Source organism: Hemibagrus wyckioides, linkage group LG22 (genome assembly GCF_019097595.1).
Source record: "Hemibagrus wyckioides isolate EC202008001 linkage group LG22, SWU_Hwy_1.0, whole genome shotgun sequence".
NCBI lineage: Eukaryota > Metazoa > Chordata > Actinopteri > Siluriformes > Bagridae > Hemibagrus > Hemibagrus wyckioides.
This window is the reverse complement of record NC_080731.1, coordinates 17,223,253-17,454,668: the sequence shown is the minus strand read 5'-3', so window position 1 is coordinate 17,454,668 and position 231,416 is coordinate 17,223,253. Positions and strand designations below refer to the sequence as shown.

The window sequence follows — 231,416 nt, the reverse complement described above, 5'->3', positions numbered from 1 at the left end:
AAGTTGTGTGAATGTAGTAACCCTTCAGGATTTAACATGAACCTTAATCTCACTCTTTTACAAAAGGGTTACAAAAGGTGTGTGTTTCTTTGAGAAAGCAAGAAGAACCCAATGAAAAACCTCAAAGACAAGTATAACCACTTATAACACATATGGGATAATTCTAACTTCTTTTATGCACCGTGCTACTGAACTAGACATTAAAAAAAAAAAAAATGCATAAACTAAATACTGGCAATGTTTCCAGTTGCTGACAGAGTATATTGCATAATGTTGAATGGTAAGTTTGGGGAATACCGACAGTCTGTCTGTGTGAACTAGACCTGTGCTGGAAACTGCTAGTGTAACAAGCAATCTTATCACATAAACTAATTTCTTAGAATAGAAAACCACATTGCCTGGCACTTTATTTATAAAGACTCTCACAAGCACACTCAGGAAATAGTCAGTGTATTATACATACATACATGTTCACACACATGTTGGTGTGGGGTTGGCGCTATGACAGCGATGCCTAACCTCCTGCACCTCACTGATAACCTCAACCAGAACCACATAGTCACGTGTGTAGGGCAAGGGTTTATGCCAAATCCTTCCCTGCTGCAGAGGGTACAAAATAACTTCTACTAGCAATTATTTCCAGATAAATTTCTAAAAGTGAGCCTTTTTGTCTGATTAAGCTCACTTATATAGCGCACTACTCCTTATATAAGTGCTCTAGATACAGTATGACTTTTACACTACACCAAGTGCAGTATATCTCCGAAAAAAAGATACAGCATGTCAGGAAAGCAGGAGGAGCCGGGAGTCATTGACTAATCTAAGTGGAATTTCTCAGTCTTGTGCTAAAATCAGTCATGTGTGTTTCTGAGGGTTGTATCTTAAAAAAAAAAAAAAGGTAAATGTTCCCACTTGGGTGTATTGGGCACTAAAAAGTGAGCAGAATAGTATAGAGAAAATAATCAAATAAAGAAACTAGTGTATGAATCCTTAGTTCATACTGCAACACATGTTTTAGACAAAATGGCAGGCTGAACTTTTATTGCTAGCTTTTAACTTCCCTTACTTGTTAGCAGTATAAGTCTCGTAGATCCAGCACCAAACATGCCCGGGCATGATCTCATACATTTAGGGCAAAGTGTCACTTTCATTTCAACTAATTTCTCATGGCTTGTGGTTATTTGATGAAAACTAAAGCAATGCTATGACATCAATATGCCAATCTTAACACTGCTTGCATGAACTGTTTTTTCATAGATTAACAGTGATTAACGTAAACATCCCTTACCAGTGCAAACTTCCTGTTGCACAACCTCTGTGACTCACACAGTTTTATCAAAGGACATGTAACCATTCTCTGGGGTTAAGTCAGGTTCCGCAGAGGTGGCGTGATGCACTGGCATTAACATATTTAACCCAAATCTGCACAAGAAAGTATCTAAGCCAGGAGTCTTTTTTAACATTAACTGCTTACTTATTGAAAAACAGAAAATATCTAGTCTGAAAGTCTCCTCAACCCCTGAGTACAGCAACATTTTTAAATAAAATATTACCATTGACTATATTAATGCTTAAAGAATAATCACTCAAGCCACAAACACAATTTAAGATTTTAAGAGAGAGAGAGAGAGAGAGAGGATGCAGAGAGAGAGAGAGAGAGAGAGAGAGAGAAAAGGTCAAAGGATGCAACACTTGGATGTGGTTTGGCCAAAAAAAAAAATCTTAAAATGTGTGAAAGCTTACCATGAGGCAGAGTTTCTCTGAGGCCTGTTTGTGAACAGCTCTGCCATGTTGAATATGCTATAAATAAATAAATAAATAAATAAATAAATAAATGAATAAATAAATTAAAAAAAATCATCAGACAACAAAATGCAGAATTATTAGTAACATTTCAAACCCCTGTTATGACTCATTTGACTGCATAAAGGTAGTATTGTTATGCATCACATGTGTATGATCTGGAATTTTTGGGATCAGTCAGCATGTTATACAGTATCCCCCACATAGAACATATACTCTTTTGGGGACTTTTTGTCCAATAATTTAGAATATTATACATTACAACCTTAAAATATTTTTTTAAAAAAGAACAGCCGTGAAAATACTGCATATTGCAGCAGCCATATTTCATATTTCAAGCAAAATCATGAGATACTGTGAACCAAACAACATCTGTATTTTTTTTTTATACGCATTTTTGATTTGAATGAAGTTATTGTGTTGTAATTTGTGTTGATCGTAATTGTGTTGGTGTGCTGCTCTTTTTTTTTTAATTAATAATGATTTTATGTGAATTCTTAGAGAGCTCATTAGATCTAAAATCATGGGACACACTGCTTGAAAAATGTAAAATGATTACTGTGCATTTTACTTGCTTTTGTGGTCAGGCTGCAATGTGTGCAAAAACATTTGTAAGTGTGTGCATGGGTGTGTGTAAGTGTGTGGCTGTCTTACACTTTCTCCTTTTCTCATGCTGTCTCTCTGTCTCCTCTGATAATGTGCCTCCCTGGTGAGATAAGAATACATTTGGCATTTACGCAAAAAAAAAGGAAATGACGGCTGCTGTGGGGTTTTTTTTCCTCTCCTTGGTCTTTCCTTTCTTGACGCTACGGTAAACGTTTAAAATGTGAGTTTGGTTATTGATACAAGGTTTCATTTGATCTCGCTTCTTTACCACAGTGTTTACAGAACTAAAGAGTTTCAGAGATTAGACATGCTCTCTAAAAGTAGAATTTTGGGGACTTAAACGTATTTGTTTGCTGTCTTAAAGCTATGTACTGCTGTGAGATATGACGCTTTTACTTCAGCAGGATCTGAAATCTGTCCTGGACCTTGGTGAATATCCCATGGCTCATGGAAATCAGTAAAACTTTCCTTTTATGGCGTGAGGAAGTGAGGAGAGTTGCGTAAGCGTCACCCATACTCATACGTACAGTACATGGCTGATGAAATTCTTCTTCCCACACAGAATTTAAGCTTAGGTGTGGTCTTGATTATTTCTAAAACAACATTCCAGTTAACCTGTCACTCCCACGTGACGTTACACACCTCTCCTTCATTCAGAGCCACAATGCAGGGTGATGAAATATCCATCGGGTGATGTGTATTTAAATATAATTTTAGCTGCAGGTGATTGTTCAAGCCCTTATAAGCGCTCGTAGGAGTTTGTACGCACTGCTACATCACAAGACCTCTGGCGCTAAAAAAACAATCTCTCCAGCATATGCTTTTAAACAACTGAAGAAAAATAGTGGGGCTCTAAATTTCATCTCTTTCAACAATCTTGCAAATGTGGACTTGTTGTCAACAACAACAACAAAAATTGATTGACCATTGATTTGGATTTAATATCTCAAGAGACCCCACTTAGGAGGTGTGACAGTGTTTAAATAACGATAACAATAAGGATTAGCAGCTTCAAGTCAAGTCAAGAAGCTTTGATTGTCATTTCAACCATACATACATACATAGCTAATGCAGCACATAGTGAAATGAAACAACGTTCCTCCAGGACTCTGTTGTGCAACCTAGTGCAAACAGACAATTCAAAACAAAACAGTGCAGGACAGATACGCAAAAAGTTGCCAATCAGTATACATTCTGTGTAACATGTTATACAGTAGAATGTGCACAAATAAGAGGATTGCATAGAAAGAGGGTTTTGTAAACATATACTTTTGTATAGCAGCAGTTGGTGGCAGTCTGAAATGTGTGCAAAAAACTGCAACAGCAGCAAATGTGCAAAATCAGCATGTAAGCAGTGTGTGTGTGTGTGTGTGTGTGTGTGTGTTTCAGTTATGGGTGTTGAAGACCCTGGTAACTTGAGGAAAGAAACTATTACACAGACTGGTTGTGAGGGCCTGAATGCTTCGGCACCTCTTGGGTGTGTGGGGACATTCACAATGCTGTTGGCTTTGCAGATGCAGCGTAAAGTCATGTGTGTTGTGTAAAGTCATGATAGTCCATGTCCAATGTCCTTCTCAGCTGCCCTCACTATCCGCTGTAGGGTCTTGCAATCTTAGATGATGCAATTCCTAAACCAGGCAGTGATGTAGCTGCTCAGGATGCTCTGGATGGTTCCCCTGTAGATCATGCTCAGGATGAGGGGAGGGAGATGGGCTTTCCTCGGCCTTCATAGGAAGTAGAGACGCTGCTGGGCTTTCTTACTGATGGAGCAGGTGAAGTTCTCTGCCAGAGGAACACCAAGGAATTTGGTGCTCTTGAAGATCTGTCCATGTTCAGTGGAGAATGGCCGCACTGTGCTCTCCTAAAGTCAACAACCAACTCTTCTGAGACAGGTTGTTAGCTCTGCACCAGGCTGTTATCTGTTGCACCTCCTCTCTGTTTGCTGATTCATCGCTCTTGCTAATTACAAAGCAAAAATACCTCATGTTTACATTACCTTATTTGGCCACAGGAAACATCTGAGCAGTTTAGATCATTTAGGACATTTGAACTGTTGACCTTCTGAGGTATTAGTCATGTAATACCTTAACTACTGACCTATCACTTCTCTTCAATGTAAAAGTCTGTGATTGAGTTAAAACTCATCCTTAGTAATTGATGAAGCGATGAAATCAAACAGTACTTTGGGGTGCAGTCTGACTTTTGGACACTTCTGCAGTAACACTCGGTAGAAGTATCGCTGCCTGAAGCCTCTCATTCGTCACACAGTTTTATGTGCTCTGTCGGTGTGTGTGATAATGAGAGTGGCTCTTGGGACAGGAAGGTTTATGGTGCATGAAGTCATTAGTGAGAGAATGAGAGTGAGCGCTGTGTCCTGACGGCTGTCCCATTGACCCAGGCCATCTCTTTAAATTTTATAGCAGTGCTGCCGCATTTATTTTACAGGCCCCGTTATATCTTATCTTCATCTCCCTGATGATCAATATACACTCACCGTTGTCCACTTTAATAGGAACACCTTTACACATGCACATTCATACACATGCAGCAGCACAATAAAGAAAACTTCTGATCTCTGCGACTTTGATCATGACATAAAATCCAAACTGGTTTGAGTATTTCAGAAATTGTTTATCTCCTAAGATTTTCAACCAGAACAGTCTCTTGTGTTCACACAGAATTCTGTAAGTGGCTAGATGTGGAATAAAATAACTGTCAAAAATAATCGTGCGTAATTCAGAACATTTGTGTGTAATTTTAATTTACTTGTGCGTAATTTAAAACTATTGTATGTAATTCTGTGTACTTTTGTCCGAGTTGGATTACAAAATCTACGGCCACGACAGTTTACAGATACGTAATTTTGTGTGTTTGTTAGAGCACAACTCCAAAATGTATGACTATGACAGTTTACAGAGACAACACTAAATTTCACAACAGCTCTGTTACACACATGACATGCGGAATTATGCCCACAAATGTAGTGTGTGAAACCACTTTCAAAAATACGTCATCAAGGCCACATTCACAGGCATTACTATCCGAGGGAAGAGGAATCGATTTTTTTATTGCAAAAAACACAAATACAATAAGGCAAAACAAGATCATAAGACGATCCTTAAGAACAGAGCACCAATCAAAATGAAAATAAACTATGAAATAAAAAAGAAAAAAAATGACACAGTAGGGTCTTCTAATAGTTTCAATTTCTGCAATAAACTAAACAGTCTTCTTCTTTACATATTAACAGTCTTACAGATTTATAGTACATCCAAAATTCCTTTTGAAAAACAGAAAACAATCGCTTTGTTTTAAGGCACTTACATTTATGAATATAAAATTTGCCCAAAAGGAAAATAATATTCGGTACAAATTAAGTATGTACATCTTCCATTAATAACCCAAAAATGGACAGCTTGATTGAAACTTTTAAGCCACTCGAATGTCTCAGACCAAAAGGCTCTACTGAATGAACAGTCAAAGAATAAATGTACAGTTGTTTCAATATCAACATCACAAAAGGTACAATTATTGTGATCAGTTTCTTTAACTAAGAAACTCTAAAGATGGATAGATATCATTAAAAAATTTAAAGTGTACAGGAAAGGAGAGATACATGGTTCTTAATTTAAAAATAGAGCTCTTGGGAAAATGTGAGTCACGTTATTTTGACTAGCTTGATTTGGAAATTTATCTTGGGTCAATAAAGTTCTTATTAATTTATTTGGCAGGCTACCCCAGTCCTGCTTTTTTATTATTAAAGAAGGTAAATGAAGAGCTTCAGTTACACTGGGTCCTGTATTACTAACCCACATTACAAAGGCCTTTGGAATACAGTTCAATACCCTGCTATATTGCTTGTAATCACAATGAATATTATATTTTCCACAAAAAGTACTGTGATCCCTGAGAGCTAATCTTAAATACTATCTCTGTAATATTGCTCCTCTCTGTTATTAGTGATAACTAACCCTTAAACATGTCCGGATTTGAAAAAAAAAAAAAAAAAATTAGCTCTCAGAATGCCAGTGGTTTGCACACTTTGTGGAATCGATTCATCTTCACTCGGATAGTAATGCCTGTGCATTGTGCATGTGGCCTTGATGACGTATTTTTGACAGTGGTTTCACACTACATTTGTGGGTGTAATTTTTCATGTCATGTGTGTAACAGAGCTGTTGTGAAAACTAGCGTTGTGTCTGTAAACTGTCATAGTCGTACATTTTGGAGTTGTACCCTAACAAACACACAAAATTTCATATCTGTAAACTGTCGTGGCCGTAGATTTTGGAATCCAACTCGGGCCAAACACAGAATTACATACAATTATTTTTGACAGAGATTTTATTCCATAGGCTAGAAAGGTTATAGTAACTTGTATAATTACTCTTTACAACCATGGTGAGCAGAAAAGCATCTCAGCATGTGCAAAACATCAAGCCTTGAGCAATCAGCCAAAAAACCTTTTGATGTGAAGGTTAACTCTTGACCATTATCTTTAGGATTTGATTTCACCACTGCCTTGTAATTGGTTGATTGCATAAATGAGCAGACGAATAGTTCTAATAAAGTGACTGGTGAGTGTAAACAGTAATAATGATACAGAGATATAAAAAAAAAATTGTATGGATATGACAATAAATAAAAGAAAGGGACATGAAATACTCTTTTTTGGGGGGTGTTTAGGTTTTACTCATTTTAGTTTTTACAGTTTCTTTCCTCTACTTCCGGAGGAGTCCGAAAAAAGCCCATCTCCCTCCCCCATCCTGTTCTACAGAGGGACCATCGAGAGCGTCCTGAGCAGCTGCACCACTGCCTGGTTTGGGAACTGCACCGTCTCAGATCACAAGACCCTTCAGCAGATAGTGAGGACAGCTGAGAAGATCATCTGAGTCTCTCTCCCCTCTATCACAGACATTTACACCACACACTGCATCCACAAAGCCAACAGCATTGTGGATGACCCCACACACAACTAACACAGACTCATTGTTTCCTGCCATCTAGAAAGAGGCACCGAAGCATTCGGGCCCTCACAACCAGACTGTGTAACAGTTTCTTCCCTCAAGCCATCAGGCTCCTCAACACCCAGGACAGAACTGTACAAAACTCTCTCTCATACACACACACACACACACACTCTCACCTGTGTGAACAGACTCACAATATATTGTTCACTACGTATTGCACTACCTCAACCGCCGTTGATATTTCATCCGTTGCTAGGTTTACCTCTATTTGCCCTACTTCAACTGCTGCTATTGCATTTTTGCACAATACATATTGTCAGGCTGCTGATATTTTACAACCATATGTTATTAGATACCGTTTTTTTTGGGGTTTTTTACAGTTTCTTAAAGTTGTACATCATTTCATCTTATTTCATTTCATTGCACGTGTTCTTTTTTCGGCGCTATGTGTCTTGTCTTGTGTTGTTTTTTTGTATTTATTGTTTTTGCCCTGTCCGGTCTTTGCTCTGTTTGCGCCTACTTGCACACTTTGTACTTTATGCGGCTAGGACAAAATTCTGTCCTAGCTCTGTATTGTTGTTCCTGTGCTTGTAACTATGTATCAGCTATATGGGGTTGAAATGACAATAAAAGCTTCTTGAAAATGATATAAATCTAATAATTTGTGAGAACAACAGGACATCACCTTTTGTACTGATTTAGTTAGAACAGGATGTATTGGATATCTTGGCCTGACATGAACATTAGGGTCTGACAAAAACATGTGAGCTGAGAGAAAAGTGCCATAATATCACTACAATAGGTTTAGAAAGGGAAACAAAAGAGAAAGTAACTTAAGACAATGTTTTGTGCCACCTACTGGTGAATGCGTATAAAACACTGAGGAAAACCAACGGCCTGCTTTTTAGATAAAACAACTTTTCCTCAAACGTAATCAGGTAAGTGTGTGAGTTGTGAAGGTGTGCTTCTTTAGCTACAATGCTAATGCTGTAAATCTGTGTAGATATTCTCTCCTTTATATACATATGTATATGTATGTATGTATATATATATATATGTGTGTGTGTGTGTGTGTGTATGTGTATAGGAATGGCTTTCACACCAAAACTATGCCTTCTGGGGTGATTGTATGATGTGAAACTAGCTTATGTGTTAGCTGTTTTAGCTTTTGTGGCTTCATTACAAAACTAAGGAAACACACTAAGATTCAGATGGTTCCTTGTGTTGTAAACAGTACAAAAATACAAATGAATGGAAATAAAATCTCAACTAAGTATAAAGTGTGACTTATGACAAGATGACAAGTTCGCATAAGCATTCAATTTGAATTTTAGCTTGAGAATTTCCTTGAATACCAGAATTATGCCTCCGGAAATATTTGTGTTCTTAGTCACACTGGTGCTTGACACATGCACTTACTAATCAGCATCATAATCAAATGCATCACACAAGAATGTGCATGTGTTACTTGAATGACAACCTGACAGCGAGCTCTTAGATCAGAATCTTTGTGGAGATTTTTTTTGCGTACTGTTCTGATTGGTTTTGGGAATTTTCCAGTCCATCAACCTAAAATTGAATTGTTGTCATTTTTTTCCTCTGCACCTGCCAGGATATTCTTCTTAGCAATGTCCTTATGTGCTCCATTACACTGTTTTTTTTTTTTTTTTTTTAATTGTTTCATCTGAAGTTTTTAACTTTCAGTCACGCTTCCTATTTTGAACAGGAAGATACGATTTCTTGAAGAAGTCCATAATTCAAAAAGTGAATGTTAAAAGACATCTCGAGACGTTCATGCTAACCGGATAACATCTTTCACTGTTAATGACCACAAGGACGTGTCTTTCGCTGAGCGAGTGCTATTAAAAAAATCGCCAGAAATGAGCCCCATGGAGGAAGCAGATTAATGAAGGCGATGATTTGGAAAAGACGGGCATGGTGTCGCGCTGCCCTATCCGTCTCTGTTCTGACAACCTTTTCCACTCTGCTCTTTTTCGGGTTACATCTATCTCGCTGCTATGTTCTCCTCTATTGTGGCCGAGTTCGGTCAGAACAGATAAGAGCCTATTTTTTCCCCACTAAAGGTTTCTGGGGAGACTGCACTTTCTTTTTTTATTTCCGATTGATTCAAAAGGAGGCTGGCAGTAACAGATGGCTGTGTGCTCGCTCCATATTGGTTATATTAACCCTTGAAACCTGAGTCAAGTCCCAAGCACTTTCACTTCCTGTATTAGTGTAAAGACTGCACTACAGTGCACTGTGTGTTGTGTAAAAGACATTACGCCGAATATCCATGGCATTTTTAAGTGGAACAGTTATGGATGTATCAATCCCACATTTTATATATTTGTTTGCATTTGTGAGTTTTCAAGTAAAAGCTTGGGATTTAGTGGTGTAGCTAAATAAGCATCTTCATTACATTCAGATCTGTGGTTATAAAAAAACAAATCCAAACTTATTGACCAGATTAAAGAATTCGACAGCACTTTAACCAAATCTGACTTATTTCTGGGGAAAGGTGCCGAGTGGGTGGATGATCTGGTGTTTGTGTAGAACTTTTGAGGAACAGGATTGATCATGTGACTGAGTTTGTAGTTTATTTGGCTGAGGATTCTGGGAAATGGAGTGTGTGTGTTGTCATGGCATAAATTGTGTTATGTTTAGTAGCATATCAGTGAACAAAGCCAGACGCTCTTTCCATTTAACTTTATTGGATAAACTGTTTGTTAATACATTAAAATCTTGTGGAAAAAAAAAAAAAAAAATCAAGCGAGGAAAAATCCTGCATTTATGCATATATTTATTGTCATGTGGCTGGAATTTCATCAGCAGCAGAAAGAGGAGAGCTGAGCTGAGGAGGAGACCAGAATAATTTAGTTTCATTCAGGAAATAAAAATCTGTTTCACATTTGATGGGACACTATGGCATTAAAAAGGCAGTTTCCTGCACCATTATGTAATTCCTCTCTTCATTCTGTGTTGTCATCTTTAGTATGTTTGTCACCATGGAAACGAACAGAAACTGACGGATTATTAATCAGTCGTTTGTTCGGACTGATTCTGTTTCTGTCACCTAAAGCAAGAGATAAATGTACATAAATCGCTTCATACATGAAACTCTTGTATAAAGAAAACATATCAGTTGGAAAAAAACAAAACATGGAAGATGTTAAACAAAATGTTAATCCCATTCTAAAAGCGGCTGTTTGCCTCAATTTTCTCTCTAAACTGAAGCCCTACTTAACATCCTCCACTGCTGTATCGGTTGCAGGAAATGAGGCGTCTGTCAGATTGAGGCTTTTTTTTTTTTTTTCTTTTTCAAGCTGATTTGGGGCTCGTGTAAATTATCTGACTGTAACTGTCTCGGCAGAGCAACGTCCTCCATGCAGAGACGACCGCAGTAACTGCTGTTGTTATCTAAGAGAAACACATTGGAGCTGTTGTGTTGATGTTCAACGCAGAGATCCATGCTTGCGCTCCCCGACCCCCCACCCCTCCGCTTACACATCTTAAAAACAACATTAAACAGAAAAGCACATATTTTATTCATCTTGCGTCCCAGTCGCTGCTTTTACAATGGCTCCCTACCGGCAACACGAAACGTCGCAGTACACAGTGTGCGGGAAAAACAGATCCTCACTCACAAAAGGGAAAACCACGTCGCTTCTTTTGAAACGCGCCACACACTTGACCTCTACAATGCTTTATAGTGCAACCGAACCACGAAATAAGTAAGTAGTAGCACACTGAAGCGTTAAAGGTCCATGCTGCCTGTGAACCAGTGGCGAAGCTTAAAAGAAAAAAAGGAAATGGTTAAGAAGGTTTATGACCCGAGCTGACCCTCATAATGACGGTACAGCTGAGGCAGAACTTTCTTCAAGTGCTCTCCTCTTCTTTTTTAAAGCAGTGCGTCCTTTCACTCCGTCGTTACACACTCCTTGTGTTCACGTCTCTCTCTCTATCTTTCTCTGGAGCCGGACGTGAGCACTCGCGTCTTGAGGTTACAGACGGATCACATTCACGTCTTTCTGTCACTGATTGTAGTCTGGTTGCGTCTCGCTCGGGCTCTGGGCCAAACTTTTCGAATGGATCTTGCTGATCTCCTCGAGGGCACTGGCCAGCGAATCCAGGTCTCCAGAGGCCTGGTGCTGAGCCTCCCACAGGCTGAGGATGACCCCGGATGGGCTGCGCTGCTGAGCGAAATACGACAGGTTCCTGAGGAAGAGGATAAAATGCCAATAGGTGTGATTGAATGGAGACACCAGCAACTAGATATGTATATAGGATTACTGTTTCATGTTGGAACAAAAAATTGTTCATTTGTTTTCCAGCTGAAACTTCTGTCGAGCTGCTGTTACTGAAAATGAATCACCTTCGGACCAATCAGAATCAAGAAACAAACAACACTGTGTTATAATACTATTGTATGTTTATTATTTAGTTCTAACTGTATGTCAGAGTTAAAATGCTGCAGTCTTTGGCTCCACTCATGTGCCTTTATTCCCAGCATCTTTTTTTCTGCTGAGCCAATTATCACTCTATGCTCTGATAAGAGAGACTAAGAGGGAAAACCAGCACTTTTACAACAAATGAGTGCTTTGGATTTATTTCTAATGAATCAAATATCATCTTGTTCAGAATTACACGTATTTACAGTCAGTTTAAGGGCTTGCATTAATCTTGTGCTCATTTTCACAGCCACTTGATGGCAGTGTTTCAACACGTTCGTTTGTGTAAACCTCAAACAACGGGCAGTTATTTGCTCCGAGTAGTAAATTATCTGAGAAGCCCTCAGCGTTCATGAAATAATAACATTCCTTAATAAAGCTGAACAACGATGGTGCCTAAAACATCAGATGCTTCCCTTCTTGTGAAATGACATGCTTAGCATGCATAAGTTATTAAATATTGCAGAACATGCATAATGTATAACGTATATGCCATTACAGCATGATTATTTAAAGAGCGTGGTGTCGTATCATAGCATAGCATGCGTCAGCGTTAAGTGGAAGAACTGAAGGCGAAATGGAGATATGTAGTGGTTTATTTAAAAAAAAAAAAGTTACAGTAACTTGTCACTCTGAGCAACTTAAGCTGAAGAAAGTCTGCGTCTTTGGGCAAGGCTTTTACCTCTGAATGTTGAGTTTCTGAGCAAGGAGCTGCCAGTCCTTGCCCTTGGTGTTGGCAGTGTCAAAGGTGGCGCAGATGCGCTGCCGAATGGACGGAGGGATTTTGAAGGCTTTAGCGCCCGTCTGGGAGGTGACCGTGCAGTCGGTCTGCATAAAAAATGGGAGCGTCTCCTTCTCCTTCTGGAAAAACGTCAAAAGGCAAGCATGCAGCAAATCAGCTGAACTCAAAATACACAAATGTCATGACTCATGTATTGTGAAAGTTTTTTTTTTTTGTGACCAGGTTCACGAAACAAGAACTGACCTCCTCTACACAGGTGTAGACCTGCAGGATCTGCTCGTGACCTTTGACCTGGCGCACGCTGATCTTGCAGGAGAGCTGCGAGGTGCCGACGTTGAAGCGCTCCAGAGAGAAGGCACAGTGCAGAGGCTGCTGGTTACTGCTCCATACCTGCGAGAAGGAGAACTCCTGCAACACAAATGTGGAGAACAGACATGGGGAAAGAGATATAGAGAAAGAAAGGGAAAAGAGGATAGAGCAAAAAGAGAGAGAGAGGGGAACAAATTTAAAGAGATGGAGAAAGAAAAATAGAAAAAAAGACAGATGAAAATGCAGGTAGAGAAGGAAAGTAATGCAGATGTATAGAGAGATGAAAATAGGGGAGAAAGATGAAGAGAGAAGAGACACAGTGTTCAGTTATGTGAGTAAAGTCACTGAGTCAGCACTGCTACTCTGCTAAAGGAGCTGTATTTGAGATGCTCAGGACAAAACCAGGCTCTGACCCAAATTCTTGTTAATTCCAGCAGTCAGGTCGCTCTCAGGTTAAGCCCCGCGCCCAGTACGTGAGCACTGGAGAGCAACGTCAGCTTTGGTGTCGAATTAATTTCAGCAATGAGGCACAAGAGCAGCAAGTGCCCTTGACTTCCCGCAACCCCCCCGTAAGAAGAGGGTGTTATTCATGAAGGGACAGGAGAGGTGCATGATGGGACTGTAGTCTAGAGACTAACCTTTTCACTTCCCACTGAAAAACTTTTGTCAAGCGGTCAAACTTCCAGGTCTGTTTCAGATCTAATTCTTCGATCAGCTTCTCTCTCATTCTCTCCGAACCCTAATCCATCACACATCCTCAGAGCTGATTTCAGATCAGTGGAAAAAGGAGGGGTGTTAAGCTGAAGGAGATGGAGCGAAAGATTAAATCCAGCCTAGTGGAACCCTAACACACCTGACTCGACTCGTCTGCTAATTAACAAGTCTTCATGATGTTAACACTGTTTAAAAGGGATTTAAATTTATAGTAGTGTCTGCTAAGATGATGGCCGGAAAAAGAGCCGAATCCATTTCCTGAAAAAAATGATTCTCATTGTGCAGACGATAGATGTCGTATAAAACACTCTGGAACATGGTATTATTGAAAACTTCAGATCAGTAACTTCACATTAGTTGATCGATTTCCCATAGCAAGTGTTTTATTCCTTAATTAATATCCACAGAAAAACTATGTTACAAAATGAACAAATATGTATATTTTTTCTCCCATGATATAATTTATCCATGACAGCTAGCAACCCTGAAAGGCCCGAGGGCTAACCCTCAGTTCCCCTGACACATAATGCTAACTATCTTGTTCTAGATACATCTTATAACAAATGCCTGCAATTAACTAGCATTGTTCTGAGTGATAGAGAGAAGGTCATTCTTCCCACACATGTTTCATCTTAGGAATCTCAGGAGATCAACAGCCAAGTAGCAGATTCTTTTCTACATAAAGCAGGACAATGGTAAATATCTGCAGTACTTCTGCAGCAAGACACTGTTCTTGTGGAATGTATGAGATAAACCTAATAAAGGTCCTCACCTGACAGGTGCTAAAGGGTTTGATGCTCCACGGGAACTGGGGCAGATCCTGGATGGAGATCTGTAGATTGTTGGTGTTCCCTTTAAACAGAAGCGTCTTCGGTTCCTCCAGGAGCAAGCCATGTCTGTTGCTCTCTGCAGTCACCACTCCCTACGGCAAGGCATAAAAAAGCATTCAACTATATAAAGAGCTTCAACTTATAGCTCTCCTTATGCAACTCTCAAGGGTTCTTTAGCTGATTGCCACAACCTTTAAAGGTTTCCCCGAAGGCTCAAACCGAAGATTTAATAAAACGTCTGGACTGGTGTTATATTGAACATGTCTGCTCCTTGCTAGTTCTGTATCATTTCTACCGTAGAGTAGGAAAATTCCAGGAACCTCTGTGAGTGATTCAACCAGGTGTTGTCATGAAACTTGCAAAGATCACATGTCGGAGGTGTGATTTAATGTGAAACCACAGAGATGAAGGTGGTGAAGAATGGCAGTGATAATGAGATGTCAGAGATGCTCTGCTCTAGTTTGTTAAAGCGAGCTTCTTTACTCTCAATGAGTCTCTCCAGACTTTTTGACCTGAGGAGTCCCTTTGTTGGACATGGGACAGCAACTGAAAAGGATTTTTTTGGGTAGAAACTTCACCTGAGTGGGGTAGTTAGATCGATTTAACCTTTTCTATAGATCATGAATGACTAGAAATCTTTATTCTCCATTTCTGATTTAATAACTCAGATGTTACTCCTTCATTTAACTGGCAACAGCAGGTTTGACATACGTTTCGATGACGAAATTAAAAAGAGAACAGTACACAAGTGAGTGAATTAATCAGCATGAACAGATATCAGAGTGAAGAGGTGACAATGAGGCTGTGTTTAGCACCATGAGTGACTTTTAACTCAGGTGATGAGACAGAAACTGGTGAGAACTCATTTTCTGATGTAAAATGATAATTCTTTACAATGTGTCAGTAATGTTTTGCTTTCATAAGAATTGGTTAGAAATGTCAGAATTCTACCTTTCCACCACACATATTCATAAAGCTTTAAACTCCCTTTAAAGTCACCATGACCTATTACTACAAGACATTTCACAATCGAATAAAAATGAAATGGATGTAGGTTCAGATCCTAGGACAGGAAGTGAGTGTGCTGGTTTATCTTATGTAAAGCCTAAACATTACACTCTTAATAAACACAATTAAATCTACGGTGCTGTAACCATCATTACATCCCACATGTAAAAGTGCTTAAAAAAAAAGAATAAAAAAAATACATAATCAGAAATAACAGTACTGTAGTGTGTGAGTCACAGATTTTATGGTTGACGGTTCAGTGGGGGAAAAAAAACCTGGCATCAGCATATCCACTTTTAGAAAGAGTTGGAATCCTCTGAGAATCTTCGCGTTTCCCGGCTCAGATGAAAAATGGCGATGGCGATGCAAAAACAGAGCAAAACACAAACCAGTATACACACAAACACACAGATGCTTACAAAAAAAACAGAATCAGTGTGAACCTTAGAAAAATAAATTGAATTTAAATTGATTAACGGCTGCCTTGCTTTCAGGTGTAGCACTGTTCATCTGTCATAACTGCTTTGTGTCTCACTGGCTTTCTCAGATGTGTGTGTGTGGGTGTGTGTGTGTGTGTGTGAGTGGGGTAACAGCATCTATTCTGAGCATTTGCAATCTCACCCTGCTTACTGATAGCAGTGTGAGCACTCATGCAGCACTACACTGATTGATGCTGACGTGTGTGTGTGTGTGTGTGTGTGTGTGTGTGCAACAGCAACATTGACAGCAACACGAAAACACAACCTGTAATCAAGCAGTGTGACATCATCTCTTTACTGAAAACAAAACTTGTGGTTTGCTTTTTGTCACCTTTCGTTTTTTTTAACCACATCACACTTTCCGAACGAAACCTGATGCAGGTATTTAAAAATGTGATTGTAACATTCCCCAGCACACACTGTACTTAATTATGTCCCAACCTGCAATAAGAAGAAGACTTCTGCTAATCCACTGTACCATCCATCCACCTAATGTACTCAGAGATGCGGAGAACAGTGAAACTCCACACACACACACACACACACATACAATAACCCAAAATCATGGTTAAATTCTGGATCCTGGAGCTGTGAGGCGGCAGTGCTACCTGCTGTAACACAAAAGTATAAGACTTATCTCAAATGGAAGTGGATAGAGAGCAAAGAAGGAGTGGGATCAGAGACATCAGCTTGAAAGGAAGTCCTGGAACATGTGACTTAAGCAAGAGATGATATGAGTAGGGTACGATAGATCAGTAGAGTATGATGGTGGGATTTCTAGCTTTGCACTAGACTGAGTGACTGATCCTGAAAGATATGGCTCCATTTTAGTGCACACTAGGTCTGGATTTATATCCTACAATATCAAATGCACAAACATAAGACCTCAGTGTGAAGGAAAGAAGAGTGTATGTTGAGGAACTTGGGAGCCTCAGTAATGGGCAGAACTTTATCTGTTCTGCCAGATGTTTTTGTATAAAGTGACTTTCGGGTCTTGCTGGAGGGCCTGGCAGTGCCATGCTAGCTCTTAGAACTTTCTGAACCCTTTAGAGCTAGCATTATCCTCTTACTGTAAGCCCTCTCTGCTCTAGTCCTCCGAAGTCTAGATGGCATTTTGGATTATATCTGGATTTGCTGCACCATTATCCGTTGCCTATTTGAAATAAACGGATTACTCAGCCACAAATAACTTCTTTCACACGGGAAACACTCAACCACCAGCAGCTCATGAACACATCTTCAATCTCCACTGACTCAACTCATTTCTTCTCCATTAGCCACCTGCAGCTGAGCACCTGTGAGCTCTAATTAATAGATAATTAATATATTCCTATCACACTCCAAACAATGCTAACAAGAAATGTTCAATATATCACCTTATTAAAAAAACGACTGCCAAGATGCTATTTTTGCAGTCTAAATGATAATACTGGAGACCACAGACAAATCCTTATTCCATTTATTACCTTTCCAAACTAGACTGGTTTGCATAACCAGCTTTATTTGATTTAGAAAGAAGTGTTAATCGAAGGCAGGTGGCTGTAATCTGCGGTCCTTGAGGTGTAAAGTATATGACAACAAAAGTGAAAAAAAGCGACAGCAAATTCTGAAACAAAACTAAAATCCTAGCAGCAAAAGAAGCAAAAAAATATATAAACACCTACATCTAAAGCAAACACATGACAGAAAAAACAAAAACCTGACAACAAAATCAAAAACATGCCCGCTAAACCAAGCACGACAGATATACACTTCTGCGGTTTTGTTTTTGCTCTCGCATTTTCTGATGTGTGTTCAGCTTCAGTGTTTTGCAGTTACAGGTCAAGCTTACTGCTCATTAGCCTGCATGAGCGTATAAACCTCCTGCCCTCATGACTTTTTTTTTTTTTGTTGTGTTGTACAGGATCCCAGTCCTTTAGTCTCAACCAGATGACCTGTGAAGTTTTCAGGCAATCTTTTAAAAAATATTAATAGTTAATATCCTAACTGTATCTGTTCATTCTGAATTATACATTCATATTCAGTTACGTCCTTAACACACACAAACACACACACTGACATACAGAAACTCAGTGACCCTCTTCATTTCCTGGCTTGTTAACACAGCAAGTCTGCTCCTCTAAGCGATGAGTCATGAGGTCGAATGGTTTAGATGTCGTGAGTCCAAACATCATCATGGACAAGATGTGTGTGTGTGTGTGTGTCTGTGAGAGCTCATTTGCCTGTGGTTATGGTAGCCGGTACCAGACGTGATGGTTCCAGCATCTCAGACACAGCTGCCCTTCTGGGGTTTTCACACACTTCAGTCTCTGGGGTGTACTGACAATGGTGTAATAAACAACACTAAACGTCGAGCATTGGACCGTGTGGGCGAAAAACAGAGTGTTAATGAGAGAGGTCAGAGATGGATAGACTCATTCCAGCTAACAGACAGGAGACAAATAGTCCGATTAAAAAAAAAAAAAAAAAAAAAAAAAAAATGGTTCAGCGCTACATCTCTCAGACCTGAACATGTACTGAACTCTAATTGCTGAATTTTTAATGCTGCTGTCTTATAAACACTGCCAGAATGTAGGTTTCTGTTTTCTTTACTGATGAGCAAATGGCATGGATAGGAGGTAGTTAGCGAGGTAGTTAATTCCTCAAAATTGAACGAGTGTGAGCCACATGGATTTATTCATCTTAACTTGTACAAGGCATTAATCAAACAGTTGCTGAAATAGATCTTATTAAATCCTCTCAAAACAAGTCAATTGTTTGGACTCACTCAAACTAGCATGAAAAATTTCTCTTGCAGATGCAGATAAGGGTCATGACACGAACAACACAAATCCATGCCTCCGTCGTGCCATGTGTCTGCTGATAGTGTAACCATGTAGGAAAATAACAGGCTATGCCACACAACAATCGAGCATCATTTGAACGCTAAAGTGTTTGGGACTATGTACATCCCTTTATGCTACTTAACACCAATTGACCATCATTTGACTGCCACAGTGTCAGAGACCGTGTGTATCCCTTTATAGGCTGTGAACACGTTTTAAATGGATTTTACCAGCAGCATCACATCACAAGCTGATCTACAAATAACGTCAGTTTACTATAATGACCTGCAATCTGCAGATGTCGAACCAATGGTGGCACCTTTGGGGAACTGTAGAGTGGATGGTTCAGACTTTTATGATCTGTAGGAATTGTCTGAGCATGAACCAACATCCACAACCAAGCTGTCTAGCACCTTGGTGCATATGACCATGCTAGGAAAATTTTAGGCCTGTTTTGCAAAGTATATTGCATGTACACTATATTGCCAAAATAGGAATTCAGGTGTTGTTTTTCAGGGGTTGGGCTTGGCCCCTTAGTTCCAGTGAAAGAAACTCTTACTGCCTTAGCATACCAAGACATTTTGGACAATTTCGTGCTCCCAACTGTGTGTAAACAATTTGGGGATGGCCCCTTCCTGTTCCAACATGACTGTGTACCAGGGCATAAATCAAGGTCCATAAAGACATGGATGAGTGAGTTTGGTGTGGAGGAAGCTTGCACAGTGTCCTGACCTCAACCCGATAGAACACCTTTGGGATGAATTACAGCGGAGACTGCGAGCATACCTACAGGCTAGCATTGTGCAATGCACTGAAAAAGGAAATTCTCAAGAAATACAATGTATACTATGAATTCTGAGTGTTTCTGAAGAGATTATAAAAATGTGTACTATTTCTGAGACAAAAAAAGATATAAACCAAAAATGAATTGTATTATTAAGCTTAGTTTACTTGGTGCATCCATCATATAATGACTACATTAATGTAAACCTGAATCGCCTCGAAGCCAAAGCTAGTCAGAGCTGCAGTTATAGCAGAATCAACACTTTCTAACCAATCACTTTTGCTCTCAGCATTAAGTTGATGGAACTAATAGTGATTCATCCAGAAAATAACGGTCCATTGGTCCTGTACATGGTTTCAAATTCTGAACTCCAGCCATCTGAAACTCAGTGATGCATTGACTGGATTATGAATTCATAAAGTGACTCAATCAGAGCGGTATGATTATGTACTTGTAGGTTGCTTCCGACACAAACATTGCAGCGACATAATGCATTTCATCTGTGTTTATTTATTTGTTGGTGTAGACACTATGGACCAACTCTGAGAAGAGACAGAATTTAATCTACAGGTACACACAACTTTACTAAATGACAGATAAACGAGGGATGGTGTGACAACGCAATTTGAATACATTTGTGACACACTCCTTGTGAAGAAGCATCATTTGGCAGGAAGGACTTCGGTTTCATCTGACAGACTCTTATGAAAGTAGGTGTTCCGTAACAAACACAGAGTCTAGACGCTAGCCTGCAGTCAATCACCGGTGCACTAATTAGAGGAGGCGGAAGAAATCCGGCTATTGCAGGAAGATGTAAATTGTGTCCCAGGAGTGAGGCTGTATGTTTTGGAGCTGGAAGAGAGATAGTGACTTGAACACCAAGCTCCACCCCACAAGCATCTTAACGTATCTTTACTGATTGATTATTATTTTTATTCCATCAACAACACTCACAGTAATGAAGCCACAACTCAGTGGCAGTTTAGACAAGCTGTTGCACTTTAGGAGAAGATTACATACAAAGACAAATTTGAATAAGGACATGAGTGGAATTAAAATTGTAAATGGCCAACTCTGTTCTCAGCAAAATAGCTGCATGAATTTAGTCCTAAATGCATTTGGAGGCTCTGCAATGCTTCATTTATTTTATCCATTTAAAAACATTCCTTTCATAAGAATTCACATTGTGTCCACACACACACACACACACACACACACACACATTGTGTTAACCATACAACTCAACAGAATAGTCATGAGCATATTTCTATCTCCTTACACTCCATATTTTCAAAAAGGATAATCTCATACCGTATAACACTAGCTGCAATACAGAACGAATGAATAAATTATTTAACACTGGAAGCTGCTAGAATATTTATTTTAAATCGGCTTGTTTGCAGAAGGTTGAAATAGTTTATCTATAACCATTTGAGATTTCCCCATTATGGAATTCCTGTACACTCACACCTCGCCACACCACTAACGTACAACACTGTGTGCAATCTGTAGCCGTTATGATACTCGAATACACAACTGTGGTACTGACCTGAAAGGCGTGAGGCGTGTCGTCGACGCAGTACACTCGCAGACTGTAGCTCATAGAGGAGTGTGAGCTGCCGAACACGGCTACCTTCAGCCTCTTGGTGGCGCCGTCGCTCAGCGGTTCACCTACGAGGGCGTACGAGCCCGGCTCACTCAGCAGCAGGTGGCACCTTCCGGAGTCCAGGAGGCAGTAGCAGGAAGTTGAATCGTCATCTGCCGACATCACTTCCTGGATGGAGAAGAAAGAAGTTTTTAGCGCAGGCGTGTAAAGACACCACCAGTGGTATGTATCAATGTTTACTGCACCAATTCAGCTAACTGCATGATCTATGTATAAAATACTAGCACTTGTAATTATACTCAAGGAGAATGTAGTAGATTACTTTTAATATGCTAGCTAATCGTACCTGAAATGAAGTAGACCAGTTTTGATGTACTATCATATCTGTGTGTACTTGAGAAGTTCTCTACCACTGAAATAACAGAATTTCATGAGGACTACTTGAAGATAAGTACACTATCTTATGATCAATCTACTACCATTTCTAAGCATACTGAAAGAAACAAACTAGCTTGTGTGTGATTTTACAGTATATTATATTTAATCTGCTAGTGTTTTTAAATATGCTTGAAGAGAATTACACTGAAGTACTAGTATTCCTAAGTATACTACTGAAATAATTACACCTTTGATATGCTTACCATTTTAATTATACATGAATTGTACCAGTTCACTTTTGATATACTTGCATTTTTAAATAGACTCAAAGCAAAGTACACTAGTTTATAATTATATGCATTTAATGTACTTATATTGTACTTCTAATGTTTTGGGGTAAAGTAAAAATACTACTAGGATGAATTAAACCCCACCTCTAATTTAATGCTACCACTTCTTTAATCATCTTACATTCTCTGCTAGCTTGCACAGCTGCTTATGAAGCGACGGCGGTTATGCGTGTGTAAAATGACTGCTGGCGCAAAGACGTTAATTCTGACGTGCACTGAAAGGAATTTATTGTGTCCATCTGCTGAGATGCCTCCTTCTATTTTTCCTGTTTAAATACGAAAGCTTTGTCCAGCTGCTATACACAGCAGGAGCTACAATCGCTTTGTAAGAACGAATTGTTTCACCAAAGCCAAGGTCATGTCTCTAAAGAACAACAGGGCCGCGCTGTCTAGCCAGAGCTGAGTACATACAGTATGTATGTACATACAGCAATATAGCTTCTTTTCAATATTGTCTCTGAGTCTGAATCCAGACTACAAGTGTACAGTGGTGTGAGGACAAAAGACCCGAGCCGGGATGAAAAAATAATTGTGAACGGCGGTGAAGAACAAGCTGTTTATGGAGGTGAACTGACACCACTGCCGGCTCTCTGCGCCTTACCAGAGGAGGTCATTGATTCGTTCTCACTACGCTGACGTTGACGGATCCATGGCTGGCGCTAAAGCTTTCACTTTCAGTGAGGCGAAAAAGTCAATTTGCTTCTAAAACTGGAATGTTTGTTAGATCGCTGCTGAGGATTGATGCAACGTGCTGAAACAATTTCAGATCTTAAATCAAAAAAAAAGAAAGAAAAAAGAAGCACAAACACAGCTGAACAATTTCCCAAGAACCAAGAAATAAGGTACATACACATATGATATAAAAACTCACACCCCTAATTAAAATGGTGATTTTTTTTGTTGCTGTTGCCCAAGTTAAATCCTTTTTTTTTTTTTTAACATTTTCCACCCTTGGTGTGAAATTACAACATATAAAAATGAAGTGGAAAAACAATCAGAAAAGTTCTTAGGGGGGGAAAGGAAAAATAAAACACTTAGTAACACAATAACTTAGTTGCATAAGTGTGCACACCACTAAACTAATTCTTTGTTGAAACACCTTTTGATTTTATTACACCACTGTGTTTTTTGGAAAGAGTCTGTCAGGATGGCACATCTCGACTTAGCAATATTTTCTTGCAAAAACATTCTAGATCTATTGGAAGAGCATCCCCTGTGCTTCAGTCTGCTTCAGGTCACCCTACAGATTTTTTGTGTGATTCAGGCCTGCGCTCTGGTTAGCTCATTCAGCAACATTGATCTCCTATTGATGAATCCATTCCTTTGTTAATTTGGATGTATACTTGGGCCATTGTCATGCTGAAAGGTGAAATTTCTTGAAAAGGTAAAGAGTCCAAGTTCTGGCTAAAGAAAAGCAGCCCTAAAGCATGGCGTTAAAGTAGGGTAGTTTTTTTTGCACCACACACACATGGTTTGGGGTGATTTAGTTGAGCTTGAATGTTGTTTGTAAGAAAGGGCTAAATTTTGGAGGGATGTCATGTTCTTGGTTTTGGAAATTCTTTTATACCCCTCTTCTGATACCTACATGCCTGCAGCAGTTGGATGAAACCAAGCAGATGTAAAGAAAATCCTAGAGAAGCAGCTGATCATTATTTGGTGTTAATTATTTAAATTATTTCATTGATGATTATTTTGATCATGAGTTGAATGTGACTGCTCTCTGAACACAGCCATAACCCCAATTATAAAAGGGTATATCCAAATTTAGGCAACCAGGTTACAGGTAATACTTTTGTATTTATTTTTTTCAGATTTTCCACAATAATGTTTTTGATAGGTTTCACACACATATATATATATATATATATATATCTCTATATATATATATATATATATATATATATATATATATATATATATATATATATATATATATATATAGAGAGAGAGAGAGAGAGAGAGAGAGAGAGAGAGAGAGAGAGAGAGAGAGAGAGAGAGAGAGAGAGATAGATAGATAGATAGATAGATAGATATAGACATATGTATGTAGCAGAGGTGTGAGACCTTGTTAAGCGTTCGATTTAGCAACGACTGAGTGACCAGTTCAGGAGTGACACCCTCTACAGGGTTCTCTCTCAGATTGCTTCAAGTCGCCAATATTTTCAGCTCGTTTTCCCCGGTGGTGTCGGATCGATAGCAGCACACGTGTTTGATGGCCCTTTGGCCCGGAGGTCTTCTCTATTTGACAGTTCTTTTGGCCTCCCTGTTATTACATGGGAAAATTGTTTTGTTTTTGTTGTTTCCTGTACTGCTTTCTCACACGTCAACACCTTGTTCTCTGCTTGCTGCATTCAGAAAGCTTCAGCTTTTTTCCCTTTCCATGCAAGCCTCTCACAGCAGGGTAGAATAGTTAAACCTTAACAGTAGAGATTTACTGTAAGAGTTCTGCTATTATCTATGAATATACAACATCGGAACCATGCCACTACAATCAGACTTGAACATGTACAAATATGAATATTCATGATTTTAATTGGATTTTGGAAAAGATTAGATTGAATTAGAAGTGTGGGTTTGTCTATGTTTAAGCCATTTCAGATGCATTGTGCAGTTTAAGTTAAAGTTAACAAATGATCGTGAATACTAGTGTCAAGGTCCACACTGGTTTTATATTGAGTATTATAATTAAGTAGGGGTAAGATTTTAGGTTTGCTGCACAATCTCTGAGATAAATTCTCTGATTAAATTCAAACTAAATTCTCTTTTACTAGTTAATCACCTACTTAGTTTCTTAACTTACTTTAGTTCTGATTATTTTTTAGAGCTGTCTTTTTAGACTATAGATCTGAATATACATAGATTGTAAAATTCACTTGCAACTTTAGAGTTACATTCTCTAAAGAGTTTATAGACACATGTTTTCCAAGTAGTTTGGAGATAAATAAGTTCTCTGACTAGTCTGGTGCCCAGTTCCCAGACTGGTTCAAAGCTATTCTGCTAGTTGTGTTTAATTAGAGCAGTTAGAGAACTTGGATTTGATTCCCACCAGTAAATTCCCTCCACTTCTCTTGTGCCCTTGTGAAATGACCCTAACTTTCTCCCTGCTCTGGCTTCTGTAAGACACATTGGCTTCACATTACATAACAGACCCTCTATCTCCATTTCGCTTCATCTACTTGACAGGAAACAAGCTCTCTGCTTTGTGAACTGGAGATGTACACACATTTCTTTTTGCAGTGTTTTTTAAAGATAACCTGAACCTTGCACGGCGCGAGAGGAGGGATGATAAATCAAAGACAGCCACTCCGCTCGCCAATCTGAATTTCAAATGAAGCCGAGGTCGAGAAAGGAGAGAGGGGAAGACGCCTCGTACCTCCCACTCGTCGTCCTTCGTTTTCTTCTTTAGGCGAACGTTCCAGTTCTCGCCGATGACCTCGGCACAGTGGGCTATCGTCATGGCAACAGGGGAGGTCAGGCTCAGGCCTGGGGGGCCGTACGTGACCTCTGGCCCCAGCAGGATTTCGCATCTCTCTAATGATGGTGCGCTGCAGATAGGAAAAATGACAAAGCAAAGTTTTAACAAAGACAAAAAAACCAACATTCTGTAAAGCCAAGGTTCAGCATTGTTAAAATTCCCCCAAGAACCTCATTATGTTCACTGAAAAGAAAAGTGCTAATAATGCCCAGTGTTTGTAAATCTGAGACGAAACACTAGTGTTAGTGGCTTCCCCGTGTGCTCTATGTCTATCAGGAGGTTCATCAAGCAGAGAAATGTTTTTGATCATCTACTTCTATTAATCTCTTTACACTGCAAACGATGAATGTTAATATAAAACATAATCTGGGTCACTGCAGCATCCTTTGCTAAACAGTGTGCCGAACCAGAGGGTTAGAAACAGCATTAACGTTCAAATTTTGCAGACGACTTTACAATTTCACATCCTCCCATCTGGCTGGATTTAACAATCAGGTAACATAAAACAAATCAAACGTGCACCGGCAGGACTGTGCGAACAAACCGCATGATCCTGCACAAACAATTACCCCAACTGCCAAGTTAGCAGTCTTGGAAATCATTAAAGGAAGCATGTTTTTGCCGAGAGGCCCATAATTCTGCAGAAAGCAGAAAAAAGGGGAAAAAAAAGAAAGAGAAGCTGCCGATTCTCGAAGGGCACCTGGGAGCAAGTCATTTACTGGCTGCTGCATATTCATAAGACTCTGTGTATAATTTCCAGCCTATTATCATCACTTTCCGTCTTTTCCTTGTGATGGTGCATGAAATATGACACAAAGCCCGTTAAGGATGAGTTAACGAAAGGCTCATGTCTGTCATGAAAGTTCGGGACAAAGTGGGAGGAGATCGCGTAGTATTCTTAGTAAAAAAAAAAAAAAAAAAAAAAAAAAAGGATTTTGTCTTGTTTACATTACAGTTGCTATTAATTAAAGGATGCATGAAGCAGGTTTCCAAATGGACATTTCGAAAGAGTTAGAAAGAAACAGCATGCCAAGTAATTAACTCTAGATTATTTTTCATATTTTTTTTTTAAAATATCCTCTTTGACCTCTGTTAACAAGAAACTATTTGGCAAGGCAAACACCCATTAAAATATCTGAATTTATATAATATCTTATTAGCCCTAACTTTCTAACTTTTCTAGGTTGTATCTGAAGCATAAAAGGCTTTTCAGAAGTCGCTGCTGAATGTAATTCAGCGTCTCCTGAGAGGGAACAAGGACCATAACTGTCAATCAGACTATTCATCTGTGCCCACTCACTTATATTAACAATTTCATACTTCATGCATGATGGCTTCCTGAAGAAACCGTTCATTAATTCAGGTGTTTTTTTTTTTTTTTTACTCTGACTTTATTCAATCAAGAGCTCCTGAGCCTTGATGGCACTTCACATGTCCTTGTTCAATGCGACTGTCATCGCTTTAAGGACCAGAGATCCCGAGAAGAACTTGTCAGCACACTTGGATGAATGTGTGAATAACACATCCTTAAAGTAAAGCCAACATTCTGCATATTAAATATTCAATACTGTGGGCTAGAATGTTTATTCACACCTTCAAACAACCCTACAATGGATATTCAGCCATATTCACACACAAACCATGTCTTTTCTACCTGCTGGGGAGGGTGAAGGCTCCTCTGAGACACATGAAGTCAGGCAACAGCAGCATTTTGAACTGTAACACAGGGCAGTGCATCACACTTAAAGGAAATTGTAATCTGCCCTCTTCCACATACAGCAGCTTACAGAGCATACAGAGGGACCGAGACAGCCAATTTTGCTCCCTTAGCTCCTTGCCACAGATATACTGTATGTGGTGTAGTTGCGGTTTTAAAATTGTGATCTCTGGAAGATCATTGGAACCATTTCTTCATGTCTCTCTGTCTTGAAGTAAGACCTCATTCCTTATTAAAGGAATAAGGTTCCTTATTAAGGAACCTTAGGAATTATGTTCCTTATTAAAACACCAAAATGAGTCCATCTTGAGTAAATAAACTGTTTAACAAGCTTTTAAACCAAACAATCATAATTAGTGTTTAATATCTGAACCAAACCTCCTGCATCTGTAACCTGAGCCAAAATCTAGATTGTCGTATGACACCTGTGAGACAGGACGCCTAAGTGTCTAAAGCGCCTCATCATCTTTCCTCAACATGATTCTGTTCCACATTACTGTCAAGGGTCTGTTGCTCTAGCTAGCCAGGTCCGTAATGAGGTGCATTATTCAAAGTGACGGATGATTCATCCCTGCGAGACTTAACGAGGAATGAAAGGGAGCCATTAGTGGCCACGCTGCTCCTGACGGGGTCTCGGATTTAATGGATATCTGATAGAGTGGAGGTGCGAGTTTTAATACCGCAAACAACCTCTCAAATACTGATACATATGTTTAATATTGCTACGGCTAATGACTTGACTCGTGGGTTTTGTAAAAATCTTGTAATGACACAGAATGCGGAGGAGCGCTCCAGAAAAATAAAAAACCAAAACAAACAGACAAGCCAATAAACAAACAGAAATAAAATGCTGACATGGGCTAAAAGCTTGGCAATAGAGTATAATCTTATTTCTGACGGGTTTAAAATATCTTGCAGGGAAGTCACCTTTCTGGTGGCAGCCGTGATCGATTGGGTTTGGTGGATTTTAATGGATTCCTATTATGCTGCAGAGAGAAGGTGCATTCGATGTGCACTATCTGACTGTGGGAGAGGAAAATTCAATTCTCCACTGTTCCCTCCTGGCCAAAGAAGGGTTGAGTGACAGCTTCATGGATGATGGCTTCAGAGGAGGGAAGAGAGAGAGACAGAAAGAGAGAGAGAGAGAGAGAGAGAGAGAGATGCTTGGTCTCACTACAGGTGAGAACAGAATCTGTTTATAGCTACAAAAAGTGACAGATCAGTGATGGGAAATGACTGGGCAAATCCCAATCCTCCAGCACCAGGCTGACAGTAAGTCTGAATCCACTACTGAACAGTTCTTATTGCAGCCTGGCTTGTCAAATGTTATCACAAAAATATAATTAGTCTGCACTAATTTAATCAAAATCACAAAGACCATTTTTTTTTCAGTACGGCTACAGAACTTGTACAGCTCCTCAGGGTCATCACTGGAGTTCATAATGGGTTTCATCCAAACGCCTTTTACAACTTTCTTGAATGCTTCTGATCTAATGTGCCTGAGTATCATTGAAAATAACGTCTTTCCAAAATCTGCTGTTTGACAACATTATCCTCCTAAATAATATTTCAATCACTTCAGCTTGGGGTTTGTTTCATTCCAGAAAGTTCCAGACACTTTTAGAACACAGTGCTGGAATGTCAACAAAATTAAATAAAGTTGAACATTGTATATTAACTTCATATTAATATCAATGATTTCTATTCATTCCTCCATCAGAAATGAATAGTTCAAGATTGAGAGTTGAAAACCGATTGGTGGCTTTAGTACCTTCAGATTACTGTTTTTGCCAAACATTTTGGAATGTGATTCGTTCTTCTGCTGTTAAAGCTCATCTGCCTCGCAGTTTTGACGTAAAGCGCATTCTGAAATGATTTTCTTCCCACCATGGTTGTAAAGAGCAGTTACTTGAATGACCAATAATAGCCATTATTGGAAATAATGGGTCACAACTCTTGCTGGAACCTGCTACAAAATACGCACAATATTAATGAATATAATAACAAAGGCAAATATTAAATAATGTTTTTTTTCCTCCAATGTTTTTCTGCCATGGCAAAGGACTGAATGTCTGATAAGGTCATACCTTCACCATTCGTGACTTTTCTACAATGCAACATCTCTCTCGTGTAATGGAAAGCTCGATCTATGTCCGCGTGCACAATGACTCGGAACACTCCCATTTTGCATCCGCTCACCGTAATTGCTTCCCATCAGCCCCTTGTTCCCTATTAAGGCTGCATACGGAGTGAGCAATGACAGCCAGGCCGGTTCTCCTTCAGCAGAGATGAGACGAGGCCGCCACGGGGTCGTTACTCTGCTTAATGCAGGAATAAAAGAACTTCATGTAGTATGAATTACGTTTTCCGCGCCAGAAACTAAGAAAGGATTTGTAGAGGAGAATGGTACAAAATTTTTTTCATCTGCTGTTCAAATTTATATGTTTGGACGAATTTTTCAAATGAAAAAAATCAGGGTCTTAACAATGACTCTGTGCTGATGCAGGCCAGATTCAGGTCCAAGGTTATGTCAGTGTTTCATCAAGTATTTCATCACGTTACACCTAGCTAGCTGCCTACTGATTAGAACAACAATAATAAAGTAGATTTATAAATTTCTCCACTCATATACACCTGTTATTAATGCTGTGTTTCATGTCTTGCTCCATAATCCTCCACAACATTGCGTCAAACTCTGCAGGTGTACATGGATTAAAGGAAATTAAAATTTAACTCGACTTAAAACCCATGTGCTGTTTAATTTCATCTGCTTTGACTTTAAAGCGTTTCGGGAGGACAGACTTCTAATTTGAGACCCGTTTTAAATATGCTTTCCCATGTGACACGCTTCAATGGCGGGAGGCGGCTGCGCTGTGTTTTGATCCTTGCTCTAAAGTCATTTAAGCCAATTAAAGGAGGGAACATGCAAAAACACACGCGCCTCCAGAAGGCACTTGTGACTCGCCTCACGAGGGCGAAGGGGGAACGATCTTCTCACAGGGCCCCCGCCGAGAGACTGCGATTTGGAGAGGAGCACACTCGCACCATCTGTTGTGTGTTTGTGATAGTGAGAATGAAGAGAATTGAGGAAGAGGAAAGCGAGATTGAAAACACAAGGTCAGGAACACAGGAGAAGAGATCTCACAACATGGATGTAGCTGTTCTAGTGTCTGTTGTTTGTTTGTCCTTGACATGACATCAATGTATGTTTTAGTGTTATGGTAACAAAACAAAATTTCTTTCTGGCCGTTTGCTTCATTCGGCAAGGACACACGAAAGTGCGAGAAAAAACAAACAAACAAAAAAGGAACTGAATTCAGCTGGTGGGTAGTCTCATGGCAAACCTTGAACCAACAGAAACCACAGTTGCTATGACATTCAGGTATATGGTTACTGCAAAAAATTCATCCAAAGTGAATGTCAGAATGATATAGTGATAAAGCGAAATATCATACAGACATTCTCACTGAACACTTAAGTACAATAAACTATAGTTCTATTTTAATTCAATTTAACACTAAACAATTCCTCTGACACAGTGCAGATTTTGATATCCAATCATGTACTGGTTAATCCAATCGTTAGAAAACTACACTTTATCGCAATATTATGTCATCATATCATTTTATCCAGTCCTACATTCAGCTGCCAGGGATTTTGGAATATAGCCGTATTTCACTGCCAGAAAAATGACAAAATGACAATTGTTTAACCACAAAACAACAGTTTTAGTTGTGTTTACATTAAAAGCTGTGGGGGAAAAAAAATCATGAAGAAGGGCAAATTTCATGAAAGCCATGAAACCCCCAATCAACCTCATTCTGACCACTTTTGTTTTCCATAATCTGGGCCACTTCTGACCCTTTTCGTTTCCCACTTGCTATGTGAGCATTATTTTCTTCTGTCGACTGGTTACACCTTTTCCTTTCCACACTTTTCTAAAGTAATTAACTGCTTGGCGGTCTTCTCTGGCACGAAACAATTCAGATGACTTCTTCTTCGCCACCCTGCACATATTCCAAGTTAATTAAAACCTGGAATTTTGCCATTGCTTCATCTCTAACTAAAGAGAAGGATGCAGCGGTGTTTCAGCTATATAGTTCACCCGGCTCTCTCTCCTCATCATTTGTGCACTTTTCTAAAATGCTAAGCCTCCAAAGCATGCTAATATCACTGTCAATGCCACACACTCGCCATCTTGTGCATCGAAAAAACTAGCTGCAGTGAAGAATTTGGAAGGTATTTGGAATTAAACATGCGTACTGTATGCATAGGTTACCTTAAGATGAACCTGAACATATTGCACTACTACACAGCAACGAAAGTAATATTGAGTACATCGTATAAAAACCACAGGAAGAGTTAAAAAAAGGAAAAAAAGAAAAGTACAGAATGTTTAGTGGGATATTTTCTTTCACCTGGAGTCTCCTTGATCGATGAGCATGTACATTTCCCAGGACGTGTCCTCGGCGATCGCCCCATGGGACACCAGCAGACTGACTCCTGCACAAACAACACACCAGACATCTGCCGTCAGCTCGAGCTTCAGAAAAGCCATCGGAAAACTTTGGGTGAATATGTAACCGATCACATGGGAATGGAAATGCGTTTCATTCCTGCGTCAAGCTTCCGGTAATAACACTGAATAAATGCACTCTGAGTAATTGCTTTGCCTGACTACTTAGTCATTTTTCTCAAATTACAACCTTCTTATTTATGATTATAATCATATGTCAGATGCGCTCTTTATTTTCAGGTGCTCAGACGTCATCGATTGACGACTACCTGCTAAAAGAATTCTCTTCTTGGGAACAAGATCTTGATCTTGATGATTTCGTTGGTATGTGGAAGAATAAAATGATGAATGCAAGTTTTTTTTTTTATTGATTTTGTTTGCCTTTGGGTTTACATGGACTGTTCTGAGATCCGGCAATAGAAAACGATTTGGTTATTCAGAATAACAAGAGGCTTTACTCAGGATTTATTCAAATGGAGAGAGTCTTATTCAGTTGCACTCGGAGTGTATTATCCGATGCTGAGCTGTGGACTCACGCTTCACACTTCACACGCTGACTATTTTAAACCCACATTCTGAAATCTAAAGGGCTGGAACACACCACACAGAAGTGACATTTTGTGTAGGAGTGAAGATTTGTGCACCCCTATGATTAATACCTCAGATTTGCCAATTAATAAAACTCTGAATGTATAAAAAATTAATGTTAGGATTGAGGATGGGGTTATTGCATTGAATGTTTAAATATACCTATAGACCGGTAGATACTGCGCTGTGGAAGAAAATGTTGATTGCAGTTTAATTGGAGGTTTGAAGGCAAGTCAGCTTGGAAAGTCAGTTGGAAAGTGTAAAATGTGGTCAGTTTTGAGATACAGAAACATAACATGGAGGAAGGAACAGGCTTGAGTGCTTTCAAGGTCATTTCTCTGTGCTGTTAGGGGCTTGCTGGTGTCTCTTTGGATAGATGAGAGAGAGAGAGATGCTTGGTTTCACTACAGGTGAGAACAGAACAGCTGTTTATAGCTACAAAAAGTGACAGATCAGTGATGGGAAATGACTGGTGACATGGTGGCGATTTTGTTGTTACTCTAAAGAGGACTGAAGTACCCTTCAGAAGAGAAAGCAGGCTGCTGGACTGTTGACCATTTTGCTCATTAGCCACTGAAAACTGTGACTGTCTCACAGCGCATCACAGCTAAATCAAACGCGTCTCATCACGCTTTCTGCAGTGGATTTGTGATAAAGAGCCAATCTCAGCATCATTATCAGGAGAAAAGGGTTAGGAGTGCTTGGGAAAAAAATCACATCTGTGTACTGATTAAAGACATAAAAACAAACTAAGGCAATTACATTTAAAGCTAGAATAAAGCTGCTGACCCTCAGACTCGCTGTTAAACAAAGACAGCTATAAGAAAGCAGTGTTAATTCTGCAGCTTTATCGCTTCTTCAAACAGCATCAGAACTTCTTGTTTCCGCAAATAATACTGACCTCAGCCTGGCCCTAGAAGCGTCACGGTCCAATTCAGCTCCAAATGAATATCTGCTTATCTGTTTACAAAACTGCACCCAGCATAAATATATGAGCAACCAAAAAGAAAAAAGAAAAAAAACCTAAATCGCTAAGCAAAACAAACAAATATGCAAACTGATAAGTAAACACACAAATAGAAATAAATCAAAAAGCAAATAAATAAATGAGCAAATATGCAGATTTTTCAAGCAAACACATGAATAAGCAAATAATAAAGAAGCAAACAAAAGAATAAGCAAATAAACAAATATACAGAAACATGTATACAAACAAATAAAAATACAAATGAATAAATAATTTGTCCTAATGAACTGAACCCTGCTCTGCCAATAATGAGTAATGTCTCTTTGTAAATGTTGAAACTGTGATTAAAGCTGTGATGGTGTGATCCATCAGGTTTTAATTAGTTGTCTCGGCACCTGTTCCAGTAAATAAATTTCATAGAGAGCTGAAGGAATCTGTGTTACCTGCATTAGGCATGACGAGTCGTCCTCCCTGGTGTCCGAACACGCCGCTGCTCCTCGGATGAGTCCTGTAGGTGTTGTAGGGTCCGTTGTTGGTGGGCACGGGTGACGCTAGGCCCTGGGGGTAAGTCTTGGCGTGGTACTCGGCCGTGAAGGAGCTCTGGACTTTAGCCGTGGCGTCAGGCAGTGGGTCAAACAGCTCTTTCCCCACAGAGTCTCGGAAGCTATAGGTCTGCTCAGGCCGGGTGGACGAATTCAGCAGCAGAGGATTTCCTGACAAAAGCAAGGCTGGATAACTCTTTATTCTACTATAATCAGTATAGCTAATATCAATGGAAAGAAAAATGTGTGTGTGCATTTTGCACTAGTGTGCATAAAGTCAAGGCTCAGGAGACTCAGCATTCTCGCCACACTACAGAATGTAGATGCATAAATATATGAAGCACGTTGAATATTTATAATCTGAAACCAGTGGCCACAACTGGACTGTCAATAAATTACAGTGAGAAAAACTGGATGTTTTTAATCTTTAAAAACCAGCCTGAGCTTGTGAGTGCTAGATCAGATGGGTTAGGGTTAGGGTTAGGGTCTTGCAGTCATTCCTGATTATTCTGCACTTGGGCCAAAAACCCCCCAATCAAAATGGTACATTATATCATCATGAGCATGTCAAATAGGAAAATAGTGCGGAAATATGGATGCAATATATAACTAGCACCAGAGAGCATTTAGTTTTTATTTGTTTTTTTTATCCCCTTTTTCAAAAATGTTCTTTAATATAATGTATATATTTAATATATACACATAGAAGAATATACATACAACAGCAACATAAACAACATCTGAGCCCATGCTTCACAGTGGATCTGAACCTTCAGGGCTTAAAAAATAAAGTCAAACTGCTGTGTTTCATTAGCATGCTTTACACAACGCTGCTACTCACAAGTTGTTTTTAATTGCTTGATTTTTACTTTCTCTGAATTGTTTTTCTCCTCGCTGTTAGCTATGACTCAAATCTCCCGTGGTGTGATATCTTTATCATCTTCCCTTGCCCTAGCTCTCCCTCCTTCCCCACCTCTCTTTTTTTCTTCCTCTTCCCAGGGAGCATCCATTCGAGCTCTCTTTGGGTGACCTTCTCGTTTTGAGAAGAGTGACTAAATCGGGATGGTCCCAGCGTGAGCTCCAGCAGGCGGTGGTCATACTTCACCATTCCTCCTCCACCTCTGCCAGCTTGCCCCTGTGCCCGGCTCGCCCTGTGCCACGTGCCACACAGACTGTAACCCTCGGCCCAGCTGCCACGCAGCGAGAGGCACAAGGCTAATGGCCCTTTATTTTTAGGAAAACCATAAATTACACCAGGCGAACTGATCACAGTCACTGACATTTTACTCGCCAAATGCTTTCTGTAGCTCAAGCTAAACACTGATTCAGTCATTTGGAGACCCTCTGACTCAGTCTTTGGCACATGTGGTAATATTTCAGCATTGCATTAATGGTTCAAATGAATCATTCTCCAAGATGCTGACTTTAACAGAAACTATGCTGAATTTCTGTTCATGTGCCATAAATATAAGCACTGTGAAATGAATTATAAGCAAAAAAAAAAAAAAAATCAAAAACATCTCAGCGGCTTTCCCCATGTGTGAGAGTGAATGAACGCGAGATGCCCCCGTGAGAGAGACATGATACACTTGACATGGCGTGCCATCAGCTCTGTGTTTGAGATGCAGTGAAAAGGTCAAGCAGCTTCAGAGGAGATGATGTTGATAGTGTGTGACTGGAGGTGAAGGATCGACTCTTCAGACATCTTTTTGAGATTTAAAAAAAAAGGATGAAAAGAATTGTTCAAGTTCTACTCGGGGGAAATAAAGGTGTCTTAATTGGTGCATAAGCATGCTTCGGTAAGCAGCTGAATTCCTGAAGCATGAGTATTTAGAGAAATTATTCTCGGCATGCATTCATTACATTAAGACACACAAACATGCCTTTTTAACAATTTTCTTCTAGCTCATACAACACTGAGATTATATGTGCTTATTTCAGTCATTTCTAAAAATCCTTAACACTTAAGACAGGCAGGTAAAAGACCATCAGTCAGTGCAACAACTACTGACCGACTTTATCTAATTGAAGAATAGAATTTTATTGTATAAACCTCAAAGCACAGTTTAGCAGACACTCCACATGTCAATCAATCCCTTCATAAGAAAGGAAACATAATTTTCATGCAACTTATCATCTCAAGCGTGATGGAACATGGAAATGATTTTTTTATTCCGAAGCAGCATGTGGAACACCCACACAGATCTTCAGCAAACGTCAGAAGCCAGTTATTCATTTGTTCTATACCACATCACTAATCTAATTAGTGAAACGGTGTTGATTGATTTTCTATAACAGCAGCTCTGACAGAAGTGCAGCTGTAATACAAATCACAGCTTTATATTAATGTGCTCATCTAACAGGGTATTAGTTCATTGGGAAACATTCATTCCTTCATTTGATGGAGAACAGGGAAGAGAGAGAGAGAGAGAGAGAGAGAGAGAGAGAGAGACAGAGAGATGAAATGAGGACATTATGTTTATGATTATCACCTGAGCTGCTTAATGAGAAACAATAAGCTCGGTTTTCTAAAGCCTTAAAAGTAATCAAAATCAAATTAAATGTCAGAGGCCGGCATTGTGGCACAGTGTAGAGTGTTAAGTGAATCTTAACTGTTTGTATGAGTAACTTTGTGACTAGTCTGAAAAAGTGAAAACAAATTGACATGAATTTACAGATCTGAAGAACACTGCAAGTACTAAACCCAGGTGCGTAATTAAAAAAGTAAGCAGGAACAATGTCCTTCCTCCTCCAGATAGTTCACTAAGAAAGACTGTGTGCTTTTACCACTTGAACACATTTCACATAGAACAAGGCTGGTAAAACAACCACACACACACACACACACATACACACACCATAGAATGGGTGATGGGATGTCTGCCAGTGAAATGCCATTAGAAATAACAAAAGCCAAATAGATGGAAAGGAGTGATAGTGACTATGGTCCAGAAGTGAGAATGGCTCTGGCAGGTGCTGTTTTATTGCTGAATGTTACAACACTTATAATCACACCATCACAAATGATTGCACTACTGTCATTGTGGAACACTGGACTTTATTTGATCTGTTAGTCCAGCACTCAACAAAGTGAGGTTTGGTCGCAAAAGCTCAAGTGGATGGTTCAAATGCTGTGGATAACAATTATGTTAAATGGCAGTTGTCTTAATACTGTACAATATTCTCATATCATAGTCTTACAGTAGAACTGAATTGTAGCCGTGCAATAGGCAGCTTTCACACTCATCCAATAGGCTAAAAGCAGGCTTGAATGATAGCTGCCCAAATGGTCAAAATGACCGCCAACCAACAGACTTAAATGACAGTCATCAAATAGGCAGAAATGATAGCTGCCCAATAAGCAGGACATATCTGTTGTAGATTAGACAGAATGACTGCTCTCTACTAAGCCACTGTGATACTCATAATGATACTCATTTAATAGGCTTAAATAATAGTCTTCCAAAAGTCTCACCCAGTAGGCTCAGTGGTAGCCAATCAACAGGCATCAATGTTTCAATGTTTGGCAGAAATAGGCAGAAAGGAGTGCAAAAAACTTGAATGATAGTTTTCCAATAGGTGGGAATGACCATAATCCTATAAGCAGGAATTATTGTGGTTCAATAGACAGGAATGACAGTAATCCAACAGGCAGCAATGACCGTCAACCAATAGGCTTACATACAATAGTTGTCAAATTGATAAAAGGTAGTTGCCTGGAAATTATATTTAGAGCAATAGTCAGGAATGGCTGTCATACAATTGGCTTAAATGGTTGGTCCAGTAGACAGGAATGCCAATGGTTCACTGTGCTCGGAAAAAAAAAACAATTTTACAATAGGCAGAAATGACACACGCCCAGTAGCCTGGAAAGACAGTCTTCCAAAAGACAGGAATGTAGTGTGGTCCAGTAATGGGAATGACAGTGGCAGGAATTGCAGCCATCCAGTGGTGGGATAAACTATGTTGTAATAGACGGGAATGACATTGAGGGGAATGATAGTAGCCCAGTAAGAGTCATTTAAAGTGCTCAGAATGATGAGCATGAGGGCTGGGACAGCTGGGCTAGTTAAAGAAGACTGATGGGTTGTAGGAAAATACCCCACTGAGCCCTCATCCCCTCCTCTCTCTGTATGGTTTGTGTGGGGAAGATGGTGGGTGGGTGTTGTGTGCAGACAGGGGGTAGGTTTGCCTCCTTGGGCCATGAGCACAGCATGTTCGCAGTGACTCGCTGTAACCACGATCAGTTTGAGCGCTGCGAGGCAGGAATGATAGACTCGCTCATAAAAAAAGAATGAAACTGATGTTCAGCTCAGCATGCATCTCTGATGAATCTGGGTGAGAATGTGTGGACTAGACAGAACCGCCACAAGCATCTATAAAGAACTGATCAGGAAGCAATCTCAGCAAGGACATATGGGTCAACCCTGAGCCTCTAATCTGAATCTGATCCTACATTAACAACAACTTTACAGACCTTAAGTTCAGACAGGCCAAGGGCAACACTGCATGAGCTCATAAATCTATTACGTGCACACAGCAAAGCGCTAACATCTGCTTCGATTGCCTGGAACTTTTTACTCCATCAAACATTCACTGAACAGAAATGAAGGGGCACTCATCACTCAGTCTATCCTGTCTCACCTTGTCTGGTGGATTTGAAGTTGAAGGACTGGAACCCGCCAGCAAGGGCAGACGAGTCGATCACATCCACTCCGTATTCGCTCTGGCTCCGGCGGTACAGCGTCACGGATATGACAAGGACTGTGACGGCAATGGCTCCTGCTGCCAGTCCTGAGTACAATGCCACCTCGTTGGAACCATCCATACCTGCAAGAGCACAGAGATGTGGAGATTTATGTTAGCGGCGAAGCGATGGAAGTGCATGAGAGGATGAGGGTCTAACTGCATTTATGCTAGAAATTTCTGCTAGAAGTTTCTTTCATGTTGACATTACTTATTGCTTTTAAAAAAGTAAATTCAAATTAAAAAAGGCATGTGACTGGATAATAGTCCAGGATTGTGAATTAACATTGATTAAAACAAAGAGTGTAAAAAAAAGGGGGACTGATAACTGCCAGTGCTACATAAGCAAGTCCTTTTCCAATATGAATTTCCCAAAAAGAGTTAAGCATTGGATGGCACAGGAAATTGAGCATTAATGGGGGTCATGGTTCAGTTACGATCGCTGAAAAATGCCTGTCACATCCAGTGCTCATGATTAGTCTGGCAAATCCCTTGGACACCTGTGCAAACGGGAACAGGTGCAATATGCATACGTTTAGTAGCGTATAACGATGTGCTTGGCACATGCCTGTGATCTGGGAAGGTGCAAAATTCCAGGACTCTCACAACTTTAATCAGAGACGCCGCAGTGTGCCAGCACCCCACACCAAGCTACATCTGTTCAGCTGACCTCTGCAGCGTGAGGACTCTGCCAGCTCGCCGAGGACGAAAAAGGGCATCGGCCGTGCTGGGAGGGCGGCGCTGGATAACTGCTTGTAAGCTCAACCTGCTGTATTTAAAGTTTCCTAATGAGGTAACGTTGCTTTGGACTTAAGTGGCCACATTTGTCAGACTGACTCGATGGAAATAAACTTTAACCTTCATTGTGTGTTCGCCACTTAGTGGATTTTACCCTGTCCCTGGCTAGTTCTTTCAATACTATAACCATACGATTGTTATATTTCCATTTCAAACTGTACCACAGTACAGAGAACTTGATTGTTTAGAAGGTTAATGAACAGTAACACGTTCTAACAAGTTGTAATACGCCCTCAATCTGTAGTAACAGCTCATTCATGGTGTTAGGGAAGGAGTCTCCAGTTTCAGCGCTGAAAATTTTATAATTTGTAACTTTAAGTGAGAGAAAAAGAAATCCTGATGAGAATGTTTACAGCTGCTGGAACAATAGTGCATATTAGACATTCTACAATATTGAATGTAACTGTAAATGGATAGAAAGTATGTCAATCATAAAAAAAAAAAAAATCATTAGCAAGAGAGAAATAAATGTGCTTTTACAGGAAAATACCAGATGGCAGGTGAGAAGGTGACGGGAAGGGTATGGGACAGCCACTAATACCACTGATTTGATTCAAATTGATAAACACCAGTCATGTATAGACACTGAGGCAAGAACATGTTCAGGTTTTTATGTCGAGGAAAAAAAACGATCTAGAAAGAACATAATTAACCTTGGCTTCATGGCGAGTGTTAAGCGCAGGACTCGGTTTGACCTGCTGCAGTAATGATTTCAAACTGCACTTAGAGACAGAAGGAGCTTGTTGCTGACACTTGTTTTAACATGTGCTAAGTGGTGATTGGTTGGGTTAACACAAAACACAGGGGAGCAGAAGAAGACACGCTATGGCTGCTTAAGTGAGCTAATGCGCAGTAATTGCGTCCCATTAACTCGACTAAATATAGCTCGCGCTCGCACGCCACATCCCATCACTCATCCTGCCTAATCTGACCGCTGCAAAATCCACCTGAACTTGAAACGGCAGAGTGATCGCGGCAGGTATTGTGGGAAATGGCCGTTTCTGATGACTGACAGACCTCTGATAAGCGAAATGTGATGGATGAATGGATGGATGGAAAGGAAGATGTGACCAGAAAGTAGTTTCCTGCTCATCCACAGAACCTATCTCTTCTTCCACTGCATTAAACAAACGTCATACTTTGACAGATGCGAATGCAGATGTTTAGCGTTGATACTCAATTATCCTGATCTCATGCGCGCCGTGGTTCCTTTCGGAAAAGAGTGACGTCTGAGGAACACAAACCTCTTTCGCCTCTCGGGTATCCGAGCTGCTGTCAGGGCAGGTGCGTTTGATGATTCCGGAGTGAAGGATAAGCTGATTAAAGCTTTGTAATAGGGTGCGGCTGAGCAACCTAAGCCTGCACTGTCATATTTAAACTCAATTCAGTGACAGCTTTTTCGACGGGAAGGGAATTACTTGATATCAGATTCCGTACATATGATACGTGACCAGCTCTCAAGCCAACAAGCCAACAACTGAGGCTGCAACAGAACTACTTCTCTTCCATGTGGATCTCACCAAAGGTATGGTACTGATTCGGGAAAAATGAATCAGATACATGAAATATGGAAGGAAAGAGACTCACTCTGAGGTTTAACATCATGCAGCATCTTCCCATCTGCAGAGAGACAGAGAGAGAGAGAGAGAGAGAGAGACAGAGACAGAGACAGAGAGACAGACAGAATTAGAGAGCACCCCCAAATCACTTAACTAAGGCACTGGGAGATTCAGATCATGCAGTGAAGTCCAAATGCTGGCTGTGCCAACATCAGCTGGAGATAATGATGCATGGCATCATTACAGTCGGGATGCGCTGACAGATGGCACTGAGACACTTTGCTTCAGCCCACAGAAGGAGGACGGCAGAACAAACTTCACCGAGGAGGCGTGGAGCGAGACAACAGCTACGATGCTTAGGCTCGATTTGTTAGTAAAAAAAAAGTGCTTTTTGGAAACTTTTATTCCACCCCAGAACTACAACATTGTTGAATTCTGGATTCTGCTGGTCAAAAGATGTGGCAGTCATATGGTGTTGATTCGTTGATGTTTTATAGAATATTAGTATGTAAGGTATACACATCAAGCTACTTGTAAGGATCAAATTTCTCACACTTTATCATCTATTGAGTTTATTCTCAGAATCAGGGACTATAAGAGAGCAAGATTTCAGAATTTAAAGAACTGTATTGGATGATGATGGCAATCAGAGCAATGAGGATAATGGCTTATTGATGAACCAGACAATAATGATGCCGCTGCTGCTGATGATAATGTAGAACTCTAAACAGGCTTTACCTTGCGTGCACAGGTCACCGGTGCAATTTTCCACGTCATGACCTTTGCCCTCGCAGGCTCTCCCGCGGTTGCGAGGAGCCGGAGCAGTACATTCTCTCCATCTCTGCCTTTCGCACTGAGCGCTACATGCTGTCCACTCACTCCACTCGTCCCATCCTCCATCCACTGAGGACATAGAGGTTAAGACAAGTTTATAGACAAATGGTACATAAAAAAGTGGTCGGGGCTCATATTTGGTATCACATTCACCAATCACCATGCTGATCTCACTCTGTCTAGTTTTTAAGCTTGTGAGCGTTTTAATCTCTGCGTGTCACGCGTATGATTCCATTGCGTGTAAATTAGCCAATCTGACTGCGCCACATGTCACGTTGACGGCTCAAGCGCTGCCAAGAATCATCGCGTGTACCAGCGCCCTAGAGGAAACAATTTCGTGGTTATTACATCGCGAGTTCTTAAAGCTCTCCATGGCCGAGCGAGGCTCCTTCCCTGCTCATCTAAATGCAAATGATGTTTGTGTGTTAGTGCTAATGCGGCGCAGGTTTCAGGTGTTAAGAGCAGGTGCTGTATGTTGCTTGCTCCACGCAACATGTCTTGCTAATGTGTCTGATGAATTCTAAACAGCACTGGGCTATGAAATCACCATCTTGGGACAGACCCTGTGCCTTGTTTTTAGCTGGGCTGGAAACTTTCAGCTTGGCTAAAAAATTTGTATCTGATTTATAAGCCTTTCTTATTCGCAAAATGCGGTCAATAAAGCAAAACGAAACCAGAATAAAGAGCCGGCAACATTCAGATTGATCTTTGGAATCATGAATGCGGCGCTTAGTCAAAGCCAACACACACACACTCACACATAAAAAAAAGACAAATGTTTATAGCAATCCAGATGTTGCGGGCAATTCATACATCACGTCTGTTTTACGCGGAAGGCGGAGATGATCAATGGAAACGCTGCTGAAATGCTTTTCTGCAGAAGCGAACGAGCCAATTCCTGCTGCCGTCACACAAAGGCGTTTTAAAGAATGAACAATGTGGCTGGAGCTCTGAGTGAACGTGACTCCCGGTGAAAAATCAGGGAAAACAAAACGCCAGGCTCTTTGGTTCCTATAAGAAGCTGTAATCGACGTAATCGTCTTAAAGGAGTCTGAGGCTAAATGACTTCATTTAAAAGGCGTCGATAAAATAAAGCGCTCTGCTATGCTTTAAAATATTTTTTAGCGGGTAATAATTCAAATGAGTGCGGTGTGATGAAGCGGCTCGTATATAAATATGAGTTTTAAGCTGCTTTTCCAGAGAGAAGGAGCCCAGGCAATTAAATCAGCAGGTTATTGCCTGGCGCCGGCTCGGAGAGCGAGGTGATTATTAAAAGAACGCTGAGAAGTGGGTCACGGCCGGGTCCACTGGCGCTCAGAGCGACCCGGACTAATTTGTTCGCGTGAAAACGGGGACGGGACACGAGCAGGTGCAGACAGGCTGCTAGACGGCGAGTGCTTGGCTTTCACTGTCCTCCAATATAATGTGCAGGACAGAGTCATTACTGGTGCTAGCTGTCAAATTCAACACTAATTCTATTCATACCTGTAAAAATCTGTTCCCAAATAGTGCACCCTGTCCGAAAAACTGTCTAAAAAGTAAAAATCACCATCCGCCATGTCAGACAGATGTCCTCTCTCAGCTGTCAATCAAAGCAGCATTAGCCAGTCTATATAGATGGATTACAAACATGCAGTTGCTGATCTGATGATGGAGTCTCCAGTGTCAGTTTTTTTCTTAGATAACATGAAAAGCTGCTGTTTTACTGATTCATTTATTTTGACACAGACTGTTGAGGGAATGACGTTTTCCAAAATGTAGCTTTCATCATCCTCCAGATTTAGAGGTGAAATGTTGGTGTAAAGATGCAGTGACAGAGAGAAGAGGTGACAGTGTATTTCCTTATCACTGATGGGGTTTGGTGACATGTCACTTTCTCTTAACTATTAAATGCATTTAAATAGAACATATCAGTTCCTTCACATTTTGGTGAAACACCTCTGGTGTGATTTCACGGCCCTGGAGCCTGAGGCACGGCCCTGAGGAATGAAGCAGTGATGGGTGGTGAGAGTTTAGAGGAGGTGAAGGTGTAGAGGAGCACTGACCGGGACACAGAGCGTTACAGGTGCTCTTCTGTACAGACATGCCCTCACAGAACGCTCCACCGTTCAGAGGAGCCGGGTTAGTGCAGGTCCGAGAGCGCTTCTGTACTCCTCTGCCACAGTCCACACTGCACTGAGACCACTCTGTCCACAGAGACCAGCCTCCGTTCACTACACACACACAGAGAGAGAGAGCGTGAGTGAGTGAGTGAGTGACTGACTGAGTGACTGAGTGAGTGAGTGAGTGACTGACTGAGTGACTGAGTGAGTGAGTGAGTGGAGGCCAGGATATGTTGTTATAGACGACAATCAGCAGGACTCTTACACCTTAACTGTACTAGCGCTGTAATAATTTTCATAATGGAATAATCGGGCGATTATTGTTTCGATTAATCAATGAAACGGATAAAAACACCACATTTTTAAATACCTTTTTATTTTTATTTCAAATTAAATTTACACACTAGGTGTTTTAAATATGAACATATATAAACCTTTACACTACAACAATGTTTTTTCCAGTGAGCGGTCAAACACATTCGTATATCGCATTCATTGAAAAATAATGGAAAAGGAATTAGGAATGAAACATATGTGAAAGACCAACACATTAAGCACACAAATATGGCACATGACAAATCTGCATTAAACTTTATGTGCTCGTTCATCATTGTCGTGCTTCCATGCCACTGAAGCTCTGCTTTGCAAAGTTACAACATTTCGCGCGGAGTTTAATATGAAATGCTCCCATGCCTTAGACGTCTTGGGTCGCACACTTTTATCCGACGTGCCTGTACTCTCCTCCATTCTTCCGATGTGTGCCTGGAACAATGCTGTGTTTGAATTTGTGGTGATGTGCACCAACCGACTAATTCGATAATGTCATTCGTTGACAACAATTTTCATCATTGATTATTATCGATTTAAACAATTTGTTGTTTCAGCCATACACCAACACTACACTGAGACAGAGATAACAGAAAGACAGCTAGAGCAACATAGAGACAGACAGATTAAAATACACAGAATATGGAGAGAGATGCATAGACAGACAGGCAGGCAGGGCAGACAGATAGATAGATAGATAGATAGATAGATAGATAGATAGATAGATAGATAGATAGATAGATAGATAGATAGATAGATAGATAGATAGATAGATAGATAGATAGATAGATAGATAGATAGATAGATAGATAGTTGTTCAGTTGGACAGAAGGACAGAGAGACAGAAAGGTTTGTGATGTTTGGGCTGTTCCACTGAAGAAGAACTGACGAGAACTTCAGAGAAGCTTTCAGATGTGGACCTCTCCACCTGCACACTCACACACACACACACACACACACACACACTCTCTCTCTCTCTGAGTGTGTCCTGGAACTGGTCTGTGTGCTAGCGGTGGTGTGTGAGTGCAGTTTGGGGACTGTAGTGTGAGTGATGGATGAGCACACGGTGCGTGTTTAAATGGGATTAAGACGGAGCAGCTTCACGCCTTTGCGTTTATAAAGACATATTGATTTTTAATGCTGCGCTGTAATTGACTCTCTGGGCTATAGCATTAAGGATTAAGATTACAGCGCATTCATGGAGAAAAAAAAAACAAACATTTGTCTCTGCATGAGCTTTCTGAGCTCTGAGTGAACACGCTGAGAGGTTTGAGGATTTCTCGTTAACATAAATATCACACTCAGAAACGCTAACATGGCTAACGGTAAATGCTAATGGACAGCAGTTTGCTACTAAATGCTAAATATCCAGTGGCTTTCATTTATTAGTAAGCAACACAACCATTAAGGGAGCTGAAGATTTTTTTTTTTAATGTAGCACTAAATGTTCAGAAAACATTAAATCACAGTGTGAGGGCATTTGTGTTTCAGTGCTAACACCGACCACGCAGTTACAATCCGAGTCTCAGTTTCCAGCTTTATGCTAAGTTACTCTTGGGAGAGGAAAAGAAGGAAAAAAAACTCTCTCAGAGATCAACACTTGAAATTCCTACACTTTAGACACAATGCTGCGGGATAAACATCAACGCTGGCAATTAACGCTAGCTAATTAGACGTAACAAGTGTCACACCATTTGACACTGAAAGCACTCCCAGCGGTAGCATGCATAGTAGGAAAGTGAATATGAAGGCAGGAATGGGACGAAGTCTTCGCTTCTCCTTGGGATGATCTAATCTTATACACTAATGTTACATCCACCCACGCGATCAGATCAACACCGTTCACTGGAATCAGTACTGAAACTGAAAACAGAGGAACATCATCATGGTCACATGGACCTGTGTGTGTCTCACCAAAGACAACCACAGTAGCCGTGGCGCTGCGTCTCTTGGCGACGATGTTGCTGGCCAGGCAGGTGTAGTTCCCCGAGTCGGAGAGTCGTGCTTCGTTAATGATCAGGTTGTGGTCAGCTCGAGTGTCTATGTTGTCATCGTCAAGCGAACTCAACAGCTCATCGTTCTTTAACCACTCAACCTGAGAGAAAGAAAGAATGACAGAGAGAGAGAGAGAGAAAGAAAGAAAGAAAGAAAGAAAGAAAGAAAGAAAGAAAGAAAGAAAGAAAGAAAGAAAGAAACTGAATCTTTACTATATACAGTTGCTATAGCTCAACCTGGCTCTATTCAGTGAATATTTCTATTTGAGAAATATTTTCAGAGTTGTTTCATTTGGCTCGTGAGTCGACTCTTTTGAATCTCAGTATTTTTGTTCCATATCGGACAGCGTTTATAATGCCAGGGATTGCTAACATCACCTAATTATGGCTGAAATTGCTTTATGAAAACTTCCTTTAGCAAAATTCCTTCCAACAAAGTAGCATATGTTATAAAATAGATTTAAAAAGTAAAACCAGAAAGGCATTACAAATGTGTGGTCTGATATACTCGTTACAAAATAAATAAATAAATAAATACAAATATAGACAGATAAACAAAAAAGAAAGATACAAAAACAAAGAGAGAGAGAGAGAGAGAGAGAGAGAGAGAGAAAACACATGCAGATCTGGGTATGATAAGATGCACTTATCTCATATAACCAATTAAAGTGTTATCATTACTGGTCATTAAAATACATAAGCATCAGATTTCTATAACAGGACATTGCATAAGCTGTGTTGTGATACAGATAAAACAGATATATCCCAGGTTTTGATCTCGCTCTCTCGCTTTTTTGGTTAATAATGACTGAAAGGTGTTAATTAGCATAATGAAGATGAGCTCATGCACAATCATGTCTGTGCGCTGTGATTTATTGTGATACACATCCGGAATTTGAAGTAGATCATTAGGAATATTTGTCCTGGTGGTTAACTGACTTGTTTGTGCGGAAGTTCTGCAACATTAAATGTAACTATAAACGGATAAAAAGTAAAATATGTCATGTCAAAAGAATTGTTTAGTATTTAAATCCGAGTATGTAATTCCTCACACGTGGTGTTTTCCACACTCCTTCCACTACAGGACACACACACCACATCAGGAGAGGAGTGTGAGCTGGAATGAGTCATGTCGCATCACGGTGGCTGTTTAAACACTGGAAAAGAAATGAGATGTAACAGAAAAGCTGTTGATGAGATCAGGAGGTCCTCTCGCTCCACCCGCTTCTCATTATCATGCATTCATACAGCTTCAGCACCCGCTTTATCCTGGTCAGGGTCGCGGATTAATTAAAGCAAATTTCAAATAATGAATAAATGTATCTGAGGCTGGCGGTGAGGTCTTGCGCCTGAAGTTGTGCGTCTTTCCGGCTTTGTGTTTTCATCAGTTCTCCATCTGGGAAATCTGGGAGTTAAAAGCGCCAATTAATGCAGCGTGAAGGCCGAGTTCCCCTCACTGTTCTGCATGCTGGTGCGTCTCTCCATCACCTTCTCTCTCTCTCTCTCTCTCTCTCTCACTCTCTCTCTCTTGTGTTTTCCCTCTCGGCCCTGGGCTAATGATGAAAAGATGCTCTGAGGAGCGGGGCAGCAGACGGGAGGAAAGAGAGATTGAGAGAGACAGGAAAGGAAGAAAGTGACAAAACAAAAAGACTGGGTGAGAGAGACAGAGAGAGAGAGAGAGAGAGAGAGAGAGAAAGAGAGGAAAGGTGATGGAGGTGTGAGGCGACAGACACAAATTAGCCAGGCTAAGTGTGTGGCAGAGGATGTGAGAAATGACAGTCTAATTGGCACATTTGTTTCAATTATGCAGCATCCACTAGATGCCATTAGTGGTTTGGACGCGTCACTAAAGCACATAATTGGATTAGCTCTGAATTCCTTTCATTTATTTACGCCACCGTTTCAGTGTGTCTTCATGTCTCCGGTTAGCAGACCGTATTCACCCTAAGGATGACGTCTGGATTTTTAACCCAGGGAGAGATAAACAGAGATAAAATCTGCTATGGCTACTCTGTGTGTCTTTGTGCCCTTCTTTCTAGATGCACATCTCGATGCACTTCACAGTTTATTGCTCTCTGTGTATGGTTTTGCTGCTTTCAGGTTGTGCTGCAAGTCTGTTTGAGACTCCACTTGCTTCTAGCTTGCCTTTTATTATCATTAGACTGAGAGCTCAGACTAGAAACAGAGTTTCTGACAAACAGCAAAAGCTGAATCTCTGAATGAGACTAGGCCGAGGTTCGTTTATCTAAATACAACAGGCAAATATTCGGACACCACAATCCAAACTTTCAACCCACATTCACTTTCTGGCTGAGGTGTGTGTGTTGATAAAGCTTCATGGGATACCTTAAGCTCTCTTTAGGCAAAACGGCTGCAAAGACACATCCTGACATGCAGTAACCTTTTCACTAAGAGGCAGTGTGTGAAACAGTGTGTGTGTGTGAGTAAATGTGAAAGAGGCAAAAACTGATAAACACATATAGTGTGTGTGTATGTGTAGTGTAGTGTGGTTGTGAGTTGTTGAATATCAGGTTAATTATTGTGATTAATTTCCAAACCTCAAAACCTCCGATAGGAACCCTTGTTGAACACACACCCACACACACCTCCTCTTTCCTCTCTCACTACCCTCGCTTGCTTATTCCGCCTTCATGTTGACCTCCCACTGGGATTTGCAACTTGAGGGATTTCTCGCAGTCCAGATTTTTTCAGACTGAAACCCGTGAGAATCAAACCCACCATGTGAACGCGGCTGAGTCTTCTTGAAATAGAAAACACTGGGTTACATATCAGCGCTACAAGGTCTTACGCTCTTTATTCATGGTCTCATGTTTTAATTACAGCTGAATCTACGTCGACCCCGCAGTGTACCGCGGACATATTTGCACTGAAAGGTTATTATGTCTGTTTTTAAGATGTGGACTTTCCCTCGTGATTTCCTGCTGACGGGAGACGGACAACGAGGAGAGCATTTTCAAACCTGCCCTTGATAGTAAGCATAAATATGCATGAATTGATTTCCTTGGTGATTTACACACTTGTGTGCTCTTGTACTAAATCAAAGGATTTTAATATATTAATTCTTTCAAAGTATTTTATAAGTGGCTTATACTTATATAAACAGCTTTATCCACCATTTAATTTTTTTGCTTTCTCCCTTCCATTCTTCTTCCTCTCCCTCTTCTACCTGATCCCACCCCAGAGGCTCCTCCAGACACTTTTCGTGTTTCTCTACACGACAGGACACTTTTGAACGCCCACTCATCGAGGTTGCCTAGGCGACGTGTGAGCATTCCCTCCGAACCAGGAGCAGATTGAGTCTGTCGCCGGCGCTAATTCCATTACTAGCAATATGTCTGTAAAGATTTTCAGCCGTACATTTGTTACGCGCAAGAGGAACGTTGACGCAGATGGCTAACAGACCTCAGTAAAGAACCTTTTTCAGTCCCATACACACTGAGCCAAAAAATACCCTCACAAAAAAAAAACAAAGACGATACTCCGACTCCTATACAAGACATGATTTATTGACGCCGTCCTCCGTGTGATGTGTGAGGTGACCGCTTTTTATACGATATTGTTAGCATATCAGCTTCTCCTAAAATGTCACCATGAAGGTAAATGTGCCTGATGAAGTCATTCGTTTTGGTGAATGGATCTTCATTTGGCAGTTTATAACTTTCTGTTCTTGTAGCTCATATGTAAAATTAAATAAAAGCCACACACCAGGCTCCAAGGACAGAATGATAAGCAATCCAGCATCCATCTGCTTCATATCAGCTTCTCCAGTCCAGTAGACGTCTGCTACAGCTTATTGATCTGAGCTTTCATTTCTCTGTGTTGTGGTGTTCCGTTTTAATCTTTTTTTTTTTTTTTTTTTAAAGGTAGCTCTTACACTTGACTTGCTTGGCCCACTGTTCGAGTTTGAGTTCAGAAAACATTGGTTCACTGCTTGATCATGGAGGAAATGTATCTGTAACAGCATCCAAAAGGGAGCAGGAGCAATAACTCCAAGACATTTCTGCCTAATCAATAAATAAGTCAACATATTCACACTTAATTTATTCTCAAAACCAAACATTTTCAGCTGTTGAGAAATCCTTATAAATATTAATCATATCTAAATGTCCTGTTCATAGTGTTAATTATCATCATCTTATAACCACATCTGCACATGTGGTGTGTATTAAATGGGTGATTAAAAGAAATAAATAAACAAATAAATAAATGATACATTTAATATTTTTGATATTAATACATTTCTGTATTAATATCAAAAATTGCTCAATTAATATACATAATAATCACATGATCATAGTTAAAAATGGAGTCTAAATGTGTTTCCTTGTAGTTTGTTTATTTGTCTGCAAGTGGCTATTTTAGCAGTTAAGCCTGAGTCAGATAATGCTTTAATGTATAATGAACCGTCCTAACTGTCTTCTTTTTTGTGTTCTCGGCAAAGAGTTTTCCTTCTTCTCCTGATCCTCAACCTCAAACTGGTGGATTATCACTGCATTTCACACTCGTTCTAATGACACGGGAAGGCAAACAAACAATACGCTCGCTGTTTAGTTGGGTAAAGTAACAAGAAGACTGTTGCTAGGCAACTGGGAAACATGACTAACAAGCATAAGCTAGCTAATGACTGAGGGTAATGACTTGGATAGCTAGCACTTATCCACTGATGTAATGATACAGTAACCAAACGAGATCTTCCTTTCGATGTCTAGATGTGTAAACGACTGAGAAATGACAATACAGCTAACATTGTGTAATTACAGCCAGGACTGACCACTGTCCTAACTTCCTCTATAATGAGACACATGCACTTGCACAACACCTCGTTAAATCGGAGCTATGTGGAACATCTTGACCTCAAGACTGATGTTCATATGGAGTCTTCTCATAAACATGGTGAACACATGGCCCCAGTTGACAATCCAAGGACTTATAAAATACGAAACCTTACTGCCTCTGACCTTCGGGTGCTACACAATCATTTCTTAACGCTTCAAGCATCCAGACATTACCTGTAATATTATGGAGTGATAAAGACCACAGGTTGAAACTTACTGCGGTCCCTGAATTAGATAATGTCAGCAAAATGACAAGTTATACCACAATCACTCTATTAGAGCGATGCTGATTGGTTGATCCTGATCTTCAGGGATAGCTGTAATGGCTCGCATCAGGAACTCTTATATCTCTTTAAAGGTCACTCCAATTCTCCTGCACAGTATGTCCATTGTGGCGCTCAAGTGTGTAAAAAAAAAAAACTGCTTTATTGGTTCATATTTGCAGCCTTTGGGTTCTCCTGCAGAGCCAAAAATGCCATGGCAACACAGGGGGTGCATGAATAATAACAAAATGCTTGTTGGTGTAATGTATTCCATGTATAGGCTTTATTTTGGTGCAAGCGTGAGAGTAGTAAGTGGTATAATGCTGGTGCATTGCGAATTTGGTTTGGTGGCAATTTATTTGTATTTCTACCCCACTCCATTTACACTACCACCTGCTACGACCCCCCTTTTAGAGCGTAGACAAGGCATAGGAGCAGGAGTCAACACTCCATTTGACTTCATTTTGTGGCTGTCTACCATTTATGCCATTCCATTATCATTTGCATTTTACTACAGAAGAGTTAAAAGATACATAGTTTTAAGTTGTATGCACATCAAGACGCTGATACATTTTTATTCTGTTTGCTGTGTGAACTCTTCATTCATTCATTGGTGAGCTCACAAGGTAGATCGATGTCATTGTTTTGGGGTGATCTCTATCAGGCTTCATCAGAGTACTGGTCACCAGGTGTTCATTTCCAGACTCTACCCGTTGACCTGGTAACCCTAGTCTGGGCAGGGGACACTGTCTTGTTTGTACTTTTTTCAAGGGGGTCTTCAGGACACTCTTTGTCTGAATGATTTCTCTTTATCAAGTCAGGCCTTATTGGTAGGATTAAGCTCTGGTGAAACAGCCTTGAGGTTCACCCCAATAGCTTCGGTCACAAGTAGGAATGCAGTTGCAAATACAGGCAACAGAAATAACATTCCTGCACAGGGATTTCTGGCTTACTCTTTAGGACTGGAGACTCTCCAGAAGATACCACCTCTCCAAATCAAGAAGTCAGCTGAGGTAGCTGAGGTATCTTATGAGGATGTCCTCTGGTCAACTCTTACCACAGTGGTCTTTGGCACATCAAACTGAACAGAGACCCCGGGGAAGTGAAGTCCCTGCTGGAGAGATTCCATCCCACAATTGGTTTGGAAATGTCTGGGGATTCCTCTAGGAAGAGCTAGAATTTGTAGTTGGCATTGCAACCCCTGCAAATATATCAATGCTTGCTTTCCAAAATCTAGGTTTAATTTTACTAAACACGTTTTAGATAGATATTCCTGCTCAACAATGGAACAGTGTAAAAGCATTTGATTTGAGGCACATCTGCACACTTGAAGTATGGTCATAGATGCAGAGTTTATGACTGCCCTGAATATGACCCCATCTCATTAGCCTTGTCTTCTCTAATTGGTTTAACTAGTTCCACCCCATAGTGCTCTAGTCCTATAATATATAATATAATTTGTGTAATATATATACATGTATGACCTTTATATGTGTCCTTTTTATGATTTACTTTCCTGGATTTGCCCCACAAAACCTTACTGCAGTGATAAACTGATGCAAAGTCAAGCGAAAAGTGCTCATAACCCTTCAGCAGAGTGAGAGGAGTGAGACAGTTATGTGCTGTAACGTGGACTAAAGGGCCGAAGGGCACCTGAGGAAGGGGAAAGTGACACACCACCTCCATTTCAGCCGTGATTAACAACCTGCTGAGAGTCTAACCTCACTGCACGCACACACACAGTGTGCCCATCATCTGTGTGTGTTCATGACCCCTACTGTGTACCTCCGCATGATTAAACCTCAGGGCATGTGCTCAAGTTCAACATTATCTATCAGCAACCAGCCAGAAAAATACACTGAGAGAGAAAGCCGACACACATACACAGTACCTCAGCGGCAGGCACACCCTCTGGAGGCCGGCAGTGCAGAACGATCATGCCCCTGATCGGAACCTCCTTACCCTGCGGGTCCTGCTCAAAGTTCTTACGCAGATCTGCAGAAAGAGAGAGAAAACTAGTGTATATACAAGTCACATACGACACAACAGGACATTTAACAGGAATCCCCACCCCACCCACTCATGTTTCTCAAGAGACATATAAATAATTGCATAGTGTTGCTTTAAAAAAAATGAACACCTTCTGACCAATCAGGTTTGAGAATTCAACAGCTCTGTAATATAAAACAACATGACCAATGACAGCCAAGCTGAAGTGTCGTTTGTGTTGTGTGTGTGTGTGTGTGTTGATTACAAAATGGTACAACCGGTGAAATCTGTCACTATAGCTACAGTCTCACATTTTTAACATCGGCGTAAGCGAATGAAATGAAAAGAGGGAGAGCAAGCGAGCGAGAGAACGAACGACAGAAGTGCTTGGAGTAGCTGTGTGTATTTCAGTATCTCTGACAGCTCTGCAGTGTTCAGTGCTGTGCTGTGTTCTCTCTCTCCTCCACTCTCGGATCAGAGGCGCTCACATTGAAACACACTCTACATGCCTGAAAGTCCTTTCTTTCTGTTTTGAGAGGTCGCAGTGACACACACACTCTCACTAGAGGGAAAAAAACACCGGACGCAGGTCGTCTAAGGAAAAAAAAGAAAAAAAAAATGAAATTAACATCTCATGCTGGAGTGACAGTGTAATTTAACGCACCCTGAAAATGTTTTTGTGCTTATTTCCTCGGCATGGTGAAAGTTTGTAAAGTTTGGCCTGAGTGTTTTGAGTGTTTAGCAGCAGGTACACTGTGGGGAAAATGGCTTCTTCCTGATTGTGTCCACAAATAACTTTGCCTGTAAATGAGTTTGACTTTTCTCTCAGTTCTGGATGACTCTAAGCCATAGACATATCACAGTTGTTCCACATAAACTTCATCTATGTGAGAGTAAATGTGGGTGTGTCATATGTAAATGAGGGATTATTGGGAGCGAGCTTGCTTCTACTCAGCTGAAGCTGGTTCATCTGATTCATTTGATTCAGTTACATGAATCAGATGCAGATTCATTTATATGTCATTCAGTTTCTACAATGAATAAAGGTCAGTGCTGTGTGTGTGTGTGTGTGTGTGTGAAAACAAAAAACTGATTAAGGGTTTCGCACCTTGCGAAATTTATGATTAAACTTCATAAATTGTAATTCCGACTAGGGAAAAAAAAGGTCAACTCGAAATTCCTAGTTGAAGGTAGAATGATGTTCTCATCCCCTGTCGTGTTTTTTTTTGTGACAGCGAAATAAAATGAGGGCCAGGTTTAGCCTGAGGGTTTGGAGTCTGATGCCGGCGAACCCACGTCCTCAGAGAGCGTGGGAAACGAGCAGCTCAGCGTGGATAGAGTCGGATATTTGCAGTTTCACAGATCATGTGTTTTCAGCTGAAAATAAATAATTAAATTTAAATACAGAAAGCTAGATGCATTCTGAATGATGTCGAGCAACGTTCTAATAAAATGAATATTCAGAAAGCAGAGGATCACACCTTGAGGCAGATTACTATATATATATATATATATATATATATATATATATATATATATATATATATAAATCCTGATGTATTATTTAGCATTTAATAACACATTCCCTTGCTTCAGTAGTTGAAACCCTAAATAAAACATCTGAAAATAGCTGCTGTGTGCCTTACATTATTGAAATCTACACTGTGTAAGGGTCTAGAGAATAAAAAGAATATAAGTCATATATAAAATATCGACTGCAAACTTTTGAATGGTATAATGTACATATACATACGGAAGAATGTAGATCGTCTAAAGAAAAGAAAAAAAAAGCAACCCAGCTTGGTGGTACACAGAATTTCCAGAGAAACTGAAAAGAAAAATTGTTTTTGTGGTTCTTTGGAAACCTGGTGTACCTCACCGCTGCATTTTTCACTCCCTCGACATTTTCTGCTCAAGTTCACTGCTGATTCTTTATGTATGACTTTCAATAAATAATGAAGGATTAATAATAAAGTGTTTTATGCTCACTTTACCTTCTCAAAATAGACACTTTGTCCCCGTTGTTTATTTCAGAAAGTCCGGCACCGTGACCACAGTAGACGTCATGCGTGAAGCCATGTCGCAGGTGATAAGTAATGGATGGAAGATATGGACGTGTTTTATATACAGAAATATATGCATTGAATTCTGGATTTTGATTGGTCAGATTCAATTTGTATAACTGAAAGTAGTTCTCGTTGCATGGAAAAATCACATGCTTGTATAGTAATGCGCTCGTTCCAATTCAGATCTGTATATGCAATTTTTTTGTGTGTGTGTGTGTGTGTGTGTGTTGGGGACTCACAGGCTATGCGCACGGTGGCTTTGCGGCTCTTGGATGTGCCCAGGTGACTCCAGGCCACGCACAGGCACCAATAATCCTCAGGGCCATGGAAATCCTCCACCTGCTGCCGAGAGACGTTTATCATCACCTCACGCACCTTCAGACCTGAACACAGAGAGAGAGAGAGAGAGAGAGAGAGAGAATATTACACTGAGAGAAAATATACACATTTCTTTTTGCTGCTTTTGTTGGTGAGAACATCATGACAGAAAGTAGCTCTTTACACAGTATAGCTGTGCTGAGCAGAAAAGCACGTCAACACGGCTACAACCGCAGAAGATCTGATTTATTTTTGTCTCCTCATGAATTTCTGATGCTTTGAGAATAAAAGATTTTTATCCGTTTTGTTATAAACTCTCTGAGATGTTATGTGGCACATTTTTACTGCCTCTGTTCACTTTCTGCACTTGTTCGCTGAGACGCAGTTTTAATGAAATGTCATTCAGTGTGTGTGTGTGTGTGTGTGTGTGTGCGCGCGTGTTAGCATTTATACGTGATAAAACCCCCGCAGGAGATTCATTAGTAACATGCTGGTGGATTGTTAGTTGACTTTTTTGTTTTTTTTATCTTATTGGATATTATAATGTTCAGTCAGTTTCTCTCGTGTTGCTCATATTGTTGATTTTAATAAGTTGTATGTTATTATATATTCAGCTCTGGGACAGAGACATTCCTTCCTTCTTTCATTCATTCCTTATTTTCTTTTCATCTGTCTTTTGTCTCACTCTGATCCAGCTGCGGTACTAAAATTAGCCAATAAAATCCAAAGAACATGGCTATCAAAACAGGAACTGGATGAATGAAGGAATGAATGTATGGATAGAAGCAGGGGCGTTACTAGAATTTGAAAACATCAGGGGCTGAGCCCAAAACATCAGGGGGCTAATTAGGGAGAGGGGGTAAGCAAGAATAACATGTTTTGTAAGGGCATTTTTATGCAATATTGTTTAATAATAAACACAAATTAACTTTAGAAAATCTCATTCGGTCTTTTTTCTGACTCCTCCCATCATTTCAGAGTCCTGCTACTAAAAAAGGAGTTCATTAAATTCATTACATTTTCTCTCACACAGGTATACCATGCAGTATTATCTCTTTTACAGCTTGTGTGTGGAGCTGTGCCGTGCAGATCCTTTATTATTACTATTATTTTACAATAATCTAGATTATACGTGCACCTATTATTTCAATCCTGATTTATGCTTCTACTACTGTATGTATTATTCTTCGTTTATTTTTTATTTTTTACAACTTCTCTTGTCTTATTGTTCTCTCATTCTCTCATCTGTCTTGCTGCTTGTATCTTGTCTACTTCATGCTCTTGGTGACTTTTCTATCCTATTTCTTTGAGGGTGGAATCATCAGAGAGTATCTCCGAGACTTGAGCAAAATGGTCAATCACCATACTAGTATTTCTAGTGCTGAGAATTCCTTTATCAATAGACAGAACAGCCGAATGATGGAGTCTGTTCTGGTCCATTGTTCACCTAAGTCATGTCTGTATTTTATCTTAAACACTGCATTAGTTGAATAATAGAAAGTCATGATGTTCAGACTGTAATGTCTTAGGGCTTTAACAGTTCATATTTTATTTAGATCTATCTTTAGGCTTATTTAATTTAAGGCTTTTGTACGTCTTGGGTATGGAATAATATTCTAAAGGGTCCTATATGTCAGGGGTTTTCAGAATCAGAGACAGTGGGGCTCCTTTTTCACACAACATACATTTGTTAGCCGACTTTTATCAACTGCGTTAACATTAAATATTAGAAGTTAGACTATTATCTGAATAATAAGATTGTTGTGTGTTCTGACATTTTTATGTCTGTCCTGCTCAAGGGCTGTAAGGTGTTTTAGTCACGTGGTGTGAAAGCGGCACTGTGCAGACCAACAGGTGTATTACATTAAAGTATCGCAAGAGCGGTTCTAGAGCAGATTCGAGCACACACTCTCGCGGTATTTTGGCGTGTGTGTGTGTGTGTGTGTGTGTGTGCACACATGCAGAGAGAGATGTCAGTCAAAATCGTGTACAGTAAACAGCAACAGTGCTCAACTAAACCGATCAACAATAATTCCTCTACACTCCGGAGGCAAAATTCGGGATAAAACATGCGGGGCTAGATTAAAATTATCCAGGGCTCGAGCCCTGAATGAATAGCCCTAGCAACGCCCCTGGATAGAAGGAAGGAAGGAAGGAAGGATTTAGGGGTAGGATGAACTGATGGATGGATGGAAGGACGGAAGGAAGGTTTGTTTAAGGATGGAAATAAGATGGCAAGAAGTGACAGATGGATTGTATAGAAGGAAGGAAGGAAGGAAGGATTTAGGGGTAGGATGAACTGATGGATGGAGGGAAGGACAGAAGCAAGATTTGTTGGAAGGATGGAAGATGGCAAGAAGTGACAGATGGATTGTATGGAAGGAAGGTTGGATGGATGGATGGATGGAAGGAAGGAAGGAAGGAAGGATGGATGGATTGATTAGGGGTATGAAGGGTAGAATTAAGGCTTGTTGGAAAGGTGGAAAGAAGAAGGCAAGAAGTGACAGATGGATTGTATGGAAGGATGGATGGAAGGAAGGATGGATGGATGGATGGAAGGAAGGGGATGAAGGATGGATATCTAAAAAGGCCTCTGGTCTCAGGTTGCATTCGTTCTCTCTCTCATTTTCTCTCTCGCCACCCCCTTTCACCCCACACCAGACTGACCTGCTAAAGTACTCCGTATCCATCCACCAAACAAAAAAGCAGCTTCTGCTATCTTCTAAGGAATACATTCCCAGGATTACTTTTCCTCTGGATTTGTGACACAGCGTCGCCTGGGGGACGGCTTCCATTTTTACTCGGACTCGAGGGTTTGAGGTCTTTCATCTGCGTGTGTGATTTTGTTCCCTGGAGTTTCTCATGCGGTGGATTAGAGAGGAAAAGCTGTGTGCTGAGGGCAACCACCACAACAGTGTAGTGTTCATATCTGACTCACACACACACACACCCACGCACGCACGCACACGCACACACACACACACACACATAGACACACACATACACATACACACACACACCCACGCACGCACGCACACGCACACACCCACGCACGCACACACACACCCACGCACGCACACACACACATAGACACACACATACACACACACCCACGCACGCACACACACACACACACACACCCACGCATGCACACACACACACACACACCCATGCACGCACGCACACACACACATAGACACACACATACACACACACCCACGCACGCACGCACACACACACAGACACACACATACACACACACACCCACGCATGCACACATACACACACATCCATGCATGCACACACACACACCCATGCACACACGCACACACACACATAGACACACACACACCCACGCACGCACACACACACACACACCCACGCATGCACACACACACACACACCCATGCACGCACGCACACACACACAGACACACACATACACACACACCCACGCACGCACACACACACACACATAGACACACACATACACACACACCCACGCATGCACACATACACACACACCCACGCATGCACACACACACACACACCCATGCACGCACGCACACACCCACGCACGCACACACACATAGACACACACACACACCCACGCATGCACACATACACACACACCCACGCATGCACACACACACACACACACCCATGCACGCACGCACACACACACACACATAGACACACACATACGCATACACACACCCACGCATGCACACCCACGCACGCACGCACACACACACAGACCCACACATACACACATACACCCACGCATGCACACACACACACACACTGTCACTTCTTCCAGCCTTGTGTTGCTGAGAGAAGGAGATGATGTAGAGCACTGTGTTTTTATTGAAGTACAGACAGTAGGTGAGTGAGTTAATGAGGTCAATCAAGAGCAGATGTGAACTCTCATTAACACACACACACACACACACACACACACACTTCACACTTCCTCACACCTCACACCATGAACACACCCAGTATTTATAACACACACCTGCTACGCTGTCACACACTGACCGCTCTCTCTATTTATCCATTTATCCATCCATCCATCCAGCTTTCTTTCTTTCTTTCTTTCTTTCTTTCTTTCTTTCTTTCTTTCTTTCTTTCTTTCTTTCTTTCTTTCTTTCACATAGTTGTAGCTTCTTTCTTTCTTTCTTTCTTTCTTTCTTTCTTTCTTTCTTTCTTTCTTTCTTTCTTTCTTTCTCTTTCACAGTTGCAATTTCTTTCTTTCTTTCTTTCTTTCTTTCTTTCTTTCTTTCTTTCTTTCTTTCTTTCTTTCTTTCTTTCTTTCTTTCTTTCAGAGCACATGAAGTAATAAGTGCAGGATTGATGGGCAGGATGGAGTTGAGAGCTCTTCCTGTGTTTAATCACGACTTCTCCATAAACTCACGATTTGTTTTGTCTTTTGTTCTTCTATCAGAGCTTTAGCTCTCTGCTCCTCCCACTGCACTCACACTTTTACTGGCATCAGGAGAGTTCTGGAAGTAACTTACCTCAGGTTGGAACATTACATTCTTTCTCTTTCTTTCTCTTTCTCTCTCCATATCTGTCTCACTCTCTCTTTTTCCCCATCTCTCTCTCTCACACAGTGAATCACAGGCCAGTTTCATTTTTAGCCATCTGCGCTTTAAAAACCGAGTTTATGACGCTAGCGTGTTTATGTGCTCAGGGAACGCTTCATCCAGTCACGAGCTGGAGTTAATCATGACAAATTTACCGAGTTAATCTTGACAAACGCAGCTAATAATCGAGCTTTTGGAGCAGATTGCTCTGAGAGTAGTGTGAAAGCTGGGGATGTGCAGCGCTAATAGATGCTTAGCGATGAGATCTCGTGCTTGATAAGTGAATTTGCAGGAGAGAGAGAGAGAGAGAGAGAGAGAGAGAGACATGTTGAGCAGTCCTGAGCTATTGTTCTGGTCTTTAAGTAAGTCTCATCACAGAGAGGACAAAAAAAGACTGTAAGCATGTGCATGTCTAATAGTCACGTGAGCATTGATAGTGTTTGCTTTGCAGTGGCACTTTATCAGCTCAGGCTGCTGTGATTAAAGGGTTAATGCAGCAGCAGTCGAGGCTCCTCGCTGGGTTTTAATTGGCTGCTGGCTGCATGGCGCTGACACACGGTGCCACATGTATACATCATCCACCGCTGTAATATCACACACTTTCATCCAGCTGTGAGGACGCAGCAGTGTACAGAACAAACGGCCGAGTTCACAGCCACTTCAGACTCCACTACAAACAAATGCTTTCATTTCAGCAGCTGATTAACATCTAATAGTGTTTTCTTAAATTGCATTTCGGTCAATATGAATTAATATTTTAACGCTGTTTTGTTCTAAATTAAATTAATAAAACATGAAAAATGAATAAATTATGTTATTTGTTGATGGCTACCCAGTGTATATATGTAAATATAATTCATTCCTTTTTTTTTAAAGAGTTTCTAAATCTTTGAAAAATATGAATGAGCAAATCAGCAATAACTGTATTTGCAATTTAAATGAAATCTATCTATCTATCTATCTATCTATCCATCCATCCATCCATCCATCCCCCCTAACCCAACCCCTTATTCAATCATTCAACCGAACAATCAATAACACTATATGCAATAACACAAAAAACTACTACTATATTTTCCAGAAGAATAAGTTGCCACTGCTGGGCCCTTGAGCAAGGCCCTTAACCCTCAATTGCTCAGTTGTATAAATGATAGAAATCTAAGATGGTCTGGATAAGGATGTCTGCCAAATGTCATAAAGGAAAATATTTTTAAATCCTACACTTAGCTCTCAATGCCCTGAATTCCAGCTTTGGTTCTGCTCGAGAATTTTCTTCCAGCTGAATGTGAACCAAATCTGACCGCTGTCACTGCTACATATTCGTATAAATTACTTATGAGTTCAAGATCCTTCTTCTTTTCAGCACTCGATCCATACTGTGGAAGAATAAAAGGTTACAGATTCAACCTGACAGCAGCTTCCTGGTTTGTCTGAGGATGGACAGTGGAGGAGGGAGCATGCTTTCACCACACTGACCTTCCTGTATGTGTGTGACTGAGTGCTGAAGAAACCCTCATGCGATTTAAACGCTCGTTACTGATTATCCCTCAGTTAAACGTGCTAAATTAGCGCACTGGCATGCATTTAAAAACTCTTATTTCAGGGCAGACTCGTGAATATTCATGAGAAAGCTGCCAAGCGCCCTGGTGAGAAAATGACTAATGCGTGGGTGGAACGCATTTTAAATTCTTCACCTATTTATTTCTTTAGTTATGATGAAAGATAGACAATGTATATTAAGTTAACAGTGTAGGAGATGGATGTGCGAGCAGATTGAGGAGTCCATAGTGGTGGGATCATTATAAATAGCGTCGTTAGGTCTTGGCCAGATGTTTTTATGCCAGTCATTCTCACACACTGTGTGTGTGTGTGTGTGACCCTTACTAAGTGACTCAATCCACTCCACAAATGGACATGACATTTCACTTTAGCGCTGAGATTCAGTGGTGCATTAATGTCATCCTGCATCATGGTCTTAGCTTCCTCCTTGCAGCATGTGGCACGCAAACCATAGCAAAAGCATGAAGCCGAAAGCCTTGTGGGACAAAAATGGCAAAAAAAAAGAAATGAGTGTGGAAATGTGTGTGAAATGGAAATGGATGCCTGTCATGGTTTTAATTCGGAATCTTCAGGACTTTTCAGCAGAATGAAATTTAAACTGATGAGTGATATGAAGTCACTCTCAACTTGAGAAACACTGCAGAAAAGGAGGTGAAAAGGTGTGATAATGCTATTACAGTCTGAGAACTCAGGGACACTTGTGCAAAACTACCCCTGAGTCAGGCTAAATAATAAAAAAAATCCTAATAATAGTGCTGCACCAATTTGGAGCCCTTGCTGGGCCTTGAGAATTTTTTCTTGAGGTCGTCTGAGTCTCGATCAAATGCTTTAAATGATTTCTTCAGGGTAGTTAGTGGAGGAGGCAAAAAAAAACAAAAACAAACAGTTTTTAGCCCAGGTCTTGTCTTGGTAGTTTCAACTGACATGTTTTCCTGACTACACCATACTATACGCCTGGGTTGTATGCTTTGTACCAAAGATAGCAGGGTGTGTGCGTGAGACACACACTCAGACGTCTGGCATAAAGCACAGAACCCAGTCGAGACGGACACTCAGTAGCAGGTAGATGTGCATGAGTCTTTGTTTTTCACTGTGAATATCCTGTTGAGAAGCTGCAGGGGGGCAGATCACAGGCAGTCGTGTGATCAGAGGTAGAGTCACGTTTACTTTCAGGCAGACTGAGGTTGAAAGCAGGAAGGATGGGGAGATGAGGAAACTAGAGGAAACTGGGAAACGGCAATGCAAGGAATTGCTGTAATCTTTATAGAAATCACAAAAGGGATATAAACACAGGCATCTATCACGGGAGAACGTCAAAGAAGGCAAGAGGTGCATGTGGGATGCGCTGTACAGCTTCAAAAACATTTCCATGGAAATTAGGCCTTTACTACTCCTAGAAGATTACTAATAAACTGGCACGATGTATCTAATTGTACCATCATGCTCATACAGTCGAATAGCCCATTCTGGAATCTTCTACTGGGAAGACTTTCCACTAGATGTTGGATGGTGGCTGTGGGGATTTGTGTTCATTCAGCCACAGTGAGGTCAGATGAGGAAATCTGGAGTGCATTCGGTGTTCAAATTCATCCCAAAGGTATTCAGAAGGCTTGTCATACTTTTTATTCGTTCTTCGCTACACATTATATTGTTGAACGCCCACTAAACAAGTTCCTAAATGCCAAGCAATAAGAAAAGCTGACATTTTTACATCCATTTTTGTCGGTGTGTTTTTTCTAACTTATTAAAATCTGCTCTGTAAACAACCAAAATTTCAATTTTGACTGCCAGATATTAAAAAAAAAAGAACGTAAGAAAGACTTTGTAGGGGCTTGTAGATTAAAAGATGTTTAATTCATTTTCACATATTGTACTCCGCTTAGCGCACTAATTCTTTTAATAACATCTTCCCCCCGAGAGTCTAAGAGATTGCTTTATGCGGTGAATCTAAATCACGCTCCCCCGGGGGGCTTTTCGGTTCACAGCTGCTCCGTTCTCGTTCTGTCCTCTACAGAAAAACTGAAGCGGTTAAAGCAGCGTGGCCCGGTGTGCGCTAATTCTGTTCATACCGCTAACGTCTTTTCTCTGAGAAGATCCTGAAACCTTGCCGTGATAATTCTCTTTATTAGCTGTGATTAGAGAGCAGAGACGGGAAACTGACGCTCTAGACCGGATGCCTGATCAAGGCTGTGCATGTCACCGAAGGGTAAAACGGCTTGTTCTTATGTTTGCTAGCCTTTGTACAAGGCGTCAGGAAGCAAGCGTTCTTCATTTCCTAATCAAACATCACTATGATAATTACAAGAAGACACCCTGTGTGCCTTATTGATTTTGCTAGGATCTCTGAGGCTACTTATCTTCATATAGTGTGATAAGAACGACGCCTTTTTTAGAAATCGTATGCTGGTCTCTCCGAGTGTTTATTCAGGATAATTTTCCCCCACGTCTTTATAATGGTTTAATCTATTTTTCTTGCTAAACATAAAATAAACAGAAAAAGATCTCCACTGCCAAAGAGAAAAAGAGGCAAACCAAAATTTCCTCCTGTAAAAGTACAAAAAATATATAAATAAATCTTCTATTGCAGTTTATAGCATTCTTCTTTATGTCTAAATCACTTCTCTAAATCACTAAATCTGGTTCTAAAAATGCAAAGTGTCTCTGCATTGGAATGAAAGTCAGTGTACAAGCTGCAAATGCATTCATCTCATTTCCCGGTGAAGTCTTGCCTGCATTTCCTGCGGTACCTTTAAGCCATGTTTCTGCTCGTTCCTTTAGTTCCGCGTATCTCTAGACTTTTTTTTTCCTGGCTGAAGTCGAGCCTGTCTGCTTTCATTCGGATTATGGATTAGAGTGCTCCTGCCTCTGGCTGCCTGTTGTTTGACCCTTGCTAGCCAATGCTGATTCTTGGATCAGCCCAAAGTAAAGCTGTGTGCTCATACCTTCCCCTGCCGCTGGCCATCTTGTACAGTGTTTAATACGGCCTGTAACTTCTGAACCGGAGCTGGCAGGATAGAGGAGCAGAAAAGATCCTGAAAATATTTAGGGACTAAGGCACTTTCATGTTCTGTGTGTCAACAAAATTAAAGGTCATTTGCACACTAAAAAGGCTGATTATTCAGCTGGGGAAAGTGGATCAGGCTGATGAGAGGAAATAAATGAAGAGGAGCATTAGGACTAAGAACTGAGATGAGGAGAACATTTAGGAGAGGGGATTCAAATGATGAGGAAGACAGTTAAGATGGGGGTTAACACAAGACGTTAAACTCTTAAAGATCAGGAAGAAGGGATTTAAGGTGAGAATGAAAAGAGATAAGATCAGGACGAAGAAGGTAATGCTGATGAGGCAGAGGGGTAAAATCATAAGAAAGAGGTTTGAGATGAGGATGAAGAGGGATATGGTGAGGTGGTAAAGGGATATCATGAGAAAGGAAAGGGCTAAGATGTGAAGGTGGACAATTATGTGAAGTAAAGGTTTAAGGAGAGGAGAAGTTTAAATTGAGCAGGTAGAGAGTTGAGGCAAGAGGGTAGAGAGTAAAGGTGAGGACATGTGAGGACAGGTTAATGTGGTGACGTAGATTGCTCTGATGAGGAGGTAGAAGTTTAAGGAAAGGATGTAAAAGTTAATATGAGAGGTAGAGGACTGATGTTAGGAGTGTTAAGATGAGTTAAGATAAGAAGGTAAAAAGTTAAAGTTATAAGGGACAGGATTGAAAAGAGAAAGAATAGGGGTAAAGTAAGTTGTTGGTAAATTGTTACAGTGAGGGTTACAGTAAGGAGCTAAAGGGTTAAATTGAAGGGGTAGAGGGTTAAGATGAGAAGTTGAGATTAGTAAGGTGAGGAGGTAGTGGAGTAAGGTGAGGTGAGGAGGTAGTGGAGTAAGGTGAGGTGGTAGTGGAGTAAGGTGAGGAGGCAGAGATGTAAGGTGAGGAGGCAGTGGAGTAATTTGAGAAGGGTAGAGGAGTAAGGTGAAGAAGTAGAAGAGTAAGTTGAGGTGGTAGTGGAGTAAGGTGAGGAGGCAGAGATGTAAGGTGAGGAGGCAGTGGAGTAATTTGAGAAGGGTAGAGGAGTAAGGTGAAGAAGTAGAAGAGTAAGTTGAGAAGGTAGTGGAGTAAGGTGAGGAGGTAGTGGAGTAAGGTGAGGAGGCAGAGATGTAAGATGAGGAGGCAGAGATGTAAGGTGAGGAGGTAGAAGAGTAAGGTGAGGAGGCAGAGATGTAAGGTGAGGAGGCAGAGATGTAAGGTGAGGAGGTAGAAGAGTAAGGTGAGGAGGTAGTGGAGTAAGGTGAGGAGGTAGTGGAGTAAGGTGAGGAGGCAGAGATGTAAGGTGAGGAGGCAAAGATGTAAGGTGAGGAGGTAGAAGAGTAAGGTGAGGAGGTAGAAGAGTAAGTTGAGAAGGTAGAAGAGTAAGGTGAGGAGGTAGAAGAGTAAGTTGAGAAGGTAGAAGAGTAAGGTGAGGAGGTAGAAGAGTAAGGTGAGGAGGTAGTGGAGTAAGGTGAGGAGGTAGTGGAGTAAGGTTAGGTGGTAGAGGAGTAAGGTGAGGAGGCAGAGATGTAAGGTGAGGAGGCAGAGGTGTAAGGTGAGGAGGCAGTGGAGTAAGGTGTGGAGGCAGAGGTGTAAGGTGAGGAGGCAGTGGAGTAAGGTGAGGAGGCAGAGATGTAAGGTGAGGAGGCAGAGGTGTAAGGTGAGGAGGCAGTGGAGTAAGGTGAGGAGGCAGAGGTGTAAGGTGAGGAGGCAGAGGTGTAAGGTGAGGAGGCAGTGGAGTAAGGTGTGGAGGCAGAGGTGTAAGGTGAGGAGGCAGTGGAGTAAGGTGAGGAGGCAGAGATGTAAGGTGAGGAGGCAGAGGTGTAAGGTGAGGAGGCAGTGGAGTAAGGTGAGGAGGCAGAGGTGTAAGGTGAGGAGGCAGTGGAGTAATTTGAGAAGGGTAGAGGAGTAAGGTGAAGAGGTAGAGGAGTAAGGTGAGGAGGTAGGGAAGTAAAGTGAGGGGGTAGGTGAGGAGGTACATGAGGAGTAAGTTGAGAAGGTAGAAGAATAAGGTGAGGAGGTACAGGAGGGATAAGTTGAGGAGGTAGAAGATCAAGTTGAGGAGGTAGTGGAGTAAGTTGAAGAGGCAGAAGAGTAAGGTGAAGAGGTAGAACAGTTAAGTGAGAAGGTAGAGGAGTAAAGTGAAGAGGTAGGGGAGTAAAGTGAGGATTTTAGGGGAGTAAGGTGAAGAGGTAGAAGGAGGTAGGGGAGATGATTATGATTTCAGAGCTTCACATTTCCCTAAAAACGTAATTAAAAAAATATCCCAAATTATAATCTGAAAGTTTTTTTTATTCATTGTTATTTTTTCTCACTGTAGTCCCAGTGTTTCTCACTGATGTATATGGAAATGTTTCATCACAGTAATATGCTCCTTGATCAGCATTCCCTGATATTTTATCACAGATGAAAGGTGCTCTATAAACACAGTTTATTGCAGTTTATTCACAGCGCTCTGCAGGTCCAGGAGCTACATGTATGCTTCTCAGCTGTCATTTATCAGAAAGAGATGATGACAGAGGCGCAACGAGAAGCACCGCAGCCACTTCCCTCCTCATGCTCTTTCATACTTCTCAACGCAAACAAAACTAGCATATGATAAATAGCTTGCGGGACGACGATTGCTCACAGCAAGATTACGCCTGGCAACAATCGTCAGGAAGAGCTTTGACGCGAGTAAGGAAAAATAAAGCGACTCATATGAACGAGTGTGAAAACGGTAGAGTCTGATAAGGTAAATGTTAGGAACACTATTAGAACTTTCCAACGTGGTAGTTTTCAGTTTATCCTGTAAAACAGATGCTGTTCAGCCTGAACCGCAGCCTGTAATCACGACTAGGCGAACGTAAGAAAGTGACAGCTGCTGATTTTGCGCTGCTATTTTGCAGTTATCCTGCTAAAACGCTTCACAGGCCTGGTGTTTAAAAGAGTTTCAAAAAGTTGGCGTGATAAGAGTCACTTCACGTGAAGATCGTGGTAATATGGCGTAGCTTGGTTAGCGTATGCAGTTGAAGGCAAAAGTTTGTGCACTCTGCGACACTTCCACCCTGTGAATGCAGAGGTCCTTGTGCATGAGCCGTTGCTATAGAAACAATAAGCTATTAGAAGGAGCGCATTAATACAGTATAAGCCTGTGATTTGCAGCTGTGCTATTGTCAGAGCTGCTGTTATGGGAAATGAATCAACACCTCGGGTGTGAGTATTTAGGAGCCCAAACCCATCATTTTTACTTATTTCCGGTCGACAAGACGGCATAATTATTTATTTACTTCTTCTCCGCTCCGCACACTGACTTTGGTCTCAGAATTTGCTTAAGTGCTTTAAGTGTGTGTTTTATTAACTGCTTGATGATTTTGTACATCATGAGCTCTTTGCCCTACTTCTCAGCTTTAAACAGTGCATTCAGAGCAACTGATGTGGAAGAGAAATCAGGATCTTGAACAAATAAAAGTCGATTATTGAGCGATGAAAACACAGACTGTAATATACGACAGTGCATTAGATTTATGCCAGTAGTGCTGTTCTGTTTGCTAAAATGGACTACCCTAATGCGATTAAGACGAGCAGATATACAGTGGGGAAAACACACACACACACAAAACATTTGTCCTGCTGCTAACTTGCCATCATTCATTAACGGACCTCATTATTTCCAGCAATGTGGAGAGAAATCCATACAGCGTCCTCTTTGGCTGACCTCAGGCATTTTGGGTCGGCAGGAAAAATAACCGCATCCGGTCACGGCTCTTTCTTTTAATAATAGACCCTTATTCTCTCACACACACACTCATCGTTCACAGCAGTGGAAGCTATATATACACAGCATAAATCAACACTGAGCTTTTCTGTTCACTTTGTGTCGATGCCTCGCTGTCCGAGCCGCAAGCTCAATCACCCGACAGCGCGGGTAACAAATCCAGCTCGTTAGCTAACGTCGTTTGTCTTTATCTCACACCGCATTCTCTGTTCTGATTGGTCAGAGATGGCGTGCTTCCTTTTTTTTATACTGTGAATCAATAGCAACTCCACACACAGCTTGAGTTAGGGTTTGGATAAAATTAGTACAATGTATACTCTATATGAATAAATGAATACAAAACATATAAAATACATTTACATATATTCCTTTTAATATTATAAAATATTAAACTACTAAGTAATAATAATTATAAAATTATTCTGTTAACCAGAATTGAAGTATATATCATGAGAAAGTTTTTGTTTTTCTATAGTTTTTTGTATTTCTATAGTAAGAAAAACATGGAATTAAAACATGCCCAGAGATTTTATAATGTAAAAATTTTGAAGATTATTTTTATTTTCAGGAATAGTAAAATGTAACACTAAAATTGTAAGATTAAATTAAAACTGAAATTAAAACTGAAATTTGTGATTTTTTTTCCAGCCCCGATCACACGAGCAGCTTGTCACACAACACCAGAACGTCCATCACTGATGTTTTAATGCCTCTTTAACTAGCAGACAGCTCTGAGATTGATTCGGTCTAATCACAGCTCTGGGTTTGAATTATAGATGAGGTGCCTGACCTCGTCAAAAAAAAAAAAAAGAAAAAAAAAAAAAAGAATCAATTATTGATAGGCGTGTGTGAACTAATCCGGGTATAGAAACGGCCACTCTTTATTATCAGTAATGGTTCTGTTTGAGATAGAATATATGATTAGAGTTACATTAATCCCAGATTAGAGTCTCTCTCGCACCAATGATGTGAAATTTAACGCTGAATTATTCACGTGACTGACGTCATGTCCTCGCACTAGAATGCTGTTAGGGTAATAAACAGACGTATTAATAAGCGCTTGAGTTCTTTTAATTTTTGGCTTTTCATTTGGAAAATTTGCTGTGAAGTCATTTCAGCAAGGACGAGGTGATATACGAAATAAATAACAGTAACAAATGAAAATGCCATTTTACATTTAAAAATAATAATGCGATTTCTCTTCATCAAGCTTCAAATCCCTGAGCTCTGAGTGTAGCTAGCTGCTGAGTGTCTCGAACTGAAATGGGAAAAATGCAAGCTTCTGATTGGTTAAACCTTTGGATACAAACAAAATCTGTCTAGAGATTAGATGAAGCAACTTTTATATGCATCGGCATACGAAGCATTTTTGGCATATGAGCAAACAGAACCGAACGGCGGCTAAGTTGCGCATACATCTGGGAGCCGTTTAAAAGTTGTTGCGTCAGTGGAAAGCCAAGCGAAACCAACCGAAGTGAGTTTATTTTACACCTTTTTTTTCAGTAAGCGAAAGCTATTACTGCTATTACTGAAAGCTATTTTGAAAGAGTCGACCCACGATACTAATGTTGCCTGAAAAGCTAGGTGAATTTTTTGGGGCGTTTTTTTGTTGACAGATTGGTGGCGTGGGTGGTCTGTTCTATTTTTAGCTCAAGCTTGGTGGCACGACTTCCTGTGAGGACCACTTTGTATTGGTCATATTTCTGGGTGGCTGGAACAGATTATCTGCATTTACATTATTTCTTATGGAAAAATTCGTTTTGCAATACAAATTTTCACCATAAAAACTCGCCTCCAGAACAAATTAAATTCCTATGCCGAGGTTCCACTGTATTATTATTATTATTATTATTATTATTATTATTATTATTATTATTATTATTATAAAGCTTTGTGAGACTGATGGGCCCTTGAGTAAGGCCCGTACTGCTTAGATGTGTATAATGAGATAAATGTTAAATCCCAGTGGTATAAATATAAAGTGTAAATATTCCAGTGTAGTTCCACATCACCAGTGCCTCAAATCTCACACAATACACAAAGCAAGAAAGTGTTATTTATACATTATACAGTGTAACAAAAACAGTTTGAAGTGCTAAACACTGTACTGGGTTGTGTGATTATTACACCAAAGTGTTCCCTGTTTTTTCTCATTTCCCACAGCACTCCTGAATCAGAAGAAGAATAAGAATAAAAGTTGTAATGGGAATGTATTTTAGCTGAGGCTTACTGCTCCGTGCTGGCGCCGTTACCATTTCATTCGTTTCATGCTCACTTTGCTGATTTTCCAGCCCAGGAAACAGTCTGAAACAGTTGATTTGGACTCAGATTGCCAGGCTGGCCTCCTCTTCACTCTGTCACCTGGGTAATTGGCGCTTATCCCCGCGCCTTGGGAGCGCTCCTGCCTCTCCCGCATTAAACTCAAGGGCATTCGCCGCCGCTTTATCAGCACCCGAGCCGCAGCTGGGGCGCCAGTAAATAAGAGATCATATCAGCGGCATTGAGAGCTGCTGTCCTAATCGATAAAGTCCAATCCTTTGTAGATCCGGGTCTGCGATTAAGAGGCCTCGCTCTAATCCAATCCCAGCTGCATTTGTCATCCATTACGCCGCCGCTATAAAAGGACGACGTTATCGGAGGTTATGAGTTTAGCCTCGACATAAAGTCCCTCGTCTCCAAGCTTTTCGTTGCCTTGGCAACATCCGGGGGTCAAACTTCCAAGCAAATTACTGGTCTCAAGTACAAAAATATATGTGAACATAGTAATCTGGGGAAAGAACTGTATAAAAAAAAAAACACAATCAAATCTTTCTTTTTTATTCAAAATCTGCCAGTGGGCGAAGTCACAAACTGATAAGCATCATCTTGGACTGTCAATTGCTTCATTTAGCATTATGCTAATTTGAATCTCTCTTGTTTAAATCCCTTTGTTCCACATGTGCAGCCTTGGTAAGGGAAAAAAACAGAAAATACCTATTATGCCACGATTCTTGATGAGAAAAACAAAACTCACGCCAAGACGCTAACGAGTTGCTGACAAACTTTTTCTTTAGCTCGAACACAAAAATTGTTTTGGGTGAAATAAACGACATTGATTATATTGAAGATTTTCCACAAAGACAAGAAAAAAGAAAATATGGCTTTTCATTCACTTCTGCTTTTGTTTTGTTTTTTCTTCCACTTTATTCACATCCGACATTTATCGTGGTTTATTTTGAATGTTTTGCATAGCTACATTTGTATAGCATTTGTACGGCTTTCCTTACTCATTCTGTCCCTCGTGCCCTTAAGTGCTCCGTCTGGAAAATAAAGAAAACTAAGCCCTTTTCACTTCCTTGTTATCAGACCCACAATAATCTCACAGAATGGCAAACAAAAAAAATAATGAACTTCCACAAGCAATTAAGACTGTCTTCCTGCCAGCAAAGGCTTGGTGAATGTAAGGCAGCTTTTCCTCTCTTGGCTAATCATGGCATATTGCAGCCAGGCTGCTGGATTAGTTTGTGTTTTATTCAGGAAATCCCTGCAGGATCCTCATCAGAACGCTCGTTCCTCTGACACGGCCCCTGATTGGGTTGAACGGGATCGCCTTTTTGTGCACAAGCTGCAAATTCGTGGTAACTCCCAGATTGTTTTTTTTCTGTGCACCTGACAAGACAAGAAGCGATGAAAGCATGCAAAAACATCTGAATCACAGCAGAAAGTGACATTTGAAAGAAAATAAAGAGGAAAGACACCTGCTGATACCGCCTGCTGCTGCGACTTAAATACTTCCAAAGAAAGTAGAGTTCTTTCATTCTTTCGTACAAATACACTTACATCGTCACCTCTGCACCTCGGACAAGTCTCACAATTCTCACAATCTGATCAGCTAGAACAGCTTGCTGAAATAAACTGCTGTAATGCCACGCATATAAGACAGGCTTAATCCATTATAAGATAACACTATGGGCTGATGCTACAGGTGAAAAGAAGAACTTTAATAAAGGACGAAGAGACAAGAAAGTCTATTTGGATTTTGTTAAAATAATTACCTAATGAAACAGCCAGAACATTAAAACAAAGAAAGATGTTGGGTCAAAGTAGAACCTCAATACCATTTATGTTTTGCATCTCTCTGAAATTACATTCATGGAATGAGTATCCAGTAACAGTTACTGCATATGTGTATCTGTAATTTTATATGTGCAACTGTATATACACTGATCAGGTATAAATCTTATGACCACCTGCCTAATATTGTGTTGGTCCCAATTTTGCTGCCAAAACAGCCCTGACCCATTGAGGCATGGACTCCACTAGATCCTTGAAAGTGTGCTGTGGTACCTGGCATCAAGATGTTAGCAGCAGATCCTTTAAGTCCTGTAAGTTGTGAGGTGGGGCCTCCATGGAAAGGACTTGTTTATCCAGCACATCCCACAGATGCTCGATGGGATTGAGATCTGGGGAATTTGGAGGCCAAATCAACACCTCAAACTCAATGTCAATCCATTATCAAACCATTCCTGAACCGTTTTTACTTTGTGGCATGGTGCATTATCCTGCTGAAAGAGGCCACAGCCATCAGGGAATACCGTTTCCATGAAAGGGTGTACATGGACTGTAACAGGTAGGTGGTACGTGTCAAAGTAACATCCACATAGCTGGCAGGACACAAGGTTTCCCAGCAGATCATTGCCCAAAGCCTTCCTCCCATAGTGGATCCTGGTGCCATGTGTTCCCCAGGTAAGCAATGCACACACACCTGACCATTCTTGTGATGTTAAAGAAAATGCAATTCTTTAGACCAGGCCATCTTCTTCCATTGCTCTGTGTGCCCATTGTTGGTGCCATGACTGGTGCTATGCAGCCCCATACGTAATACACTGTGATGCACTGTGTATTCTGACAACTTTCTATCAGAACCAGCATTAACTTCTTCAGCAATTTGAGCAACAGTAGCTCGTCTGTTCGATCGGATCACACAGGCCAGCCTTCGCTCCCCACGTGCATCAGTGAGCCACAGACCAATCAGGGTGCCCATGCTGACCCTATTCATGCTGATCAGATGAATCACATTTTCATTTAAATCATGTGGATGGGTGCATGTCTGTTGCTTACCTGGCACCAGGATACACTACGGGAAGAAGGCAAGCCGGCATAGGACAATCATGCTTTGGACAATGTTCTGCTGGGAAACCTTGGGTCCTGCCATCCATATGGATGTTACTTTGACACGTACCACCTATCTAAGCATTGTTAAAGACCATGTACACCCTTTCATGGAAACAGCATTCCCTGATAGCTGTGGTCTGTTTCAGAAGGATAATTCACCCTACCACAAAACAAAAATGGTTCAGGAATGGTTTGACAACATTCCTGTTGTCAAACCATTGTTGACTTGGCCAACAAATTCCCCAGATCTCAATCAAATCGAGCATCTTAGGGATGTGCTGGACAAACAAGTCCAATCCATGGAGGCCCCACCTCACAACTTACAGGACTTAAAGAATCTGCTGCTAACATCTTGGTGACGGATCCCACAGCACAACTTTAGGGATTTAGTGGAGTCCATGGCTTGACGAGTCAGGGCTGTTTTGGCAGCAAAAGGGGGACCAACACAATATTAGGCAGGTGGTCATAATATTAAGGCTGATCGGTGTATGTGATATCTAACTTTATATGTGTAACTGTATGTGTAACAGTAACTGTATATATGATGTGTACCTGTATATATTATGTATAACTGTATATACATGTAACTTTATGTGATGTGTTACTATATATGTGTAACTATACTTGTGATATCTGTAACTGTGTATGACATGTGTAACTGTATATGTGATGTGTAACTCAATATGTGTAACTGTAACTGTATATATGATGTGTAACTGTATATGTGATTTATAATTGTATATACATGTAACTACATCTGTTATATATATACTGTATATGATTGCATAACCTCATATGTAACTGTACATGCAATATGTGTAACTGTGTATGTTTACCTGTAGCAGTACATGCGATATGTGTAACTGTATATGTTTACCTGTAGCAGTACATGCAATATGTGTAACTGTATATGTTTACCTGTAGCAGTACATGCAATATGTGTAACTGTATATGTTTACCTGTAGCAGTACATGCAATATGTGTAACTGTATATGTTTACCTGTAGCAGTACATGCAATATGTGTAACTGTATATGTTTACCTGTAGCAGTACATGCAATATGTGTAACTGTATATGTTTACCTGTAGCAGTACATGCAGTATGTGTAACTGTATATGTTTACCTGTAGCAGTACATGCAATATGTGTAACTGTATATGTTTACCTGTAGCAGTACATGCAATATGTGTAACTGTATATGTTTACCTGTAGCAGTACATGCAATATGTGTAACTGTATATGTTTACCTGTAGCAGTACATGCGATATGTGTAACTGTATATGTTTACCTGTAGCAGTACATGCAATATGTGTAACTGTATATGTTTACCTGTAGCAGTACATGCAATATGTGTAACTGTATATGTTTACCTGTAGCAGTACATGCGATATGTGTAACTGTATATGTTTACCTGTAGCAGTACATGCGATATGTGTAACTGTATATGTTTACCTGTAGCAGTACATGCGATATGTGTAACTGTATATGTTAATGTCTGCATGCCCCATTTTGTTTTGTCTCCTAATTATAATTAAATACAAATATGCTACATGTTTGGGCTAGAAACTGTGATGCTTGATAAATATCTGTCTGTTGTTGTGTCCTCAAAGCACAAACCTCTAAAAGCAGAGTGATGCAATGATCTACTTCCCACAATGCAACAACAGACTTCATTTAACAAACAAACAAACAAACAAACAAGTAAAAACCCAAGGAGGCAATGCAAACATGATAAACACTGTGCTCATAAAATGAAGTGCACCTTATTACTATGGAAATGGAAGAGTTTCTGGAACCGATCTCGTTAATATTAGTTTTTTTCCTCAATCGCTCTTCAAAAAACTGGCTGTGATGGAGGAATAATTAATACACTGCAAAGCACTGTGTTTTTAGGCAACTTGTATAATTGCTGTATTTAAGTGGGCACTGATTAAGAAAAAAAAAGGCTTTCTGTATAATTGTGTCTTTTTTGGCTTTGACCACCAAAAGCCATTTTGAGCCCATTTTTGAACCACATAAATACAATAACAAAAAGAAATTAAAGATTGCACAAGAAGTGCAAGTGAATAAGAAACTAAAGGAAGAAACCCCCTTTCCAGCTTAGGCCACACCCACCTAATGGAGGTATTGGTAATGTTACCGTTGTTGTTTGCTATAACACAGGGTTTATAACAGTGTAGCTCCTTACCCGTGTTCTGGTCCATATATTCCTGGACTGTGTGTTGGTTCTGATGAACCCATTCCCCATTGCACTTGAAGAAGATCTGCAGGGCGGGAGTGGCGCGGCACCGCAACCGGATTGGGTTGCTCTTGATGATGTAGGCGTCCTCTGGCTCCTGCAGGAAGTGCGGCAACGTCCCTCCAACTGACGACGAATCGGGTACGGCGTCTCCTGTGGTGCCTGATAGATGACAATCGAGTTAGGGAGTGTGGTAGTAATCAAAAATAGTGGAACAAAGACTTCCAGGACTTGCCTGGAAGTCATAATAATAATAATAATAATAACAACAATATGGTGAAGCATGGTGTTGGTAGCATCACAGTAAATAAATACAAAGAGCTCACAGAACCTTCAGTAAAGACACATAAATTAGTTTCCACTTACTTGGAATGTGTCTTGTCTATTAGTACGACTTGGATAAAAATCAGACCATGTTTTATGAGTCAGAAATCCAAGTTCGGCAGTGACAAAGTTTTTTTCCGCAAATGTAGGCATGCATATGTTCACACACTGCTCACAGCTTAAACCACGTGCCTACAACCATGCATCACTCCAACAAACTATAGCAGACATTTTTCTTTCTAATCAACCTTGGGGGGAAAACACACACACATGCAATCACACACACAAACACACACACACTGACTATTTTGTTCACTTTTATAAATATGTTCATTTCCCTTAGGACCAAAGTGGCATTGATTTTTTTTTTCCCCTAACAGGCCACAAAATGGAGAGCAATTGCACCCTTTTTTTCGAATTCGGAGAAGGCCTCCTCCCTCCAGGCGATGGTCTGATGAAGTTGGGGGGTGGGTGAAGAGTAAAAGGAAAAAGAAAGGCAGAATTGAAAAAGCAAAAAAAATAAATAAATAAATGGAGGGTTTCTAATGGATCTCATCATGGTGGAGAACATTCCTTCCTGCTATCGAATTTCTGAACGTACAAGCAATCGACAACAGGTTATTGTCTTTTGGGTGGTGCAGATATAATCGGGGAGGGGGAAAAAAGAGGCAGGGCTTGAGAGCAGGTGAGAAAGAAAGAGAGAGAGAGAGAGAGAGAGAGAGAGAGAGAGGGAGAGAGAGAGGGAGAAGCTCATTCCAAAGACAGTAGATGAGATTTTTGGCAAAACAGTGCAGCCGTTCAAACAACACCTCTCCTCTAATCTCTGGAGGCCAGAACAACATTGAACAAGACGGTTGTGTTTCATGCCATCCCGGGGATTTGTGCTGAAATAAATAAATAATAAAGTCCAGCATTTCAGTGACAGCTACAGAACACTGTATCGAGATGAGAATTAACAAAAAGCAGGGGGGAAAAAAACAAAAAAAAAAAAAACAACAACAAAAAAAAATCTTAAAATGCCCACCAAATCTTATCTGGCTCATAAAAATAGAGTCAGACTTCAGGCTCTATGTGAGTTTAAACAGCAGAATAAATAAATGATAGTACAGAGAGTAGATTTTGGTCAGTTGTGTAACTGTGTATGTGTGGTGTAGTTTATTGCAAGTAAGAAATATTAACACGAATTAGTTCATATTCTGCTTTTTATAAGAAATTTCCTCTTTCTCGCTACTAACACTCAGCTAACTCCGAAACCTTTCAGGCTGAAAAAAAGAAAAAAAAAGAAAAAAAAGAGCAATGCCATAACCTTTAGTTCATCGCAGCATGTTGCAAGTCACCGCTGGGCTGACCTCGTGTCACGCTGTGCACTCTGTCCCTCCGACTCACCATTGATCTTTTAAAGTGATCCACCTCGACCCATCCTAATGAACACGGTCACAGCTTGGGATGGCAAGGCCACGCTCTGGATTCACACTTGCTCGGTTTACTGCCCAGTAGGAAACATCAAACCGCATGACGTCCATCCACACACAACACACTGCATCTCCATGACCCGTAACGGACTGCGAGTAATTTTTAATCAGTGGCTCCTTTTGAGCAAAGAAAGTTCCTGAAATATAATTTGCCTTAAAAAAAAAAAAAATTACTAAAGACCTGTTGGTCTACCACCCGGAGAGATCTGTACGATTCCTGAAAGCCGGAGTGACGGATGGTGAGATCTGCATTACTGACAAGCTCCTTCTCAGCAGGCCACCGAAACGTGATTTATTTATTTTTAAAAACGTGTGTTCTTGCTGCGTCTGAGCTCAAAATACCTTTTAAGTTCATCTTAACCGAAGGCACAAGATTTCATCGTCATCATCATCATCATCATCATCATCGGACAGCGTCTCCAGTGTATCAGGTGACAAAACCAGCAAGTCCATAATGGATAATAATGGATCTAATAATAAAGCGCAAAGCCCACTCTGAATAATTCAGCATGTAAATATTATTCCTCCCCGATTTGCAATTCATAATTTTGTGTCACAAAGCAAAATAAATATTTTAAGCACCGACCCTCCCCCACCCCTTTCCACTATTTTTCTGGGTAAACTCTCTGTTCTTTGAGGAGAACATTGGTTTGCACATCCAGTTGGACAAGAATCTGATGGAAGCAATCACAGCAGCCTGGGCTCGCTTTAACTTCACATTCATTGCGAATTATTTGTCAGCATGCTGGATGCCATCCATTTGAACACATTTCTCAGACACAATCTGTTTTAGGAACAGATTGTAGAGATCTGGCTCAGAGTTCAGTTTCCATCCCCCCTCCAAAAAAAAAAAAAATTCCCCTTCATTTGCTTGATAAAATCTTTTTTTTTTGTATGTGGTTCCACCTCCGCAGAAATCAGTGTTTCTGTCTCTACCTTGACGTGTTGGGAACCAGTGAAATGATTGCGTGGGAGGAGACACGGGACACTGGATAATGCTGAGTGATGAGGATCGTAATGATCCGACAAATAGAGAACGTTCTCGCTCGGCTTGTGGGGTCTTTTTTTTTACTCTGCAGATTTCCCCTAGTGAGGGCTCGTAAATCGCTGTTACAAAGTGCTGCAGCTTGCCTCAAATTAGACATTACACATTAAGTTTTTCCTGGAAATGCAGAAAGCTCTTGTAAATAAAATAATTAAATAAATAAATATAATACACATTTATTTATTTATTTACTTACTTACTTATTTAATAGGACAAAAAACCTGGCTAAAATATATATGACCTGTGATTATTAATCTTAATGTAATCAAGCATGGATTATTTATTTATTTATTAAAGATTTTCACGTTATTGTTTTCTGACATCCGGCATTGGGATTTCATTTTACGTGTCTACTATGTGAGCCAATTACTGTCGATATTCAGACATCACATGCTACATTTATAAATTTGGTGAAATGTTCAGAGCAAAAACTCTTGTTAGGAAACTTTTTTAGCGTGACTGAATAGGAGATGAAATACAATGGTGAATAAAACATCAATAATAAAAACGTGTTAGAAATTCAAAAAGCAACTGTTTGTGAGGAGCAGGATTTCACCACAGGAAAAAATCTTAAACAGAGACTCACTGGCTGTAGATTATCAAGTACTGAGTATAGATTATACAGTAGATTACAGAGTACCGAGTATAGATTTGAAAGACTACAGAGCACTGAGTATAGATTATACAGTAGATTATAGAGCATATAGATAATACAGCCTATTAATTATAGAGTAGGTTCAAGAGAATAGACAAAGTATAGATCCATAGAGTAAGTGATAGATTACAGCATATAAACTAGTAGAAATGATAAAGAATTATATGCTAGTAGAGACCATGGACCATGAGGTATAGAGTATAAACTATAAAGAGGTATATACTTTATAGTATATAAATACAAGAATATAGATTGTAATGTGCAGATTATAGAGTAGAGACTACACAGTATAAAGTATCTCTGTGGTTTGTAGAGTGTAGAGTAGAGAAAACTAGAGGGAGCTCATTTTAACTAGATTTATGCGGAGTTCACACTGCGTGATTTTCAAAGTGGTCAGATCACTGTTGCTTTCACACTGCACGACTATCTAGGGTAGCATTCAGTCACTGCTGTGTTCACACTGCACGACGGATCGCTGACAGCAGGTTTCACACTGCATAACTTCACAATAGGAAGAATCGCAGACAACTCTGTTGGGTCCGCAAACTGTGTTTTACAACCAAACATACGCAAGAAATAATAAGGAAATAACGCAAGATCACACGTGAGATCAGAGTTCTCGCACGAGGCTGGACATGGAACCCCATAAGTGGCAATTTATTCAAATAAAATACATATAATTTTAAGTTATATAAATAAAATTATAAGTTTATTGTTTCTTTGCGGCCCGGTTGGGGACCCCCGGCTTTAGAGTAGAGGTGGTATGGTATAGATTATAGTGTAGAGATTATACACTACAGATTATAGAGTAAAGACTGAACAGTATAGATTATAGAGCAGAGACTGCACAGTATAGATTACAGAGTAGAGATTATACAGTATAGATTATCAAGCAGAGATTATAAATTATAGACTATATTATAGAGCAGAAACTATGCAGTGTAGACTATACAGTAGAGACTATACAGTATAGATTATAGTGTAGAGATTATCCAGTATAGATTATAGACCAGAGACTATGCAGTATAGATTATAGTGTAGACACTGTACAGTATAGATTACAGAGTAGAGATTATCCAGTATAGATTATAGACCAGAGACTATGCAGTATAGATTATAGTGTAGACACTGTACAGTATAGATTATAGAGCAGAGACTGTATGGTATAAATTACAGAGGTCCTGAAAGCATAGCTAAAGCTGCTGATGGTGAATATTCTCTGGCTATCTGAGAACAGAAGAAGTGAAACGTGTGTTCATTCACACATTCCATATGTTAATTCATACAAACTTCCTGTTGGAGCAGCCAGATGATGATGAATTGTTGTTTCATGTAGTTGGAGACATTTTGTTGCTCATTGTTGCTCATTAAATGTGATTAATAATCAGTGTTTTTTCCGCACCACCCTGGAGCCCCACATTTCCCAAATGTAGGCATAATGAGCCTGTTCACTATTTAGGTGGACTACATAGGTACACTGCATAAGGTATGACAGGTTTTTACTCACTACGCAGTGCATTATACATGCAACAGAAAAATATTGAGAATAATAGACAATAGGGAGAGGATAGAATAAGGGATATAACATTCCTAACAGTCAAACTTCCTGTGTACTGGAGTAAAAAATGTTTTTTTGGATTGAAAATTTCTCGACACGTATCAGTGTTTTTTCCACACCGCCCTGGAGCCCCACATTTCCCAAATGAATATAGTGGAAAGCCTTGTACAATCTCTCACTGGTATGCGGTTTGAAAGTTTTGATCCCAGCAGCACATTCCTCATCTCCGTTTCTCTTCAGAGGAGATTACATGGTGCTCGTACTGGAAGGGTTGCATGAATTAAGCAGGACTGCCTTTGATTAGCTGCATCCAAACACATTCGGAAAATCATCATTATTCATGCCAGCCCTGATTTGATCCACAGACGGCCTACTTAATTACAAATTGAGTGGGACGATACCGAACCATTTACATGTGATTTAACTTGGGAAGAAAAAAAAATGTATGATTACACTTAAGATTTTTTTTTTTTAGTTGAGTGTGGAGCTGCAGATGGTGGGTATCTGTGATTGTGCCAATGTTCAGTTCTCCTTTGCCCTTGGAAACTTTGAAGTTGTTTTATTTTAATTATTATTATTTAAGTCAGTCATGTGTACACTGCAAATCCAGTTTCCACCTGGTGGTTTTTTCCCCCACAGGTTTAAACAGGAAGAACAGGAAAAGGAAAAAAGAAAAGAGACGGACGCGACTAGCTGAGTGACAATCTGAAAATTGTTTCGGCGGGCAGAGCGAGATTGCGAGATCCGCTTGCGAGAGAAAGGGGCTGCGACCTGAGCACAGAATTCATTTCCCTCACACTTCACCGTACCTCATTGTCGGCAGGTGACATGCATCAGGCGTATTTAGGGATTTCTCGAGTGCCTCGATGAAAGCTAGTCATTTTCAGCTCAAATCTATAAGTGAATCTGATTGCGTGCTCCCATGTTAGCCGTCTTACATCCTCCTTTTTTTTCTTCCCTGTGAGGATAAGCAGGCTGATTGCTCAATACACTCTGTCACAGGTAGGATGGGGGGAAATAAAAGCCAGTCCGTTTTCTATAACCGCTTCCAATCACCGCATTGGAAGGTCCCTCATTCCTTCACTCCGACTCTAAACAGGAGAGGAGCGACGGCGTAAACGTGGAGCTGCTTAAGATTCTTCTGTCGCTTGCTACTGATGGAGAGGGAAAGGCCTACACTTTTCTTCACCTTCGCTCCCATGAATTAAACATGATCAAACAAATCTGCTGCTACTATATCAAACCCTATTCTCTGTCGCATGCATCTTCCGCACCACATATTAAACTCTCACTGTATCATTCTGTTTCTTTTTTTCAACTCTAAAAAGCAATTCTAAAAAGAATTTACATTATGGAAGCAAATCGCATCACGATTATGTCAAGAGGTCAGCAGAGAAACGTTAAGACTAGCGTGTCTGCACACGCTGTCGTCTAAATGCAAACCTGCATTGATCTGTCCGCCACAAAACGCACCGCTATGAGGACACAGCCACACACCGATGCATGCTAAGACACCTGATCCATAGCCCTCTAGCTCAAAGGCATGACCTTGGATTAGCAAAAAAATATCAGCGCAGGCCAGGAATCAATTCTAAGCGGCTCTTTATTGGCTGTCCAGATCACTACACGTGACCTACACGTGTAAAGGATGACCCTTTTTAAGGGTGTCCGAGCTAACGTCTCACTTTGAAGTGGAGATAAAAGCAAGTCTCCCTGCCGCATATACCATACATTAACCTGGATCTAGGAGCAATTCATACACTTTGTTGCACCTACTTGCCGTCCACTTTATTAAAAAACCTCATTTATCTAAATTTAGCAAATCAGGTGAAATGCATAACATCATCAAAGGTCAAAAGCTTCAGCTGACATCATCAAACATCCAAACGTAGAAATAAATGTGACTTTGACTGTGGCACAGACAGATCAGATCCGATGTAGACCAGGTTATGTTTTTTCCAATTCCAAAAATGAGCTAATAAAGTTCATGGGAGTAAGAGAACTTTAAATCCCAGAAGACTCCTTACTGAACATCTGGGATATTGTATAAATCATTATGTCTTGTGCTTGTATAAGAAGAATCCTAATTTGCTTTGTACCGGATCTTACAGGCTGAATTTCAAATATTGGATATTACTGCGTATAAACAGCACTTTACTATGGTCTATACACCATTACTGCATACACGCTGTAGTGTGTTGGTTCATCGACTCCATTTTTGGGATTTAAATCTGGACCCCGGAATCTAAAGCAGCTATGAAGCAGCTGTTAAAACTGAAATCAATAGTCGCCAAAAAAGCTCCTAATTATGGACCATTTTCATTACCGTGCACCGATTCAGCACGGGGTTTGTAACGAGGTATAAAAAGAAAGCCTCGTAATGAGGATGATGGGCCCAGGGTGGGAAGCGTCTGATTGGCCCTGTGTTCCCTCTCCCTGGCTCTAATTATGCGCCCTCTGCGTTTTCAGCAATGCACCGCACACTCGCCGTCTGTCAAAAGGTAACAGATAATTGGAACAAGGTGACAATCCACGCTCCATAAAGCGAGAGGAAATCCACCGTCGGCTGCTCACCTCATGATCGATGCTCGTAAAAGAGCGGCCTCTAATGAACGCGATGAGCGGCCCACCGATAAGTCACTTATTTTCCCATTACGCTCGTTAAGTTTTACGTAGCCTCTTGACGCCGGCATGCTACAGCTTTCTACTCGAAAAAAAAAAAGAGGGGTTGCTGACATGGGTGTGTGTTTTCAAATGAGGGTGGATGGAGGATATGAGGGATAATTATCTAGAGAAAAGAAAAAAAAATTCCAAATCATTTGGGATGCAAGTGCACTCCACATAAGGGCACTAAATGTAGTGTAACTATAACGTTTAGATCCTGCTGTTTAAGTCCGCAACATATAGTGTATAAAATATTCTCGCTAGTTTAATAAGTTTAATCTTTGCTGTTTTGTGAACTAATCACATTCTCCCTAATCAGTGGAAAGCCCTGGACTAGAAAAAGAATAAGAATTCATCAGTGTTTAATTACAGCAGCTCCACCAGACAAAACATCCTGAATTGTTGTGTCTGCTGCCCTTCCCTCACTCCTAAACAAACCTTTCATATGGGTCTGATAGGGGCAGCGTGATTCCTGGCCCAGCTGGAGTAGCTTTAAAGCTCCTTTATTTATACCTTAACAACTCTAAGTGCACTTGTATACTGTTGCACAAGCGAGGTTAGAGTTCCTTAATTACTTGATGTTCTTTAAAAGAGTGCATGATATAGGAAACGGTAAAATAGGGAAAAAAGGGCAACTATACCTCATCTATACCCTGTGCGGTGGGGGATTTTATTTTTATCCTACTTAACATGTGAGAATGTAATCTACATGATGGCTCCTGCACCCTAGGTAGCGTACTATAAATTCACTAAGTGGCCATTTAGAGCTCTTTCAGCCTTGAAACGTTAGTAATGGCACCTTTATATATATATATATATATATATATATATATATATATATAAATGGTCTTTGCATTCTATATATAAGTGTACTATTTAGTATACACCCTATGTAGCACACTATAGGTTGATCAGGGAGTCATTTGGAGAGTGGACCATTATTTTATATGTGCTTCAGCTCCTAGCTTGGGAGTCCTCGGCTCACTACTTCCCGTGTAGGTCCACTGTGTCTGCTATGAAATGAAGCCTCTGACATCTTACATAGTGCGCTATATTTCCAACAAGAACAAGATCACGATAAGATTCCTTATCTTACTCCGTATGAGCTATCGGCTTCCGAACCTCGATGTAGTGCACTAGATCTCCAAAAGGGAAATATTTGCAGTGGCCTGCTCCAGGATATAAGTGTAATGGGTTCTACACTCTATACAGCGCACATTACATCCAATACGGAAACATTACAGATGGAATAGGGTATATAATACTAATCCTAATCGAAAAACATCCTAATGGGATGAGAGCAGTATGAAATAATGCTCTTTGCTCCCATATGTTGCACGTGTACCTTTTTTAGTAGCGTATGATTAGTTACGGTTTCATTCGAGGCTCTCGCTCTTGCCGAAAAAGGGCGCCCGTGTAAAGAGGGTTATAACATCTTAATAGGATGAGAGCGCTGTGAAATAACAGTCTTTGTGATGCTGACGGGGGGGGACGACGACATAAAGGCATGGACTTTGTGTCTTTTTATGGGAGCGCTTGTTTATGATAGGAATGTGCATGTTTTAAAAAGGAAAAAATAAATAAATCAAGCCCTAAGCAAGAGAGGCAGTATGATGGAAATCTGTGTGACAGCTCTTTTCTCTCCTGCGCCACATCCGTCCGAGTCAGTTACACACTTCCAGTGTTGTAAAAGCCCCGGTGCTTTAACACTAGCTGTGAAAGATGGGCACAAAATGCATGTGTGTGTGTGTGTGTGTGTGTGTGTATGTGGGAACGTGTTACATGGTGGGTAGGCTCAAGCTCAGGCTCAGCAGGCTCAGGGATTCATTTTTGAAGGCAGAAGTGTCAGAAAGGAGTGTCGAGATAATCCCCATCTTCCGAAGAAAGAGTGAAAGGGAGAGAGAGCGAGACAGAGAGAGAGAGAGAGAGAGAGAGAGAGAAAGAGAGAGAGAAGCGAGGGAACTCGACTTATGTGTTCAATCTGTCTCTTTCTTTTGTAACCTCTATGTGAACCGTGAGAGGATAGACTCGTTCAAGGCGGCGTGGAAAGAAAGGAAGGGGAAAAAAAACACATGCGCATGTGCAAGCGGTCGATCCGAGATGGCATTCCCTTCTTTATAATCGAGTGCAACATACAGGGCGGGCTGTAATATGAGAGTTTAAGCGGATAAACGATAGACGTGCGCAGACGCAGGGATGTCGGGGTGTCTTTAATGTTCCCGTGGGAGAGATTTGTACAGGAAACAACAGGTGCTTTTAAAGGGTGTCTGAGTGAAGAACAGCACACTAAACACCTGCTATACAAACAGATAGATAGATAGATAGATAGATAGATAGATAGATAGATAGATAGATAGATAGATAGATAGACAGACAGACAGACAGACAGACACATAGATAGATAAAAAGACAGACAGACAGACAGACAGTTACTGTAGATAGATAGATAGATAGATAGATAGATAGATAGATAGATAGATAGATAGATAGATAGACAGACAGACAGACAGACATACATCCAGATACATATTCTGATAGATAGATATATAGACAGACAGACATATAGATAGATAGATAGATAGATAGATAGATAGATAGATAGATAGATAGATAGATAGATAGATAGATAGACAGACAGACAGACAGACATACATCCAGATACATATTCTGATAGACAGACAGACAGACAGACAGACAGACAGATAGATAGATAGATAGATAGATAGATAGATAGATAGATAGATAGATAGATAGACAGACAGACAGACAGACAGACATACATCCAGATACATATTCTGATAGACAGACAGACAGACAGACAGACAGACAGACAGATAGATAGATAGATAGATCGATAGATAGACGTGTTGCTGAGGTATTGCACACATGTGAGTGAGAATGTCGCTCAATTGCACCATCATTGCACACACACACACACACACACACACACAAAATAAATAAAAAAAAGAGAACTGGATGCATGTGTGACGCAGTGCAATCAATCTGAAAGGTTAGATCTGCTACGAAACAAGCGGCATGTCCGTCCGACTGCACTCCATGAAGGGCAATTACACATCTGACGCAGTGTGACCCGTTGCCAAGGCTCACGGCCGGATGCTTTGAGAATAATTACAGAGTGGAGATCAGCTAGCTTTCTACTACTCTCTCTCTCTCACTCTCTCTCTCGCTCTGAAAAGGCCAAGAACTCTCCCTGACACACACTGGCTTTGGCAGTTATTGACAGTCTGTTGTGGATCCATGTCTGGATGATTCCACAAGGATTGACGGTACAGCTATCACACTCTTCGCCTTACAGCACACTCATTTTTTATTTTTTTTGGCCAAAGCTCCCTTGAACTGAGAGTGAGTGCAGCATTGGGCAATAATTGGATACACAATACAGCGCCAAGTTCAGTTGTGTCACAGATAGTCCTTTGTTTGTGAGACTATTATACAGTCTTTACACTTCTCTAAATGGAATGGCAGAAAAAAAATTGATTTGGTTATTGTTTCTGTGGTAACAGGAACACAGGAGACTTGAATGGCGAATGATTTTAGAAGGAGTCTCCAGTGTCAGTGGTCAAATTTCAAGACATATTGACAAAAGATAGATTCAAAAGTATGATGTCATTATTTAAAAAAAAGAAGCAAACTGCTATGGTATAAGAGGAACTAAAGAAAATATGCTAGCAGGTGCGAGCTTTTTCTTCTTCCTTTCTCTCGTCTTTCCTGTCTCTCACACTTCCAGGCTGCTGCCAGGAAAGAGTGTTCAATCATTAGCAGCATGTCTTCTCAGATTTATCTCTCCTTCCCTGTCAGATTCACTTCACAACAAAATGTGGGGTGTTTGACAGAAAATATATACAATATATAAGTGCTGAATTTGCACTTCTAACAAAAAAACACACACACAACCCACACACACACACCCAACATTCCCCCAACGTTGAGAGCTTTGTGTGTTGTGCGGTCCCTTAAGAAAGTGTAAGATTTGCCTCTGCTGGCTTTTGCTGGGCCGATGCTGGCACGGTAATGATGCCCACTGAGGAGTTTCCCTGCTTTCCTGCTGCGCTTGTGCAATTCAACTCCATCTGCCAAGCGCTTTAAAACAAGTTCAGGCCCCTAGACGCAGGAAAGGGAGGAAAGGGAATAGGGCGAAGGGGAGAATGGACTGGACAGAAAGGAAATGCGGAGATTTCAAGTCAGCAAGTTAGTGCAGAAGTTGTGCTGCTGGATAGATGCGAGAGAGAGAGAGAGAGAGAGAGAGAGAGAGAACGATTCAGGACAAACCATGAGTCACATGTTATCACTTGTTGCGATGGTTTTACACAAAGATCAACATTATAATCAGCTGTTACTCCAGCAGAAAGCCAGAGCGCCCCCGAGAGTCTGCACCAGAGCATGTGAGATTGGAGGAAAGTGGGCAGGGCTTATATTTAAAAAAAGCGTCCTTTTTAAATATAAAATTCTTTCATATTAGTGTGTAGAAACAAATCAGCTGTTTAGTCCTAAAAAGTGTTTGGTTGCCATGGTAACCTGCCTAGATAGATAGATAGATAGATAGATAGATAGATAGATAGATAGATAGATAGATAGATAGATGCACAGTGCTGTCAGATTCTCCGTTCTGATTGGTCAGGAGGAGTTGATTCACTCTCTACAACAGCAGCTGTGACAGTAGTGCAGCTGCATGTCACAGTTAAACGATGATGCACCATCGTTTCCGTCGAGGGACTTTTTAAACTTAGATGTTTAATGTCTCCAGTGTCAGAGACGGCTTTCATTTCGCTTCTTTCTCATCACAGCGTGTTGCTTCGTGTCAGGGTTTTATAACCTTACCTATGATATATCTTGTCATTTATTTGTTCTCTTTTTCTCTGATGACACCATGATTCAACAGCAGTCATCTTTTCCTGCGTATATAAGAGTATCACTAATGTGCAGAGTGTAAATAAAAAAAAAAAAGACTTCTACGTACCTCTTAGGAACATGGTCTTTAAATAAATGAATCATTTTCACTGTGAAATTATTTCAGGCTTTAATGGAAATTTTACTCGCGTGACGTAATTTGATTCGTCTTTCCACACAACCTCAAATGGATCTGTATTCACTTCCAAACACTAAGAAAAAAAATAATTGTGATCAAGGTTTAATGCTCAGAGCAGGTAAAAAAATGAGACGTGTGTAAGACTCATGGGATCCTTAGACTCGGAAATGATTTGGCTTTCAGCACCACACTGCAGTGTGACTTTAGAAGAAGAAGGAGAAGAAGAAGAGAAAAAAAAAATGGTTTGGATCCATAATCGTGAGTGGCGAAGAAAAGAAAAAGAAAACTCATTTGCTCTCAGAAATGAACTGGCTCTGAGAAAATAAGTGCTTTAATCAAACCCAATTTTCCACCTTATGCATAAACAATAGAAATGTTTTAGGTTGAAGTGCAGAATCCTGCAGAAATCGGTTCGCTTCTTAAAGCAATAAATAAATAAATAAATAAATAAACCATCTAATTAAACTGTGTTTAATATTCCTGGACAAGAGGAGAGCAAGGTTATGTGTGTATGGATTTAAGTGAGATTTTCTAAATCCAATTAACACAGAATAAGGAATCAGTTCCTATTCAAGGAATCACTTGCAAATGACACCTAACTGAATCAAATCATTTGAAAATGTACAAGGTCACAGACTCTGATCAGATCCAGTTCATCAGCTCACTGAACGGACGCTCATGTGTTGCTTTGTCTTTGTTAGAGAGTGAGAGAGAGAGTGTGTGTGTATATGTGTGTGTATGTGAGTGTGTGTGTGATTGCTTCATTAATAATAACTAATGACTCAGGCGATATGAAGTGAATGCTGATGTCTTTGATGTGGAGATGGCTTCATTCATATTCCACATGCTGGGCCGGGTGGCGATGTTCAGACAGCAGGGCATGAAACATGAAACATGAAACATGACGTGTGGCCACAGTAACAGAGACCTGAGGGAATTCTGGATTCCGTTTTATCCGTGTGCTTCACCCACTTCTTGTCTGCGAAGTGAGCCGAGGGAAAGATTAGTGAAGACTGGATTAGCAACATGCCGTGTCCACTGAATGACCTTTAGGCGTGTAAATATTTGCCAAACCTGTCGACGGAGTGTCATTTATTTTTGCTCAGACAGTCTAGGGGTCTTGAACCTGTATGCTCTTTTCCCATCTTTTCTCCCCATCCCTCCCTCCCTGGTCTATTCTTCCTCTGCTAGAGTGTGTCCTTATTCCCCCAGTGAGATAATAGCCCTCGCTGGCCCGGTCAGGAGGTAAATTAAATCTCTGCAGAGGGAAGCCGCTGATTTATTTACCAGCTGGATGATAGGGCCGTGCCTGGGATCCGGGGGAAACGACCTATATGGCCGAGCAGACCGGGGCGCGGATAAATCTTCTTTAATACCCCGGTGCAGCAAAGTGGGAGAAACAGAGCCGTTGTTTTCGGCTGTGGAAATTGCCAGCGAATCCCGTGTGCTAACGAGTTTCCGCTGGAGCTCATTTGAGCTATCATTAGCCGCCAGAAGGCCGTCTCCGGGGTTTCGGTGCGTGATAAGCGGTGCAGTTCTGACATCACTCCACGTCATGAATTTAACATGCATGGGGAGAATAAGTGTCTGTTTTGGAGCATTTTACCAACCGTTTACTTTTAGAATAAAAAAAGAAAACACAAAAAGGGGAAGCAGAAGCGAAGCTGACCTGCTGGTGACTCGAGCGTGAGCAGCATGGCAAACGTCTCAGACAAGGAGACCGCGCTCGTGTGAAATCGCTCGTGCGTGACCGCCGTGTTGCTGACGGACATGCTGCTCTTACTAAACCGTTTTCAAAACTTCTTGCAAAAAAAGTGAAGTTTCTCCACTCCGGGTAGAAGTTCGGCTTTATCCTTTGAGTAACGAGGAAACCTGAGCAGACCAGTGTGTGTGTGTGTGTTTTTTGCTGCTAGCTTGGGGAACTGTATTTTTGGAGCGACTTAATTAACAGCGTGGAGTTCTGTCAGTGATTTCAGTGCGGCAGCAATGAGACTAATTGCGTTCCTAGCTGCGGTCCTTGCTAACTGCGTAATAAGCTACAGCTTGAATCAGCAGAGGAGGAAAAAATGCAGCTTTTTATATAGCCCCCCCCCCACTTCCCCTCACCCGCTCTAAATTCGATTAGCCACTTTTTGGTAAACGCTGATTATTTCTCATGATGATTTGCAGTTGAATTAAGAATGCAGTGTTATTGCACTTCATCATTCCGCCGTTCGGTTTCAACAGAAAGCGCATTTATGTCGGATATCATAACAGCGTTTATGTTCTCCTTCACATTACATCAGCTAGCGAACGAACAAAAAAAGTGCAAAAACAAAAAAAGCTACTGCATTATGCAATCATGCCTATTGTAGGTCTTTTTTTGTGTGTAGCCAGGTATTTGCTGAAAAACCTCCTCTGACACTGGAGACTCCTTCCATCTCCTTAGAGAAATTTGAAGAGTTGAAATGTTCGTTTTATTTTAACGTGTGCTATTTTGTCCCTGTGCTGCTACGATTTTGACCAATCAGAATCAAGAATTCCACAAAAAAAAAGAAAATCAACTTTGACATTTCTTCATCTTCATTAATACAGTACATTCTGTTTAATTACCAGATAAAGCCGAACACCATGATCTCAATTAGAAAGATGATTAATTACACCTTTTTTTATTCTTTTATTGTTCTTTTGTCCTATAATTATCCAGGCATCTAAACTGTTTAGCAGATCACGTGACACATAAAGAAACGCAAAGTGATTTCTCTGCAGATGATAAAAATAAGTATTTTTTATAGTATGGTATAGTTGCGGCAAAGTGTTAATCATCTGTTTAAAGTTTGCTGAGAGAGAGAGAGAGAGAGAGACAGAGAGGGAGGACAGGAAGATCTCCCTCGTGTCCTCATTAGACTTACTGACTTCATTTACCCTGTAGCCCAAAGCTGACGATCGGCACAGGAAAGCTGAACACTTTCGAAATGAAAGACTAAATTCACACCTGAGAATTTTTTTTTAAAAAAAAGGCATTTTAAGATGTTGCACAACATTTCAGGAGTTGTCAAATGAGCTGTTTACGAAGTTTACATTCAGAAAAAACGTTCTTTGTCTAAATCGTAGAACATTTTCAAGTACTAAAACTTTTATTAGAAATAAAAAAAGGAAAATAAAAAATAAATGCTGTATGTAGCTAGTTGTGTCTGGGTCAAATAGCTAGAACTTTATTTGTATTTATTTATAATGAAACAATAAACAATAATTCTTTACTTAAGATTCCTGAATTCTTCCACATTTTGATTGTAAGGATGCAAAGATCAATTATGATCAAGAAACTCAACTTTACTTGGCAGATAATGAAGGAGGTACGGTATAAAACTCATCGATGTATGAGGCACTGCTGAGTAACCTAAAGAATTAAAGAACAGTTATATTATATTTTTATCGGCCTGTAACTCGTTCTAGCAGTCCCTCTCTCTTTCACAGATATTAAGAAATCACAAAAAAAGAAATAAAAAAATAGAGCTGGCACTTTACCTACGACTGACACTGGAGACTCCTTCCATAAACCTCCTTCCATCATTTCTAAATTTTAAACCGGTCTAAATACAGAACTGTATTAGTACAGTATATAAAAACAGACCTTCCATGGATACCAAAAGTCAGAGCACTGTTTCTTCCTAGGCTGTGTTTTTTTTTTTTTTTTTTTAATTTTCTATTTAAAAAAGAAAAAATGCCTGCAGCAAGTAAACACCTTCTCCTGAACAAGCTTTTTTTTCTAAGCGTCACCTTGAGTCACCTTAGGGTTTTAAAGTAAACTTTACTTGATCTTCAGATGAACGGAAAGTTCCAGTACCTGTGTGTGAGGTGTACGCGTGTGGGCTGGAGTTAAAAACAGATTTTTATTATTATTATTTTTTTTTTTTATCTTGCTCATGTAAAAATGTTCCCCAAATTCTGCAAAGTACACATAACAATCACAGACACCATATCTCTTCACACACACACATACATAGAGGGGTGATGTGCTAGATTCCCACTTGAGGACTGGAGGGACGACAGCTTCGCAGCCATGGATTTATCGAGCTGCTTCAATCTCTGGACGCTCCTCTGCTATTGATCCCGACTTGGCGTCAGAGAGCAGAATAGAAATTGGTCATGGATTTTAATTAAAGCTTAAAAAAAAGAAGGGTTGACTGACGCGCAGGCTTGTTGGTGCAAGGAATCAATTACAGAGTACCAGTGGGTCGGCGTATTGTGGACGGCTGAACGAATGTAATCGGCGTGAAGGGAGAGCAGGAAGAAGGGATTCAGTGTATGACGGGAAAACGAGTAGATGGTGTCAGTGTCATGTGGGTGCTCAGACTCTGAAGTGGACGGACACTTTTTTGGCTGTGTACCATAGAGCTTGAGGAACATCTGTGAGACCTATGTGAGAGTAAACAGGTCAACTGTAGGAAAACAATGTGTTGATAATGAGCAGGAACTCAAAGCTGAAGCTGATATATCATTTGTGCTTAAATCAGGGCACATTTAGATGTCATGAATCATGAGTCGAGAGTGTAATGAATCAGACTCAGAGTCGAGAGTGTAATGAATCAGATTCAGAGTCAAGAGTGTAACGAATCAGACTCAGTCGAGAGTGTAATAAATCAGACTCAGATTTGAGAGCGTAATGAATTGAGCTCCGTGTCGAGAGTGTAATGAATCAGACTCAGAGTGTAATGAATCAGACTCAGATTTGAGAGTGTAATGAATCAAACTCAGATTTGAGAGTGTAATGAATCAGACTCAGATTTGAGAGTGTAATGAATTGAACTTCGAGTAGAGAGTGTAATGAATCAGACTCAGAGTGTAATGAATCAGATTCAGAGTCGAGAGTGTAATGAATCAGACTCAGATTTGAGAGTGTAATGAATCAAACTCAGATTTAAGAGTGTAATGATTCAGACTCAGATTTGAGAGTGTAATGAATCAGACTCAGATTTGAGAGTGTAATGAATTGAACTTCGAGTAGAGAGTGTAATGAATCAGACTCAGGGTGCAATGAATCAGATTCAGAGTCGAGAGTGTAATGAATCAGACTCAGAGTGCAATGAATCAGATTCAGAGTCGAGAGTGTAATGAATCAGTCTCAGATTTGAGAGTGTAATGAATCAAACTCAGATTTGAGAGTGCAATGAACCAAACTCAGATTTGAGAGTGTAATGAATCAGACTCAGATTTGAGAGTGTAATGAATCAGACTCAGAGCTGAGAGTGTAATGAATCAGACTCAGAGCTGAGAGTGTAATGAATCAGAAACAGATTTGAGAGTGTAATGAATCAAACTCAGATTTGAGAGTGTAATGAATTTGAATATTTCATTTGGTTACTCATACTCATATTGGCATATGAACAAGTCATGCATTGGGATTGGGATTCAGAGCAGTCTGGTCTGGTACAAATTTGGTTAAAAAAAAAGAAAGAAAAAAAAAACATTTTTCAGAATGCTTGGTTTGATATCATTATGAATATAATTTTTTATAGCAATAAATAGCTTGAATTTTAAAAAAGCCTGTGTTTCACAATGCAATATTAAAATGAAACAGATATGTTTTCAGTGCATTTAGATTTGGATGAAAACTGAACATGTCTCTAATATTAACCGGTGTATTTAGCTGTTTGTTTTGTAATCTTGAAGTTGAGGAGTTAAGTCAGTTGAGTCAGCCCTAGAATCTTTTCTACTAATCCCCCAGTTACTAGCAGAAAAACGTAATCAGTGAGCACGTGAGGAACGCTCAGTATTCCTGGGCTGTTACGGCTGCGGCTGTTGGAATTGCATCATGTGCTGGACGGCTGTGGGTTTCAGCAACCTGCCGCCGAGAACGTGGACGTGGACGTGTGAGAGAAGCGGCAAGGCTTTGAACTCTGCAACCTTCCCTCCAGCTAACACCAGCTGAACGATGATAATTGGGAGCTGGTAGCACTTGCGAGGCAAGAAGCCATCTGCACTAATTAAGGGCCGTGGGTCTGAGGTGGAAAAGTGGCGAGCGTGATGGCGCTACCTCGCAGCGTATCCCCATCCGTCAAAATCAATCCCCGTAGATGCTTGAGTAAGAGCTATCATACATGCTCTGTAAAGAGGAGGGGTGAGCGTCCAAACTACTGACAGAGCAACCCGCTGACTGAGGAAGAGACGAAAAGCTGACAAGAGAAGAAAAAAAAGAAGAGTTTATTCTCACTGAGCTTCTCGAGACAGTGGATATAGAAGCATGGAGTCAGCAAAGCTCTGGCCTTGGACAGGAAGCAGAAATAAATATAGAACCAGAAAGAGAGAATAAAGAGATTGCATGCCTACTTCACATATCCCACTTCACACGTCGGCCATGTTAGCAAGCCTGCACTAGCTGGACGTTACAGAGACGTTATTGATCAGAGGAACGAATTAACAGCCCGAGTGGCGACTTCATCATACAGCGTAAACTAAACAAACAGCAGGAGCCGTTCCAACATTCATGAGATTTTCTGATCGCTCTTGCCCAATGAATTATTTATAACCTCTGCGTGCTTATACGAGGGTCCGAGCGGAATGCTAATCCTAATCGAAGTCCGTGTTGCTTTTTCTGGTGAAAAAAAAAAAGAAAGAAAGTAAAAAACGCAAGCGAAGCTGAAAATCTGCAGAATTACATCAGTACAGTTCAACACTGTATATCATCCGCATACTCTGACGTGTCGAATCATTTATTGTTTCTATGGTAACAAGTACATATGGACACATGATTGACTTCTCAAAATAAAGAGGATATTCTTGCTTACTTTATGCATTTAGATAAGCAGTCACAAAAAAGTAAAATAAATAAATAAATAAGTAAATAAATAAATACTAAATGTTACTTTATTATTAAAGTTTTGTAGACATTGTACTGGGTTTTCTTTATGCTGGGTTTTCCTTAGGTCTACAAGCAGAAGGTGCCCAAATAAGTCATAGAGATTTTTGTGTATTGCATGAGAGTAAGACAAACCAAAAAAAAATAGAGAAAGAGAAGAAGAAGAAGCAGACATGGACACCCTCCAAACCCGGGTTTGTGAAGGTTTCTGCATCTGTTCTACACAATAGACTTGGCTGGTTCTCCATAAAACTTTTTATTCAGAGATAAAACCAAACAACTCCTTAGGATGTTACCATTTAAAAAAACAGAAAGAAAAAGTTTTTGCCCCATTTCCCAATTTAGACGTAACAATTTCCTGCTCAGCAGCTGCTGCATTCATGTTTTATATATTACACAGTTATAATATTGTAAATTCAGACAAAATCCAGTACCTGGATAGTCTGAATAAAAAAAAAAAACCCTCGCAAAACAAATGAAGAAAAAACAACGCTCTGTATTTTATAAAGCGACGGAGCCACAAAAGCAGTAGTAATACTACCTCATTTCTATGGAAATTACAAAAACACAGCCTTGACCAGGCACCTATACAGCTCTGAACCTGCTTCCTCAAGAGAAAACATAATCATCTGAGAAGCTGAATAGCTGCCAGGATCTCAGCGAGGACGGAGTTATGTCTGCGCTGAAATTCCGCTTGGGTTTTTATGGCGATCTCCGAAACTCTGGCACGCGAGTCCCCTTATTACGGAATAGCGGTGTATGTGCCGAAGCTGGCTTTTACAGAGACAACATGGAGGTTTGGTTGAGGAATTATAAGTCTCTACTGTGGCCAGACATTTTCCAACTTGTGTCTCTCAGGGGTGAAACCATGAGACTCAAGAATTGATCATCTAAATCTGTCTGGAGGTTTGCTGTCCAATCAACAATGTCCTTAAACAACAATAACATGCCAGTCTTTAACACTGCAGCTTGTTTTGATTATCCGTATATCCTCTCAGGTCCAGGAAATGTGCTTCCAAAAAATCCGACCTAATGCCCCGGTGTTATTTTAAACTGCTGCTACAGAAATTTGGAGTGCACACATGAAGAAACAAAATTGAAATCAAATAAGTAAATTGCTTCTGTGCAATCAGTAAGGAAGAGGATGAGGATGGACGGACGTTCCAAACCACACGCACACAGTCGCTCCATCTGTTCATCCTTATCTGGTCCATGACTGTAGTCGGAGGTTCATTACAGCCTTTTTTTTTTTAACAACTTTCTTGGCGAACAGAAGAAGATGAACCCAAACAAACTGGTCAGCATCTGGCTGGAAGAATAAACTAACATGCTATTATCTCTCCCTGGTGTCTCCCTTTGCTCTGTGCTGCTCTACTTAGCTGAGAAATCGCTGACTGCTTCACTTCTTGCACCATAAATTTATTTTTCTTTTCTCCATTGTTTTTTTTCTTCCTCTCCTGTGATGAACGCTGCACCGGCACCGGCATGTGTGATGTTTATTGTGACGAATCTGCTGTAATTTATCTTTCTAATCATTGAAACTAATGTGAATCTGCACTGTACTGTAAAGCAAAGGGCGGTGGTATTAACTGTCTTGCAGATATATTACTGCTGCATCTGTGGCTCTGAAACAAAACACATGTTTTGTATTAAAGTCAGGGTGTGAAGAAACAATTAGTCTAATAACGAGGTAGCATTAGTGCTAATTAGTGTTCTGGTGAGTTTGCTCGGCGGCTAAAACTGGCATCTATTCCTTGATAGCCTTATTAATATAATAGGGCTTTTGCATAGCCATAAATATTACAACACACAAACACACACCAGACATCAAATGTGAAATCAGTCCTGGGATACAGGACAGTCTTTACAGTGTATACTTAATCAACATGAAATGTTGATTGATTCTAAAATACCTAAAACACCATCACTAACCATTAGAAACCATTTCACAACCATCAGCAAACGTATTTGCTTTCAGGGTTCTCTGTTGTTCCAGAGTCATGTCCACAGTTTCCTTCCATCCAACCCAATATGCTACACCCACTGCTGCAGATTGTACACAAGAGCACGGTGGATTGATTGGAATCAGGTGCTGTGATCTTCAGTTGCACAATGAGTCTCGACCCCGAGCTTCTGTTCCAATTCACCCAGAAAAGGTTTTGTATTGTTTTGTCGGTTAGGTCAGAACACGACTCGATATGGCCAGGACAGCTCAGCGAGGGATCCGCTGGCAAGCCATCACGTCATTCTCACATTCTGGCTACACGAAAAGGCGTTTTGTTGTTGGGCCAAATGAATTTGTTCCGCCTGCAGATCCAGAAGGAACTGCTTTAATAGCACAAGGGCTGTGGAATTCTCCATTCTGATTGGTCAGAAGTGTTTGTATTTTTGCTTTTACCTTTTCCTCATTCACTTTTAAAGATCTCTGATAAAAATAAACAGCACCACTGAGAGAATCTGTCTAGACTCAGTTTGCTAAGTGGCCACTTGTTGATATAACAGATATTTATATAGGTTTTTTACTCTTTATGCTGGACGGCATGTAAAGATTCATCTGACATAGCTGCATAAAAGTTTCCCCAGTGTCCTTTTTAAGTACTTTATATTCAAATGTTCAATTTGATAAATAGTTGTCTGTTTCCTTAAATGTCCCCTGAAATCGCTAGCAGGATTCCTGTTGGGGTAGCCAACTTCCTGTGAGATCTCTACGCAGGGTTACAATTGCACAAATGTACGTCTTGTTCCTTCATGACTTGCCTCGGCTAGCCTCTCCAGAGATCAAGAGACCTTCTTGGTATTTCAAGGAGCACTCCTAATACTTATTCCACATAGCAAGAACACTCACAAAAGACAAAAGTGACTACAGCTGGGATGAGCGCTGTGACTTAAAACGGCGTTTTGATGGAGACGTGTACATCACACTCTGTTCTGTCTGAGGGGAATTTCTCAATATTCCTGCGCTGTAGAGCTCTGAGGAGTTGAAGGTCCATGTCTCAGCACTGATAAAATTCAGTGGTGTTCCCCAGCTCGGACACAGAGCTGGGTTGTGGGAAGTTGGTGTTCGTGATGTGAATTTGTGTAGTGTGTGAAACTAAAGGCCATCGAGTCCCCGGCACTGCAGAGCTCTTGATAATGGCGTACGCTATTCTGGCCAATGACGGACAGCGTTTCCGCTTAATACCACGTGGCAGAGTGAAAGGAAAAGCCTTTACGAAGTCTCTTTGAAGCTCATCCAGCATCTCTCTCTCTCTCTCGCTCACACTCACACAGTCACTCACTCACTCACTCTGCTAAGCATGCAGTCAGCGCGAGCGGTGGTGACCGAAGCTGGGAAATCGAGTGCATTATTAAGCGTAATGAATGTCAATGCATCACCATTGCCCTACACATCAGGTGCCAATTACACTGACAAGCTGACTTTCCTCGATTTCCTCTCTTGCTTCGCTTTCTCTTCTCTTCCTCCCACTCTTCTTCACTCGCCGTCTCTCCGTCTCTCAGCCTGCCTGACACATGGAGGCAGCTGAGGGACGTGACGAGCAAGTCTAGTGTGCCCTGGGCCTCCCGTCGCTGGAAAACGAGCGCAGGAAATCCCTCCTCAACCCCTCAACCCCTCCTTCCCACCCCTCCCTCAACTTCCCACCATCCAGTCATTATTGATGAAGCGCTAGACGCCTGGAATACAAATGCGTGGAAACAGAAACCTGGCTTTTTCCCGTCCGTAATTACACTTTGCGCAGTTTCTCGGAGCTCGTCTAGTTTCCCCTCAGCAGAATGACTGATGGAGATTCGATGGCATGTTGTGGCTGGAGGCATGTTGTGTCGCGGCGATACGATGCCGATTTTTGATGAAATGGTTCTCTAGAAATGGTGTTTGGATAGCAGAAGTGAAAGAGAGAGAGAGGGGAGTGGGGTGTTGAGGAGGGTGGTCTTTCATCAACCTGCTTCAATATGCTTGATTCTCAGCACGGCAAAAAAAAAAAAAAATCAATATGGACTCTACTCTCGCTTGATAATGACTACAACGCTTACTTATGCAGTCCAAACGCTCCATATGAATCCCTCCTTATTTCCCAAGCCTGTGCACGATCTTATTACTGACAGCTTCCTGATCCATCATTTAGATAAGTCGCTCTCTAAGATCTGGAAATCCCGACGGTCCCAATGTTTTATATACAATGCATTTTTTTTCCATTGTATTTCATCAAGTTTTCACACACTGGAGTTAGGTTTTTGAGCAAATTCTCAGTCACTTTAAATAACCTTAAAGCATGTAGTGGCTGTAAGGAGGCACGTCTCGAGGGCATATCATATCAGCGTCGTTCCTCAAATGATTAGAATTAAATATTCAAATACATTAACATTTAGCTGCTTTGATCCAAAGCTCTCTAGGTTAGTGTCTAAAAAAAATAAGGTCACTACAGTCTAGACTTTATTGGTGAGATAGCAGCCGTCAGACTGGTGCAGGATGAGCCACTAGGGAAGTCATTACATACACAAGAATCAAGAATCAATCACTGGTGATGGTATTTCTTATAGCATGATGAAAGCATGTTGGTGCATTTACAGTGCCGTGTGGAGGATGTGGTGAGCTGGCATGCGCACATTTGCATTGACTCGTGTCGAGACAAACGGCTCTATTAAAGCGTGTTATTGGAAAAGAAAACGACCTGAGTGCTTCCTTTCGCCTTCAGGTTGCCTGAACAGGAGAGCAAATGAGGAGAGAAAGGATGACACCTGGGGCTCTTGGGTCACACAAAAGAAACAGGAAAAAAAGCACTGGATTTCAAGGTCATGGCTAAAACATGCTAAGCTCGGATAATTAACGCTACCAGCTCCTTTGCTTTGTATCCAGGCTTGCGTCAAATGGCAAAATAAAGATTTTGAGCGAGTCTGTATTGTCGCAATATTACATCACACCATGTTATTTATTTATTTATTTTTTTGAAGAAAGAAAAAAAAAAACATCGACTTGATTATCTAGCTGACAACCCAGCACTCATATCTAACACCAGCTCAGACTGAGACCAAGATATACAGATAATGAGGTCCGACTTCATTTTTTTTCTTTTCCCCCAGACGTTTTTTTTCCTCACAGCTTAGCTCGAGCTTGCTAGTTCTACTGGACACGCAGCTGTGGCGGTGGCGGTGTCTTTGAAAGCTTGCCGGCGTTTTTGCTGACCGAGTCCCAATTAAGAGGTTCCACCTGTTCTCAGAGGGTTCGGTTGCCCATCTGTCTCAGCTTGGCCACAACTGGGATTGTGGGAATATGTTCTCCAGGAAAGAGCTGGGGCTCAGCTCCACATCAGAGCCTCCAAGTGCTCCTTTTTACTTACTGACAGCAACTGGCCTAATTTGGGGCAAGTGGCAAGACCCCCCAAAACAGTGTCTCTTAGGTAAAAAGTATTTCCGTGTTTTATTCCTTAATGAATTACCATTGTTCTGTAAGCTAGTCTTTTCTATGCTAGTCGATATACATCAGACACCTGAAAAATCTTGCTTAAAGCCAGGACCAAACAGCCTCCTAAACTCGTTCTATGTGTTTAAAGGCAACTGTGTAGTGCTCATAATGTCTGCTTTGCATCTCTAAAATTCCTTTCCGGCTGAGGACAGGATGTTATGCTACAGCAACTACACTGCTAGGTGTGTCATGCTCAAGCGAGTGCTATTGCTTAAGCTAAAAGTGTTTTTTTAGGATCAAAACCCAATTCCATTTAGATGACAGGGTTTCAGGCAGAGAAGCAGTTCTTGGCTTTACACTTCCCTTGACCAGGAGCAATATGTCTTTCATTCAACAACACAAAACAAAATACTGTAAGTTAATTAAAACACACACATACACACACACACACACACACACAAAACTAGCATGACCTTGACAAATGATCATAGCCACGCCAACAAAGAACAAACCTGGGCTGCAATTCCTGGAGCTCTGAACCCAAAGCTAGCCCACTTATTGCTCATTATTTGTTATTCCTTCATCCTTCTTCACTACATTCTTCTAACATCGTATATTTTGTCAAGTCATATTTTTTAAATCATCAGACAGCTTCAAGTATCAAAATTTCTTACAACCCTAAAGTCAGAAAGAGATCTAATACCCTTCAAAGTAATTTATCTGCTGCTGTCTCCTCGTATTAGCATGCAGTTAGTTTGTATACTCAGAGTTCGGATCATGCTAGCTAAATGCCTCCCTATTTGTATAATCTACACATCCTCACTTCTACTTTCTGTCGTTCTTTGCAAAGTCTCATATTTTCAAGTAATTTTGTAAAGTCTGGATTCCCCTCCCTTCTTAGTTTACCTCAGCCTTTTATGGTTCTCTGGTTTTGACCTAGAGACAAAATATACTTTTCGTTTATGTCTGAGTGTTTTCAGCCCTGGCCCTCAAGTGGAACATAAAGCCATAACTCGACACAGAAATCTCCCTCAGGACCACTTCAATTATAGACGAGAGGGATGTTCTACACCACTCCGACCAATCCTCCACATATGAGAGCGCAGAGGTAAGTGGGCTAGGGCACAGGGCTAATTTTATAGAGTAAAACCACACTGCTTGTACAGTGCCCTTCCCCAGAGTGCCATAGCACAAAGATTACTCTCCAACCTCATACTAACATCCATTCAGGCCAGATGAGCACAGTGTCGCAGAGCTTGCTGGGGTCTGGCCTCAAAACTAGAGGTCAGGAAAGATCACAGGGCTTTTCATCCCATGTGATCTCTGGGTAATTTTTTGGTGCGTCTCTCTCGACTCAGAGGAACAGGTGTGTGGATTGGTGCCAAATGATGTCTCAATTACATGGGTAGAAAATAATGTTTCATATGGACCTGATGTGACATTTGATCCCTTTGCCGAGTCGCACCAGAAGATAAGCACAATTACAGACCTTGCTAATGAAAGTGCACTGCAGAGGCGGGTAGTTTCCATTCAACGCTACTCTTATTTCCATGTTTTAATGGATTTTATAAGCCACATAAACAAAAGCATCCTACTGCACCCTCACCTTGTCGAGGTGGATCCATTTCCTTCTTTTCACTACTTGTTATTCTGCTTCCTCCCAGGCCTTTGCCTCCTTCAGCATGTAGAAGAAGACAGGCATCATTTGGAGTTTTTTTCCCCCTGCAGTGCTGCTGGGTTTGTCAGTGTGGACACTGCAGAGTCAGCATCACATGTGTGAAAATGAGGCTGAACATCTAGACGGGCCACAGAGTGGCGGTCAGTTCTAGTAATTACATTCTTCAGCGAGTGTTCACTCACGCTCACCACAAATCTGGCTTGTACGCCACTCTGGCCTGCGGATAAGTGAGGCTGCAGTGACGGATGTTTGTGCAGCGGCGGCAGGATCACTACAGCCTGACGTGAAGATGGGCATTTATTACATTCTGCTTCTCAGCCACAACTGTTGGCAATCTTTCCTCTGCTTCCTCATTTAAAATCGTGATGTATTCTTGCTCCAGTGATTCAACACAAAAATGAACACATTTAGGCAAACAGCTTTATACATGACTGAGTTTCGAATTAATTTTATATAACATCAGCGTTGCTCCTGAAATCAGAAACCTGCCACTATCCATCGCACTTCAATATCCAATGACCATTCAATAAGTGCACTTTTTTTTTACATACCTGTACTTTCTCTTAAGTGTAAAATGATGCAAATAAATCAGATAGTAGGAAAAACACCATGCTGCATATGATTATCTGAAGTATTAAGGCACTGGATTACCCCATTGGTTTAAGGCTTGGGTTACATTATTGAGTTAAAAGATCTGGTTACCCCATTGGATTAAGGCATTGGGTTTCCCTATTGATTTAAGGCATTGTGTTACCCCAGTGGGTTAAGTTATTGTGTCATCCCATTTGATTATGGCACTATGGTACCTTATTGGGCTATGGAATTGTGTTAACCAATTGAGTTACCCTACTGGGATAAAGCACTGGGCTACACCAGTGGCTTAAGGCTTTGAGTTACCTCACTGGGTTAAGTCTCTTTGTTACTCAATAGGGTTAAAGCATATGGTTACCCCATTAGGTTATGGCATTAGGCTACCCATCTTGGTTAAGACATCGGAATACCCCACTGGGTTAAAGCATTGGTTTACTGAATGGAAGGTCATGTGTACAAATCCCACTACTGCACAGCTTCCACTGTTTGGTCCTTGGGCAAGGCCTTCAACCCACCAGCTGCTCAGCTGTATCCTGTCTCAACTGCCAGCTGCTTTGGATAAAAGCGTCAGCTAAATGAAGGAACTGTATAAGTCATTCATGCAGCAAAATGCTGGTCTAGAAAGGCTAAAACAAAAACGGCTGAGAACCTTTAGCAGCAACCTCCTTATGCATGGAAACTCCAGCTCAATTATCCGGGCTGAAACTGGAAATCGGGAGTATTTAATCATAGAATTGAAGTTTGTCAGCCCCTGAGGAGGACTTAGAATGGAGAGAGGTTTTGCATTGTATTTTGGATTGGCGTATCATTATAGCTTCACAGTGTGTTTGGGATACAGTGGTGCACATCTCCTTGTGTATCCCTTGTCCAGCATGTTGTGCTAAGACATATACTTCTGAATAAATAAGTAATGTTTCTTCTGCTCTGGTTTGGCTTAGGAGACATTCAGTGATACCATTTTCTCCATCGTCCAAATTGTGCTAAGTGTGCAGCTTGATACCACACTATACATGCTTGACTGCTACTAAGGGTGGAAGCTGTATCTCAAATGTAATTGTAAATTACTGTCTAGAGATAAAGAAAATCTCAGAAGGACAAGCATTGTCATATCAGGGGGGAATAAATAAACCAAGCATGGCCATTTAATTGGTGGTTCCAAATCAGTCTGTCCCTAAATTGCCAGGACCTGCTGCTTGTCTGGACACACATCAGGAAGAGAGAGAGAGAGAGAGAGAGAGAAAGGCTGTACAGACAAATGTCCATGTGCTGTTGCAAGATTCATGAGCATGCTTCTTTCTTTACAGAGGGAAAAAAATCTGTCTCAACAAAACAAACACATTCTGTCCATCAGCTGTCACTCTGATACACTGAATGTGCCTAGCATGCATTTCATCATCGTCACCATCACCATCATCATCATCACCATCTCCTCTCTCAAGAATAACTCACTCATTACAGAAGTGTTTTGAGTTGTACTGAGAGCACCATTGCAGCTGGCCAGGCTCCAGGCCTTCCTTCATGTGGGAGCCGATTCAATTGGAGATTTATCACGCAAACTGTGCGTATGGCTGTGTTTGTAGCACTTTATTGGGTGCCATGTTTCTCTATTGAGTTCTCCCGTTCAATTCCCTGAGCTCTCCTCACATCCCATACCTCTCCGAGCTAAAACATGTCAGGATATGTAATGCATTTTTCATTCTCCCGCTCCCGATTCCTCTCACTCTTCCTCCTCGTCTCTCTCTCTCTCTCTCTCTCTCATCCCCTAAGGCTTAAGCTAACAAAACGAACAGCCAGCTTGGACTATATATACATATATATATATATATATATATATATATATATATATATACATATATATATATATATATATATATATATATATATGAGAGAGAGAGAGGGAGAGAGAGAGAGAGAGAGAGAGAGAGAGAAAGGGGGGGGGATCACGTTTTACACCAGAGTGAATCAGTGTTGAAAAAAGTAATTCAGAGCAGTACATTCATTTATCCACATAAGCTATGGCCTGCCGGAGCCACATCTCTTCTATCGCCTTCTTCTAAATACCTAGCAGGAAATGAAAACTGTTTTCCTTCTGCAATCAGGAAGAGGCTCGGAACATAAATCCCCATTATGTAGACATTATGTAGAGAAGGCACACAAATTAGCTATTCAGATTCTCTTCTAGGGATCTTTTCATTTTCTGTTTTTTTTTTCTCCCCCTTCTTGAGCCGAAGGTGCCCTCAGCTTTAAAATGACACATCTCCGGTTAAAAGTGTGTTCCAGCAAAGGGTGGAATCTTATTGACATGCACTGGCATCCCACTGTTGCAAAACATCATCTAATAGCGAGGAAGAAAATCTCGTATGCTTCTTTTTTTTCCATGGCAAATCAGGTTCCCGGCTTCATTAGTTATTCATTGCTTTCGATGTCCGAGCAGCTGGTCAATCAGGGAGAATATGTCACGGATCAGTAAAGGCCCCGAAACGAGCCCTAGAGGAGCGTAGGAAATGACAAATATAGCGCTTCTATCGCCAAGCTTAGAGCCACTTCAGTGAGCTGGCTGTGAATTATTCCGCTTCGCGTCCATACAATATGCGGCGAGACGCTTTGTACACGCAGGGTGTCGCAGTTTGTTGGGAGTTTTTCAGGCATACGGGAATACAGTGATTCAGACGGACAGCTCACATCTTGCTGCTCACGACTGTAGGAAAACACAACCCAAGTTTCTGATTATTGGAAGATTTCTCTATCAGAGAAAGCAGCTAAGCCTCATATATTGGTCTAGTGGACATTTCAAAAACCTATTTCATTTTATTATCTGTCAACCTGCTTATCAGAAAGGAACAGCGAGGCTGTATCCAAAAGAAAAAAGAAAAAAAAAATGCTTTAACGCAGCATACACTTTGATTAGTTATTACAACTTTTTATGCATCCAAATAACAGTCAAAGAGCATCGGAGGAAAAAATCAGAACAGGGCAGCAGAGCTCGTTTCAGACAGGTGGAGAAATCGCAGCGAAAGGCAGAGCCTTTTGCCTTTGCCTTATGGCCCTAAGCAATAAAAATTCATTAGGCTCGTCAGACTGGCTCCATCGTCACCCACATCCTCTCTGTGAGAGCCGTGAATTGCAAAAGAGCATGAAAGTTCAATGATGTTGATATATTTCCATATGTATTTTCTCCCCTGCTGTTCACTCTACCCGGAGTTAATGCAGTGTATAACAACGCCTCGGCTTTGCTTTTCCCACTCGCAGACATCGGTTATTACAGCACAGGTGGAAGAGATGTTCAGCATGTTGTATATTATTAGCATGCAACTGGATTCAATTAAATTAGAGAATCGAGGTCCAGCTCAAGCCTGAATGCATGTTAGTGACATCATGCCTCCTACAAACACAAAACAAACTAAACTAACTACTAAATCTACATGATTTGAGTGAGAAAGATGGACAGAAAGCTTAAATGCTATAAATGAATCAAAGAAAGCTGACAAACCCTGAGGTAATAAATAAAAGAAAAGAAAAGAAATCAGTCAAATTTGTAACAAGATAAAATGCTCCATTTCATTTGGTATACCCTGTATAGAATATCCTTGCTGGCTTGGTATCTCAAATGAAATGATCATTTGGTGTATCCTATCACCATGATGTGTGTCACTCACATATACATTTTTACACACACATATAGGTGAGATATATATTTGGTTAAAGAATATAGAATCTTCCATTTAAAAAAAAATTAACCTACTGCTGTGGTGCACTTAACTTAGCTACATATCAGCACATATCAGCCCTTGCCATATCAGCGCTTGCCATCTCGGTGGAGAAGACGAGGAACAGAAGAACAAGTATAAACCCATGGGCTCATGCATACCCCCTTCGGTGAGGCAGAGGTACTGGCTGCCTCACCTTGTGCTTTTTCAGCGCAGATTTATGGCAGATCATTAAGACTAAATATGTTAAATACATACCACGTACACAGCTTAATCCATTTTGTGAGGGATTGTGCAATCCAAGGTACGGTTAAGATGATCGCTGTCTTACATTGTGTCTCTCCCTGTACACTATATTGCCAAAAGTATTCGCTCACCCATCCAAATAATCAGAATCAGGTGTACCAATCACTTCCATGGCCACAGGTGTATAAAATCAAGCACCTAGGCATGCAGACTGTTTTTACAAACATTTGTGAAAGAATGGGTCGCTCTCAGGAGCTCAGTGAATTCCAGCGTGGAACTGTGATAGGATGCCACCTGTGCAACAAATCCAGTCATGAAATTTCCTCGCTCCTAAATATTCCACAGTCAACTGTCAGCTGTATTATAAGAACGTGGAAGTGTTTGGGAACGACAGCAACTCAGCCACGAAGTGGTAGGCCACGTAAACTGACGGAGCGGGGTCAGCGGATGCTGAGGCGCATAGTGCAAAGAGGTCGCCAACTTTCTGCAGAGTCAATCGCTACAGACCTCCAAACTTCATGTGGCCTTCAGATTAGCTCAAGAACAGTGCGCAGAGAGCTTCATGGAATGGGTTTCCATGGCCGAGCAGCTGCATCCAAGCCATACATCACCAAGTGCAATGCAAAGCGTCGGATGCAGTGGTGTAAAGCACGCCGCCACTGGACTCTAGAGCAGTGGAGACGCGTTCTCTGGAGTGACGAATCGCGTTCTCCATCTGGCAATCTGATGGACGAGTCTGGGTTTGGCGGTTGCCAGGAGAACGGTACTTGTCTGACTGCATTGTGCCAAGTGTAAAGTTTGGTGGAGGGGGGATTATGGTGTGGGGTTGTTTTTCAGGAGCTGGGCTTGGCCCCTTAGTTCCAGTGAAAGGAACTCTGAATGCTTCAGCATACCAAGACATTTTGGACAATTCCATGCTCCCAACTTTGTGGGAACAGTTTGGAGCTGGCCCCTTCCTCTTCCAACATGACTGTGCACCAGTGCACAAAGCAAGGTCCATAAAGACATGGATGACAGAGTCTGGTGTGGATGAACTTGACTGGCCTGCACAGAGTCCTGACCTCAACCCGATAGAACACCTTTGGGATGAATTAGAGCGGAGACTGAGAGCCAGGCCTTCTCGTCCAACATCAGTGTGTGACCTCACAAATGCGCTTCTGGAAGAATGGTCAAAAATTCCCATAAACACACTCCTAAACCTTGTGGACAGCCTTCCCAGAAGAGTTGAAGCTGTTATAGCTGCAAAGGGTGGACCGACGTCATATTGAACCCTATGGATTAGGAATGGGATGTCACTTCAGTTCATATGCGAGTCAAGGCAGGTGAGCAAATACTTTTGGCAATATAGTGTATTTGAATAGGAAAAACACAAATTCAGCGATTTTGACTATAAAATGATTGAAATGACAGGATTTATGGAGAAATTACATTTATGTTAATATTTATTTTATTTTAATATTAATTATTATTAATATTTATTTTTACTTTTCATGATGACAGGTGAGCTTCCCCTGACCACACACCCCTGCCTATTGCGAACATCACCCCTCGTCATTTTTATACCTCATATGTAATACCCCTCTTATTTTGGTGCATCTTTTATGGAATATCACCCCACATCATTTGGTATAGCTGATATGGAATATCACCCCACATCATTTGGTATAGCTGATATGGAATATCACCCTACATCATTTGGTATAGCTGATATGGAATATCACCCTACATCATTTGGTATAGCTGATATGGAATATCACCATACATCATTTGGTATAGCTGATATGGAATATCACCCTACATCATTTGGTATAGCTGATATGGAATATCACCCTACATCATTTGGTATAGCTGATATGGAATATCACCCTTCATCATTTGCTATAACTCATATGGAATATCACCCTACATCATTTGGTATAGCTGATATGGAATATCACCCTACATCATTTGGTATAGCTGATATGGAATATCACCATACATCATTTGGTATAGCTGATATGGAATATCACCCTACATCATTTGGTATAGCTGATATGGAATATCACCCTACATCATTTGGTATAGCTGATATGGAATATCACCCTTCATCATTTGCTATAACTCATATGGAATATCACCCTACATCATTTGGTATAGCTGATATGGAATATCACCCTGCATCATTTGTTATAACTCATATGGCATATCACCCTACATCATTTGGTATAGCTGATATGGAATATCACCCTTCATCATTTTTTTATAACTCATATGGAATATCATCCTACATCTATTGGTCTAACTCATGGAATATCACCTTACATTATTTGGTATAGCTGATATGTAATACATCATCTTATATAGCTCATATTGAATATCACCCTACGTCATTTGTTATAGCTCATATTGAATATCACCCTTTATCATTTGTTATAGCTCATATGGAATATAACTCTACATCATTTGGTATAGCTCATATGGAATATAACTCTACATCATTTGGTAGAGCTCATATGGAATATCACCCTATACCATTTGGTAGAGCTCATATGGAATATCACCCTATACCATTTGGTAGAGCTCATATGGAATATAACTCTACATCATTTGGTAGAGCTCATATGGAATATAACTCTACATCATTTGGTAGAGCTCATATGGAATATCACCCTATACCATTTGGTAGAGCTCATATGGAATATCACCCTATACCATTTGGTAGAGCTCATATGGAATATCACCCTATACCATTTGGTAGAGCTCATATGGAATATCACCCTATACCATTTGGTAGAGCTCATATGGAATATCACCCTTCATCTTTTGGTATAACAAATTAAACTGGATATTCTGTATGGGATATACCAAATTAGATACCAAATGTTGAATAGAATATTCCATTGAAATCTGTGCCATATTACCTTTCATTGTTCTGATATATTCTGTACAGAATACCCCCCTCATTTGGCATATATCATTTGGAACATGCTAATCACCCTTTGTCAATTTGTACATCTCTTATGGAATATCATCATTCATTGTTTGGTATTTCCCCCTTCCTTTGGTAGATCTTCTATGTAATATTCAATTTTGTCATTTGGCATATCAGATATGGGATATCCCCCTTTATTTATCATATCCATTAAGGAAAATGCCCCTTTAATAGATATATTTTAGTGCTAACACTATTAAAACTAAAACCCTAATATCTGCTGCATGACTATGTAGCACCTGTATTCACAACCTACGCATTTGAAATGTGAGTTTCTTCTATGCACCAGCCTGAATTTGTCTTTTGATGACGACTGGGCAAAAAAGTATTGGCACCATTTCTGTGCCCATCAAGCGACAGTCTCACTATAAACTGGATTATGAACCGCAGGTCCTCTGGTCATTTACAAGCCTGAGTCTGACTTATGATTTTCATTAAAAGATAAGAGGCAGCCAGCACTTTACTTTACAATGGCACCGACACCGATATCACCCTTCTCGTACTTGTGTGCCTCTTCAAAAGGTTTGATGGACATAGATTCCTCTGAAAGCTCGGGTGTTAAATGCAGAAGTACGGCTTTAGAAAGGTAATTAGCTGCGGCTTGCTTGGCTGTGGTCAGGAGGTCTCTACAAGGCTTCGCTGTAAAATACTGCCAGTCAAACTCTGCATGTTTTCAAAACCACCTTTGTCCTGTTATGTAGTTCACTTACTGTTGAAATTATTAGTGTCAGTCAGCTAGCCAGTTAACAGTTTGCTTAGTGCCACACCATAAAGTTTTAGCATGCACTGGTCTCTCAGCATTATAGTACATTCAGTTTTGTTGCAAGGGTGTTTCTCAAATTGAGCCCTAGTTCCTTATGTAATACGAGTCGTGGACATAAAAACTGGTGCTAAAGAGGGGCCTCTTTCACCATTTTCCTGACTGCGGCTGATGAAAAACGGGCACTGTAAGTCAGAAGCGATGCAGGCCAAGCTAAATCTACTTGTTCGGAGCGAGGGTGAGGTGGTGTTTTAGCTTGGGGGCTGCCACGCTGCAAGCTCTCGCAGGAGCGTGATGAAAATACATAAATAAAGCACAAACAGCGTGGCGCTAGCTGGCAGCGATCTGTCTGCTGACTTATGAGCTCGGGACGCCGGGCAAGAAATAAGACGCCTCCATTAAAGCCAGATGGAAAAAAAAGGGGAAAAAAAAGCAGCAAGGTATTAAACCTCATGCATTCACCCCCTCTGATTATATCATAATTGTATGTCTAGGGTCTCAATGAATTATTTAATGCATGATGGGTTCAATTATTTTTGTCCAAGTCCTTGTCTGGAGAAGCTTAATTGGAAATTACACACTTTGGAACACGTTTTGAATAATTTAGAGAGACAATGTTGTTTCTCAATTTGTCATTAAATTTTCATAGCCCAAAAAAAAAGTTGGAACGCAGTCCGCTGCATTAAAAAGCAGATCCAAGTGAAACCAACTTAGAAAAAAATAAGCTGGCAATCAATTAACTGCCTGCTGACTTCAGTTCCTGCCACTTTACTGAAAAAGCGAAAGAAAAAAAAAACCTGGAGATATCAAGCCATTGTAAGAGCTGAACTGTACCGTCAGAGTGCAGCCATGTATTCTGTGAACAAATTAAGTGGCGTAAATCAAATGAGCTAAATGAGGCTGTGCTGAAGCCTGACAGAGATCCGTGCAAACCCAACTTTTTTTTACGGCCTGCTCTGTGAAATGTCACTCTGAAGCCAGCATCGATAATTCAACCGGATAAAACCACAATCTTGTTAGCAGGTCTGCATGCGGAGATTCTTATTAGGGGGAAAAAGAGAGTGAGCTTCATTCTTAGGACGTGCATCATTGACAATTTCTAAACGATATGTCAAGGGTGTACACGTAGAATGGCTTCCTGTTTCATGTGTCACGTATTAAGACGAATAAAAACGTAAATTATTTGCTACAGGCACAGCCATTAGAATGTACTCTTTTTTCTAAATGGGAATGAATCAGATGAGTTTAATGGTAAAATCCTACACATGACTGATGAGGTTATAAACGTTACAGAGACGCCGCTGCTAAACGTGATGGTTGCTTAACTATCAGCCACTTAATGGCCTTTCAGCATGCCTTGCTTCTAATGAATCTATCAGGCAGGCCAATGGACCGCGACTAATTATGATATGCTAATCAACAAAGCAAAGCGCAAAAGACTCCTCGTCTTATCAGTGCTAATATTCTCTATCACGCTTTAATAAAACCACGCCGGGTTTTCTGGATATTAATTAACAGGCGTAATTATGACTCTGATGCAATGGATCGGTAGAGAAATGTTCATGTTGATCTTGCACGAATGTGAATCTACTTGAATGAACAAGTTGGGGTGCTGACAGTCAGACTGACGTTCAGACACATGGACAGTGGAAAGAATCAGCTAAGCGTTCAGGTGTTGGTGAAAAGCTATTTGTCTTAGGCACAGCACTGCATCATGTACTGGGAAAATCGGACCTCTATGCACAAAAAAAAAAAAACCCACAATATTGTCTTGCAGTCTAAATATCAATGCACACTGTATTTCAATCAGAACACACATGGAGCCGTAGCTTCACACCATCTCCAACCTTCCTATGGGTAGACATCTAGCCCTGCCTCTTCCCTAATCCCCTAGTGGTGAGTTAATGAGATAATCTCACATGCTCGCTGAGGGAAACGTCTGTCTATCAGACGCATTCAGTCAGCTTCTTCCTGTAAAAGTAGATGTATCTTGTTCAGCGAAAGTGCCTGGCTCTCTAGTGAAAGCTATAGTGAAATAACTATTTGTTTTTTTCCCAACAAATCACTGTTATACAGTGGACGGAAATATCATGCCTCCAGGTACAAGCAGCTCTGTGCACAACTCCATTTGTGCATTGTGACTCCATGTTGGGTTATTTTTTTTTTTTTGTACCTTTCCCCCATCCCGACAATTCAAAACAGCATTACCATTCAAGAGCTGTAATTTCCTGCTACTCACATAATCCACCCACCCTCTGCAGGAATGAAAGGGTTTTAAAACAGGGAGTAAGCGGGCAGTGCCAGGGCCCAGCAGGCCATTACTGCAGAGAAATATCTGCTGTATGTGTGTGTGTGTGTGTGTGTGTGTGTGTGTGTGGCGTTAGCACTAGTATGCAGTGCCGCAGCTGTTCTATTTCTGCTGGGAAGCACAAATCCAATATGGCTGCCACCACATGGTCCACTGGCCAGTGCACTAAACATGTTCTGATTGGCTCTTGTGATGGAGGGCTTGTGTTTGTCCGGTGCCATGGCCAGAGGGTGAGCATGCCAACATTGTAAACAGCCAACTCTCTACCACTGAACATGTCATGCAACACTGATTTTTTTGTTCTTCTCTCTCTCTTTCTCTTGCTTGCTCACCCACTCACCTTTTCCCTGGTCCATTCTCTCAGTGTAGTTTATTTCAATACATTCCCTTCCGTTTTTATTTGTCTGCCTAATGCACATTGTTCGCATAACTGCCTTGCAAATTAGCATAAACACAGATCCATACTTGCTGTGGCCTAATTTCTTTGTTCATTAAACATGTGCTAATTAGCTATGGATAATCGGTTTTCTGAGGTAAGACAGGGTTCCCTCTTATTAGCCCATTTGTTTAGGGCCATTAGTGTAGGATGGACAGACTCTGCAGCTTTTTCACTTGGCAGTAGGTGGGAGTGGGAAACACAGAACTGCATTGACTGCTTGGAAGACATACATACACTGTATAGCCAAAAGTATGTGGACACCTGGCTATCATTCCAGGAAGCTTTGCTTACATCCCATTTCAAAACCACGAGTGCTGATGTGGAGTTGGACTGTTCGTTTGTGTCTAGAACAACCTCCACTCTTGGAGACAGGGAAGGTTTTCTACAAGATTCGCTATTGAGGTCATGCACTGGTGATGGACAAGAAGGCCTGGCTTACAATCAGGGTTCAAGATCATCCCAAAGGGATTCAGTGTGTGGTTAAAGTCAGGGCTCTGTGAAGGTGACTGGAGAACAAACTCATCAAACCCCAAACATGTGGCAATAGGAAAGATCCTTCCCCAGACTGTTGCCACAAAGTTGAAAGCATACAGTTGACTACAGTCTCTGTAGCATTAACATTATAGGATGTTACCCAGACACTGAAAACAGACCGTTATCTCTCCTCCACCAAACATTACTGTTGGGAATGCATTCTCCACCAGACCCAGATTTACCCATCAGACAGCTAGACAGTGAAGCATGATTCATCACTCCAGAGAACATGCTTCCACTGCTCCAGAGTCCAGTGGTGATGTGCTTTACACAACTTCAGCTGACACTTGGCATAGTGATCTTAGGCTTGTGTGCATCGGCTCAGGTATAGAAACCCATTTCCTCAGGCTACCGGTTCACGCAACAGAGGACAGCACTCAGTGGTCCTGCACTGGGATTTTGGCGTTTGATGGTGGTGGCTGAGCTGTTGGTCCATTTCACAATAATAGTATTAATAGTTTGTTGGGGCAGATAGAGCAAGGTGTCTAAATATCCAACAACTTCTTAGGGCCAAGGAAGGCACCTAGGATATTATAGGTAGTATATATACTGTGGTATTACTGTCGTATTATGAGACTCCTTCAAATGTGTCCAATAAAAAGAAACTTAAACACCTGCGAGTGTCTCTACAAGGCAGCAGTATGAAATGAACTTGCACTTGAGCATATATACAGTATTTAAATACAAACAAGTATATCCAGCACACTTAGTGAGCTACTAACTCTTTTTCTTACTTTGAAACAATTTAATAAGTCCACGTCTTCCCACGCGGCACATAATCAAGGACAGAGAAGAAAAATGGAAAGAAGTTCTGTCTCATAAACTAGAATTACAAAGTAAGTGTGTGTGTGTGTGTGTGTGTGTGTGGAGGTGATTAAAAAGAAAGAGAAACACGCACAGCGACTCAAACTCTGCAAGATCTCCCTTAAGGGGGCAGTTGCTCAGGAAGTCCGATCGTCACCAAGGCTGCGAACTATGTTCAAGGAGAAATAAACAGTGAGCGCTCGCTAAACGTGGGCTTCAAAGGCAAACTTAGCTGAGGGAAGCCTTGAGAAGCTTCGCACATGTATGTAAGCTGAATCTTAAACGTTCTGCTTGCCTGGTCATCTGGTGTGGGAGAAGAGTGGAGATTAATCCTGCAGGAATTAGAAATGAGGGAACAAAGCCACGCCTCAGTAACTGTAGGGGAAGTAACAGGAAGTGGAAAACTGTGCTTTTCACCTCTGGGACGCGTTATTCTTCTCATACACATCAGTCAGTCAATATAGAACAGAATATGTTTTTGCTTAAGCATTAGAGCTACTTTTATTTTTGTTATTCCGGGCTTGTAGAACATCATAAAGAGCCAGGACACTAAGTACAAAAGGCTAGATTAGGAGTAAAGCAGATCTTTTTTTTAGGAGGATCTCTTTTGGCTCAGTGGTTTATCGGATCGAGGAAGAAACCCTTGTCAGCAATGCTGAAGGAAATTTTATTGTACTCTTTTAAAATGTTAAGTCACAGTTAGTTCTGTTAAAATTTGAAAACCCTTTTTTTCCTCTCAGCAAGTACGTCATTTTCACTGACTATCCTAGCAAATCTAGCACAAAAAGTTTTTGGGGGGATAAACAACCTTCTGTTGTATTTTTCCCTGGACTACTGATTCAGTTACAATTAGCAAAACAAAGCCTTAATATATTAATATATTTCTCCCTTAGTTATCTAACTCTGCTAATGTTAGCAATAAATGTTCCTGTTGTCATATAATCTAGCAAGCTTGCTTGTTGCTTCCTGAAGTTTGTCAGTATATCTTGCTAACCAAGCACTGGTGCCGTCAGTCTGCTGTTCAGTCTTGGCAGCAATTTTACAACAAAAAGCCATTTATTTTTAAATGGCCAAAAGCTAACACTTATTAGCTTGTTTGCTTTGTTTGCTAAAATGTTTTATTTTCCTCCTGATTGATTCCAAAAACAGCAATTGGTGTTGGCCTCTGGCTTTTTGGGTGTACATTTGGATGAGGTTTTATTGTGCACTACAAAGTAATGACATTCCTGCCAAATTCCACTGTGTGATTAAAATCCACTTGGCACATGAACGGCCAAAAACATAGTGACTCTCAGACACTGATATACGGGCAAAGCTGGCCACAGCAAAGGCTGTCCAAAACTACCTACATGGAAAAAGCAATTACCCTCAATCCCGACTTGTTTAAAGCAAACTCACTTTGTGCTCACTTCACGGCCTGAGCTCTGGGGGCAATTTATACTGTGGGCTTTCAGAAAGACAGGCAGCTGGAGAGAAAAAAAAGACATAGCTGATGGGCTTTAATGAGCAACTTTTTTTTTTATTATAAAAGACAGAGCTCAATCTGACCTGTGGAGTGATGCTTACAGCATGCACGTGAAGCTGACTTCGAGAGAATTTCAAGGGGTTCACTGGAAATCTTAGGATTTTGGGGGGGGAAACTTTTCTTTTGCTCAGATTGATCCTTCTGATCTTATAAACAGCTTCCTGAAGGCCTGATGGACAGCTGTAATGGGTTTTTGGTTTTCGCTCGCTCTTCTGGCTGATAGGATGCTCATCTTGTCAGTATCTTCTGGAAGCTTCTGCGCGACTGTAGACGTGCTTCTGAGAAAGCTGCGAGTGCGACGGATTGTCGGGTGAAACCGGTGCAATGGAGGAGATAAAGCTGAGCGCCACTCGTTGGCCTCCTTCCAATGGACTCCATGAGGGAAAAGTGATGGGAAGCTTTATTTGTGACAAAAAAAAAGCCCGCTCTATATATAAAACAACATAATTGGTTTCCTCATCCAGAGCATGAGTTTTAAATGATGCCCTTTGAGTGTATAGATGTGCATCGAGTCGAGTTGTGAGATTAAAATCCTGCCCTTTCTCTCCAGCATCCTTCTTACATATGGTACATTACACACGCGTTTAATGAGATTCGAAAAGTTTTGATGCGCAAACAAAGCAAACATCCATCCCCCTGGAGATTAGAGATAATTGGCCGATCCATTGGATACAGCGTCAGCACTGTAAAAATCCGTAACTGGAACTGAAATTGAAAAAAAAAAAAATCAGAGGAAATGCTATTTTTAGCTCTAATTTTTAAAGCTCTAATCTGAAACGTGATACCTGACACATCTTTGAACGCCGGTTCAAGAAACCAGATAATAAAGTACAGTGAGGATCTGGTGCAGCTGTGCTTCTCAGATTTGTCCCGTCTCACCTGATCCACCAGGCCTTTTTTTTTGCTGAAGTGTGTGTTGAGCTTCTTTCCCTCGTTCCACACAGTTACTCCTCATTTGCAACACTTCAGCTGGCAAAAGATGGAGCCCAGCTTCTTTCAATCAAGCTGTCAATCCGTCAGGACGCGCCGTCAGTCAGAGCGGGCCGCTCGGGGAGATCTCGCTATTCACTCCGCCCACCTGCTTTGTGGGGGTTGGGATTTAAAGGAAAATAATATGTCCTTAAACAGGACAAGTGTTACGGATATAGCAAAAAAAAAAAAAAAGAAAAAGATGGGGAATAACGCACGTAGGTGGTGCTGTTTTAGGAAAACAACCTAGTCCTCAAGGATAGAAACTAAAATACAGGTATCTATATAAGCAACTTTTAATTCAAAGGTCCTCACTAGGCAAGACAACTTTTTGAGCAAGCACCTGCCAATTTAAAGGTTTTTTTTTTATAAAGAATTTTCTTCTTTCCAACTCGTCAGTGCTTTGCTCAGCACATTTCCGACCTGCTTGTTACGAACAAATGTTGCCAGCCTTCGCAAGAAAAATAAAAATAAACACTGTGCCAGTCAGGTTCTGTCACACAAGCACAATGAAACCTCTCGGCTGGTGTACGTCAAGCAGTAGAGCGTCAGAACAAACGGCATGGAGATGCAGAAAACATACAGAATGTAACAGAAATGACTGTGAGGAAGGAATCACTAACAGTGTCACTGATACTCTGCCATGTTACAGTAACTAAAAACTAGTTCAAATATGTATTCAGTAACTAAGAAATAACTGCTTTCTTGTTCAAGTTCATAACCGTTCCTATTCCAAATCCCATTCTTTATTCCAATCCAAATTTCATTCCCATTCCCAATCTCATCCACAATCCTATTCCAAATAACAATACCAATTACAATCTAAATCTCATTCCCAATCCTAATCCCATTCCAAATCCCAATCCTAATCAAAATCTCATTCCCATTCCCAATCCTTATCCAAATCACAATAGTAAATCCATTCCCAATCCAAATCCCATTCCCAATCCTAATCCCAAATGAACATTATATATGTAAGCAATAAAATCTGATACTGTAAAATGATGCACAAAACTACAGCAACAAAAAAATGGAATTATTATTTAGGAATGTTCACACAATTCACACAATCATCTGAAAAAAGTCCTCAGGCTTCAACCGGAAAAAACCTACAAAGCCAAAGCAAAACCCTTAAACATCTCTGACAGTACAAGCAGCTGGATGGATCCACAGCTAATTGACCCTGGACAAGACTTCACAACACGCTCTTAGAATAATGATATGAAATGTAAGAGAGAAGTCAGCAGTCAGGAGTAGTGCAGAGGTGCAGGAAGACCAGAAGCAGCAGGAACAACACTACAGAGAACAATGAACTGCACTAAAAAACACACACACACACATGTATGTCTAAAAACTTTCAGATGTGTGTCTAAAAGTTTTCTTTTGGAACAATATATGGTTAAAAAAATAAAATTTACAGCCCTTCGGCAAAAGTGAACCCCAGAGACAAGCATGGTGGTGGGAACATCAGGATACAGAAATGGATTAAATGTTACACATCCTCAGAGGTAACGTGAATGTAGTGATTCTCATGGGCTGAGAATGATGGGTACTGCTAGCAGTCGTATAAGTAGATATGCACTTGAAGTATATGAACAGAAATCTGTAAATCTGATTAGTGTGGTAGAACTGCGTGTGCATAACAAGTACATTGTTAACACAGAATCTTTTCCGCTCACTTCTTTTTTAACGCTATTATTAGTTATAGATAACATGGCGCATCAGCCAAAGAGGTCCCTGAGAACGAGCTGTTTCTATAGAAATTATAATGTCTTGTATTGAATGATGATGGAGTTAAAGGTGGCCTTTGAAGGTTCGACATGCCTTAAGGAGAGGACACGGTGATCTTGCCTGACAGCATGAAGCTCTTTCTTCATACGGCTCATGTATAGAGGTGAGGAGCACTTTCTTTCACACCAAACAAATTCCAGCGTAACTCTGAAATGAGCTTCACACATTTTGATTTCCTGATACAAAGCTAGACTTGTTAGTGAACGCATAACAAGGATTCTTAAATCCTGATAAATAATAATAAGTTAATCTGAGAAGAAAGGAAAACCCTAATAGTTTGTCGTGAACATGTTTTGAGACCATTTGTGTTCTCTTTCTGAGATTTAGTTTGAATGTTAAGTTTCAGCGGTATTCCTTCTGGCAGCTAATCTGTATTCAAATTTGAATCGTTTTTCCTGTTGATAAATTCAGTCCAGATTTAGATGATTTAAAAAACAGTCAAAGTAGATAACTCTCCGATTTGAAAGCAGTGCACTTAGTTAATGTTTGGACTCCCTCTTAAATGGAGGCCAGAACTTTTTACAACTGCACTTTGCCATAAGCCTTTCTCCTTCTTTAATGTGTGTCAGGTCGGAGGGAAGAAGAAGAAGAAGAAGAAGAAGAAGAAGAAGAAGAAGAAGAAGAGGAAAAACCCTCCACTCCAGTGCAGACTAGCTAGCTAGCATTGCATCAGCATAACAAAAGTCTACACAAAAGCTGGAGGATTGTTCTGCCACAAAAAGCTCATTGCTGTAGTGGAGAAGATTCCTGAATCAAATGACTGAATGATTTCTATGAGTCACTGCATGTGTGGCATTCTGATTTCAGTCACAGAATGATAGACTTTAATTACAATAACAGTAAATTCTGACTGGTCAGAAGGTGGTAATGAACCTTCTATAGCAGCAGCTCTATAGGTATTGAAAAAATTACTGTAATCAATTAATTTAACTATAAGATGATAAACACTTTGAGTCATCCTGTTACAGGAAAATGATTAACCTCAGGTTAGTACCAGCAAGTGTGCTTCATCACATCGTCACCTAAACGATGTGTTTCCTATAACAGCACACCTCCGGGCAATAGTACTGCATGCGCTTCCTTTCCTGCCATTTTAAAGGATGTCAATACATGGCGCATCAGAGGAGATGAATAATTGATGCTGGAAATCTTTTGCTGAGAAAGTAACAGCTGTCTTTTTGAAGCGGCGGTGTTAACTTTATTCCTCAGATTCCAATATGATGATTATTCTTTCTCTTCTTTTTCAAAACTGCTAGCTATATTACTCCCGGAATGAATCTGTTCGCCGAGGCCACTTTCCAGCTCCGGCACGTTTAATGTCTAGTAGCGATAATTCAAAGTGACTGGACTGCTGTTATAATCCTTGAATCCGTTTTCTGCAGCTTCTTCTTCATTTCTGCTCAATGGCGCGTCGGGAAACTCGTTGAGGTCACATGACAGCACAGAAGATTAAACCCCGGTGGGTCCAGGCGCTCCTCGCTCTCTGAACTCCACGCCTTTTGCTATCAGTGTTAAGGAATGATATGCTTGAAGGTGAATATGCAGCGAATTTAAGCGACTTAGCCAAGTCCAGTCATCTTGACTCATGATTATGAGACTCTTTAAAATGACCTGGATGGCTGAAAGCATTCATGTGCAGTCACCATTCAGTAATAAGTATGCTTCCAAATACACAGGCTGTGACTGAATATAAGTAAAGAAGGTTAATTTAAACTCTTTTCACCTCTGTGGAACCAGACAGTTTTTGTGCCTGGCAATCAGACTGCAAAGTCAAGCTCTGATGCCCTGATCAATGAAAGAAACACACTCTCTATCACTCTCTCTGTGTGTCGGTGTGTGTCTGTGTGTGTGTGACTGTGTACACACATTTTTTGTACACACATCAAAAATCGTTGTTTTATTGGAAGGTCGTCAGAAGGACATTTTTATGATGTGTGTGTGTGTGTGTGTGTGTTTGTGTTCATATTCAAACGTGTGAACATGCCCTCAAGGACCAAATAGATGTGACAATTGTAAGAAAGTGGTTGTAAAAGAGGGTTAAACGTCATCACGATGTGGTGATGTCCTTGCAATCACCTGGCCCTCATAAAAATAAAGTGGTTTGACAGCCAAAGAAGTCAAAAGATTTCCAGATTACAGAAGTCAGGATTAGATATAGGAGTGCATTAATTAGCTACAGTTATCGGTCAATGGAAGGTCCTCAAATAGGCAATAGTATAACAATTGTATGTGGATGTGTGTGTACGAATCCATACACATCCACTGTAGGGCTTTAGTCCTTTGTGAGAACCAAAAAGGACCATGTCATATGACTTTACAAGTCATATGACAGGGTCAAATACTGTCAAAAACATCCGGTCCTCACAACCATTCAGGCCTGGACCTCACAATCATCTGGTCCTCCCAGTCATCCAGTCCACACAGTCATCCGGTCCTCACAATCATCCGGTCCTCACAATCATCCGGTCCTCACAATCATCCGGTCCTCATAGTGATCTGGTTCTCACAATCACCTGGACCTCACAATCATCCGGTCCTCACAAAAATTTGTGTTTTCATAGCTAAAAGATACTGCAACCATTATATCAGTGGAAGGTATTCGCAATCACCATGTCTTCTTACAGCCAAAAGATTTATTAATGGATACTAAAAAAAAAATCTGCGACAGTTACCAACAGAAGGTCCTCACAAAGTCAAGACACACCCGTGTTTGTGTGTGTTGACTTCCTTTTCTAACATATAAGCTTATGTCTGAATGGATAGAAATCCAAAATAGAAAAATAGTTAAGTCTCTTCGTCAGTAAATAACTTCTTGCCTTAGTACATTGCTACATTTCGATAAGTATATTCATATATTTCTTTTTCAAAGCATAATGTAAACCTTGTCATTTAGGGACATGAAATGACCATATTGCTAACAGTTACTGTTTGTTTCTTTCTTCTTGAAAATGGCACATACACATTTGCATACATTTGTAGATAAATAGTTGACAAGCCACAACTGATGCCTGCCATCTAAACTCAGGGTCTTCATCAGTCACTGGTTTATCTGACCTTAGTAGGCATCCTGTTTCTCCCACCTTGAGACAAATAGCATCTCGCCTAGTTTAGACCCGGAGCACTAAATGATGTGACACCGTCTGCCTTATCACCCGCACTTCCTGTCATGGTGTCAAGGCGACAGTCACTCAGGCAGTCAGCCCTCAATGCTTTCGTTCAAAGCTTTGTGTGTGTGTGTGCGTGTGTATTTGTGGGGTGGGGAGGTAAATGCATGGTGCAATAAGACCCTAGCCTGGCCAATATGGAAATAACGGTGTAAATATGTAATATAGATAAGGAATTGGATGGGTTTTTCGGTGGAGATATGTGCGCTCGCGTTTTGGAAAAGCATCGCCCCGGAGCTGATTCCAGCCAAGCGTGACTCACTGCTGGATATTGCAAAACGACATGAAAATCCCACCAGGTGCAATATTACGGTTTCAAGCAATGCTTTATAGAGGGAAAAATGTCCTCATAAGGGTCCGGGTGCTTGCATGAATGCTTGCTCATATGGGTCATCTTGGCAAGAACATCGAAGGACAAAATAATACCAGACTAATGTTTCCTATGGAAAGAGAACAAATGGCGGGGAGGGAAACTGCAGTTGCAAGCAATTGGGGCTATGATGTGAAGGAAAAACAGCTGAATTTGAGATTGCTCCTGGCCCTCTGAGGACCTGATAAGAAGGGTGAGGCGGAAAAATTAAGAGCAAGGCCAACAGATATTTGCATGAAGCTGCATGAGAGCTGATTAACAACCCTCTGGGCTTCGGACCAAATCGGCTTGAGTGAGTCCATAATCATTAGAGGGAGGTGTGTAAAGCGAGAGAGATGGCCCGGGCATACACCATGTTTGATTAAACTGGACCTTGAAGACAAGATGTGTCTTTATGAACCTGTTGTGGAAACTGAAGCTTGACTGGACCATAACGTGAGGATAAAACCTGGTGGGAGGTGTTGCCTTTGATTAGCCTGATAATCCTGGATCCCTGGGATTGGTCAGATTTGACACAAGTTCCTTTACTACTAACGTCAAAGGCAGACCAGTACACATGAGCTGCAAAACAATACAGGACTGTGGATAGAGCAAGACAGAAAGACTAAGAAAATAAGATTATAGAAATGAAGGACCTCCATAAAACACATCAATTGTGAAGAGACTTTACAGGAAGTCAAACTGGCGTTGCTGTTAATTAGCATGGTGACACTGTTGCTGAAGGATCTCGATCTTACATAGCAGGACAAATTCCAATTAACAAAGATTCTTTACAAAGGCACTGGGATGCTTTTATTGATTTGTTAATGCGCTTGTGTAATCGGACAAATTACGCACAGTTAATGGGTGTGTGATGAAAAGGATAATTAGGGAAAAGATGCTGAATGTAAGATAGGGTTAGAAACATGTCAATGAGATGTTTGTGCTAACTGATCTCAGTAGCCATGGCATATCTGTAATAAGATGTGTTTTCCGTGTCAGATTATACAATGAAGATCCTCTTTTGATAGACCTGTGATTAAAGACCATTATATTGTTCCGCTAATATCGCACCAGTACCACATTTGTAGCTGCCCCATCTTAGCAATTGCCATAAGTTGGCTGTCTTACCAGAATCACAAATTGGGGTTTTTCACAATTTAGACCAATTCTGAACTTGTTTGAGTTCAGGGTTCATAATCACAGGTTTGCTTTGGCAACAAATTCTCTTAGAACTGTGCGAATCCATACAACTGGTAACCAAGAGTGAATGGCTTCCATATCATATAGGTCACATCACAGTTATGTTGATGCAAAGACACAGTTTTCAAGAGTACCAGTGATCGGTTCTCGGGTCAAAGATACCCAATTCTCTGAGTCAGCCAAATAATTTTTAAAATATGCAGGCTTTTTTATTTGCAAACCTGGACGGTGCAAAACTGCGATGTAATCCTGTAATAACAATGTGACACAAACCATTACTCTGTACTTTTCTGCACTAACCTTATTAGATTTTTTTTTTTTTCGGTTAGCTGAGAAAGAACTTATTATGGGCTTTCATTGCGTTAGCATTTCCCAGATTCCTGACACAAGCCTTGTTTTACACTTTATTTATACTTGTGTATACAGAGCCCTTGTATTCTTTGTGTGGCACAGTGTTATTGCAGGCCGATATTTCATTCCACTGTATAGCTGTAGATGGATTGGAAGATAAAGTAGAGTTGACAGGCCTAACATTTACTATTCATCCAATCTCTGATTAAAAAACATGCTTTTTTCAACAGGTATGGCAAAGCAGTGACGGAATAGTCTGTTATACTATCTTCTTTCCAGGGGCTCTGACGGACACATCTTCGCTGGTGTCTGTTTCTTTTGTGAAATCTGACGTTTTGTGATTAAAGATCTAAACTTAAATCCTCTTTGTGAAGCAGGGCAACATGAAAGCTAGACAAAACGGTTCTCTGTACCTTTTGGGTGGGTTTTAAACAGGCTTACTTTGGTCTTGGACAAGAAAGATTTTTTGAGGTTTGTCTTCTTATGCGTTAACACTTTTTAAAAAAAAAAAAGCAGCAGTGTCAGAGGTTCACTAGCAACTGTATGGTCAGAGAGAAAGATCCAACACCACTGTCAACACATGCACATTGCAGATAAGATTCTTCTCAGCTGGCCTTTTTGAAACACCTCAAAGCAACATGGCTATGTTTGTCTTATAATTAAGATTGTTTCTCTGCATACATATGGTATGCTGTTTTACTATGGATTCCTTGAGACACTCTCCATGGTTTAGCATCCGTCCTTATCTTCCCTGATGGTGATCTCTTGGATTTTCACAGCTGGTGCCAAATTAAAAGAGAAGGGATGTCTCCTAGCTAAATGCTTCTTTGATGTAACAAAAGGATAAGAGAAAGCACAGAAGTGACACCCAAGTGGAAAAAATTATCCTAATCTGAAAAAATGCTAATTGAGCCCCAAGGGTTAATTTGCCTCCTTTTTATCAGCTCTACACTTTAATTGCTCGATGCCAAAGGAAGCGCCGGACTTATCATTCCTGCTGCTGTGCTTCAGAAATGGTTCAAAATAACCAAGAAATGCACTTTGTCCTTGTTAGTAATTAAAAGTTGCACTAATCCACCCACTTTGAAATGTAATTGGTGAAAGTTGCAGGGCTAAATATGGCAGCGCTCAGTTTTGCAGAGCTGTCTGGAAACTAATGGGTTGATGGTGTTATCTGAGCAGAGCAGGGTTTGTCCAACCACAAAGGAAAAGCAGCCAACTTCAGTTATACTTCACAAACACAAGCAAAAAATCATAATTAATCCACATCTTTCTTTTGTTCAAGTTACTGCAATAGACTTTCATATTCAGTAAGCACTTTACCTTAGTCAGAGTTCCTTAATCTGACCCAGGAACACCAAGGGTGACATGGGAATACATCCTGAATAGGACATCACAGTGTTCCCAATGATTAATCACTGATCACTATTGTTCCCAATGACCAATCCTTAATCACCATTGCTTCCCAACCACCAAGCAATAATCACTATTCTTCCTATTGGCAACAAACTGATCTCCCTTTTTACCCCAAACAACAATTTCTGAATACTCCTCTTCCCCATGGCCACTAATGGATCCCCAGTGTTTCCAATGATGAATCACTAAACACCATTGCTTCCCAACAACCAACCACTGACCAAAATAGTGTCCAACAACCAATTTTCACCAATCACTGATCATGGTTCTAGTAGTAAAGCTACCAAACCCACTTACTTGACAACGAGGACAGTTGAATGAAACATATGAAACATACCTTATTCCTCCAGCATCTCTAAATGTCAAATATTAAATAATTGCTTCAAGTTCTTTTCTATGTATTTGTATTAGAAATGTCAGTCACAAATAAGTCACATGACTCCATGATGCCCATGATTTAAGCATGTTCACAAAAGATAAGGCCTTTCTCAAATGGCCTCCAGAGTCTGTGAGTAATTGGCAGCCAAGTCTTCAGCCGCAAATGTTAGCCTTGGCTGGAAAATTGTTGTTCCCGTGTGAAGTGGGACTACATTGTGTCAAAACATTGTACATGCTCGACTCCATCTGAGGATATAATGAAATAATAATGACAGGAAATTTTGCGAGAAGCTTTGAAAAGGCAACAATATTAAATGAATTATTTTTTAGCATCAGGATGTCTGGTCCGTGTACAATCGTGTAGAATAGCTGGTCCCAAACCGCTCATAACCAGATACGCAGGGAAGAGTTGCATAAGGGTTCTTAGCTTCTGGTTTATTTACTCCTGCACTCCAGGAGACTCCGGGAAAGGAACTACTGATGTACCACAGCTCATAGTAGTCAGGGGTCATTTGTTTGATATATGCTTTGTTCACTTCAAGGTTTCGTCCATTTGGACAAGGTGCACTTGTTTAGGCCTGGGTTTACTTTGGCTTTAATTTGTTTGGGTCAGAGTTTTCTCATCTCTGTTGGGATTTGATTATCTCACCAAGGTTAAACCTGTTTGGCTGTAGGTTGGATTGTACTGCTGTAGGGTTCATTTATTTGGGTCAAGGTTTGACCATGCAAGAGAGGACTTGCTCGCTTTTTGGGTCAGGGTTAATTTGTCTGAGCTTAGATAATTAAATCATTCGAGCTGGGATTTCTTTTTATGGTTTCAGCTAGGCCCTGCTTCAGTGACAATATACAAGGTAGACCCTATTTAAACAACTCCCATGATGCAGGCTACCCCTTCTTAGTCAAACAAATTCCTTAAATAAAGGTCATAAGCCACAGCAAATGTTTTCTTTCTTTGTTTAAAATAAGGTGTTACTATGGACTATGTATTTGGCCTTTTTGAGCTTCATCAGACATCTAAACATGGCCAAATGGGACCATGAAGCAATATCTGACTAAACATGGTTGTGATTTGCTTCTTGTACTTCATTTAACTCATCAGGAAAATGAAGCTCAAACCAGATGAAGATCCAGTACTTATTCCTTGTACACAAAGACCATGTCACAAGCCCATTTTCCCTATTGTGACATGCTGGACAGTGACAGCCAGGGTATGCGGCAAAATGGTGTTTTCATCTAAGTGAAGTGACAGATCAAAACACTCTTTATTGAGTGTAATTTGACTTCATTCACTTCAATCCCCCCCGCCCCCCCATTCTTTAGTGACCTAAAAGCATGAGCCCTTCTGTACAGCTCTTTCTGAAACAAAAACGGAGCTGGTGAACGCTCTGGGAAAGTGCCAGTGACAGCTAATGTGAGGGAGATGCTTTCTTTACTGCATAAATCATTTAGGGAGTCAGTCTATCTGTCAGAGCTTGTTTTGTGCACTCGAGATGTCATCGCTAGTGCCTTGCTTAGGTATAAAAAAGCTCCTGCTCGTACTTTCTTCTCTGTTCAAAAAGAGAAAATAGGAAAGGTGCGTAGTGTTGGGGAAAAAAAGACGGCAATTTGCGGTTTGCGTACAAGCTGCGGGAGACACTTGAGACAAGGAAATATAATGAATACAGTTCAACTCTGGAGGGAGGGGGCTGTCTTGCCATTGTGTTCATCTTTTGCAGTTTGTCAATTGTGGTTGCAAAATTGGGTCTTGCCAAAAACACAATGCTTTAAAATAGCTACACAGCCACTAATGGAAAAATATCTAACATTAGAGTAAATTGTTTTGCATTTAATGCCGTCAGCACAACACACTGCTAGTGCACAGAGATCTTTCTTGTTTAATGATAGCCTGATGGCCTTCTCATCTTCACTGGAGAAGCCAGGACACACTGGAGTGTCAAAACTGAGCTATTAAATGCTATTAAATCCATGCCTGACCCATATTGTGCGTCTGTCCATTTCGATTCCATCACTTCAGCTAAAAGCTATGTTGTTGCCAGCAATGAATGCTATCAGAGTCCTGAAATTAACTCCAGGGAGAAGTATTGCTGGTTTTTTCGGTGCCACCTTTTCGGGTTAGATTAATCACTTTTTAAAGTTTATTTAAAAAGATCCCAGCAAAAAATCTTTTGTCTTGTTCAGTAGGCATTAGTGACTATTCTCTCATTGTAGCTGTTGCTGTATGATAGCAGTGTGTCACCAGTGTGTCAAGCCTGACTGAGCTGCGTTTGTGTGAGCTGATGTTCCCAATGACCAATCACTAATCACTATTGCAACCAACTATTAATCCCCTTAGTTTCTAACCACTAGTTTTCCCGATTACAAATCACTGATCATTAATGTACCCAACCACCACTTACTAATCTCCATTGTTCCCAATGTCCAATCACTGATCACCACTGTCCTCAATAACCAATCACTGATCACCACTGTTCTCAATGACCAATCACTGATCACCACTGTTCCCAATGACCAATCACTGATCACCACTGTCCTCAATAACCAATCACTGATCACCACTGTCCTCAATGACCAATCACTGATCACCACTGTTCCCAATGACCAATCACTGATCACCACTGTCCTCAATAACCAATCACTGATCTCCACTGTTCCCAGTGTCCAGTTACAGATCACCACTATGCCCATTGATCACTGTTTCCAATCACTTATCGCAAATGCTTCCAATAACTAGTCAATGATCTGCATTGTTTCACCTGCATAATTGCATACTTCCTTTTTATTTTATATAAAACTGTCTATGACATCATCTGTCAACTTTTTGAGCATGCATTAGCTACTTTCCATTAAAAATAGTTTGCAGGACCCGTCCCCTAAATCAGCTTCAACGTCAACATGCTTCCCCTTACCACAAAGTTTGCACTTTTCCCCACTGCAACATAGTGAAAAGAGAAGAAAAAAAAAACTGTCACATTTCTGGAGGGAAGAGCACATGACTGTGTCATTAATATGATTATGGCACAACTCTTCTCCACTTCCCGCTTGCTGAACGCTCACATGTAGGCCGATTTCTTTTTTTTTTTTGTGAGAATTATTAGGCTGAGAGAAAAGGGCTGTGCCAGCGATATCCTCCTTGCGTACAAGTAATAGCTCTGAGTCATGGGAGAATCTAGGCACAGTAATGCTTCATGTCAGGCTGCAGAGACTTCTTGCTTTCGTTCTCTCGCTCCTTCCCTGCAGGTTTCCGTGCTGCAGAATGGGTTTTTATTAGGAATTATCCACTGACGATTAATAAATGTCGTGGTGGCCCTGCTCCCCTGGGACACAGTGCCAGAGAACGGCGTGCTGATAACGGAGGGAGATCCATCATGCCTGCCTGTCACGTTTGCCACCCAAGACACCATCTGTCTGCAATACTAATCTGGGTGGGGGGTGGTGTGGGGGCAACATTAAAATTCAAATGGAGTTTGTCGAAATTCTTATAAAAATTATGTAGTGAATAAGAAAAGTCTTCTAAAAAATTATGTAGTGAACGAATGAGTCTGGCTTTCATGAAGCAAACAAGCAAGTTTGCCATGGCCATGTTTTAGGTAGTGGTTTAAATCTTTCTCCACAAACATGCCACTCTTTTTTTCTATTGCTGTAGTATAATAATACATTGAAAATGAGCAACGCTTCCTTTTATGACTCAAAAAATAATGTCCAGGGAAAGAGCGAGGGATTGAAATGCTTTCAAATCATAACGGCCTTGTCATTAGTTTCATCATATTTCGTTCTGACTCACTCACTTGTAGAACAAGCTTGTAATGAAGGGTTTAATACGTCCCTCAAATAGCCCAAATGTCCAGTGAATCACTGATTAAAAGTCCCTGGGCGTTAACATCTGTCACCACAGGCATTTTCCAGAGCAGGCCTGCTGCTTGTGGCATTTATAGCAATGCGACATTAAACATAAATGACCGTGTGCTAATTGTAATGTGTGCGGGAGAAGCGGCTCACTTGTTAGTACAGCTTTTCAGATGGACGTTTCGTGTTGTGTCGTTTCTAAAGGGCTAATCACGGAGCGAACGAGGATGCTGTACACACGATGACCGTATGAACCGAACTACACATTACTCAAAATGGTTACCAGAGGAGCGCGGGGCTGCCATAGCAACCACAAATGTACCGTTGGAGAAACAAAAGCAAAAATTGGCAAAGTGGAGAGGTTGAGTGGTGAGCGCTGCGGCGTTAAGTGTGAAGTGCAGAAACGTGACTGAAGGATTTATAAAAGGAAGCAAAAAAAAACAAAAACAAACACCAAACAAACCGTGCTTTCAAAAGTTCTAGTTCTAGTTGTTTTTGTTTTGTTTTTTTAACTCTAGTCAGCTGGGGTTGAGTTGTTGCTGAGGGAAATACTTTATTTTATACAAGGTTTTCAATTAGACCTTAAAAAAACACAATTTCACAGAGGCTTTTATCCCAAGTTGCTTAGACCGAGCCATAATTTAATATAATTTACATAATTTGTTTACCTGTATATTTTTTTAATATGCATGCTTACAGTGTATTCTGTAACCAATTACAGGCACAGTGGTGGACAAATCAGTAGCCTGGATGCAAAGAGAAGCAGATCTAAGGTTTCTGGCCAAACCAAAACATGAGCCAGTGGACTTGTTAATAAATTTATGATAGACTTATGAATCTTATACCTAAATGTGGAAACATACAGCCTGACACTGCACATTCAGCTCTAGGAACAAGATCTGGACATAAAAACTATTCCAAGTACATTTTGAAGGCAAAACAGCAGACCGACGATCATGAAAACGGCTGTTTAATTAAAATTAGCTTTTGTGGGTGTAGTAAATAATCCAGGCACACTCAAGCCAAATAAACTATATTTATAAAAAAAAAGAATTCAATGAAAATTCAGCTCAAATGCAGGGCCAGACTTTGTAGTAAAACCACCAAGCACAATCATATCACAGAATGCAGCGGGCTGCTGCACAAAAACGAAGGGTTGGTCAGTGTAACCCACAGAGGACAAATTATAATTAGTATTGTATATGTGTGCGCTCCACCATACAAACTCACGCCAAATCCCTGAATCACAAATGTACAGAGCAGCAATCACAGGCTCAGAGCAGGTTTTCTCCTGCTGCAGTGGAAATAAATGTAATCACTGGCACTTTTGTCCTCCGATGCGCTATCACTCCTCATCACTTCCCCACCGCTCTGCCTCTCTAGTCCGAGATCTGAATCTCATTTCGGCATCTGCTTCACCGCTACTCCTTTCACACTAAGGGCCAATTATGGTACTGAGCTGCTGTGTTAGGAGCAGGGGTGGAAAAAAAAGGAGAAATCTTCATTGGACTTTAGTTGTGTGTGATGCTAGAATAGGAAAAAATAATAATGAGACATTTACTACTTTTATACAAGGCTTCATCTGACATCATGGACAAACAGCTGCTCATTTGTAAATTCTCCCTAATCTGCTGATTTGAGGGATCTGAATTTTGCACCATATAATCCTGAATATGTGGAAGCAGGGGCTGGATACACGATTCCTTTCGATTAAGTTCAACTGTTGCTAGACTATATGGGATACATCAGCACTGTTCCCAAAGGCTAGTCAGGAACTCTAAAAGGTCCTAAACAGGTGTACACAATCACATAACATACCAATGACAACACTGAACATATTCTAGAGTTGCAGTTTTTTCCCTAGACCTGTGTACTAGGTCCAGTCCTTTTGAATACTATTTTCACATCCATTCTGCTGTCCACCAGTTGACCAGCTATACAATATACACTGAACACCTACACATACACACACACACACACACACACCAAATCATCAGGGTATCCATCGAAGTGTGATCTATTTCTGACTTAGTGTTCCTGACGTATGACATTTTCAGCATTATATATGACATTTTAGCTCATTTTGACTTCTTTCATATCTGCACAAACTCAGCACAGCCTGCACACTGACCAGCAGCTCCATCGGGGTTCATTTTTATAACTTCAGAATAATACGACTTGGGTGATGGAACTGCCATCACATCCACAGTGTATTCCAGACTTGAATATTAACTCTCTACTTCATATGCTATACCTCTTCTACAGAACATTCATAAAGCTGCTGCTCGTATGGTTCATTACCTTCTCCAATTCTCTCATCTCACTTCCTTACTCGGGTCCATTCCACTGGCTTCCTTTTCCTGCAGGAATCAATTCAGAGACTCTTCTTCTTGTATTCCAGGTCTCTATACCACATCCCAGTCCAGAACTACACACAAACACCGATACATTTTCTCAACCCCAGTGTATTAACAGTCCTTCTCTGAAATTTCAGTGCTTCAATAAAGTAATCGTGGTTCATCTGTCCTGGTATCTCAGTGATGGTCCTGGTGTTTCCTCAGTGATGGTCCAGTTTTCCGTAGTGGCAGTTCCTCACAGGTCATCCTGGTTCCTCAGTCATGATTCTGATTCCTCAGGGGTGGTCCCGGTTCCTTAGTGTTATTTTTGTTCCTCAGTGGTGGTTCTGGTCCCTCAGTGGTATTTTTGTTTTTCAGTGGTGGTCCTGGCCCCTCAGTGATGTCCCTGGTCCATCAGTGGTGTTTCTGTTCCTCACTGGTGGTTCTGGTCCCTCACTGGTGTCCCTGGTCTCTCAGTGGTGTCCTTTGTCCCTCTGTAGTGTCCCTGGTCCCTCAGTGGTATTTTTTGTCCCTTTGTTGTGTCCATGGTCCCCCAGTGGTATTTTTGTTCTGTAGTGGTGGTCCTGGTCCCTCAGTGGTGTCCCTGGTCCCTAAGTGGTAGTTTTTGTTCTTCAGTGGTGGTCCTGGTCCCTCAGTAGTATCCTTGGTCCCTCAGTGGTATTTTTGTCCCTCAGTGGTATCCCTGGTCCCTCAGTGGTATTTTTGTTCTTCAATGGCTTCCCTGATCCCTCAGTGGTGTCTCTGGTCCCTCAATGCTATTTTTGTTCCTCATTGGTGGTCCTGGTCCCTCAGTGGTGTCCCTCGTCCCTCGGTGCTATCTTTGTTCCTCAGTGGTGTTCCTGATCCTGGGTCATCAGCAGCTATACTGGTACCTCAGTCCTCTGCCATATGTTTTTTTTCTCTCATTAACAGAGATTTAGTTTAATAGTACTCCAAGACTCTAACCTAATTGCACTAGCATGGTAAGTGTCAACGTAATGATGTAAATGTGAAAGTTGTGGGACGCGCTTCCTCCTTAAATCTGGTTTCTCCATCCAGTCCTCAAAAGTCTAAAGCACTATATGACACTCGTTTGTCATATTCTGCCTTGAGTTTTACCGTTTATGTCCTCACTTACACTCTTAGAAAAGGGTTCCTCAGAGGGTCATTGGGTCGTTATCACTTGCTGAAGAGATTGGGACATCTGGAAAAACATCTGCATCAAACCTTTAAGAGTTACTACACTGGAGCAAACTGAAGAAACTTCTACATAGCTACATGGTTGAAATATACATGTTTACAGATTTTCAGAGAATCATTCTGCCTTCAGTCTGCACATTTTATAAGACACTGAATGTTGCTGATCTGTTACTAGACACAATTTATCACACCATCTACCCATACATCAACTTTCAGATGCTGTTATGACTAAATTCTGACAGGCACTAAGAAAAAAAGGGTTTTTTTTGCCTTTAGTTTTTCTGCTGCTACTTGAGTCGATGCATCGACATTAAGAAAAGCATCTCAGCATGCATAAAATATCTAACCTTGATGACTGGTGGATGAGCTACAAGAGCAGAAGAACACATCAGGTTCCACTCTTATCAGCTAAGAAACAGAATCAGAGGATAGACACTGGACAGCTGATTTTTTTTGTTTGTTTGTTTGTTTGTTTTTTATCTTTTTCTGTCCAGTCCAGGTGAGTCTGAGCCTGAGGTTTCTGTTCTTGCCTGAAAGGAGAGGAAACTGATTTGGTCTTTGCTGTTGTAGATCGTCCACCGCAAGCTTTGTGTATTCTCACAGGAGATGCTTTTCTCCTCACCACGGTTGGAGATATATATGGATTATATATATCCATCCTGGCAGCTTGAACCAAGCTGGCCATTTTTTTTCCACACACACAATTCTGTAAAAACTCTAGAGACTGTTGTTTGAAATCCCAAGAGATTTCCCAGGTTTCTGACTCAAATTAAATAAATGAGCAGGTGTTCCTATTAAAGTGGACACTGAGTGTTTATATATATATATATATATATATATATATATATATATATATATATATACACACACACACACGTGTCACAGAATATCTCACCATGTGACAGGTTTTCTCAGGCTGGATCCTTAATTCTGCACATAGTGCTTTAATTTCCCCAGAGACTGACAGCTGAATAAAACTGTCATAATATTCAACATTATCAGTTCATGGAGTTCAGATGCGGCGGAATCACAGAAGTGCAGAAATCTCGCGTCTGTCTTTAAGATCTTGCCGAGCGCCTACGATGTTCATGCTGACATTTATGTTTGGTCAGCGTGTTTCTTCCACGCTCTTTACATCTCCAATAACAGTAGCGGCTTCGGTCTTATCAAAGGCGAGCGGTGATGATGACGAAGGTGGCCTTTAAGAAAGGCCTTTGACTGAAGACAACCCAAGGAAAGTAACATTTATCAAAGCGAGATGCCGGGGCCTGAAGCTGCGGCCACAAAATGTCATTTATCAAATTATTTCCCACGTCGAAAAGGACAGCTGGGATTAATCTGGATTTTTTTTTTCAAAAGTAGTGCGAGATTGTTTAAAGCAAAAAGTCAGGTGAAGTTCAGTTTCCTTGGGTTTTTTTTTTTGATCAAACGTGAAAATTTACACTCTGCTTCATGTTTCACGTTTTCTTTTCCCCGCTGAGTGCGAAAGCACCTTTTCTTGGAGCGCCGGAAAGCCGCACATCGTCAAAATCAACACCGTTCTTCTTCCCACTAACTTCCACTCGGGGGTTTAATTATTCTTCACCGATTCGTAACAGAGATGCGATGAAATGCCAGCAGGATCAAGAGAGAGAGAGAGAGAAAAAATAATGTTACAGCGTCATTTGTATGTTACTGTTATGAGCTAATTAATTTAGATCTCTGGAAATATCCTGTAGGAGTGGCCTGCTGATTACACAGGTGATAACATCCTGTTTTCCTAACCAGGTAATTAGCACTGTGATTTATGGATGTGCATGAAATGATCACATCATATGCATTTATCATCATTTTCTGGTAAACGTTTCAAAATTGTTTGCACTTATTACCGACGTGCATGGACAATTTTGATGACATCAATTCTGCACTTCGGTGTCTCGTTGGATTTTTCGTCCAATCAAACGTTCCCTAGAATCTGGGGTGGGTCCACTTGATATGTCCTGCCCCAACTTCCTGTTTCACTTTAAATATTACTGACATTAGGCTAGCAACAATCAATCTTCCTAATAAACCCTAAGAATTATTTTTTTTTTGTTTGAATGCATTTTAATTTTGTTTAATTTAGTTTAGGAAGTTTAGGAATTTGTAATTAATCTTGTCCTCATAGAGAAAAATACAGTGTATATGACAAGTGCATATGAATGTACACTACCAGTCAAAGGTTTGGACACACCTTCTAATTCCATGGTCTTTCCTGATGTGTATTTCTTTCTACATTGTAAAACAATGCTGAAGGCGGCCGAAATCTACAATAATGTCCTTTGAACAGTTGATATTGAGGTATGTCTGCTACTGATGCTCTGTAAAGCCTTCATAACGGCTCTAATCTGAGGTGCTGTTGGTGACTAAGAATTGGTGATTTCTGAGGCTGGTCACTCTAAATGAACTTCTCCTCTGCAGCAGAGGTCAGTTTTGGTCTTGCTTTACTGGGATGGTCTTCATATGAGCCAGTTTCATCATGGTGCTTGATGGGTTTTGCAAATGCACTCGACAATACTGTTCTTGCAAGAACTATTCCAGAACACCTGACCTTCGTGTCTTAAAATAACAACTGACTGTTTTTTTTTTTGTTGTTATTACATATGGATTACTGAAGTCCATGTGTGTTATTTCATAGTTTTGAAATCTCCAGTATTGTTCTAGAATGTAGAAAATAAATCCCTAAACAAAAAACATTGAATTAGAAGGTGTGTCCAAACTTTTGACTGGTAGTGTGTGTAAGCTCATATTTTATTCCAAAAGTCCCAAAATATGGACGTTTTCTCGTCGTTGGTGTTTCATCAGTGTGATCATCAAACTGTGTGAAATGAGCAAAACAACCAACACATCAACACTGATCAAAAAAATGTTCTAGTCCAAAAGGAAAAAAAAAAAATCCTCTAAGGTTCTGTGGATGTATTACGGTTCTCTCGATCTCTGTATTCAACATGAAGCTTTGTTCAATAAGATAAGACTGGACTCAAACACTGTATTTTGATCACTGAAGACATTCCGATGATGCTCAAGAAGTGGATTTGTAAACAAACAGCTAGCAAGTAACCACAAAAAACAAAAAAAAAGTTTGAATATAAATGTCTATTTGTGGATATTAAATAAAAGTTTTTATGTAACACTGATAACGAAGGATAATAATATTTGTCATTAAACTCTAACTTTATTCGCAATTATTTTTAGCTTTTCATCAATTTTAAGAATTCAGTTAAAAAAGGAGATTAAATCAGAATTTGTAACTGAAAAAAAAAAAATCTTAATAAAATGTTATTATTGCAAATATTAAATATTAATAACATTCAAATATTAATTTAAAAAAACTGTTTTGTGACAGTTTATTATTTATTTATTTATTTATTTATTTTTATGTATGGTTATGTCTTGAATGTTCAGGTGACTGAAAAAATTCAGATCTGAGATCTTAAACAAGTGGGTTTGCCTTCATGTGTCGAAATATCACTAATAATGAACTGAGATGGTTCAAATTGAGCGTGTGTGTGTTTGTGTGAGTGTGTGTGTGTGTTTGTGTGAGTGTGTGTGTGTGTGTGTTTGTGTGTGTGTGTCATTTTCTTCACTGCTCTTAGCATGCACATTAACAGAATTAAAAGCAGACTGTGAGACAATTAATATTCTGTTTGATTTACAGGGGATCAATTAGCACACCTTCCACTGACAGGCTTAACAGCGCACAGTTCTTCAATTCAGAGAGGGAGGGAGGGAGGGAGGGGGAGATAGATATACTGTATATATATAGAGAGAGAGAGAGATAGAGATACAGAGAGGGAGGGGGAGTATAGGGAGAGAGAGAGAGAGAGAGAGAGAGATTCACTATGCAGAGCGGAGCTCAGTAAGTGATCTTAGATTAGCGCAGTGTTAAGCACGCCGTGGACGCAATTAGTTTTGGGCCGGTGTTCGTCAAGGTGCGAGCATTAATTTAACGCCTCCCTGAGATGGCACAAAGCCGAAAATAATGGCAAATTAACGCGGATCCCCACCAGGATGCATCTGATTGCGAGCGGTGTGCATGCCATCCATCTTAAACCCTGTCCCTGTTGCTACCTGATTTGTTTGTGAATTACATGATGGCGGTCAAGCGGCTGCCGATGGTCACCTGAGAAGGACAAAAAAAGTCAGTTCTGAACTTGTGGAATCTGGAGAAATTGGTTGAGCAATATTTATTCATGAGGTCACACCAAGGGGAAAGACGAAGCTCAGGCAATAAGCCTCGAAGCCTATTTCAGCCAGCTAGACGCCCGAGTCAAAATAAGCTGGCGGGCCGCCATATTTATTACATTTAAATCGTCCTGCTGGTGTTTGAGAGTCAGAGATACACGCAGTGGGACTTAATCATGCAACCAGCCGAGCATCATTCCTCACCATGGGAACCGGGAATCTGAGCGTGTCCATGTGTATCGCTTCTGACCTACATCCTGTAATAAGTGCAGAAGAAGAAAAAAAAAAGGACAGACGAGTAATGTGACTCATCAGCCAAGTCAAACATCTCATCTGACACTGATGAAATCACAAGCAGTGTGCTTTTTATTGCCTGAAACGTCGCCACAAACAAAATCAAACATGAAGAGCAAAATGAATCACACCGGAGCCGAATTTAGGGGAAAAAAAGAAAAAGAAATAAAAAGGAAAAATGAAAATGAAAATGCTGTATTCACCTTCTCAACAGTAGTGAAAGATTTGTTCTCTTTTTCTGGCCAGTACACACAAAAAAAATATCATATCATGATTAAACGTTTCTAAAATACTATAATACAGTAACTTTTAACTGATAAACTGCTTGTAGGAAGAGATGGATTCAAATGAAGAGCTTTTTTCTGGAAAAAAAAATACAATTTCAATATAATAACAACAAATCAGCTTCTTCTATTCTGTAAATCTGTAATAACTCTTAAAAAAATAAAACATTTCACAAAAATTTTCTCCAGTTGATAAAACTGACCACAGTGTTGGAACAGACGACTAAAATCTGTCACGTCTCTCCATTCGTACCACGCTGACCCTGTGCGTGACCTTCCTGTGCCGCAGACGCTTTAAAGCGGCTTTAACCGTGCTTGCGATCAATCTTCAGCCTCCATCACCGCAAAACAAGGCCTTAGATTAATGTTCCCTTTTAATATTTAATAGCTGGACTACGGTTTATATTTCTGCATGGCTGCTCTGGATGACGCGCTTGCTTGAGATGGCGTAAATATTTCAGAGAGGCGCGGGTGGTAATTACGCCGAGCCCAAGAACCTAACGCGTGATCGATGTGCTTCCATTAATTATGCTTTATTCAAAATTCATACATCAAGATATTTACACAAACAAACCAGCGTGTTGAGCGACCACGTCCATGTTATTGATCGGGTAATAAAGCGCTACAGCAATTAGTAGTGGTGTTTAGCCGGGAGTCGAGGCACTGGACTGAGGAGCGTCTTGTTGGATTTGTTTTGGATGATGTGAAGCAGGTTTACCCCTGAAGACTGTACAATGCCCTCTGCCTGCTGCCCCTGAATTTAAAGGGAGCTGTTTATATTGATCCGTGGTTTATTAAATTACGCATGTAGGAAGGGAACCATAGATAGATAGATAGATAGATAGATAGATAGATAGATAGATAGATAGATAGATAGATGGCGTGTCTTTGAGTGCAGCCTTCCCGTTTGCATGCTGTTAAATCACTGCAGCGGTGCATGAAGGACACGCGTGCAGCCGCTTTCAGCTCCGCTGAGCCTCTAGGACCTGATGGTGACGTTGAAGTGCTTTCAGCTTGTTCTGACGCGATGCCCAGGGTCGAGTCTTTTCATCTGTTGTTGAGACTGATGTGCTTTAAAACGCATCCTGTTTACAATATCTAATCCCAGACATGAAAAAAGGTTAAAGGAGAAGTGAAAGCTTCATCCCTTATTTGTGATTAAACAAGGTAATTAAATCACAGTGCTGTTGACTCTGGTTGGTCAGAACATTCACATGCATTTGGCAGACGCCTGTATCCAGAGCGATGTACAAAAGTGCTTTGAAGTCTGTATTAATGAATACATTAACACTGGTTCACTAGGTCACAGACTTAAGATAGCATCAGCCTAAAACTCTGTTGAGAGGAGATATAGCACAATTTTTTTTTTAAATACAGAGAAAATAAGCGCTATTAAATGCTTCAGGAAGAGGTAGGTCTTCACCCATCGTTTGAAAATATCTAGGTGTTGATATATTTTCCTTGACAATAACATGACAATGCACATGCACAAATCAGATCAGATCAGATAAACAAACACCTTGCTTAATTACTTGCTTAATTACTTCCTGCTTCTTTGGGGTCGTCCTACAACTCCTGCAGAGTGACCGCGTCTTTCTTCATTCTTTATTCTTAGTCTTAGATGTAAGGAGATGGGTTTTTTTGAAGGAGCCTCCAGTGTCCGTGCTTTGGATTTCTCCAGTGTCAGATTTTGCTATCTTGAAGCAAATGAGAGGAATATAAGACACCCTGTTTTGTGTCCAAATAGTGCATAAAATCTTCTATATTTTCATTTCAAACCAACCATTAGCACTCTTCCAGTAATTCTCTAAATTCTAACTCCAGCTTCAAAAGATGAGAAATTAGCGTTTGCAGTGATGTAGGTGGAGGTTAAACCAACAAAGAGGGGCGTGATGCTGGTGAGAGGCGGCTCTGCCTACTAGAAAACCGCTCTCGTGGCACTTTGGCCTCGCTACAAAGCGAAAAGGCCGGCGAAGATCGAAACTTGGAATGAGCACAAACGGAAAAGGCCCGAGGCCACGCAGAAACAGTACAAAAAAAAGGCGGTGGGTTCTCTTTTTTTTCCTGCGGAAGATAGAAGGCACGCAAAAGAGATGAGCTGGAGGAGATACGGAGTGGTCAAGGCCACAACTCGAGGGATCAGTAAAAAGAACAGAGAACAAAAACTGCAGGGGGGGGGGGGGGGAGTGCACAAATCAATGAACAGCATCGTGATCAAAGTTTGCACACACCTCCTTCCACTTCCACACACACACACACACACACACACACACTCAACAGCTCTGTTATCATCACACCTACACGATCCCAGCGGAGAAGCGCACAGTAAAACCGCTTCTCAGTGAACGTGTGAGTAAACAGAGACAGGTGGAGAAAACCATCAAAACGATCCGGGATGGATTATGTGATTATGAGTGGATTAGGCGAGCACGCCGGATGGATTAGGTGAACTTTGCTAGTTAACGACTCACTCTTTCTCTGGAGTGTGGAACGTCACGCAGGGCTGTTTATTCAGCGTCAAACGTCAGACGAATCTGGCAGAGCTAAACCGGAAAAACGTTCCATTTTTCATGATTCAATTATGTTTAATGCAATGACGATCTTTGCTGTCCAGTTCTGATTCAGTGAATCATTTGCATCTGATTCGATTCATTTTTTATTTTATTGTAACACAATTGAATTCTGAATCAGTGAGTCTTTTTTATCCACAGTAGCCTACAGTATGATTCTACATTAGAAACAAACAAATTACTCTAAACGACTCACTCTTACTTTGGCATGTATTCTGTTATGTTTGATGCTAGGACAATATTCACTGTCCAGCTTTGAATCATTGAATCATTTGCATTTGATTCTTTTTTTTTTTAACAGTTCCATGATTCAATTCTTTTTTTCATGTTTTTATTTCAGTATCCTACAGCATGATGATTTTTTTTCCCCACTTGCTACATTTAAAGCATTAATATCATACATACAAACAAAATCAAACAGGGCTAGGTGATACGAATCAATGAATCAGAATACAAAGCTGAGCCAATATCCACTGACCACCGCAGTGTGCTACTTTTCAGGAACCTAAACTCTCTTCACAGATCGATAATGCACGTATAAAGTGATATAATCTGGGCCATGGTGTACTTAAACCCACACACACACACACACACACACACACACACTATCTATCTATAAAAACACAATGAAGACAATTACAGCAGCAAAAAGATTTAGAAAAAGAATTAGTGATGGATAAAAGTGTGCATTTTTTAAATTTGCTTCACATCTAAGCTTGTAAAACGCTACAAAAAACAAAAATGCAACCTGGGGAAGGTTCTTGTGCAGTGAAACGATAATTAACCCCCCGATGGAGACAATAGGCACGAGGGACAAGATCACAGAAATGTCAAGGTTACTGTGTAAAAGCATGAGCGCGACACTTTTATTTGACCTGCTTCACTCTATATTTAACCGGCGTGACTGGTGACTCCCACACACATGGCACGTTCCATTAAGAGGAGGTTTTCAGGCTGAGTGATGGGGAGAGTCGTGTGGTTTTGACTCGGTAAAAGCCGGAGCTGCTGGGGATTGGCGTTGTATTTTTAGCTTTAATTCAATTATCTTTCAGTGTGTGTGTGTGTGTGTGTGTGTGTGTGTGTGTAGCTAATCAAGCAGCTGCCTGATCTTTTTTGTCCCGCCTCACCAATCCCAAAGATTTTTCAAACTATACTCTGTTGCTGCTAATTTTTCGAATAAATAGTTTGTGTAATTAATGGACAGCCTGCAGCTGATTCCCAAGAAATAATTACACTTATTATGGCGCATGTAAATAAACTCTGTTTATAAATGCTGAGGGCGTCGCAGACGCATATGGAACTTTTAATGCCCGATATAAAAGACTGTAATTGTGTTATTTTTTACAAAGTTCATGATGACAAATTAGTCATAAGTGTTAGTTTAAATAACTATTAACAATATGATTTGATTTGAATTTAAATACAGAATTTTCGGGTTAATTAAACTGATGTCATTTGGTGCATCTCAAGCTGTTAACTGGATGTTAATTGTTCATGCTATGGATGTTTAAGTGCTTACTAACTGTATGGCATCACCCGGAATATGACTTTAAGGTGCAGTAATCATCTTGAAATTGAATCTGTTTGCCTTTCAATCTATATTTTGCTCCATTTGTCAAAAAGCACCATGTTTCTGACTTGGGGTCAGTGGCGTCGATGGATGTGTAGAGTGGCTTCATAAATGGATTAAAAACAAAGGCAAACACACCGGACTATTTTTCTTCATTTTCTTTTCTTTTTTTTTTTTTTTTGCTGCAGAAGTAGAGTAAAAAACCTTTAGCTGTAGTTAATTAAGCAAAGGTGCAGCTCCAGTGGTCTTCAGACCAGAGCGACATAAACATATGAAATGTCCTAATTACGACTTTTCAAACTTCCCAGGAGGATTTGTGCAGCTTTCAGGGATAAAATATATCACAAGAGCATTATTACTTTCTACAGAAACATTAAAGTGAAATAATAATTTTAAAAAAAGTTTAATTTGCTTTTTTTTTTTTAATACATTTTTTTAATCATCATTGTAAACTGATTTTTTTTTTTTTTCTTAATCAGGAATTTAAATGAGTAAAAAAATAAAACATGCCATGCAGGAGAAAAACAAAAAGGTAGAAATAGAAACACTTTGAAATGATGAAATTTTAGGATGCATTTCGTCATGAAAGGGTCAAAGAGGGGAAAATGAATAGATTTAATATCTTTTAGGAACTTTGAAATGAAATTCTTTGATGTATATAAAGCTCCAGAGGAATGAGGGAGTGTTGAATAAAATGAGGCAACACAAGCACTGGTGAAATAAAAGAATGAACCAAAAAGTAAGAAAAATCTCAGCGTGTGTGTGTTTTCAGCACTGCGTGTTACCTGCACACACACACACACACACACACACACCGTCACGGTTTCTCCGTGTTTCTCTCTCAGCACTTCTGAGCACAGCTTAGCCTCCGTATGTCAGAGAGAGAGAGAGAGAGAGAGAGAGAGACAGAGACAGAGATCGAGCAGGTGATAGCTTACCGCCTGTTCGCACCTACACTGAAACTCTGGTGTTTTTATTTCCTCAGCATTTGGTTTAATACCTATAAAATGCAGGGGCACAGCGTAGGAGCAAGTGATGATGCCAAATTAGGCAAAACGTCTGCCGTCTATGTCGGCTTTAGAGAAGAGCTGGACGCTGGCTCCGAGGCATCCGAATTAACTAATACATCGATGTGGATGAGTAAGTAGCAATAAATAAATTGCTAGCACCAGTAAGAGAAACACTCACTACAAGTTCAGGAAGGCAGTAAAGAAGAATGAAGTGATGCTGCTTCTCAGTCTGTTTATTCTTGTTTACTTAGTTTTTAAGCTTTAACTGAACAATAATGCTTTCCTGAAAACGTCACACAAATTGAAACGTATTCCCCCGAACAAGCGGACAAGATCTCCATGGTCTAATTTAACCTAAAGAAGTACTTCAAGTGGAAAAAAGTTCTGTGGCAGTTTAAAACCAAACGGCAAATAAGAAGTTCTCGGCTTTGCGGCTTCGAAGACGTTACGGCACAAACTTCGGGTGGCGTCACAAGCTCGGGGAAAAAAAAATCTCATAAAGGTCCGAACAAACTCATACATCAAGGCGAACGAGGGAAAGAAACCCTCGGGCCGTTTCTCGTTGGCTTTTATGACGTGTGTGTAAACGGAGTTGGAGGAGGACGGCGGGGTTTTTCTGCAGAGCTGTAAATAACGCTGAGGGTCGGACGAGGGCCCGCTTTGAGAGCCGATAAACAAGGCTGATAAAAAGCTCATCTGCTGAGCGCCATCTGCAAAAAGAAAAAAAAAAAAGCTAGTAGATACACTACTCGTGTGAGTAACCAGCCGGCTGTGACTTACAATCTCCAGTTTTTCAGCAAGCAAAAGGAACCACCGCTGAGCTGGATTTAGGTTTACTTTTGTAAACACTCCATATTTTTACCTCCTACTTCCTGCTCTTGTTCTTTGTCCTCCAAGGGCTTATGTTTGTTTGGATTCAGTCTCTGCTCTTTTCATATCACTGGCTTTAGCCATTAATTATTTGTCGCATTATGAAGTCTTACTGCACATTTTTGCATTGATCATTCTTGTTGCCTATTGTTCCAGTTCCATATTGTTCCCTACAAGTTGCCTAAATGACCTGCACTACATACTAGAACTCTGATTGTTGTCCTTGTCCTAAAAACTCTCTCTCTCCAGTGTCCTGCCTCGCCTTATTACATACTACGCTCTCTCTTTCAGCTCATAATGTAATAAATACTAGCAACGTAATAGGTTTTAAGGAAAAGGAACACTTATGGGGCGTCTCGGGTATGGCAGTGGTGTGTTCTGAAACCGAGACTGATGAAGGATAAACAGTAATCAACACACTGAGATTTGGGATGTGTGTGAAACACGAATCCTCGGTGCCTGTCTCCGTCTCAGGCAGTGCGTTGAAGTAACGGAATTGTTTGAGACACGCCCTGAGGGGTGCAATGTGTCACGCCGTTGCCAAGATACCAACGTATGCTAATGGCAGCTAATCCCCAAAGTCCTTTAGGCGAGATGGAATAACGCAGTGCTGGGGAGAAGCGAATGAATGTTTTGTGAGCGCACCAGTTATTTCTCATCAGAATCTTGAGTCCAAAAAAAAACCCCCAAAACAATTGCTTGGGTTTTAGAGACATAGAGACAGGCTGCTGACACACTGGATTATGGGATATGTAGCTATCAGGCGAAGGGCCACACATTTCTGCATATTTTAGAAACTCAGACACTTTAGGAAATTAAGGGGGGGGCATTTACTTATTTCACACGCATGGTTTGTAATCATTTATGGTTTTTGTAATCATCAGTTTGCCTTTCTCCCGTGAGGAAACACTTCTGCGCTGGAGGGTGCAGTCTCTTCCAGGATGACTCCGCCCACATGTGATGTAAATAATCGCCCAGTTTCACGTTTTAGAGAGACGTCACTGTGTACAGCTGCAGAGGCTTTCAGTAGTTTCTTTAGTTTCAGTTCTTTACCGTCACGTGTCCTGAAAGAAGACGGAATTGTTTTGATCGTATCAAGTCACCTTAATATAGAAAACTTCACCAAGGACAACAATGGAATGAAACTCGCCCATTTCCCTGCCAGCTCTAATAAGCCGAGTTGCTTTCCAACAAGACTGCGGTAAATCAACATCGTGTGAGAAGTGAAGGTCAGAGCTCTCCAACCCAGATCCCCTCTCATCCACCCCCACCCCGCTTCTCTCCATCTGTCTGTCTCTCCATCTCTTTGTCTCCCTATTTTTCTCTCTCTCTATCTATCTGTGTCTGTCTGTCTCCCCCTCTCTCTCTGTCTAGCTGCCCCCATGTCTGTCTGTCTCCCCCTCTCTCTGTGTCTGTCTGCCCCCCGTGTCTGTCTGTCTCCCCCTCTCTCTGTGTTGTCTGTCTCACTCTTTCTTTGCCTACCTGTTTGTCTCTCTCTTTCTGCCTGTCTCACTCTCTCTCTCTCTTTATCTCTTTCGCTCAGACCCCTCTCTCATCCACCCCCCACCCTGCTTCTCTCTCTGTCTCTGTCTCTCACTCTCTTTGTCTCCCTCTTCTCTGTCTCTCTCCTAATCTCTGTCTGTCTCTTTCTCTCTCTCTCTCTGTTCATCTCCCCCTCTCTCTGTGCCCGTCTGCCTCTTGCTGTCTGTCTCCCTATTTCTCAGTGTCGACCTGTCTCTCTCTCACTCTCTCTCTGCCTGCCTGCCTCTCTCTCTCTCTGCCTGCCTCTCTGTCTCTTGCTGTCTGTCTCACTTGCTATAGTAGATGAGACAGACAGGTTTGCTTACATTTCTGCTGAACATTTCAATCTAAAATATGCTGTTAGTCTAGAAACACTGCACATCGGTTTTACTACCTAAAATAAAGACTGAGGTCCTCTACAGATACTAGACAGACAGACAGACAGACAGACAGACAGACAGACAGACAGACAGATAGATAGATAGATAGATAGATAGATAGATAGATAGATAGATAGATAGATAGATAGATAGATAGATAGATAGTCAGTGCTAGACAAATAGACAGACAGACAGATTAGCTTACATGATAATTACGGAGGTAAACTGCAGTTATTCTTAATACAGATAATCCCTTGCATAGCACACTTTGCTCACCCTTTTGGTCACACACACACACAAACACACACACACATACACACACACACACACAACACACACACACACACAGCGAGTCCTCTACTGTGTGCTGTTCCTCATATTTTCGTTATTGATTTTCACCCTCTATTAGATTTTTATCTCTTGCGCTGGCTTGTAATCATCTTCAATAGTCTTGGGAAGGGCAGGGGAAAGACTGAGAGTGACTGCAGAGAGAGAGAGAGAGAGAGAGAGAGAGAGAGAGAGAGAGAGAGAGAGAATGGAGATGACAGCAGCCGAACTGACGCTGTCTGTCACGGCTCCATCAAACTGCTGTGTCTCTGCTGCATCCACTGGAGACTTTGCGCGTCCTAGCTTCAGACTTCTGACACGTTCAGAATAAATTGGCGTAAATAAACACCAGTCTCATGGTAGAGCTGTTAATATTGTACATACAGTAATTCTCCACTTACACCTTTTGGAAATGTGCACCTGTCTTAAGGTCATTCTAGACCAAATCTTCCCTTTATGGCATTTGACACAACTTATATTCATCTTATTTTTTATACATTTGAAGATTAAGGGCATTGCTCAGGGGTGCAGTAGTGGCAGCTTGGTGGAATTCAAACTCACAACCTTGTGATCAGTAGTCCAACACCTTAATCACTGAGCTACCACTTCCCTGAGCCTGAAGCTCCTCCAATTCCTCATAGTGGCTTCTCACTTCAACGTCTCAGGAAAATAAAACAACAACAAAAAAAAAAAAAAATCAAGGAGAGATATTGTGACATCTGGAATACAGTAGAATCCACACAGCTAACAAAAGCGCATGATCTAGAGCTGCGCTGAAGCAGAGACAAGAGTCGAACACTAACGCTCACAATTAACCAAAAGCAAACCTAGTTTTCACCTCAACATCCAGGCTGCGGTTCCTGCCTTCATCATCACAGCAACCAATTAGGGCTAAGCTTCCCATCCCAACAGCCAACAACTGGAGTTTTATATTCATTTCCAGCTCAGTTTCTAGAAGGAGTTTTTCATTTTTTTATTATTATTTTGTTATTTCCTGGGATCGAGTTTCCAGTGAGATCAGAGAATTTAGCTGAATATCTGAGTCAGTATTAGAAAGTAATCTTTAAAAAGAAGAAGAAGAGCAAATTCCATGCCAGTGTAACACAATACACACATGGACACACAATCCTAAAAGGCAGCTACAGATTTGACTTTAATCTGAAGGTCATGAGGTCAGATCCTTGGAAGTCAACGGCTCGGCTGAAATTGTTTTGGATATAAAAACAGGCCGACGTGACACACTAGGGAACTGAACGTGAATAAAAAGCCACAGAGAGACGGGTTTCGAGATGGATTATCTCTCATAGCTTTGATTAATGAAACGCTTCATCACTTCTAGAGCAACAATAGGACCAGAGATGCTAATCTGATGCAGATGGTCTGGTGAAAACGTTAGCCTGAACAGAGCAGGACCGAGCGTGGGCGTTCTAAACGAATTGGGGTCACTCACAGGAGCAGGCCGCACCGTTTTTAGAGTAGATATGACTAATCAGCTGGGTTGTGACACCGATATGCTGCGACATCATTTACTTGCTGCGCGCTGATAAGGCCACGGGTAGGTCAGAAGCCCGTGTCCGGATTTATCCGGCTGTTTTTTTCGTGCCACAGCTCTGCAGTAACCAGAGGCGACATTGTCACTCGTAAATTACTCCGTCTAAATGACACTGCTTCATGGTGAGATCAGCCCTCCAAGAACCAAGGCGGCGGTGGAGCTTTTTTATTAGCTGTGCCGCTACTGTATTTCATCTGCCGATGTTCGCTCGTTTGGTTTCATTTAAATGTAAATGCGAACACACACACACACACACACACCGGGCGCAGGTGATGGATTCGGGAGCGGGCGTGGAGACGACTTGCCTCGACCTTCACCCTGCAGGCTGCGCACTTTTTTGCTGTCCTTTTCCAGCCTTGGATGAAACATAAACGTTCGCTCAGATCATGATAAGACAACGTCCTTGAGGGTTTTGTCTTTGTCCTAAGCCACACACACTTGGATATGGATGGCTGATTAATATTAAAGGGTGACGAATCCAAAAAAAGCCCTTCATGTGTGAAAATGACCTCACAGATTATAATTTTTTAATCACATTCCTCACACACTAGTCTACCCTGCTGAGTGTGTAGATGGAAACTTCCGGAAGCTGTGGCGGGACGACAGCTAAAACTTATGAGGAGGAATAGGAAGACGGAATTAACACCGGACGTGAGGAATTAACTCTAACATGGTGGCACTGCCTCCTGCGTTCGGCGTTAAATCATCGCTACTGGAGATTGTTAATTCCGGGGAAGAGAAGTCAGCCCTATACATGCTAATCTACAACACTAACGTTAAATCATCACAGTGGGGTTTAGTTCACGCTGCTACACTTACTGCTCGCGCAAGCAGGAAAAGTGAAGAGCGTCGTTTAACACTCGAGTGCAGACATCTTCGAGGTTAAAGGTCACGGTGATTAAAACGTGTTGCTTACAAACGTCTGGATAAGCAGCTAGCGTCACTGAGCAGTGACAGAACTTCCCTTTTACTTTGGAAACATTAATGTCTAGAAACAAAACACATCAATGGGTTTCATCTATCAATATTTAACTTTTGTTTCTTGACCTTTTTTTTTTAACTTAACTAATCAGCCCAAGGGGGAAAATTAATTTATTTATTTATTTACAGTTCTTGCATGTGATTGGCTGCTGAGTCAGCTACAGAAGGCAGGGCATTTTTTTTTACTAATTTCTTCTCGTTAGTGCAGATGAAAAAAAAAAGACTCAGTAACATTGAGTAAAGAGTCAAAATTGTTACTACATGAAACTTGGACCCAGGAGTTTGATGACAAACTGCTAAAAAGTATTTTTTTGAGACAGTTTTCAAGCAAGAACAGCATATCTAAGAAGAAACTACTATAAGCACAAACAAATAGTCCAAACTGCACCAGTACTCTTGGCAGAACAGTCAGTCCTCACTGCTTATGTTTCCTTAACCAATTCCTCCATCTTTCTTCACAAAATACAAAATAGTGCAAGAAAAAAAACACCACAGCCAGTTGATCAGGCCCCATTCTTTCACGTGAGCTCCGAGAGCTCTTGTTTCTTTTCAGGAGAAAGCAGGATTTCTCAGATATCTCCTGGTGTAAGGTGAGACAGCAATTCTTAGACACTTGGAATACAATATTTGACGGTAAGATTGGTTAAGAAATTGTTTTGGAAATTAGCCACTGCAACAGAAAAATCCGTAGCACCTCCAGGAACTACAACGGGAAAGATTTAAAGTGAGCACTTCTCTGATTGGAGATGACCTTCCGTGTCTCCGGCAACAAAACGCAAGCAACGAGGTGACCAATCATCAGATCAGAAATGTTTTGGATTGTGATTATGTTCAATTTAAGCATAGCTAATATCAGCCTTAATTTTGTAAAACCATAATACAAACTCATTCACAAAGTCATTCCAGGAGAAAAATATTCAGAAGTTGATGATAATTATAACCCCACCCACCCCCCTTCTTTTTTTTTTGAACAGTTACACCCTATCCATCAATGGCGATGGATTTCTTTTCCATCTACTGATATAATTCCTTCGTCATGCCTCGTGAGATGACAAGCTATGAACTTTCCCATGTCTTGTGAACGAGTGGGACGTCTTCAACCCAACGCCAAGAGTTTAATTCCATACTGTAGGTGGGAGTAATCCATTCCTCCAATAAAACACTGCAGGCGAGCTCGTTTACACACACGAACACTGTAGGTGTTCATTCAAGACTGTAAAAGCTTTTGTTTTGTAGCCTCCCCCTGAGTATTGTATGCACACTGTATGGGTGTGTGATGCATTGCATGAAGGTGGTGATGGATCTGGAAGGCACTGTGTGAACTTGGATTCGATCCGTATGCAGGACTTTACTCTCGATCTGAGAGGTGATCTGTGAGGAGGCACTGCAGTGGCTCGGGCACCACCACAAAAAGAGGAACTATCACTGGATCAGTGTAATATAATAATGCTCATTCCTCATGCATAACGATGATGAGGCTGGTGCACGCGCGCCTGTTGCGTCCAACTGTGCGCGAGACATACTGTATTACATGTAATAAACCATCTAGATCACTCTTGTTTATTAACCATCTGTGTTTACACAGCTGTATAGACATTTCCATATTGTGTTAGCGGTTCATTCATTTATATTACAGAAGTATAAACATCCGTAATCAGCCCGCGCGGGCCAACAATCACGTCCTGGTGCGCTCTAAATAAAAGACTCAGGAATGCCCCTGACTCAAGAACTATTGTGTGTTGTGAATCCAGGAAATTAATTCTACACAGTTTTTAAACAATATGTTTGTACATGTTTTCTCTTTAAAAGTAAATAAATAAAATCTAGTTCATTCCTCTTACCTCGGCCGCACGCGCACTTCGCGCACAGGAGGAGAAGCCAGGCGACGTCCCAACAGCGTCCGCTGATACTCAGAGCTCGCATCTCTGTCGTCTTTTCCTCCTCAAATTCGCAACATTTCCCTTCTTTCTACACCTTCAGTGGCGTCAGTGAAGTGTTTTCCCAAATGTAAAGCGAAGAAGGAGGGATGGGATTTAAAAAAAAAAAAAAAAAAGATAAGTTCACATACTGAAGCCGAAGCTATCCAACTGTCATCATCACTCCGCTCCCAGTTGCGAGTGCTGAACTCCAGCTCGCGAGCTGCCTCTTCGCACTTTCAAGCTTCACACGTGGGACAAGCATCCAATAGCAAGTTGACGTGAGTGGTACTGAGCGATACGTCTTAGCCAATAGCGCGCCGGGGTGGGCGGGGCAAAGTAAGTGAGCAGCAGCATCAGCATCAGAAGCAGTTGTTTCGGTGTCTCGCGCGCAAAGGAAGCCGTCAATTCTGCTGCTAGCTAGCAACCAGAGAAACCAAATGAAGTGAAATTAATTCACCTCAGCGAAACGACTATATGTACAATACTCACTTTAACTTGTCTTTCTTTTTTTTTGAAAATATTAGAAATATGGTTTTCCTGAGGTGGAAAGTAATTCAACTTCCTTGTAGTGGTATGGACTTCAGTATGACAATATGTAGGGAGAAATAGGATCAGAAAAAGTAGATTTAATTCACTTCCAAGAAAGAGATGAAAACAATTCTCACGACTCGACATGTCTAGTACTGTGTGCACCTATTAAAACGATCCCTAGAATCGACTTGCCCCGCCCCCAGGGGAGTGTCTTGCTCTACAGTAACAGCTCGTTAGCAGTGAACATCGTTCATTTCTGCAGGTTTTAGCTGAGCATCTCTTGCTGTTTGAGGGGGGAAATGGTCGGTGTTTATTTACTTGTATTAGGGTGGAATGTGTGTCTTCTCTATTACAGAGCATGTTTTTTGTTTGTTTGTTTTTTAAACAAACTCAGGGTATCTCTATCCTAGGCTGAAATATAATTTTGTCAGTCAAACATTTCAGTATGACTTCCTGATTCAAGTAAGGAAACATATGGAATCAAATCACCAAGCCATTTCACAGATATTATACTCAAAAATCGTTTTGTGGAACTGAAAAAAAAAATACTTGTAATTATATTTCCATGAAACGTATAAACGCTACCACCTGCCAAACTACGGGCAAGCTGGTCAAGCTGGTAGATCTTTTTTTTTTTGCCAGCTGGTAAGTTGTTTTCCAGCTCTGTTATTGCTTGACTAATGTGATCAATAAACATTTGGGATTTTCTAATTGCCTCACCATTTCTAAATTGTAAAAATTAAATAAAACGGTGTCCTTTCCACCAGCTGGCAAAGATAAATAAAATTAATAAATAAGTTTTTTGTTTTAAAAAAAAAGGCTGATTCCAGAATAGGGGTGTCATTTAACCTTTTAAAACTTTAGCATCATTTTAAAATATACATTGAACTATTCAAATATGCTGTTATTAATATATGCACTAAATCTTATGTCAATAAAGCAATTGTATGTAGTATTGTAAGTTTACATTAAAGTTATGTTTGCAATTAGTGAGTCAATTTTCAAGAACCTGCTCTCCTACCTTGAAACCTACTTGCTTTTATGAAGAGAGTACAAAAAAAAAACCACTCTAAAAGTTAATCATATTTCATTTTTTTAATATGTTGGCCTTCGAACAGAACGCATACATTATAGCAATTGTTCGGGAGCTACTTCATGTAAGTGGGATATTAATTATTTTTCTTTAAGTGCGAGTGTTCTCCACTATTATACCATCCATTAGGTATCTTCACGACTGAAGTCCATTTACTATACTGTAATCACTACCTTCAGCTCCAGCAGAGAGCGAGAGAGAGAGAGAAACTATTTCTTTTGCATATCTAACACACAATAAGGTGTAGAGGAGATATTAGGTGTGGAGAAGGAAGCAATTCAAATTCAAACGATTAACATGAATCACATTTTATAGGCCATAGGAACACAAGATATTTGCTGTAAACCCAATTATGCAAAGAGGAGCATTCTGGCAGCTGCTTCTTTTTGGTTGCTTTAAAACAATTACTGTTCATGGAAACAGCGAGAGAAACAGGATAGAAAGTTGTTTGTATTTTGCTCTTGCATTTGAATATCAGGACGATGCCTGATGGTGTGGAGAAAAAGAAAATCTGCTGCTACAAAGTATTAAAGATTTATCTAGTTAGATACTAAAGCTGAAATGTAATGGATGCTATGAATATTGTATGTAGTGAGATGTCCAGATGTTCGACCAATCAGTAAAGAGGAATCAGGAGCAGCATTATACACTCCAGAAAAGTACAATCTGCCCTCTTCCTCATACAAAAGATCACAGACAGTAAACATTATCATGGGATCAGTATGTGCAGGTTACAAGTGTATAAAGGGACTGTAAAGTTTAGTACGAGTAATAAATCACATTTTGTTGAGAAATGTAATATTTTTGCTTTTTTTTTTAAAAAAAATCTGTGTAAAATTTTATTTTTTTCTATTTTTTTAAATAAATAGCTAAATTTCACAAAAAAGACTACATACAGCTTAATTAAAATATAACATATTTATTTTTAAAAATCTAAAATAATAATAGAAGAATTAATCCAATTAAACTGGTCACTGGTTCTACTAATAAAATCCAAAAAAAAATCTGTAGGTCATGTGATCATGTTTGGTTGTACAGTACATCTCTACAGTTCTGCATCCTGAGTCACTCCTGCAGGGATGTTTCGTATTTTCTTAGCATTCAAAGAAAATTTCATTGACTTGTCTTTTTTTGATGGGTTTTGTAAATAATAAAACCGTTATTTTTTATTTATTTTAAGATAGCAATAAAAATAAAATGCCAAATTCACATTCATACTTGATATCTAAGTATGAATAATGAAAAATGTCCAAAAAAAAAAGTGCCCTGAAGCATAGTGTCAAGGTTCCTGCTTTCCATCACACTTTGTAAAGCTGTCTGAGACACACTCGTCACCCACACACACTCACTCATGTCACACACATACACACTTGTGTCACGCACACACACACACACACACACACACATACACACATGCTCGTCTCCATTCATGGGGCGAGAAAGCATGATAAAGGGACCGTGCTGTGGTTTTTCTCACTGCTCATGTTGCCAAGCAAACTGAAGCCCTTATTTTCATCTTCTGAATGCAGTCTAGCTCTTCTTCCAATACCTGCTTTTATTCAAAAAGAAGAGATTTTTTTCGTTATAAGAGAAAAATATTTCTCTTTTTTTTTCTAAAGAACAGTGATGGAAGAAATAATTGATTCTTCACTGGATGTATGATGTTGCTTTTTTGCTCTAATTGAAAAAATGTTCAACATACTGATGAAAAATGTACACTATGTACTAACGTTTTAAAGTCTGAATTTTGAAGGGTTTTTTTTTCTCAAAACCTGGAGAAACCTGGGCTGTTATAGTAAATGAATCAACAACATCTCTCTCTTGAAAGAAAAAACTCTGGAACTAGAGACTCCTTCCATAAAAATAACTAAAACATCTCCTAACAGACTCACTGAGAACATTACCATATAAAACATACTGAAATAATAACCAGACTAAAGATTTATATATATATATATATAATAACCAGACAAAAGATTAATACATATATACATAATACATATAAATATATACACATATATGTATATATATATATTAATTAATATATATATTATTAATTAATTAATTATATTATTATATAATTATTATTATTATATTATTAATTAATATATATATATTAATCTTTAGCCTGGTTATTATTTCAGTAACATTTAGGATGATTTGACTGCCATGGCAACAGGGGGAAAAAAATCCCAGGAAATTTGAACCATATAAGCAAAATATAATTTGTAAACAGGGACTGTGCCATCATTTAAATAAAACATTTGAAACAATTATAAATGAATGAATTAATGAATAAATAATATGCAGATTTGAACTTCTGGAAAACCACATTTCACATATTCAGCTTTGCATCTCATGAGGCTAAAAAGCTAAAAAATTTATGAAAGCTGAGAGAGATTGAACAAACCAGAAACGCTCTTGACCAGTATCTTAAAAAAAAAAGGGGGGCTTAGAAAATCGATCTCCCACAGCGGAAAAAAAATCTTGTCAAAAGACATTGATGTGGACGTTTGGGTGTTAATTATCAGCAGCAGTTAATTGTTTCGCCATTCAGGGCCTCGCTGAAATTGCTGTGCTCGATTATAGGTGAGTGTTAGGTTAGGTATTATACAGAGGAAATGTGTAATTAGTCTGCTTTAAAAAAAAAAAAAAAAAAAAAAAACACTGTTTGAGCCATCCATCTATTTACTATGTAAGCACAGCTGATGTTTAACTGCATTTAGCTGAGAAAAATATTTTATTTTGAAATATTTTCATGTATTAGTTCTGTTGGACATTTCCTTCTGGCATTTAAGCAGAAATTTCCCAATGCACCAAACAGACATTCCTGCCTGCCTGGGATTAGCTCACTAGTCTCATGGCAGTGCTGTTATGCTAACAAAACAAAAAAAAACGTGAAAACAACAGGTACATAAGTTAATTGTTGTTCTAGTTGGTCCTAACACAACACTACAATCATCTTTCAGTGATTCTGATTGATTTTTGTCAGGGTTCTGTAGGATATGCCATTCTCTGCATGGGAGCATCATCAGACACACATCATACAGTCAGATCTAAAGCTGTATCATAGCTGTGTTTTTTCAACATTTAACAGCTGTTTAATGAGAAATGAGAACAAATTCATTCGCAATAGTCTTCCACAACATTAAATGTAACTATACTGTATGTAAAAGAAAGAAAAATTGTAATTGTTAGTAAACTGATGTGGTACAAAAGGAATAAAACTTTAGAAAATATATAAATGTATTTATATATTATTGGAAAATAATAAACTCTGTTTCATAGCACTGCCAGAAGATTACTCGTAGATTATGTTTCCATAACTGCACATCCCCAAGTGCTTTATTCTTACATAAACTTCAAAGTTTTAATAATGAAAGAAAAGCAACTATAATGATAAAAGCTTTATTGCATTAAAATTTATGGATTTCAGTATAATAGCAGAACTGACAGGTGGTGGTATTTTATTGTTTTTTAGCATTGCTTTGCATACATTGAGCCATTTCTACATGTTGTTTATTTGCATCATTGCATATGTAGGGAATGTAGTTGTGTAATTGTTTTCGGTTTAGTTTCCTGAGATGGAAAAGAGGTAAAAGATCATATCTTACAGGTTGTGTAGTAATTTAGGAAATATTTCTGTGCAGGAATGTTAAATGCAATCCAAATCACAGCTTCACTCTTTTACAGAGCAAATTATTATTATTATTATTATTATTATTATTATTATTGAATTATAAAATAGATATTAGTGATCCTATAAACAGCTTTCAAACAAGATGAATCATGTTTTGGTCTTTAGTCACTACAGTCATAAGCCACTGGTTTGTGTGCCATCAATCCTGAAAAATAAATAAATAAATAAATAAATAAAAACAATATAACACAACACATATCTATTTGAAATAGGGGAATTTTTATGGCCCGTTAAATCTCTGTGTCTAAAATGAGCAGAAGAAAGCCTAGACCTCTGAGGGTCAATGACAATTGATCAGGCCTGAGTTTACTGTCACTGTTGCTGCTTTGATTACTTTATAGATTATGACTCTGAGAACTGAAACCCAAATAAAAACTGTGTGTTTACGTCCTCTAGCCTCATGGATTCTCTTATTCACTGTGGTTTCTATGGTAGAAACAGATCACACTGAGATTATGATCACATCTCCATTACTATGTGATGGATATGTGGAAAAGTATTAATCATGGGAAAAATTAAACCACATTTGTAGTGAATGTGAAAAATCTGAAAAACAAAACTTGAATGAATGCATTAACGGCATTAATAAATAAATAAATAAATAAATAAATAAATAAATAAATAAATAAATAAATAAATAAATAAATAAACAAATCTCTGCAAGTGAAAAAAAGAAAACCTGGTGAACTCAAACAATCAAACAAGTTTGAGAAAAACAACAATTTTTTCTCAAACTTGTGAAAAAAACAATCATCCTGTGTGAAATAAATAAATAAATAAAGTAATTTAAAACCCTATGGTAAAATGTAATTTGTGTGGGGTTTTTTAAGTATAGTATGTGGAAAATGTGGAAAATAAATAAATAGTGGAAAAAATAATTACATGAAACTGTGTGAACTATGTGAAAATAATAAATGTGTAAAATGTATTAATTAAATGTGTAAATGTGTTAAAATCGTTTAACATCTCAGATTATTGCAGTGAATTATTAAGCTGATATTTTCCAGCCGTTTTTTGTAATGAAATTAATTACTTTCATTACATACATTCCACTGCATCAACTTGATTAGAAACTTTCACTCCACATGAAGTTCCCAACACGGCTTCTGACTTCTTCTGGAAGTTAATTAACGAGTAGCTGGAGGAGGAAAAGTTTCTCCCAGTTTGACAGCCCCAGTTTGCCTCTGCTGTGCAACTTCAACACAACTTTACAAAGAGAAAACTTTACAAAAGGTTCGACAGTCAATGGTGGAATTTGTAATGAACATAATTTCCGGGAATAAAAGTACTAAATGCTAAAAACTCATTCAAAGTGGGCCTTTAAGACTGACTATTTTGTTTTATACAGCATTTATAATAGGGGTCTGTTAGGACCTGTATTGATTACAGACTTGGAAAGAGATCATAAAAATGTGTGTAAGGTTGTGTATGAGGTGATGTTTATTGACTTCAGGAATAAGGGAAGGTGAAAGTGACAGGGTCCAACTAATAAAGTCTCAAGTTTCATAGCCTAAGGTAAAGCAAACCACTTCCCCTTGTCTCATAGTCAGAAAATTTAGTGGAGGACGCATCAGCCAGAGTGCATGCCTTCATCATGAATATTCGTCTCAAGCCGCTCGTTGTGCGGGGTTTCGCGGCACCATCTGGTAAACAGCCAGCGGGCAGCTTAATATTAAATTCCTGACACAGAGGGAACATCGAGTGTGGACAGGTACTCCATATGGCACACTCCAAGAGCAGTTTTAAACCCTCATGTTCACTTCGGGTCAAGATGACCTATTTGAAAAAAAATTTTGCCTCAAAGCAGGCGAATATTTTCTTCCCTAAAACCTTTCCGGCTGCCCCATTCCCTCCCTGTCTTATTAACATTCCCTCCTGCCATAAGGACGATCCCCAAGCAACGAGAAGGGCTTTTGGGTCTCCATTTTCCATCAGTACTGCATAACTCACTAATCATGGAGATAATTGAGGCCTGGGTCAATGGGCTATCCATTGCTAAGTAAGTGAACAGAACAGAACAGAACAGAACAGCAAGGTTTAAAAGCTTAACAGCTTCGAATGTCTCTTTGTCGGGATGAGGAAAAAAAATCGTCAGATCAACTTTCTTCCCCGGAGCAAAACATCCGCCTGAATATCTGGCAACACTCCGAGACCTGGACCCAAAGTGGCAAAACGATAGTCAGCACTTAGGGGTAACCCAAGGACACATCGATATCTGTCTCCGTTTTTGAGATCTCTGTCAGGATTTCATCTCTCGGATGCACTCAGATTGTGCTTCCTGATGGAATATTATAGCTAGATTTGTTCTTTTTTCTTCATCTTCAAGTTGAAAGTTGGTGAGTTTGCAAAGATAACAGTTACAGAGTGGTAGATTTCATGTACACAATTACACACACACATGCACACAAATCCAAAATACTGCTTCATATAACAGTAAACTAAAATAAAAAAATGTCATTGGATTACCAGCACTGTGGCTTCAAGCCATCAGGAAACAGTATGCTGTTTTTTAAATTATTTATAACAGTTGGAAGAGATATGCTAAAAGAATGCGAAGTTGAGATAATAAAGCTTTATGAGGCCTCAGGGTACAAACTTGCCGTGAGCAATGCAAGCAATGTAAGCAGTGATTCCTGGCCCTAAGCCTGGATGTGCAATTTGTTTGTTGAAATTACCATTTTGTACGAATATTATCATATTTCCATAATGAAATAATTGAACGATCACACTGCCAATGCAGAGCTATTCGTTTAATGTCATCTTCATTAAAAACAGGAAGTAGAAAATAAACCCAGAATAACTGTTCATCAGTAAAATGTGACTCAGGGCTATTAGTACAAATAAATCTCATGATTAAAGTGCATGTGGACATTCAGGGAAAACAAGAGACAAAAAACAGAAAGTAAAACATAAAATCAGGCTCAGGACTTATAGAAACAATCAAATAATAGAAACAAGGAGGAAGACTTAGACAAGCTAAGGGTGTAACACAGAACAGGTGAACACAGTAGGATAATCAACATATCTCTTTACAGGACTAGAACAAAAACAATTGCACATGGCAAAGGAAAAATAGAACACTGGCATGAGCCCAAAACACATTATGCAGAACCCTATTACAGTCACATTTCTGGCATTTGGTAGACGCCCTTATCCAAATCTACTTACAGTTTATCTCATTTTATACAACTGAGCAATTGAGGGTTAAGGGCCCAGCAGTGGCAGCTTGGTGGACCTGAGATTCACAACCTTCCGACAGTAGTGTGGCAGTGGTAGCTCATGTGGTAAAGGCTCTGGGTTGTTGACTGGACGATTGGGGTTCAAGCTGCCACCGTTGGATCATTGAGCAAGGCCCTTAACCCCACCTGCTCCAGGGGTGCTGCATCATGGCTGACCCAACCCCCAAGGATGGGATATGTGAAGAAAGAATTTCACTGTGCAGTAATGTATGTGACAAATAAAGACAACTTAAACTTAGTAAAACACTAAGCTACCACATATCTACATGGCCCTGTCAAAAAAAGAGGCATAAGTGTGTTACACACTTATTATTAGTAAAACTCTCACTGCTATTAATGCAAATCATATCATCCTTCTCAATGATGGGGGTCAAAACATTTACATTTCCAGCATGCACACTTATTCAGAGCAACTTACCATTTATCTCATTTTATACAACTGAACAATTCAGGATAAAGGGCCTTGGCTCAGTGGTCCAGCCGTGGCCGGTTGGTTAACCTGGGATTTGAACTTACAACCTTCTGATTAGTAGTCCAATACATTAACCACTAAGCTACCACACCCCCCATAAGCATAGAAACACCGACTGACAACCGTACACAAGGAAAACAAAGAACTTAGAATTAGGGAAGAAGAGGTGAGGTTAAAAAAACCAAGAGAAAACAAATCGATCAGCGAAGGAGTACGAAGAGCAGATGATATAGAGACAAATTAAGATGAAGTTTTAACACGAAACAGGTGAACATGTTAGAAGAAATGCCGAGCACAGGAACTTTTTTCAATCTCTCTCTCTATCTATCTATCTATCTATCTATCTATCTATCTATCTATCTATCTATCTATCTATCTATCTATCTGACAAACATCATTTTTATGATCTTTTGTATGGAAGAGTATCTTGTATAATATAATGCAAAAGAAAAAAAACATTAAAGGGCGTGACCTTCTAGAAGAATCATCCTTGGTTTGTAGCCAAGCAAACGTTCAATTGAAGCTAAAGTTCCGATGTTCTATGCATATGTTCTCTCCTCAACACTATATGTGGGTGGTTCAAGATCATGTTGAGAAATGCACTATGGTGAACACCTCCAATAAGTTTTCCACTGGTTACCCAACAAAGAAGCACAGATTCTCTGAGGAAGCAATACATTTCCAAACCAGCATTTTTACAAGAGCTGTATTCATATTTCATTCGGAAAGTTACACAAGCAGAAAATGATTAAAAAATAAATAAATAAAAAATCGTCTTTGCCTTGGGCCTTGTTCTGTGTTGACCTTTTCATTTTCTCTGCTTTAATATTATTTGTGCTCTTTAGATTCTGCGTTGTCTGATTTGTATCTTCGGGAAATAATAGATCAATATGTTTAATCCATGCTCAGAGGGCGTGTGTAGGATACGTGTAGAGTATATTAAAATTCAAATCTGTTGAAAAAGAAAAATGTGTGTAGCATATGTAATGAGATATTAAAATTCAGTTCTGTTTAAAAGAAAAGTGTGCATGCACGTGTGTGTAGGTTACGTAAAGGGATAATAAAATTTACAAAAGTGTTTGTGTGTGTAGTATATGTTAAAGTATATTAAAATGCAGTTTTTCAGAAGAATATTAAAATTTCAGTGAGTGTGTGTCTGTGTGTAAAGGGATATTCAAATTTAGATCTGTAAAATAATGTATGTAAAAAGTGTGTGTGTGTATAAAGGGATATTCAAATTCAGTTCCGTAAAAAAGTGTGTGTGTGTGTGTGTGTGTGTAAAAGGATATTCAGATTTAGTTCTGTACAAAGGTGTGTGTGTAAATGGATTTTCAAACGTAGTTCAATAAAAAGTGTGTGTGTGTATGTGCATATAAAGGGATATTCAAATTTGGACCTGTAAAAAGGTGTGTGTGTGTTAGTGTGTAAAGGGATATTCAAATTTAGTTCTGTAAAAAAGTGTGTGAAGGTATATTCAAATGTAGTTCTATAAAAAGTAAGTGTGTGTGTGTGTGTGTTCATGTGTAAAGGGATATTAAAATTTGGATCTGTAAAAAGGTGTGTGTGTGTGTGTGTATGTATGTACAAGTGAGAGAGAGATATATTATATCCACTGTAACTATATCAAAACCGGGGTTTATTGCTTACTAAAGCACATTGGTTTACATCCTACAAAAAGAGTGTGTGTGATAATAGATCACTGCTCACACACACCTCTAAAACAACTCCTTAAGAATCTTCCCAACTAGGTGGGTTATAAATGGGACACAGCGGGTGGGAGCAGAAGAGACACTCCATCTCCACTGTTTTAGAAACACAGCCCAATTATTATTGATCCCGGTCTCTTAAGCTTCTCAATTTCATTTTTCACGCCATCCTCGGCATCAGAGGAAAAATGCTAAAGTGAATACAAATGGAGAAGCGATTGTGACTGGCCTGTGTGTTAAAAAAAATCATAAGAGCAGGGCGATGTGGGAAAGGGGGAATAAATCACAGCTAATCTTTCCTGACCCATCACGCTCGGGAGTCCTCTAATGCACACAAGAAGGCAGTCTGGGGACGAGTTAATTGAGAGTCTACAGTGTGTGAGGAACATGACTGCGAATGATACTGCATGGATAAAGACACGGCGCTTGGAGAGTCCCGCTTCGAGGCAGGATCTAACAGAATTAGCCCTTATGATGATGTGCCAGGTCCATAGGTCGGATTAATGATCTCTCTCTTCTCTCGCTGTTCTTTTCCTCGCTGCCCATTATCCAAGATTTGAACCTACTCCAGCATCAACACAACTCAATAGTGACTAGTGATGAATAAATTGTTAGTCACTGAAAAGCTCATCATTTAGAGAAGATTACCAAAAGTCTCTGGCTAGCCTTCTCCTGCCTCGGACCAGTTTTTTTTTTTTTTTTTTTTTTCAGCAACAGTTCAGCAAAAAGTAGCTGCTACTGAATAAAAACATTATTTTAATAATTAAACAATTGTATCTAGCCGACACAATTGTTCTTGTATGGGTAAAGAATGCTAATGTAGCTAGAGATTAGTAAATGTAGACCAATTTTTTACAAATAATTCACAAATAATGCTAATTTTCTACGAGATACTCTTTAGTGTTCACAAGATTTTTTTTTTTTTTAAATTAGCTTTACATATACAAACTCCCAGGTAGACTCAAATGGCTTAGTACACTTCCCTGGAATCCTGTGTGAACGGAAGCTAAAACACTGGCGGTAAAGCAGACAACTTCATCATCAAACCGAGGTGATGCCTTGTGCTATTCACTAGAAATGATTGTGTTGCACACACAGAATTAACAGACTTTTCCGGTGGCACATTGGTTATGTTGATTGTGGTCACACTCTGAAACAACAATAAAACACACAAGAAACAAACGAGTTTTGCCGTGTGTTGTAATGACTGGGCAGGGTGTGACTTCTTCATCTACACGATACACAAGGAAAAATAGCTTTTACTTGTAACAAAAACACTATAACTTCTTTACAATAATATTATAATACTTAAACAATAATCCTTAAACAAACATGCATCAAGTGTACCAGGTTATACAATAATTCTCAATAAACTTAGGCATGTATAAATGTGCAGTTATACAAACGTATAAGCATCTAACTACATATAACTTCCTCATATAAACATAATACTGGTATCTTATCAACATAATACTGATAAACAACGTAACAAAATACAAACGTCTTAATAAACTATCATTGCGCTATCTTAATAAAGTATCTCGAACCCATTTTCATTTGCTACAATTATTCTGTTATGTCGCCGCAACCCGCGTGGTTTCCGCTAGCCTAGCCAATTCGGCTACATTCCCACCACATGTGCGCCGATGTATTCACTTCTATTAACGGTTTAATACCAAAAGTGCATTAAAACTAACACAGAGAATTATTAAATAAACATTCAATAATCATTCTGTAAACATAAGGTGCGATGACATCACTTGCTCACCTGAAACAACAATAAAACACACAAGAAACAAATGAGTTTCGCCGTGTGTTGTAATGACTTGGCAGGGTGAGACTTCTTCATCTACAGGTGAGGCTCTCCTGCTGCTCACTATCACCCCCCCCCCCAGCACCACCCGCCGGTATTACAGGTTAAAGTGATGTTGACCTGTGCATCAGTGTACTTCACAAAAGATAGATACATTAATAATAATAACAAAAAATAAATAAACAAACACACCCACATACATGTACCACTACAATTGCAAGGACTTGTGGCTGAATGGAAGCTGATACATTAGTGGGAAAAAGCAGACAAGGACATGGCTTAGAATGATTACCAGGAAATCGCATTCCCAGGAAATGAGTTTTGGCACTAAAGGGCAGTAGTAAAATCTCCAATTGTTGCATTGTGTGTAAATAGAATTTGATCCATTACTAGGATGAGGCAAGGGTAATTATTTTCCTGCAACACACTGATGCTTTACGATGCACCTGATTTAAAACATTAGCACGATGAAGCAACAGTGGATTTTAAAGTTAATCAAGAATGAAATGAGCCCAAAAGGGTTGGGGATTTGGGAACCAGAAGATTGGCAGAGAATATAGTCCAGCAAAAAAGCAGGTAATCCACCCAAGGTCAAGTGTTTGAAAGGTAAATTCCACCAAGTCCACTCACTTCCTTTCACATTCCGTTGCAAATGTCAGTACAGCCTGATGAAATACCATTTGAAGGCTACAAGGTGCAAAAATTACTGGTGAAGGTGTGTGAGGGTTTTAAGTCTGAAAACTTCAAATGATTGTCATTTGTTATTAGCAGTACAGTACGAACCGCCTGATTTAATGTCACTGAATTACGAGAAGATGCGGATCTGAGCACACAAAGACCTCTACCCCCTCTCTCAAATCACCAGTCCATGCCAATAGATTAATCACTTTGCTAACTTGGACAGGCCACAAAACCACAGCCACTTTGTCTGGGTAGACAATTCCCCCCTCAATCCCCCCATCAAGACTCGCCAGTCGCATCTCGTTTCACGTTACCCGAGACCCGGCTCGGATAATCGGCTGATTAAAAGTGAGCTTCTCCAGGAATATGAGAGTCTTCATAATCGAAAATCACTTCCAAATGTTTCATCTGCAATTTAAATTTGCATGTGAAAGGTCTCCAAAGAAATCTCACGCATTTAAGACTTCAATGAACAAATTACAATGAGCCTGTCAAGGAGGACGTGCAATTTTCACCACGGAAAAGTATAATTTTATTCATAGCGTCTGGACCGAGAGTTCCCTCTTTTCTCAAACTCCAATGACATAATAACTTTGCACTTCGCTAAAAAGGTCACTTGATACAAGACAGGCCCCTTCCTTCACATATCTGGCACAAAACCATAATGGAAGCATACGTTCCACATTCAGAGGGTCAAATCACAACTGGTGTCAAAGAGGACACTCCAATCTTGGAGGTTAGTCAAGTCTTGAGCTGGTGTAGCCTCATAAAACACTCAGCCGCTTAACATAGCTCCTAGTGAAGGGACTCTTGAAACAATCTGTGGTGCCAAGTAGTGTCCGTGAGAACTTAATGGTGCGAGGTCTAATTGGGAATGAAATATGGCTGAGATTCTCTCTGGAGCAGAACAGCGAGCCAGGCAATAAAAGCATGCTGAAATACTCCAAAGTAGAGAGGAGTTGCTATTTTGAAAAGTTGCCTTACCCTGGAACTGATCCCAGGGGGACTCGAGGTACAAGGTGGGGGGACACCCTAGACAAGGCGCCAATCCATCACAGGACATAATCTCCTACACACACACACACACACACACACACACACACACACACACACACACACACACACACACACACACACACACACACACACACACACACACACACACACACACACACACACACACACACACACAGTCACTACTGACAATTTACAGATGCCAGTCAACCTACAACACATTTCTTCGGACTGGGGGAGAAAACTGGACTACGCTTAAAAAAAAACCCGTACAAGCCACTTTGCGCAAATGTATACTGCCATGAAATATTATACATCTTATGAAATATTTGTAATAATTGATCAGTAGTATTTGTAAAAAAAGGAGATTATTAATCCCACAGCCATCCATGGCCAGGCTTCAAGATGTTGTGTGGTGCGGCGGTTTGGAAAGATGCAGACAAAGACCTTATCTCCACCCTCCTCAGTAGGTAGCTGGTGGGCGCAAATGTGTGACTTTTGGAGTACGTTTGTTTGGCATATTTAATGCCAAACAAACGTAATACACAACAAATCTCATTAACAGAGATGCTAAGATTTGCAGTTACAGTAACCATAAAGCTCATAGATCTTTTGCTACAGCACCTGAAAATTTCTGTTCATGCATTCCTGTTTTTTTTTTTTCCATTCAAATGAGGCAGAGCTAAAATGTGTATAAAATTCACCTGACAGAAAAGCCAATTCACTGAAAGGGAACGGTTTTTGTTGATTGATTTTCTTACTATCTTTGAAAATAACCTTTCTTGAAACACACGTATACAGGTAGTCATATGACATGGAGAGCATGTGCGTTTACAACTGGTTTGAAATAATTTGAAAAATTCAATAGAACATGTTCAGACATTAAGGATTCGTTTGTTGTGCGTGAAGTTCCTTGAGGCTACAATCCATGAAATAATACTTCTAATAATACATTTATATTTATGGGGCCTTCCAAACCCCAAGGACATATTACAAAGAATAATACTAAGCAGCCCCAGAGAAAATCTGTACAGCATTCAGAAAAAAAATCATTTTTGTTCAAAAACACAGCCTTGTAGCGAACAACCAGACCACAGACTGTGAGCTTCAGAGCAGAAGGGAAGCGAAATCATGTTGCATGTTGTTCTTTTGGTACAGGATTTGTTCACTCTGGACAAAAAAACACAATCAAACTCCAGTGCATCAAAAAGCAGCTTCTCTTGTAATCAGTTCCTGTCAATCATAAAACATGCTTATTGACAGCTTGTGAGTATTGCTAGCATGACGTGGAGCGATGTGCCGGGATTGCGGAGCATCGTCTGGTGGACCAGCTGCCATGGGGACTCCATCCGGCCTCCAGTCAATTATTCACCACACAGCACGTTCACAAAGAGTTCAGCACCGAGCCTAAAAACGCTTCCTCACCGAGGGAGACTCATCAAAGCGCAAAGAAGAAATGAAACTTGCCACAAAACCACAAGTCAGAGATACTGCGAAAGCTGCGACACAGTTCAAAGATTTTTTTTTTCTTTAATAAGTGTGATATTGTGGTGGAGGCAACCAGGGAGGGAGACAAATTGAAGCAAGGTCATTGTTTTTTGTTGTTTTTTTTTGTTTGTTTTTTTATTTCCAGAGGTGAATGTACTGTACAGAGGATCTCTGATATCATTAGGGATAAATATCAAGTACTTTTTTATATGTCATTTTACTCAGTCAGCATTTAAGAACACCTCAATGAGGCAGACAAAGAAAGGCAAAAATGGGTTCCTCACAGGCTTTTTTGGAATTTAAAAGTTCTTAAAAGTCCAATAAATTACAAATCTACTGTATTGTCTAAAACTGGACAGCTTCAAAATTAATTCTGTAACATATACAATATGGTGACCGCAAGTTTATTAGGAGTCATAAGTCTTTTCTGACGCTTTCCTCAACAGTACAGTTCATCCTGGCTTTTCTACTTCCCTGTGTGCATTTTGTATCATGCTCCGCAAACAGCTGATGATGAAGACTTATGATAAAACACTTGTGTGAAGAATTTCTATAGATTCTACAATAAATTACCTGTGTATTACTGTACCTTTGATAATTTACTGAGTGCTATTCTGAGAATAAGGGACATTTACCTCACATCAACAAGCTACTCTTTCCCCAGCATTATTTTTCATCCTGCATTTTTCCGAAATCTCCATATTTCACATGACAGCTTATTTGATGACATGAGCACCTGTCATGTTCCTTTAAGAAATAAAACATCATACATCGAGCTTCAGGTCCAGACAGCGGTGCCAGAAGCCCTAGTTACTATCGTCTCAGATTAGTTTTGAACGACCAATCAATCACTGTTAAGATATAAGCCGGGTGTTCCACCTCTCAATCCAGCGTGGAGCCTCAGGGTCAGTGAGGCCGGGCTGAGAGTTATCGCCCTCCAGATATTAATTCGTCTAAATAAAGGACAAGGCTATCTAGAGAAACCGTAGACCTTCGCTCGTCCCCGTGCCGTCAGTCACGCCGTCCCTTTTTCCTCACTGGTGTATCAATCATTAAATCAATACGATAAAGCCGTGGGTGCGAAGGCGCACAAAACACTGACGTTCTGAGTCAGGTGCGTGTTGCCCTCAATGTGGGGGAAGGATACTGATGAGGTGCATGTAGAGCATAAAGTCACGTCAACGCCTCATAGTGAAATTTTATTGTAACAGAGAACGAGGCTTTAAAGGAGAGAAAACCTCATGATAAATGACATGATGAAGCTAATCTGACCTTGTATGCAGTTCTAACTGTTGCTTCAATTGCTTAGTAGTGTGCTACACATCTAATAATAATTAATAATGCATTATTAAAAAGACCTAAATGGCTGCTGAGCTATTACACATGACTCTTTAGACATTTAAAGAGAATGTAAGAACATTACAGAGTAATCTGCTCTGGATTCACTGTAGAACTTAATAAACAGCGCAAAGTGTGAAGAAGACTGCTGTGATTGACGGCCATGATTTCCTCCTCTCAGCACCATGTTGGAGTATAAGCCTGTTTTTTAGGCATGTATCTCAATGATACACACATTTTTGAATGCACTCATAAGGTTTCTGATTTGGTAATAAATATTACAGGAAAGAATTTCTATTTGGTTGTCTTTGTATGTGGTTAATTCCCAACTGCCTCCAAATGGGACAATAAAACGTTAAGCTAAAAGTAAAAAAAAAAAAAAAAAAGTTAAAAAATTTGCATAATGACCCGATAATTAGGTAGAAGTTTGTATCTTCATTGCAGAACTGAAACCCAGCACTATGTGTGTTGAACTTTTGTGTGTTGAAATTCCATTTCCCTGTAAAGGAAGAATTGTAGCGGCCCTCATACTGAACCCTGTGGGACACCATATTGCATTTTTCTTGTGGTCTGAAAGATTACTATTAATGGAAAAAGGTCTAATTTCATACGATTCTTTGCTTACAAAGTGGCTAATTTACTTCGTTATTCCATAATACTGGTGAGGCTAGGAGATTATGACATCATAGGTCACATGACAATGCCAGCAATGCAACAGATACTGATTTCAGATCTAAAATAACTTACAGCCCTTTTTTTATTAGACACTACAGTGTTGAGAGTTTTATTTATATTTTTTTTACATTCCTCTCTTTTCTTTTTTTTTTCTAAGGGACATTTATAGAAGCTGGCAAGGAACCCATTGGCGCATTAGTGCTAGCTTAGAGTGACCAGCAGCTGTGTGCTGAGCTAATAGAGTCTGCTCCAGATTGGCTGAATAATGAACAGGAGTAGAGCCAAGAGATTTCCGAGGTTAAAATAATAAAATAAAGTTCAGGATTGTAGCTTGCAGCAGCACTAGATGCTTATTAATATATTCAAATAACAGGCCTACCATGATGTGATGGTTGATTCACTGCTTTTACACTTCGTCAGTCAATGACCTCTTCTGCAGGTAGCTAAATAAGAGCATTTGAACAGTTTGTTCTACTTTAGTGGCCCTTTGAGCTTCCTTCATTTGTCCTGTGGGAAAGGAAGTGCTTTAGGAGGTAGCCAGGTTGAAGCAGAGGTTGAAAAGGCCCTAAAGACAGAATCTATTTTTGGGTCCGGTACTGGGGGACCGAGTAGGGACGAGACAGAAGAAGAAACCGAAAGAGCTGGAGAGAGAGTCCTGAGATGCAGTCAGCACATTTTTATCAGCGTGATCAGCCCATGAATCAGGCTTTGTGCAGGACTCGTAGGTGATAAATACCCAGGCGAGGGGTCTAACATACAAGATAGGCCTCATTGTTGGAGGAGCCTGGCCTGTATTTCACACGCCAGGCCTTATGGGTGATGGATGGGGTGAACCTGAGCAATATTTCTCCCTCCTCTCTTATCCTCAGGCTGTTGTTAGAGTGGAGAAGTGGGAGCTGAGCCAGGGGAAAAAAGTAAACATGGGCATGTGGAGCAATTTAAGCAGCAAAAAAATAATAATAACCCAAACTTAACTAAGTCAGAAATCCAGTTTAATTTGTTTATGTTGCATCATTAATTGAGCTGTTTGGGGAAAAAAATAATTGAATTTATGGATTACATTTTCCACTTACCCCAAGACTCAAAGTGTGCACTGGAGTGTCAAGGCACAACATAGCTAAAAGTAAGAAGATCTACCTCACCTTAAACATCTGCCTTAAATCACCCACATCGGTAAGACACGACATTGTGACCCACTGCGTTCTTCTGACACCAAAGATTTAAGGTGTAACAATTTCGATGGGTGGAGTCAATTTTTTATTTTTCAGTACACAATGATAACAATACAGTTCTACTTACACACTTACAGCTTGATTGAATCATGGGTTAAAAATTACATCATTATTAATCACACAGGAAAGGTCTTCTGCTAAGATTAGCATTAAAATCACTTAAAAGTTTATGTTTCTAACCTTGTGTCTGAGTCGAGGCATCTTAGAAGGATTTCTTTCATTTAATTAGAGCTACTGAAACCTGTGAGACTCTGATAACATATTTATTTTCTTGAAAAAGATAATCAGATGAGACGTCAAGGCTAATCGTATTAAATTACGTCCAGATTTTTTTTTCTTTATTTCAGTTTATTAGCTTAAGCCAATATCACATATATATATATATATCTCCCACAACTGTAAAGTTACAGTGCATTCTATTATTGCAATTTGCAGACATGCAGAAGAGATATCCAGTGAAAATATTTTCCTGCTACCAAAACATTAGATTATCAAGAGCTAAACAGATTTACAAGGCGGAATCGCTCGCGCATCTGAAACGGGGCTGAAACTGTGGGCCGGCTGGGACTTTTAATCATTTGATAAGTTAACTAAAGCTACGTTGGTGATGAGAATTCAATTCGGGACTGTTAGAGAAAGAGAGCTGTGAGAAAGAGAGAGAGAGAGAGAGAGAGAGAATTGTTCTCCAGGCACAGAAGAAAAAAAATATGAAGATTAAAAAAAAAGAGATAGATATAAGAGCTCTATTACGCTAGGGTTTGGGTCAACGTGAAAATTCAAGCACTCCAGTATTCCTAGAACTAAACCACTATATTCCAACAGAGAAGAATCTGCATTCATTCAGCCTTTTTTTTTTAAGATAAAATATTTCTCACTATCAGGATTGATAAAGCTCATATTTATTGTATGTTTAGCTACATGATGTGTACTGGACAAAGTAATATTTTCTTATTTCATGATTAAATGTATGTTTCCTTGTTATTTCAGGTACTACATTCAGTACATACCTCAGATTTTCATTAAACCTGTCAATCATTTTAGGCAGATACTTTAAAAAACAAGTACAAATGCAAGATATACACAGACTCATACATTTCAAGTATAACAGCGATTACGGTTTACACTTACTTCCTTTTTCTTCTTAAAAGGAAGGATGTCACTTCCTGTCAGGTAAATGTGTAGATTTTATTTCATCCAATCATATATTTATTCAATATATATAATATGTATATGAGGATACAGATGTGAACAACAAAAAAAACACAGCAGAGTGATGCTCATCAGAATAAAACAGGACACAAGTGAGGGTAATGTGACATTGGATTGTGTTGGTCCTGTGACTGACAGGCTGATGGGTAACGTAGGTCAGTGCTGACTTCAGGCACAGCCACAATAAATAACTTCATGAACAAGTTAAGACCCTGAAGTTTACTTTCTAATAACAAAAACAAGCTCCTGATTTTTTGTGTATAACATAAAACTGTCTCTAGCTCCAATGACATGTCACATTTTACAGCCAAACTGAACTTCTCTGAAGCAAGTTATTTTCATTGCTTGTTCTAGTGGCTTTAAAGAATCATCCCTTCATTTCCTGTCAAAATGTATAAGACAAAAAACAAACAATCCTCAACATCCTCCCTGAGGAGGATTTCATTTTAAATTTTTAATTGAATCAGTAGCAACTATAGTGCAATGCTACTAGTGTATTACAAAAACATTGAAAAAATTTACATCTTTGCAGAAGGTTGTCTTCGTGTTACAGAGACTGTGTTGGGGAATTTCACTCTTTTGGTTAAAGACCCTTTTGCTAATGAACTGAGCTTATTTTAGGTGCTGAGCTGTCAATCAAGGATTTGTGTTAATAACATAAATAAAAACAAATTCAAATCAGATTTTGGGCTGCGTTTTATGATCACAGAGTTGTCTTAGCTAAGGGATCTTTGTTATTTTCTTGACTGAAGTTCCCTCTCCCTCTCTCTCTCTCTCTCTCTCTCTCTCTCTTTCTCTCTCTCCTGCACCTCCCGCTCACCTTTTTATGTCCGAGCGCTGAACCAAAGCGAATTGAATTATGGACCCACTCCAGCTCTTGCTCCTTTAATTTTTTATTTTTTTTAAACGGAAGCCTTCAGAGGACAAAAGCCAAGCGTTCGACGGAACAAAGAGGGCCATTAAGTGCGCTTTAGCTGCAACACACACTTTGAGAGGAGGAGGAGGAGGAAGAGGAGGAGGACACTTTGGTTTACGAGTGTGTGAAGGAGTCGTCCACCACCGACGTACAGATTCAACACATTCTGATGAGGGCAGTATATTTTTTTGTCTACTTCTTTTTTTTAATTGAATTTGCTGAGGCAGGAGTGGAGGAGGCAATTAAAAACAATCTGCTGCATTGCTGCCTTCTGTCATCGCTTGTGAGAGGAGATAAGGTGCACGCTTTTCAGAGCGTTTAGCACCTATAATCCTCCATTTACTGTACATGTAGTGTAGAGAAAAAAGCACAGAAAAAAAGTGCTTGACTTTGCAGTAAGGAAATGCAGGACATGACAGACTCGCACTTCTCTCTTGTTTCCGTCACGTTTCAAAGAAATCTTTTGCTAAATTACATAAAGAGTAAAAGCAACAATCATACAATGTACTTTTTATCTGTTTATAATTACCAGTCAGAGATCCAAAGTCAATCCGTGCCCAAATTTTCTAAGTCAATTTTCTAAGCATACAGTTAATGTCAACACTCCAACTGTTCCTTCGGTTTCCATGGTGGCGGCAGGATTTATTTTAGCCGTCATTACAGCTAGCATTGCTTAAACAGCACACTGTTACATCGGTCGTTGGTTGTTAACAAGCCACCATTAACACCGAATAAAATTCATTTCATCAAGCGGCTTTCCCTGATGAAAATGATTAACCAATCAGATCGCAGAATTCAACAGGAGTCTTATACTGTAATTCTTCATATCTGTGATATCTCTGAAATCTGGTGACATTTCCATGAAATAAATTTTCAAAATGAGGCGGGTCAGACTTTTTCTTCCTTTCTTGTGTCCTCGAGCTGTATTTAATGATTGCGCCGACTGAGAGCTGCTTAACCTCTCCAGCAGCGAGAGTTGCTACAGTGCGCTGATCAATTTGGGCCAAGGTAATTGCACCCTGTTATTACCTGTGTACTCTCTCTCTCTCTGTACACCTTTGGGAAAATTAAATTCCAAACAAAGTAATAGCTGTTACATATAATGGTGTGTAACGAGAAAATACGTCCCTTTACTCCACCTCTTCTCAACCCTCTGATTGGCAACGGTGATAAATTCGTTTAATTACCGCATGCCTGAGGGGGAGGTTTTTTAGATCTCTGCGCCACTGACGTTTTAAGACCACGGCATGCTGAAAAAGAAAAATCGCTGTCCTACGGAGGCCGTAACCGTAGGTAGCCCAGCTGTTGGAAAGACGCCTGTGAAGAATGACTCCGAGACCCTGTCATCCATCACAATCTGCCCTGTTTTCTTCTCCATCTATCCCGCTCTCCTCTGCTCTCCTCTCCCCTCCCTCTGTGTTTTCATGAGAGAATTCATCAGGCCTGTTTGGCCCAGGGCCGCGAATCTCGACATTCTCGGCTGCTAGGTCAGGACTTACGCAGCGGCCTCAGCTCGCTTTGCTGACCTGGATGGATGGACGGAGGGATGAATTGAGGGATGGAGGGAGGGAAGAGGGCCGGAGAAGGAAAAGGGAAGTGAATGCAGGGTTTGATGATTCGGTTCGATTTTTTTTCCTCTCCAACATGATTCACAGGAACCATATTTACATTCCAAATTTTCTCTCCCACACACACACCACACACCACACACACACAATTTCCAGGAAGAAGTGTAGCAAACGCTTTCATGCCTTAATTTCTATATAACACTATTTTAATATTCCCTGAGTGCTTGCTGTCAAATCCTCAATTCTGATTGGTCGGAAGAATTCAGATTGGTGACGGTATAATATTAAGGTCTATATTTATGTGAACTTGTCCTACAGTCTCTCCAGGATTTGTAAGTTTGTGATAATAGAAATGCACTGAATATCAAGCAAAATCAGTGATTATTCATGAGAAATTGCGAATTGCGAAGTTTTGTCACAAATGTACGCTTCGTGTGATGTCATCATAACACATGTTCAAGCCAAATCCCTTTTCCAATCACATGAATTGAACTGGAACATAACTATCATAGAAAATCATTAGATGTGTGTCTTCGCTGGAGGAGAAGAATCCTGCACTTACGATTTCATCGACTGAAGCAAATTTTTGCAAAAAAAACAAAACAAAACAACAACAACAAAAAAACACATCACTGGAGTGACTGCTTTCATCATAACAACTAATATTTATTTGTTTATTTCGCCTTCAAGTCAGTTTCGACATGTTGCAACAAATAGTTGAAAATCTTCAGAGTTTCTCTCACGTTTCTTTCACCCCATACCTAACGACAGTATAAACAGATAAAAAGTATGACGTGTTGTTTCTTTAATGTAAAAACAAATGTAAAGACAAGCAATAATAATAATAGATGAAGTAACACAGTCAGCTTCAGATTTAACAGTAACTCATTTGCTGCATCTTTGTGGCCTGAAGTTTATTTCTTTCTTTTTTCCAAGAATTTACTTTTGCTCAAAAGCTGCTTGCTGGCTTCCTTCAGTTCACCTCGCAGGAAAAGAAGGAAAGAAAGAAAGGAAAGCAAGAAAGAAATGCAGCTCCTGGATCAGAATCTATGTGATTGAAGTAACTATGTATACATATATACACAGAGAATTGGTTGATGTGGATTTCCTCAGCAACACTTAAGCAGTTTTTATGAAAGGATTTAAAAAAAACCCTCCCAATTGTGTGGCGGTCTGGGAAAACCCTTCAGATCGTGACATTCTGATGTTTTTGAAAACTTCAAGCTTCATGTGTACATTTCTCAAACTGCTTGCTTACACACTGTGCAGGAAGATGTTCAAGGCAAGGTTGAAAAGTGTCATGAACTGGGGGTTAAAGAGGGATGTAAACATGGTTTAAGAGTGTTTAGGTGAGGGACAGGTGATTTACACACTATAATGATGTCATCCAAATGGCTTGAAGAAGGAGACGGAGCAAAAGCAAAGAAAGACAGCATGAAATATTACAAAATTTACATTTCTGCCAAATGTGTTACATTAGCACATTATAAACACAAACAATTACAAGTACTTCAGTTGTTTTTTTACTTAATACTTCAAAAGTCTTACTTGCTACATTTCAATAAAATCACCCTAACATGGAGTCATGAACTGACTTTTTTCAACAATTTTTCACAACAGGTACTTAATAACCCTGAAATATCTGCATCATCATCATGCTGGCTAACATAAGAGATTAGCAATGAAGCTGCTGTTGTCTTATTGGCCTGATTTTCCACTTAATTTACCTTCAGTAGTTTAAAATTTGCAGCGTTGAACAGTTATTCAGTAAGTATCTCCATGTACAACCTTTCTACAGCAGGCACCAACTAACTCTTCTTCTTCTTTCGGCTTTTCCTTTCACCACAGCGAATCATCTCTCTCCACCTATCCATATCTTCTGCATCCTCAACACTTGCACCCACTAGCTTCATATCCTCATTTATTCCATCCATATACCTCCTCTTTGGCCTTCCTCTTTGCCTCCTGCCTGGCAGCTCCATGTCCAACATTCTCCTACCAGTATACTCACTCTCCCTCCTCTGGACATGTCCAAACCATCTTAATCTGACCTCGCTGTCCCCCAAACGTCCAACATGAGCTGTCCCTCTGATGTACTCGTTCCTAATCCTGTCCAACCTTGTCACTCCCAAAGAGAACCTCAACATCTTCTGCTCTGCTACCTCCAGCTCTGACTCCTGTCTCTTCCTCAGTGACACTGTCTCTAAACCATACAGCATGGCCGGTCTCACCACTGTCTTGTACACCACCAGCTAAAAATAAATAAATAAATAAAATTTGATATTCAAAAATTTTTTTTGTGGAAAAATGATCTCAGTTTAAAATAATAATAATAATAATAATAATAATAATATGGTCATTTTCTGATCTTGAGATTTTTAATGGATATGTGGGTAAGAATGTCAGAATGTCAGGCCAATGAACTCAATGTAATGAAGACGTTTCGAAATTTTTGTCGCTGGTGTGAATTAAGTGGGATTGGATGCCCATATTAGTCAGTCATGTAAAGTGGTCAATCATATGAACTATTCCAGTCACAGTGATGCATGGCTGATGAGAGCTCGACATATTTCACCTTCTACGCTGTCCAGCATGAGAACAGGACAACTCCATCCATCAACGCCATCAATATTCACACAAATAACCCTGCCATGACTGCATGGGGCTCTCATTATCACACACTCATGCTGTGGGGTATTTCTATCCAAACGTGCCTTGTGTGTCAAATAACAGACTCTGAACAAAAAAAAAAAATCTTCTCATTTAATGTAAGGAATTAAACATACCGGAAATTAACCAGCGATGGATTGACGTGATGAAGCTGAGTTGCTTGATTCGTTCCCTACCTGAAGTGTTTAATTGAAGAATGATGTGCCATGTTTATAATTAGAATAGGGTGCAATTTCAGGTTACTATAGAAACGACCAATCAGAAGAAGCCAGCAGCACTGTTGAACATGATTATACAGTAAGTATCTTTCCTGATGAACATTTCCACAGCAAGCACAAACTTCACAAAAAAATAATAAATCAATCAAACAACATTTGATATTCACTGAAAAAATCATCATAATTTAAAAAAAAATTGACCTTAAATTTTGAATAAATAAATAAATAAATAAATAAATAAATAAATAATAATAAATTAATGTATTATAATTTATAATAATAAATTAAATATGTTAAAACATATTTAAATCTACTTAATAAATAAATAAAAGAAAGAAAGGTATTGTTCTGTCTGAGGGTCTCATTTTTAGGTCTGTATCCTGCAGGTTAAGATCACTGCTTAAAATTAAAGGTGTCCTGAAAACAAGATCATAGGTGAGAAGGTAAATTTGCGCAGTGTAAAATCATTACATACTCAAAGCACGCTAAACGAAGCAGCACAGAACTTGAAATTTCTCATCGACTCCTACTGTACCTCAACAAAAAAACAATATAGCCCTTTGCTCTCTTTTTCATTCTAATCTGCATAAAGATTTATTATTGAACCCTCTCGATATTGTGCTGTAATTGTTCCGTCGATGAAATGTGGTTCTGCGTGGTGCGTTTTGAATTCCAAAAACGCAATCTATTGACAAATTGATTGTAGGAATCGCAGGCGCTCAGGTGTGTGCAGGAACGTGAGAACGGCACAGAGGACACGGTGACGTTGACAAATAGCAGTAATCTAGCGCCGGCGCTTTTATTTACACACCCGTGATCCGGCTTTGTCCCACTATTCCTTTCGGATTAAACCAGCTTAAATGATCAACTGCACTCTCACTTAGGGAGATTAATAAAATCAGACCTTGCCATGATTCTGGAATCATATTCACACAGTACGGCATGCCATTATTTATCTTTCTGCCTCACCTTTAAAATCAGAATTTCCCATAAAGCCATGCTATGGATATGAGAGAAAAATGTTGAAGCAAGAACTATTTTTAAAAAAAATCACTCTTTTTTGAAAAATAATAAATTAAATTTTTACAAAACTTGATGTTACTATAGAAACAACCTATCAGATATACAGCATTTTCTCCATGTACAACCTTTCCACAGTAGGCACAAATAAGTAAAATATAAATAAAAAAAATAATGATTTTTTTGTATATAAAATATATATATTATTTTATTATATAAAATAAATGTTTTTAAATTTGATATTCACTTTAAAAAAATCTAGGGATATGAGAGAAATATTTTTAAAATCACAATTTCTGACAAATAATAATTAAAACAAATGAAATGGTTGGATTTGATTTGTTTTTTTCCAGCAACAGCAAATTAAACCAGTGTGTATAGCTAGCATGCATACTTATTACTTTGTAAGAATTTATTTAGTTTTTATTTTTAAATTCATAATTTTTATTCCATCTAGAATTTATGGAACGCTTAAAAAGCAAATTCATTGAAAAATATTGAAAAAGAACAAAAATCTTCTTTTCTGCATCTTTAACAAATTCCGATGACGCAACTTCCTGTTTCTACAACATATTGAAGCTGTGTGAAGGACTATCATGTAGGTTGTTTACAGTGAACTTACATTTACTAAAAAAAAAAAAACTGATATAAATTAGGACACATCCTCCAGCGCCCTCAGTCATGGAATCACTTTGGCTCTGGCTGAACATTTTCCTCATCCAGCTTTTCAGAGGAACAAAGCTTTCTCTTGGCTTGCATCATGTGTGGCTCTTCTGTCTTAATGGAGGGCAGAAGCTTCACGGTGACTTTAATTCACTCGGACGTACACTCGGGTCTAAAAGTCTTGAGTGCTCTACCAAGAACTGACTGTAGCTCTCAGGGACGAGGTTGTGTGCTCGGAATAAATGGGCTGTAATTTCCAGCGGCTGTGTTCCCTTTTTTTTTTCTTCCTCCCCTGTCCCCGAGCTTGTCCACTCCAAACCATTTAATTATTGTGCCACTTGAAAGCTCCCTAGCCTGTCTAACAGTTAGCTTGATGCAATTTCGCCTGAGCTAATTTCACCGTTTTTTTCCCCCTCATCCGATCTAGCAGTTCAGGATTTAGCAGCATGCTAATGAATTCTCAGCAGACATACAGTAGCTTCCAGGGCTATAGCTCAAAGCTTTGCCAGTACGGTACCAGGGGCCTGAAATAGATTACATATCATCTTTGACTGAAACAAATGATGAGCAGAGAGACACGGTCACGTTCATTCCCCAGGATTTGTCTGCAAAACTGCCCCCTAAAGATTCCATTCAAAAACCGGACACGGACGTGGAGTCATCTTTGTCCAACTTTTCTCCCGGCACACTTCTGATCAACTTTTCTCCCTTCCCTGACTGAACTCGAGCTGAAGTTCGTAAATGATAATAGCACAAGAGAGCGATCTTAACGGGCCAAGGTCTCGATGCTTAATAAATCACAGTGCATTTTATTACAGGATTTGAGATGGGTGAATGAATTTTACAAGATGCCTGCTCGGGGTTTTTAATGGACGCAGAGATACGGGCTCTTCGTAATGGAAAAGACGAGCAGGATTTAAAGCCCATGCCTGAGATGAACATAAGGTCAAGGTCGTTTGAAGGGGAGCCATGAATTTTCCCTTCAGAATGACATGGAAGCAAAAGGCGGAATTTGACCTTTCAAATTCCAAGTCGAAATGCTTTAAAGTTTAATGTGAGAATCGAATCAAACTGCCTGCTTTTATCATGCGTCAGACTGAAAATTTACACGATCCCTGCACTTTCTTTTACATTCCTTTCACCTGGATAGCCAGACGAGCGGATGATTCGAAATCAGGCCTCGGCGATCAATGAATAAAGCCCAAAAAATAGGAAAAATGGAGTCATCATGCTTGTCACATCGCACTACATTTATTACTCAGAAGTGACACAATCGAGTCAGTCAGCCACCTTCCAAAGTAATCCAGCCTGTCAGGAAGTGTGGGGGTAATTCGTTTTTCTGTTGCAAGCTTGAAATTATCAAATAAACATCTAAAATTGACAAAGAACCTGAATATGAACCTGGTCCAAAATGCAAGTTAGGGTGAAATTTGCATAACTCAAGGGCTTGGCTACCACAAGCCACGAGAAAAACTTACTTGCCGTCGATCTTGATCTTTTTTGATAATGGTGGCTTTTGAGCACTGTTGTTGTCCAACATGTTGCTCTAAAGTCTCCTAAAGGTCTTCAGTTGTGTTCTGATAAATATGAATGAAGGCCATAGCATATGTCTTTGCATCATCCTTCCAATAAGTCTTTTTGGAAGTCAGCCACACCCACCAGGTTAAAGATTTCTTTGGATTCTTTTGGATTAGCAGTGATGCGCTTCTCAGCTGCCAAGACCAGGGTCTGATTCAGGGCATAAAAAGATGGTTTAGAACTGCCTCTGACCCTTGGCACCATGTCTGATCTAATGTTCCCAGGAGCTCAGACCATGACATGTTCTGGAAAATTGACATTTTTAGACATTTTCAAGATCATTTCTGGTTCGGGTTCTACTCAACAGAATTGACAAACGAGAGACGATGAAGGACGCAAGAGCATTAAGAGAACATGGATGCCCAATCAGTAGTGGTCAGTGATGAATCATTAGTTAAGGAAGGAAATAATTGATTCTCAATTGATGAGTCATCAATGGAATGAGGGGTTTTTATAGCCTTTTAATGAAGGACATGAAGGACTGTGGGTCAGGAACAGGTCATTATGGCCCTTAAAGACCTATTATGGATAATCCTTTGAGTCTGATAGTTCCCCAAGGAAAAGGTGTAAAGGTCTACAAGGTGGTCTTGATTGGCTCATAGTGTAAAGCTTGAATTTACTGTGAGGAACCATACCATATAACTAAAATTCTTTTACATAAAAAAGGGTTGCTCTAGCTTTAACAGAAAACCAAAGAAAACAAACAAACATAGGTTTCAATTAACTTTGACCTTGTTGTCTTTCTGAAGCTGTTCATCTGTCACATCCATCCATTCACGGTGCATTCAGAGATTAAAGCTTCCTCTTGATGCCTCAATTCCTTCTGTAGTTAGAAACTAATCAAGCTGTGAACAAAGAAGAACATTCAGACACCTTGATGAGCAACAAAACAGGAGCACATTGCTTTGACGTCGCAGAACGTTCCATCTTTGCGGAGGAATGAGGGTGAAGAAAGTTGGGAAGCCAAAAGCAAAACGATAAAAGTAAATCTCGGAGATGAAAAAGTTACTGACGTGCATGCATAAAAGAGGAGAGCAGAAGTTCAGCATTTCAAGCAGAAAATCTATTACTATTGAAGTATTCTGTGCATGAATGTATTGTTTTTTCTTTGGTTCATTGGCAGAATCCATAAATAAGGCTGAATGTTGATTTTTAACATTTACACCCACCAACCGTTAATTGTCCTCATGCTGTAATTTAATTTGTGTTAACTGATGTTATTTCATGTGAGTTTGATAAGTATAATTTGAAGAATTTATAGACCCTGCATATAAAAAAGTAAAGAAAATTAAATAAGAACATTTTTAAAGACGACTAAGGGAGAAGATATAAAACAGATGACACATCTGTGCTATTCTTAATTTTCCTTGCAATATTGAATCTAAGGTGATTAAATAAATAACACTGCAGTAATGTCTTAATTAGTCACCTTGAAGATGCATTAACACTTAAAGGTCTTAATTAGGCACATCAGCCAGCAAAATATGCAAGGTGAAAAAAATAGCTCCTGGCATTTCATTCACATATTATACACTTACTGTACTACATTAATTATAAACTCCCCCTCCTCCTAGACATTTTAAATAAAAGCTAAAACTTTCTCTAGTAAGATATATAGAAAACTCATCTGCACCTGTCAATTTTTATTATAGATGTTTCCTAGACTGATTAGATGATAATAAATATGCATAATTGTTTGTCACTTCAGGGATAATAAAGTTGAGTAAATTCACTTCAGATATTTATCCTGACATTTCAATAACTGAAATTGTGATGGCTTTAAAAGAACAGCAGCAGAACACTGAGTGTAGAATATGAGGCAACGTTACTGTTACAGATCTGCAGACAACGTGATGACGCTTGGAATTTGTTTAACCTTTGCAAAGGTGCTTATTATCAGGGTTAAATGTCAGAGGATGGTGTGGAAATTTCAAATTTATACCCAGCTGTCTTGCATTGCCGTAGGAAGCATTTAGGTTTTGGGTCAAACAAGGAAGTTATAAAGAAAAAATCATGGAACATTGATGGTACTAGGCTTCTTTGTGATACATCTAATTTGTATGAAGGTGATGAGCCCAAATATGTGTATAGAGGATCAAAGTAATGGCTGCAGAACAGAAATTTGATGGCTTCTGATGACCATCTCAGTCTCTGGATATATTTTAAGCTGCAATCCACATGCATGTAGCTTTGATTCTAAAGACACTTGAAATGTTCTACCTGGAAGAAGGGATCTCCAACCTTGTATTTTTCAGGAGGAGATCCAGTGTCATTTTCTAAAGACAGACAACGCAAAATGTTTTGAAACAGCAATACTAGGAAAAAGGTGCTGTGTAAGAATTAAGGTATAAATAATAAAGTTATGTAGTGCTCCGATATGTTTAAGCTCATGCATGCTATCCTTTACTGCCAAGTTCCACTAATGGCCAGGGTCAAATGGGCCCGTAATGCAAAAGTTGACAGCATTTACCAGAATAAAAGCATTCCAAGATGCCAAGTCTCATTGCCTTGTTTTATATTCCTTACTCTTAGTATTAGGACTCCATCCATTATCTGTACCACTTATCCTACAGAGGATTGCAAGGATCCTGGAATCGAACCCAGGGGACTGGGGACACAAGGCAGGGGACTGCCAAACCATCATACACATTCACAATCACACACAGTGGAAAATGATGCTGATCAGCCTATAGCAAATGTCTTTGGACTGGGGGAAGAAAACAAGAGTAAAAAAGAGCAAGATTTGAACCTCCAACCCTAGAAGTGCAATTCAAATGTGCCAATCACTAAGCCATCATGCCCTACTGTATATTAGGAGGCCTTACTTCCTTTTTTTTTTTTACTCTTGTTGGATTCCAATGGTATCCTAGGTCCTAGCATCTAGCTCCACACCTCATGTTTCCTAGTTCCATACTGATGAGTTCTCATTTCCTAGTCTCTCGATTATTGATCAAGTCTAGACCTTGTATGTCTAGTTCCATTGTCCTAGTATCAAACTACTCGTTTCCTAGTTAATTGATTTTTTTAAAAGTGTAATGGTATATTAGACTGTAGGCAATATACAGCAATTTCCCATCCTTTGATTGTATAATTGGAGTACTCAAAGGCAGCAAACCGCACAAACAAAATAAAATATATATATATTTTAACTCACAATGGCCGACAGAGGAGAAGAAATTGATTTGGTGAAGGCCAGTGAAGGCCTAGGTGTGAAATGCATGGCCCACCACTGGTTTCTTGTATTAAGGTTTCTCAGGATTTAGATGGTGGCCACAAAATACTCAACTCATGACTATAATTGTACTTTAAAATGAGTCAGGCAGTAAAGTTTGATCATTGTAGATTACGGCACAAAACTATTAAGTTGAAGGATAACTCTTCGATCTTGGAATAACACATACTGGAGTCATGAATCCTTAAAATTAAATGACTTTTTCACCTGTTCTTGCCAAAATTACCCAGAGGTGATGGATTAAGCATGGTATTTCAAAACATCATAATTTATATACACAAGTTACACAATTCATGGATTTGACTTTGTATCTCATGGCCCCAAATTATTGCCTTGTGGCCTCAGTATACTAATTCATGGCCATACAGCATATCCACCATGACACAGAGGGAGCTCTGTACTTGAGACTTTGAACAAGATGCTCCTAAAACATTTAAAAAATAACAGCCTTCTGAATACTGCTTTAAAAAAAAAAACGCATCATAGATTGAATACAGATATTTTAATTTTATGTTCTGAATAATTGCGTTTCAGCCAAACGCTGGCTTTAGATTATCACGTTTGCCTATCATGTGACCTCTAAATAAAAAAAAATAAAAGACACTTCACTCTGCTTCTCTGCTCATCTCTATATCAGGACCTGTAATTGAAAAACCTCCCCATCTTTACATGTGATATGGTGTGTTCAGAGCCACTGCTGTATCTTTATACGAGTGATGATGGATGGAACGACGATAAAACTTGACTTGACTTTGTTTAGTCCTCCATCACTATTTTCATAGCTGCTTATACGATCTCGAAAAAAAAAAAAGTGCCGCATTCCCACCCGTGGGCTACCCTTTCCGTTTTATGTTACACATCAGTATTGTATCAATATTACGATGCTCAGGCCTGTTTCAATGAGTGCAACTGAGGAAGAGTGGCTTCGGGTTATGTCAGCGGTACACTCCAGCTCATAAATTAAACGGCGACGGCTGAAGAAGGCACCGTATGATGGACTCGACCATCATGAAAGTTAATGGAGCGGCCGGAGATGGAGGAAGCGCATGCTCATTGGGATTCGATTTTTTTTATTCATCGCTGTGTGATGTTTCCACTCCTTTTAAGATTTGATTGCTAGCACTGTTCTGTCAGGTTGAGATCAGAATGAGCATTTTTGGTTTTCCATGAAGTGATTCTTGGCCTAATTCTTTGACTTGATAACACAAACAAGGCTTTAAGTGGCTTATTTAAAGCCAAAGGCTTTTAGGGCTCAATTGCATTGGGAAGGGCTGCATCAATACTGGTATTGCTCTGAAACCACTCTCAAGTTCATGAAATAAACATCTCTGATAGCAACATGATTATGTGACATAAGCCCAGTGTACGTTCTCACACTAATGAACAGATGACACCAAATGACATGTGCTTCATGATTAATGAGGGCAATCAAAGCAAAGCAGACTGCAAACTGTGCTCTGTGAAATTATCAAACTGGGAAATACAGCAGCTTCTTCTTGCAATACAACTAACCTGATGAAGATATTTCATCATCAGAAGGCGTTTAACTGGTGGCGTTATCAGAGAGCATTAGGACGGTTGACCTGACCACGCAGAGCAGTATTAGCAAGCGCAAGCAGTGAATTAAGCATGCAGAGAAACTGTTGCATGTGAGAAGCACTTCATTTACACTTTGCTTGTGAATCTTACACATGAAACTCAGCATGAGATGCTCCTTACTAGCAAAACTGCATACATCTAGGGCTGCATGTTAGCCAAGCAAGAGAAAAATATACACACTGTGCTAGGTGAGTAAAAACAGGTCATGTTTTTTTATAATCCTTGTTGACAACAAGGAGAAAAAAGTACTTTACTTAGAGCTAGAGAAGTGAAACAAACATCAACAGCAACAACAACAAAATACAGATATCTTCCTTACTTCATCTCAGCTAACTACTGTAGCTAGCTGGATTTATATTCAACTAGCTAACCTTCAATAGAACAAGTCTGGTAGCTGAAGTGCATAAACACACACAACAGTCATTTTCATGACCAACTATGGAAACAAAAGCAGGGACAAATACACATTTGCTGACATCCCAAATTGCTTAAAATTAGATAATTCATTTCAGCATCGACAAATTACAAGCGACTCACTAATTTTCTCAAATTGAGTCAACTAAGTGTGAATGCGAATGAGAATCAGTCTCATAATTCTTCAAGAATATTTTTATCATTTACTTTAAAATTATAATATGTGATACTAATGGAAATGTTTTTGCTGTTTGCAGAGTTTACACATGGTAAAAAGCAGTGGCAGGCCATGCATTTCAGACCTAGGCCTTCACTGGTGTCCTTCCTGAATTAATCCACCTCTATACCATCATTATAACGCCACCATGGGTGTCGCTAGGCCATTTTTAGGAGGGCTTTAGCCCCCCTAACATTTCTACTCAGCCCTCCTAATATTCTGCGATTCTCCATAAGCTGTACACAAATTTGTGGTTGCCTCAGTCCCCTTTAAATTTCATATGAAAACTGTGGCAGACTTTGGCTCCTTCCTGTCTTTCAGTGCGTTCTTCAATCACACAGAGCGAGGATCAGAGGACAAGTGTGTGTGTGTGTGTGTCTGATCAGGAAGACTCGTATTTGGCTTGTTCAGTACTCAAATGTTATACACATCTATGCAATACAGTGGAATGCTGTTTACCTCCTACCCTGTTAGTCAAACCTTTATTTTATTTTATTTTATTTATTTATTTATTTATTTATTTATTTTTTACTATTATACCCTCATTGGAGGCTGAGCCCCCCTTAAATGAAAATTCTAGAATCGCCCCTGGACGCCACGGCAATAGAGACTAATCAACCATTAAATAACAAAGTAAAAAAGAAATTAGTCTACAGTATTTCACACCTCACAAGGAATAGTCACTTTTATTATGGTTACTTTTCTCAAAAAAGACATTCTTGATGACATATGCAGCAAACTGCAATCTCCGGAGGACGCAGCATCCGAAATGAGAATATAGAGTATATAAACAATATATATATATATATATATATATATATATATATATATATATATATATATATATATATATATATATATATATTGTTTATATACTCTATATTCTCATTTCGGATGCTGCGTCCTCCGGAGATTGCAGTTTGCTGCATATGTATAATATATATATATATATATATATTATATAGTTTGTGCGGGTCGCTGCCTCTAACTACTTCAATTACATAATCGTATGCCTGCTAGAAGGCCCCAGTGACACCAACTCGAAATCTGATTGGTTAATGTAACAATTTCATTGCCACTTATTTTAAGCTCCGGGCACCTGCACTATTGATTCTGAAGGCCTTAAGGCAGATTTCTTTCACTCTGGGAACACATGATGTCAGCCACTGGCTGAAATATGATTGGATAAATACTCTTATCATAAATATACTACTGGAAGCAGCGCAACCAAGAGAAAAGCTATGAAATGTAGAGAATAGACTATTGGGAATAATTTAATACACATTCATGGAAAAATATATTAAATATATTAAAATGCAAGTCAGTGATTCAGATCACTGCTGTTTAGGCCAGCAGAGAAGGCGTTGCTGGCCCTGACGGCCCACCACTGGTAAATAGGCATATAGAGAAGGATAAAACTGGCATTTTGCAGAGCAAATTGGCACTGCGTTCTAAAAGAGGTAAATTTTACAATAAAACTAAACATTCACATATGTTTAAGCTCAAAATATTACTCAATAAACATGGTTGTTGCCAATAATTTTGGAGTAAATTTGGTCTGTGCTACAATACGTGCCAAAGTATTGCCATTGATATTTACTCAAACTCATAATTCTTAGGAATATTTCCTTTTTGTTGATGCTGAAATTTAGAAATTATTTCCACTTTATCGATGATGATGGGGTCATTTTGTACTCAATGTCAGAAATGTTTGGCTAGTGACGTGTTCTGCTTCCAGACGGAAACTTTTAAAGCCTCACAATTTTTTATTAGGGATGATAAAATGCGGGAGCAAATGCAGAAACGTTCTTGCGTTTTTATTGCACTTTAAAACGTGTCCATGAAAAACGAATCGGTCAGCAGATTTGACGTTTTACACGATTGTGAAAATAAAAGAACTAAATATACGTTAGTTTAATTATTTAGATGTCTGCTGCATCGTCCAAAGACATTTAAGGCCATATGAGGAGCGGGATAGTAGGACACATGGGTGTTGTACTCAAGAACTTATAAAACTCAGAAAGTTTCGGAACGGCAAGGCTGGTTCTATTGCTTTTGTTGTACACTGAAGATGTTTGGCTTTTAAATTAGAAAATAAATATGAGACCAGAGATTAGAGCTTTCATTATTTCTTGCATTTAAACAACTTTGAACATGACCATTCCAATACTTTTGGAGTTTATAGCCTTTGGGTTTTTCCTACACTTCATATCTTTTGAAGCAAGTCACCAAAGCATCTCCTACTTGTTCGCTACACACTCAAAGGAGCTAACAAGTGTAGGTCTAGTGTAGAACTAAAGAAAAAAGCTTCCTACACTTCTTATGTCCTGTTTGAATGACTACATTTCATATATGCACCTACCAAGTTAAATCAGCGAAATTTCCTTGAGGGTTTTTTTCTTCTCTCCACATTTAAACTTTTCTAAATAAACTCCAATGCCATTTATTCAGCTTGTTTAAAGCTTTTTAGCTGTGATAAACTAAGAGCACTTTTTTTTATCTTGACAGTTTTACAGCCTCTGCTTTTTTATAGTGCATAAGCAGAACAAAATGAAAAAAATGTGTGAAAGAATGTGTGTGTGTGCATGAAGGTGTGTGAGTGAGTGACAAAAGAAAACTGTAGCAGTATGTCAGCACTTGTGGAATTAACCAGGGTTATTTAATGTACAACTAAATTTATTTCTCTTCCTCTGACCACGCCGCTGACCTGATAAGCCTAAACACAGAAAATCCCATTCATGAATGAATTTAATTCGTTCAGCAAGAGCAAAAATGAAAGGTTTTTCACTTAACACAGGTCAGCATATAAGCCAGAACATTGTGATATTCTCAATGTTTGATAACTCCTAATAATAAACTTTAAATCAATTTTGAGAAGATATTTGCTGGCACTATAGGTTCAAAGATGAAAAATAAATTGTGTGTTTCAATTTTTCAACATAATCAGAGAACAGATTTGCTTTAAACTCTAAAAATATTCACATTACTATTTGGCTACATGACCACAGCATGCAGCAGAGGGTTAAAGTTCTCCGCAAGTGACCAGAAGGTTGTTAGCAGAGAGCTGCTGCTGGAGGTCAGCGTGGAGCTCGGATTGGATTCGGATTCGCTTGCAATTTGCTGAGGATCAAAGTGCTGCTAAATGAATAAATGTAAATGTACCACAGTACTTCAGAGAAAAACGTTGTGGGTATCAGGGAATGCCAGGAGATGCTGGTGCAAAAAAAAGTGCAAGAAGCGGCAAAGAGTGGCCAAATAAATATATAAAGACTTTCAGTAAGGATGAAAGTTTTTCCTCTGTCAAATGTTATTTTTCCGCTTCCAACTGGGAACCTTTATTCTATGACATGAACATTTCTTACTCTGGTGGGCATGGTTTATTCCAGGATGACTCCGCCTCCCTCCCAAGGCTCACTGAATGGTTTGGTGAAGATTATGCTATAGATAATCACCAGATCTCAACCCATGAGAGATTTTAGAGTGATGTGTAAGATCATTAAAAAACACTAAGGGAAAAACAATGTTTAGCTTTCTGGAAATTATGTAACCAGCGAGTATTGAAGCCAAACATGTTTAAGCCTAAAGCTAGATTGGAGCCATCAACAAGGGCTTCAACAGAGAACTGGGTGCAACACATTAAAGATCTTTTGCACTGCAAAGATTTCAGTACAGTAGTTTAAGACACCTGTCTCTGACTTTATGAGACATTACAGGAAGAAGCTCTGTGCTGTTATTCTCTCTATAGAAAGCTTAATGTAATATTAATCGTGGCGATGAGTAACTTCAAAGCCAGGAGAAGAATTTCTAAGCCAGAATATCTCATTATTTCAACTTAAATATTTAACAGAGCACAATCCATCACTAAGAGTAATTTATTAAACATTAGCTCATAAATCTTACTATACATGCAGAAGTAAACCACATGATGATTTGTTGTTTGTTCAGATGACAAATTTACATAATAATTTATTTATCAGATCAAGAAAGCCTAAATCATAAATTGTCCTAATAACAGTAATAGCAGTCATTTTAATGGTTTGAATTTGACATACAAACATATTAATGCTGTAACACAACAGCTTACTGTCCATTAGATTCATATAGAGTGGAACCTCAGCATACGAATGCCCTCCTTTATGAATTTTCTTGCAGAATCAAAATTTTGCAATACATTTTCATCAGCTTACAAAACATTTTTGGCATTCTGAACACCAAATATCTATCTATCTATCTATCTATCTATCTATCTATCTATCTATCTATCTATCTATCTATCTATCTATCTATCTATCTATCTGTCTATATATATATATATATATATATATATATATATATATATATATACATATATGTATAGATAGATAGATAGATAGATAGATAATTTCTTCATCCCGAAGGAAATTCCAGCTAAGTTGCACGTATGTCTGGGAGCTGTTTAAAACTTGTTTTTGTCAGTGGAAAGTCAAGCGAAGCCAACCGAAGAGAGTTTACAAATTGTATACATTTTTTGTCAGTTAGTGAAAACTGTTTCTAAAGAGTCAACCCATGATTCCAATGTTGCCTTTGGCTTGCGTTTAAAAGCTAGGTGATTTTTGGTGTATTTTTTGTTGACAGGTTGGTCATGTGGGTGGTCTGTTCTATATTTATCCCAAGCTTGGTGGCACGACTTCCTGACATGAAATGCTTGGAATGCATGGAATGCTTGACTTGGATCAGTTCTTTGTAAGCATCCCTACAGTTTATATATGCTTCATATTGGTAATATTTTTGTGTGGCTGGAACGGATTATCTATTATGGGAGAATTCGTTTTGCAGTACAAATTTTTTGCCTTAAGAACCCGCCTCCAGGTTCCGCTGTATTTTGAATATTAGACTAAAAGAATTGAATACACTGAAACTTGATGTTATTGTCCTTGTGTTTTGCTCCAGTCATTTGTTCTGTTACTGAATGTATGCACCTGTTCTGAGTTCTGCTTTTGACTGTTTAAGTCGCCTTGCAAAGTCTTAAAAATGTTGTTCACTTTTTCCATGTTACTAGCTCATCCTGGCTTGGACCCTTGCATGTTTTAGTGTTTTTTTTTTTATTACAATTACCTAGGATTCTTGCTGCCTGCTTGTGCTTCAGACTACAATAAAATCCAAACACACTCTGAAAGAGTATTTATTTCCTAGTTGTATAATCACTTTTATTTATTTTCGGTTCTGTCTATATGAAATAATATCAAATCCCCCAAAAATCTGGGCCACAGAGCTTTTAAACGCTTCATCCTTACACGATGTCACACAGTGAATTTAAGCAATCCTCAAAGTGACTTATTTCTTCCCCAGGCCTCGGTTCTCATAACAGATAGAGGGATGTTGTAGTTTCATTAGGAGACCCTCATAAAAAACGAAGTGCCTTTTCCTGCCCATAAGAATCAATCCTGTAAATCTAGGAAGGCATTCACTCCCCAAGACCCGTGACACACAGATGTGCAAACACAATGCCACGCTTCACAACGTTTATTTTCTTTCTTTTTTTCCCCTTTTGAAGTCATGGTAAAAAAAAAAAAAAGAGATCTTGGTTATATTTGAGAAAGAGGAAATACAGAGCTGTATTACATACGTACACTTCCTCTACTCTTTTTTTCTTATCATGATTAAAACCTGAGTGCTAAGTACTTATTACTTTTGTTTCTGCTTAATCCATCATGGCTGAAAAAGCCCACGTTCACACACTTCTTATGATGCCATCCCAATTCACAAGAGGCCTGTCAGTGTAATTAGTTCAACTGTATCTGTCATCGCTAATTAATGTCGCTCACGGAGGAATCAGAGTCAAGGGAGCTGCTCTTGTTAGTGTAAAATCAAACGGAAAACAGATGTTTTGCTAATCGGAATTCAGATCATAATTAAGGAAGCTGCGCTGTTTTGCTAATGAATTGATCAGGATCACAGGAGGGTGTTCAAAAAGCAGTGCAGTGTTAAGCTTTAAGTTCCCTAGCAACTGGCCTACGATGTTTTTGCGATTAAAACAGTACGGCAATACTACAGCTAGTATATGATTTTGAGTGGATCATGGCATGTTTGGTATGCATAGAAGAGCTATATATTTGTATTAGTAGTGAACAGTGGGACTGGAAAGTGGGTGGAGCATCTTGTACTGCAGCTACATATATGTACAGTAGCAGATACAATAGTGGGCGGGGCATTGTGCATTGTGTTATAACAAAGTTATGAACCTTGGCAGAGTGGTTGATATGTCATTGTTAAATGGAGGCAGGACATGTACAGATAGCAAGTGTTAGCTGTTTAGAATGTTAGCTGTTAGAGTATTTTAATATGCTATGACATTTAAAATGGTAATACAAACTGTATCGGTGTATTCCTTCTAGAAAAAGTCTATGGTGCATCACATGAGGTTGCATGTAGCTAAGTACAGCAGTGGGTTGAGCATAAAGAACAACCTATGTTGCAGCAGAGTAGTGTATAACTCAATGTCAGGCATTGTACATCACCTTGTGACCTATATGTGGATTTTTTCCTCAACAGAATGGAGGTATAAGCAAGATAACACCCAATAAACTCTCAACTGCATCTTGTTTTGCTTTCCATCACCTCTATTTTGAGCCCCATATGAAATGGCTAAATCCTCAGTGATTTGAGACACACCACAATACACCACCCCTCTTCCCTACCCCCAACTTACCCTTCGAACATGATCACAGATATTCATGAGCCTCTGTCACTGATCAGATTCACTTAACACAGATTTATGAGTTTTTCCTGGACGGGTTTGGATATGATGGGCATCCAGCGGTCAATACATGTTAAGACAATCACTTTATGAGCGCTCATTCGCTTTGGTTAGCGATGCTGTTTATCAAACTCTGATTTTATAAAAATCCATAATGTGATGCATGTGTGTGTCTGTTTGTTTTTCCTCAGCTAATGCGGTTAGCCGCCTCCATTTTTCATCCGTGAGTCAGGGCTTGATGTGAAGTGTGGCTGTTTGTTGAGAGGGCTGGATTTAAAGATCTACTTCAAGTCGCACAAAGAACCACAGATAGGCAGAGTTAATCATGTATCAAATAAAAATAGATCTGAAGTCCAAACTGCATTTACTCATAAACGTGTGGTATTTGTCGAGTAGCTAGCTGTTTGTTTATGTATGTTTCCATTTGCTTTGTCCCACCAGTTTAATATACAGTGGAACCTCTGCACACTAATTTAATTCATTCTGGAGGTGAGTTCTTAAGGCAAAAATTTGTGTTTTCCTATAAGAAATAATGCAAATTCAAATAATCAGTTGCAGCCACCCAAAAATTATTACTAATACGAAGAGTGCGTAAACTGTATGGCTGCTAACAAAAACCTCACCCCAGCCAAGCATACCTGTATGTACCTGTATTTGTATTTAAACTAGAAATGGGTGTGTCCTGAATGTGAAGTTTTATTATGAAATACTGCAAAACCGAGGCTCTTGTAATTGTTCATTTTTTATGAATGGAGAGTTAATATGTTTTAACAACTTAATTTTCGACCAAGGCCAGAGGAAGCTTGGGGATCGGGAGGATAAATTTAACGAATGAATGAATAAATGAATAAATAAATAAAACTTCCTCTGTTTGTTCAGAACACATTATCTGTGAATGTGTAAGTGGTGTAGTAAAAAGGAAAGAGAGAAGTTGGGATGGCAGTAAGACCTGGCAGCATTCTCTCATTTGCATATTCATGCATATTCATACATTCCTGCATTCTCAACAAGGATAACCGTTTCAACAATTTAGTAATTTCTTGCTTGTTAATTATATAAAAAAAACATCATTTATTACTCGACATAGATTATAGTTAATAGGTTAAATTACACCTTCGGTGGTACTTTAAAATGAATAAACACAAGCCATGAAAGGTTTTAATGGCAACTTGTAGAGCATCAGTGATTTATCTGGGTTCAAAAGGGCCACTAATTAAAATCCATACTCTTAATGAGCTTTCACGAGCCCTTGTTGGTTAACGTGATTACAGGAGATAAGAGCCGTAAATCGAGTTTCTTTTAATTAAGTCTAAGATTTACTCCCCCTCCCGCCTGCTTTCATGAACGAGGGACAGAGTTAACGGGGTTCGCTCTGATTTAGGCCTCTTATGTTCATTCCTGATTAAGCGATCAGTGCCCAACATCGAAATCTAGCATAGTATAGTCGGCATGGAGGATGTCTAAATAACAGAAAGTGTGTGGTTCATGTCGTTCTTTATATAATGCTCAGATAGAATGTATTAATAATGTAAAAATAAATCTTGAGGATCAGAGAATGTGTAAAATTCATGGTATGATAATCATCCATCCATCCATGCATTTTTTGGTGTGTTTATCCTACACAGGGTCACAGGGAGCATGGAGTCTATACCCGGGACTTAGGGCACCAGGCAGGGGAACGGGGTGCCAACACATCACACACTATGGGCTAGAGATGCCATTCAGCCTATAAATGCATGTCGTTGGACTGGGGGAGGCAACTGGAATAAGCAGAGAAAAACCTTGGGAGAGGGTGCAAACTCCATGTACAAACAGGATGCAAAGCAGGACTCGAACCCCTGACCCTGGAGGTGTGAGAGAAATCATACCATATATAACCAGAGATATATTTTGCACTAACTCACTCACTGTGTTGTTCACCCTGTACATTGTGAAGGAATTAACTTTTAAAACATCTCATATCAGACCCCACTGATATTTTTGCACCCAGCAGACCACGAGTTAACGCCTCATGGCGCCTACATTTCACACGCCCACCCTCAGCTCCTGCCGGTTGTACCGTTTATTGTTCATAACGCACAGCCTTGAATATTCCACTGCTTGACTACAGTCTTGAATATTCTACAGCTTTGCCTTTTATTAGATAATTCTGCATTCTACAGCTTCACCAAAAGACAGTAATGACTCGGGGAAACATTTCATGTAGTTGTCTGGTGGCTTTATTGCTTGAAAAATAAACCTTTATCACATGTTCGGCTCAAAATGAAAATGAAACGACGCTGCAAATGGTTTCTTCCCAACAATCAAATTGAATGTGTGTAACAAACATGAAGGAAGTTGTTTTTTTCAAATGACATTAACCAGGAGGCTTCATTTTTATCAGTAGTTTTATTGCAGTGCTGTTGATTTGTTTTGAAAAGCTCTGACAGTGGTTTCAGTTGTTGCTGTGGTAAAAGCAAGATGGCTGCCATGTGACTCCCTGCTGCTTCATACTGCTTGTACATATCCTCACTAATTAACACTAGAGGTGCAGTGCCATGCTGTAAACAGTGGGGGTGCTGTATCTAGATATGACATCATCGCCGGGAATATGGAATATACTCTTTCATGAGACATCGCAAATACAGTTCTGACATCTTCACAAGATAAACACACTCAACTGTAATTGTAAAAAATAAAAATAAAAAAAATAAATAAAAAATTCAAAGCTGTTTCTGTGCTACGATGCCCCCTAGTGGCACCTATCCTTTATTAAAAAAAACAAAGCACACGTATATACAGTATATCTGCATAGTGGCATTGAAGTATGTTTTTAGCTTAAGATATACTGGGTATTTATTATGCTTGAGTCAAAGGTGCAACAGAAGTTAAGTATTAAAAATGCAAGGTTATTTTAAAAGAGAGAACCATTTTAACCTGACGATACTGCAATGCAGGTCATGTAAGGTAGCTGAAGGAGCATTTTTTTCTGTGAGTTTTTCTTTCTAAGGAGACAAATGGAGAACAATACTCTGGACTTAAACACACAGCATCGGCGGTGTAATTGGCTGAGTAAATAACACGTTTAAAGCTGCTGAGGAGCAGCCGGGCTGATAATGATCCACATACCCGGGTCGATCTCCTCTAACACTGATGCAGTAGAAGTCATTAAATAGTTAATAAGCTAAAGTTTAAGCCGCACTTTGATAACAGCAACTTTATCAAGGAACTTTTCTATACCTGAGCAGAATTGTTCAAACTTCTAAAAAGAGAGAGCTTGCTTTGTATAATCGATTAAAGATTGACAAAATCATATGGTAAAAAGGTCAAGACAGATTTTCCATAAAAAAATTCCCATCGTTAAACATCATCATTGATATTTTCAACGTTGCAGCTCTGCATCAACAATTCAGACACAATGTAACTATGACAACAAGTGTTGATTTTAGCAACACATTCCAACATAAAGCCTAGCTAATAACAAATAAGACAAATGATGTTTGAGCTTTAACCATAGCAACAATCAGGAAGCATTCATCTTAACATACATGAAAATGGATACTAGCTATACACTAAAAAATGGAACTGTATCACAACCAATTTTAACAATAGCTACAAAGTTAAACAAAGTGCCATGGAACATGCCCACAGTCTTGACCACATTCTTGACAGGTTCTTATTAATTTGCATATTAATGCTCCATTGTTTCTGCCATGTCTTTTCCTAGCTCATTTCCTTTTTCTTTTCCAAGTCGTTTCCCAAGTTCATATTTCTCGATTATTTGGAAGTGGATTATTGATTTGGATTGGATTGCTGACCATTTGGCATGGTCCCAGCTTTTCCTGGATGTGACAAATATGGAATCAAGATTATAATCAAAGATTTTAGGAATTTTGTCATAACATTTAATCCTTTGCAAGCAATTCATAATGTTTTAAGAGGCTTCTGAAAATTAATTCAGGAACTGAACTGAAATGTACCCCAGCCCAAAGTTCCCAGAGAAACTGGACATTCGGAGAAAGTGCAAGCAAAGTGCTTATGAAACTGTAGGAGTTGAAAAACACCTGGTTCCATTAGCCTCAGAAGAATTTTGCTTGCACAGCTGATGCATCGAAATACTCAGTTTCTCTGCCTTATTCTCTTTGGTTTGGTGGGAATTGTCTGTTATTAGTTCATGAAACTTTTGAGCTCCCTAAAACATCACACCATGACATATTTCTTCATGTGTAACACCTCATTGTCAATAAATGTAGAATATCTTCAAGTGATTGAAGCTTTTGGGAACGTTGAGGGACTTAATGGTTTCTGGTCTTTTTTAACAATGGCACCTGAAAGTGCTTGGACCCATAATCACCGCTTACAGACAGTATGGGATAGAAGGAAATCAGCCCCAGCCTCACATCTCACACTCTCATATTTTCAATAAAGGTACTAGTGAAAAAGGGACCAGTTCGTGTACAGCATTCTAGTTTACTTCTACACTTTTGTAATCCTGTTCGTTATGCTTCTGCTTCTGACCCCTGTGTGTCTGATCTGGATTACCATAAAGCTATTTGTGTCGTGTCTGATTCTTCTCATCCACATTATGTACTCTGAACAGGATTCACGGATAAACCTGAACAAAGACCTGCTGAGGTCACTGAGCTGTGTCTCATTCCATCTCAATTTCCTGCTGGTTTTCTTTTTTCTTCAGAATAAATAACTTCAGTTTCATGAAGCTTCATCTTTCGTCCACGCTACACAATTTGACATATTATTACAAGTTCTAAACAGAGCAGGAAGGTGAGAGGAGACAGGGATGATGTCTTCATCAAACACCAAGAATGCATAAAGATCATAATGACAAATGAGATTGTATTTACTTAATATTCTCGAAAAAATTCATATTAACTGTATTTAATACAAGTTCTTTTTTTAAACTGCATCATGAATGCCCTCGGAAAAGGATGTTGTTACTACAGAAACGAAAATGCAATGTCAAAATATCTTGAATATGGGAAAATATTTTGAATATTTATTTTTATTTGATTATTGTCAGTCAAAAACTAGATTATTCAGCCTGTTCTTTCAAGCTGTTTTTAATTTTTTTGACTTATTTTTCTTCTTTTAAAAAATGCTTAGAATAAGAACGAATAATAAAAAGATCATTAAGCTTGTAATGTAAATTAAAAAGAAAAATTTCAAGGAAATTAGAGACAGCTGTTTCTTCTGTAGTTAGCGTAGTTTATTAATTAGCAAAATAAGAAAAAAAAAGTTTCAAACATTTAAAAGATTCTAAAAATAATTAAAATACCAATGTATAAAATACCAACCTTTTTTTTTCTGCATTCCCAGTGCTATCCAAGTGTTGAATAACATGATATCTAAGGAACGAGTAATTGATGTCTAGGGGTCAAATGTTTGAAATAGTTTTTTTTTTCCCCTTCTTTTGCTTTCTTCACGTTTGATGCATGTCTTAAGTATATTTCAATCGTAAAAATTAGTAACAAAAAGGATACAGGAAAAGATAAAGAAAAACAAGTCACGTGTAAAGTCGTAGACACTCTAGATTAGACAATTTCTATGGGTGATATTCTAGTATCTTCTAGTGTTTGGACATTATGTTGGAAAAAATCTTCATTTCTTTGCAAGAAATCATAGCATTAAACTTAAAATCATGAATCTAGTCAAATTTACCAAATCTAATATTAAAACTATTCCTAGACATATTTGAATATTATGAAGCTTTACATTTGAGGGGTTTTTTTGCAAATTTTATTTATTTTAAGAAAGAATCCTATTTTTTAAATAAGTGCTAAGAAAATCAGAAAACTTAAAGCTTAAAAGAAGTCAAATACTGTTTGTCTAGAAATAGGTTTAGTAAATCTTGGATTTGGTTTATTGTAATCATATAACAAGAAATAGTTAGTTTCAAGATATTCTTGCTAAAATTCAAACATTCAGACATTCTCTCTCTCTCTCTCTCTCTCTCTCTCTCTCTCTCTCATGTAATGCAAATGCTCGAAGCTCTGAAGTAATCAAACAGAGCAATTATGTGGGGAATGTGGAAGAGTCAGGCGCTATACACAAGGACAGAAGGCAGGAGGAGAATTTTCACAGTGCAGTCAGAACGAGTCCTTAAGCTCACTTGATGTACAAAAGGTCTATTGTTATTTGATTCATGCTAGCTAAGCACCATGCACCGAAACCCACCTAGCACAAGTCTCAGCATGAACTGAAGACCTGCAACCGCAGGGCATGGAGGATTTTAATCTCTACTTGAAACCCAATTGATCCAAATGCCTAAGGAGAGTTTGTGAGTTTGAACATGTCAGACATGTGATGCTCAGAACAATATAATAGAGTTGAGCTATCCTAGCCTTCAGAACCAGAACTTTCCAGGATCAATTGAAGATTATATTCTTTGTTGGTTTCCATTTTAAATGGCTAACAGTGGTCCTGTGGTAGAACAAGAAATTTTAGAGCAACAGAATGAACACACAACAAATGTTACACCTACATCATGGAGCTCCAGAAAAATCTGTCTCTACAATCTTACAAATTTTACACACCATAAATATTTTGATACTAATTTCCTGATCATAATCATCAATATGGAAAGCATCCAACTCCCTGCTTGTGTTAACTACAGTTAATTCAATTTAATGAGAAGCAAATCCACTATAACTTTCTACTCCTTATTTGTTAAATTTGTATCCTGTAGAAACAACAACACGCGTGGGAATCTGTGCAAAACAACATGGTTGTGTAACAGTGAACAGGCAGCAACTCTGTTCCAGCGACTTGAGAGTAATTTCTCCTGGCAGCTTGTCTGAAACCGAAGTCAAGTGTTTTTACCTCGGACATGCTCCCCCTCATGATTCAACGTGAATTTAGCAAATACAATCAGGGACCCTTATCGAGCCGCGGCTGACCTGACATCGGCCCCTCGTCACAGTTTTCAAGCAACATGATATAGTGTTCAGCTGCTGACAACATTAAGGGCAAAATATAGAGACATTAGTCTGAGTGAAGGAGGAAGGGGAGAAAAAATAAAACAACCTGGCCTTTAAAAATAAGAAAAAAGAAAAATATATTACAAAATGTATTACTAGAGTGTAATGAAAGTGTAATGTTTGTACAAAAAAAATCACTTAGCAAAATGAACACAAAGAATTTAGCAAAATTTATGTATACGATTACAGAATTAAATCAATTAAGCAAGTGAAATATCTTGAATATAGACAATATTTATTGAGCACTTCCTTAAATTAACTGAAGTTAAGATAATTAAATCTGTTTCTAGATGTTTAACCCATGGCAAGCTAAACAGTTTTATTTTTCAGATGTTTCTCATTTATTACCAGAATGAAGAAAAACAATCTGATAACAGACAAAGAAAATAATGTAAAAAAAAAATTATGTATAATCATATCTGAATCCAGACTGAATAATAAGAGATATTATACACTATATATATATACCCGGATATATATATATACATATATTAAAAACACAAATGTTTTTTTTTTTGGTGGTAGGAGGAACCCCATAGAAGCCAAAGGAAGCCCACACGTCCACAGGAAGAACACGCGAAACTCCACACAGTGAGTCATCTGAGCTCTGAATCAAATCTGGAGATGTGCAATGGCTGTTAATTGCTCTTACACTTTGTACTGACTCACAGCACACGTCCCTACATAATGCTGTATAATGCTGCAATAAAACCCTCCTGTTTCTTTCTTTGTTTTGTTCACCACCTCCACCTCCTGACTACACCCCCGATATAAATGTGTGCACCTGTTACTCACCATCCGCCCTGTTATGTCTCATTGGTATGTTTATATCGCTTGTGTTTCCATAATCATTTTAAGGTCTTGTTTATATTATGACTGAGATTCAAAGCCCTGGGTCTGTTGTTTATTCTTCTTGTGTACTTGTTTTGTTTATTTGTGTTTCTGGGTCCTCAGAAATGATTTACCATCTACGACAGCTTCCATTCAAATGCCTATATCATTATATCCACCTGAGTCCTAAATTGCATACTTATGCTATATTCTAGTATAGTATAAATAGTATAATGTAGTCTAGTGTAGTATAAATAGTGCAAACCGTGTATTCACACGGACAACTCCAAGAGGAAGAAGAAGTGCACTTTAACAACCCAGCACAAGTGGAATGTTTACCACTTCACACACTCAACACTCACAGCTTTGCTTACGTTAGGAGAAGAGGGGCAGGGCTACCAGGCACTTATAATGCTGGAGAAAACATTTTGAAGATGGCTGACGATACAACGAACTAAAAGTTTCACAAATCAGCTAAAATTGTGTGATTTATTACTAACAAAAAATTTTTTATTTAGTATTACTAAAGCTAGCATTACATGTGTAAAGTGAGAAATGTCATATTTCCAGTTTAAAAAAAAGGTAGTACATCATTTGGGATTCAGCCTTTTCTTTAATTTTATTTTTTTTTAATTCATTTCCATCACTTTCTCTTGACAGTAACAAGAAATTTCTTTTAAGAAATGTTACAGCTTTACCTCTGACTGGTGACTCCTTCCATAAATAAATAAATAAATAAATGAATGAATAAATAAATAAATGAATAAATAAATGAATAAATAAGCAAACAAGCATCATAGAGAGCTACACTGTGCCCAAAAAACCCCAGATGATATTGATCTGTTGATTTGGATGATCATAATTATTATAAAGCTGTGATATGAATCAACACTGTCTGGCCAATCAGAGTCAAGAAAGAATTCAACAACACTGTAGTATGAATTAAATTAGATTTTTATGTATCTGTTTCTGATGAGTATTTACACTTGTAAAGTGGATAAATATAATTCAATGTAGACTAAAGTGGTGTGAAAAGCTCAAACCAAAGGAACAGAAGGAGAACAAGAGGATGCACAGAAGATTTAGAGCACTGGGGGGGAATGACTACATAAAGTGAAATAGTTTATCTCAGGATTTATGCCACCAATCCTCTAAACGTGACAGCCATTTTTCTTCCCAATGGCACCGTCATTTCGCATTCACTTAGTGGGGACGTTAGTGATTCAGAGTTCAAAGTCAATCTGGGGGAAATGTTCTCCTCTCTGCGGGGGATTTGTCCCATCTATAGGTGACTTCACTGCAGTTGACTGCAGCGCTGTTAGCTTGAAAGCTCTGACTCTGGACACACACACACACACACACACAGGGCCATTTGGGAGCTAGCATGGATGCACAGGGAGGATTTAGAGACCACATGTGATAGGCGACTCTTTCAAGGCTATTTCAGCTTAGTTTTTTTACTGAGAGTAGACGGCCAATATCAATTTCCCTTCCATTTCTCTAATCAGGTGGGAAAAAAGCACTTTCCAATTCACCACAGAGTCTTCCTACTGAATTCCACTAATAGGATTTTTCTTTTTTTCTCTGAAAAACTGGTTCCATCCAAGAGGGTTTCAGCTAGAAAAGTGCACAATATGGGAAGAAAAACAACAACTTTCATAAGTCCTGCTGGCATTGTACACATGAATGATCAAATATTGGATGGATGGATGGATGGATGGATGGATGGATGGATGGATGGATAGATAGATAGATAGATAGATAGATAGATAGATAGATAGACAGACAGACAGACAGACAGACAGACAGACAGACAGACAGACAGATAGATAGATAGATAGATAGATAGATAGATAGATAGATAGATAGATAGATACAAAAAAAATGCAAAAATACACATCAGATGATGGATATATGGATGGATGAAATGGTGAATTGGTGGATGGAAAAATTGACAGGTGTTGGATAGAAAGATAATACACAAATAGATGAATGGATGAATGAACAGATGGATGGCTATAGAATGATACATGGATTGATCTCCACAAACAGGTGGAGAGATGGAGGGTGTTGGATATATAGACAGAGGGACAAATAAACAGGTGTTGGACAGACAGAAATATGAGCAGATGGGGGAGTGTTGTATAGATGGATGAATGTATAAATGGATTGGTGATGGATAGAGCGATGGATAGACTGATAGATAGACAGACAGACAAACAGGTGGAGAGATGGAGGAGTGTTGGATAGATGGTCAAACATACCGATGGGCTGTTGGATATATACTGTAGATGGGTGAATTTCTGGAGTAATTCATCGATGGACAGGTGCTGGAGAAATAGCTAGCTAGATAGATAGATTGTCAAACATACAGATGGGATTATGGATAATTCAATGGATGAAAAGATGAATTAATGAATGGACAAATGGAAAGGAATTGGACAGAAAGATAGACAGATAGATGGATGGATGAATGAATGAATGAATGTATGAACAGAGGTGAACAGGTGGAGAGAAGGAGAGGATGTTGGATATATAGTTGGAGGAATTGATGGATGGACAAAAAGACAGGTGTTGGACAGACATAGATGAGCAAATGGAGAGTTGTTGGGTAGATGCATGAATAGATAGATAGATAGATAGATAGATAGATAGATAGATAGATAGATAGATAGATAGATAGATAGATAGATAGATAGATAGATAGATAGATAGATAGATAGATAGAAAAGAACAAACACATATTAAAGCCAGTCACAAGTTGTGAGTAAAAGGGAATAAAGTGCAGTTCTGTAGCTCTTCTTCCAGACACCTGGCTCGTCTTTCCCCTGCAGCTCAGGTCGATGTCTCTGAGTGATACGGCCCTGTGAGGCTCTGCAGCGGGAACATGCGGGAATTAGAACAATCAGAGTTAGAGAGGAGAGAGTGGCGAGAGTGGAGGAGATCTGGTGGAAGGATAAAGGAGAGTGAATGAGAGTCGGGGCCTGTGGCCATCACTTCTGCCCTTTTTAATCAGTCCCGTTGTGTCAAAGAAAGAAATGAGCACTGGAGACCTTAGTGCCCAGGGCAAAGCCAGACTAAAAATAAAAGGACAGGCAGGAGAGGGATAACAAGAGAGAAAGAAAGAGAGAGAAAACCAAAGCCCTGATAGCTGCTGATGAAGGCTCGCACGTCCTGATAGCATATTCTTGCAATTAGCATTCCAGGCAATCCTTGGCTGTGAGTTCAGCCTTGGCAGGAAACTCAAATCTTTATCCTGAAGGCGTTTTTTTTTTTTTTTTTTTAAATTCTCTCAGTTCACTAATTCACTTCAATACACTGAATTGACCTGAATCTGCAGTCAATAACAAAACACCATCAGCAAGAAGAGGGGAGTTAGCTTCAGACTTAACTTTTGCTGTTTTGTTTCAAAGTGTGAAGTGTTTGGTTGAACTGATAATTTCTTTATATTTCTGTTTGTTTCATCATAGCTGTATTTTAAATCCATTAGAAATTATGAACATAGACAATTATAATGATAAGTACTGATAATTACTAGAATTTGTAGAACACTGTGATTGTGTAACATAGTAATGTAACACAAAGATAAGTAACACAATAATAATTCAAAAAATGGCTAAAAATATTTGACTCTCAACTCTTGTTTGAGGGAAACACTTTATTGTATGGTTCTACATAAGAAGGAGAACTGAAGCATATGAATTATATGTAATTCATGGAAGGTTTTTTTTGTGTGTGTGTGGGGGGGGGGTTAAAAAAAGCAGCTATGGCTTTTGTAGATAATTCAGTTAAACCTTGAAGCTATGAATGTTCATTACTAAAAGATCAAAGCTGTTCATTTTCATAAAATCGCATAATTGGAACTAAAATGTTTGAACAAACACCGAATTTTTAATAAAAAAAAGGAAAGGAAAAAAAATGCTCCATTTAAATTCTGAACACTCTGAACATACTAAGCCTCCTGATGATGTGTTCAGTCTATGATGTGTTATTAGGGAACTAAATACGTGTGACGATTTTTTCCATCCTTGCTAAATTCCTTTCCCCACTTCTGTGTGTTTACTCTGTTGCTGCCCAGCACCTCTTTTTCAGCGCAATTACTTCCTGACACATAAATAAATTAAAATAGACTAAGTGCAACTTAGCAGTAAACTTCTTTTTAAAGCGGATAAAAGAGGAACAGCACGGCTGTGTGATATTGATAAAAAAAAAAAAATTAATGAATGAGTCAAACGCGCCATGAGCTCAGAAGACGATTTAGAGCTGTGGAATTTTCCCTAATGCTAAATGGAATGCATTGTGGGATCTGGATGAGAGCGGTAAGATGATCCGAGTGAAAAATTAGCTCGTGGTCTGAAAGTGACATTCAACATAATCCGTCCGAGTGCTTTCTTGAGGGCACAGGGCCTCCAGCGAACTCTATTAGATTTTTCCTGGTATCTTTAATTAACCGGACCGATTGAATTAGCTAATTATGAGGAAAGAATCGTTGTCTCAGGGGTCTGAGCTCTTCAGACAGGAGATCCATGCCTTCAGGTGCTCAGCAACCCCGGCGATGATTTATGGTCTGACTCTGCAGGTTCAAGCTGACCCACTTACACACTACAGATATTGGCCTATGGTGTGGAAGTCTCGGTTTCCACTCAATACCATCACACGCAGTAAATTACCACCAAGCCGCGAGCGAAGTCCTCAATGCTCTCCTTTTTTCAAAGACAGCAACATTCCGAGGTTAAAGGTTAAGGCAGTTGTCTCTTAGTGACTGTGCTGGATTTCTTTTTCACCTTTGAAGGAGATCGATTCACCGATTCTATTTAGCACCTAAGAAATTTGAATAAAAGAAAAAAAAAATTGAATCAAAGAAAGAGCAATAATTTAAAATAAAAGTACAAACTCCCCAAAAAACAGAATGGTGATATTAAAACACAAGAACTTCTAAAGCGTTGCTGATGAGGAGAAGCAAAGCCCAGATGTAAGTATTCATTGAGACCGGAACATGCAGGGGCTGATCGGTAATGTAGTCCAGTGCTAATTTGGTACAACCATGACATTGTGTGAATGTTGTTGATATTTCAAGCATGGGAAATGATAAATGTAGTCATGTCAATGCAAAAAATAAGGATTTTTTTTAGGATTAGAAGTATTTTAATGACTAAATATTTAAAGGTAAAATGTACCGATGATTTATGGATGATTTATGTGTGAGGGTTAGGATTAAAATGTATTTGTAAATGTAATATCAGTGCAACACATAGCAGCGCCTGGTAAACAACACATACAACATTCGCTTTAAAGTGTGGGACTGCTCATTCACACTACATTACTGTATGTCAACCGACTAAAAAGAATGAAAAACATCAAGTTGGATAAAAATGACTATATTTTCCACAGAGTAATAAATACCAATGGCACTTCTGTCATGGCCAAAATCTCTCTTTTATTACCCGGGAGCTTCCATAAGCCCGATTCATATCCGCTTTATCTGGCTCAGCTGAGTAAGTGCTAGAGCTCTGTGTCCCGCATCCTTAGTACAAAATGAGCTTCAAAATGAGCTCAGGCTATTATTATAGCAAAAAAAAAAAAAAAAAAACACAGCCTATATACAGTAGGTATTGTAATGAAAGAGATTTATTTGGCAGATATTGTTTTTTCTTTACTTAGAAAATCAGTTTTAGACCATTTTTATTGGAAATTGGGAAATGAAAGGGTTTGTTTATTTATTACAGTAGATAACCAGTACAGTAGATAATGCAGTTTAGTTTTTCTTTTTTTTCATTAAAGCACAGCGCTGTTGGATTTTCAAATTGGTCCAAAGGTGTTTTCTATTCCAGCAGATTCTAAGAAACCACTCATCCTGATCTTGACCTGATCTTCTGCTCTTTGGACCTGTCTGATCCACCCCGATCCCGTACTTCACTTGGAGGTCGCTCACTCACTGCTACTGAAGATAACTCATGGACAACATGGAGATTCAAGGGATTGCTGTGGCTGGTTTCACTTACTGTATAAACCATAACCATGGAAATGTTATTGAACTCCAGTGGATAGCATCCAGTGAACAAACAGTTCTTCATAAGTTTTAACACTTCGTGTTGAAGCTAGAATCAATTTCCTGGTTATATATAGTTGCATGCAATTTTGTCCATATTGTATGCAACTATATAAAGGAACTGATTTATAATCACAATATTTGGTGTCACCCAGATAAGGATGGCTTCCCTTTGGAGTCTGGTTCCTCTTAAGCTTTCTTCTTCACCATTGTGACTTCTGGCTTGCTCATTAGGGATTCATTTAAAGTTAAAATTCATCCTTAATTTATATACTTCTATAAAGCTGCTTTGTGGCTATTATCGCTTTCATAGTAACAGGTCATTTATATGGTGGTTTTTGGTTTTATGATGATGATGATGATGATGATGGAAGGAGTCTCCAGTGTCAGCACTTGTCTGACTCGTAAGGCAACAATTCCTTTACAGATGCTAAGCTGAAAGTGATAACAGAAACGTGTTTTATAGACATTCATGCTCATTCAAAAGCATACATACTATACTTTCTTTCTCTACCTCAGGAACTTTCATTTGCTTTGAATTCGGGGGAAAAAAAATGGCACTAATAAGAAGACGCTGTGTAATGCAGAGCTCAGAGAAATCTCCTCTCAAGCTGTTTGCATCTTCCACTACTCATAAACAGCTAGCTTTAGTGCGTTAACGCCGCGACAGATGGCGAATCGTGAAAGTTTACTTCCTGCGGCAAGACGAGCTTCTCCCGGCAGTCTATAATGAAGAAAATTCCGTTACCCGAGCAATACGCAATGTTGCTGGTTGTTTTTTTTTTCTCCCTCTATTTTAATTCTGCAAACATAACTCTGGCAAGAGTTTAATTACATGTACAACAGCACGTCCAAATGTTGTGTAGGTTTTACATTTCAATTCACACCGGAGACTCTGCACAAACAATGTTTTTTGTGTGTCTAATTTACTGTGTTTGTTTAACGGGGACAGTGCATATTAATAATCTGCTGCATGTGAGACAGATCCTGCGTTGGCCTATAGAGATATTCTTTTTTTCTTCCCCTGTAGCAAACGAATGTTAAACCGCTAAACAAGCAAACCTAAAGAGCGTCAATTCCGTGCTCCAGAACTCTTGGCGGTGTGGCGCACAGCTGGTGACGTTCTCTCAGGCGCTTTGAACGATGCAAGCTGTTTCTCCCTCATTGAGTTTAAAGGCACGTTACCTGCAAACGGAGGAGCAGCAGCATCTGTGAGGGGAAAAAAAAAAAAGCGCAACCCCCCGTGCTCGGCCCCGGCGACACACGGCGTTTCGAACGGATGCCCACGACTTCACCGGAAAATGAAATAAATAAAGTGAATTCAGTGTGCTCGGGGGCTGCTTGTGCAAAAACAACACATGGCACCATATGCCAGAGATCTGCGGCAGAGACCGAGCGATAGAGATGTAGCTCGGACGAGCACGGCGAGTTTTATTTAAAGAAGCTGGAGCCAAGAAATGCAGCGGAGGCACACGCTTGCCAAACACGGACACTGTTTATTTCACAAGCTGAAACCGTCGCGGTGCAGAAGTCAAGGTTTTTGGCATGCGTGGCACATCATATTGCAGGAAATACTACATATACAGCAATCTAAGACTAATAGTACACAGATTCAAAAGCAAAGCAAACCAAATCATTGATACAGTATCACTTTCTCTGAGAAGGCAATTAATGTTTATATTCAGAAAACATAACTTTAAATCATATCCTTGAAGGATTTTTGTGATTTTGCAATTGCAGTGATGAACACAAAATTGAGCAAAATTTGTAGAAACTTGAAATTTTTCATATTTACCGCAGATTTTCTGCAGATAGAAATAGAAATAGCCTTTATTTGTCACATATACATTACTGCACAGTGAAATTCTTTCTTCGCATATCCCAGCCTTGGAGGTTGGGGTCAGAGCGCAGGATCAGCCATGATACAGCGCCCCTGGAGCAGAGAGGGTTAAGGGCCTTGCTCATTTGGGCTATGACGCATTGTGTAACATCATCACAACACACATCCAGCCAACTCCCTCTTCCATGAGTACAGCTAACATAGAAAGTAATTACATATGTTGTGTGTTTTCAGTGGTTGGAGTTTAAAAGAAGAATTTGCTGTTTGAATGTTCACCAATTTAAGCAAAAAAGCACAGAAAAATACGATCCTAAAATTTTGAAAATAAAAAAAAAACCCACAAAAAATCTAACATTTTGGGCTGCAACCATCACAAAAAAAGAAATAAATAAAAACTCAGCAAAATCCTTGACCTACTGATAAAAGTACAATGTCTTTATTTAAAGTTGGCAGATGTTGGCAAACTACTGTGGTGTAAGAGGAATAAAATACTATGGGACAACTGTAACTAGCTGATCATCATGCATATTGTAAATAAATTAACATAGCTGAAAGCAACATAGTTTTTGGCAATAAAGAATTTCATAAAAATTTATATAAATTTTATAATATAAATTTATTACAATCAAACCCACAGGCACTGATTAAATTCTTACACAAGAATGTGTCTTTCTGTAAGCCAGAAGTGCAAATTTTTTTCTCACTCCTATGCCTGAGTTAACCACAAATATATATATATATATTTTTTCAACTATTCATAGTTCATGTTTGGATGATGACAAATTCTCTGCTGCTTCTCTAAAGTGGATGCTGGATGTCTTCTGCGGTTGATTGACAGGCTCTCAACAAGCTCCTACTTTGAGAAATGAAACGTTTTCTGTAGACGATGATGCAGCAGGAGTAAATCCACTGAGACTCTCCGAGTCGCTGGCGTTTCAACAAGGTGACTAGTGAACATCCTGTCAACTGCCAGATTCCTAAAGCAGTAAACTTTTTTTTGTCAGTTTTTAGGTACTTTTTGTGATAGGTGATGTGGAATTGATTCACAAACTTGATTCACAAATACGTCTTTTAAGTAAATGAGAAGAAAGGATTCACAAGTACATGGTTTTTGTTTCAGCTACAAAATCAGATGCCTATAATCTGATATGTAAACATTCTAGATGATAAACATAGAGTTCCTCATCTGTCTTCAACATAAAATTAGACTCCTGTTGGTGCTGATTCAAATCTCTCAGGTACTGCCGTCATCTTGCTTCTCTGAGTAATTCCCTTTTTATCCAGTCTGTGAATTTTGGTGGACTGCTTCCTCTAGGCATATTCGCTGGTTGTGCCACATTTTTCCGAATTTTGTAAAGAATGGATTTAATGGCGCGCCATTGTATGTTCAGTTTTGTATAAACCTTGACTACTAGCTTTCCAGAACTTGACTTGTTTGCCAACATTGTTTGAGGCTTTTATATAGAGATCACATCACACCTACATTGCAAACAAGTTCTGATGGCAACCAGAACCACTTTAGGATATTCACACCAATGAGGGTAAATACTTATGCAATCACTTGCATAAAAACTTTAACTTTATTTTAGACTGATTTTCCTTTCTTGTCAATATATTATGGGTTATTTCTGTGTAGTTTCATAACACTACAAACAGTGGAAAAGTTCAAGGGGGGTAAATACTTATGCAAGGCACTGTAATGTTTGAAAAAGTAAATAAATAAATGACACATTTCTCTTTTGAAATGAAAGAAGTCAAAAAGTAAATTACAGTACAGATAATTGAACCTGGAAAAACAATAACTTTCCAGCACTGCTTGCTGTTAATGTTATAATCATACCAATACACTGTGACAGTCCTAATGCCTGAACGTGAACATCCCCTTTTGTAAAGCCTGCAATTAACTTCCTTGTAGATAGCATGTGGGTGGCTTTGACAGCTCTGCCCATGTATTAGCGAACAATATTGCAGTCTTTGAAATTGCTGCATGCAGTGCTGCGAGTGGTAATCTGTGAAAACCTGCGTTTCTGAAGGAAAACATGGCGAGAGCGATGTTTTCAGAGGGAGCTCAATCTGTTTGATGAGCACCACAGATTTTCCATGGACTCGGCTCTCCAGCTGAACAGTAGTGCAATTACACAGTGTAACCACTTATGCTCCTTTTTCTAATTGCAATCCACCTCTGAGTAAATAAGCACAGCCCCTTTAGCAATTAATTGCGCCGCTCATCATCTGGAAAATTGTTAAATGCTGATAATAAATCAGCTGGAAAATGGATATGGTTGCTTTGAAAGTGACGTGTTTGGGGAAAGCTAAAGTAAGGTTGCTTCAGGAATTATGCAAAAGAGCCACTTAACAGCCTTTAGCATTTAACATCTTTTCAGATGAACCCTAGCCATTAATAGTCTAAATGTACTTGAAATCTAAAATCATTTATCAGTGGGTCTCAAAAAGTAATAACAGTGACTTTTTAAGCTGCATTTATTTCTTCATTCATTTTTTCCTGATAGGGTTTGTGGTAACATAAGAATAAGAAGCTCACGCCAATATTTTCTGTCCCCGGACCTTCCTCAGTTCCTCGGTCTGCCTCAGATTCCCCATCTACTGTGGAATGATCCTTATGCAGATTTACCAGGACCTGGCTGGGGGCTATCCTTGTAAGGTGTCTAAACCATCTTGCCTGGATCCTGTTCATTTAGAGAAGCAGTGGATCTACTATGAGACTTTCCCAGACCTCCTCACCTTTTTGAGGAGAGTACTGCTTATTTCTCAAATTATGCCCCAGCTTCTGGACAACAGACCAGTAGAGCAACGGTAACTCTGCTGCTGCTGACCCAATCCTTCAAGAGAACTCCACCACCAGGGGCAAGGTCTAGCCCACTCATTTTCAGTAGAGAACCATGGCCTCAGACTTGTTCTGTTTCTGAGTTTTCATCCAACCCATTTCACATGTGCATGCTGGAGGTCCAGTTCAGATGACACCAAAATAAGACCATCACCATCCCACCAGCAGTGGAGACAAGATGGGGATGGGGTCTGACACGAATAAATTTGATGTCTCTTGAAATCTGACCTCATAAAATAGCAACACAGATGTAGTCCTGAGGTTCACAAGCCTAGTCACCAAGACAAGGTCTCGATCTATAAGGGGGTGAATATTTAAAATGCACTTCAACATACACCTTTTCAAGCAAAAAAGGAAATCTTGACTTAGTAATAACCCCAGAGTTTGGCAACTTTTGAATTGGTCAGTTGTTTTTTCAGATTCAGAATCAAAGTCCTGGTTGTTGCAGGAAATATAATTTGTGAAAAATAATCTAACACCATGGCGGATAAGAAGTTAATATTGCCACCATGGTCATCCATAGCTCCAGGTTCCCTGAGTTCAGGTCACTGTCTTATTAACGATTAACCTACAGAAAAAATATTGATGAAGCGTGATTTTTTTGTACTGAAACATGCTCAGAGCAGATCTCCCTTTACCATAGTATACTAAAGAACTACTAAATGCATGACCTTTGAACTCCAGAGCTCATTACACGTTCTGGTGCAGATATCCCTAAATTCATAGAAACCGAAGGACACACATGCCTTCATGGGATAGCAGCTGCATTGAGTCTTTTTATGGTGTTTGTGCCTGAGAAAAGAATCATGTGGGTGTAAACTAGTTAGGAAAAGAAAAAGTAACATATGCTTTAATTTCAATTCTTTTCCACTATTTTACCTTCCCTCTGGCCAAAAGCTAGACCTTCACATCATTCAATTATTATCAACAATTATTGGTAAAAGTGTACTATATGCTACATCTGTAAAACTCCATATACAAAATAAAACATTTGTGTGTTCATGTTATAGGAAATTAATAAAAGACAGGATAGAAATATGCAGCCTGATGTAAAGAGGAGTTACTTTTGATTATTTTATTACAGCATGCTCCAAAATTTGCTGTGTGTTTTATTCCACTTAAACAACAGCAATTTGCCAATGATTAAAGAATGATGCTTGTACTTTTTAACCATTTATACTTGCATTTATTGTTGTTCCTATACACCGATCAGCCATACCATTAAAACCAATGACAAGTGAAGTGAATCTCGTTACAATAGCATCTGTCAAGGGGTGGGATAATTAGACAGCAAGTGAACAGTTAGTTCTCCAAGTTGGTGTGTTGGAAGATTTAAAAAATTGGCAAATGTAAGGATCTGAGCCACTAAAGTTAAACGATCCGCTCAAAGAATCTTGTGTGGTGTTCCTGGTAATGCAGTAGTTACTACATACCTACTATTAGTAGGCTATGGAAGGGTAACCAGTATCCCTGTTTTTCCTGAAAGTGGCCTCTTTCAGTTGGATAATTTGCCCTGCCACACAGATTGTTCAGAAATGATTTGAGGAATATAATGAAAAGATCGTGGTGTTGACTTGGACTCCAAATTCCCCATATTTTAATCTGATCAAGTATCTGTGGGATGTCTTGGACAAACAAGTCCGATCCACAGAGGTCCCACATCTCAACTTGTAGAACTTGCTGTGAACATCTTAGTGCCAATGACCACAGCACAACTTCAGAGGTCTTGCAGAGCCCATACAATGAGAAAAAATAGGACACCCTATGAAAGCCTGTTTGTTTTTTAAACATATTTGGACATATGGATATTTAATATAAATTGTAAAATGTAAAAAAAAAAACAATTTATGGTGAGGAATAACTTAGGACATCCCAACATTTATTATAACTTAAAAGGGCTAAAATCACACATAGGTGTATCACATCAGGTACACCTGAATAGAACATTTTACTCAGCTTTTTGAAGGAGGCTTGCATTATTTAAACCACAGACATTTAGTTTGGTGTGCTCCTGACTGTTGAAGTGAGAGTGAACACCATGGTGAGATCGAAAGAGCTGTCTGAGGCCTTCAGAAAGAAGATTGTTGATGCTTATGAGTCTGGTAAGGGATTTAAAAAGATATCAAAAGAAGTTGAAATCAGCCATACCACAGTCCAGAAAATAGTCTAGATTAGTGAAGGACATGCAAATCAACAGCAGGCTCTTGCTACTGTTATGAATATAATGTATATAATATATAGATAGATGTATAGAATATAATACTGTTATGTTATAATGTGAAAGTGCATGCCTCTACAATCAGAAAGAGACTAAACAAGTTTAACTTTCATGGGAGGTGTTCATGGAAGAAAACCTTTGCTCTCTAAGAAAAACATGAAGACTGAAATTTGCCAGAGAGAATGTAGACAAAGGCCAGGACTTCTTGAATAATATTCTTTGGACAGATGAGACTACAATTAAATTATTTGGACACTGGAACAGAGGACATGTGTGGTGTAATCCAAATACAGCATTCCAGGTAAAGAATCTCATACCAACTGTGAAACATCGAGGTGGAAGTGTCCTGGTCAGGGGGTGCTTTGCTGCAGCAGGACCTGGCCAGCTCACCACTATGAATTCTCTGTGTCTCAGAGGATGCTTGAGGAACATGTGAGACCATCTGTAAAAAAAAAAAAAAAAATTAAATCTGAAGTGGAACTGGACCCTAATGTGTTATTTATCCAGTTATTTAGAAGGTGCTTTTAGGCGATCAGTGGGCTGGCATCTTTCAGTGAAACTGCAATAAATTTTTTCTCCTATTTTTTGCGCGACATGCAGGATGTTTAAACGAGAAGCATTTTTCAGTTCAGGAAAGTCTGTAGCTTTCAGAGATATATATAGTTATAGTTATGTCAAAAATTCATCGTCTGAAAGGCTTTCCCAGTCCCACACAGATTTCGAAAAGCAAATTCCTCTGACGGGAGATCACACGTTGCTGATGTTAACTGTTCTATCTACAAAACAGAATCTCTGATGGTGTGTGTCCAGTCTTTCAGTCTAGCAATCTTTCAATGCACTGGACTTCAAGAGTGAGCTGATTGTTGCCTCAGGACAGAACACACACACACACAAATGGTACAATACAGCAAAATACAATAAAAATATAATATCATGATTTTTATTCTTCTATATAATTCATTTTCTTATTTTTTTCTTCCATCTTTTTCTTTAGCTTCAGGTTTATCTTACCTTACCTTATCTTCTACCTTAAAATGTACTTTACATTATGTTCCATATATTTTTCAAATCCTCTGCTCTCATAAGATCATTCTTTGAAAAGTGTTTTTTTAAAAAAAAAAAAATAAATAGTTATAGTCATATTTGTGTCATATTTTCCATGCTAATTAATCTCAAATTATTGTTGTTAATCATAGAGACAGTTGTTTCATAATTGGGCTATGCTGTGTCGCATTCACCAAAGCTAACATCACTGAACTCTCTTTCTGAAAATAATTGCTTCATTACAGCTTTATTTTAATTACCCTTCCACAATAAATCTAATCATGACATTTTGCAGTATAATTGGAAATTGGCCTGTTCATCATCTCGCATCTTATGAAGGTACTGATTAATCATATTATTCTTATTACAAGAAAAAAAAAGCTTAGTGGCTGGAGTGTGGGCTAATAAAGTTGTTAAACACTTAACAAAAAAAAAGAAAACATGGATATCTTAATCATAATGAGGCACGACTTTTGTTGAAGTTCTACTGTGTTATTTGCCTTTTCAATTCATTTCTATCCCTTGATTCATCTTCAGGCAAAAAATAGGTGCTTGATTGGTACATCCTATATTAATTAGCCACCAATTCAAAAATTTAACCTCAAAACCTTGATTCCCTCTTTATTCTTATTCAAAGATAGCATGAAAAAAAGAGAGATGAAAAATAGCACACGCCAGAGTTTCTTTTGTTCATTTCTGCAGGCCATAGGGAGGTAGATTATATGCTCGTGGGAGAAAATCTCTCAGTTCTGTATGCAAGTAAATGTCTTTCCATTTCAATGAAGCAAAAGGTCAAACAGCCAAATTCAGAGCAGAAAAAGTTCAAGTTTTATTAGAGCGGCATTACAAAACCAAAGTGCTTACACAGTCAGACTTGAATATCATTCTGTTCCCTTTCAATCCTATTTAAGTCTATTATCTGATAAACATATAGATATACAGATGTGTACAGTGTAGCATTTGACATCTAACATTTGTAACATATGATATATGGTCTTTATGAGGAACACCAAAATGGTCTATTTGTCCTATGCATTATTATCCATTTATTTGCATTTTGGGATGTACAGTAGAACATCTATAAAAACAAGTTCCTTCATGTCCATCATACAAGTTCACCCCTTCTGAACAATCAGATTTTTAGAACTCGGTAGATCAGAGTCTCTTGTCAAAATGATTGACATGCGGGTATCTAGCTGGATGTTCGAAATGTCAGGCTTTAGTGTATATTTCCTAGCAAATGTTCATTCATTCATTTACACCAAAGTATTTGCATTGAATGAGAAGCAGGATTTTAGGTTAGATGGTGAGGCCAGAAGATGCAGTCTCCACTAAGATATTAGTGTTGCATGAGATCATTCAAAGATGTAGTAATGAAAGATTTCTCATATGAGATATGCATGAGATGCATCGACTGGCCTCAGTCTTTTGGTGCTTCAAAAAAATTCACTCAGCAAGTGGTTTTTTGTGTAACACAGCTTATGTCCCCACAAACAAGTGCAGTGAGAGAGAAGAGACACCATGTTGCTACTAAGCAAACTTCAAAACCATCTTCAAAGTCTTCTCAAGTAAACTAAGAGTCAGAAACTGAAGCTTAGAGAAATCCTGGAGAGAGTGCGGTGCTCACTAACAAACCCGGTCGCATCTGTCCGGGGCCATCAGGCGTCCGAGGAGTAAGCAATAATGCATGCTTTTGTTCCAATTTCCCCGGCGTGCAGAGGGAATAGAAAAATGTCAAGCTGCATTCCACTCAGGCGCACGAATAATTACAGAGGCAGCGGATGCAACAGGGGGCCAAAGACCTCGCCTCTCCCTTTTTCTGCAATGGAAAGCAAAACAATGGCTGTAAAGATCACTTTGTGCTTCTCCACAATGGAAAATCCTGGGAATAAACAGCAGTGTGGGGTGTAAATAGTTATTTACCATTTACTGTATATCTGTCAGGCCAGACCAGTCCTCAGTGTTAAGACTTTTTTCCCCCAATCCAACCACACAATGGAGGTGAAAGGGTGGATTATAAGGAAAATATCTTCTCAGAATCATTAAGGTGGAAGTTATGGGTGACGCCAGAAAAATTAAGGTCACATGACATGTGACTCCCCATGACTCCCCAACCACTGGCAAAGACTCGAGCAATTTATCTTCTCCATGTCTCTTCTGGTTCTGGATCTTAAAACGTGAAGCAAGGGTTCCAAGCTTTCCAGTTTTTACCTTCCTTCACAAGTGGGAAGTGAAGCTCCACTTGGCAATCATTTTTCTCTGCCATGTTCCCCATAAAGAGGGTGAGGTGGTTAGCTCATCTACCTCTCACTTCTGGAGTTTGGGGGTTCAATTCCAGGCTCTGCCCTGTATGTGTGGAGTTTGATCCCAATGCTTTGAGGGTTTCCTCCTGAGACTGAGATGCTGTACACTTATTGGCACTGTGAGTGTGTGTGCGTGCAATTGTGCCCTGCAATGGGTGGACACCTGCATCCTGAGTCCCCTTGGATAGACTCCAGGTTCCATGTGATCCTGTGTAGGATAAGGGTTACAGAAGATGGATGGATGGATGTCTGATACCAAGTACCACCTTTCTGCCTGCTACACAAACACATTTAAAATCATAGGAACACTGGACATAAAGCAAGGACACACCCTGGATGGGATACCATTCGATCACACATTCACACTAGAGTGTAGCCAAGGCACCTGTTGGCCTATTTCTGCATCCAAAACTCATCAGACCTGTGGAACTGTGATGACTGTGACAGAACTAATCTAACAGACAACAGTCTAAGTAAATTGGTAAAAGTATGAAAGCATGTGGTATACTTTTATTGTTTAGTTATACTTGATTGTTACCTTGCAAAATTATTCACAAAAAATCTAATAAAACAGTAGGTATAATCTGTGAAAGCAAATGTACAAACATTTTTGTTTATATATTTTCCAGGAAGCAATCGAATTAGTGGATTGATTCAGTTCAACATTTGATTCATGGAAACAGACAATCAGCCAAATAAACTGAACAATTTTTTTTTTTTTTTGAGAATATTGATTTGTTTGTTCACTTTCTAGTCCTTTCTTTACTTTCTTTATTTGATTTAACTATGGACATGATCGACCATGGCTCTAAATCCAATTCAGATATGTAATAATAACAATAATATTTATAATAATGCTATGCTACACCTCCATTTGTCTTGCCATACTTTTCAAAGGAAACCTTGCAAAGCTTCCATTTCTGGTGAAACCAAACTGTGAAGGAGTGGAAGAGGAATGTGACAAACACCCCATGTTTTATCCGCCCTGGCAGCTCAATCTCCTGACTCTGTTTGAAGTGCAGTGTGGCAACACTAATGGCAAAGTCATTCCAGTCGCCCTGAGCCAAGAGTTGTCTTGAAAGCAGGGTTGATTTTTTTCCCTTTCTTTTTGTGATTTTCTGTGTATCCTTTCATCACATAGAGTGGACCAAAGGACATCCACTTGGATGTAGAGATGACATGGTTCTAGCAGGAGGTTGTGACGTCTTGTGATTTGTCATTAGATCTCCTTTATGGTTGTGCATTTAATGTGCATGAAAGAGGCTGGAATTAGATTATTGTACACCGCCACACGCTTGCATTCATGATTTGATTTTCTCTCACTGAACTCTGACAGTGATGCAGCTGCAAATTGCATGTTTATATAAATTTCTTCAGGGAAATGGTACAGCAGACAAATCTGCCAAATTCCTGTTTCTTTTTTGTAAGATGATATTTATTTATGGAAGGAGTCTCCAGTGTCAGCTCTTTGTAAAAAGTCTTCAGGATGAATGTTTTTAGGAACAAGACAAGTTGATGTCACATCTTAAGTAAATGAGTATTATTCTAAGTCTTATAGACTCATGTGAAAATAATTCATAGTTAGACCTTACTAGCTAAACTGTAAATGAAGCTAAACAGAAAATACAATGCAAAACATCTAGACTATGAGCAAAACTATGGTTCACATAGCAATAGCAACAGCAACCAAATGACCAGTTCATACCTTTTAACCATATACAATAAACTTCTGCCGATAAAGTCCTGTAATTCAAACACAATTGTATACCGATACACTCTGTAAGCACAAACTCCAATAACAAGCAAATTTTTATTGGTCCAAGGTGATGGAATGCGCTACTCATTATGTACCATTGATCCATCATTGGTATGATTTTGTAACCCAGCAGTAAAACCCACCATCTTCCATCTAATAAACCGCAGAAAGGGTGAAGGGTTGAGAATAAGAGCTGGACGGGAGGCTGGAAACTTTGAGGCGATGCACCTCACTGATTTCAGGTTGGGTCAATAAAACTGTAACTGCCTCATGCAGGCCTGAGGATATTCTGAAATCACAGCTAGAGCCAGGAATAGCAGATAAACAGATAAAAGTCATATATCACGCTAGATTTTTGAATACAAGACAGAAATCTCTGAAACATAACAGTTTTTCTGTCGGCAAACTGCAGTGAATGGGATTAGAGGTACATGTGCTTAGTGTACAATGGTATTTTCAACAGCATATCAAATTCTCAATTCTGAATCATAAACCTTGGCAGGTTTGGTTGTATGATGGAAAAAAAATGAAAAGACATTCCCTTTAAATTTCTTACCCTTTTTAAAGTAGACCCTCAGAAGCTCATAAATTGACTCAGTATCATTATATCAAGCGAGTAACCTCTCCTAATATAATATTACCACATAAATATTACATCAGCGTCCTCACATAACGGTCAATATGAAGCTGCTGCGGAAAATGTTACGACGTGTCTTGAGCAGTCAAACTGCCAGAGATTATTTAAAGGCATTTGGCAAATGGAAGCCGTTCACACATGACCTCTAAATGGAAGCACCTCGTTAAATTTATGAAAAAGGTTACAGGTGTGAAAGCACCAGGAGGGTCCAGTCCTGATTTAAGATGGTGTTTGTTCAGGCTTTTCAAGTGAGAATAAACCTTTAAACACATCCTGCTTCTTCATGGTTCATAGAACCTTGATCTGGGTCCATTTCCATTCCATTTCCAAATGAGGCTAAACACATATCAGACTTAAAAACAATTGAGGGCTACAGTCTTCCTGAAACAAATCTTCCAATTCTGTTCCAAAGGTTTGACCTTAAACTGGCTCCAAAACCCAATTTCCCAATTCACAGAAATTCAAATCTCTAAAAAGTAGAATTTTATTGGATTTCATACAAATTATGTTACTTTATGGTTCATTATTTAAATTTTGACACTTTCACCAATGAACACACCATCAGTCACATTAGCAAAATAATGAACATTTATTAGTTGATTACAAACAAAAAACAAGAAACTAAATAACCAAAATATCCAATGTCAATATGAACAACATCCTTAACAATGGTTGTTGTGAAGAACTGTTGTTTTTCAAACAGCATTATGCCAAGGAGCATGATTTATAGTATGGTTTAGACTATAGCTGCGAGCAGCAATGATCAGGGTTGAAACACTTTAAGTGCATGCATTAAAGGATATACTGTATTATTTAGCAAGTGTTAAGCACTTGAATTTAAGTTAGAACAAGATAATAACACATTTTAAAGAGTTTTTTTTAAAGATGTGTTTGTAAACAGCATCTTAACACACAATTCAAAATGGCTGATGCCCAAAATGGCCCATACAATAAAACTAAGTATTATTTGACTCACTGAATCTAAAGATAATTTAAGACAATAACTTTTGGACAAATTATACAACGGATATAAGCAAAAATGTTTTTTCATAACTCGCTTATTGCTTATCCTTATGGACTGTTTGGTGAAGTCCTGGCAAACGGTCTAGGTTTAGTTTTATTGTTTTTTCTTTGCCAAAAAATTTAAAATGCCATTAAGTTTCATCAATCAAGGCAAACTTGGTATCATTGCTTTCATTATGAGCCACAAAATCTAACCAACTTCATGACAAAATGTTAATTAAAAATATAATTCCAAAATATTAGCATTTTTAAAAATTTCGTTATAAATTTGACCACAAGGGGGTGCTGCTCTCAAACAGTTCCTTCATTACGCGCGCTGAGCTTTATAACAGTACTCCAAGATACAACGCAATTCAAAATGGCTGACACCCAAAATGATCGACATTAAAACTGGGTATTATTCGACTCGGTTTGTGTCCCTGAGTTTAAAGTTACAGGTTGATTTTAGGACATATTATACAGAGGTTATAAGCAAAAATAACGCATTTTTTGTTTTAAATTTTACAGTAACAAGTTCAACAAATTAATCACCTTCTGACCAATCAGAATTGAGAATCCTACAGTGGTGGGGTAAACTGATGTTACTTATTTTATTACTTTGTTAACAATACTTATAGTTTGCTGAGGTTCATGGTTCTTGGTCAGTAACTTTGATCAAGTCTAGAATTAAGGCTCATCGGTACTGATGAGAAATACATAAACCCACCATGGTATCACGGCACAATGGGCTATTGTTTTACACTCAAGGTGTTTTCACACACTTATTTTTCCCCCCATGTCCAAAGTCCAGAGTTTGGCACATTTGGTCATTTGTCATTGCTGTTTTTAAACCCCGGTGCTGTCACTTCGCTTCATATTTCAAGTTTAACAACAGCTCAGAAAGGCTTGGCGTGGCCTGCAGATAAAACAGAATGCGTTCTAAATAAACGGAGTGTAAAAAAAAGTAAAAACATGAGTGACTACTACTACTTGACCGGAATATTCACTACAATGCAAAAACTAGGGAGTAACATTGATTATGGATTTCCCAGTGACACTCACACACCCATTCACACACTACAGACAATTTAGAGATGCCAGTCACGCTACAACACATGTCTTTGGGACTGGGGGAAGAAACTGAAGGAAAAAAAACGTGTAGCATACGGAATACATGCAAATTCCATGTACACAGGGAAGAGGAGGAAATGAAATGAACCTCCAACCCTGGAGGTGTGAGGCAAACATGCTAACCACTACGTGAAACCTAGATCCAGGACTGGGTATCAACATAAATAAATTATTTAATGAATGAATAAATCAACCCTACATTAAAAAAACTATCAAATCATTTGAGTATATTCTTATATACACCACTAGGATTACCTAAAAACGCTTGAGGTGCCATAATTATACTCGGTATACAAAGCCGTTCCTCGGAGGCAGTGAATTAAAAGTCGTTTAATGTTTCCAGCGCATGCTCTCCTGCTTCCTGCAGCCCTCTGAGCTCTGAAATGGGCTTTTGTGGGCGATTAGCAGATGATTAACAATAGCTGTTTGCCAGCACTCGATTAAAGGCAGTTACATGTTTGCTTTAATTAAACTGTAATTTTTTTGTTTCCTTTTTGAGGCAAGTCTATTTGTAAGATGAAGCAATTACAGGCTAGTTAATTGAGCACTCGCCTTGCTCCTGGTTCATTTACATCATGCAGAAGATTTGAATGATTTACGAAGCTGCAGCTTTCATATTGTAGCATGGGCTACCGTAAGACAGGCGCTGATATGGTAGTATATTCCGCTGTGAAGATCACATTAGCATTTGATATGAGTGATTAGTTTTTTTTCTGCAGTTAATTTCAAAAAGTGAGATAAAGTGACATTCACAGCATCATATGTTCCTGTTTATTTTGTTATAAGGTGGAATCAGGCAGAATGTATTATCTAGCATAACCCATCTTCAATTTCCAATAAATCTGGATACACCTGGAGACAGAAGGATGCTGGATGAGTTTGTGTCACATTGTAGCTTATCTTACTGAAGCCGAATTTTGCTGCTGGTCTCACTCACCCCAAACCTTGTTGATAATTTATCTAAAAGCCCAAACCTGAAATAAATTTATGCAACTGTAATGCACTAACTCATTGGAGGTAAGGAACACAACACTGCTGAATGAGCGTGCCATGAACTGCTCGGGGATACCGGTTAAAAAAAGCAAGGTAGCGAGAATATAAACTTTCCCAGGCCTCCTGTCAATGTAGAAGTGCCGTCATCCATCATTAGACAGTGGTGTGCTGTGCAAATTAAGGCGCAACTCGTCTGCCACGGGTAGAAGCATAAACAGCCTAACTGCCATCTTTCAGAGCTCGGTGTTCTGCACAACAAGCCAGCCATGTGTGCGAGGATTCAGCCGATTAGGTAGGATTTTTGTGTGTGCAAGAAAAAAATAAGAAGAAGAGGTTTTAAAGGGGTAAAAAAGAGGTTTTAAAGGAGTATATGTATAATGTATAAATGATGGATAAATAAACATGTTGTATTAGATTTACCCAAATTCCTTCTGAATTAATCAAACTTTCTGAGATTCTAACTATAGAATTAACTATAATGCAAAATTTGGATTAATGTTGCCATGACAGCTGTTTTCTTTTTATACATTTTAATATGGGAAAAAAAAAAACTTTACTGAAAAATGAAAGTACATTTTGAAATAAATATTGTGTCTAAATGAAACTTTATTCACATTATTATGCAAGAGTATGATAAATGTAGCATCTTAGAGCAGGTTTGAAAAAAGCATTTGTTACAGTGGAATGTTTTTGTTTTTTTTTAAATAAGAGAAAAAATGAGAAATTATTTTCAAATTGTTCCTGTCATGGATCAAGATCTTGTTATGGTTAAAAGGGGGTATATCTTTTGGTAATGCCACCAGGAGCGTAATGCTGCCATTTGGGCCACACTTGGTCAACAGATCTGAAGGGAGTAGCCCAACAAGTCCAAATCCAATCTTACAGACTGACATGAATTATGGTTACCAGGACCCAAGTTGGAGCTACATCTCCACAGGCATGCGCCATCTGACCAGGACTCTGACATAACCCAGTTAGGCCTGAAATAATGAAGGTGCAAAGGCAGGTGGGTGGCAGGCATTTGATGGATGGTTTTAGGTAGAAAAGACCCTTGCCACGTTAACTGGCTTTGGAAGCATTAATTGTGGCTGAATCTCACTTTGCTGGCAGGGAAAATCAGTCTGAATTGAGAGGAGCCAAAGGTTTGGGCATCTTAGATGGATACCCCCTAGGATGGATGCTCTCATTGATGGCTTGTGTTAGAGTGTATCTGGAACATCCTGCTGGATAGAGACCCCTGGGGAGACTAAGTTCTTGCTGGAGAAATTATCTCTTACAAATGGCTTGGGAATATCTAAGGATCCTCAATGAGGGGGTAGAATATGTGTCTCAGGATAGGAAAGTCTGGAATGGCTTTCTAAGCCTGTTGAACCAGGACTCTAAGCAGAAATAGGGAAAGAAGAATAAATGAAAAAATGAATATGTTAATAAACATGAAGTTTTGTAAGAAAAAATGTAAGACTAATTATTTGGTTGGAATGCTGGTACACTATTGGCTGCAGTCCATTCCAAAGTGATTGACTATATCCTACTCTTTTCCAAGACTTCACCTTTTACAGCAACTCTGAAAGGTCTCTGAAAGGTGACTGCAGAGGTTCAAAGTAATACCAGTTTGGAATGCACTTTGTTGTCATTTTTCAAGTCGAAGTGTTGCAGTGCTCACAATCAGAGTAGAAATCTTTTAACCATGACGAGAAGCTATAGGCAAGACATAAACTTCATCAGAAACTTGACCAAATACAGGTTACTTCAACCCAAATGCATAAGTTTTATTGTTATTGGTTTCTGAGATGCTGATAAAAATTATTTGGTGTTCTTTTCTCAAATTCCTGCAAATGTTTTACTGTATGTGTAATCCTATGGGAAGTGGCAGCAAGGCAGGTGGAACATAGATGCTTAAAAAAATAAATAAATAAAATAAGAAACTAGCCTGATAAAATAGGTCAAAAATTAGAGAAACAAGTGAGAAAAACAAATATGTAGGATAAAGTGCTTGTGGAATATTTCAACTAAAAATTTTCTAGGGTTCACCTCTTAGCAATGTGACTTTCCATTTTAACTGTGATTTCATACAATCGAGTCACACAAGCAGCTTGTATTTTCAAATTTTTTTGCCTCCAAAGCTACAGCAAAGGCACACACAAATCTTTAATTTGGCTTAATTGCTACTACTAATAAGTATACATATATATATAGAGCAAGATAGACTACAAATGGTAGAAGCGTTGTTAATGCTTGACATGATGATAGTTGGACCCTTTGTAGACTTCATGAAATGAACTTTTCAACCTTCAGTTGTGTCTTAATTTGATTGTGTTGAAAATGCTGCCTTGCATTCAGAAATGTAGTAACAGTGATTACTCTAGAGGAAAGGGTCAGAAATGAAAGATTCCACTGATTAGAGATGAAGCAGATGAACCAGAAATACCTGCTGAAGTGTTTTGCCCTCGACAGTAAATGAGCCTCAAAATAGAAAGATGAGTTACAAGGACATATTTGAGATCTTCCACTTCCTGCATGTGCATGTACGTATGTGTGATATAGACTATTTTTTTTTTATATATATAAACCCTGGCTTGTCACTGTCCCATTATCAGCCAAATACAACAAGGGCTCAATAGAAAATCTGTTGACTCGTGGTGCATTTTAATGAACCACAGAACTGACAGAGAACCAGTGAAAACCCCGACCCTGACTAAAGCTACGTGCCAGAACATCTCCTGACAGTGTGTTAAATCAGCATCGACACCTCCAACTTCCACAAAGGGAGTGAGGATAAAACCTGGCATTTAAAAACCAGCAGTAAAAAAACACTCACGGCATGCACTTTTTTTCTCCAATGAGAAAGGCTTGGCTCGATGGCCATCATTTATCAAATGACACACAAGACAAAATGTCCAAGCCACTGACTTCTGACAGTGGCCTGTAGTTTTTAAACAGTTTTAGAGGAAGAATACAGCTGTTGGATCATGTGATTATATTAAACTAATGCATAAAAAAACCCCAAATAAATCCTAATTTAGCATGCAGCATATTATAGCTGCACAATATGGAAAAAATATGATATGCCATGAAGGAGTATAAAGTCATGATGACTTTAAAATCATAAAATCATGATGACTTTTGACATGTGATACATTCAAAATAATAAATTTTAAGTTTAAGTTTTTCTAAGTTACATAAATAACCATGTGATATGAAAATCTGATAAAGTTATCTAACTACCTATCAATGTGAACTTTTCTACAAAATTATGTGTTGACCATATGACACTACAAAATGCCAGAGTTTTCATTCCCTGGAACCTTACTAACTTGTTCAGTGTTGGTTCCGAGTGACAGGGAACCTGCATTTCTAGTTCACCCTTCCTAACTAATGGTGGACATTTTAATGTCTGTATGACCTATATCTATAGATATAGACTGGAATAGGACGCAATAAGACTGGAAGTGTGTTCAGATACGATCAGTGCACTGATCCCACTGGTATAGTGATATTGTCATGATGTTATAGAACTTGAAAGAAGACATGATGATGGTTGGGTAGCAGCAGCAGAGACCAACGTGAAAGGTACAGAAAAGGTCACCTGATTGATTCATATGACTCTTACCACTCCTGTATCATCTGCTCACCTGTGTATCCAAAGGGGACTGCCAAAGCTTCCAGCTCAGTTACTCCAGCAAGAAAGATGCCTTGAGAGAATTACATTTCACCCTGCTTGGGTTCTCAGTGATTTTAACACAAGCAGAAGGTCCCAAAGCTGCACTCTTGGAGACCTAAACTCATTTAGCACCAAGTGCTGCCCCTCTGGCTCCAGCCTCTTTGGATCATCAGTGTTTTCAGGATGACTACTATGCTCCTATTAGAACCACTTACTTAAGCCTTGTAAACTGGTCCACTCCTGGAAGTTTGGCAGAGATGACCATGACGACTGTGACTTGGATGACAATTCCCAATGCCTTTCAGACCCAGAATCGCCAGATGAAAACCAAGGGCTTTTGTCATTTGTCAGTATGTAGCCTCCAATTCATCTCCATAAATTTAATCTTAGACATATTTGACTCTAGGTCATCTATCTGCCTTGGAAGACACTCTGAGCTTCTACTTTGGCAATTTACTTTGATCATCAATGGCTTGGTATTTGACACTCAAATCACGTCTGACTCCAAACTTGGGTCTAGATCTACCAAACAAGCATGCCATGTCGGCATCCGCATCAAGCAACATTCTACAAATGAAACATCTGTTCTCTCTGAGATGATCAAGTAAAGCCTCAAATACAGAACTGCTCAGCTGATAAGAGAGCACAGACATGACTATACAAGTAGGAATGATGGAGTCAATTATGTGTATATAGATGGTAATGGACTTAATGGACCTCATTTCAGATCTTAGTTTTTTGAACATTGAAATATTAGGGCACCTCAATCTACCATACTGGTGGCCTTCTCCCAAGCTGGAATGCTTAGGCTTGGTATGCCAAGTACGATACACACCATTAATCTGTCTACATGCAGGAATAGTTTTTATTCAAAACAAAAAGGACAAATATCAAATGACTTTCTATTCTTTAATTACTTTTTTCATAGTCATCTTATTTAAAAGCCAAAGGGCTGATATAGTTGATAAAGTGCCTGTTCTTCAATATCAGATCCTCGCCACTTGCATTCTCGAGTTTTGCTGTCCAAAAAGCACTTGGCATTGCTCTACATTTTTTCTTAAAGCTGATTTTTTTCGACTTTGGAACCTCTGCTCTGCCAGAAAAATCTCTGGCAATCATTTTGGTGCAAGGTGGGTGGAAACAAAGTGCTTCCCATAGGCTTACGTGTAAAATGTTGGCTGGTGGTTGAGAGGAAAAAAAACAGCAAACACCTAAACTTGCTGTTTGAATTCCTAAGTGTTTTTTGATTCCTAAACAAAACCTTATTTGACGACTCTTTTATAGCAGTCTAACTTGTAGTGTAAGGCAGGGGTGTGCAATCTTATCTTCAAAAAGGTCAGTGTGTGTGTAGGTTTTCATTCCAATCAAGCAGGAGCCACACCTAATTCCACCTGTTTAATCAACCGATAGCTTTCGGTAGACTCAGGTGTGGCTTCTGCTTGTTCAGAATGTAAACCTGCACCCAAACTGGTCCTTTGTTTATGAGATTGGACATCCTTTGTGTAAGGTATTGCTGTTACTTCACATTTCCCAACACCCAAAAGTCTTCAGGATGGAAGGCTTTGTGAATTCCCTGTAACAAAACAATTGTGTTTTGTAAAGTCTTATTAACTTTTTAAGCAAGAAATAAGAGAGGTTGGTGAGGTAATTGGTGGCTTCAGCTGGCCTCACCTGACCTCAGCTCTGTTTGCATGTTCTCCCTGCACTTTAGGGTTTTCCTCCAAAGATATGTGTTGTAGCATCTGATTGGCATCTCTAAATTATCTAGAGTGTGTACGATTGTGCCCAGTAATGGGTTGGTACCTTGTCTATGGTGTCCCCTGCTGTGTGCCCCGAGACCTCTGGGATTGGTTCCAGGTTACCTACAGTAACAGTAACTGCTACATCGCACCAAGAAATGAAAAACAACATATGCTATCACCTATTCTAGGGCAGAATTCAGCTTTGTATTCTAACAATCATGAACATTGTCCATTGGCTGGCTTGTTACTCAGTCTTGCTCAGCTCATGTTAATAAAAAAAACTGACAACCAAAGTGTTTATTATAAAATGATTGATTAGAGGGTTTAAATAACATGCCAAACTCTGATATTTTGTCTAGCTCACTAAAATGTCAGGATTAAATAGCAGCGGAAATAAAATAAAAAGTGCAAAACTATAATCATTTCCAATCAGGAACAATGGCTTCACCAGAAAAATAAGATCAGATTCTTTTTTTCCTTAAAGTCATTCATCAAATCAGATTTTTTTTTTTTAAATTTTATGCAATTTTCCTCCTAAGGTCAAGGAGAGCACAGGAACATCTAGAGTTCAATGCTGTTCCATGTGCCACACTACATATGTCAGCACTCAAACCGATCAGCACACCTCAACCGCTTTCAGATGCCATTCCTGCAGATTAATAAATCAAATTTACATTGGAGTTGATGTAGCAGAAAGTGCACACTACCATTTTTTAATATGGAAAGGCAGTAACCTAGCAGGATTTTTTTTTTTAATAACAAAAAAAACATGACCGATACATAAAACATGCACCGCTCCTTCTTTCTAATTTGAGTGAAAAGAGCAAACGGAAACATGGGGTGAAATTAAAGAGTGGGTTAGTTGCAGCAGAGAGTCATTCAGCCAGAGAGGGAGCTGGGGTTTTTTTTTATCTCTCTTTCTGTCTGGGCTTTACTGTTCTGCAGAGTATTGATGTTGACATATATATATATATATATATATATATATATATATATATATATATATATATATATATATATATATATATATATATATATATATATATATATATATATGTATACAGAGCACACAAGGTTAGAGAAAGATTAAGTCCAGTCCAAGATTAAAAGCAAACTTCAGTGTAGATTCACTAATATTAGATCAGTTTTCAAGATGAAGCCTGCGTTCCATCACTGTTTACACCCCCATGTTGGCTTCCCCTAAACTTCTGGTTTATCAACAGCAACATATTCGACCTAGGCAGTAAGAACCATGACAAGAGATTCAAGAGATTTCTTGCTGATACACATGCCTTCTTTCAAACTTATAGATATTATACAACAGTAGCAGTGAGGAAAGTTATACTCATATTTCCTTTTTTTTTATGTTAGCATCCAGACCCAGCAAATGGTTTTACCGAGTACTTGGTACAATTAAAGAATGCGTTGCTACATCGCTGAAGGTTAATGTCAAATTCATGTGGTTTGCTTATCCAGACCTTTGCTTTGTAAGCAAGCAAGTTGAAGAAACTGAACACTCTGTCTCATCTGTCTTCCTTTGCTGCAATACTCAAACAAATCCTCACCTGAAAGTGGTATGTAGTAAACAAATTTCCAGTATAACTTGATATATTACATAGGCTATTTATAGCCTTGTGATATTGTAACACAATCTAAAAAAAAACTGCGCTAATGTTTGCTGTACATGTGAAGATTGCAAATGTCTTCTGCAGTGTTTTTATCTATTCACTTATGTGAACAATTCAACGTTATTAGCAAAAGCTGATTTAAAGAAAAGAAGTCTGCTCATTTTTTTTATTACAAGTGATTCCCATATAAGCTTTTTTGCTGTGACTAAAGAGACAGACAGTATTTTGTAATTACGTCAGGTAAAAGAGACAAACCACAATCAAAATTAAATCAGCAGTCAAAGAGAATCATGCAATGGTCATCAATAGGTAAACAATTCGGAAGAATTAGAAACCAAGACAATCAAACACGAGATGTGACAGCATAGCACTATTTAAAACTACAAGTGCATATAAGTGATCTCTCTAAACACATGGCTGCTGTGTAGCACACAGTAACATGGTGACAGTTAAATCAACATCCAGATTTATTCACATCCAGAAAGATATCTAGCTCTTGTTTTTTCAGCTTCACTCATGCACATGGATTCTAGATATTAAATATTTTTTTTAATATATACACCTGCTGTATGCGCTTAACATATGGCCCGACTTGAGAAAAACAGATCTGCTTGGAACAAGACAGCCAACATCAATCAGATGAGAGCCTGCGAGGCAGAATTCACGCTAGGCAGAGACCATGTTCTCTCCCTCTCTCGTCTTCACAGAGGAAAGAGTGAATACTGATGGACAGCACGTCAAAGGCCGATCGCACAGAGGCTTGCTTTTTACTCGGGAGAAAACACAGAAGGACACACACACACAGACACACACACACACTCCACATGCTTGATTTGGTTTATAGGATTATATTTCGCATGCATCGTCCAAGGTCCTTGAAATTTGCCACAGATAATCATATTCCAAAATGGAGAAATGACATGGATTTTTTTTTTTTTTTTATTAAATCTGTTGAAGTTTTCATAATTGAATTTATACCAAGTCTCCAGAACCCATATGCCATTTTTTTTATATTCAGATTGATGGTGATCAATCTTATTTTCCCACAATGCACCTGTGTTCAGATGCACCTGAGATAATATAATGACCTTCTTGCTAGCTAGCAGAGTAAAGGACATCACTTCAAACTGAAATCAATTTCATATCCGAAATATACAGCTGTATTTTAAGCAGCTTCATTTTTTTTTTTTTTTTGAAAAAAGAAAGAGTGCAGTGTCCATTTATGAAGCCTACAGCTGTGCACTCAACCTACACCTGTACTGATAAAGGGTTTCAAATTAGAAACATAAATCCAAACAGTGTTACTACATCCATTTTCTGGCTCTTCTCACCCACTTATCTCAGCAAGACAGATAACACTAATACGTGAAGCAGGAGTGTTGTTTGTCCGTTTGTCGCAGAGCTCTCAGAGGAAGGGTGGGATTACCGGCCCTTCTATTAGCTCTCCAGCTCTCTCAACACCGTGGGCCTTAGAGGGTGAAAAGTGTCAAAAAAAGGAACGTCAATCCCCATTTACCATGCAGCCTTGACACCATTTTGAATACAAATCCCAGATTCTCGTCTAGCTCAGTGGAGGCATGAGGCGTGTTGCATTTGTACAGGGCACAAATTGGATAAGAATCAGTGAAACGGCTTCGTTGCTTGGGGCTGCACTTGGAGCCACTTATTTTCAACAAACAGGTGACGTGTTGTGACAGGGACAGGGAGAGGCTTTCTCCTGCGGTTAGCCTGGCAGGATTTGTTTTGCTTGTTTTGCTAAATTCCATCTATTTAGCTATATACAGTGCAAACGTGTGCTTCAGGAAGGATATGCGAGGTTCGGGACGGATTTACGCACTTGTGAGACCAGCAATATTATGGAAGATTTGGTAACAAGGTACTTGAAATCTGAAAAAAGTGCAATAAGAAATCATAACCCATAATTTAGTAATTTGACACATCAAATTTCTTACCTTTTAACACTGGAATGAATCATGATGAATCTTGAATGAAACAAGAAGACACTGATTAGTAAATTAGTGTATCTCAGCAGACTCAAATAGGGAAGAATAAAAACTTTATTTTATTTTATTTTATTTTATTGTATGCAGTCATTATGGAGCACCATAACTTGATTTTCAGTGTGACAAATGTGTTTAGGAGCAATGATTTGTACATATAGCTGTAATTCTCTACATATCCACAGGGTGTTGCTAATCCCTGCTGCACCTAACATGCTGCAGACAACTTTGTGCAGGTTATGTATGCGCATTCCAGACCAATTTTTGCATGTACGGACTGTTTATTAATGATGTCCCTGAACAGGATTGGGAAATAAATCAATAATGGCATGGCGGCGGGCACAAGACTGAATGTAAACGGAGGCACAAGGAGAGAGAACAAAACAAAACAAAACAAAAGATGAGTTCAGTGCACATGGCATCGCCATATGTCAGCAAGGAAAGTGTAGTAAGGTTTATCTGATGCTGAAGTGGTGAAGTGTTGCTTGCACATACATGATCTGTATGGAAGAGTCATCAGAAGGAAACCTTATCTGCGACCTCATCCTAAATTTGTAAGAAATACCACAAGTGATTTCATGCCCTATTAAGCATGAGCATGCCTGTATTGTGCTTCAGGGATGTGTGATAGCCAGTGGCACATGAAACTTACATATCTCCACTTTTGCCCATTAACAAATTTCTTAATAACAACTCCACCCCCCCCAAAAAAAGTGTCTTAGTCTATGCTTACGTATAAAATGAAGGCCCCAAACCATTTTTCCAACTGTGAAATTAAATTCTTCCCTCGAGCTTGCAGTGTGCCCAAGCACTTGGGTCTAAAACATAAATATTCATCCCATGGTGTTATTCTCTTATCATGACAG

At 39.5% G+C, this 231,416-nt stretch overlaps 1 protein-coding gene and 1 long non-coding RNA gene across 4 annotated transcripts; one reads left to right on the top strand and one right to left on the bottom strand.

Moving 5' to 3' along the window:
• Positions 1-10,070: 10,070 nt before the first annotated feature.
• unc5db (unc-5 netrin receptor Db) lies at positions 10,071-151,070 on the bottom strand. 2 transcript variants are annotated; one of them, XM_058375278.1, is made up of 17 exons: positions 150,797-151,070; positions 75,779-75,991; positions 55,431-55,574; positions 53,028-53,131; positions 45,938-46,118; positions 43,640-43,807; positions 41,499-41,663; positions 40,789-40,821; positions 38,302-38,487; positions 33,559-33,828; positions 31,463-31,547; positions 25,226-25,397; positions 21,068-21,292; positions 14,365-14,514; positions 12,813-12,977; positions 12,510-12,688; positions 10,071-11,594 (listed from the first exon to the last, which is right to left on the bottom strand). In XM_058375278.1, exons 1-17 carry the CDS (start codon positions 150,876-150,878, stop codon positions 11,411-11,413), a joined length of 2,706 nt encoding a protein of 901 aa, XP_058231261.1. In that variant the 5' UTR covers positions 150,879-151,070; the 3' UTR covers positions 10,071-11,410. The 2 variants fall into 2 exon arrangements, with proteins under 2 accessions (XP_058231261.1, XP_058231262.1); XM_058375279.1 differs by lacking the exon at positions 40,789-40,821.
• Positions 21,264-50,207, top strand: LOC131343528 (uncharacterized). 2 transcript variants are annotated; one of them, XR_009203147.1, is made up of 5 exons: positions 21,264-21,346; positions 31,502-31,676; positions 31,801-31,884; positions 48,933-49,009; positions 49,220-50,207. It is a non-coding gene; the product is annotated as an uncharacterized LOC131343528 (long non-coding RNA). The 2 variants fall into 2 exon arrangements; XR_009203146.1 differs by lacking the exon at positions 21,264-21,346 and having other exon boundaries at positions 28,231-31,676.
• Positions 151,071-231,416: the final 80,346 nt, after the last annotated feature.

What these genes read in the sequence shown, in the direction of transcription:
- unc5db (XM_058375278.1), bottom strand. Translation starts at nt 150,878, where the DNA reads ATGCGAGCTCTGAGTATCAGCGGACGCTGTTGGGACGTCGCCTGGCTT. An exon ending in GCATGATGTTAAACCTCAGA is followed by an intron (nt 38,488 to 40,788) that starts GTGAGTCTCTTT and finishes GTGCTCTTGCAG; the next exon opens with GTATGGATGGTTCCAACGAG. An exon ending in ATCGATCAAGGAGACTCCAG is followed by an intron (nt 25,398 to 31,462) that starts GTGAAAGAAAAT and finishes TCCTATCTGCAG; the next exon opens with CGCACCATCATTAGAGAGAT.